Genomic DNA, 267362 nt, shown 5'->3' with positions numbered 1-267362 from the left:
AGGCGCACAGTTTACATCAGACTGCGGACAAATCTCCACTGCTCAAAGCATACAGATTGATGGAGCAGACCCATGAATGATTAACAGGGTACTGATGGTGACAAAGGGCAGGTACTGGAATGCAATGCATCAGTTTTACAATTCTTACAATATCTTAAAATGTATGTAGATGCTGTGCTTTTCTCTAAAATCTAAAGATAAAAACAGAAAATACACCATGCATGAAGAGAAGTTTCTGTCTTTCTTAATCGAATCTCATATTATTTAGAAATAAACCATATGTGATCAAAAAGAAACTGTTTAATGCAATCAGCACATGCGCTTTATGGATCCATCTACTATAGGATAACATCATTATTGTACAAAATACAGTTAGCTCGATAATTTGCAGGACAAAAGACATAATTTTGTAATTTAACCTCAGTGGATTTTAACTCAAGCAGTCAATGTGCAGTTTGAAGTGCAGACTTCAGATTTATGTAACCCTCCCAAAATCAATATATTAAGGATTTAAAAAAAAAATGCTGTGTTTTTTTCCCTTGAGATGCTCAGTTAGGCCTTTACTGCAGCCACCTTCAGCTGCTGCTTGGTTGTGAGTCTTCATGCATTCAGTTGTGTGTTTAATAACTGAAACACATGCTCTGCTGGGTTGAGATCAGGTGACTGACTTGGGCATTGAAGAATGTTGTTGCCTTGAGAAACTCTTGGGCTGCAACATTGTCATTCATCTTGAGAAAGTCTTGTGTAGCTTTTATTATCCACACAGAGGCAAAACTAAAAAAAAAAGTCTATCTTTGTCCAACAACTTATGTATATTCATTAATTTTTCATTAATATTCATTAATATCCAAGACAGCACAGCCTTAGAGTCCAAGCTCGTTCCTGACTAATGATTCTTATCAAGCGGAAGTCACATAAGCTTTTGACGAAGTGCCCTGGAATTCAAAACAGGAAAAGCAAAGAGAAGGAAGGACGATGATCTCCGTCCCTGACTGACTACTCCATCTATGGTAATGATTTTTCTTCCTGTTCTCATGACGTCCTTCAAAGACATGCAGACTATGTTGTAATTATTTTGCGTCCTGTTCCCACAAACTCCTTCAGAGACATCCAGACTCCATCTCTCCATCACTCTGTGACATCGAAGCAATGGAAGTCCAAATATTAGTGAATGTCAGTGTTATTACAGTTAAATGGTTGGAAATGGAGCCCCCCTGTGGCTATGTGCCTCGCACTGCAGAGGTGATAAAATCTGCCATTGTTTACTTTGCTGAAAAACTAAATTCGCTGGTGTTTAAGATCCATCCGTGAGAATATTTAAGTTCATCCAAGTCCTGGGTTTAACCTTTTCAAGTCATAAAAATTGACTGCTTTGCTAAACTATCAGCACTGAAGCAGACTTCACTCCAGTAATCTCAAATATTCTTCTTTATCCTGCAGGCAGATAAGAACAAGCAGATAAGGCTCCACGGACAGAGACTCGGTGATGAGAAGAAGGCAGACAAAACCACAGGCATGAGTGAACACAAATGACTTGTGATGCAACAGATAAACCTGCCTCCTGACTGACAGCCAACCCTCTGTTAGTTCTCTAATGATTACTGCTTCTTGAAGGAAACCTTTAGACAGACGTTCAAAGAGCCTGCAATCCGGTGGTTAAAGGGAAAAACAGAGAAAAATATGATGCAGCATTGCTCTTCGCAGGTTGAGGCAGTCTGACCTGAGCTCCAGAGAAAGCAGGAGAGGGAAAAGAGCAAACATCAAAGAAGAACGAAAGAGGAAGGAAGAAGGAAAAGAATACAAAAAGATGTGAGAAACAAAGAGAACTCTGGCAGTGTGCAACAAGCATCTCTGCATCTCATTTCGAGGTCACTGTGAGTCGAGCCAGGCGGCCCGTGATCCACGTGTTGGTGGGGAAGAGCTTGGTCCGCAAACAGAAGGAAGGAAGGAAGGAGCCCTGAAGAAGCAAGATCAGATAATCACAGTGCTGCAGTTGCTCAGAGTTAAGACAGAAAACTAAATTTTTATATATATTTTTTGAGACAAAAATGCAGATTTTATTTATCTGTTTCTGGACTTTAACAAAATTAAAAGAATAATACTGAATAAAAATATTCCAGAAAAATTGTTGTGGTAAAAGTTGGTTTCTTTTAATTGGGATTTTAATAAGAATACAGAAACAAACTTAAATTGCACCTTTTTGTTTAGTGTTTAGTGTTATGGCGTGTTATTTTAAACATACTAGTCATGAAAATGGATCTGCTTCAATAATATTCACACTGCAGTGTCTACATTGCAGGGGATTGTGGATTACTGACTAGCAACCGCAGGCACAGGGTGAGGCCCGGCTACACCTGATTGTGAACTACAAAACACACCGCATACAGAAAATGATCAAAATGAGACAAAATAGTCACAATAAAATCTAAATAATCTACAGAGATCAAAGAGCTCTGAAGACTGGTTACAGATGATCCTGCACATCACCTGAAGGCCCCAAAACAACTACAAAGAGAGGCAGAACATCTGCAAACATCTACCACATAAATGTTTAAAAAGACAAAACATCTTCATATTTGGGGGCGACCTTTTAGATTTATAGATTGTTTATCGAGTGAAATTCCCAGTATTTAAATGACTATATATTACGGCGCAGTTTGTATTCACTGATGTGTGACGCCTCTATGCAAAGACGGGCTTGATGCATTCAAAAGATACCTACATCAACTTGAAAGCTATCGGGCTGCCGGTTCATTTCCATAGGGTCATATGACACACTCGCCACCGAATTGCACTCTATTCACCCTGACTTGACCCGTATTTGGATTGAGGGAAGTCTGCAACCTTCTGGATTCACTTATTTATTATTTGCTCAGACCACCTCAAAATGTGCAGTTTCTTCGGCATCAAGTGTTGCTTCATTTTTTTCAACACGCTCTTCTTGGTGAGTAATAGAGCAAATCTATTCTATCTAATTTTGATGAGAAGTGATGATTGACAGCACGGATTGGTGATATCATAGAAAGATTAGAATCAATAAAGAGCAGGAGTAGTAGAGGTAACGAAAGAATAAAGCCAAAATTGAATCACTCACATCTTTTTAGAAGTCCAGGAAACTTTGACTGCATGCCGGATTATCCAAGGGAAGATACACATGCAACAAGAGACTTGATTTGCCCTTCCAAATTTCCAAAACACACTCATATTAAGCCGTCTTGTGTGGTTGTAGCAGCTGAGTTGAGCAAAGGGAACTTTAACAAATTTAGAAGCTAATCAGTATCATCGCCAGATAAACCTGCACGGTGTCCTGTGCACGCTCCAGAAATTTTATGCCCTAAATACTAACTGGTGCATGACGTGTAACCCACACAGAGTAACCTTTATGAAATATATCTATTTTAAAAATATTTCAAGAAAAATGTCATACTTTTGAGATGTATTATTAAGGTTGATAATTTTCTGTGCCAGCAATACACACATTCAAATTTTATGAAATGCAAATAACGCTGTGTTACGCTGAAGTAGAGGATGTCACACACTGGTAGGCAGTCAGTGAGAGCACACAATCCAATTACAAAGCTGTCAAAGGGCAAAAATCCAATAACAGACAATGGTCGTATGATTATAAAGGACAAAATAACATATACTAACATATACTAACACAAGTGCTCTTGAGCTTCAGGGTACAAACTGATGGGCAGAAATTCTCCTTCAGGATTTTCTGGCCAATTCTGATCAGTTCCAGCAACTCGTCCAGGTCCTGAAGTAGCTACAAAGCCCCAGACCATCACACACCACCACCATGTTTGACTGCTGGTGTGATGTTTTTTTTTTTAAATAAAATGTTGTGTTATTTTTATGTCAGATGTAATGGGACTCAAACCTTCCAGAAAGTTTAGCTTATGTCTTGTCAGTCCACCGAATATTTACCCAGATTTTCTGCCAAATGTTAGACGAGCCTTTGTGCTTCTTCTGTTCTCTGCGGTCAGCTGTGGTTTTCTTCCATGAATGCCATTTTTACCCAGTCTCTTTGTTATTATTGAATCATGAACCTTGAGCTCAGCTAATATAAGTGAAGCCTACAGGTTTTTAAATGTTGTTCTGGGGTCTTTTGTGACCTCCTGGATGAGTCGTCGATGAACTCTTGGAGTAATCTTGGTAGGACGGCCACTCCTGGGAAAAAGTTCACCACTGTTCCAAGTTTGCTTCATTTGCTGGAGTCTCAAAGCGTTAGAAATTGCTTTTACTTTTTAACATAGGGACAGGTAAGTTTATATTGAAATGAGGTCGTATTGACAGGAATGAATAAAACCACCCTCTTTTAATTTATTGTTTCCATGTAAATCACTACATTGCTGTCATGCTGTTAAACTTCTTTTTCAGCTGTCTGGGGTTGCCCTCATCACTATAGGAGTGCTGCAATACTCGACGTATTCAGATATCGGCACCTTCACAGGGAGCAACTTGTCTAAAATTGCTATAGTCCTCATTGCAGTGGGGGTCATCATAGCCTTCGTATCCCTCCTGGGCCACATTGGTGCATTCTTTAATAGTTCATCTATGGTTGCTTGTGTAAGTACTGTAATGAAATTAAATGTGATTAAGTGGAGATTCTTTCCAAAAGCTTTTTTTAATGAGCACTGGAGATGTTCTGGATATCTCTAACAGCGTTCACTTTCTTTATCTATAGTTCATCTGCATCCTGATAGTGATCATCCTCTTGGAGGTCCTCACAGGAGCCGCCTTTTACATATTTCGCAGTAGGGTAAGACATTAAAATCGCACCAGAAAGGAACTACTTGAGATCAAGGTCAAATTTTACCATTAGCAGTGGTTCTCCAGTCATAATATCAGTAGCATTACTTAAAATATATCTAAGTTCTAGCGTCTGTTCTGGTTATTTTATCTGATTTTCTCTGTAGGCCGCCCTTCTGCAGATGGCTAATGGTGTCAACGCCAAAGCACAGGAAGTGATTAACGACTACAGCCTTGAGAGGAGACATGCAATTGACAAAATTCAGGAAAAGGTGACACGCAGAGCCTACTGTAATGTTCTGTATTTTTGAGAAACACCTGATGGATTGGAGGAAGTGCAAAAACCCCTTATAGGGACTCTTCATTTCCTCTCTTGATGGGAAAATGATGCCTGGTTTAAATTTCTGCTGCAACATTCAGATGGTAAGGTCAGAATCTGGTGTAAACATGAAAGCGTGGCTCCATGCTGCATTGTATCAATGATTCAAGCTCTTGGTGGTTTAATGCAGCAGAAGATACTTTCTTCATCCTCTTAGTACCAAATGAGTATCATTGCTGAACATCTCCATGTCATTGTGACCCACAGTGTACCCACCTTCTAATGTCCACAGTTTTCAGCACGACATGCTCATATTTCGTGCATTGCTGGATGCCATTAACAGCAAAAGCTGATTTAATTTAGGTGAAAAACAGATAAAGGTCAAGGCCGAGGTCACGCCAAATGTGAAAATCAGTAAAAAATGTATATTACTCACAAATTTTTATGGATATTATATGGTTGTTATAAAAGCAGGCTGACATCAGCATGTTGTAATAAAAACATCATAAAACATCAAAGGTTTTGTGTTGCCCCTGCTACTCAGGGGGAGTTGCTCTATCTGAGTGCTCTTGTTTACAGTCAGATTAAGATGACTAACTTTAATATAAGAGTGTGAAGACAATCTGCAAAGAGTGAGAGGGTAATTAACAAAGACCAGCAATGAGAAAAATGCTGCAATTACTTAGGGAGTTTAAGTTTGAAGGCTTACATCTCAGCATGAATCTGTACCATGAAGAATTAAGGCAGCTCTGAAGGTAAAAGGAGGCCCAACCCAATGCTAGCAAGGTGTACCTAATAAAGTGGCTAGTAAGTGTAAATAACACGCCTTCAGCATCTGTGTGAAAATTAGCAGTTAAGTAGACAAACTGACTTTCCACAAAGCAACACTTGAAGAATATTTATCGTGAACCACAAATAGTCACAACCAGTGATTAATACAGCTTTGGTGCTTCACTATCGCAGTGTCGTTATCATTACAGTTCAAGTGTTGTGGTGCGGACAGCTATGCCGACTGGTCCCAGAGCGCGGGCTGGGAAAAGCACGACGCCGTGCCAGATTCCTGCTGCGTGGTGAAGAGTGAGGGCTGTGGACAGGACAAGGAGAAGGCACATAAAAAGGTCTGACAGGAAAACATTTCAAGCAATTTTCATCTATTTTCTGCAAACAAATACTGTATTTTATGACCGTGCGATCCTCCTCAGGGCTGCCTCTGGGCAATCAGTGTCTTCCTGTTGAAAAATCTGGTGTGGGTCGGTGCTGTCTGCATTGCTCTTGGAGTCACGGAGGTAAGCTTCTGCAATTTCCCCTTGCTCACATTTAAGTGTGAAGCAAAATGCTCACATTGCAAGAGTAAATGTCATATTACTGTAAGAAATGATCATTTTAAATGCCAATCCAGTACACTTACCTACTGATTAACTGTGCAGGAGCCAGTGTGAGCCCAAAAGGTTAATTTTAATCTGTTTTAGGTGGAAAAAAGACAAAGAAAAATCACAAATGTCAAACATCTAAAGATACCCCAAATGTCTCTACATAAAAATAAAAACATGTATACTGGATTAATTTAGTAATTTAGTTTCCACCAGTAGCAGATATTGTAAGGAATATTTAAATAGCAGAGGATAACTTGAATGATAATAAAGCCTGTCTCATCCTGACTGCCTCAGGTGATGAAATGAAGAAATAATTACTTTTTTGCAGAACAAGAAAATAACCTTTTGGGTGTGCCATTGAGTTCATTTGCTGCCAGTAACTTCTGACCTTTTCCCTGTTGCAGGTTTTTGGAGTATTAGTCGGGGTGTGCTTGTGTCTGGACATTAAGCGAAAGAACTACGAAAACATCAGCTAATGCATCATCACTGCTCTATTATCTCTGGATGCTCGACTGTGTCTAGAAAAAAATCTTATCTACATACTTGCTATAATTGCAGCTGGTATCTAACAAAGAGAAATTGATCTGCTATAGTGGTGAAAAAATCTATTATAAATTAACATTCATGCTTACTATGCACATAATTATTAAACATGTGATCGCTCTGAGGTTTTGTGGTGTTGTTTCATTAGCTTTTAACAATTAAAAACGTGTGTTGTGATTAGGTTACATACACTCATCATGGGCATGAATTCTTTCATTTTAGGCTTTTAGTTATATTTTTGACTGTTCTTTTCCAGGTTTGAATGATTTTACAGGCTATATGTCTAATGTCTTTAAAGAAAAACGAGAATTAAGTGCGCTAGTTTGTCATAAATTGCGACGTTTGTGAGGACCCAAATGCAGAAAACATAGAGGCAGATGGTGGTGAGCTAATAGTGAAACATTTATTCAGGCTAAGAACCAAAATACAAAATGCATAAAATACAAAAGGAAAACTGAAAGCTAAAGTAAAATAGGAAGTGATAATTACACAGGGTGGACACAGACATATAAATGAACTTCACAAGAAACTTGACACAGGAGGAAGAAAAAAAATAAGAGACATAAACTCTAAAGGAATTTAGAATAGAGAACAAGACTAAACACACTACGAGGATTACTACCAGAAATAATATAAATATTACGCAATGTTGGGATCGCATAATAAATAATAAACGAGAGACCATCAATTCAAAACAAAAGGTCGACGGACCCAGGGCCATGACTTACAGCTGGATCAGCGTTTCCAAACTTTGGATCCAGTTCTATGGATGGACAGTCTTTATTTGCTTGTTTTGTTTTTGGGTGAATTGGCCCTTTAATGAGCAGAGAGGGCAGATTAGTTTGGTAGCCATCCTGAAAAACTATTTGCGATACAGCAGACAAACACCAAACTGTGATTACATGCCATTTAATGTGTAATCGGACATGTAGAAAAGAGCAGACTGTGATTTAATGCAAGAGTCCGACCAATTCTGTCTCTGCATCTGGAATAATTAACAGTTGTGCCTGACAGCACTGCTGTGCCACTTACCCTGTGAAGCTACTGCTATACAAAATAAATGAAAAGACTCTCACAAATAGCTGGAGGAAAGAAACACACTTTCAGCTCAGTTTCAGGGGTTTTTTTTGTGTGTTTTTTCATCTCTTTGTGATGTCTAAAGACAAGTGTTGGTGCTGTGGATCCCTTTACAAAATATAGGCATAACTGCCATATGTCCGCCCCTCTGGTGTTTGAACTCCTGTTCTCCTGACCTGACAAAAAACAAACAAACAAACAAACAGGAATCACGAGGAAGGTGCATTGGACAGGAAAATAGAAGATTTCGCATGGTTCCTTTGTAGGAGCTTCTCAGTCACTGTGAATTAAAGTACTGTGTCATCTTTCATCTGAAACATGGGGTGAAAAAGGCTAATAAAAGTCTGGTAGATGATTTCCAAGGTGCAGATGTCTACAAGAATGTGATTCAAATGCTTTCAAAAAGTTATGTGTTCTTATTGTAATACCTGTACTGATTTTACTAAATCGTACCTGGCATGTGTGATCCATACACTTTTAATTAAAAAGACTAAAACTAACACAAACACAAACAAAAAATACAAAACTATAATAGCTCGAATGGTTGTCCTGTCATCCTCAAACACTCAACCATTTAGCAGGCAGATAGCTGTCCCTCCCTGAGCCTTGATCTGCCAAAGATTTCTTCTTGTTAAAACTGAGTTTTTCCTTCCCGCTGTTACCAAGTAATTGTTCATAGGGGGTCATCATAGCCTTTGTTGATTGTTTGGGGTCTTTTCTTTATTATTTAAGGGTCTTCACCTTAAATTATAAACCCCCTTAAGGTGACTGTTGTTGTGATTTGGTTCTATACTCATAAAAATTGAGATTAATTGAATTTCAAAACAAACAAACAAATAAAACCTGCTGTATATCAGGTGACTCGAGGACTAATGAGGGCCCTATTTAGAGTAGATTTGGGTACAGGCAATTCAGTGCCACAATTTCAAAGACTTAAACATTATAAATGTAATAATAGCAAAAACAAAATTTGGTCTATAATAATATAAAGAAAGTCATGCCACAGTAATGAAAAATGTCAAATTATTTTCATTTTTACAACTTAAACGTAAGTTGAACAAAGATGATTGAGGACATGGCACTTTAGGCTAAGAAAAGGCTAGGGGGGAGGAGTAAAAATCCATTACCTTGAATACATATAATAGTTTTCTGTAATAGATACAGACGGTTAATAGTGTAAGACAAGCTTTTAGAAATAAACTCTGGTCTGTTTTTTACCCATATTATGGTATGTTCGCTCATGGGGAGTATAAAAATAACTGTTAAGTATGGCAGTCATCGGCTGACGACAATTTAAGCAACTAAACTACATTTCCCAGAAATCCCGTGAAGGGGGGGAAATGTGTCCGTTGGCAAAATTCGTCCGCCTCCCGATAAACTTATCAGGGGGGGAGTAGCATGCGTGATCCCGACAGCCAGAAGCAAAACTAACAGAGGAGCAGAATAATCGAAAACATCGAGCCTGAAAATACAGGTAAAAACACAGATTAACTGTAATGTAATTTACGGCCTCGTTAATCCCACTAAATCCCTCGTATCTAACTTCGTTCACTAGCTAGCAGGCTGTGTGTAGCGTTCAGTCCACTTTATAAAAATAAGCCCAGTTGTAGTACAGTTGACCAAAAAAACCCTTAAATAAACTTTGACATGAATTAAACTAAGAGGAGATGATTACGTAGGCTTCATTGAATATAAGCTGGGCTGATTATTTGTAGAAATATTTAAGTAAATTTTTAAATAAATGTTCTTTCCTTTGTTTTTTCTTCCAAGCAGCATGTCAGATGTTTTAATCCAGCGGATAAAGGAGCTGGAGGCTGAGCTGGAGAAGCTCCGGTCCCAGCTGAAAGAGAGTAGTGAAACTGGAAATGTTGAAATGTCATCCAGTCCATCCCTTAATGAAGACTGTAAACCTGATGGGAACACTGGCAGCAGCAAAAAGGAGAGAAAGAAAGCAGGAAAAGATCGTCCTTTTGACTTCTCTACACACCCCCGGCGCCATGTGGCTCTGCGGCTAGCTTACCTGGGGTGGGCCTATCAGGGGTTTGCAGTCCAGGAGAACACAGACAACACTGTGGAGGCCAGACTCTTTGAAGCCCTGCTAAAGACTCGGCTGATCCAGGACCGCCAGACTTCCAATTACCACCGCTGTGGGCGCACTGATAAAGGAGTCAGTGCTTTTTCCCAAGTGAGTTAGCAGAGATACATATTTTTTACTCATATCCTCCTTCTGTCGGATGCCCCCTTTATGAGTTACCACAGCTTATCATCGACCTCCATTTTAACCTGAAAAGTCTCTGTACCTTAATACTATTAATAGTTTTTCATGTGGTTAATTTTTTCCCCCGCAGGTCATAACCATCGACTTGCGCTCCACGCAGTTTTGTGCCGGTTTGGGCATCACACTGCCTGAAAATGTTGACGTCAGTACCAAAGCCGCTTCTTCTGCCACCTCTGAGCTTCCATATGTGAAGATGCTGAACAGAGTCCTGCCGCAGGACATCAGGGTCTTGGACTGGGCACCAGTAGCGGAGGGTTTCAGCGCACGCTTCGACTGTCAGTCCCGCACGTACCGCTACTACTTCCCCCGAGGATCTCTGGATGTGGTGCTGATGGCGGAAGCTGCTAAAAGGTGGGTGGAGAACACATAAAAGGTAAACACACCTTTAAAACTTAGCCCTTATTTGACAACCTCCTTGCATCCGGCAGATATGAGGGGACTCACGACTTCAGGAACCTGTGTAAAATGGACGTGGGCAACGGTGTCCTGCAGTTCGAGAGGACCATCTTATCAGCCACAGTCAAGCCTGCGCAGCCTCAGCACGCCTCCAGCACAGACCAGTATGACCTCTTCATATTTGAGATCAAAGGATTAGCCTTCCTTTACCACCAGGTACCAGGAGAGAGTTACTCTACACTGCTTTCCCTTTACCCTTCATCTCTTGCAAACATTTTTTAATGTGAAAGTTCAGATTTAGAGAAACCAGGTCAGAGGATGTCAGATGCAGCATCTCATGGAGTTTAAGGTTGAATGGTTTGGTGGTACGTAGGGAATTTTTGGTTATTTCCTTTTATGTGCTGCAGGTACGGTGCATGATGGCGGTGCTTCTGTTGATTGGACAGAAGCTGGAAGCCGCGGATATAATCAATCAGCTCCTGGATGTGGAGAATAACCCCAGGAAGCCCCAGTACAGGTGAACTGACTGCTGTAGAAGTGGTTAAAATATTCAAATAAAAATAATATATTTATCATATGAATCTGTGTCATCTTCAGCATGGCAGTAGACTACCCTTTGGTGCTGTACGACTGCCACTTTGAAGGCCTGAGCTGGACGCAGGAGAGTGAAGAGGGGGGCTTTGTCCTGGCTGCACTGCAGCAGCACTGGACCCAGAGCACGGTGAAGGCCCACGTCCTGCAGGGGATGATCCAGGGCTTGGAAGACCGAGGTGAGAAGCTGGATAAGAGAAGTGAAGATTTTTAAGGCATTTAAACAGTTTCTCTCAAGTTATGTTTTGCATAATTTTAGTTGTTTTGTGGTTATTTACTGTATTTTTTATAGTATTTTTTTTTTTAAATTTTGTGATTTGTGTACATATTTCTATTGTCTTTTTTTGCCTAAATTTTGCTGTTTTATGCATTTCTGATTGTTTAGTGTCACAATGATAATATCGAGTCACGTTTGGGATATTTTGTGTCTACATGTGGTTGTTATACATGATTTCTGCATCTCATTTCGGTTGTTTTGTGTGTGGATATGAGCTTACAGGCCACTTTGTTAGGTGCATGTCGTTCCTTTTACCTTCACAACTGTCATAATTCTTGTGTTATCCTGCTGGAAGTAACCATCAGAAGAAGATGAGTGACCATGGAAGACTGTGGAGTTTAAATAAGGGTCCCAAAGTGTGCCTAGAAAAGATCCTCCACACTATGACACTGTCACCGGTGTGAACCATTGATAGAAGGCAGGATGGATCCATGCTTTTATGTGTTTACACCAAATTCTTATCCAAACATCCAAATGTTGCAGCAGAAATCGAGACACATCAGATCAGACAACATTAATCTAATCTTCTATTGTACAGTTTTGGTGACACCATGTAAAATGTACCCTCAGTTTCCTGTTCTTATCTGAGAGGAGTGGCACTTGGTGTGGGCTTCTGCTGCTGTAGCCCATCTGCTTCAAGGTTTGACTTCTACTGGAAAATCCCAGTAAAGTAATTGTTTCTTAAAAACTCAGTCCAGCTCATCTGCCACCAACTACAGTGTTCCCGCTTCTGATGCTCTGTTTAAACGTCAGGGCGTCTTGAATCTGTCTAAATATAATGATTTGCTCCATTGTGATTAGCCGATTAGATATTTGCGCTAACAACCAGTTGTACCTAATGAAGTGGCTGTACCTGTATTTCTAGGATGTCAGAGTATTTTTTTTTTTTTCAGGATCTAGGAATGCACCTAGTTGGGCCAGCCAGTTATCTGCTTTGACATGAGTCAAGATGCCTGCTGTGAAAAAACATTGTACAAACTGTCTCACTTCTCTTCATCCACAGGAGCTGTGTCCACCAACCACTGCTGGCTGGTAGAAGGCAGCAGGCAGAGAAATTACCGGCCGCTCCTGGAGCGCCCGTGCTGCGAGAGCCTCGAGTCGAGGATAAATCATTTCGTGAAAAGAGGCAGACTGGAGCGCGAGGAAGGGGAGAATGGAGGCGAAATGATCCACAGGGGAAAAAGATCTAAACATTCAAACATTTCTTCAGAGACGCCAAATCAAAATACGGATGCAAAAGAAGATTAATTTTCTTTAAACTTAAGAAAGGACTTGCAAGATGTATTTTGGTGTAATTTTCAACCATAAATGTTTAATTTTACTTTTATTTACTACAAACAGCGCACGGATATCTTTGACTCATGCTGGTGCGTGTTTTGCTTTAAAATAAACACATTTTGGAGAAAGCTGGACTCGCTGAGTTTTGCTTGACGGGGAACTAAAGCGAGGCGGAACCAACGCTAATAGAAATATGAGATGTCGGGTTAATTAAGAGGTAGCGCCTGTCAGGCTTAGCAGCTAGGTTGTTAGCAGTGAGTAGAATACAGGTGAACTGTAAAGGAGGGCAGTTTCCAGCAGCACCGCTGTCTCCAGCTCATTTGTTGGGTTTCGTGTTGAGCTGGACCCGGTAAAAATGGCGTTGTTGTTGTTTGAGCTCCTTCTGACCTGATTTAACACCTGTGTTAGCCTGTTAGCAGCCCTGGTTGTTGTTTGACGCAACAGCCCCCCCTCTAGTGCTTCTGCTCTGCCCGGACTCCCGCTGTATATCCAGCCGGTTTAAGGACTTTCTCTTTCTCTGACAAGGTAAAGCTAAAATTCCCCTGACATGAGTTTGTTTTAATCGCTGTGTCAAACCACCCTGATACTAACAAGAAGCCGCTCTCTGCCGTGTTAAATCGTGACCGAGTCGTTTCTTTAAAGGTTTTATTTTTGACCGGTGTTTAATAGAGAATAACCTCAAAGCTGACTTTCGGACCAGTCAAACCAGTTTGACTTTGCATAGCCGGGTACTATATGGAGAGTGTAATTCACCTAATTCCACAGCAGGGGGCGTGTTGTGAAACTTCAAAACCTTTAAAAGGAGAAGCTAATAATATCTGTTATTTGGTTATAAAGATTGTAATAACTATTTTTATGTTTATTAAAAGTTACTGTAGAGTGCAAAAGTCACCTCTCGTTTGGCATTGGCTTCATTTTTCAACATGAGAATGATCACAAACACACCGTCAATACAGTGAAAGCATAACTGGATAGAAAAAACACACAAGAGTAGGAACAGTATCAGTCATGGATTGGGCTCCCCGGAGCCCGTTCAACATGATCGAAACAGTGTTGGATCATTTTCATAGAAAACGGAGCAAAACGCAGCCCACATGTAAAGTAGAGCTTTGAATGTCCTTCAAGAGGCCTGGAGAACCATCCCTGGAGACTACTTAAAGTAGTTAGAAGAAAGATTACCTAAAAACCTTTCATTTTACTAAAAAAAAATAGAAAGAAGTGGGTTGCCACAGTACTATTTGTTTACTCATAACATTTATGGACTTTCTAGAATTTCTTACTGTGTCAGAAATTGTGTTATACCCAAACTGGCCCTTTTATTCCATAAGCCATAAAAACGATGACAGTAAATGTGTTATTTTGGGACTCTGGGTAAATACCAATGTTTATTTATTCATTTATTTTATTTATTCTTTGCGTTTATTCTCCAGTTCGTGCTGTTTGTAATAAGTAGCTTTTTAAAGCCTTAATCAGACTATCTTTGAACATTAAGTCAGTGCAATGTTAATGTGACATGGCAGATAAACATCGTCCACTGCTATTAGTAAATGTCATCTTATTCTCTGATAGGCCCACAGCTGTCAACAGGGCCATATCAGTGCATCGCTAGTGTAATTACTTTACTTACTTTGCCTTCATGCATTTTTGTGTTTGTTTGCTTAAAGATGTACCTGGTGGGACTGACAGGAGGCATTGCCTCTGGGAAAAGCACAGTGTCTTCAATGCTGCGGGAGCTTGGATGCCCCATTATTGATGCCGATGTCGTGGCCAGGAAAGGTAGGTGGCTATCTCTCCCCTGCAAACTGTTGACACGGCGAACACAAATTCAACATGAAATACTGGTCAGGGGTGTCATCGAGCTGAAGCCATCTTCAGGCGGCGCTCTCTCAGATAACCCCGGCTCATTAGGACGAGCGCTTGCAGAGAGAGCATGAATCATGAAGGATGTCTCTGCTGACTGCAGGGATGATGTTTTAGTTAGACAGAGAAGATAAAAAGGTCACAGAACTAGGTGAAGAGTGCACAGCTGCATGTAGGGGAAATATAAGGCATTAGGCAAATTATTTCATTACACTCGGTGACAAGTCTGTTCCGAATATCATCTCAGCCTCTATTTTTTATGACCAGCTGGATTACTGGTCGTAAATAAATTTACTTTAATTTTGAACCTGTTACATTGTTTAACTCATTCAAGCTTCCTTTTGTTGTCCGCAGTTGTTGAGCAGCGCACACGTGCCTATTCCTGCATCGTGCACCACTTTGGGCCAGGGATCCTGCTCGAGAACGGCGACATCGACAGGCAGAAGCTGGGCCAAATCATCTTCGCCAGCGAGGAGAAGAGGAAGCTGCTAAACTCCATCACCCACCCAGAGATTCATAAAGCAATGCTCAAAGAGATCCTCTTCTACTTTCTCAGAGGTGAGAGAGGAAGGACGATTATCTGCTGTATTTGAGCCAAGGCTGTTTTGCAGTGTAGGTGGCGCAAGAGGCGAGACCAAACTTTCTGCTATTTGCAAGTCAAATGTATGAGATGTTTGAACATTATGATTAAAATGAATTCAGTAAGACACCCATGTCACTCTCTCGGTGCATTCAATTATTAGCGTCTCAAGGCATCACACATGCCTTTAAATAAACTTCACAAACATCACTTGTTATATGATCTTAAAGCAGTGCCATCACACCCATATGTTGTGCAGACTGGGGCACATGGAGGTTATGATTAAAATGCATGAACTTATGAACACATGTCCATATGTCTTGCACTGCAGGCATTTATCTAACATAAGAAATTCACTCTCACTTTTGTCAGGCTCGTAATAAAAAACACGAAAGAAACAAGTTGGCGCCTTAATTTAACGTTGCTGTTTGCTCCCATAAAACTTTGTGTTTATAGCAATACTCTCGTGGTTTTTGTTCTTTTCTTTGTCTCTTATTGTTACTTGAAGAGTCATAGTTGTAAACACTGTTGTCACATGGAGCCGGGTTAACACAAGGTTAAGTGTACTGGCAGCAGAGTGGCCGATTTTAAAAACAAAGATAAAACTATACTGTGGGAAAAATATGGAGAGGTTAAACACTCAATAGCTACTGTTGCCTTCTACACAGTAGCTTAGTATTAAGAGTGCTGTGTGACTACATGGGCACCTTAAGCTCTTTGGTCAGTAAGACTTGAAAAGACCTGCTATATTAACACTGAAACCCTGTTGTTCTCATTTCCTTCGGGATTAATAAAGTATTCTGATTCTGATTCTGATTCTCGCACAGTAGCAAATTGTCAGTCATTTATTTTCAATTTCAGTTTTTTAATTCAATTGTATTTACCAAATCACAACAACAGTTGCCTCAAAGCCCTTTATATTGTAAAGTAAAGACCCAACAATAATACTCTTATTCGATTTACTCTGTTATATCCAATAAGATGTGAAGCTAACGATTGAGCTCATAAAGTTTTTAGTGATGAAAGAAGACGAGTGTTGTTTTTCTTCAATCAGAGGCTCTGATTGAAGAAAAAATAATATTGTCGCAGTTCAAAGCGTCTCCAAAGTAGTTTCACTTGTCAAACCTATAAGTATGTCCATCTTTTACATACAGTCTGTAATGTTGACTTCTTTCGCTCTCACTAGGATACCGCTACGTGGTTCTGGATGTGCCGCTTCTCTTTGAAACCAGACGGCTCACTCGGTTTCTGAACCACACTGTTGTAGTTTACTGGTAAGCACACTGCTCATTTTTTCCTGTTACCTTAGAGTCTCGTTTTGGGGCTGTTAACAGTATTCATTTTTGAAGTCGTTAAACATTTTTGTTTGTTTTTGACAGTAAGTGGCCTTTAAAACTAGCTTTTTCTGCTTCCTAATGATGTGATTCACTGCCAGTGGACCTTTTTTAACAAGGCACAATGAATGCACCATAAATAACCTCCATCGTCTGTTCCCTTTCAGTGACCCTGCCACTCAGCTTTCGCGCTTGATGCAGAGGGACGGCCTGACCCAGGAGCAGGCTGAGCAGCGTGTGGCCGCGCAAATGCCGCTCAATGAAAAGCGTGGCTTGGCCAATCATGTTATTGAGAATTCAGGCAGCCGGGAGGACACCCACCGGCAGGTCCTGCGGCTCCACACAAAGCTAGAGGACTCCATGGACTTCCTCCTAGTCAGGGTCATTGCCATTGTTGCCACTGCAGGTTTGGGTGGGCTGCTGCTCTATGCTGCAAAGATACTTTTGTCCTAACAGAGGAAAGAAAGATGAGTGAGGGCGGGAGGTTTTTAGTCCAAGAAGTGGTCAAATATGAGGGTGTGAATAGAAACGGGCAAAAAGCAGGTCGGCGGTATCGATGCAATTTACTGTGAAATTAGTTTCACAGCACCTACCACTACAGCGCAGCCGTATGGCGTGCTCTGCTGACAGTTAACACGGACTTAAATTACTGACACAACTTGCACTGGCAAATGTGGTTTAGTGTGAAAGGCTTCTCTGTGCAATTTGTGTTGGTTTCACTCAGAGAGAAACAATTATATGAAGGCGACACAGTCAAGCCTCACTTGCTGTACAGCTCCTACATCTTTGCTCATTTACGAGAGTGATTTTCTCAGCTGTGACGGAAGAGCGGAGCTTAAATTGCTGGTAAATCTTCATTTTTGTGTAGCAGCGCATGCTAAACATAACTAACCTTAAAAAAAACAAGAAGTCCAGAAAGATTATTGAAAACTAAGAGATTTTATTTTGTTACACCTTTTACACCATATTAGATTATCCAATTTAGAAATGTTTTACTATTTTACTTTTTAATCTGTAGAGACATTAAGAGAGCAAAGGAACAAGTAACAATGGTGAATGTCCCTAAAGCAAGCATATTAATTGGACGCCACCTCTCTCTACTTCTGTCCCCAGTGCTGAGTATGTTTTAAACTATTATACATGTCATAGAAATTAAATGGTTAAATTGGAATAATGTGACGCAGAATATGTAAAGATTGTGATATGAAGATTTATGAGAGAATGTATTTGACAATCCATTTTTAATGGGAACAGTAACAGATTTGCTATTTATCACTGTATTTTCTTACACTTGAAGTTTTCCTCTGTAAATACGGAGTGTGGGATTTTTTTTCTTTGCACCTTTCAACTAAAATAATACATTTGTAATCTAATATGCTTAAGTTAAATAAAAACGATCCAGCACCTCGGTTTTAAAGTAGCTGGTATCAGATGCTGTCTGTCACTGTGTTTTCATTGCTTCATTATGTTTTAAATTAGGCCCCAATAATAGACACTCACTGGTCACTTTGTTAGGTACGCCTTGCTAGTTCTAGATTTGACCCCCTCTTGCTTTCAGAACTGCCTTAATTTTTTGTAGCATAGATTCAACAAGCTGCTGGAAGCATTCTTTAGAAAATTTGGTCCATGATGGCATCAGACAGTTGCTGCAGGTTTGTCAGCTGTACATCTGTGATGTGAATCTACTGTTCCACCACATCCCAAAGGAGCTCTGGAGACTGTGGAGACCACTTGAGTACAGTGAATAAGAAACCAGTTTGAAGTTTTGTGACTTGACTCGCTATCCTGATAGCAGCAGATTCAGTTCAATTCAATGGTGGGTACCCTGTGGTCATAAACTGATGGAAATGGTCAGCAGCAATAATTAGGCTGAGGTCTGTGAAGGTTCTCAGTCATCCAGGTCATCGTAGTCAAAGGAGCTTCCAAATTAGGCTGAGGCACTGAAACAATGCTCAGTTGGCTTCAAGAGGCCCAAAGTGTGCCAAGAAATACTGTTCACAGTATAACATCGCCTACAGCAGCCCGAAGTACTTATATAAGGCAGGATGGATTAATGTTTTTATGTTTACACCAAATTCTGACTGACAATATTTTTCCAACCCTCTATTGTCCAATTTTAGCAAGTCTGTGCAAACTGTAGCCTCAGTTTTTTGTTCTTAGCTGACAGGAGTGGGACCTGATATTGTTATGTTTCTGTAGTCCTTCTCCAGTCCAACCATTTTCCTCTTACTTCTGTGTGGCGAAATCTCAGTAGTTTGTGAAATATTTCGGTTCAAAAGTGGTTTTTATTTTAAATTATTCACTAAGCAAAGCTAAAACGTTGGTATCCAAAAGAGCATAAAGGCAAAAGGTGTTGTCTCCTTAAAATCAGCCTCAGGCATGCCTTTATTCACACCTCATTAGCAATTAGGCCCAAGCAACACAAGAGAATAGGCGTTCCAGAGTGGCGTGACATAACATAATGTAAAAGCAAACAGTTGTGACATCAAAAATGTCCCTACACTTCCCATAAGCCTGACAGGGGGATAACTCTGATGACATCATTGTGACAGAATCAGGGAGATCCTTGAAAACTTCCTCATGAGCTGGGTTTTTCCACACACATAAAGAATTAAATATGTGTGTGTGTGTGGCGAAGACCATCAACATGTGTATCAAATCAAAACGTTAAATCAGATATGTGATACCAGAAACAGGAATTTTTTTTTAACCAATCAAAATTTATATGATTGTACAAAACTGAGTGACTAATCCTTGCTGCCCAAGCCTCTGTAGTAATGAATATAAATCCCATTGACTGTACTTAAATTGATCATCGTTTAATCGCATTTTTTTGGCCGGACACTTTGACATTGGTATTCCTCATGTAAAAGAAATCCCACAGGAAACGTGTTGATGACCGGTCTTCGGGAGAAGAAATAATGACCTTATTGGACAGCCGTGATGTCCTTGCTGCTGTTCACATAATTCAGGCCCACAGGCAGGTGTGGTGACATCATCCTGGCAATAAGGTCCCACAAGCCTGCATGGCTCACTTGGCTCCATCCAAAGCCTGTACTGGTCTGCTTTTTGTTTTCGTCAAGCCATTGCAGAATTAATGCAAAGTGACTCAGGCTGCAGCACGCGGGGGCAGCGAAATAAAGGCTGCATGGCCACACATTCGGATGTGCAAAGTACACAATGCACACGCTCACACCTGCATTTTGTTCATACGATAAAACACAATGACCGTGTCCTAGTCAGGCTGAGGTTCTCTATTAGTCAGAGCCATGACAAAGAAGCGACATCTATTTTAGGAGGCTTTATTTTTTAAAACTTGGCTTCGTCATGATCCAGTTAGGGATAACATGCTTTACTGGGCAGCCAGCTGTTCACCAGAGATTTCCAAGTGTGTCTTTTCTCAGTCCCTTTCTCCGACACAGAGGCCAGATGTAGAGCGTGGAGGGAAGACTATATCTGTACCAGCGAGTGTGAATGCTCCAGGCGGAAAAGGGTGGCGTGAATATAAATTGGGTTTAATTCTGAAAGTGTCAAGCTACGGGGCGAAAGTCTTAAGTTGCTTTGATTCACTTTGTAAAAGTGCATGGATCCAGGCACTTCCTGCTGCTTTATTGTGCGTTGTGGGTCCTTTCCAGGAGCAGAGCAAATAATTTTCTAATGGCAGGGGGTAAAGACTTTTAAATCTCACCACCGTGTTCAGAGAGTTGGCCCATGGCACCATAGTGTGTCGACATTTTGAAATCTCCTGTCTGAGTGGTTTTTCATCATTCTCCTCGCATATTGCCGCAAGGGGAGGCAGAACAGCTCGGGCAAAGGCAAACAAGAGAAACAGCTTTGCACCAAACTCGACTAAAACTCTGGTTAATTGAATGTCTAAACTAATTTTTGAAAAAAGCCTAATAAAGATGCTTGAGTGTTTTCTACCAGACAGGCTATCTAGGACATGTTTAATGCTGTTGAGAAGGTTTATTTTAACCCCAACTATTATCTTTTCCTAAACCCAACCAAGCAGTTTGCTTCCCCCACCAAACTGGGACTGAAAGCTGAAAGCAATTTAAAAACTAAATGAATTTCTTGGACTAAATACCTGACAGGTTTCAGAAGAACAGGTTCAGTAACATCCTTGGCAGTCATTGTTATGATGCTGTTATATGCTCATCTATATTTTTAGAAGCAAGGCAAAATACGCGTGTGAATGAGAGAGAGACGGGTGTAGCAGTGAAGCTGCGAGAGATGAGGTAGTGAAGGTGGATGAGTGTAAGTACCTGAAGTCAATCATCCAAAGCAACAGAGAGTCTGCAAGAGAGCGCAGGGTGGAGTGGGTGGAGACGAGTGTCAGGGGTGATTTGTGATAGAAGGATGGCAGCAGCAGGAGTGAAAGAGAAGCTTTACAAGACGGTAGTAAGACCTGCTATGATGTTTGGTTTGGAGGCAGTGGTACTAATAAAAAGACAGGAGGTGTGAAGGATGGAGAAGATAAATACGTATCCAAGGGACGGCTCAGGTTGATCAGTTTGGAGACAAAGTTAAAGAGGCAAGGCTGAGATATTGACATGTGCGGAGGAGAGGTAGCGGCTATACTGGACAGAAGATGTTGAATACGGAGCTGCCAGGCAGAAGGAAACTGTTGTTGGCGGTGTTATGAATCAAGGGAAAAATATTGTAGTTTCTTTCAAGCTCTCTGTGATATGACTTCTGGAAAAATAATGCTAAAAGCAGACTACTCAGGCAGGCTAAATAAACAAAATCTCAAAAGAAATAAAACTGCAGAAGCCAAAGGATTATGTGCACATACAAAGGGGTGATTGGTGGTCAGGTGAGAAGAAGGTGTGGAAACAATCAGTCGCAGATAAAACTAATCAAGTCAGATTTTCATAAAGGAGGGAACAGAACAAAACCTGGAAGTAAAACCAAAGTGAGACATGAGAAAACAAATGCACAAAAAAAAAAAACAGGAGGCAAATAACTGAAACAACACTGAACACTGAAAGCAGGAGAAACCAAAAACAGCAATAAATATCCTTGGAACATGACATCAAACATCATAAATAGATTTTCCTTTTAAAACTATACCAAGAATCAACTGATGATTTGATGATGATAAAATGCAGCGTGACAAAAAAGTGAATCTGGGAAACCCACAAAGCCACTGCTGCTTCCACTCTTGCTTAACTGCAAAAGCCGCAAATGTAGTTCGACACCAACGGGTAGAAAGAACTGGCCTGAGAAACCGTAACGGCTGCAGCGTTCTTGAACTCTGGCATCTAGTGTCATATTGAGGAAAGGCCCACTCGCAGCGCTTACGCAGCCTGTTGTCAGGCTGCATCCACGAGATTGCGGTGAGGTGAAGAGACAGGCAACACGCCAGCGGAGCGTCTCCAGCCACATGACTCAACCTGTCCCTGCGCGTTAGCCTGGCTCAGTCAGGGCCATGAGGGAACAAGGCCGTTGGTATTGAGTCACTGACACAGCGGACAGTCCCCACATCAAGCATGACGATGGGGAAGAAAGCGGAGGAAGCTTTGCATGTTGTCACGTTCTCACGACGAATTACTGGCACGAGGGGTTTCATCCATATATACAAATCTACTATAATGCAACATGATGATTCTGTGCATGCACTCTCTGTCCGTCCTCCATCCTGCGTTATGCTTTTTTATCCCGCTTACCACTTTCTTATAAGATAAGTAACATTGCACATTGTTATTATTCATTCTAGCCATATTGTGATTCTGAAAAGCTATTTTATATTCACATCTGTGTTTGTGAAATTTGTAATTCTGAGAAAAAAACTATGAATTTTGACTATTCAAAAAGATGTCTCCATTTTTTCAGTTTTCTTTTTTTACACCCAGTCATGTTACTGACCTGTTGCCAGTTGACTTAATTAGTTGCAAAGTGTCCCTCTAGCTGTTTCTTGTGAGGAAGACTCATTTTTCCAGCCCTTTGTTGCCGTTTCCCATCTTTCTTTGAGTTGTGTTGCTGGCATTAAATTCAAAATGAACTCATATTTTACTCTAAATGGTACATTTATTTTCATATACGTTCAATATGTGAATAAAATATGAGTATATGGCATTTGCAAAACATTGCATCCTGCTTTTATTAAAATTTACAATTATGTAACAAATTTTACACAGCGTCCCAACTTTCTCAGCATTGGACATGGAAAAGATGTTGTGGCCGTTGCCAAAACCACCCACTGGTTTTCAGAGTCCAAATTCTGAAGCCTCAAGCAGATCATTTTACTGCCACAGCTTCTTTTTTTAAAAATGTATTCGTGTTTATTATATTTGTTAGATGGGACAGTGGAAAGACATGAAGGAAAGAGTCTCAGGCAGACTGCAACCCTCAACCCTCTATTAAAGACTCAAGTCTGCAGTAGAGTAGAGTTATAGGTGTCACGTGCTTGTGTGTTAATAATGGGGATTCACTGTGAAGCAAACCCTCATTTGCTGTCGTTCTGCACACTAATGGAGGCCATAATATGCAAAGTGAACATTATGCTGTGTTTAGTAAGAAACTTTGAAACCATCTTATTAGGAAAATCTTATGTTTTACATGAAGTGAACTGAAGGGTTATTTTCTCAAAGACTTCCATACATCTGTTCTTTATCCCTCTGGGATCCAGGGTATAATTGGCTGTTTTTGACTACTTTTGATTTTACCTCTATCTTTAACCTTTAAAAACTGTTTATCTTGCCTTGTTTGGTATCATTATTTTCAGCACGACCTCAAATATCTGAAATTTGAGTTATTTTTTCATTTTGGCAAACTATATTAGAACAATTGATCTAAATTCAGACAAAAAATTCAAAATCTGAGTAGAAAAAAGTTCTATTTTTTACTGTAAAACCCACAAACATGTTTAATGAATCATTTTCATAACTTGAAATGCAAATAGAAATGGTACATTTCCAAAAATTTTGCACAAATTTTGCAAACAACAAAGTTATATGGTACTATTTACCTAAAAATGCAGCAAAGGCCTCAGGCGTTTTTTATATAACCATTTAAATCTATTTACAGAACTATCAGGTGTTCTGCATCAAATAAGAAGGCACACAAATTATTTGTGCCAGTCCAAAAAAATAGTTTCTGTTCAGTATAAGACAGGAGAACACCAAAGGCCTAAACCCTGCAGGTCTGACAGCAGGAGGTGGATCAATCCTGTTTTCCATGTGGGAACAGCGTTTACACTGGAATCTGCCTTTGATGGCTTTTTTGACATTCAGCAGTATAACTGACACACAAAACAAAACAATAACTGCACAACACACTAACTACAGCCTCCAAACACGCTAAACGTCACTAATGTCTCACATATGAAAACTCTCTCTCTCTCTTTCTTTCGCTCGCCCGTTTTCCGTCATGGGTGTCCCTCCTAAAAACCCCCTTCTCCCTAAACAACCACATGTTGCCATATCAGTTTTTTGATTGGCTGACATGGTAAACTTTAACACCAATAGGGAAGCGGTGTTTTTTCTTTTTCTTTTTTCACTCGCAAGCGGAGAGTGTTTGCTAGCGCTGTCCGTAGAAAACAGCGTTTTTACCTTTCTTCCCGCTGTAAACGCCACTGTTTTGTTCAGAAAAAAACATTGCGCGTATTTTTTATCATAACTCTGGTTTTACATTGCCCATCGACACAATTCAAAAACTGGTATATAGTTTGAAGTCGGCACTTTCGACCCAGGTTGAAATGGAGACTCTGTGTCGCTGCATCTTGTAGCTGTGTCGTCTTAAATTGGTCATGTGATTTTGATGCGCCGGCGCGTCCGTCGACCCCAGAGGGTTAAGACACTTCAAAAGTGGTTTCACTATTCAGACATGAAAGCCAAGTCCATCTTTTATATACAGGCTATTCCATACATAGAAATCTATGCAACGTCCATGTCCATGCAGTTCAAAAATAAGTGTTCTTTCCTCATTTTGAGCCTGTATTGCATATTTTTTATTACAATTTATATTAGTTTTTTTTTTTTTTTTTCAGTTGTTTGCATTGCATTTTTCAGTTGTTTGCATGTCATAAACACTGCTGAGGGAGACTTTGCATGTTTGCTCTCAGACAGTTTCTACCACAAACCTGAGAAAAGTGATGGAAGAGTAGCAGGAACTGATGAGGACATTGTTCTTTTCACAACAAAAGCAAAATTAAAGGTCTCACAAAGCTCAATCACCGTCATCTGCTTTCTTGTAATCGTGCCTTTTGTCTTTTTTTTTTTTTTGTCTTTGAGGACATTCTCTTTACTGAGTTGTCATGTTATTTCTCCATAAGCATGCAGGCAGCTGCATGAAGAAGCAATGATTCTGGCATGTTTGCAAACTCTTATTGCTATATTCCAAAGATGTGCAAGAACTTTGCTGTATTTCTTGTAGCCCGAAGCGAGGAGTGCAGCTAGTGTACAAGTAGCCTTTCCTGTTTATTTTTAGTATCCAGTGTGATATGTACAAGCTTGTGGTGACCCTTGAGTTCACACATCTGGAGAGGATGGCAGAGCAGCTGGTGAGACTCTGTTCAGTGTCAGTGGTTATTGACAGACAGCGAGACAGGATCGAAGAGACACCCATTTTTAGCCCAGCTGCAGGCAGATTTTAATCTTTCCCAGAATTATATCTTGTAAATTTTTGTGCTGATTATACACTGCTGTTTTTTCGCTGTTTGTGAAATATGTCACTTTTGTTGTTGTCAACTTTCACCATCTCATGCCATTGAACTTGTAACCCACATGACTGTAAAGCCGAACTTGACATTGATGAGGCCATGACATTTCCTTCTTCTGCACCAGGAGGCTGACATTTTTGGTTTTTAATGGCGTGTCTCCATTGCCGTTACATGGATGGACATGTGGCACAGCCCACGCTGTTTACTTACCTAGTGACACGTCTTAATTGCCACCGGTGTCCAGCCTGTGTGGTGCTAAACTCAGAGGGTTTACACAGAAAGAGTTTTTACCGGATAACCATCGGGTTGTTACTGAAAGCTTGAAAACATTCTGCAAGCAAAAATAGAACTGGATTTTGGACACAACGATAGCACCCACCCTCCTGGTGCCAAAGCCAAGAAAGCTTTCTATCGTCCAGGCTTGCTTTCACATTGAGCAGCACACTGCAAATGCACAAGAAAAAAAAAGAGCGAAAAGCAACCTTGTTTACGGTCGGTGGTGTCCTGTGAATAGATTATAATGGTGCTTTCTGAGGAAAAATGCTTTTTGGGTTGAAAGGAAATGAAAAGTAACACATTGTTAGAAAGCGTACTTCTTCTGTACTTATATAGATACTGCAAAAGTAAGATAACAGCCCGTATTTATGGTCTTTTTCTCTTCTGAGAACCCTTATTGTGTGCAACTTGTTCGGTGAAGTGTAGATTTTGAAGACTACTTTGTCAAACCCAAATAATACAAATACCAGAGAATTTTTTTGCGTGCAACTCGCACAACAGGTCGGTGTGGGCACATTGGTGTGGGAGGAAGTGCACAGGAGAATAAAAGGCAATTTAACTCAACATTTAAATTTGGTTGTCCCCCAGTGAGATAAGTGAGGATATTCAAGATAACAACACCAAGGGCTCATTAATGTCACTTCAAACATTTCAGAGGAGGCGGTTTTCTCCAAGCCTAGCATTGTCCTGTCTCACGGAGACTTAAAAACACATGCAAGGATACACACACACACACACACACACACACACACACACACACACACACACACACACACACACACACACACACACACACAAATGATCCCAGAAACATGCACACGCACGCTGCAGCAGCCTGATATGCCTCACCAACTGGCCCCTGCAAATGTCACGTTGAAGCCATGTCAGTTTACTGATAGGGAGTCGGGCTGAGTAAATGAATCAAACGTTTCCTACAGTTACGTTTGCATAGGCTAAAGATTACCTAAATTAAAACAAGTCTGTAGCAGAAACTTAATCTTTAAAATCCTTCTACTTCTAAGCGATTAAACAGCCACAGTAAAAAAAAAATAAAAGACTCTCAAAATATCCCCACAGCCTAGTCCAAGAGGCGAGGCTTGCGTCAACAAAAAGCAGCTTAAAGCACTTCTCAGCGCAGCGCTTATCTTTCAAACCTCGGACCTGCTGAAAGTTCGGGAGAGCATGAGATGAAATGTGAGTCTAAGATTTAAACTGTGTGTATAGTCCAGATTTACAGAATTACAACACCGGCTCCCAGAGTGTCCTTGTTCTATTCTCCTCTTACATGTCGGTGTCTTGTTCAGGTAAAACCACCATTAAAAACCCCTTGAAGAGCACATCTGTGGTTCTTGGAAAATCGCAGAAGCTGGAAAGAAGATCATTCATTTGTAAGGTGAGGACGCTGTAGAGACGCTGCAGAGGTTTCCAAATGATTCTGGTTGCCAACGAGAGACTGTGACCTCAATAAATGACTTAAAAGAGCATGGGAGTCTAGCCAAACAAGACATTCATTTATATCCATTCAGTATGACGCAACACTTTGTCGTATTTGCCAACATGATACCTTCACTTACGTTCTGGGAACAAAAGCAGAAAGAGTGAGCAGAAACAAACCGCCTGCCAGCGTTCTCAGGTGCATTTCCCCCCCTTTTGCTCTCTTTGCTCATGTTGAAGCAACAAATGCTGCTGAACCTTCAGTTCAATGCCATGTTTGTGCTCTCTTAAGCGTTTCTATGTAAAATGGTTTCTGTGAGTCAGTCCTTTTCCCCCCGAGGATGTCAGGAAAGTACAGATGTTGCCGATTCTAAAGCAGCGCTCAGTTCTGATGGTTTTAGCAGTGAAAGCTGTTTCTCGCAGACTGGGGGCGTTTGTCTTTGACATTGTGACATGAAGTCTCTAATTTGACTGCGTGCTCATGCACCCTGCAAGAAGAAAACAGCCTGAGCTAGTGCTCAACTGCCCCATGGCTTGGGTGACCTCTGCTTATGTATGGACCTTCAGTCCTAATTGTGTCTGGAGGAATTTTCCCATCTTAAGACACGCTTAAGTTAAGCCCAGAGAGCTTCCTTGCTTAGGAAAACACAACTCAGTGTGGCAATCAGGTTTCTTTCTATCATTTTAATCAAAACCATGCTATCATACCAATCAGAGAGGATATTCTGGAGGCAAAGAAGCCTATCACAGCCTTACCGTATCATCACAGTGGGTGATAGTCTCAGGTATAACCTTTTGGTTTAGGCTAAATGGTGCTGCCTGGGTAGGAACCAAGAAACACGGCACCCACTGGCTCGCTAGGCATTCATTAGCTCCTCCTAAGTAAAGCTCCTTCGAGCAACCATAAACTTAAATTCGAAACTTCTTAACCTAGAGGCAGTTTTGTTGCCCGTGTCAAAGGCGACTTTTGTAATATCAAAGTGGCTCTTCAGAAAAGAAAGCAAAAAGAAAACAGGGTATTGGTTTTTACAGTTTGGGCCTCGAAGCTATTTTCTTGTCCGTGACACTTGTGTCACAGCAGAGGCTAATTTGCCCTGGATTACTTCGCGACGCTGATCTAAGCTTTGTCATGATACGTTCTAACACCCGTCCCCCTGTCTGTTTTTTCTTTCCCGCCATATCTCAGCGTCTCCACACCCATTAGAGGAAGAAACGCATCCCTCCTTTGATTGTGAAACACAATCATCTCCTGCTTCATTTGGCATTTAACACAGCTGTGATTTCCTCTACTTTCCCCCACAGTGATCGTCTCTGCATTGATTGCCTCTCGCTGCACTTGCGTGGCTCTCTTGTGTGTAACATTTGGAAGAATAAAGGCTGGTTTCGCCGAAAAGGGAGAGATCAGAACGGCTTATCAAAAAGTAGATGAGCTGAGTGATATTAACCACATAATATGTGAGGAAATGCAAAAGAAATTGAACTTTTAATGAAAAACCATGGACATTAAAATGAAAAGCAACAGCGGTAAATGTTTCCTACATGTAGCTATTTAAACTTTGTTTAAAATCACTATTTTTAACATTTTAGCAGTCGTTGCATGCATGAATTAAATAAATAAAGCTTTACGAGCAAGCACTTTAACCGCTACGTGGTAAAATTGTACAACTATCTATTAACAGTTTAGCTGTTTTTAATGACACACAATAGGAAATACAGTGTGTGCAGTGCTGAAACTACTCTTCCTGTGTTCACACATTAAGATTCAATATCAAATTTACATTTTATACACTAACATTAAATATGATGAGCTGATATGATATGCGACACGATACATTTTGTGACACTGGCGGCCTTTCAAGAACCAAAATCTCATTGTGGCATCCAGTTTATGACAAATTATCATTTCTTGTGACAACATATGATTCGTCAGTCACTGATGCACAACACTGTATAATACAAAGAGCATGAGAAAGAAACAAAATCGCAACATAGATCCAAACAGCACATTTACAAACACTGTAGTCACCACGACTGTGGGATTTTCAGACTTAAATTTTAAATGACAGCTCAAAAATGATGGCAAAGCTTCTTCACTGTCAGAGTTGTTACCGTATCTCAATATGACACATGGCAGTGACTGACACCGTTACGTTGCTCGTGTCCATCAGAATAGCAGCATAGGCACCCTGTATACAATGGCATGTGGGCATGACAGTTAACCGATAGCCACAAATCCACAGCTATTATTACCGTATTAATGCTGATCTTAAATATCTAGCTGTGGATCAGTGGCTGTGGGCAACATTAACCTTACTCCACATCAGAAAGTGATCGTCTGCTGGCTGTGACCTTTCACCCCTCGTCCCGTCCAGTCTTCAGTCAGCATAGAGAATAAACCCTGAGAAGGTGCTGTACTTGTTGCTGTTGCCCCCATGAGCCTTTCCCCCATCCAGCTTTATGAAAACTTCATCACCTGCATCCAGATGAAGTATGACACTGTTGCTGGCATAGTCATAACTCTGGTCCTGGTCCTGGGCAATGGCGCTGGCCCTGACCTGGAATATGACACACACACGCACAGAACCGAGGAAAGAGGAAGTGAAGAAATATAAATGCTTAAGAATGTTTTAGTAATTTTAATTGAACGTCATAAGTTATAACTAATAAAATCCCTTAAGATGACATGACTAAAGTTGATGAAGGTATTGAAAAAAATGCTTTTATTTTTTAAATATCAAATGACTTCCTGTTTTATAGCCTGGCATGTTACTGCTCTGATTATGTTTATATTTATATGTGGACTTTTTTTAATAGAAGAGGGGTTTTTTTGAGACTTTGACTTGTGTAAGCTTTATCCCTGTGGTGAATATCTTGTTCTTCTCTTATGACTCAGCTGAGAGGGTCAGGGTTGAGTCAGCCTGCCTCTGAGGAAGGATGGCAGTGCGTACTATCCCTTTGTCTCGAGTTCTTCTCTTACATCCACCTTTTTCTGAGTGGTGCACTGAAAATGTCATGTTTTCTCGAACATAAGTGTCACTGGGTGAAGAGAGGTAATTACTGCGATAGTGAGCAACACACCCAAATCTCGTTGCATGTCTGTGGTTTAAAAAAAAAATAGAAACTGCTTGTACACTTAGCCCCTCAAGGACAGATCCCTCCTAAGCTTTAGCTAATGTGTAATGAGCTGGGTTGCCAGATTGGCTGTTACGCTCCAACTTCACTAGACGAGCTAAACAAGTGTAATTCTTGCTTCAACCAGATTGTGGTAGAAAGTTTTAAATTCAGTTAAAGCCATAAGAACATGAAACTGGTGATATTGTATTTTTAAAGTATTTTTACAGTAATAGTCGTTCACAGTGGACATAAATGCCTTCTTTCACTTAGCTTTCAAACCCGGAAAAAGGTGCTTTAGATACATCTAAAGGACAACGGTCACTCTTTTGAGGATGCCAATGTTCACATTTTGGAAAGAGAAGACAGATAGTTTGAAAGAGGAGTCATTCAAATATGTCCACTGTGAATGACCATCTTTCAACAGATCTGTCTGCCATCTATAATCCAGTTTTGAGATCCCTTTCCAGACACCTTAACACCCACTCACATCCTGGGGCTTTTGACTTCAGTAAATCACATGATAAGGTGGGGCTAGGTTTCAAAATGGGTTCACCCGAAACTTTGGCTGATTGTGACCCACACCCGTTTTCACACCTTGGCTTGTGTGATTAGGTAGAGTAGGGGTCTCCAACTCCAGGCTTCTTGGGCCGGTGTCCTCCAGGTTTTAGGAATCACCCTGGGTCAACACACTTCATTACCAGCCTCTGGAGAACTACAAGACATGTTCAGGAGGTAATTTAGCCATTTGAATCAGCTGTGTTGGATCAAGGACACATCTAAAAACTGCAGAACACCGGCCCTCGAGGCCTGGAGTTGGAGACCCCTGAGGTAGAGGATAAATAGGGGGTCCATGACCCTCTTGGGGACACTCCCATAGGGCTTAAAATCTGGGACTCTCCACCAATTGCTCTTAGAACTGAAGAAGCTTCTCTGATGAGAAGTGAAACATCTTCAAGGAAACTTAAAGAAGTCCAGACGCTTTTCTTTCCAAGCTCCTTAAACTACGATGACCTGGACGACTGAGAACCTTCACAGACTGATAAACACGCCCCTGCTCCAACTTTTTAAAAACCTGTTTCTGATATCAAAGGTCAAACAAGGATAAATGTTTTTATGCTTCTTTTGGAACCAGAGTTGTATGTCTTGTGGCTGTGGGGCTCTGAAAAATGTTGAGCGACAGCATGACAGCATGATGATGGATTTCTGATACATGTGAGCAATGCAGCATAAATTCTCTTGGCTTCCACCCTCTGCTACACTGTAGCAGCAGCACGGTGTCTACAACTGACTGGCATTTTACTTTACAGCAGTTTATTACCATATCTCATATTAAATATAATGGATAAAAGAAAGTGCCTCCTTATTGCCTAATAAGTAGCAGGTAGTACTAAATAATTTGTTAATTGTTAATTTCTGTCATTGACTTTTTGTTTTTAATTCCACAGTGATATACCAAATGTCCTATTGAGCCCCAGCTCAATGAGCAATCATATTTTAGTGTCGTTGATGGTAGGAATAGCTTCTCTGTCTTCAGACTGGTTCACATTAATAAATACTATTGGTTCCGCAGTTTAGGTTGTTTTACAGCTGCTTTAATCAAATCCATGTTTATATGATTACTGTTGTTCTCTTGAAACAGAGTACACCACATACAGACTTTGACTGGCTGTGTGGTGAGTGTGGTGCAGCCATAAGCATAGACATTTATAGAATTCATGTACATAAGCAGGTTATGGTTTATCTGAGTATATAAAATGTGTTAAATGTTAAATTTCTGTCTCTTTTCCAATCACCACTAAAGAAAGCAAATATGAAGGAGTAGAAGCCCTTCACTGCAGCATTTGTGAAACTTAAAATATCTGTTTGCATCTGTTTGCACTGAAACTGTGGTTACAATATGTTCATCAGTTGTGGGTTTGTTGTCTCGGGTTCTTTTTTCCTTGTGAAAAAAACACCTTTTCTGGTTATAATACAAACCATTATAGCCACAAAAGGTGTTAATTGTGGTGTAGTTTGTATTCATCTGAAAGTGCATTTGATGTCCTGCATCAAAAGTATGAAATCTACACTTCTTTTAAGGAATCTAAACTAAAATTGATGCGCTGTTGTGGTGAAGTATGTTGTGATGTAGATGTGCTTGTGTTATTGCATCCACCTTAAGTGCAGCCTGCTGCAGTCTGGATGTGGTGTTGGCAGTAAAGTTTTAAGGTTCAGATGTGCAAGGTCTCATCACCCAGGGGCCTTAAAGACATTACAAAATTAGCCGTGAATATAGCAAATATCATCACTGGATACTGAAACGCATTCGCCTGACAGGCTGTCTGATAACGTTTACCAGCACATCATTGCATCCATGAAGTTTGTTGTATTTCAAAGGGCACCAGCTTTGAACTAGCCACTACCCCGGGCTGTGTTTTGAAGTGTGCAGAGTGGAGATAGTGCTGTCCTCCTTCCACTCACTTCAGCTTGTACATCATTGGATGTGTAATAATCACAGATACACAATCTGGCAACATGCCACTATGTGTTGTCATTATACTGGACTGTAACACCAAACTAAATCAGAGCTAAATCACTATACACATGAATGCTCGACTACTCAATTTAGTCTGCCAGCATACTGGTAACACTCTTCCTTGAGTATTTTGATGTGGGTTCATCCCAGTAATAATACTTTTCTTTTACAAATTTTACCTTTACACATTTTTAAATTATTAATTGGGTGATAAATTCAAAGGCATACCCACCAGGCCATTTTTGATCAGGTCAGCCCACATGCTAGTGCCGTCTCCTCCCCTCATCAGCACATTGTAGATGAAAAAGTAGGTGCCAGGGATCTTACAGGTGAATTTGCCCGTCGCGCCTTCATAGTTACCACCAATGTTAGTCACCACATCATCAAAGCGCAGTATATCATAACCTTCTTGAGGGTTTCGTAGTCCTGCATAAAATGCCACCCGAGGAGTGGTATTGTATGTAGTTGTACTAACTGCCCCTTTACCCCCTAAACCTAGGATCCCTGTCCGTACAATGTCCACAGCATCTCCAGGTGGTCCTTTAGGTCCTGGTGGTCCTGGCTCTCCGGGTGGACCCGGGGGTCCGGGCTTGCCGGGACGTCCTGGTTTCCCTTGCGGGCCGTGAGCACTGTACGTCGGCAGCGGTGGACCGATGCTGTGATCACTCAGATCGTCCTCGTTTTCCACCTGTAAGACTGTAGGTGCTGTATCTGTGCCTGTGTGCACACCTTGGCCCGTGGTGCCCGTGCTGGGAAATGGGTCACAAACCATGCGGCAGGTGCCCAGCATCTCGTAGTGGCTCGTGCTGTCATCTATACCACCTGTGCCAACAGAGCTGACCAACACAGGGATGAGGACGACCAGAACCAGGACCAGCATGACCCCCACAGCAGCTGCCACCAGGGTCTTCCGCCCGATGCTCAGCCTGGGAAGGGGCTGCGCTGCCAGCGTGGAACTCTCCGGGGTGGAAATGGTGACTGCGGGGAGTGCGTCCACCTGGCAAAACGCAGATACAATGAGGATCCCCGATAGTGGAGATGGTGCCCAGGGAGAGCCGGAATAAGTGTGTGACAGAGCTGTGTAGGAGTAAGGGAGAGGGAGAGGAGCAAGGGACCAAAGTGATCAAGTGAAGAGAGAGACTGAGAGAGTGAGGAGAGAGAATAAGAGGAGAGGCGGAGGGAGGGAGTGAGACAGCTTGAGAGGGGAAAAAAAGAGAAGAGAGGGGTGGAGAGAGTGAGCTACCATTTGAGTCAGGGCTGGGGAGGGCAATTTCCAACTGGCAGATGTGTAAAGCCAGAGAAGACAGGAAAAAGCTGTGGGATGTATACAGAACAAGAACATATCATCATAAAGAGAAATACATTTTGCTTGAAAAATTAAAATAAGAAAATTTATGAGTTACCGCTGACATTTCTATCCACCAGGTGTGCAAGGGATGTCAAATTATTGGCACAGATTTTGTGCACAGGTGTTTTTCCTAATTTTAAATCCAGTGCAATCAGTTGGAGCTCTTCCATAATGGACTAATTCCAGGTACCTCTATTCAGTCAAGCTATGACCTTCAGACTAATTTTAAAACATAAGGTTCAGAATCTTGTAAGTAAATAAATTTGCTCTGTTTTAAGATTAGCCTTAAATTTTCTATTAGCTGTAGTGAGTTTTGACTCTTAAATGTAATTACTGAAGCCTAGAGCTTTGGCAGCATCGCTTCAACAGACATAAGTAGAGAAAAATGACATATGTACTTTGACAGCAAAATCATTGCATTGAAGTCTGCATCAGCTCTGACATTAAAAGGAGATCATCCTTCCCCCCCACTGTGTATGTCTTTGTGATTTGAGCAGCACTCTCCTGATTCTTCTAATAATCCACAGGTCTTTCCCTCCAGCATTGTTTTTCACCTCCTCTCAGGCAATCCAGAGGTGTTCCCTGAGTAGAGATGTAGCTATGCAGGGATGCAATTTCTGAATACTATATCATACTCTGTAGTGTTCTTCTAGTTGAATGGACCCTAAAAACCTCCAAAGACTGTTCAGTCCATCAATGCTGGCTGCTTTAATGCAAAGTAGCAGCTCTGCTCTAATCTCCCTCCAGATGTCTCATTCCTTCTCTAAAGCTGAGCACAGTCACCCTACAGGAAAACTGATTTTGTCCATTTCAGGCACAAATGAAAGTGATCTGAATTGTATGTATGGCCACATATACTGTGTGGGGATTTTTAGATCAGTATGTTAGACAGTGCTCTCCAACAGCTTGACAAACGAGGGAAGAATTTGGAAGAATCTGATGTTCATCCCTCCAGTATGGTTCAGTGTCACGGAGAATCAGTGCCAAGCCACATTAAACTAGCTCGGGTGGCACATGATGGCCTAACTCAGACACTTGTTTGGTTATTTGATGCTGTTTTCTTTGTGCATTCTTTGTGTTTTCACCAATTTGAAGCTTGTTTTTCCAGTTTGCCATTTGATTCACTTTTATTTTAGCTGTTTGTAGCATTAATTTACATGAGAACTCGATGTTTTATGGTAAATTAAAAGTATTTCCACGTGAATGAACAATTAAATTACCAAATGTTATGGTCAAGCATTACTGTAATATAAATAATCAGGCTTAAAAACATAAAATAATTGCTTTTATTGGTAATATTTTTTCCTTTTTTAAACATTAAGAAAAATTCTGTACAGAATATGCATTTCTAGCTTTACTTTTCTCTAATTTTACCCGTTTTTGTCAATAATTTAAAAAAGATACAGAACTACTAAAAATAAAATCTGTGAAATTACAGTAATGAACAGTAATTATAGCTGTTTTCAATAATAAAAACTGTATTTTGACTAGAACTTAACAGTTTTATCTAAATAAACACTGCATAGGGTGTTAAATTTGCAACTTTGTTTTTATAGTCATTTATGTGGAATCTTAAATAAAAAGGTAATTTACATTTTTTTTTCATGTTATTTTACCTCACATGTGTTCTATGTAACAATATAATATATGTTACATATATTTATGTTTGCAAGTTTTTTCATTTGTTTATAAATAATTTTGTAGAATTTAACAGAAAAAATGCTACTGTCACTGTTACTAATTTTTAACATAGTTTTCAACATATTATCTTTACATGATGAGAAACTCCAAACTGTTTTAGTCACAACATGTCACTATATTAAAATTCTATATATCATGAAGGTTTATGTTTCTTTCAGTTTGTGGATAACTCTGTTTACATCCTTTGAATTAAACACTAAATACTGTTTTGGGAAACCATCCTGCAGCAGATGTAGGTGTTTCCATTTATTTGTTCAGGCCAAATGTCACATACCCAGAGAACTGCCCTGAAATCACATTCTGATGGGTTCGTGTCTTTAGTGACTGTATATTTGCTGTCTCAGTGCAGCTGGGTCAAATGTCTTTTTCACTGTCTCTTCCTCCTTACATGGGGCTGCAAGCTTATCCCTGAATATATCTGTGTGTGCAGTCACACTGTAAGTGTAGCTACTACTGGCTAATACTGGAATATATAAAAGGAATATAAGTAATCCATTATTATGTGTATATTTAAAAAAAGACACTTCAAATATTCAAATATTGGCCCACAATGGCCTAAAACACTAAAACAGTAGCACAGCTATTCTAATTACATGGAAACAATATGGTTTCAGTTCACTGTCTCTTTGTACTGTGAGATGATATTACCTGACCTCCCCAGTCTGCTAAAGAATGTATGTATGCCTCATTTGCTTTATGTTTCAAGTCCTCCATACCACATAAACCTGCTGTGTTCATATGGTAGCTTACATAATAGCCAGTCATAAGCCTTGGTGCTCGGTGTTTAAGCTGTTAAGCTGTTTGCTGTGCTGTGCATGGTGTATCCTTTGTAAATGTGTTGCATTTAAGTATTAGAAATACAGTGCTTAAAAACCCAGAATGTTTATTTTAAAATCTAGTCAAGCTTCTACATTTCCACATGTTCTAAATTATGACATGTGACAAAATGTGAATTGAAATATGCCAAATATATATCTTTAGTTTTCCAATAGATGTAGCAGTGGCATGAAGAACAGCATCCAGAATGCTCCACATATCTTAATAACCCACAAACATGATGCATGTGTTTTTTAGATACAGTCTATCCAACATGCACAGAAAATCAACTATTCTGCTACCAATTAACCACCTGATTTAACTACAAAACAAACCGTGTCACATTGATGCGAGCTGCATAAACGTGACTGCTTACACGTGGCTGAATTATAACATGTATGAAAATGGAACAATTGTAAAGTGAGACTTGACTTTCATTGGAGTAATATAAGCAGAGAATCATTTTGTGAGTCCCCTCTGCATTTTGATGGCACCGTTTTCTCGGGACATGACAATGGCTCTGAGTCACACACCTCAAACAGCGCTTTCTTGCTGAGTCTCTCTAGCTCATGACACAACACACTAAATCAGAGGGATGACCATTAACTCAGAAATATGAACACAAACTCAGTTTTACTGATAACATTTTGTGTTTTTAAATTCTTCATATGAAATTTGGTCCAGGGAGATCGCATGAGAAATAAATTGTTGTTGCGAGCACATAGCACAAGAAGTCAACAAACAATCAACCAGGATTCACTTTAAAAAAAATCATCAAAGTCTTTTTTAAAAAAATGGATGCATTTTTATAAATACCAAAACTTCTGCCCTCTGACATTGTACAGTTTTCTCCAACAACTACCTCACGATTTCTCATTCATTTGCAGACTTTAGTGACCTCATGTGGTCTTTTCAAAAATTACAACATGTGTTACCTCCACATATCCATTCCCACATTCCTAACATGTTTATGTTTAGCAGGTCATGTTTGTCTTCATGCTTTAAGGTCAGATTTTAACATGAAGCACTGATGAAAAAAAGGAGATGATAGTGGTTTTGGAGGAAATGTCTGGAAGTTTATTGCATTCAAAATTGATAATTAATACAAGGACATACATATGAATCATCAAGCATTTTTTATTTAAGCAGTTATATGTGTTCATTGGTTCACATTTCCATGCTGAGAAACACAAATGTAGATATCAACCAGTTCATCACATTCACTCTCATTCATCCACGTTTTGGGAAAAGGTGTTCTTAGACTTAACTTGTGTCTTGATGCTGCTGTTAATATCAGTTCACCTTTGCATAGGTCAAAAAGCAAGTTTTTGAATTATGGACAAAATAAGGATTGCTTTTCCTTGGACTTTCTGCTAAGTGGGACTAAAGTATGCCTTCATTATTTATTGTTTATTGAAAATATACATACTCAGATCATTTGACTTGCTATAAAATAGTAATACGGGTGTATTTTGTAATGGCTATATTCTGCTTAAGTGCTCAAGAGTTATATTAAATTCCAATGCACTGACTGCATTTAATTCTTTGAGCCAGAAGATGGCGCCCAGGCATTATTAAAAAGGCATCCCACAACAAACAGCAAGGCCATGCTGAAGCCAGTGGATTGTCAAAGTAAATCATAATTAAAACTATTTGGGTTATTTTTGACAAAACATCCATATATAGCAAAACGATCTCTCTCTATATTTCCTGCAATGTGCAGTCTGGACATTTATGATCTTTACGATTGCAATCCCCTTAAACACCATGCAGCAGCAGGGCTCAGGTATCTATAGAGTAGCAGGGCAGCAGAAGGTAGACCACCCATCATGAGCACATTCCAGCATGCACGCACAGGATGACGTTATTAGTAATCGGAGAGCATAGGAAACAGCAGGCCATCTTTGAAGTCTATATTCAGGATGCAGTCCTCCAGAGGTGGTCCTTTTGGTCTCTTTTGATTATTATTTCTTTAAATAATTGTACATTCAACCGTATTATAGAATAATAATAACAATAATAATAAAATACGTTGTGTCACGAAACATAAAGTTAAAATGTTCAAATTGGGATCTCTTTATTGACATTTGGTATGACAACTCCTTACACAGGGGGAAAGCATGTCAATCCCTTGTATGTTTACACAGTGGTTCAAACAGAGTAACTTCCTTGATTCTTTCTTTTTGGACTCTTCCTTTTTAGGCAATGGGCTGCTGCCTTGTAGCCCCTCTGGGGAATCTGTGGGAATTCCTTAGCTGGTTTGCTTGGCAGTTGGTTTTCAGTCCTCAAATATTGTTATTTCAGGATGTGAGGTTGAGGGTGAGAAGTAATTTAAAAAAAAAAAAGTGCCATGTCCAGCCACTGACATGGGTTTGTAAACAGTTCAGTATGCCGGATGTTATCTCTGATAAGGGAAAATAGTTTTCAGCCAGATACTATGGGTCACTGCAAATTGGTAAAGTAGTGTGTAGGGTGTCCTTTATTTAAATTGAGATGTATACTCACAGAGCCTGTTATATATCAGTCAGTCATTGACAAGTAGGTTAGAAAATAGTGTCTAAAAGTGCTTTATTACCATTTATTTACAGCTTCTTTACTTTGAGGATAATTTCGGAGTGCCCTGCGGAGTATACTGTTTGTTTTGGGAAGGGTTTGTAATCTGATCTCCACAGCTCCGATTTCTGGGCCAGCGGGGCCGAAAGCCCGACTAGTTAATTCACAGCTACTGGAATCGCACTCCCCTCTCAAACAGTAGACACATATTTCCCTTTTTAGGACATATGATGAGGATCTATTACGTAATCTAGGGAGCACTTGGATCTCTAGCAAACTCGTCAGTATGGAAGAAGGCGGTCCCGATACGGAGCGGCAGCCCTAATAACCAATCACAATCTAGGAAGCGTGTGTTCTCGTTCATTGATTGGGAAGAAGGCGGAAACCGTTGGTTGACGTTTAGGTTGCTCGCGCTCACTCTCTGGCTGGGAGTTTTTCGCGTTCATGTTTTCATTGTACTTGTAGTCTTCATACGAACGGGAGGACTATCCTGGGGGGGAAAAGATCGCGCGTGGATTGTTTTAGGCTTCTGTAGAGGGAGATTTGGAGAAAACTGCCTTTGGTGGTAGAATTTTTACTTAGATAGTGTTCTAAAGTTGTCACCATGCCGGTTTTTCACACGAAGACGATAGAAAGTATCCTGGAGCCGGTGGCTCAGCAGATATCCCATCTGGTGATAATGCACGAAGAAGGTGAAGTTGATGGGAAAGGTATCCCAGATCTGACGGCGCCCGTAGCTGCTGTTCAGGCAGCCGTTAGTAACCTTGTTCGGGTGAGTAACTTTCTTCTCTGTGTAAAATCACATTGGTAAAGTTTGGCTGAGCTCGGCGAGTGTCGTAGGCTACCTGTCGCATTGTCCCATTCACCCATTACTTTCCAGTGAAGTTGGACACAACACTTCACTCAGCAGAGTGTTAATGCGGTTACCAAATGTGTGTTCAATGGCAGGATTAGGGAATGCCATGAAACTTTTTTGGAGTTATTTAACTCGGGGCAAAAGGGCAGTGACGCCCTTTTCCCCTTGAAGATATGCCCTGCCTCCTCCTCTGTACATGACTGCCATAGCTTGACGTAGGCACTGCTGCAATGTGTGAGTCAGGTACAGGACCACAGTGAATTACTTTTTACTTTAATCACTCGGCTGCACAGAACAGCTGCACCTGTAGTGATCATCTATGAATAGTTCTGCAAATCACATCACTGCACTACATATCATATGCATTTGAATATTCAGCTATCAGTGCACTACTAATGCGTGAAAACAGTTATGAAAGGGGCATAGTAAGTAGTAAGAAGCGTGTGCATGTGTATTTGGTCCATAAGATTGTAGGACCAGACTAGGAATCTCAGCTGTAGTGTGTAAATGAGAAGTAGGTGCAGTAATTTATTGAAACATGTTCAAAATGTGTGGAAATAAAGTGTGTATAAAGCAAAAACGCACACTTTATACAATTCTAATGAGCTTTAAAATCAATATGTGCTATGATCACCTTTATTCTTAAATACAGCCTGAACTCTCTTATTCAAGCTTTCTTTATAAGTAGTCTTCATGAATAGTTTTCCAGGGTTCTTCAAGGACATTCAAAACTCTTCTTTGGATGTTGGCTGCCTTTTGTTCTGTTCTCTGTAAAGCTGATCCCACATTGATTTAATAATTTTGAGGTTTGGGCTCTGAGGAGGCCAATCCATGACAGATAGTGTTCCACTGTGTTTTTCTTTGAGTGCTATGGCAGTATGTTTAGGATCATTGTCATGCTGTAAAATAAAGCTGTTGCCAATTAAATGCTTCCAGATTGTACTGGATGGTGGATTAAAATTGAATGGTAATTCTCTGCCTTCATAATTCATTCAGTTTTGACAAGCTGTCCAAGACTGCTGGCTGAAATGCAGACCCAAACCATGAAGGAGCCTCCACCTTGTTTCACATGGCTGCCTTTTGCTTCCTGACCTCCTCTTTAAATATTGAACCAAATATTTCATCACTTCAACAAGTCCTGTTACCACTAATTTTTCAGTCCTGGTCTTGTGTAATTTGGCATAACTCAGCGTTTTGTTCCCGTTTCCCTTCCCTGTAATGGTTTCTTGAAAGCCACCCTTCCACTGAGAACATTTCTAATGAGGCTTCAGTGGACAGTAGATGGATCAGCTGAAGACCATGTTTCGGATCTGTTTTTTCATCTAATACTCTCCGGGAATCACATTGGTGGTGGAAAATACTATTTTATGCCTGTCAGATTGTAAAGTTTAAAATAGATTCTTTGCTAAGTTGTTTTGTGTGGACACAACCTTGGTTCATCACTTGAGTGGGTTGCCTTTCTTATGCTTCATGCATTCAGTCATTCATCAAATATAAAGAAATGAGGGGTGGCTTGGAAGTTTTGCACTAATGTAAAAACTGCAACCCTTCAGTATTAAGCTTAATGTTATATTTTAAAAACTGATAATATTTGTAGTAACTGATAAATATGACATTGTGTGTATAATATTCACCTGCAAAAATTCATTTTGAGTTGCGTGTGTTTCATACCTTAGTCACGAGTCACGATTTGCTCTGTGTGTCCTCATGTTACACGGAAATCACTTGCTATTGACCCCATGACCTAGAACCACACTTTTTTTAAATAGACCCTGTCATCATACACGTAATCTTGATGCACTATAGTGAATCTGGCTATCAGATCTAGTTTGTGTCTGTTATCTTTTTCTATCCATATGGTAATTAACTTGTCTATGGGCCTATTAACTATGTGTTTCCAACCTATCTTTTTAAAACATTAAATTATACACACCCCCTTCACCAGATGCAGCTGTTGCCTCAATTATATTTAGACTCAGTGATGTAGTTATAATGGCATGTCTCAAAACCACATTGTATCTATCATGGAAGCTAGTTAGGAAATGACTGTCAATTTTATCCTGAAACACAAGCTGAGTTTGTAACAAAGGAAGCGAGGGCCCTGTCAGATACTGTGGCTTATATGGAAAGAAAAGCATACAGGCTAAATTGAGGCAGACATGGTTCCTGTGTGTTGTGCAGTCTGTCAGCCTAGTCGAGCCCAGAACCTCTGGCACTTGTCGGGCAATAAATTTGGACAATTACTCTGGCGTCAGCAAAGGAATGTTTCATTTAGGGGGATTGCCTACCACTGCCTCGCAGTTTATTTATTACAGTTCATGGCCTATAAGAATTTCAGTCTGGTTTACTTCATTCTGACGCTTTGTTTTTCCTCAGTGCCCACTCTTAAACAACAGGTCTGCACCTCATTGTGTCCATTATTTATATGTTTACAGGCTTCTGTCCTCTAAGGGCCCTTATAATACCCCCTTTCCACCCATGCTGGAGCCTATTCTGCTTTGCTGTCTTTCAAGAGCAAACCTTCTATTTTGACAGGTCTAAGAACTAAATGGTACATGTTTTTGGAACATTTTGGGTGGACTGCAGTAAATTTAGACTCCCTTTAACCCCATGATTAGGGTGGATTTAGCACAAGAGCTCATTACCAGTCCACTTACAACAAACCATTGAATAAACAAAGCCAAAGCAGAGCTAAATAAGGCTCGGTAATACATTTTAATATTTAGATATTTAGCGGTCAAGTTGCTCTGCCACTCAGTTGTTAAAAAAGTACAGAATGAAGTTTTTAGTGTAGAAACCTTTTATTTCGGCCAAGTAATTAACATGAAAACAGGGCTTGTCGTAGCACATGAAAATGTCCTGTGTATCCTCAGCTATCTTAGGATGAAATCATCCAGGCTTTCTGGACATTGTGAATTGTGATCAGATGTTTCCAACAGTGGCATGAATGGTTGCACGAGTCTGTAATTATTTCCAGTTGCTGTGGCAACATTACAACATGAACAGCGTTATGAGATCACTGAAGTTGAGGATCCGATGTAATTTCTTGTGGTCACAGTCCCATGAGTCATACATTGCAGAGCCTACATAAGTAATCAAATACACCGTGTAGCCCTTATCTTTGATTTTATCTAATGAGAAAACAGAAGTTTATTTTAGTCCATTAGCTGTTGGTGTTTTTTCCCTGCATATTTCATTGTTTTCCTAAAAATGACTTTTGAACTTCTTCATTTTTGCACCTGTTTTGTACTAGTTACTTGAAGTGAGTCTGCTTGAAAACAAAAACCTAAGCGTTTAACTTGAAAGTATATCTTTACTATCTAGGGAAAAGGATGAACCCTTCTAATTGGATTTTATTTAGTCATTGTCGGGATAGGATCATGTCAAAGAAAAGCCATTTATTTGCTTTATTGTCTGTGCTTCCCAGAAAACCATCTGTTGCACAGACTTCCTCCCCCATTAACTCTGTCCAAGATCTCCAGAGCAGAAGCTTAAGTACTGTAATCAAGTCAAAAAACTGAGATGACCTAGAAATCGAACAGAGAGCAAGTTACAAGTAATTATATCTTTAAATTGCTTATTAAGATGATTGCACCAGGTTTTCTGACTAAAAAGGAAGGTGAGATTCCAGGATGTCTTGGATGCTTTAGCCTGTCTGAAGAGATCAGGTACAAATGATTAATTTTTAACTTATTCTAGCAGATGCATGGAGATAAAAGTGCAGCCCCGAACCATAATTGTTACTCTAGCAACATCACAAACTACTGTCATATACTCTGTGTTCATTTAATATCTATGACTAGTTATTCCTCATTGAGACAATGAGCGAGATCTCAATTAAAGATGAATGTGAGGAATGCGAAGAATTCCCAACAGGCAGGAATTTATCCCATTTTGGAGGGGGAGGTGGGATTGGGCTGATCCTTTGAATGAACAACTTTACTCCCTGACCATGTTTTCACATGTCAGGAGCTTCTTTTTTTGTCAGTGATATCAAGTTTTAGCCTAATACATATCTTTAGCTGCAGGATGTGGCTATGCTGTGGCTGACTGGTCGATTTCTAGCCGAACCAATATGCTTGTGCAATGAGAACGATTGTCTTTGTTGCACAAATGAGTGTTGCAATGGTAACATCAAGAAAATGAAATAAGTTGTTTGTAAAGCTGAAAATGTTTAAAAGAAAGTATCCTGTCATGAAAATTTGATGCTTGTTTTTTTTTTGATGTCTTTCAATTTTAGCAGTCATTTTAATCTGACAAAGTAAAATCATTTTTGAGGCACATATCACTGTTAAAAAGACTGATATATTTAATGATTCTAAGAGTTTTGATAATGTCCTAATGTGATAAATGGAGAGCATACTTGTCTGTGTCAGTAGCCAGCCTTTAAGGTTGGCTGTGCAGGCCTGTTGTAGCTCATTATTTTTATACCTCCTTTTTATAGGTGTAAGGTTAAAAAAAAAATCCAGTTTCTTCCTGTTTGCAGAGATCACGTGACTTGTGGAGATGCTTCTCTGTGTAGATCACTGAGTTTTTGTTGGGATAAAGAAGCTACTGTCTTCTGCAACACTCTGGAGGTTACAAAATATCACTCTGTTTTATGAAATGCAGTTACTGGAAGCTGGGCTCGGCAGCAGTCACTGATTAGTGGGTTGTGTGAGAAATCTGGCCTCATGCTTTTTGCTCAATCTGCACAACACATCTGCAACACTCTTGGAAGCCTTTAATATCTTCTCGAATGTCCTTAAACTTTGAAAGAAATACAGAGGATGCAACATGAGGGTGCTTTTAGGGGAATTTTTAAATACTTAATTGTGACGTGATCAGTATTTGAGTATTTTTGTTTATAGCAATTTCAATCACCCACTTCTCTAACCCTTTAGAGATGGGAAACAAATGAGCTCATTAAGTAAACTGCTTCACAGGCCAACAAAAGAAACCCTTTCCTATTACCTGGTACTCAAACTTCCTGCATTTTGTCAAGGGAAACAATTTCATGCAGCTCTCCATTTGATTCTATTATCTTGGCAGCAATATGAGAACTATGGACTGTGAAATGTTTGTATAGTCAAACTAGAACACATTACTAGTCCTCATGCTCATGCACTATCAATTCATAATGCAAAGTTTGTGTATTTTTAGCTTTTTCTGATGAAAATGAGCTGGGATAGGAGAATACAGCAGAGCGTTGAGTTGAAAAGGAAATGCAGGAAGCCAAGTCAGGAATACCCAGCAGCTGTCAGCCCCTCTCTGAACAAATGAAAGGAAAGCAAAGGGAAACCCTTGTCCCTCAGCAGCAGGGTGTTTACGACTCCAGAGCACACTATGACAAATCACAAAATGCACCTGGGGTGATCTTTTTTGTGGGGGGGTTTTTCCCCCAAGAAACAAAAATTCAAGATTTTGTTGGAATTGTTTCCTGTGCAGTTTGTGTTCCCCAAAAACACTGCAATCAGTATTACCAAATGTATTTTAAAACACGGATGTGGCTTTCTAAAATTGCTCAATTGAAACTTATGAAAGAATATTGGAGCAGCAAAGAGAGTAGTAGAAATATAAAATGCATTTCCAAGTCAGGTGTAGACAAGGACTTGTACTTGCCTCTTTTTTACCCTATTTGAGCACTTAGCTTTTAACTTAACTTTCGTACATTCACTGCGATCACATCTGTCCATGTTGTAATCAAATATCAGAAGCAACTTGGAGATACCGTATTTTGCCCAAGGAAACCTCAACATTTAGCCACTCCACCTTTGAGCTGCTGTTTTCCACGTTGTCAGACAAACCATGTTCTTCGGCACACTTCCGGCACTTTCTTTTTATGATTAGTTCTGTTGTGGACACCATTCATGCTAGTTATGATAGAGTAATGAACAAACATGAAGTTCTAGTAACCCCTTTAAGCCATCAGCTGCTACTTGGGGCTATTTTGCTATGTTCAGCTTTCTGTGATGTACCTTGTGTAGTTATATTTTGTAGGAGAACAGAGGCAGTAATGATTTGTGTCCTTTAACAGATTCATGGATATTTAAAGTCTTTGACTCTTTCAAACTCAACAGTTTGCGTTTTTACACCAGTGTAGTCTGTATTTTAACTGAAAATTAATATTCTTTTCATGTAAACGTGAACAAAAACATCAGTTCCCTTTTTAGACTGTCTTTTTAGAATAGTTTCCCCCTCATTTTCTGCTAAACAAGCTGAGCTGTAGTCTAGTTTAATGGAATATAAAGTAAAGTTACAGTCCTACATTTCATGGAAATAGTTATATCAATCAGATAGTGACAAATAGGTTTTATATGGAACCACGTCATTGGTTGGCCAAATGTGAAGTTGAGGCTTCCTCTCTAGCACTTAAAAGTTATCTGTTAAATGTGTTGTTTTAGCTGTCCTTGTTCTGTGGAAGTGAACACGTGCAACATGCTTTTTATTGACTCACTCGTCTTTTTAAGATAAGGACAATGAGTATGAATGCTGTTCCCCAGTAAGGCTGTGAGCTGCAAAGTTCCTGCATTGTGAAATAGTAGTTGTGATGTATTTCTCTAGCCACAGAGCCTGTTTTGCCTCTCCTAGCAGAACAATTGATTTGTGACTTTCAAGCAGATGATAGGATTTGGACACACCGTGCATAAGTGTTTACTGATCCAAATAAGAACAAACAAACAAACATGTTGGACACCGCTTGGAAGATGTGTGATAATGCCATAAGCACAATGTTTCTGCTGCCCTTCTGAATCATTATTAGTCAAAAGCCATTTGATATGTTAAAAAGCAGCACTTCCTGGTTTGAGACTATTGATCAAAGGTAGCTAATGGAGTGCTTTGGCATCAGATTGCAGTTCAGAGACACTTACTGTGGAAATCGGCGTCTTTCTCTCTGAGAAAACAAGTGTAGTAGTTTATTTTCTTATATGGTGTTAAGGGTTAGTGGTAGCACTGCTTGTAGGAATTTTGCAATCATAGATCTTTGAGGTCCCCATGACTAACGCAGTATTGTGTTAAAACTGCCCGACATGAGAAAGGCAGGCTGTGTCTTGGCAGTCTGGAGGCTTTCAGAGTCGCCTTTCTTCTCGAGAAAGAGTGATGGGCTCCTGTCAACAATGCAGAGTCTGTGCTAAAGGAGCAGCCACTTTATCAAGCTACTTCACAACACAGGAGTGCCAGTGTTTCCACTCTAGGCTCAAATGGGACACACAGCTAAAAGTGTTGTAATAGCAGCTTGGAAGTAGATGACACTAAATCTGTGGAAGGCTTTAAAAAGATGCTGGAAGGGAACAGCTGTGCTTCTTTAAATTGTTTTGCTAGATTCTATTCGAGAAATAGAGGATTTTTATTGTGGTTTGGGTTGGCTGTCATAGCTTTAATTACTAATGACTGGTGACCGGACATCCTCATGTCATTGTTTCCCCAAGTCTTGATATCAGTAATTAAATGGGGGAAAAATACCATAAAATTGACAGAAAAGTAATCTGGAAAAAAGAAATACAAAGTATAGGCTTCAGGGGTCTCAGTTCAGTATTATTCTTTATACTAAGTTTGATTTTTTATAAATTAAATATCCTTGCATTTCAACTTTTGTTGCTGTCGGACAAGACTTGTAATTACAGGCCATTCTTGGCTTTGGTAACTAGTGAAGGACATTATCTTCTATTGTTTTACAGAAGAAACTATTAATCTCTTAGGCCAACAAGGAGACAAATCAAGAGATAAATAATCACAAGCTGTAACCCTAATGTCAAACTAGGGCTTTGCTGCTGTCACAGGAATGTGGTCCAAAATCACGACAGAGGCTCAAAATAGTAAAAGAGGCCAGGCATCACAAACTGCTCGACAACAAGCGTTGCAAACTTTGGTTACAGTTCTATTTTTACATCAAATTGTTTGGATCGCTGGTGCAAAACAATTTTTGAACTTCACACAACAGGAAGAGGCACGACAAGGGAGGATAGAAAGGAAGACAGTGACAGTATCAAGAAATTTAAATTTGCTCAGTTTCAGAGACTCCTGTGCGACGCTTCGGGGTCAATATGACTCAGCTCTTGTTAAATGAATGTTCAGTTTCAGATCATGTCTAAACTTGACTTGAGCTTCAATAAATAGCAGTGTTGTTTTAACAGTTCTGTGAAGAGCTTACACAATCACCCTTACCTTGGAAAGTCGTTCATGAGCTGCTTGAGCCCCCTTGGCATAATAGATTTATTTACCTAACCCACCTAACAAGTGCTTCGAGCACCTAACAAGTGCTTCGAGCACTTGTTAGGTGTGAAAGTAATCTATAAGTAGTAGACCATATATGCAAATAATCTCATATAGCTGTTGATAAAAGACCTTCAGCATTGCTATGCTTTGTTCCTGTTAGGGCTGATAAGCAAATAATTTAATCAAGTAGCTGCTGAAACCACGAGGAAGCTACATTTTTTTCATCATTCTAGTTTACTGCATCTGTGCAAAATACTTTTTGCAGGTGGATCAGTAGAAGTATGACAAAGCTTTAAAGCAAGATAAGACTGGAAAAAGGAAATGCACTCGGATGCACTGAGTAAGTAGTTTAAATACTAAAAATATCCCAACATCAGTTGTTGCTGGCTTTTTTTCCCAGAGCCTCTTTGGAGGAATGTCAGGGTGGCGTATGCTCCCTGCCACTCCGGCCTCCCCGGCTGAGCTTTAGTTTTGGTTTGGCCCAACCTTTGCTCCTAATTTATAACCCCACAGTTACTCAGAGTCCCTCAGGTCCAGTGAGCACAGAGCGAGGAGATGCATGTGTGCTCTGCTCCATTACTGCCTCCACGTCAACCATCTGGAATGGCTCTTCTAGTGGCTGTATACAGACACACTGACAAGCTCACTGGGATTGCTTACTGTAGCATCAGGAATGCATCATGAATAAGAAAAGCAAAAGCAGAAGTCACTGTTTTAAAGGAACTTCCAAGAGATTAAAATACACTTTGAAAGTTGTGCCAGGATTTGGATTCATTATTTCCCATGCCCTAATTAGACATCTCTAAATTGTTTTGTCTTGTCCAAAATTCAGATATATTTCCGCAAACGTAACTGAAGAACTTAGAAGAAATTTTGATTCCTGGTGTGTTGCCTAGCGGGTTCAAAAGAGTTCAGGACATTGAAACACGTTGGAAATGCTTTGTAAGAGTAAATTGTGTGACAGTCAGGAAATCACACCGTCACACATAATCTAGCACTCTGCAACACTTTTACTATTCAGCTGATTTGTAGTGCAATATTAATGTGAAAGGAAAGGTTTGTGCAGCAACGCATCTCATTTAAACTGGTCAGTATGCTCCGTAAGGATGAATGCCTATGATCTCTCACCCATGGCGGCTCAACGTGGGTGAGTTGTGCCTCCCCGCAGAGCTGAGGTCATGGTTGGGGGAGGTGAGTCATTTTAGCATTGGATGGAGAGGAGGCGTTCAGCTGCTTTGCACATTATAACTGTACCAAGGCCTGGCATCCCCCAAGCAGCTGCCTTGTAATGCTTCGCTACACAACTAACAGGACATCATTCTGAAAAACTGCCTGATTAACAGCAAGACTCTCTAAGGAGGAAAGTTGTGGTTACAAAGTTTTTACTCATGCATATAACATTCAGTTGATGTATGTACTGTGGTCACATTGCATAAAAGCTTTGGAATAGACTGTGTCCACCCTGTTTAAATTTTGTACAGGGGCTTTAAGCTTTGACTCACAGAAATCCTCATGACTGATGAACTAGTCAGAGTTGAAGCTTGGGTGTTGGGTGTGTCTCGTGTCGGCTGTTTTATTACTGGTGCTATCTTTAACAGTTTGTGAATATAATGGCTAATTGGCTTTTAATTTACAGAGGAAGAATACATAACACCTTCTGGTTAAATGTGAAATTGTTATTGGGATTTTTGGTTGTTCTCACAGTGAGCTTTGGGACCATCATATCATAAAATATCTGCCTAAATACTCTGTGTCAGACGGGTTTTCCACAACTGGAAACATTTCGCTTCATGAGGGAGCAGCATGGATAGTGAACACGCCCACTCACTTGTGTTAAATATACTGGACTGCGCTATTCACACTTTGGCGCAATCTGACAGGAGCTGTCAGGTTAAAGATTGGCCGATGACCTGTAGGCCCCAGAAAAGTTTGTGGCTGCAGTGCATGCGTCACAGTTGCTTTTAATGCCATCTGGTGATATCACTGGCCAGTATTTATCTGTTGAGTCAGACTACTTTTGCACAGGCTAAAAGCTGTGGGAATATTGTGAAGAGGTGAAAGACTTTCTATAAATAATAAGACCTGTGAACAGCAGGTACATAAATAACAAAAGCAAGATAAGAGTATATGTATCATCTATTAGTCAAGTAAACCAATTTGCCTTTTTTTTTTGTAACTAAGTGGTTTGTAGTATCCTTGCTATTATTTATGGTTATTATCTAGATTATTATTCTTGAATTGTGCTAATTTGTGAGAATAGTAGGGGTGATGGAATCAGAGAACCCCATGGACACAATCCAGTAGAATAACCACACTTTGACTTCACTTTTCCTAAATCTGTCTCTCATGAAAACTGAGACATGTGCCACCACACTGAGGCACAAGGCAGATGAATATATTCCTGTATTATTTATTTGCCACAGAGTACCTGGCAAGTAAAACATTTGGAGAAGAGAAAGTCTGCATGCATTATTTAATAGGTAATTTAGGCTTGCACACCTCTTTTCCCAACATGCACTTGTACACATGTGCTCTCTGTCCCTGGCCACACTTATAGTTTCTATGCCAGCCATGTAAAGACCAATTACGGAGCATAGAGTCACAGCAGGTGCACTGATGATAAGGTGTAAAATATGGAGTGAAATTAAGTTGATTGTAGGAAAAACAATCAAATAACACTTTGTTGATTTTATTGTGCTGACCTTTAATATCACTAAAACCCAGATGGATCTATTTTATTGTCAGCAGTTGATTGATTAGTGAAAAATTGCTGGGATTTTTTTTTTCAGTTTCTAAAGTCAGAAATGTCCAATATGTTCCCAAACACTTCCCATCACGGTCAGCTTGGTGCGCTATTGCACACACTGTGTTTACTTTAAATGTCATGTTTCTTTACATTGTGCGTGTCTAATGTTTACTCATTTGTGCATTTGTGTTTTCCAGGTGGGAAAGGAGACTGTACAAACCACAGAAGACCAGCTCATGAAAAGGGACATGCCACCAGCTTTTATCAAGTAAGTAAATGCCTCAAATTCATCTCAAACATCTCAAATTCTTGGATTAAATGTCTCTTTCAGTATGTGGAACCCATCAGCTTCCCTTTGGATCTCTTTCTCTCTTTATCTGTTGCAGTAATGGCCGGTTGTGCCCAGGCAAAGGTCAGACATGGCATGTTAAGTGCCTCAGTCTTGCCATGGTGTAACAAAAATACTTTTTAGATCTGGGAGGAGTTCCTTTACCCTTTAAGAAGTGGGGCCTCATGAGAGTCGCTGGCTGCTGCTTTTTGTTTACAGAAAAAATGTAGATATTGACATAGAAAAGAGATGTCCCCATTTAATCAGTGTATTTGTTCCCCTGGCTTGCTTGACATTGCTTAAGCCATTAGTTTGTGCTTATCTGCTGCCTGTCTCGATCACAGTTTTTGACTGATCCTTATTATATGAGAAACTGCAGTCAGCGAGGGGGGAAAGGGCGTCCTATGGGCCACCCCAAGGTCAGGGAAAAGCATTGGCAAGCACAGGTCGTCAGGCTCAACACATTTGGCGCCTCAAAGTCACATCGTCACCTTGTTGTCATCCATCAGCACATGCGCTGGAATGTGTCTCCTTCACTAAATATAGTGTCTGCTGGGATCCAGTTAATGCATGGCTCTTTTCTTTCTGGTGCACACTGAAGGACAGTGCTGGCTGGCTCTGCAAAGACACACACATTCATGTCAACCTTGATGCCATGCACATATATTAGCCTTTATCTTACACAAGACTTGATTAACCGACTGTCTCTTGCTTGGCCCCTTTAGTCTATAGCAGTAATGTTTCCTTGTTACCGGTGAACCCTTTAGCCTGTAGGCAAATGTAGGAAGTCAGTATACCGTGGGAACTGAAACGTGTTGTTTCTTGGCTTACTGCCTGTTTCGATGTGCAAAATGGCTGAGATATTTTGCAGGTGGCATGTACGACAATGAATCAAATGGCTGAGCCTGCATTTTTTTTTTCTTTTTTTACTGCTCTACAAGTCACAGAGTACACCACACCCAGGAGGCAGCTATTGATCATTACATTTCTGTAAAGCAGGGGTTAAATTGGACCAAGGCCAGACTCGAGAGGTGGGGTTCCCCTCTGAACCCCACCTCTCGGATCTCGTATCACGTCCTGTGAAAGCAAGATAACTTCTGTATCAAAAGATTGTTTACAGAATGAATATTTCAGTCAGGCCATTTTTGTTTATGTAGCCACTATCACAGATTTGCCTCATAATCAGTACAACACATGACATTGCTTTAGCTTTTAACCAGTCCCAGACTTGATTACTTAGACTCTGCTCATGAGACCAAATTTTACCCATTTTTTTTATGGTCTTTTATTAAAGACCACCACTCAAGGTCAATTAATTAGGCCGTTTTTTTACAGTCTTTCTTCGAGGAATAAAAAGACATTCAGCAAACAGTAACTCCTTAATTTTGTGCTTTAACGTTTTCCAAACTAAACTTTTAAATGATTTAAAATAGATTTTAAAATCACATAAATGTATTTCTGAGATCATTGAAGTTTTCAAAATAGAGAAAACCCCCAGATCATTTTAAAAAGATACAGTGAAAGGACCTTTAAACTTTTTATTCTGAAGAAATTAGTTTGTGTATTTATAACTTCCTAACTAAATAACAAAGTTTGGTTAGGGTATATAATAAGAAATGACTGCGTATGCTCAGCTAGAGTATGACGTGACCATTTTTGGTTAACAGACTGCCAATTTCACACACTTCTATTTTCTGCGAGCAAATAGAGGAAGCTGACGATACTGTTATTAGCCGTTTGTGTGGGCTCCTTACCAGAGAAATTCTGCCATCACATTTTCAGTTAAGAATTCGTTTGAGTGGAAATATTTACAGTGCTCTGCAGACGTCTTGACCCACCCATTATTTCTTTGTATTTTGCTAGGAAAAATTTGAAAAAGTTGACAATTATTTACTCAGATGCACAAACACAAATGGAAAAACCCCATGTAAGGGCAGTATGTTTATGATCATTGTCATGCTGCAAAATGAAGCTGTTGCCAAACAGATGCTTTCCAAATGGTATCACATGATGGATGAAAATCTGATGGTACTTTTCCCTGTTCTTAATTCATATAGTTTTGACAAAATCCCCAACACCACTGGCTGAATTCTAGCTCCAAACCATGATACCGCCTCCATCGTGTCACCATTGTGTCGTCGAGATGGCTGTAGACATTCATTGTACCTCTCTCCTGACCTACACTGTACAAATTGACAGTGATTTGAAGCAAAATTTTGAAATTTGGATTCATCATTCCATTTTTCAGTTTAGTTCTTCTATAATTTGGTATACCTTTCCCTGCCTTAAAAATGGCTTCTTGAGAGCCAACCTTCCATTGAGTTCATTTCTGATGAACATTCAGTAATTAGTAGATGGATTAACTGAACAGTCAGATGCATTTGTCAGTTCCTGTGTCAGGTCTTTTCCTATTTCTTAAGAACACTTCCTATTTCTTGATGGCTTGAGACTTGTGCACAGGACTGTATTTGTTTTGTGTTTTGTACATTTGATTGCAACTAGCAACAATTAGAGTAAAATCTTATGAGGATCACTTCATTTGAGTCCATATGTAAATGAATATGTGAAGAATTGTGGTTTGCCACACGTGTAGCGAGAACTGCGATGTTCTTGATATGCACTTTATGGAAGATGGTATGAAAAGGATTCACGCTTCATTAACTTTACTGCACAAGGTGTGATTTTTTTTTTTTTTTCTTTAAAAAAAAAAAGCATATACTAAAGAGGAAATGAAACAAAGTTATGTTTACATTGCAGTTACTATATGTTATGGCTACATGCTAAGGCTTCCATCTGTCTTTGCTTTATGTTGTTTCTACTTGTAATGTCACTTGGCTTTGTACCATGAGCATGACTCGTGTTAAGCATTTTTCTACAGGCTCTTGAAATGGATTCTCTTCTTTCCACAGAGTGGAGAATGCGTGCGCCAAACTGGTACAGGCTGCATCCATGCTGAAAGCTGATCCATACTCTGTTCCTGCTCGGGATTACCTGATCGATGGCTCTCGGGGCATCCTGTCTGGGACCTCTGACCTGCTCCTCACCTTTGATGAGGCTGAGGTATTCATTCATTCATTCATTTATTTCATTTTACATGGAAAACCTGTTAACCAAAATAAATCTGCTGGAGGTCAGAACATCAGTTTTGTTACGGCAACAAAATACTGATAAGGTGACGCTGCTAGATATCAGTTTTACAGCACCAGATTCATTTCATACTTTTGATGGTGGTTTAGTGACCTTCTACTCCCGTTCTTGTGCTCAGCAGTTGATTTGGAAGGGCTTCACCGACTTATTAATTGACTGTTTAGACGTTCAGAGGATTGCTGTCACAGGCTTCTCTGCTGTAAGGATAGTATCTATTCCGGCCTTCCTCTTGGGTACTGTAGGCAGAGACGTAGATAAATATGCTGCACGTGTACAGAAACACTTCTTATATCTCAAATCAGACGGGAATATCATCTGTCATGCCCATCTATCTTTTCCTCTCAGGGACAGAGAGTGAAATGAAAAAAGTTGCAGGTCAGCACTCTGGATGCAGACATCAGGCATCCCAGTCCTGTCTGCAGCAGTCAGCAGGAGTCATCCGTCAGCACTGCAATCATGTTTTCCGGTAGAGCTCAGGGATCACCCTGCATAGTGTAGTGGTGACTCCAGCAGTTCGCATAAAGCTGGAGTGAAGCAGCACAAAGAAGTTGGAATGTCAGTTGGCCGTGTTATCAGAGTGTAATTAGAGGGAATGTGAAAGGGGTGTGTGAATGTGTGTTTGCATGATCACTTGTTTTATTTGTCTTTGAATTAGATTAAGTAGTTGTTTTCTTTTTTTCTTACTGTTCTCATAGGTTCGCAGAATAATCCGTGTGTGCAGAGGCATCCTGGAGTATTTGGCTGTGGCAGAGGTGGTGGAGTCTATGGAGGATCTGATCACATATACAAAGAACCTGGGACCAGGTCGGTCTTCCAGTACAAGCTTACTTAGCCGAAGTCTTAACTAGACAGCGTGTAAAAATATAATTTTGCTGTGTTAGTTGACAGATTCAGAAGTTGTTTTTGCTGTGTAATCATTCTAGTGTAAGTGTCAGTTGTGATACCAGTGCAAAATAGTTATTTTTCCAACTCTGTTTTGTTGCCTTTTTCCAGGTATGACGAAGATGGCAAAGATGATAGATGAGCGGCAGCAGGAGCTCACGCATCAGGAGCATCGCGTGATGCTCGTCAACTCTATGAACACTGTCAAAGAGCTGCTGCCCATCCTCATTTCAGGTACTCTTGTTCTCTATAACTGTTACACAAGTCAGTGTTTCTTTAAAAGGGAAGTCATTTTTATTTGGATTATCCGATTTCTTATCGCAAGTTCCGTTTTGTATTTAAGGCATCAAAATTTATGTGACAACCAAGACCTCTGAAAGCCACGGAGTGGAGGAGGCCTTGAAGAATCGTAACTTCACTTTTGAGAAGATGAGTGCTGAGATAAACGAGATCATCCGAGTGCTGCAGCTGACTTCCTGGGACGAGGATGCTTGGGCAAACAAGGTTCGTACAGTATAATTATATGAGTATGAAACTCCACAGAGTCGCTTTTACACAGTAAATATACACGAGTAGCTACAGTCTGTGTGGCTGTTTGAGCTGCTGTGTTTAAACCTGTTTTTTTGTGTGCTTTGGGAAAACAAAACACCCATATTGCTTCCATGTACTCATAGAAGATCAGCGATGAACTGGAAAGTTCATAAAGTGATGGTAACTCTCAGCTGTATTTTTTCGCCCCTTTTAGTAACAAGTGCTTTGTTTCATCATGATGAGACTGTATCAGCTTTGACAGGTGTGAATGAGATTTTTTCATTACAATTAGAAACAAAGTACACATGCCTTAACTTCTCCTCTCTCTTTCTTGTATAGTCGGTTAATGTGTTAGGTTATTTTATGTTTTTCAGCTCTGCATGTGCAGCTCCTTTCCTATCCCAGGGTCTCTCTAAAATTTCCTTCCTGTGTCACTTCTGTCTATTTTCTGTTGTGGTTCTCAGTCAGTATGTCTAGTTGAACATTTGAATTTATGTCCCTCTTCCTTTCTTTTTACCATTTCTTTCTCCCTTCACCCCCTGTAGAAGGTAAGGCTTGCCTGTGTCGCCCTGTGGTTGTACAGCAGCATGCTTATGAGAGATGAGTGGGCTTTTTGTGCTTTGTAGTGCCTTTGTGTGCTTTTCAGTAGCGAGACTGTTAGGAGGTTAAATTTACTATTAATTAATAAATTCAACTACTATTATCTACTATAGACTGGAGTTTTGTTTTGTTGATGAAGAGTAAAGCAGGTTGAAGTGCAGAAATGTCTGCCTTTTTTTGGGATTTTGTTTGCCTTGCAGTAAGACTTTGTATCAACATCTGTGTGTCCCCCCTCCTCTGTCCTTTAAACCTCACTATAGCCTTGTCTTCAGCTGCTTGGGTTATTGATTGACCTGACTCATGCAGTATTGATTTTGGCATCATTAGGGAGGACTCTGAGTGTTCATCTCTTCTTGCCATGAACATCAGGTTTCTCCTGATGGAGGAGAGCACATAGAAACTCTGATATGGATTTTGTTTTATGAATGGCTAATTGTTGGTTTAAGCCAACATGCATAACCACATTTTCTCAATGTTTTTTTTTATTTTAATGAACACTAAATATCCGTTGTCATTTAACATCATCACCATAATCAATGCCATTAATCATACCCCATCTAATTTATAAATATAAGCTTAAATGAATGCATGTTTGCAAAGCATATCTCTTTCACTTTACTTCACTGGCTTTTTGTACTCATACACACGCACAGACACACACATAGTCAGTTAATGCCAAAGCAGCTGCATGCTGAGCATATTTGAACAATAAAGTAATACACCCACACATCTCCGGTATCATCACTTCACACCTTTTTGCTTGTGTAGTCTGTACCTGTTTTTTCTCTTTCCATTTTTAGTCACATTGAATCACATGCATGGTTTTCATCTAGTTGGTTTTGACTAGCTTAAACATACATTACATTTTATTTTATTTATTTTTTTAATCATGGAGGTTGGTTCTGCTTATGTGGTTTGATTTGCTTTGAAACTCTTTACTGAACTCTGTAGTCAGTCTTCATACAGCAGGATATTTTACCCTGAAAAACAAGTTAACTCAAACACTCATCTGATCTGGTCTCATGCTTGGCTCAAGCTCCTGCAGGACTCTGCTTTGATTTGCAGACTTCTGCAAAGAGAAGGCTCATTGCTGAGTCAGTTGCTGTTGGATAGATTGTTGTATTTCCATCCACTCGGACGGAGATACAATGGAAAATCTCTCGGCTTTATAAAAACGCACACCCTTTGTCGACAAAGGGAAAGAATAATGGAAACGGCATGTTTTTACGTGGCTGAGCGTGACACATTTTAACGATGCTGCATGTGGATTATGCCAAATGTTTATTTAACTCAAATAACTAACAGTTGATCATGACGGTGACAGGGCCTGGAAATTTTCCCTGAAGTCACTGACTGAGTGAGAAGTCCGAGCTTCCAGATCACTTGATTTTTAAACTGAAGTTGCATTTAGTTGCCTTGAGATAGCTGCTTTTGTAGAAACTGAATTCAACTGAATTCAATTTGATTCACATAAACATTAGTATTTATAGAAAAATAGATTAACTGTTAAAATAAAGTGACTCTAGACAGTAATGTTTTATATGGAGATTCTGCAATAAGAGTGAAATGATTCATGAACTCCTCGTGCAGATTGTAATGCCTGAGACAGCCACGACCAAATGAATTATGTTCTCTGGTTGTCCAGCTGTTCGGTCTGTTGGCACGGCATTGAGAACTGGAGACTCAAGAGAATCTGATAAAGTTTTGGTCATCACTGGATGTCATATGTTGACATTATGTCTTTCACATAATTAGTCAGACGCCAGTAGTACAAAAGTCCACAAAATGTCTGTAGAATAAAATAAAATGATGTTGTTTCATATCATAAAGGGCAAAGATTAAGCATGTTGTTCTGCAACAACAGCACAATTGTTTATTGTTATTCATCTCCATAACTCAGGAGCTGAAAGGAGGATTGTCATCATGTTTTACAGTTGGTTGGTTAGTGACTTGGTGACACTGATCTAGTGAAGATGCCTTGAAACTATGGTGATTTGTGCTGCTGGTTTGAATATATGTGTGTTTGTGTGTATCATTCATCCATCAAAATGTGATGTTTCTTTGTTGCAGCATCTATATTTATTGCTCTGACAAAATCGGCATCTTTTTTAAACTGTCAACAGTTGATATGTCACAGATATGGATGTAAACTCCAACTTGACTGGTTGCTGCAAGCATATAACAGTGAGGCAGTAATTTTAGTCTTTTTAGCATTTTGATATATTCCTTTCTTTCAAAACTCAAAGGACACAGAGGCTATGAAGAGGGCTCTTGGGCTAATCGATTCAAAGATGGCTCAGGCTAAGAACTGGCTAAGGGATCCAAATGCTCAACCAGGTAATAATCCTTAGTTTCCTCTACGTTAATCCCTTCATTCTTTAGCTAATCACATCCTTATCCTTATGCGTGGCCTAAGTGAATTTAGAGACGTATTTGGTATTTCTGAGTTCATTTATTTGTGTTTTTCCTTTTTCTAGGAGACGCAGGTGAGCAGGCCATCCGGCAGATTCTTGATGAGGCCGGAAAAGTTGGTGAACTTTGTGCAGGGAAGGAGCGCAGAGATATAGTTGGCACAGCGAAGACACTGAGTCAAATGACAGACCAGGTGTCTGAGATGAGAGCCAGGTAAAGTGCACATTAACAACACTGCTTTGCATTTTTGTGTTGCAGCTGTTGCAAAATAATTGTCTTCCTCTTTTGCACCTTTCTTCAAGTAGTCTTGTCCTGAGTCACACTAGATTAAAAGCAGCTGTCTGGTATTAATCCATAATCCACTTTTAACCTCTGGTGCTGTTACCTCTACGAAAACAGAGATGAGTCTATAAATCAGGCATTACGACACTAAGTGTGGAAGTTTTACTTAACCAAGTGGGCCATATGGATTAAGCTCTGCAGTAAAAAACAAACAAGTAGATCAAAAGAAGTGCAAATGTGCACTTAATGGTATCTGGGTGTTTTCTTTGTCCATCTCAGAGGTCATGGAGCATCCCCGGTTGCCATGCAAAAGGCACAGCAGGTTTCCCAAGGTCTCGATGTGCTCACGGGCAAGGTGGAAAATGCTGCACGGAAACTGGAGGCCATGACCAACTCCAAGCAGGCCATCGCCAAAAGGATCGATGCTGCGCAGGTGAGTCGTTAGCTCAGAAAACATGGCTTCAGACATTTCAGTGCAATTTGATGGTTTTGATTATTTTGTGTGCATGTGTTTTGTCTTGTTGCAGAATTGGCTTGCAGACCCTAACAGTGGAACAGAGGGAGAGGAGAATGTCAAGGCGGTGCTCATGGAGGCCAGAAAGATTGCTGACATGTGCGAAGACCCCAAAGAAAGAGATGACATCATGCGCTCTGTTGGAGAGATCGCTGCCATGACTGCCAAGCTGTCTGATCTCAGAAGACAGTAAGTTAAAAACCGCCTGAAAAATGGGAAAAATGGTTTTGTTTTTCCACACGTGAAGCGTGAGATTGATGGCTCTGTGTCTCCCTAATCCAACTGGTGTGCGTTCACACTTTACTACAGTTGTTCAGATGCTTTTTTCACCCCTTAAATCATTTGCTACTGTCATCATCATCAAATCCCTGCTGTTTACTTTTCGTTGCGAGGAAACGGTATTGGTGTTTCTTTTTATGTATGCAGGAAAAAATGAGAAATGTGTACAGTCACGGTTGTCAGCTACCAATTTCATACTATAATTTGACAGTTTGGAGCTGTTCATATTCAGCATTGTGCATATGGATGATGGGCTGCACCTGCGATTGTTTTAAGTAAAAAGTTCTCATTTGACCATATTTGTAGGTGAACTCCAGATTTAATAGCGATACAGACCTCATTCCAGCCATAACTTTGTGATAAATTAGGTTGCTGTTTTTAATTCCTTCTAGGGGCAAAGGTGACACGCCTGAAGCCAGAGCTTTGGCTAAACAAATCGCAACAGCTCTGCAGAACCTGCAGTCCAAAACCAACAAGGCTGTGGCCAACAGCAGGCCTGCAAAGGCAGCTGTTCACTTGGAAGGAAAAATCGAGCAGGCACAGCGCTGGATTGACAATCCCACCGTGGATGACAGCGGTGTGGGTGAGTCTGGCTTGCATCCTTCCCAGACTTCCTCGTGTCTGTCTATCTCTCACACACTTTATATTCACTCCACTGCTCCCGTGGCTTAATTACAGAGTATACAAATTATACACATACTCGACATTCCATTGTTGTCTTATTCCCTGGTTTTGGCCCATCTCCACTTAAACCTGGACAACTTATGTGGTTTTGAACAAAGTTGGAGTGTGCCTGTTCCACAAATATCTACAGTAGTTTCCCCGAGAAAAAGCAAATGAGAAATATTACAGAAAGAGACACTGATCTGATTTTTTTAGCAGCTGGGCTGTTTTGCAGCTAGTTGCATGAGATGACAAAGTTCAATGCGGCAATGAGCAGATATTCCACTTACCTAGTGCTGAAACTGGAAGTGAAATATTTGGTTTACCACTTTTGTTATTCATCAAAAGAAAATGTGAAAAGCACATTTGTTCCAGCTTCTCAGATGTGCTGACTTGCTTTTCTTCTTTCATTGTAAAATGAATCTTCCAATTCTTTGCCAAACCAAACCATCTACTGGAACATATTTCTTTGTGTATTAGGATGGACTTTTTTTTTGACATTTTCAGGGCATTTTTAGAAAAAGAAAAAGAAAAATGGAAAAAACATCCAAAATTAACCCAAAAATGAATCTTATTATGTAATAAACTATGTCAGGGATATGTTTTTATCTATATACCCAAAGCTATACATTGGTAATTGCCTATGCAGCTGTCAATTTTGTTATCTGTAGATGCACTATTAAATTAAACATAGAGCTTGTGGATTTATAAAAAGGAATTGTTAACAAAGGTTTACAAAGAAATAACTTTTCTAAGCCAAACTAAATTAAATATGTTGTTATTTGTACTTTTTTTTTTGTTTTTAGGCCAGGCAGCCATACGTGGCCTAGTTGCAGAGGGCCACAGGCTGGCCAATGCCCTGCCGGGCCCATACAGGCAGGAGCTGCTTGGCAAGTGTGAGCAGGTAGAGCAGCTCATGGCCCAACTCGCTGACCTGGCTGCCCGCGGTGAAGGGGACTCCCCTCAGGCACGTGCTGTGGCTCAACAGCTCCAAGCAGCCCTGAAGGTAAGACAGCTCACATTCTTCAGTCATTCCCACCCAGGTCTGTAGCTTCTCTGACAGGATTCACTCAGGAATGCAGGCAAACAACTCCCTCTGCTGGTTACCAGGGGTGGAGGAAACTAATGCCCTAAAAACTTTTTATTTCCCTAAAGCTTACTTAAATGTAAACTTGAATAAAAAACAGTGTAATATAGTGTTGTAGCCATGATCATATTGTAATATGCACTTCATGCAGCTGCTGAAGCTAAATAAGAACAGATGTGTATCTATAATCTCAGCAAAACTCTGTGTGAGTGCTGGCTGGTTGTAACATTTTTCTGACCTCATCTCAGGATCTGAAAGGAAAGATGCAAGAGGCGATGACTCAGGAGGTGTCTGACATCTTCAGTGACACAACTACCCCCATCAAGTTACTGGCAGTGGCCGCTACCGCCCCGCTCGACGCCCCCAACAGAGATGAGGTCAGCGGCACAGTCACTCTACTACTAACGATGATCTCACTGCAGTGATTCTTTTTCATTTGTATTATATTTATTGGCAGGGTGTTCTGTTGTTTCCAGAAACCATTTTGGATAATTGTTTTTATTTGATCATGTGTAGGTCTTTGACGAAAGAGCTGCCAACTTTGAGAATCACGCCAATAAGCTTGGCACCACAGCAGAGAAGGCTGCTGCTGTTGGCACTGCTAACAAGAGCACGGTGGAGGGAATCCAGGCTGCCGTCAAGTCGACAAGAGACTTAACACCGCAAGTATGTTATGGTTGAGTGTTTGTATTTGTGTCTGCTCCGCTGTGAGCCACAGAGCTTAAGTGTTTCTCACCACTTGAAATGAGTTTTTAGCAGTTGTAAGTAGACTTCCAATTAATGTTTTTTTTTCCCCTTCCTGTTAGGTGGTATCTGCTGCTCGCATTTTGCTGAGAAACCCCGGCAACCAAGCAGCATATGAACATTTTGAAACCATGAAGAACCAGTGGATTGACAATGTAGAAAAAATGACAGGTAAGGTGCCGTAAAGACCCTGAAAACGGCTGGAACATCATTTCATATCCTGGTCCTGGTATAACTCCCTGTGGTTCCCTGTGGATGTCTAGGTTTGGTGGACGAGGCCATCGACACCAAATCTCTGCTCGATGCCTCAGAGGACGCCATAAAGAAGGACCTGGATAAGTGCCGTGTGGCGATGACCAATCACCAGCCTCAGATGCTGGTCGCAGGTGCTACCAGTATCGCCCGCAGAGCTAACCGCATCCTCCTGGTAGCTAAACGAGAGGTAGAAAATTCTGAGGATCCTAAATTCAGGGAGGTGGTGAAGGCTGCATCTGATGAACTGAGCCAGACGATCTCTCCTATGGTGATGAATGCTAAGGCTGTGGCTGGAAATATCCAGGATCCAAGTAGGTTTATGTTTCTCACAGGTTTTGTCTTATGTTCATATGGCACATTTTGATTAATGGTCATGTGTTTGTTTTAATTGCCAGGTCTTCAGAAGGGCTTTTTGGACTCTGGTTATAAGATTCTTGGTGCTGTGGCAAAAGTCAGGGAGGCCTTCCAACCTCAAGAACCAGACTTCCCTCCACCTCCTCCTGAACTGGATCAGCTTAATGTAAGTTTTCATATAAGTACAACTTTAGATTTGGAAAATAAATTAAAGCTCCTCTGATTGTTCACAATGATTTGTGTAACCGCCTAACCACGATTGTTTTACTGTTTCCTTCTAGCTTAACGATGAGGCAGCACCTCCCAAACCTCCTCTCCCAGAGGGTGAGGTTCCTCCCCCAAGGCCTCCTCCCCCAGAGGAGAAAGATGAGGAGTTCCCTGAGCAGAAGGCTGGTGACATGGTTAATGAGCCCATGATGGTGGCTGCGAGGCAGCTTCACGATGAAGCCCGCAAATGGTCCAGCAAAGTAGGTCAACACTATAAACCCAGCAGATGTGACGATACCAGAGGTTTGCTGATACCTTTTACATTTAGGTCAATAAGAGCCTAACCTGAGCCCAAGCACATTTTGGTATTGTGAAAATAATTTCTAGGGAGTTCTAATGACTCTAATTTCATTCATTTGTTATGAGCGTTCTAAAGATCTTTCTTTGAAACACTAAAAGCAGGTTTCCCTGCCAGTTTGACATACCAGCTTATCAATAATTTACCACAAGAGGAAGTGATAAGATACATTGCAGAGATGATTTTTTTTTAAACTTTGATTATGTTCTTGCTGTGCCTTGTAGGGAAATGACATCATTGGCGCTGCCAAACGAATGGCCCTTCTCATGGCGGAGATGTCACGTCTGGTGCGTGGAGGCAGCGGAAACAAGCGTGCGCTCATCCAGTGCGCCAAAGACATCGCTAAGGCTTCTGATGAGGTCACACGGCTGGCTAAGGAGGTGGCCAAGCAGTGCACTGACAAACGTATCCGGACCAACCTGCTGCAGGTCAGTTTAAGTTGTCTTCATCATGTGGTTCAACCATTACCTCTTTTTCCCAGTTTGCACAGACAGTTTGATGTATTTTTATAAATAATGTTTCTAATCTCCTTTAAGGTGTGCGAGCGCATTCCCACCATCAGCACTCAGCTCAAAATCCTGTCGACAGTCAAGGCCACCATGTTGGGTCGTACCAACATCAGCGAAGAGGAGTCAGAGCAGGTGAGCAGAGTTTGACATCAGGGTGCCATTTCACTGAATTAACCTCTGAGAAAAGTATCATTCAAATCTCCATTTCTATTCATTTTCATTTCTCCTTTCAGGCTACTGAGATGTTGGTCCACAATGCTCAGAACCTGATGCAGTCTGTGAAGGAGACTGTCAGAGAGGCTGAGGCAGCTTCCATCAAGATCCGGACAGATGCAGGTTTCACCCTCCACTGGGTCAGAAAGACCCCCTGGTACCAGTAAGAGAAGAGAAGGGCCATTGTTCATGCCGGTCCAGGAGGACTTTGAATGGACAGATACATACTTTACCAGAGTTATGATATCAGTGCCCCACATCCTAATATTGGAAGAGTTTCTCTTGGTCCCACGTCCTGTCTGTAACAGTTGCTGTTCTGATATAATGTAAACGGTGGGACTTTTCAATGCGAGTTATGGCTTATAATCTTACTGGGAACAGCTTTTTTTTTTCCTAAAGTGTGTAAAAATTTGTGTTTTTATTTTGAGAAATCCCAGGAATATATATATTTTGATCAGAGGTTAGATTTCCTATAATGTGAGGTTAATTGTTTCTGGCCTCTTCTAGCAAACCACAGTAAATTAAATTGAACTATAACATTATCTCTAGACATTTTTCTATCTTTGTACTGATAATTTTATTGTCGTTATCATCCATTCGTTCTTTCTAGAATAAGCACATGAACCTGGGGAGTTGTTACAAGTACATTATACACATTATACACCTGCGCTGAGTGCATGCATCTATTCAGCAGTATTTTGTCTGTTTACACTATTCTGTATTATGACAACTGAAAGAGAAACACTGTTTTACTTATGCCGTTGTAGCAGTCTGCATTTGCTTTTGCCAAAGACATCCTGCAACGATTTCAAGTCTTTCTTTGGTCAGCAATACTTATTTGACTTTAGGGGATAGTTTTAAGATGTACCTGACTGAAAGGAAAAAAACTAATTTTAAGAGCTGGCAGAGCTTTTAGGCCTGCATTTGACTCATTCAACTCATTTTGTTTAACACGCTGCATTGAGATTACATGCAATAAACAGGCTTATGCTACACTATGCGGCTTAATAGCCAAAAAGTTATTACTCTAATCTTCCCAGCAAAGCTTTGCCTTCTTTAGAGAAAGTCATCCAGCCTGTTTTCTTTGTTGTTTTTCACTCAACATTATTGTACGTCTCATATCTTTGTTGTGCACAATCATTTTTGTAATATATGAATAGCACACTTCTTAGGTAGTCAAGGGAAAGTCATAAAAGCACAGTGTCTGCAGCTGGTGAAATCTTCTTTTTATATTCTCACGTCTGTCTAAAGATGTCCTGACACACTAAAATTAAATGGCCACTTCTTGGGGCTACAGTAGTTGAAACTTTAAAATATTTGAAGACTGTTGGTGTGAATGTCTCATTTTAAGTACCTAATGCCAACTGATGTGCCTTGGGAAATAAACTTTATTTGCAATTGATACAATTTTCATTTTAAGATGTTTTGTATCATTTTGTACCAGGTGTCATTGTGTTGATTTCCTTGAAACACTTGCTGTACATGATTCTTCTTTAAAATGTTCCCGGTTTATGACTTACTTTTAGTCACGTTATGCTCTATGCAAAACCTTGCAGATCTTCAAATTATGCAATGTAGCTGGGGTTAAATGGGCCTGAATGTGGATTTGCTTAGGCATCGTTCACAATTTTGTAATAAAGCATTTTATAGCACTTGGAGGTGTTTTGATCTGTATTTTCTGTTGTTCTGACACACACACAAGTAAGTACTGTACAATAGTTAGATTTATTTTCTGAATTTCATTCATTCTTCTAGAATTATTTATCTTTCCTTTATTAGGAATGTGTTACCAACCAAAATATTTTATATCAATAATTTTGTACCTCAAGGAAACCTGTCCTTTCAGCATAATTCACATAAGAGATTATATATGAAAGCTCAATTCTAATTTTTCATATAACCTGGCAAACCAATGACGACACCTTCACAAAGTCAATAGTCTCTGGGTTAGCCTTGTGTAACTTGCTGTTTAATTTTATAAACTCACAAAGGCATTTTTGAATCTCCACAACACAAAATGACCATAATCTAAACACTAAAAAAACCTATCAACGTTCAGACAATCCTTGATACTTTGAGGTGTTGTGCTATAGGGTGACATAACAGCCAACATGTACCCAGTTAACACAATAACATCGGCTGGAACCTATCCCAGCTTTAATGGCAGGCTGCGAGTCCAGTGCAGAGCTAATACAGACAGACGATTATTCACACTCATGCATTTGACCAATTTAGAATCCACAATTAACCCAACATCTATGTCTTTGGACTGTGCGATTAAAGCCAGAAAGAACCTACACAGGCACAGGGACAACATGCAAAACCCACAAAGGACTGACTGGCAGATAATTTAATTTTACGTGTAACTTAACCATTTCAGGGCCTGAAGTCTATCCCAGTTGTTAGTAATACTTATCTTTCTGGTTGTCAGCAGTTTCCAAAGGCTTCATTGAATTTTTTTTTATTTAACAAATACACAAAAAACACTATTTCTGCCAATCATATCTTTGATGTGCATTTTTACACAGATGACACAACTTCATATACAGCTAGCTTGTTCCGTAAATGGCTTATATTTTCTTTTGGAAACTATATCAGTTTTCTACTAAACTACTATATATTGAACTGAACGGAACTCTACTGAATTAAACAAACATAGAGGTCATGTGTTGCAATCCAGAATCTTTTTAATGTGTGATTGAGCTGTGTTTTCACTCCACAATAATTCCTTTATAGCACAGGCATTTGTTATGCCCTGTCTAAGGGGGACAAAACACAACACCAAAACCATCCATCTTACCCAAGTCACACAAAAACTTAAGAACAACTTGATGTAAGGCCACACCAACAAATAAACAAATCTATCTGCAAATCCAAGCCGAGCTAACCAAACCAAACCAACATACCAGGCCCTGTTTGTTTTCTATGTGTGAGCACTTTTAACATAGCATTCACACTTAGGCGCAAACTCAGGAACCTTGTGGTTTAAGATGACCTGCTCTACCCCCTTAACCACAGCCACCTCTTTAAAAAAAAATACCACCAGCAACGTTCTCACACTTTGACATTTGCAAAAAGATATGAGCCTGAGATAAGTTATGGATAGACCTTTGAGGTCAAAGCTTGCCCAGTAAAGTGCCCTCTCAGCTGAATTCTATACACCTCAACTAAGTTACACTGATTCATACAATTTGTTAAAAAAATAAAATAAAAATAAAATCACATTCATATTTTGTAACAGAGAAACACATTCAGATGTATGCTTTGTAAGTAAGTAAACAATATTCTTGTCCTTGTGACTCGATTTGTCTACCTCAAAAAGAAATTTTACATTTACATACATAACTGTCAATTGTGTTTTAATTTGAAACCACTGAGGATTTTATGACTTCACTACTACCCCTCATTTTGCAAAGCAACCCTGTGTGGAATGGGATCCTCTGGTGGCCAGCTTGTGGCCCGAGGGCCCCATGTTGGACACTTTTGATTTCCAATACAAAGCTAGTATACTACTGTGGCTGTCTGTATATTAACTTTGATCCATGCTATGTCTCCTATCCAAAAATGACGGTAACGCTGACGGTGAAGCACAGTGGCTGCTCGATCGGACCGTAACTAGCTCCCCTCATTTTTATGTTTATTTTTGCTACTTTTCTTTCTCGGTCGTTGCATGCTGTCGACCAATTTCTTCATCATCATCATCATCATCTGAAGGGGCAGGAAGCTGAATCCCGTCTCCAGCAGTTAGCAGCAGCTTTCCTGGCTCCACGGCGACGGCACAACCGGCAGCAGATTTAAAAAATGTCCGAGGAAGGACCGAACATGTTGACAGGGAGGAAGACGGCGTTAAGGTAACAACCCGAAAGTATTTGTGTTAACATATGCGACGTACGGTGTAGCTAGCAGCTAGCTGTTAATTGATGCTAATGTCTCTGTTGCCGTGGTGAACTGAGAGCGGGAGGTGCACAGTGATGGCACTGGGGCGGCTTAACCTTTGAACGTTACATCAGCTGGATGTGTACGCTGTAGTTAGCGTTTATGCTCGGTTATAACAGCACGGAGCACAGCTAGCGGGAAAAGGCTGGGTTCGTCATCACATGACTGGAAAACAAGAATTTCCGCTACATTTACCCAGCTTGGAAGTGCCCCTTGAAAAAAATAAAACACACACATGCATAAAAAATGTCGTGTGTGGGCAATCTGCAGAGTATCGTGTTTTTAAATTAAAGGTACTGGGGACAAACTTTAACGTTAGCCAAGAAGTTGAGAGGACGCTATTTAATGCTGTATTTTCACACAAAGAAATGGCAGGAGCTACAAATGCAAAAGCTTTTTAAATGCAACTTTCATTGAGTAATATGAAACATGTAAAGGGAACGGATACGTTTGTATGTTTTTATCATTTTCTTGTTTATATTTTTTATATCAGTATAGGCTCAACATATTGCAGCGCACACAGCTGATGTGTTTTGTTGACATTTAAAGAACAAGGTGTGATGTGAAGCGTGCTACGTTCATGGAAACTTAGGAAAACTTAAATGTCAGCATAATTATCTGAGGCACGTGGGCCGAGCCAGTGCTTTTACACCCATTTAAACACACAGGCATGCAGAGGTTGTTGCATGCCTTTAAATGGTCACACTGAAGGATGCATCTTCTCTATGATTGGCCCAGGGGCAAATATCTTTTTCTCGGCCCATATTTTCTCACATATTATCTGTGTCATTCACACACAGAGCAATAATCAATATTAACAATAACATCATTCTAGCGGTTGTGTCAGAGGTTGTGTTTGTGCTGTGAGCTAAATGGTAAATGGTAAATGGCCTGTATTTATATAGCGCTTTACTAGTCCCTAAGGACCCCAAAGCGCTTTACATATCCAGTCATTCACACACACATTCACACACTGGTGATGGTAAGCTACATTGTAGCCACAGCCACCCTGGGGCGCACTGACAGAGGCTCACACCATCTTTTTTAAGCTGGACTACCGGATGTGGTAGACCCGAGGGCTCAAAAGCACTGCAAACAAAGAAAATACGAGCAAACAGAAGAATGCCGCAAAAACACAGCAAAAGTAGAATTAAAAAAACAATACAAGAGGAATAAAATACAAGGAAAGTAAGGTAAAACACAATGGAAGTAGATTGAAACACAACGGAAGTAGAATAAACCATCACGGAAGTAAAATAAAACACCACAGAAATAGAATAAAATACAACCGAAGTAGAATAAAACAGAATAGGTGCAGAAAAAAACAAAACAAAGCACACAAAGCACAATAAATTGGGAAAAACAGCACAGAGGAAAAAGAGTAATGTGTGTTCTAATCACACGATTCATAAAGTGCTGAAGATGCATGTTTCCTTCAAGTTATCGTCTCCCCTAAATTACTTGCATTGTGTTTTGTGAGCCTTTGTTTTCTTAGTTTGCAGTGCATTTGACCTCTCAGCGCAACCATAACCACAAGCCCAAACATATTTAACTTTGATTAACTTGGAACAAAAAGAGAGAAGACCATTAACCACAGGTCCTCACAGACTCACTGGACGGGTCATTTATAGAATTCCTCATTCAACAGTTATTTCCACTGCTTCTGCATACATCTCACACATGAGTCATATTTTCAACATAGAAATGGTAACAAGGATTCAGTTGTTTACAAAACCACAAACTACTCATCCATCAGAACTTCATCTTTCAGGCCGTGCTCTCAGCAAGTCCATAGATAACACTGCTCAGACCCAGAATCTTAGCAGTTAACGATGTCTGACTACTCTATAAGACACTCACCAAAAAAACAAACTGTTGCATAGTTGATGCCAAAAAGTTTGCAGGTATTTGGCAAATGACAGGAAAAAAAAGTCATCCTTCAGCTCTTTGGAAGGAAACTGGAATGTGAATGAAATGGTGCAACGGTTTAGGACCTAACCACAGTAATATTAATCGGGGACAACATCCTCATTTAGATTTTTTTTTGTTTTTTCTTTAAATATTCAACACTGAAAAAATTACAACAAATTAGAAAAAATTAGAACAAACAGCTTATAGTGCAGGAAGTACAGTCATACAACCAGAAGGGAAGTGTACGAGGTGTGTTCCTACACAAATTATCTTCAGTAAGGTGTCTATTTTCATCCTGTGCTTAAAAACAGGCAGTATGCAAGACATACACAGGGTATTTTATTATTTTAATTATTTTATTTTATTTATTTTTCTATACCTATTACTGGCTTATCTAACAGTCGTGGACACACTCACAGATATATATCAGGGTTCAGCATCTTAATACATACATTTATGGTGTAGCTGTAGAATTGATCCACAAACCTTCTGATAGTTAGACAACCTACTCAACTTCCTGAGACAAAGGCTTAAGTAGAATTCTGCACAAGGATAGACTATTTGGAACTAAAATTATAAGCATTGTTGAATCTAAAGGATCAATATACCTGTGATATATGTGTGATGGAAAATAATTCATTTATTCTTATTTTATTCCATTTGTGGACAGGTTACAAGTGAAAAAGTAAAGAGTTTTCTTCGCTAACTATTCTTTAATATTTCAGATTTTTAGAAAAACGAGTGTTCTTGTTTTTTTAAATTATAATCATTAAAACATAACTGAAATGTATACATATTTATATACAATGCATGTGGCCGTGCTCTGTTTGTAATAGAGGTCCACGTTTTTTGCTGAGTTCCCATTGCCTGTGAATGCATCATCCAAGGCCTTTCAACATTGGAGAGTCAGCAGCCAATCATATGGCTAAAAGACGCTAAGGCCCGCCTATTTCTTCCACCAACAGTCAGGGTTGGCCAAAGTGCAGCTCCAGTTCCTGTAGTCAAAGAACACGCTGCTTTGAACCAAAGAAGGAAGCTGTTGACCTTTCAGTAATAATCAGTTTAGGCTGCAGGGGTTTCTGACATGCCAACTCCAAGGTGAGAGCCACATGATTATTATCCTCCTCTGTTTACACTGTAAGCATTTCTGCTCTTATGACTTTATTGTTTAAAGCATGAGCTAACATCACTGCCAGACTTTCAGTGGGTTGATTGAAAGCATTGAGCTCACCTATTGTTGAGATGGATAAAGGCATGTTGAGCTTGAAAGGCCAAGTATTTCTCCCTCTGCTCTGAGCTGTTACCTAACTTTCAGAAAGCATACTCTGTCCTCAGGAGTATACTTTGACTGGCATGATATCTTATTACCTCATATTTTTAGGTAAATGGGTAATCTGTAGCTCTAGTCTAAGAAAACCTTATTTTAAAGCGTTTGCATGACACATAGGCATCAAAGGCATAATAATCATCTGCAGGAGTCATAAACAGTTCATTCATTAATTACTCTGCTATAAGCTTAAAAGTTTTCAGTCGCTTATGTTTCTGTAGCTTGAATTTTCCCATAAAGAGATGCTCTTTATGGGTCCTTCCAGTGTAATTGACCAAATCACAAACAGATGATTTTCTGTATCACAACAGACTGTTTGTTCCCCCTGTTCATGCAGAGCCTGTTAGTGGGAGTCTCCATAACACAATATGCTTTTGTCTCTCCCACAGTGAAAACATGCTCTTTGGGATGGGAAATCCCTTGCTCGACATTTCAGCTGTTGTGGACAAAGATTTCCTTGACAAGTAAGTCTAAATGCTTCATCTGTTTCCCCTTAAATCATCCTGCATGCTCAGAACACACTTAATGTTTGTTTGCTTGCCCTTTCCTTAAAGGTTTGGACTGAAGCCGAATGACCAGATCCTCGCAGAAGACAGACACAAAGCCTTGTGAGTTAAAACTTCGCTCGTAACCCACGCTACAGTCGCTTGTGTGATGCAAACAGTTAAAAACATGTGAAACCAAATAAGGGATACACTAGCCATTCATACACACTACTACCATCTTGACACTGTAAGCTGTGCTCAAAATAGCTAACTCATACATTGGCCCCGGGTAGCTGGCAGCCTCAGAACTTTACACGCCCACATTTTTCCAGCTCTGAACCCATGCCAGACTATAAATAACCTCTAAATTTACTATTGCCGTGTGGCAAATGTAAGTTAGTAAGGGTTTTTCTGAGTTGTGAGTTTCTTGTAAACACGCCTCCGTCACATTGCAAGCAGTAACACTATATCCTTCCTCGAAGACACGGTGGCATGCCCCCGTTTGCAGCCCGTCACTCTGTAGAGACAAAGAACTAGGCTTTAATCACTGACTGACCTTACACCACCCTTTTCCTTCTGTTTGATAAGGTACAGATGGTTCCTTTGCAGGGAATTTGTTGTGTGAATTTTTTTTTGGAAGATGTTAAATATGTGCACCATCTGTAAATAAGAACATGGTGTGAGAGAGGGAGGTGTTGGGGTTCCCTTTGAAGTTTGAAGGATTAAACAGTTTTCACACTGAGAGGTAAATCACATGTTCCACATTTAGCATATGTAAACATTTGTTATGGGTTTGCCTATTAGTGTGCGAGTGAACTGAGATGTTTAATAATTACCCCAGCAGCAATAGAAAAAATCACAGGTTTTCTGAGTTTTTGTGACTTCCTCCTGCCTGCCAAGTCTGAAATGTAATCAAAAAAGCCATTCGCTGGGACAGAATAACCTCTTCTGTGAATCCAGCTCTGTTTTATTTTTAAAGCATGATGGATATTTTCTGACGGCAACATTTCATTTTGTCCTAAATTGGCAATTTGTGTCTCTGCAACCAAATGTAACCCAATGCCCGCTGCCTTTCAGTTCGCTCTAACAATAAAAGTGCAACGGATGACTTTTTAAGGCCTTTCGTTTAACCAGTAGCAGGTCACCTGAGCTGAAGTGCTCCTTTAGGCAATTTCATTACATCACACTGGTCAACGTTCACACCTTAAAGCTGCTCAGTCATGTCTGTTGGATGTGATAACCAACAGTTATCTGCTGGCCATTACTACTGGAGCACTTCAGTGTTTAAGGTGCCCTGTTGAGTTTTTAAAAAAAGTCTTTATGAAAACAGAATCGGCATTTTCATTGTGTAAAACGGTCTTGTTTTAAGTACGATAAGCCAGATAGTGGCACTAACAAATGAGGAGAGGCCAGTGGGAATCCTTGGACATGCACAGTTAATTGTTACTAGCATTACTTTAACAATTTGACAATAAAATGCCTTAAAGATGTCAAATTCTGAACAGTTGGCACTTTTGCAAAGACAAAGAAAATGATTTTGTTGTCCATTAAGACGTTTTAATGTCTTGAGTAAACTTTGTATTGGATTCAGAGTGACGGAGCAGTGGAAAATTTGACTCGTGTCAAAATAACCCCCATATTTATTTGTATTGGGAGCTCCAGTGGAGCAGTGGTCCTGGCTTTGGGGTTTCTGCACTGCAGATGTTACATTGGCTAACATACTGTGATGCTGTGATTGTGCTTCCCAAACCCTATCCATAGACATTTAGCCAGTTTAAAGCCATAATGTTTACATTTTCAAAAGACCAGCTTAAACCAAAAATTGGTGACTGCTACCGTTGACTGTGCAGAACTACTGAGCCACCCCTCATTTCTTTATATTTTGCTTCCAAGGAGCCAGACTTTCTTGTAATGTTTCTAGGATAAGTGACCATAAGCTGTTGTTTCCAATGAGTCCAATCCAGTTCAGTTTTTGTATCCTTTCTTGTTGTTTGTTCAGCCACTTAACACTGACATACAACTCAATCAAGTATATATATAAAAGGCACCTAACTCAAGGGCCGAACCACTGTAGAGTCTGCACATAACAGACAACTTGGCAACGAACCAATTTTAAATTTAGTATCTTTAGCCACTTTGTTACTGCAATCGGTCCCAAAAAAACCCATAATTTGTTCCCATTTTTTTAGTTGAATAACACAGATTCACAGGCATAAAATTTTATTTTTGGACCAGCAAGTTGATTCCCAAAGAAAACTTGGCATATGGTGAGGAAACTGGACAAGTGGAGGACAAAAGAAGTTGCAGACCTACAAAACTTTCCACAACAGGTGATTGGTATCTGAAAGTCCTTAGAAAATAGGAAACATCCAGGAAAGAGCTGACACAGAACTTGAGAGTTGCATTTGGCTCTTCAGTTGATCCATCAACTGGTAGCTGAAGAACAGCGATGGTCTTGAAGGTCAAATGACTGATGAACTGGACTGAAAATCTTTCCAACCACACTGCAAGTGTAGTAAAAGCATATGTGGATAGAAAAACATAAAGTGGAACACTATCAGTCGTGGATTGGCCTCCCCAGACCTGGACCTCAACATTAATGAGGCAGCGTGGGATCATCTTGACAGAGAAAAACAGCAAGTATCCAAAGAAATGTCTGGAGAAATATTCCTGAAGATTACTTAAAGAAATGACAATAAAGCCTTAAATATCAAGTTTGAAGCATGTTTGAATTGTAGGGTGGCCCGAGACTTTTTGTACAGTACTGTAGAATAATAATGCAAATGGATACATAGCCTATCCGGCACCAGGCTGCATCAGTCCATAAACTTTACTACACTACTGCAAACCACCTACTGTGTAGCTGTTACATGCTGTAGTAAATCTGTGAAGGCATTATAAAACTATGAAGCACCATAACGATGCAGTTAGAGTTTAAAGACAGATCAGTACATCTGATCATCTGTACTTTACAATAGGCTACCTTGTCGGGTCTTGTTACTTGACAAAAGGACACATGTGACCTTGGGCAGGAGCAGCGGCACAAAGCAGCATCATCAGCAGTGTTGTTCTCCTTCAGCACAAAGGCAGCGGTGTTATCTTTAGCCCCACAGACACTGTTCTCTACACATTCTGCACAAGGTCAGGGCAGGATTAACATGCTGCTTTGCTGGTTAATTCCCAACACAATGCATTTCAATGCACGTCCCCTCAATGCTATAGACACCAGCGTGCCTGTCATCATGTCAGTCAATGCATATCTGAGTAAGCATGCAGTATTTTTATCATACTGAACGTTAACTTTCGACGCTGCAGCATGTGCCACAGTGTACCTATTAATGCTGCTTTTCTTGAGGTTTGGTTTGGTTGCTAAGAAGTCACGTGCAAAGTCATTGGCTTACGGAAGAAGAAGAAGAAGTCCGCTGAAGTGTTGTGACAAATAACTTCATTACTAAAAAGGCCTCAGTAGACTTACAAGTCCAGTCAACTAACACCATTGTTGCGCTACCGAATCTACAGAGTGTAACACGATTCATTTTTTCCCCCCATCACCCTGGTGGGAGAGAGATCATTGGATGCAGTGCGCTGTGGCCATGCCTGAATTCAATTATCTAGTCACAGCAGAGCCCATATAATCCTATTGTTGCTGAGAAATTGCCTGCTGGACAGTAGAAGCTATCTACATCCATGTTAGTACTGGCTGGGGACTTATTTTTGGTGTAACAAGATTCAGCCGCGTATTCTTAGTGATTCAGTAATGGATTAGGCACCAAAATTCACTGATTTCTGCTGTTTTCTTTTGTTTTCTGTCGCAGTAAATTAAACACGTTTTTGTTCTTAGACTGTTATTTTGAAAATTGCAAGACCTCAACTCCATCTAGCACTTAACCTTCTGACATTTTAAGATATTTAATGTTTTTTGCAACAAAATTTTGATCAACTTAACTGAAAAAATAATCGAGAGATGCAGGAATTTGAATGGAAACAATCATTACTTGCTGCTCTGATTTGGGTGGGGGGTGGCGGGGAAATCTGCCATACTGAAAAACAACCCAAACTTCCTGCTACATTCCATTTAACCACAAGCCCCGGTTCACTGCTGGGCGTGGCCTTTCTGTTGTTTCATAATGCTTCTTTTCTTTTCACCTTTGCCAACTGCTGCATCCTTCCTTTCTCCTTTGTAATGCATCAAGGCCCTCAAACTATAATATACCTGTAGTTAATTTTTACATGATGCAGTCTTAAGCAGTGCTATAATCTTGTATGAGTGACAGCATCAGTCTCTCCTCCTCAAAAAGCAGCTGCTAGTTCTGCCGGTACCTGTATTTTATTCCTGGTTTTACAGTGTGGTGGTTAGTCTGTCAGGCTGGAGTAAATGCATAAGTACTGTACTGTTTGTTCACATTATATTTTCTTATATATTATAAATATAAAATATTATATATTTTTATATTTTTTTGTGGTTAGTGAGCTGCAGTTGAGAGGGTCTGCTTTCAGCAGATGCTGGTTTTTCAGGCGAAGCCTTTGGTTGTTTTGAAATCGAGGTATGAGAGGAAACCAACTAACCAAAGAGCTGCGTGAGACTTCCTCTCTGCCTGCTTAGACATGTTAAATTCAGAGTTTCAGTGCGTAACTGTCGTAACTGTAGTTCCCTCTGACTTTTTGCAGCTGCTGCTGCCATCGTGTGGATTCAAATATGAGTTTGATTCCTGCAGGATTTTTAAAGGCTTCTTGTCATGTGCCAAGATTTGGGGTACGTTTGACTTTGTGTTGTGACCTGATGAACCCAAATATGACTAAATTCAAAATAAAGTTGTGTTCTTTACTTAGGTCATGTCTAATTTTGCTTTGTAGTGTTTGCTTTTTTAAAATATTTGATTCTGATCATTTGCAGTATTCGTCTCATTAGCACGTGGCGAATATTTATATTTTAACCTTGTCACCTATTTCTTGGCAGCAAAATTCTTTTTAATATGTTATTACTTTGCAGAATATGGGGCATGCACCCTATATGACCAGCAGGGGGCAACAGTAACCTGCTGTTTCTACCCCCCTAAAAAAGAAGTCTCCATAGGAAACAACATGTCAACATAATGAAAACACGCCTCTTTCTGCAGGAGATTGTAATGTGGGACATGCAGCATTTCATAATATAATATCTACCCAAACCCTCTTGGGAGTGTTAAGTGAATCATATTAGCGCTAATAATTATTAGTGTATCAAATGAGCGTGTCATTTTTTACTGTGAGAGTATTGTCACCTCAGAGGGGTGGCAGCGGCGGCGGTGGGGGGAATCAGCTGGCTCCTGAATATTAGTGCTGTTCAAACATTTGTTTTATGACTCCCTCTGTCCAATGATAATTAATTGTTTACTTTCTCATCTCTGGATGATGGCGTGACTCTTTTCAGTAGTTGTTTGCTCACAGCAATTAAGTTCATCAGTGCTCATCCTATCCTCTCCCCTCACCTCCCCCCACCACCACCTACCCCGTCTCCCTCCTTTTCTCTGTTTCTCTGTGCTAAATGCAGATTAGCAGCATCACAATCGCATCCAGAATGAGAGTAAACTCCTCATTATGCCGTGTGACCCTCTGCTGCATGAATAATTCAGGGCTGCAGTGTTAGTGGCTGGCTGTTATTAGCATTCCGGATGGCGAAGGATAGGGGAGGGTGGGGGGGGGGGGGGGGGGGAGGAAGGAGGAGGGGGGGAGGCTCATATCACTGACAGGGCTGACTCAGGGGGATCAGCGCTGGATTGAGACACACATCACACACACATCATCACACGACACAGGAGATCAGTGGAGGTGCCTCTCCACTAACACACCCTGCTGTCTGTGTACATCTTACACACCCCTGCTGCTGCCATGCAGCTCAATCTGCTTACTGGGGGAAAAAACAACAAAGGCCTCTCTCGCTGAGTACATGCTAAACACTTCGGCTCCCGGGTTCGTGTGTGTGATAGATTCTGCTCTGTAAACACACTTGACTCTACTCCCCTCTTTCTATTTTTTATGTTTTTAATATATAATGAAGTGAATCGTGAGTGCTAGACAACCCCCCCTCCCTTCCCCAGTGGAGCTATCCTTGTGGTGTCATAAGGATAGACACTCCTGCTTGGTGTGTGTTTGTGTCTGCTCACATGCATGTGTGCAGGAGCTGCATGTGCTTGCCATGGTGCCACTTCACTGGATGTACTCATGCTTGACTGAGTGTGTAGACACATTACACCCCCCCCACCCACCAATCCTTTTATTTCCCAGCTCCCTTGTCTGGTAACGCTGAGTGCTGTACTACAGTACTTAAACTCACCTCTGCTGGCAGCTACCGGGTCAGCACGTCCGGCTCCCCCCCGCTGCCGAGGACAAAGGTCACGGGCCTGCATCCATCAGCCGACCTCTGAGCCAAAGCGAGAGAGCAGAGATTAATGGCACTCAACCGGTAATTGAGACATCAGAAACACGTTCAGCGACCAGGCGCGCTGCTCTTGATGTTTTATTGATAACCGTGAATCTGGCAATTTGGGACGCTTGCGTGAATCTGACGTGCTCAACCGAGCCATACTCAGCTGTAAGAAATGCGAATGTAGACCTTGTGAATTATAAAAGAGGAAAACTTTTCAAATACTGGAAAGAAAGGGGGGAAAAAAACCAGCGCAGGGTCTCCTTGTTCCCGTGTTGGTGCTTTTTGTGTGATGAAATTTGTCAGCGTGCTGTGCAGCCGCTTGATTTCTCTGCATTTAAAAGCATACATGCTGCATTATGAGAGATGGCTGATGCAATCACAATTAAGGCTTGTCCTCGTTGGAGCTTTGAATTCCTTTCTTCCACTCTCTCTCTCGCTTGTTGATGGCCACTGCCAGCAGGTGGTGCCAGAAGGAAACATCACAAGTCAAAGGGGGCGTAACAAACACAATCTACATCTCTGTGCATGTGGGCGCTGCTACCCCCTCCTCACCTCGTCTCCCTCCAACTCCCCGCTTTTAAAGAGCGTTTTATAATTAAAATGTGGGTGTCTCAGCCAGTACATACAGCATGTTCAGTTCAGAAAAGCATGCTCAGGGCTATTTTTAGTCATCTTTGATCCCCCAGCAGCCACACAGGAAAAAGCCACTGATGGCAGCAGCCCTTTTTTTTTTTTTTTAACATGAAGGCTAGTTAGTGCACTATCTGTGCCGATGATTTCTCTACACCTAGCCTGTGCAGGGGTAGAGATGGGAGGCCTGACTGGTGAGCAGCAGCAGCACTCCCCGTGTGTTTAAAGTTCACACTGGGCCATATGGTCCCCGCAGTAGGGGGTGTTGGTGGAATTATTCACACGGAGCGCTCTGAATCACTGAGATCCTGGTATCAACCTCCAAGATAAGGGGAATGTCTCAAAGGCTTTGTGCTCCGGCTTCAAATCTCAATCCTCAAGAGAGCACCAGAAGCCCCATCCTTGCTTACACACTCCCTCTTCCCACTCCTCTCTCTCTCAGTGTGTCCCTCTCTCTCTCTCCCTTTCATTTCCTCACACACACTCTCACACTCCCTTTCCCACATCCACGCAGTACAGTGTGACAAACAACGCCACCCTCTGCAGCGCGAAGCCAAAAACCTGTGACATTTTAGAGGAAATAATATGAACTCATACTCCATGACCAGATTTTGCCCCCACCGCCTAATCCTTGAGTGCAGCCTAATTAAGTACAAACAGCAGTCCTCAGCTAATGCCAACAAATGGGCTGCTGCTGCTGCTGAAGCTGGATTGGCCCATTATTAAAGGGATGCACAGTTGTCGTTTCTGCATTCTAATGCAATTACTCACCCATTATGACCATGTAATTGTGCAGTCATTAATTGTGTATCCAGTCTGTGATGCAAAAAGTGTCACTGCAGAGAAGATGTGGCACTTTTTTTTCTTTCTTTCTTTCTTTTGCACCGAGGTACTCGAGGAAGGTTTTCTTAGCTAAGAAGGGATTTGCCCCAGTGGATTGAGATACCTGAGCGATGCCGATACTTTAATGCTTTTGTACAAATCAACATTCATCCCTTACTGTAGTCTATTAGAAGATGTCAGAGGACGGGAACAAGGCCTCTGTGGCTGTTTGAATCATGACTCATTTGTGTTCAGTACTTTTATATGCCTCATTCTTCGCCATCTATTCCCATCCTGCCCTAATGTTCCTCTGATAAGAATGTCCTATTCATTCTGCGTTCCTCACCGGTTGCTACACGGAGAGGGAGTGAGAGAGAGAGACTCTACAGGCATTGAATGAAAAGCACATCTATTTCTGAGAGGGAGCGCGAGCATGGTAGAAGATAATTATTGATTTGAAATAAGAAAAGATAAGGCTCAACCTTGAGCAGCCCAGCGATAGCACACAGAACAGAATAATTAATGGGCCTGTCTTGTGTCGGGACAAGCTTTCACACTGAGACGAGCGTATTGATTTTAAACAGATAAACTGCGTAACCCTTTGTGAAGGGTTTGACAAACAATTTAATTGGGGGGGAAAAACAACAATATTCCTCACCCTTTCCATCTCCCTTTCATCATGTCCCCGAGCTGTTTTTCCTCCGCCTGACCTATGGAAACAATTACTGTGCATCAGGCCTCGTACTGCCTAAAGACTACCAAGGAAGGCTGGTGTGGGATGCACACACACTGATTGGGGAATCTAATCAATGGTGGAACCTGTCTCCACTCCAGATGCCCGTGTTGAAACTGGGATTACCAAAGCCTTTTAGCTGCATTGGCCCCCTCTCTGTTTCTGTCAGATAGAGAGAAGATGGATCTGCCTGTTTAAATATACCTGCCTGCTATACTTGAAGCAGAGATAATTTACTGTTCCTGTACAACCCTCCTCCTGCCTAATCCCCAAGGAGAGCCAGCAAAGAAGCCCCAGTCCGCTCACTTCTTCCTTTGCCCTCCCCTGATTAGCGATAGAGGCCGTTTGATCATGTTTCCCTGCCTGTCCTTGTGATTTGTAAGCTGTTTAAACGTGAACGAGGCAATTAAACGAGGACGAACGGTGTGTAGGAGAGAAGGTGCCGTGGTGATCATTAGCGATGAATTACCCCGGTGTGCACTCAAACACTCGGGAGGACTTTCAGGCGGACCACTCCCGAGAATCCAGATCCAATCTAGCCATTGATTAACAGAGACTTGTTCTTCCTGTGAAATCACTCGACGGGGATTTTAGGGCACTCATCCGGTCTTATCGAGATAGGCTAACATCAAAGGCGAATGAAGAGGGATTGGGTAAATGGGCTCGCCTTGCCCTCTGTGTAAGAGACTTAGAGGAGCAAATCTTGAATTATTGCCTCATGTAAATAATCTACTTGGCTTGTTTTTGGGGAGGTGAGAGAGGAGCTCATGAGTCACTCGGGTTAGAGAACTCTCAAAGTACTTTGGAAGCTCTCATATTTCCCTTGATGGGAAACAACAGTGGGGGCTCCATCCTCAGGAATGTAAACAACGCAATGTTCCCGACTTGTGTGATCTGCCTCAACAGTTTGAACGCGTTAAGCCGGAGAGATCTGGAGGTATTAGTTGTCGAGGGGGGACTCTAGGACTCCGATACCCTCTGAATACAAATATTGTATTCAGCGGCTTAATTCTTCTAATTTGAATATGATTTCATTTAAGCTGAATAAATAAGTGCTGCTATTAGTCTCAAATTGGAAGGTATGAAATTGAAAAACTGTGGCTTTTAGTTAAGAGTGGCGTTTAACCAAAGTGCCACTGGCAGCCTCTTGTAAAACATGTTATATAACACATGCTGACCATACATTAGTGGAATACATGGCGTAGCTGGGATTGCTCTTACGCCGAGCGACACCAGTAGGTTTTAAAAGCCGAGGTTACTGGCTGAGGACATTTTGTTCAAAACAATTTCTTTTTTCTTTTTTTTTTCTCCCTCTGCTCCCTCCCATCACTGAGTGAGCTTAGACTGCAGTAGATGGAAAGGGATTTTCTCTCTCTAAATGGCCAAGGGGGCCGTTTACGGTGTCACTACTATGGGATCACATGATGTTTGAGGGTGTAAAGGTCTCGAGGCAGCTGCTCCTTTTCGGATGGGATTTTCGAGGCGTCCAAGAGCAGGGCCCCATGCTGTCTGCACTGAAAGGTGGAGCAAATACTTCTAGCAAGGGGGGGGGGAAGCACTGAAATCCTCAGAAGCTGTGTGTCTATTTGAAATGGGTTCTGGAGTCCCTCGGCTGCCTTCATGTTATAAACACCCACAGTGCTCAAATTCTTCTTTTGTCAAGGAGTCATAACAGGTGTCTCAGGAAGGATTTTTTTTCCCCCCGGTTAGCATATTTTCCACTTGCATGGAAAGTTTTTTTTTATTTATTAGGAACATTCTGCCCTGGGTGGACCTCTCGCCTTGAGACATGATATGTAGACTTTCTTTGAAGCAGTTAAGGTTACTTTCACACCCGCTCAAAATTCGGCCATGCCTAGTTAAACCAGGTTGTGCTGAAGTATTGAACACCTCTGGCTGGCACATGTTGGTAAGCCATGATGCACTTTGCATACAGATCAGTGCTGTCTGTGGCAAGTATACACAGTAGACATGACATATTTTTATGATCAGGGCTACAATTTAAAACATACAACCATTGACCAACCCCATAAAATGCGCTGGATCTCTGTAGCGCAGAGTACCAGTGCCCCCTTGGGATTCCAACTAAGCATTTTATTATGAATTTAAAGCAGTAACGCACATATAATTCAATGTGACTGATTTAGAAAAAGACCAAGGTGCATCTTCACCTTAGTTAGGCCAGTTACCATAGCATGGCGGATATGTTTATATATCCAGCCCCCCCCCCTCTCTAGGAGGCCAATGGTGCAAACAATGTGCAGAACGCAACATTATTCATGTTCTCAGCTTCCAAGATAAAGGGCTCTATCTCGCAGCGTAGCCTGGCTTTGCATCATGTTACGCCTGAGCATCGCAGCTATTGATGTTTGAAATGGCAGTATGATGGGGAAAATACAAAAATGATAGAACTGCCTTCAGTATTACCCTGGGGTGTTCCTTTGGTTTATGTTTGAAAACACAGCAATTGTTTACTCCGTATTCCCCGATGTAATGTCTGCTTTCTCGACTCATTTCTGTTTAGTCTGTTACAGTCATTTCTAAACTTTGCTGTGCGGTTCAAAAACATCAAACCTTTAATCAGATGCGGTCTCTCGCTAAACGACTTATCTGGGTATCAGGTTTTTATACATGGGAAAATAATAAAACGTATTTTTCTAATTGCTCTGAAAGCATCACCTATGAAATATGTGCAGTCGCCTATCTCTGCCAAGTTGAAGATGAATAGCTGCTTTTATTTTGTGCATCTCTTTGAGGAAGCAGTTCAAGTTCCTTAGAAATAACTTTTGCTCACTGCTCATCTTGCTATAATACTGTAAGGCTAAATACAACCATGTGTGAACAATGTTTCTCTCTTTTGCTTTTATCAAGCTGACATTTTAGACTCCCAACTGCAGATTTTCGACTCCAGCAACATTTGTGGTAAAGTATCCCATTTAACAAAATCCAGCTTTGATTTTTTTTTCTCCCCCCCTCTTTTCCCTGTAAGCAGTTTGTATAAACAACTTGCACCTGGAATGTCACGGTTAAAGAATGGCGTAAATGTATCCCACTTTTAGTCTGTTGTGTTTCTGGGTTTACGTGCTCCAAAACACAACTTCTTTACTGCTCGAAAAGGGAAGAAAAATGTTGCGACTTAACTAGGGGATTGGAAAATATATCCTTACAGGATAAGCTTAGTAAGTTAACAAAAAGTCTAGCACAAATATTTGGAATACTGAGTCAAAAGTAACAAATGCAGTATTTAAAATGGCGATCTAAAAAGCGATCCTGTGAACTTTACTTGTGTTTTCTGTTTAAATGATCAAGATAATTCTGTTAGGGAGTGTTAGGAGTGTTACACAACCACAAGACACTTTACAGGACTCTCTGTTTGTAGGTCTTGCTTATAACAAGCATCAGTAGAGACTTTCCAGCAGCAGCCACATGATAGTGCTCACCTTCAAAACCCACAGGCAGCTGCTTGTTATGTGCACATGTAACTTTGTGTTTTGATTAACCTCCAAACTTTGGTTTTAGTTTGGAATTTGCCGCAAAGTGTGCACGTCCTGTTGTAAATTTCTCACCGACCAGCATTACTGCATTAGCGGGTTAAAAAAGGAGCAGACATTGGCATTGGTTCATTTTATTTTTGACACATGTGTTTGTGGAAATTTAAATAACATTTTGGCTTTTTTAGCTAGAGGCAAGTATAAATAATTATTTTGATTGTTCTTATTCCATCTCATGAGTGCCCTCTAGGTAAAGTGAGCATGCTCTCTGTAGATCAGACCACATAAATGTTTGAAATATATAGCTAAACTGACAGATAAACACTTGAAATATGTGTCTGAAAAAGATAAAAGCATCTTTTGTTTGGTACTATTTAATTAACAAAGTCAGAGAGCATCCAGTGTGAGATCATTTTAACTAAACACATTCAGTGCCCGAGTTCATCTGAAGTGCTCTTCTGATATATCGAGAGATTGCTAACCTGTTAAATTCAGAGAACAGGTACATAATGCAGTTAAAATGTTTAATTTAAAGGTAAAATAAAAAGCTAAAACCATTATTTTTTCAGGAAGTGCCCATTGAGGTTGCGCATGTGAAGCATAAAGCTGTTAGATTAGTTTTATTCTGAAAAGACAAACTTTGAATATGCAGCACTTGCACAGTGCTGCTCCTTTAGTTATCCTAATGTTAACATTATCATCATAGCAACAGTCTGAGTGATAACTGGTTAGCCAATATTATAAGCAGATCCCAGCTTATTGCAGATTTCTTGTTATGTATGTTGTCCAAAATCATTTTTAAATACAGAAAATGATGTATAAACAGATGCTTGGGCTGATGTAGAAATGGTGTCATCGTGTAGTTTAACCAGAAGAGTGCCTCCCACTTTACAGTACTGTCTGCACAATGTACCGCACGTACAGTTGTATACATGTCACAGCTATGCATGAAATATGTTGTCAAAAACTTCATGAATTATGCTTCTCATGTGCTGCTCCTTTTTCATTATTTCTGTTGGCAAACTAATATACTTAATCACTTTATAGGGCTGATGGATGTGGTTTATACGCTAAGAACTGCTCATTTTAACCCGTTGCCGTTTGGTTGCTAAGCATATGTATTTCAACTTTTATGGCTATAACGAGATGCTATTGTTATGAAATGAAAACAACTGGATGCTTTCATAAGGTGCTGTAGGTGCAGAAATGCTAAAAACGGGTCATTTTAGGATGTTGCTGGGCGGTTTCTAGGCAACAGTGATAACATCATAATATCTGATATAGATGAGAACCACGGGGACAAGATGTACCTGTGTGCTACGTTTGGTTGCTCGACTCCTGATGGTTTTGCAGGAGTTTGCAAAAAGAGACACACACAGACAGACAGAGCTTTTATGTTTTATAGTAAGATAACATTTTTTTGTTCTTCCTGGGGTTGGATGTCAGCACGATGGTTTTAAGTGCTCCGACATAGAGCGGCATTAGCATTAAGCTGGAAGCACAGTTGTTTTCGCCATGAATGCAGGTCTAATAATCTTTCTCCTTTCAGCCTTCTTATGGTCTTCATCAGCCCCTCAAAGAAATGTTTGATGTTTTAGCTGCTAAATGCTCTATTATTTTCAACAGTTGGCTGCGAAATTAGTGTGGGGGACATTAGGGCACGGAAAATATTTTTGCTCTGAAGCTGAGTACAACTTTATAGCCACAGCGGCTGGAAATAACGTTGGTGGGAGCAGTGCGGCTGAATCGAAACAGCAACTTTGCTGGCCTTTAAACCAGACAATGGGTAGAAAGAGGAAATGGGAAAATTCTGTAGGCTTTAGGGAAACCACAAGATTAGGTGACGTTATCATGAGAAATTTAATGCTTGAGGCTGGCATGTTAAACGGGCTAAGTTGCATTTGACATACAAACTCCAGAAAGTTTTGATCCACTCTGCATTTGTACCCATCTCACCATGTCCCTTGCATTCTCTGCATGTCCTCCTTCATTACCTCTGTAAACCTTCTCTTTTCCCCAGCGCTTGGCATTGCCATAGTCAGTCTGTAATTGTTCTTAAACAGTGTCTTATGAAGCATTTCTTTTATTTTTGTTTGTTTCAGGTTTGAAGAAATTGTCAAGAGGAACAAAGTTGAGTACCATGCTGGTGGTTCTACCCAGAACTCAGTCAAAATTGCTCAGGTTAGTCTTCTCTGGCCGCCTGCCATGTGCCCGAATGTGTTTTGAATATACGGTGGTATGCTTGTAACCTTAGATTTGTCTGCCTGGCAGCCCTGGGAATACTGAGCATAGCTGCACAGCACGATGACACATTACTGTTTTAGCTTTTTAGCTGTTTTGAATTCATCAAACCTGCCACGAAAAGAGAAAGGCGGGAAGGATTAATAATATTTACAGTGTTATCTGGTTGGCCTAATTTCCTGAGACATATCAAACATCAATTAGAGAGAATTACAAGTAGACGCAATTAACATGTCACAACAAATTATACCAAACAAATGCTGATCCTCTCTCTGGCTGTTAAGACTGATTTGAGCATCTAAAAGAAATTGGTGATTGTCCAAATCTGAAATGGCAATCTGAACTTTTAGAAGATTATTCACTGAATGCTTTTTTTTTTTTTTCATGTGACTGCAGCAAGTCGCTGAATTTGACATCCAGTGATTAGCTGCTGATAAGGCTTTGGTCTGTTCACAATAAACAAAGAAAAAGCATCTAGCTGAAAAATAATTCTCTTCCAAGGAGGAGAAATGAGTGCAGAAGCTAATTGAGAGGCTGATGTCTGTGGAAGCGTAGAGTCTTTCTTCTGTGTGGGTTTTGTTTGTATGTGTCAGTACAGTGTGTAGACTTTGTATTTGTACACGTGTGCTTGTATATGTGCGCCTGTGTGTGTTTTTGTGTGTATTTAGCGCAAGATAGATACAGAGCAAGGGAAAAGAAAGCAGGCAGGCCCTCAGGCTGCCACCATCTCCATGCTTTGGAGACAGTAAACATCCTTTAAAAATGAGACGCCGAGCTGTGCACCTCCGTACAAACACTCTTTAATTATCAAGATCAGACACGTTTGCATAAACCTCAGTCACTCGCATTAACATTAACTGTCAAATTGATTTTATTCTTTGGGCAACAACTCCCTGCCTTTTAAATCTTGTTTGTTTGATGCAGTTAGATTTCATATAATTGGCTGACTCGCTTTTCTGCTTGAGTCGGTTAGATGTTGGAAAACAATCACTGCAAAATGCTGGAGCTTAATCTGTAGATTCACTTTAGGTTGCCACAGTGTAATCTGGGCTTCTAAAGGGTTTCTCGATTTAGAAACAACGACTTGAAGATAATGTCAACGGAGATGTGACTCAAAATCTGTGGAAGAATTCGGTGAAATCAAGGATGGTGGTCCTCTTAACCCTCCCCTCAAAGAGCCAATGACATGTGAGCAAGTCGTGTTGCTGGTTTGAAACATGCACAGATTTGGTTTTCAACCGTTTCAATTAGTTTTCAGGGTGGGTACATCTTGTTATTATTGTAGTAAAATCATAGGTATGTGTGTTTTGTTTTTTGTTTTTTTTTTACCCCTCAGCTGAACAACAGTGAACTTGACCTCAAGGTCAGAGGTTGGAGGTCAAGGTTTCAGAATCTCTCCTGAATCCGATAACTCAAGAACGAGGGGACGTAAAATTTTGAAATTGATACAATAGGTGTATCTAAATGGAGGCTGAGGGCACTGCCAGTATTTTTAAATTTTGGCTTACTTTATTCACAACATAAATTAACAAGTCTGTTTGTTTAATTTGTTTTGTGCTCTGGTGGATTAAGCCCAAAAAGTTGATCTGGATTGAGCCATTAATGAATGTACTGGGATTTAGTATAACCTGCGTGGGAAAGCAACTTATGCTTTGTGTAGCCTGAAATAACTGCCAAGATGGCTGATGACCAGCAAGCTTTGTTTCTAGGAGGATTTTGACGGTGTGAAGTGGGCGTGGGACCATTGGAGTTCCATTACTGGAGAAAATCTACAGGTATAAAATGAATCACATTCAGAGAGAGTGCTACAGTCACACTACGGACAACAGTTGTTGGAGCCTGCGGCACGGTCCATGTGAACTTCACTTTGAAGATAATGAACAGGTCTGCAAGACCACCCACAGTCAGTTGCCATCTTAAAAGCAACTTTGGTGCCTCAAAATGGTAATAAAAGGGAGTCAATCTGCTACCAGTTTGAGATTGAATGGTGTCAAGTTGGCAATTATGTACAAATTGGTTAAAAAAAAAAAAAAAATCACAAATTTGGCTAACCAAAACTTCACATAAACTTACATTCAGGGTCCAGCAAGAACTTTAAAACGTTGAAATAGTTTCAGATTCATAGAAATTCCCCAGGTTTTTTTTTTTTATAACATGTTGGCATCTGTCTCTGTGAGTGAGAGTTAGACCAGGATTACAGATAGGTTGGCCCCCACTGGGCGACCTGTGTAGTCGCTTTGAATGAAAAGTGGGCGTGCAGAGGTTGAGGGTGTTGTACACTAAATGTCTGGAGGACCAGTTGGTGGCTGAAAATACTTGGAATCAGCCTCCAGTAGCAAAAAATTCAATGCAACTATTTTAAATTCATTGTTCATTTTATTCTTTAGTCACATATACTCACATTAATTCTAATTAACTGGCCACAAGTGACATAAGCTAACATAATAGTCACTGCTAACTTAGCACTGTTGTTCTAAATGTAGTAGTGTTGCAGGAATATGTGAAGCAGATAAGATGTATTTTAAAAGGTGACTGCAATCAAAACCATTAGTATATTTAATAAACTAGTACATTTAATGAACTAGTACATGCCCAGGAAATAGTATTGTTTGGCACGTTTGTGCTGTTGGCAAACAGATATACGTAATCATGCTGAAAAAGTAAATAATGTTTATAAGCTAAAAAATGCTAAGAAAATATGTCTTTTTAGCCTGTTCCTACATGTTTGTTTGGTGTATATAATGAGATGCTACTGTGGTGAAATTAAAATGATAGCATCCTTTCATAAGCTGTTGTAGGCGGTTAAAGGCTAAAAACAGGTCATATCAGCCTGTTGCTACATGGTTGCCGGGCAACATGACAGTGTCATAATATATCATGCATAATTCATTTTTTGTGGATATAAGTTAGATGTTAATGTCATGAAATAAAAATGACACAGTGCTTTTTAAGGTGTTATGGGTAGATAGTTGAGAAAAATGGGTGATTTTAGCCCACTGCCATCACGTTGCTAGGCAACATGACAACGTCATAATATCTTATGTAAATAAAAACCTTCAAGGGCCTAAGATGTACTTGTGTGCCAAGTTTTGTTGATTAGTTATTGATGGTCTAGGAGGAGTTTGCAGACAAAGAAACAAACACACAGACAGACAGAAATTTCATGTAATATAATAAGATTACAAACTTTTACAACTCTTAAGTTTAAATGTTGTTGTGAGATTGTAAGTGCACAAGAAAACAAAATGTCACTTTTAGACATTTTGTTGCATAAAGGTTGTCATAGATTTTTCGTGTTTTATGTAAGCAGACACTGAAGGAACTGCCCCAAGAAATAAATGCCCCTTATGAATTTGAGATTTTTAGTGTGGGCCCAGACTGGAGAAAGAGCTGTCATGGCCTCTGTGCCCCGTGAGAAGCGTTTCGTCATCTAAATTGGCTTCATAATGGCATGGCAGGTCCTAGTCAAATGGTATTCTACTCTGTTTATTTGGATATTTACCCCCTTCAGAGGGAAGATGTAGTGCTGATTCTGAACTGCTCAAGATAACAAGAGTGTTTTCGTCCCACACCCAGAAGTCTCAGAAACAGTCTCTGTCAATATATACCTTGAAGCGCTGACTTTTCCACATTTCACTTTCAGGTGATGGTGTTCTTTTATGAAAAATGTATAATGCATAACCAGCTCACAGATTATCACATTGTAGCACCTGCAATATGTGAAACTTCAAACCCGGCTGTATTGTGGAAGCTGAACCTTCAAACACGAATGATATGCACTGCAGCACTGAATCCACATCAAAGGGGCCCAGTGACTAAATGAGATGCTCGATCCGGGGCAGGTTTGCTCAGGAGCATCACCGCCGCTGGAGGAGAGAGAGTAGTGTTCAGAGGCTTTGCACGGGAATTGCTACACACGCTGGGAAAACCCAGGGTGTGGGAAGATCAATGCTTTCGCCAGCAGAACTCGTACTTCCCTCCAAAACCCAGACACTTCATCGGAGGCTGTAATAGGTTAAATACTGCAGCTTCATCCAAGCTAAGGTTTCTGCACTATCAAGGAAAACCTAAACCTCGGCTTTAAGAAGATGCAGAATCAATGGTAATTGGATTTAGTCAAATGAGAATTGACCAAGCTGAAGCTTAGACGGATAAAGTATTATTTTCCTCTAACCACCATCTGCACCCTGCTCCTTGATTGAAATCATTCATTGCAGTGTTTGCTAGTCATCAGTAGCTTGTACTAAGTGCTGTCTTTGACACTACTTACTACCCACTATATTCATATTCAAATCATACAAGCCCCAAAGTAGATATAGCAGCGCATTTGTGCTTCCCTAGCTGTGCACCAGTGCTCCCCAATAAGCCTTGGATCTTGTTTGGATCAAGCCAGCGAAGTTGCAAGCTTGTACGCAGCGCTCTTTGGCTCTGATTCTCCTGAAAAAATGCAATGATAGAAGTGGGTTGGAGGTTGTTGCCTTTGCCCAGGCTCTAACAAACACCATGCCCTGAAGGAGCATCCAACATAAAGGCTTACCTACTGGATGTTGCAGGGGTGTAAGGTAACAAAAACCAGCCCAGCGTTGCCTGCTTTACACACAGCCTCACACATCAAAGGCTTTCTGCTCAGATAGGGCACGGCAGGAAACAACAATCATATTTTTTTCAGTTATTCACTGAGTTGAAGGAGGGGGAACAAAAAAACCGTGGCCTTTCTGTGCATGTGGGGCAGAATTTGGTGACACCAAGCATGCATGGTGTTTATCACTGGTGACAGAATTGGTGGGGGGGACTCAGTTGACTGGAGGGCTGTATCAAGCAGCACAGTCAGTTCATTTAGACAGAACATCAAAGTCCTCCAACAGCTCTTTGGGGCCCAGAGATTGAAGTCTGAGCAGAGACAGGCTCGCGGGGAGTTATTGCTGCTGCCAGGGAAGTAGATCCTACTCTAAGTGTCTCGTGTAAATCGTGCATTCTCATTATGATCCTCACAAATCAGCACTTTTGACACATTGTGTTTCTGTGCACTGTAAGCAGGGTGTGTACCTATTCACCAAACGGACAAATTGGTTCTTCTAAGGGGCCTTGCTTTGAAAATGTCGCTAAAAGTTATGATTAAGTATGTTCTCTTTTCTTTATTTAGATTGGCATTGGATGCTTTTCAGCCTACATCATCAATTCACCGTGATGTCTTAATTACTGTTTAGAAAGTAAAGGCTTTTGAAAAATCTGCTCTCCTTGTCATGCTTATGATGCCTGTTTAACATTTCCTCGGACTTGGTCAATTGTGGAAGAGGTGAATGGGGCCCAGCCTCGGTTGTTGGCTCTGAGGTTCTTAATTGGAAACGCATGTGCGCCACACAGTTGAAAGTTGTATTTAAAAAGCAGAAAAATCCCACAGCACTACTTGACTTTGTGAAAGGTCCTCACCAGCTCATATTTTGCAAGAGAATACTTAAACCGGGTTTGATGTCTCATTGAACGCAGTGACTTATTTCTCAGGGTGAAAGTATTCCATGACCTAATGTTTGGCTTTTACAGCTCGTTTTGTTAAATAAATAAAGAATAGCGACTTGCCTTCATTTGAATGGGCTAAATGAAGAAATACCTACGTCTGGTACCACTTAGAGAAAAGAGGACAGTTAAGGAAAAAGAGAGGAGCTTTTGTGCTCAAACTATTTGAGTAAACTTTTAGAAGGATGTACGCTAAAAGGGGGCATTTGTAATTTTTAGCTGTTGCTGTCTGTCCTCACTTATTCTTCCTGCACTTAATGATCAGTATTGAAACAAATATTCTTTGCTTCTTTGTGAAAAGACCTGGAGGGCTTTTGTGACATTTAATCGTGGCTCATTCTGGGATCTACATAAAAGCTTCCACTTTTTTTGTGTGTGTGTGTGTGTTTTGCTTTCTGATCGCATTGAGCTTGTAGTTGCATAGATCTGAGTGCAGCTGTGCCAAAATGAGCATGCTAATAGCCGATTAAAACCTAAACCCTGGTGGGCCTTTGAGTTTCTAGCCACAGAAATCAGTCCTCTCAAGTATGTGCCTGTTGTTAAAGCAAAAAAAACCCCTCTTGTTTGTTTTAAGACAGGTTAATTGCAAAACCACTGTTAGCCCCTGTTCTGAGCCGTTTTATGGCACCGGGGTCTTGTCGTTTCTTTCCTAGTACAAAGCACTGAAAGGTCACAGTCTGTTAAGCTTCTTGAGAGAGATGCATGAAACCAAATGGATTTTTTTTCTTCCGTTTTTTTATTCCCATCTCCACTCATTGCAGACATTCCAGGTGTGCAAGTGTGCACTTGAGTGTGTGTGTGTGTGTGCGGGGGGGCAGGCTGCCATTGTTTTCCTCGGCACAAGCAGCGGAAGCGAAGAACGCCTCATTCGCTTTGATGAGCGATGTGTTCATGCGTAGGCTTCAATGTCACCCGCCATGAGGCAGCTGTGAAGTCGCAGCTCATGTCTGCGGTGCCATTTACTCAATGATGAAGTGAGGAGATCTCTGTTGGTTCCACATTCACCTCCCCTTTACGCGCACACATGCACGTATACACACTGTCTGAGCACATGTTCCTCCCACCTCGGCTGTATTGTGACTGTATGTCACAGCTAATACCAGCATGCATTAAATCTCAAACTCTGCGATCACAATAATAAAGGTTGACTGAGCGATTATGCAAGCCTTCGTCGTCAGAAGGATTTCACAGCTGATTGCCCTGCCGCATCCTGCCTTCTTTCTCGTGTTTCCTCAAATTTGACTTTCACACAAAAATAATTTGTTGGATTTAATTTTGCGTTTAGATACCGGAGATCCCGATGCCCCGGCAAGGAACGGCACAGATTGCCATATAGGTGACATATTACCGTCCCCATTGAAGTTAATTTGCCGTCAAATTTGCGACTTAATTTAAGCTGCCAAAGGGAAGACGTGGGGAGTAGATTGTAACTCATAAGTATGCATTGGAAAGAGTGTTGATTAACATTGAGGGCTCGAGAGACAGACGCACTCAATGTGTATCATCTGGCCTCAGAGGCTGGCAGTGGAATTGAATGTGATATCTTGCATAACGTGTCCTTGCTTTAAGTCCTTGGTTCCAGGCTCAGGAAGAAAGGCTGCACCATTGGCTTGCTTGCTTTTTGCTTGGCTGTTGTACAGTTGCCCAGGCTCCAGGCGAGCTCTGAGCAAAATCTGAAAGGACTTGTGAAACAGACAGTAGTCTACATATCTGGCAGCATGCTCGCGTCAAATTACAGAACGATATTTTGCACAGGACACTCGGCACGCCTGCCACCTTGCTGTATTCTGCAGTTAAAAGCAGCCACTTGTAGGTTTGATACGCAGACAATGAGAGAAAAAAAAGTGTTCTCAGATGGCTGCGGAAAGGCAAAGCCATTCAGATTGCAAACAGTGGTTCATTAAACAACCTATTGTTTGAATTATATGTTGACAAAGGTCAAGTAAGTGATGAATGAAAGGATGATTGTGCATTTTACACAACTGTTCTGCATTTTCATGTGATTATTGAACGATGCCCCTCTCTCATATTTCCCCACAGAATGTCTGTGGCAGTAGTATTTATTTGGCACATTCTCAGCATGCTCCCACTCTTGCGGTTGAAGTGTTGCGTAGCAACTGAGAAAAACAGCTTTAAATATTTTGGTTAAAAAGGTTTTAAGAAAATAAAGAACAGCCTGCAATTACTGTTCATTTCTCCCGAGTTCATAAGTTTAAGGAGCTGTAGAATTGTGCCAAGTAATAAATGAAATACCAAATTAGGCTTTGTGTTGGCGTGGTAAAAACCGAGAAACGATATGTCTAGAGTATCGCGTCCTCTTGTGCCAGTTCAGTTACTCATCTGAAGCTATTTTGTTTATCGAATAAATGCTGGCAGCTGTCTGCACCTTCACTAATTCACAACTGTTTTGAAACAAAGCTCAGAGTAGTTTTCAGAGTGCAGCTCAGCTCAGTTTTCAAGCCAACTGAGTATATCTTTGACAGGATGGAAAATGTGTAGGTGAGTGCAAATTTGAAGTGATGTGCCTCAGGAAAACGGATGGGGATGGAGCGATGGGGATGGGGGCGCATGTGGAGAGGGGGAAGGCTGGATGACGCACAGCAGGTGACAGACAGACACTAATAGTAATGGCTCTTATCAGTGCTTCGCTCGCTCCCTCTTTTCACATGGGCTCTGACATCCTCCTCCTACTCCACCCCCTCCATCTAGCAGGGGGTGTTGGGAGCTCGCTGGGTTGTGCAGCCCGCTCAGACGGAAAGAGCCTGCCAAACACCGGTCCCCTCACATATAAATTGCATCATTAACATCGCCTAGATTATTCCAAGCTCTCCCACCGGGTTTATGGCAGCACCGGCTCAACTTAACTATTTGACTCACTGAAGACATTCAGGTTTCCTGACTGAGCTGTGCTTAGATCTGCTGTGAAATACGCCAGTTCTATTCTATCTTAAGCTTTTAAACAAATCCTGAAGAAATGTGCCTGTATTTTTCACTCATCGAGGCTTATTAGGCTAATGTGCTTCGTTTTCTGTCTTGAGTTGCCAAAACTTGAGTTGTATGCTGTCATGCACACCAAAGAATCCTGTTTGTTCTCATGGCTGGCTATAGTACTGCAGTATTAATATTTTCAGTCTGTCCCTATTTATGTACCGAAATGTATTCAACATCACCTTTTAAATAATGTTCCTAATTTTCAGTTCAACATTAAAAAACTCTTGACTTCATTCATTTGGGCTGCAGTCTTTTATGAAATAGTGGCAGTACAGTAATGTTTTCAGATTTCCAATAATTCAGCTGAACAATTTGAAATTACTACTCACAATATTAAGGATATAATTAAAAAAAAATCCTTACACTGAATAGTGAAGGTCATGATTTTTCAATATTTAAATATTAATTAAATTATATAAAAATAGTTGATGGGACTAGTGGTTGTGTTAAAATATATTTTACTATGTTTTTACCCGTGTTGGTAAGGATTGTTTCTACCCAAATCAATTTAGTTCAAGTATTCAATTTCTACAGCGTCAATTCATAGCAACAGTTGTCTCAAGGCACTTTATATGAGGTAAAGACCCTACAATATTAGAAAAAAACCTCAGTAATCAGGACCCTATGAGCAAGCACTTGGCAACAGTAGGAATAAAAAAAAACTCCCTTTTAACAGGAAGTAACCTGTGGCAGAACCAGAAGCTATCTGGTGGCTCAGGGGGTTGGGAAGCGTATCTGTAACCGGAAGGTCACCGGTTCGATCCCCGGGCTCTCTGTCCTGGTCGTTGTGTCCTTGGGCAAGACACTTTACCCTACCGCCTACTGGTGTTGGCCAGAGGGGCCGATGGCGCGATATGGCAGCCTCGCTTCTGTCAGTCTGCCCCAGGGCAGCTGTGGCTACAACCGTAGCTTGCCTCCACCAGTGTGTGAATGCGAGAGTGAATGAATAGTGGCATTGTAAAGCGCTTTGGGTGCCTTGAAAAGCGCTATATAAATCCAATCCATTATTATTATTATCTGCTGTGATCAATTGGTTGAGAGGAGAAAGAGCAGAGGGTGAAGTTAATCCACCTAAAACCTGTTTGGCTTTTCTTCACCTTCTTTCCTCACCACAGCACATAATGTGCTTCCATCTTACCTTATCCCTCGCATCTTCTTCTTTCACATCAACTCTCTGCTCTCTCAGTTTCTCTGTGGTCTTTCAGCAGTACAGTTTCCACCTGCACCCTGCTCGTTAACAACTGCAGTCATGATTGTTGTTAACCCGGGCCTATACGCCAACAAATGCCCTACCTGATGGAACCCTCCCCATCTCCCAGATGGCAAGCTGGTAAAAGATTCATGCAGTAAAGTTAGATGCTTCTGCACAAACAGGAGAAAAATGAAAAGCCAAAGACTATTGTGCAAACACTGCTTGGTAAAGCTGCTATGTTTTAAGTCTACTAGAACTGGGTGCGGGTGGACGATTTAAAAAAAAGAAAGAAAGAAAGTGATTATTACAATAGTCTGTTTGCTTGAAATGCCCATCTCAGTTGATAAGGTGAAACATCAGTGTCTAGGTAAGGTATTGTGCCACCAGAACAGCTTCAGTGTGCCTTGGCTTCTGTACTCTACTGGGCAGATGGAAGACGTTTGGTCCAAATCTCCCATAGATGTTCAGCTGCTTTGAGATCTGGTGACTGCAAAGCCATAGCATATGATTCACATCATTTCCATGCTCACTAACCATTTAATGACACAGTGGCCCCTAAATGGAGTCTTGTTATCAGAGTTTAACCCCTCCTGTTGGGACAGAAATAAAGGTGATCCCACAGAACACCTCAGTATTGCTTTGCAGTGACAAGTTGGCCCAAACCATATTGGCTCACAGTCTAAGGTTAAGAGTCTGTTCATTAAAGGTCTTTTCCCCTAATTTAGTGTAAGCGTGGAAAGATACAGTTGGATTACCAGAGCAACTGGTTTGCATGACAATGGACATAATTTCATCCCTCTTTTTTATAAAGAAAAGCTCCAAATTTCTCATTGTTTGTGAGACTTTCAGTGATTTGATATTTTAGGTGATTGTTAAAGGTACAGTCAGTCATTTTTTTAGGTTATAGAAAAGGTAATAGAGGTAACAGACTAAAGAATATGATTAAAAAATTGATTACTGTGTAATTAAGTCTTCTGACAAATTGATACAGGCTCAAAAATTAAGAATCAATCAATTAAAAATATGTAGGAGCGGGCTCTGGTAAAAGTTTTAATGTTTTATACATTTAGTTGGAGAGTGGCCATGTATGTTGTATGCCAGACATTGTTGCAATTACTTATTGTCAGCATTTGAGACATATAACCCTCCCATGTCTGAACAGCTAACAAGAGCCGCTTAAATAACAACAACAGCAAGTCAAAAGCTCACATTCACTGATAAATATTTTATTTATAGTCTTACGCTGTATGGCAGGGGTCTCCAACTCCAGGCCTCGAGGGCCAGTGTCCTGCAGGTTTTAGATGTGTCCTTGGTCCAACACAGCTGATTCAAATGGCTAAATGACCTCCTCAACATGTCCTGAAGTCCTCCAGAGGCCTGGTAATGAACTAATCATGTGACTCAGGTGTGTTGACCCACGGTTATATCTAAAACCTGCAGGACACCAGCCCTTGAGGCCTGGAGTTGGAGACCCCTGTTGTATGGGTTTATTTGCTAAGTGTCCTAATCCAAAAGTGTAATTTTTGCTCGAAAGACAGTTTTACTAACAGTGGCTAACAGTGAATAATAGCAGCTAACAGTGACTAATAGCGGCTAACAGCAGCAAAAACAGCAGCACTTAATGAAAAGAAAAACTCAGGACACTCCCCTACATATCACTCACTGATGCCTCCAGCATCCAAACATAAAATACCACATAATGTTTAATTGACACATCCATTCTTTGTCCCTGATTTATTCATAAATTATTGAAATATGTTAAAATGTGGTCTATAGCGAATGTTTTTGTAGTCAAAAGGTAGTAGAAACACATTGACTGTCTGCCATTATAGGGTACACTCGAAATGTGATGTTTTTGGTCTGTTTTGGCTGATTAAAACATGTTTATCCTACAGCAGTCAAAGTAGCTAGGATTATGCAACTCAGTTAGGAGAGGATGACTGCAATCTACAAGCTACTGACATCTAGTGGTGAGGTTTTACACAGAGTACCTTTAAACTATGGAGCAGAAAAGACTGTGAGTATATCATGTAAACATATCAAACAGTCTTTAGGTTCTAAAACGAGATGATTGTTGTTTTAAAAAAAAAAAAAAATTAATTGCTTAAACATTATCAAGCAGGTGTTATTTTGGGATTTCTGAAAATATTAATGTAATAATAATAATAACAATAATTATAATAATATAGTTTATTAGGAATTAGCTGTTATTTTAACATCAAACGCTGCTCGACTTGCGTACTGTTAATTGCCCCAGTTCTTTAAATTATATTAGACAAGCTGAGATCCATTGCAAATCTGAAGGAGGCTCTTAAGCTCAGTTGATATCTGCAGCATAGCAAGATGGAGCTTCTTGCTCAGATCAGTTAGCAATTAACTCTGTAATTACTATCTGAGGTCAGGGTTAAGCTCAGAGTGAAAGGTTGAAGCAGCAAACATTTTTATATGATCCTCTTACTCAATTATCCTTTCTCCGTGCTACAAGGTTTTACCTCATGGGGAGAATACATTACACAAAGCCCCTTGGCAATTACTCCTCAATGAATATCCTCATGGTGTACAGTCCATATGATTAATCTGGAATCCCCTCTGCCCCTGTCCAACTGCAGGGCCAGCTCTGCTTACCATGCAAGTTTCATTTTCACCTGAACAAATGGCTCCTTTAGACAAAAAGTGCCAACCTTTTACTTTTACTGGCTGCTTGCTAGAGGGAAAAAAAACAAGAGAAAAAGAAGGGGGGGGCACAGCCTCCTGCAGCAATAACAGATATCCCAATGAGGGGGAAAAAGGAGGGGTGGGGTCAGAGTGGTTGGTGGTGGTGGGGAGTTTTTTGGAGGGGGAGACACTTAATAGTGTTTAATAAAGGAACATTTATTTTTGTGCTTCGGCCTGTAACAGCCTCAGGAAATAGCTCGGTCTCTTGATCGGGAGCAAATCCTATTAACTTACAGTGCTCTCACTCAGGGTAATGGGCTCCACCTTGAGACTTGGGAGAACACTTTTCCCTCTGACACACTGATACTGGTGTCTGGAGGGCTCAGCGTTGGGTAGTCTAACACTTGGGCAGAGACTAATCAAGTCAAACAATCTGCCAGGCTGGAGCAACACCGAGTGAGGATGTTGATATCCAGCGAGCTCATTCAACAGACCCCTTCACACGTTCCTAACCCAATACCAAAGGATCAGTGCACGGGATCGGTTCAAGATCAGGTTATTCGAGCCCCTGAGAATTGTAAAGCGATCCCAGAGCAGCTTTTGCTTTCTCAGGAGTGATCAGAGCTGTCGGTTCTGTTATAGACTGCTAGGGCCGGGGCCAAAGGGAACTCCTGGAGTCTCCATTTATTTCTGTCCGGCGAGGGAAGGACTGTCTGTGAAAGTGTTTGCACTGTGTGTGTTTGAGGGAGAAAGTGAGAACGAGAAACTCAATTTACAGTATGTGGGTAACCACCGTCCCCAAACCAATTGGTAGAAAAACTCCAATATCTTTTAGTGAAAACATGGTGAACCTCGAGTTTATTATTTTCTGTCAGGATTCTGATGTTTCAGAAATGGCTGTAGTTAGTATAAAGCTGCCACATACTGTAATTACCTTACTGCGGGAACCTCCGGAGAAATGGGAGCTCTCTATCAAAGCATAACTACTCCAATTAAAAAACTGCACTGGATTGAAAATCACCTTTGTGGGCGGCAACAGACTCTGCTAAAAAGCACCAAATTGCTCCTTTCCACACACATTCCACATGTTTTTGTTTTTGTTTTTGGGATTGGCACCATGTGAAAGCCTCTGGAGCTTCATTTAGACATGTCCTAAATGTGGTCACGTTTGATGCTATGTGACTCCACTGATGGATCGCCTCAGTATGGGCTCTTTCATAAATCCATGTTCAATGGCATGTTCTTCTCCTGTCACCATTACCCCTTGTGCCTGCTGTCATCCGGCTGTCTAATGTCTGCAGAGTTAGTGTGCACCTGTCACATAGAATTTATGGCATGCAATTTGTCGTGTACCATGGGAGTTGCAGTTTCTTGAGAACTTTTGTTTCTTCCTCCCCAGTATTTGATGGACATTAAACATTGGTGTTTCTGGCCAAGAGTGAAATATTGTGTTTCCAGGTTTTGTAATATGTTTTGGGTTCATGCGTGTTTCACTAGGATTACCAGACCCTTTGCCTGCACATGAGCAATTTCCGAATCCGTTTGTGAAGATGTATTTTTTTTTTTCCTGTGTAAAACAAGACTGCTTTTCTTTTCTGTTTCTAAGATGCGAGTACTTTGGTAATACTCCGGACAGCATTAGTTTGGCTTGTGATGAGCTGTCAACAGCTTTGTTAGATACAATAAAAGGCAGTGAATGTGCAGCAATTAGATGTTTGTTCTGTATTATTGTTGCACAACTGCACCATTGCTGCTGGTACTCTCAGCCAGGATTATCACCCCTAAGAGGGGGAAGCATTACAGAATGACAGCCTCTCATGTCGAACAAGTCAAGCTGATTCAGTGAATATTGAAGAGGTTCCCACCACACGTTCATGTGCATGTTAAGGGAGCAGCGATAACCTTGTTTTGATTTGCATCTCCTTAGCAATTAAGATAATATGTCGTAATTAGAATTTTAATGTACCGCTGTGAGATTTTTGATAATTATACAGAATTCTCTGCGGTTATTTTCTCTTTGCCTGCTTGTCTTCACAGATGAATTCATGGCTGATTAGATCACTGCTCTAATCAGATTTGAGTTACATTGTAAAATATCTTCCCACATGTCTCTGTCAAGCTGAGTTAAACAGTGTAACTGTGAAGCACTTAACACGGCATCACATATGTTCGATGGGGATTGTACAATTTGTACTTTTACAAACAGCAGGTTAAGACGTAACAACAGATAAAAAGCCGAGGTGGAACTTCAGGCAGCCAGTTCATGTAATTAAGTCTAAAGACTGGTTAGCTGAAATACAGGGTTGAGGCAATGTCTTGCACTGTCTGATGTTGCGCCCTCCTTCACTCCTGCGCTGTTCTTTACATAATGAAACATTCAACAGTGTTGATGTGAGCTGCAAGCTGACATTTGGGACATCACAGACATGTGCAGGATTTGAGGGTGATGTAAATTTCACATTTTACTTGTGGGGGACAAAGTGGTGCAGGTCCTGGGTTTGAATCCACCAACCTGCAAGGGTTCGCTCCACACATGCTTCCTCCCACAGTCCAGTGACTTGGATGTTAGGTTAAATGGTGATTCTATGTGTGAATGTGAGTGTAAATGGCTGTTTTTTCTCCATGTTATGCCTGTGACAGACTGGTGATTTGTCCAGGGTGTATCCCGCATTTTGACCTATGGCACCTCTATCGCTGTGATTGAGGAATATTAATGTTAGTCTATGACTTGGATGGACTGAAGTTTTGAATAGATTATTGGAAGATGATAAGAGTTGGAAATGTTTATCAACAGCACTTTGGGTCATTCTCAGAGTTTTTGTGAAAATATTTGACTTGCACTGACATCAGCTAACTGCACACATTAACATACTCATGTTAGTTAGAACGCATTAGTGTTTGTGCGTATGACAAAATGCTAAAAAATAGCGGCTAGTGGCACTAAAAGGATGTATGAGGCACAAATGCTGTACATGCTACAGGCAACATTGTCATTTTCAATTATTTGTTGTTTGTTTTAACATTACAGGATATTTCAAGGTGTTAGCTTTGTTTACTGTAGCTGTCCAGTTCAGTCCTGATATCAAAACATAATCGGTACCAATACCAGTATAATTGTCAGTAACTAATTTGTTACAAATGATTACCTCACCTTCTTAAACATAAGATTCCATTATTAGAAAAGTTGTTTTAAACACTGACATGATGGTAGATTATTTATTTAAAATGTTAACATTATTGTTATGTTGACAAGTTTATTGGACCCCAAAACATTAAGTGACTCAGTGATACCTAGAAGTCTTTCTTGGACTGCAGGTTTGCTAACTATCTTGACAGGAAGTTAGCTACAGTTAAAAATAGCAATGCTAACAGGTAAGTGGTCAGCTAAGCTACTAACATAGATTTCCTCATTATAGTTAGATTGTATATGTTACTAATGCAAGGACTGAATTCCATTAAGTAATATAGTATATTACTGTCTCTTTTGCTAAATAGGTTTATACCTTCTGATGTATTTTAATTAACAACCAAAAACAGTAGATTATCTTTTTAAATCATTCAGTAGTATTCATATTTTCAAAAGAAATGACAGAATTAAACTTAAATGCTTAACTGTTTGGAAAGACTTTGGCAAATACTGAAATGATTATGAAACTATAAACTTTATTTAATGAAGACTGACTCTGTGTGTGTGTGTGTGTGTGCTATGAAGAAACCGCGGGTCCAGGCTAGCGCTAGCAAGGTGTACCTAATGTAGTAGCTTGTGAGTGTGTAGTTATATATGTAATGAATATTGTCCAAGTGTTATTTGGGCTCTAATTAACACTTTCAACAGGACAGGTTTGCTCTCATAAAGCAGTTCAACATTTTTGAAAACGTGGTGGCTAATTACTTGAGCGTGGATATAATGAATCAATTACAGATTCAGTTGTTGAGTCTTTAGCACTGGCAATGTTAAATTGATGCGGGCTCGGCTCTCAGATTAGTCTGTAGACAGCACAGTGCAGCGCTAGGATCATTCCACGTAATGTATATTTCATCAGCGTACCTACCCTCAGTACATTAACTATGATTGTTTGTTATTTGTCTGCCTGTGTTTTCGCACTGCTGTTTCCTAGCTGCTTGTTTTTATTCAGCACAAGACAGCAGCCAATATTCCTCTTGGCCTTTTCACCACAACAGTACAAACCAGTCAATATTGGCAGGAGAATATTTTCCTGCCCCAAGTTGCCACACTATCAATACTTGAGGATGATAACAGGGGCCAGGGTAAATGAACAGAGATCTGCAAAGAAAAACTAAACCTGAGACCTCTTTGTGGTGCGAAATTGGCCACCACAAAGGAATTAATGACGGATCCTTCCAGCATAATTGTCTAATTATGCCGGGCAGATGGGGCACTGCTTTAACTAGGACACATTGTGCTACCTCTCCAGACTCTCCACAACAAAAGGCAAACCAGTGTGACAGCCTCTTCAGCAGTGAGTGGGAGGGAGAGTGAAAGAAAGAAAATGGAGAGAGAGTAGCGGAGAGGAGGCGGTGGGGGGAAACTGGGTCTGTCACTAAGCCATTCCTCCACTCGATATGTTACCACAGAAACAAATGTATGGTGTAAACACTGCGTGGATCACAGCTCCTGGGAGGTGAATCACTGCAGTGTAATGAGGTTGGTTTACATGCTGCTTCTCAGCTTCCCACCCAGGCTAACTCAATACTTAAACCCTCTAATTAAAGAGAATCGGCCACTCGATAATTGATCACATTGGTTGCCTCGGCGTACGCCTGCACTGTAAGGCTTCGTGCCACTGTTTATTAGAGCTGTCTGCCTGCTTTGTCTCCTGGGAAGGAGAAGAGAAGAGAAATGTTGCAGGGGAGGGGCAGGTGGGGATGAAGTGAAGGTAAACATGCAAAGAAATTAAATCTCTGCTCTTGAAAGGTGTTGTTAACGTAGCTACGGGATAGAATATAACATAACAGTTAATGTCTCAGAGGACCATCTGGAATGTCAGGTAGCGGTAAAGCTGCTAGATTTGGAGTCATTCCTTCAAAAGAAAGCAGCCCTTGATTTAGCTTAAAATTTTACAGTGTCTCCCGGTCATACATTTCCTTTTTTTTTTTGAGTATGTTCTGAGGATGCGATGCTCAAAAGATGTGATTGATGTGCTCTGGACATTGTTCACGGATCAGAAGCTTATCACATCTAATGTAACAAATCAATTTCAAAGTTGAATAGGCTGTGATATCACAGTGCTACAGTTTAATCTGTCTATTTCACAATAGATTGCGTTTACTCCTTATATTTCTAATACAGTACGTACCGTTTTAATTTGACCACCTTTCCCCTTTTTTAAACTCGTGGCTTAGATGTTCTCGACTCATCTTTTCATTGCTGTGTTTTGAAGCAGGTGCACAGGAAGCGACAGGACTGACTATCGAGCATCTTCGCCACCTCTGACTTATAGATTTCCTCTGACTCCCCGTGACGTGGGGTAATTGCAGAGTTTCAGAAATTGATTAACGGAAAGTAAATGTATCATCAAGGCCAGGGCTGAGTGGGAGTGGATTGACAGTGTTACATGAGGTGAGGTGACAGGAGGAGAAATGGGGCTGCTGGAGGAGCATAGCAGCTAGTAGCATGTGTTTGTGGTAAATGGGTCTAGAGTACACCTGCAGAGCAGACAGAGCAGGCTATTATAGACGGGCCAGAGCAGGTGTGGTGGAGTCGAGGAAGAGGTACAACTACAGGCACTGTGCTGAAAGCTCTTTTTGTTTGTTCATTTGCTACACATCGACTCAGCAGTGGAGTGTCAACTGCCAAAAACTACACCCAAATCAGTTATTAGCCATTTTAGATAACATGGAATTATAACCACTGATTCTCTTTTTAAATGATTCTTTAATAGTGATAAGTATGAAGGTATACCAGGTATAGAAGTATGCTTGAAAGAGGAAAAAAAAGGTGATGCAAAGGTATAATTAAACCACATCCATTAGAATGACTTTTGAGTGGAGTTGCCATCATTAGATTTGTTCTATAAGTTACATCTCATTTGTAATTAGGAGCTTTACAGCGACCTGACCTCAACCTCAGACAAATAATTACAGTCTTCTCAGCCTGATGTTTTTGTGCAGAATGATCTGATCAGTCTTTCATGTCTACATTGGCAGCAACCCATTTGGCACCTCACCAGATAGAAACATATTATTACAAAGTGGGTGTAACTTCCTTATGCCAATCACAAAGTGCTGGTTTGGCATTTCTGAATTCCTGTAGCTGGCAGCTGTTAGTGATTTCACTGACAACCTTTTAAAGAAGCCTACTGGGGCTTTCCCACCATTAACAATGATTAAAAATGACTTAACCGAAAAATAGAAACCCCTTTTACATGTAATGCAGTCCAACACAAGAGTGCTTTGTGATTTGGTTTTTAACCGTTCTTGGCACTGCATGTTTTTAAATACAGGCAGATAGAATATTAGAAATATTAAAGCGTATTAGCACAAGCTACACGCTCAAACCACACTTAAGAGGTGAATTAACAGCACTCTGAAAAACAATTAAAGATTAGATAGCAGTCAGATCATGCGGCGCTTTGCCACGGCTACGCAATCCTCTAATCCTCCGAATATCATCATATTTAAATGTGATTTTCTTAATGTATGTTGTAAGAATACCTTTATGTTATTAATAGAGATCTGAATCTGGATCGGGATCAGAAGAGAAATGGGAAGCACAGCATATGCAGTATGTGCTGAGATTTATTTTCAGCAGCTCATGAGAGGATGTCTGTCTTGAGTTATGAAAGCATGTGTGGCGATTTTCTATTTTTCTTATTATCGTAAATCCAACGTAAAGACCAAAGCAGATATCGTCTGTGTCTGTGGAGCCTGTTGCAGCGTCTTCCTCCTTGATGGTACCGTACCTCGACTCTTGTCCTACAAACTCATTGCTGGGGGGACGATGAGCAAACTGTAAGTCACTGTTGCTTATTTTGAGTCAATCTCATACACACCATCTGGCTATAGTAAATACTTAATAGAGCAACAAATGCGTGTTAATTCACAGCTGAAAATAGTCCCCCACAAATACACTATTAACTCATGTTTTAGGAATTTTTTCAAAAGCAGACGGCGCTGCTGTTTTGCAGTTTATTTATTTCTGATCCTGTGCTAAATAAGACTCCAGTCACACAGGCCTAGAGACCGTTTGACAACCACCTGTCGACCACCTGTTACTAGGGAAATAATGCTGAAAGTTGGTGGTTGTTGCTAGGTGAAATTGGTTGCCAAAGCCCCGGTTACACAGGCCTAGAGATCGGTTAGCAATCTCCTGTCAACCAGGGGTCGTAATGGAAATATTTTCATTTCCTGACTTGGTTGATAGCACTCAGTATTGGTCACATATATTGAGCTGCACTGTAAACCACCTTGCAGTTGGTGGCTAGCAGGTTGCCATGGTCACCTGTAGTTTGCATGGAAGATGGCAACTGGTTTGCAAATACTCTCCAACTAAGTTGCTGATTGCAGCAGTAAGGCATAACTTTTAATTAGAAGGTGAATGTTGTTCATTTCCAATTTGATTTGATATATTTTTATAAACTAGTCAAAGTCAAAGTAAACGTTATTGTCATCTCCACTATATACACTGCAGCATATAGAGAGACAAGATGACGAAGCTAAAACTAAACTAAAAGAAACTGGACCAGAAACATAGTTTCACTGAAAAAAACCCTCCTGTTACATTTATTAAATATTTGGCTGCTCTGAGTTATTATTTTTTCTGTGTTGCTTTGCACTGAATTACAATGTACAGCTCTTTTATATTGTATGATTCTCATAAATCTTGAGTTAAACTTGTTTTTCTGTCCTTGAATTGTGTTTTCTTGTATTCTGAAAGCAGCTGCGTGACAGCATTACCCCTGTCATAGATCGGCCTACAACATTATAAACTAACACGATATTAACGCAGTATTAATGCTGCTTATATTAGAGGTCACATCCATTAGCCCTGAAATATAAATAATGGTGTAATGATTTTCTTTTTTAAAATCTAAGTTGATTTCTATTTAAGTATTTAACACTATAAGAACAGCTGTTCTCTTCTGCTTGTTTAGTCTTTCTGCAGAGGTTACAAAGCAAAGTGAAGTTTATTGAACTTAGTATCATTCTGCACTCACTGGTTTTTATTTCAAGGGTGTGAGAGACACAGCACTTCCCCCTGGCTCTGAGTACATCCTCAGTGCTGTGTTATTGTAGTGGTGACCTTGGTTCTTCTCTAAAAGCCTTCTGTCAGTGCAGATTCTTACAGGCACACAGCCCTGTACTGTTGGCTGAAAACTCATTGAATCTGCTTCGCCAAAGCCAACAGGGCAGAAGGGTGCAGGTGTTGCACTGAAATTGGTTTGCTTTTTGCTTAAAAAATAAAGTGTGCTTCACCCAGAAAACCTCTCTCTCCAAACACGCTCTGTAACCAGAATCTGCTAGCCGTGCTCCACTTTGGGGTTATGGTTTCACTGGAATTAAAAAGTCTGTTTACACTGTGTGAAACAAATATATGAATTGGATTTTGATACTAGTCTGTATATATTTGGGTTATGAAAACTGCTCAGACTGTGATATGTGGCCATTCCAGTAAATATGTGTGTGGGATGGGAGTTAGGTGAATCAGTCTTGGCCCACGCTTCGTGTTTTTATTTTCTTTTTTTTAAAAAGAACATTACGCGACTGTGATTTCAAGGAGAAAATAGCCTGAATGAGATCGAGTTCTGTTTTTTGGCAGAAGGAAAGGCTTGTTGGCACACAGAACAATATCTAAATAGAAATCACATTTTTCACTCAAGTTAGATTTAGCAGGGAGTGCATTGTCCTCCTTTCTGGCTCAGAAACTTTGCTGTCTAAAAATGTTAAAGTCGTAGTCGCAGAGTTTCGGTATATTAAAATCATTGGCGCGCAGGGTGTTATATCTGGCAAGGAAAATCCATTTTGAGAGCGTGTGGAAATAGTGTATATGTAAAGAGTGTCTACCACAGACCTTGGTTTCTTCTCTTAACCTGCAAAGCATTAAATAGGTCAGTAATATTTCCCTTCTTTTTCTGCGGGCTTTGTAAAACGCACAGGATACAGGGCCCAATCATTAGCATGGATGGAATCCAGAGCATTAATGGCAACCAGGCAGAGTCGAATGACATTGTTATTGCAGCCGTTCCCGAGAAAGTGAGGGGAGCTGAAAATTTATATTTGATTTATAGCCGGGTTTGAATTTATGCTCCGGCTCTCAATAGGAAAGTAAGTGATCTTCGCCCGGCTTCTCACAAGAGAGGGCCCCACAGCATCTGGCGCTGGAAACATCTCTGTATCAAACAGAGTTCCTTCTAGTTTCTTTTTGCAATGCTTAACCACCAAGAATTTTACACCTGTAGGGGATATAGTATTACTATGTTTATTGGACCGGGTTCAAGTCTGAGCCTTGAGAAATTATCAGACGAGTCAAATGAGCCACGCTTTGTGGGAAAAACATCGTGCAACAGGTTTCTAGACGCACTTTGTATTGTGCTCCAAGTGATTACCTGCTATTTGGCGCTATGCATCTTCCAGAGACGAAGCTAAGTCATTATTTACCTTGATTTATCATTGGCTGAATGGCAGTTGATAGCTTGAGTGTCTACTCAGTATTGCAAGCACTATGGCATAGATATAAAGATCTCTGATTTGCTCGGTGCAAGTGCTGTTATTTATTGAGAGTTCTTTCTCTAACAGCAGGTTGACGGGAGCAGAAATATACTGCTTACCGTCACTGTCAGTGTGCTTTTGAATCCTTGAAACATCGTATCTTCACATTATTATCTGCTTGAAGTGATGATACAAATACCATTCTTTATGGTTTGGTAATAACTGCCTTATTTTTCATAGGGACACAGAGCATTATTTATCACTGGCAGTGTTCATGGGGATTAATGATGCATAACTCTGTTGGAGTTGTCTGGCATACAGCACCAACTGAAGGAATCTGGAAGGTTATCAGAGCAATAAATCCCAAGTTTTTCTCCGTTGTTTGTCACGATGCACTGCAGCAGCCAGTAGTTATGACCGTTCCAGTATGTTCTCGTCCTCTCCCTCTCTCTGTAAGCAGTCAGAAAAATAACACAACTTATTTTTTAAGCCGCCAGATGATAAGGTGGAATTTGAGCGCACAACCTCGAAGTTCAAAGCGGGCAACAGTTTTTAAATCTCATCCTTATTACTTTGACTCTGCCTGCTTCCAGCTGGATGATTGGGCGTAGATAAGGAGCGCACCAAACACTCTCTACCGCTGATGTTCGTTCTTGGCAATGAGAACGCGAGCACAGTCTGTTCAGTCTTGCATTTTAACTGTTTTGTCAATTGCCGTCATCCACTTGTGTTATGTCTATAAACTGAAAATTAAATTAGGTGTGCAGACTGTTACATGAGTTCAATCTATACCCGCCCAACAGCCACACCAGTATTTCTTTCATCATGGCTTATTTTCTCTGTTTAATTTATTGAATAAATTGCCCCTTTAACTTGTCAAGGAGGAGGAAGTCATTCATGCATTGTCCATGATCTAAGCAGAGAGGAAGATTCAGTCTATTAGTGCAATGATAGGGCCTTTACTGCAGTGAGCTCGCTGATTGAATGGCATCCCTTCTCAAGGTCAGGCCGGAGCTAAAAGCTATTTTCTGCTTACCTGTGCAGCCAGCCGGCCACAGAATCTGCACACAAACTGCCTCCACACCAATGAGCTTAGTAAGCGGAGAAGCTCATCACTGATATTTCCAGCTGGTAACATGAAGAGAAACCTCTGCGCCTGCAGGAAAGGACACAAAGGCATGAGTAATATGATAAGTGCGATCTCTCTGCAGCACGTAAAGACATTAGGAATTTTGTTTTTAAATCCGCACCGAGGGCCCAATCATATCCTCCCATTGTGTCCTTGGTAAGTAAATCGGTGTTAAATGTGAATCACTTTCAGACTGGGTCAGAGGTCAAGCTGGAAGCACAGCTGTTCCGTCAGCTGTTTCAAGGCCTGAATTTCCTTGGCAACACAAGTCTGTAGCTGAGATAATGTAGCACGACCACCATTAGCAGAAACTGTAATCTGCCCGTGTTCAGGGTTTGACTTCACGCATGCCTGAATTACTGCTCCTGGTAATCGAACGTTGGATCTTTTGGGAAACACTGATTTATAGTGTCGGAGAACAACCGTCGTTCCTAAATGATTTCGCTCATCGCTTCATGTTCATGCAGATGATAAATTGTATCACAGAATGCAGTCACAGCATTCATTAAAACTCACTTTCTCCCTGCAGCACTGTTTAGAAGTGAATTTTCTGCACTGCCACATTGAATTTATTCAGGCCTGACCTGCTCTAAGCCTCAAACCGGCGCTGTAATTTGGCATAGGTTTAAAAAGAAAAGAAGTCTTTTGGGTAACACGGATCACCCGCACTGTCACTGCATCTGGGGGGGTAAGGGGAGTGCCGCCACCAGCACTGCAGCCGCCTCTGCGAGATCAAAGCCCCGTGCAAATCCGCCATACTTCGTACATGGAAGTTACAGAAGCGGGACCCAGAACCGATTCACCTGTGCAGGGGCCGAGCACAGCTGCACTCCCACCAGCTGGAGCCCACAGACCACAGATAGGATTAGCGGCTTTAGCTGCAAAGGTCCCTCATCTCCCCGCCTGAACCTTGTATGGCAACAAACCCCTGCAAACACAAATGCCACTTTATGATCTCTTAATAATACCCCCATCCTCACCTCATGCACACTCAGGCTCGGTAAATCAGCTCATGTTCTTTTATAGCCCCCATTGTCTCTGCAGATAAAAAGGACAACCCGCCAGTCTGGGACTCCCAACCCATGAATGTGGTGTGGAGGTATTTTTTCTCCTTGCTTCCCCCTTCCCCACCACTCCTCAGATAAGTATCACCATGCAGCCATTGTGTAGCTGCTGCCTGGCTTCTGTATCCAAGCTCAGCCCCTCATGCCTGCCAGGTAAACCCGTCTGCCTCTATGTTGCTGCGATAGGGGAGTTTGGCTCTGACTGACTGAAACAACATCACCTTGTTTATCCTGTAAATAATTCACTCCTTCCGGGCAACAGAAAACAAAATCAAGGTTGTGTGTTTAACAAGGGAGGCGAGGAATGAGAGGAGCTAGGAAAAAAAAAATCAGGTGTTTTAGATAAACTTGGCGCCTGGAGACAGCGACACATCCCTGATTCCTATGCAGCGCAAAGATGCTGCAGTGAGATGTGTTAGGTGTGTGTGTGTGTAGCGCGGAGGGGGGGGGGGTTGTTGTGTGCTCACTGAACTTGCCCTTTGATAGCTCTCTGAAGAGGGTGCAGAGATACTGTTGGGGACATTCTTGTCGCGTTTAACATCAGAACCTATGGAGTGTGTCGGCGCGTCGTCGGGTTTGATGTTTATCTTCGGGGGGCTGTTCCTGGAAGCTGCCCCCCCGCCCTCACCCCCCACCCCTTTTGTGACACACGTATGTGTACATGGACACGTGAGCCACCACTGTTTGTTTGGGTGTTTTTTTGTTGTTGTCTGGACTCATTCCCCAGGGGTGGTTTTGCTACTGCCTAGAAAAGCCAGACTGTTTATTTCCCCGTCACTTGGAGCGTTCCTTTTATCTGTTTTAATTCAAGTATAAAAACATGAATTCATAAGGTAACACCAACGATACAAGAAAAACAGAAAACATGTGGAACTAATTCAGACAAACATTCAGTGAGACGTAAGGATGAACTTGGTGGTCGAAAGGTTACAGTCGTCACAATCTCACAAAGCATGTTTTTGTCCATAACTTGCCCATTTTTTTGTTTGATCCTAAAGTGTACTGCATTGAATAACGTCTGGCTATTATTCAAAATCATACCTCGGCAACCAAATTGGAGATAATGGCCACACTTTGTAGCCATTGTGTCCTTATCTCACTTTGTAATTTGATGTTGATGTCAAAGCTGTGGGTGCCAGGTTGAAAATGTACATTGTGTACATTTTTAGCTTCTTTGCATTAACTTTCATATTTTAAGTGACGTCTACTACAATGGCTACAGCTCTGTGTTCTGCCAGAGCCAGCTTTATTGGCCAAACACCGTCTTTTAAAGTTTTCACTAATAATATTCGGAGTATATATGAGTCAGGTGGTAATTCTAAATTTTAATATACCATGACATGGTGGCACATGGCTTTGGTGCTTCTATTAAGCCTTTTCTTCACATGCAGAGTGTGTCGGGGGAATGTCACATCTGCAATTGTTCTTTCTGACTTGTAGCACACAGCGGGAGACATGTTCTCACCACTCTGGTTTAGGCTTAAAACCGGAGTATTAGGCTTAAATTTTTCCTTTTTGATAAAGCTTGTAGTTAGGGTCGGATCAAGGGATCCTGAACCCTTCCTTAGTTACACTGCATTAGGCCGTGGCTGCTGGAGGCTTCCTGTGATGCGCTGAGTGTTCTTTCTTCACTTATCCACCACTGTGCGTTTATTCATTAGTTATTATTAATCCCTGGCTTTCTTCCACTGCATGTTTTTGTCCTGTCTGACTCTGCTAACCTCCAACTGGTCACTGCAGATGGCTGTTCCACCCTGGAGTTTCTTCCTGCTTAGAGGGAGTTTTTCTTTCCCACTGTTGCCAGTCTTGAATTGGATAAAAATTTTACCCATGTGGAGTTTACATTGAGAAACTGGAAGGTTAAAGATTGCTTATGGAAATTTGTGCTCTGGTGTGCATCTCTGTCAGGCAATACCTAGAAAAGTTCAAGGCTACAGTGCATGTTTGAAACTTTATAGACACTTTATAGACAAAATCATGTTTCTCTTACCTTCTCTTATGTGTGTTGAGTACATATGCAGAATAAGAAAAGTATAGTGCAGGGGCAAAGGTATATAATCTGTCCACAGCCCTTCTGTTGCTTGTGATTAAAATAACACACATTCATCGTCTTAGGTGGGAATCGGCATTGAAATTAGTGGTTCTTGGTTAATTATGTAATCTTGTTTTGGCCTCAAGTGTATTTGCATAACAGTAGCTGATGCAAATTGATTTGCATTTGCACTCTATTATAATGCAAAGTATCTAATGAGGAAGCATCTAACAATCCTCATCCTGTTCAGCAGTTTAAAAAATAGCAAATGGAGACTACAGTGCTCCTATGGAGTCATGTCATTACTTTTGCTTTGTGTTTTAATTCCCACTTTCCGTTTGATTGGAAAAGCACAAGCTTGTTCACAAAGTTTTGATTGCTTTGTTCTTAGTCACACCCATTAGTATAGTCATTACTCACTTCTGATTCCCAGGAGGAAACTGTTTTCCAAGTAGTTAAAGTCCCTGTTTAATGGGATTTATTAAGCTGAGGCGCGGCTCTTTTAATCTCTGTTGTTGTTAAATATGTGGTGTCGGAACAATAGGAGATGTATCAACGTCCAAATACTTACAGATTGCACACTACATTTGAGCATCAGTGGAGCATCAGTCATCTGTGTTGTCCTGCAGCCAGATCCTAAAGCCGCATGACAACTGTGAAACATCCATTACAAAAGCAGACTTCAGTGGCGAGCCTCACCACCATGCTGGTGTGTCAGCAAGGGACGAGCGAGGCACTGAACAGAAGACAACTATGATCTGGATATTTGAAGCCGATATTGGGCCGGTTTCCCGTCAGGCTGCATGCTATGCCTTCCCTTTGAGTGTTGATTGCAGACAGGAGAGTGTGGTTGACTGATCTCAAAGGAAATTACTGGAGAGAAGGCTTATCCATGCCTTTGACTGATAATCAGCTCATTATCGTGTTGATCATTTACAGCTCTCCCTCCCGCATTCCCTCTATTCTTTTAGCTGTGTCACTAAAGCAGAGCACAGAGATTTTTAATAGCTTGGCAAGAAGCCTGCTGTGCTGAGGGAGTTAAAACAGCCATGCTAGCCCTGGCTAGTCTCCACTTTTTACACAGTACAGGTCCCCACCCCACTTATCAACCCTCTCAGGGAAGAGAAAAAATTAAAGAAAAACAACAACAGCAACAACAACATATGCAACCCCAGTGCGAGCAGTGCCCTAGCACCCCAACATGGCTAACTGTGCATGAAATTGAACTGATTGGAGTTATTGACCAGAAGGCTCCAGCCCCTGAGAGAACAGGCAGGAGGGTGGGGGCGCCTTGTGTGTTACCTGATTGAGTGAAAAATCCTCAGCCGGTTGCTTTGATGCCCGGCACTTTACAGCAAAGAGTGATTTAATGGAAGCTGCCAGACCTCATCAATGTCAGCACTCGTGGTAAGGGCCCTCTGCTTCACCAATACTTTATATATAAGCACCTTCCATGTCAGTCGCTGATGGACAGATGCTTACTAGTTGTTTTAACTGCACGGTAAAAAGAAACGCTGATTGGCCTCCGCCTTTAGCTCCAAAAGAGGGGCTTTGGAGTGAGAGGAGGCTGTTATAAGCCACCCTAGCGAGCAGAACCCTCGCCCTCAGCTATTTTAGGCCTCTATAAATAGCCCTATTGAATTTTTGCTGAGGTTGATAAGCCTATAATTAATGTGACCATCATTAGGCACGGTCAAGTTCTTCTCAAGAGGAACTGCTAGTGAGGTGAGGCAAGGAGAATGGGGACTTCTCTGTCCTTGTTTTAAGGATGAACTGAAACAAGTGACAGCCACTCAGCTTCCCCATGATGTGCAGGAGGCACCACTTTGTTGTAAAGCTGCAGGATAACACACAGCGGCGTCTATCAACTCCCTGCAAAAAAAAAAAAAGGGGGGGGGGGGGTACTGTGCTGCGACTTCAGTAGATCTGAATTGCATTGGAATTGCATCATTAATAGAGCAGAAATTCTTCCCAGCAACTCCAGGAGAATACATTGACCCCTGAGGGAGACTAGAAACAAGACAATGTTTTTACAGCAGGAATATCTAACTAGAGGTCCCATTACTACTTCATCAATATACAGCAGCGAGTGAGGGAGACGATGGGAGGAGAGAGTTGAACACAAAAAAAGGGGGGCAGGAAAAAAAGGGGGAATGTAATAGCTTATAGTGCTAATGGCAGCCTGAGCACTCAAGTCCCAAACATTCAGCCGTCTCATCTCATCTGGGCTGTGTAATTGCCCTCCTGGAAGCCGCCACGCGAAACGGCTGCTTCCGTAGTGAAGAGTGGCAGCTGCTGGGTGTTGAGGAGCGGGCCTAGGTCAGATCCCCAAATGGGGCTCCTTGCAACCATGAGATGTCATAATTAATAGCTATCTGGGTGCCTGGGGGCCAGTTTTGGGTAGGTTTGGGAGAGTGTATGTCGAGGGGGGGGGGGAATTATTTGGCTAAATGGAAGCCAAATAGAAAGAGACGCCAGACGTATTCTCCACTTAACATAATGTACACTTATCACCGCTTTGCCTGTAGCGAGTGAGCCTGTGCATCATCTTACCGCCTGCTTTTCATGGGTGTTTTTCTCTCTTGTTTGCATTAGGTTTCCCTCCTGTATCGAAACGCACCTAAAGATATGTTGCTTGGGTGCGTCATGGGAACTTATTAATCTTTGGGGACCAGTGTTCTCCCAGTTAAGTAAATATACATGAGCTGCTGCGCGAGATACAAGCTCCCAGCACCTCCACAAAAATCTGTTACTTCAGCTTCCCTCTTTCTTCCCATCTTCCTCCCTCTTTCTCTCTCTCTCGCACAGTCGCTCTCTAACATGCCGCCTGGGGGCAAATCTCACTCTGTCTCATCTGCTGCTTAATTTCACTGGAGCGGCCCTCAGTAATGAAGCGCCTTGATGTACATTTGCCAATTCCTGCCTCTGCCACTGCGATATAATTGGGATGTGACTAAGCATGAATACCCAGCACAGGGTTGGTTGACCTCTCGGCGACCCCGCGGAAAGCGCTTTTGTCATAATGGAGGTATTATCTCACATAATCTGGGAATGGAGAGGGCTTGTCTGCAGGGTGCCAGGGATGGAAATGAATTGATATAACTCCCTGTTCCTGCATACCACGGTGAAAGAGGGGATGAAATTTTTTTTTAGCAAGATATATATTTTTTTCTTGCTCATAATGAAGACATTTTCTGCTTATCTATTGGTGCTTTGTGTTTATTGGAGTAGCAGAGCAGCTTCTGGCAAAAGCAGGGGCGTTTTTTCTTTTCTTTTTGTTTTTTAGGAGGGAGTTTTGATGTTGTGGAACTAAACAGGATTTGTCTTTTTGTGTGTACGTGTGTGTACATCAGCCTTCTGCCCGTGTAGGTGCACTGTGTGCTCACGTTAGTGTGTACTTATGTCTGTTAATGACCCTGTAAAATGACAAGCTGAGCTGGCAGTGAGGGTACAGCCGACGGTCAGAGAGAGACAGAGCGAGAGGGAAAGTAGGAGAGTTCAGAGGGAGGTGTGATGAGGGGGGGGCTATGTTCACGAGGTCGGTGGTTGCTGTGATTCACCGTGCTGTCATCAGAGGGACTGAGGCCCCTGAGTGGCCCTCTCTATTCCCACCTGAGAGCTCTGCAAATGGAGGGGCCGCGCTGTCATTATTTACAGCCCGCAGCTCCTAACCTTGGATTCTGCGCTCATCGCGGCGAGGGGAAAATCAGATTGGACTTGACGTGTACCCGAGCCAGTGACCTTGATAAGTGTGAGGTGCCTGCAGCAAGAGGTTAGGGAAGAAGAGCTCGCAGTCGTGCGCACGCATGTACACGTTGGTGTGTTTGTGTATTTTGGCCAGGTGGGGAGTTGGAGGCATGGTTGAATGACAGAACCATGACTCAAGATGACACGTTGGTAGGGCGCACTCACGGACCAAGATGCAGCAGACATGTGTGACATTATAACTGTTCATTTCCTAGGGCCTAGTGTGGAAAATAAAAGGCGATTATTTATTTTTCTGGAAAAAAAAACCCCCCACAAAAACCAAAATCAGCTGTTGTGAATTGTTTTGATAGTTGCTCAAAGGTTTAGTGGTGTGACAGAAGACGATGCTAGGGATAGAGTGCGATGGAGGCAGATGATCCAATGTGGTCACCCCAATAGGATCAGCGGAAAGAAGAAGAAGATCATCCATTGACAGCACACAAAAACAAATACCTGCTAATTAGTGCGAAGTAAAAAACTAAAAATAATAAAAATAATTAATTTTATTCACAAAAAGTGAAGCACAAACTTCTGGAATAGGCTGTTAGTGCATATTAGTTCCAAAAGTGACAAACACAACTCAGGGGTCAAGTTGATTTAATCAGATTCATAACAGGTGAAATGTAGCCACGCCCCTTGCAATGCTAACTTTAAAGTTGCAGTTTATAAAATCTCACCATGAGATGTCAGCAGATCCCAGATTGCAGTCAACTGAATTCTATTTTCCTAGCCGTCCCAATTCAAGTGCATAATCCTAGCAACTCTAGCCGTTCATCTGTAGTGAGTGTAGGCCGTAAGTACACTGTTTACCTCAGCTGTTAATATGTGTCCATGGCTATTTACTCTGGAGGAGGCTTTGAAACTGTGTAATATTTAATTCAATTCAATTTTATTTACACAGCACCAAATCACAACAGTCGCCTCAAGGCGCTTTGTATTGTAAGGTAGACCCTACAATAATACATACAGAGAAAAACTCAATCTTATGACCCCCTATGAGCAAGCACTTTGGCGACAGTGGGAAGGAAAAACTCCCGTTTAACAGGAAGAAACCTCCGGCAGAACCAGGCTCAGGGAGGGGCGGCCAATGTTAGCCTGCTTTAGCTTCTAACATTGTTGGACTCTTGGCGAATAATCTCTCAAACAAAGTGAGAATGTAGTCAAATAGTTTTTTTTTAAGGACACTAGAGCCTAACATTAGCTAACATAACGTTAACTTATAACCAGCTGTTGTTGTTGATGTGTAGCCAGCTCGTTATCTGGAGACCGGAGGGTCTGATGTCTAATCTGCTAATTACATTTTATTTGGATGCCGGTGTTGCTGTTTCTTCACGTTTTTGTTTCTCTGGCAAAAGAGACCCCTTCTGAGATAACAAAACAAAACATAAGTATGATCCTTCATATCTTGAGGCTGAAGGTGCAGACACAAATTAAAATTGACCTCCACAGCATGCTGTGCCTGCAACTTCTCTCTCTCCTTTTGGTGTAAAACACATTTAGGTGGAACGGTGATGTCCATCTCTCCCAACGTCTGTTTATTGGAGAGTTCATTAATTTATTAGAAAAGACATACAACACATAAGTCAAAAATCAACGTGTATTTATGAGTACAGCTTTCTTTTTGTCTCTTAAAAAGCTTAAAAATTGACTGGCCTTTAATAGAATGCTAACATGGGATTTATGCCATCCCTCACGTTAGTCATGAAGAGGTAAATTGGCTGTAAACAAGGCAAGAAGTTTTCTTTGTTTCATAAAACAGAGATAGATAGTCAAAAAACTCTATGCCCTGATCAGCTGCGCTTGCAAATTGTCAACCTTAGTCTGGAAACACAGGTGAGCTTTGTGCGATGTAATGAATCTTTTCCTGGATATTTTTATTTTTATTTTTCCTCCTTATTTTTTTCATCTGAACTACTTACCTGGAGACCAGAAGGGTGGGGCATAGGGGGAACGCAAAAAAACAAAAAACAGAGGAGAGCTTCTCTAGGCGGTTGATGAAAATGCATTTTTCTTCCCCCACCGAGACGCTGTTTGGTCGTGTGAAATGATTAATTTCACACATATACAGGTCATCCCCAAAAGCAGCAACATCTCATTCACAAGGGGCCCCCGTCAGCAACAAAACAGGAGTCTGCAATAAAACGAGCAAACAGCAGCACGTACTGTACGTCAATAAATCTTTGGAGGTTAAACCTGAGCGCTGTAGAATTTGAGCAGCCCCCACCCCCTTTTCCCTCATCAGGTAAAAGTCACTGAGTACATCAAGACTGTCAGGACCAAAAATTGTCCAGCGAGCAGTTCGGGGAGTGTCCTGCGGTAGCGGCTGCATACTCTGTCACACACTCAGAGTCTGTGTTTGCATAAGAAGGATGAAGCCTTGAATTATGGGGTTTGTGTAAATAAGGAGATGAGACTGTTTTTAGCACACATGGAGGAAGGAGTGCTTGGATGAGAATAGTGCCTCTGTGCGGAGTGGAATTGGTCTTGGGCTGTTTACGACAGCTCGCAGCCCTCATATATCACAAGCAGTATGTTTGCTGTGAAGCTACAGTTTGTGTGCCATCTGCCTTAGCTGAACTTGACCCCTCAAACAGACTTATATTTTGTAAACTGAGCTCTGTGTAACTGTTTTCATTTTCTCCTTCCCAGTGGATGCTCCAGAAGCCCCATAAGGTGGCTACCTTCTTCGGGTGCATCGGGAAAGACCGCTTTGGCGAGATCCTCAAGAAGAAGGCCGAAGAAGCCCATGTCGATGCCCATTACTATGAGCAAAACGAGGAGCCGACTGGTACCTGTGCAGCCTGTATCACGGGAGACAATAGGTTAGCAACCTTTCATTTATCCTTGACCAAGGAACAACCCCGTAACCCGGCTTTAAGAGAGTCATTTTGGTTCATTTTGACTTCCACGGGCAAGCAGTTGACTTCTCGGGGCTAGAAGTCATAACAGGGAATCATAGCTCAGCTCACACATCAAAAGGAAAAGGAACAGCTTGAGCGTGTTTTTCCAGGCCCCCACTCAGTCTCTGCCGTCCCAGTGGGTTGTCATCCATCTATAGGCTGACAGTAGCAATGTGTTAGGGATGCCTGGGCTATCCCAGTTCTCACCTGTCAGCCTTCTCGACTGTAAAAGGGGCTTTAGCCTCTCTGGTGACTCTCACGCCAGCATCGTCAGGTCACAGCCTACACACACACACAGATGCACAAATAACACTAACATTAAGGGCTCCAGTTCATGATAGACCAGGTGTGGATCAATAACCACCTCCTTCAAACACTCCCTTCCTTTACAGCCCTTTATCCGCTGCTACTGGAGTTGTCAGTCAGTCAACGCCTGGACCCTGACCGCCCCGGGAGTCAGCCCTGCTGAATGGTCTTAGTGGGATTGTTTGATGTGGGCTCTGACACCTGAAAAGGTCAGGTGCCGTGCTCAGGGAGACGAGCTCTGTAATATTTCTTACAGGTGTTTAACAGACAGCTCAGGAGGCCAGAGGAAAGGTCGCCAGCAGGGCCAGATTGGAAGGGTGATGGCTTTGAAGTACTGGGAGCCAGTGTGTCACAGCCCTAAGGCTTTGATTAGTGCAAGTCTTCAAAGATGCAGAAAAAAAAACTGCCTCCTCTACTAAAATCTGACAGTTTGAGTTCCAATCTGTGCAGATGCCCTACGTTGAATAATCACATTTTAGCTATTAAGAAATTAGTTTATTAAAATCTTACAAGTGTAATCAGGGGTTCAATCAGCCAGTCTCTCCAGGAGCTCTGAGTTTTTGCATAGTAATTGCAGCCGCAAATTTCTTTATATCAACTTTTCAATGCAGAAAAATGCAATAATTTGTGCAGATATTTAAAATATTTAAATATTTTAGATTGTGTGAAGATCTTGCTGATAATTTTCATGTTTAAAAACTCCCAGTTGGGTAAAAGATGCCGCTAGCCTGTCAGCAGTTATTTTCTGTAGCTTAGTTTTAAGATGACCTTAGCATAACTTAATATATTATTAAGCACTGGCAAGAACCTCTATAAATTAATTGCTTAGATTCATTACATTATTAATACTTAAAGCCATAGCTTATTTATTTATCCATCTAGATTTCTTTGGTGTGAGTTGCCAGTTTTGGAGATATTGTTGCAGAAATGTCTGGCTTCTCTTGAATGTTGTGGAAGTTAATAATGTAAAAGTAATGCCTATTTTCTCTCTGCCAAACTACACCTAGCAAATATATCACTTTTGCAAAAGGAATGATTGTTGAAGTGAACAATGATGCGCACTTCTGTGGCTGGAGGGGGTGTAGTTCAGTAGAAGGGAGATTACAAATACACTAAACACATGACGACTAGTTTGTGGATTTATGTTTTATTTTTTGGAGTAATCAGGTCCAGTTTTCTAAAAAACAGATGTAAATACGATGAAACAATTTTGTTCAATTTTATTCATTAGAAGGCAGACGTCGCTACAGCTAATATCTTCAAAGCTGGGTGTCTCACAACCAAACAATGGAGATGAATAAATGGCACTACATGTGGAAAAACTTGAGTATTTTGTTTATGAGGGTGAACCGTTCCTTTGTTGTGTTGCCAGTTTGTTGGAGTGTACACAGCCTGTTCACCACATTCACTGGTTTTCTATAGCATAATTGCTACAGTTTCACAAGGGAAAACAATAGTTTGAGACCGCAGCATGACCAAAAATGCAACAACTGTGTGCAATGAACTTGTGGTCTATTTGGCTTCGAAATTTTTCTTTCGAAGATGAGGACCAGGTCTGCAACCACTCACAGTCAGCTGCCATCTTCAAAGTGACATTCGCGCGTAAAGATGCGATGAAAAGGCGATACGATGGAATCGGGCTGCTATCGGTTTGCAGCTGACTGGCGTCAAGTTGATAATTATGTGGAATTTCTTTGTGATAAACTGAAAAGAATCACAAATCTGTTGCTGGTCACATACACAGAAATTCACATTAACTACTTACATTCAGAGCAGAGCCAGAACCTCATCTGAAACAGAAATGCCTTCACAAGCAGTTATGTTGTTGCTGCAGGGCGTTAATTTAACTGCAAAATGACACAGCCACTTGGTAACTCTGCACTTGGGATTTTCAACATAGCATTTCAAAACATACCAGTTTTCTTTAGAAAGCGTAAATTATTTCTGCGTGTACACAATAACAGATTTATTTCAGATTAAACCACTCGGGTCAATATTATTAAACACCTGATCTTTTTATTGAGCCATGGCACAATAATGTGCTTTAACTTGTAATGCTCAAAGCTTATAAAATCAAGTTGAAACTGAGGGTTATCTTCTAGCTTACACACAGTATAAACACTTTAGCAATGGTTTGAGCTGTCACTTGAGAAAACATCATGCCAAAAACAAAAGAAACCAGTTCAGACTTTATCTTTAGTTATCATAGTGTTTCCAAGTGTCAAGGACTGGAGTGAGAAGTATCATCAAGAAATTTCAAAGAAGGCCACACCGTACAGAACAAGCCTGGCAGAAGTAGGAAGCGGAAATTTCAAAGATTCTGGAAAGAAAGCTAGTGAGAGATGTGTCTAAAGACCCCAGAAAAACTGCCGAGACACCATTGAATGACTTGAGGAATGAAGTCAAAGAAAACAATCACTAAAACCCTGCACAAGAGGAACAGCAAGGAAAAGTCCACTTCTGCAGCAGAAACACTTTTAAGCCAGAGTAAAGTATACTGAGGGCAATGTAAAGCAAGAATATGCACACTGGAAATGTGTCCGTTGATCAGATGAGACAAAACTAGAGCTCTTTGGCCACAGAGATGCTGCTGATGTTTGGAGATGGAGAATGTCCCCACAGTGAAACACGGTGGTGGGAGTATTGCTGCTGTGAGGATGCCTTAGTGTGCCTGGAAATGGGAATCTCGTCAAGGTGGAAGGAATCATGAAGGAAGAAGGATACGTGAAGATTTTAAAAGAAAACCTCAAGCAGTCAGCAGAAAAACAGAGTCTGGGTCATCGCCTTGTCTTCCAACACATCAACGTTGCTCATGGTGAAGAACTACCTCCAGAAGATTAAAGTAAACGTTACCGACTGGCCTTCATAAAGCATCGTCTTGGAATTCTGTAAGGTCCGTGCCAAACTATCATCGGATCTAGAGGAATTTGAGAGATTCACCAAAGGCAGTGAATCTGTCCTCATCTGTAGGAATATAACAAAAAAACAAGCAACTGTCAGCCAGTAGAGTCGAGTCCAGTAATGCAAAGACAGGCGTCACATAAGAGTTGCACTTATTGGTGCTGGTTGACAGATTGATTTCAACCTGTTCACAGACTAAATGCGCTTATAAACCAGATGGCAACTATTTGCAAACCTTCACCAATCTGTGTGAGAGCAATTGAAGTCTCTCCAAGTGTTTGGCGACAGGTTTCCTCCAGCTGACCCGTACTATTGAAAGTGGTCGCACACTCAATCTCAGCTATTTTCACTCTAGTTTGAGTTATAACAGAAATCGATGCGTGACAGTTATTCCACTTTGATAAAACTAGAAATCATTCCTCTGGATTTCCTAGTTTTCTTTTCTTTCCTTTTCGTTAAATTCCTAATGAGCGTTTTAACCTGGAGTGCCTCACTGTGGCATTTCAGCTTTTCCTCTTAAATATGTCACATCATCATGGTTATTTGCTCTGCTCACGTCTGTTGGACTTTCTCAGTTAACAACACTCGTTTTGTCTGTCACGCTCGTAGCAACCTTTTGAGTCCATTACGGCAGCTCCGGTCAAACACGGTCCCAATTCAGCTGCCATATCGTAGCCTTCATCATCACACGCTGATCAGCTTAGCACACTGTTACTCTTTTCTTTGACACTAACCACAGAGAGCAGCTTTTTTTTTTTTTTTTCTTGCCATGTGAGAACAGACCTTCGTGTAGCAACACCCTCCTGTCATATGGTCGCCTAGCAGTTTTCGTCTAAGTAGCTATGATGGTTGCACTCATTTTGATGGCCGCTCATAAAGATACAGCGCACGAGGACTGGCTAATGAGCTGTGTTAAGATAATACCACCTGCTTCACTTTCCAGCTCCCACCACTCACTACTCAAGTGTTCATTTAGTAATCTCTTTCTGTTGTTTTCCCACCCTTGTTATCTATGCAGAACTTTTACAGGTGATAATATGATATGAATAATTTTAGGGTGTCTCTCTTTTGGCTTTGAAAACCCCTCAGCTGATTTAATCTCCTTTCTTTGGTGTATTTTTTCTTTTTGAGATAGCACCGTTTTTTTAAAGAAAGGAAAAATAAAGAGATCCAGATAGACTTTAATTCACCTTGGCTCAGACATTCTTAGGAACTATTATCATCCTTATATATCACAAAAGAACAAAGGAAAGTCTGAGGCCTGAGTGTTTTTTAAGGATGTTTTTGAGACAAAATTAAGATGGATGATAAGCGAGGCAGAAGATTTATGGGGTCTGTCTCGGCAGGTCCCTTGTTGCTAACCTGGCAGCGGCAAACTGCTACAAAAAGGAAAAACACCTGGACCTGGACAGCAACTGGGAGCTGGTGAAGAAAGCCAAGGTCTATTATATTGCGGTAAGTGAGACCCTCTACATTCAAAATGACTGTTCCCCAACTCCACTGCCAGAGGAGGACGAAATGTTAAGAGGCTTTATTCAGGAAATGCCTCAGCATGCCTTCTGCATTGTCAATATATCCATTCATCCTTTGTCGAGTGAAATGAGCTATGTTACCTATTGAGACAATACAGCTCCATTTTCCGCCTATTTTTTTCCCCAGGTCTTTGTGCGCGAAGCTGCAACATAGTGTGAAATTGTTCTACATGTAATGCATTCATTCATTTCTTTTAACGTGAAGACAAGCCAACAGGTGCTGTGAAAGTGTGAAAATTGATTATGCAAGTTCATTCGGTTTTAGCTCCCAACCCCCCACTCCCACGCAATCTTCTTACAGACAAAACACACGCACAGATTGAGGAGGACAGATGTGCGCTTAGATATTCACACACGCTCGAGCTGCACCCACTGAGGTAATGTCTTTACTTACAGCTTCTGGGATGGCCTGCTATGCTCATGTTTCACTGTTTGGGATTATATTTAATTCCGGCAGATCGACATTTTCTCTGATCTCAAGTCAAGACGATAGCCCTGAAATTGCACTGCATTCCACGTCTTTAAGCAGTTCATTATCAACATAAATCAGCATTAGTGCTCAGCATTCAGCATACTCCTTGGCATATTGTCCCAAGTGATATTCCCAATTCCCCCCACCCACCTCCCCATTGCCCACAAGTCCTCTAAACACGAGTGCATCGCAGTGCAATAATGATGGAGGTTTCATAATTAGCCGCCCAGTCGAAGAAACAAATACCAAACGAAAAATTGTTTATTAGAGGGGAGGAAAAAAAATCTTTCAGCGGTCGTGCCAGAAAGCAGATCAGTCAGTCCATCCTCCAGAGTTTGTGTGGTCTCATTTTTAGCCTCTGCTTCGCATTAGCAAACATGGCACATCCTCTGCAAATTGGCAGTTGGGTTTTGCCCACATCCGACAGCGTAGCGCGCAGGGGAAAAGCTTCCGTGGGATTTGGAAGGGGGGATAGAAGGGCCACAAATGGGTGTTTGTCAGTGCTTGGAATCTAAAACGTGGTGTTCAGCGTCCCTCCTGGGCCTCTTTGTCAAAACAGGGGGATCATTCGCTTTATTAGAGTCCCGTTCGCACTTCTAAAGTACTTAGCCAGATACACTGCCACAGCTATTCCCACTTAATACTGTGTGGCGTGTCTAGACCAGCGTTCACTAAGGCCTCCTCTCTCCATTAACCTTGTCGAGAGCACTCAGATGTATTTACCCAATTTACGGCCAGATTTTACATCTTCTCCCTCTCTCCTGCTCACTGTACCAACCTTTGCTATGCATTAATGTGCTTTGTTGATTTTCATTAAACTACTGCTGTGGTGGTATATGCAGCTTTGTTCGCTCTAATCTGTAAATTTAATTACCGGAAAGCGCACGAGAGCGTGCACGCGCGCGCGCAAGAGTGTGTGCGTTCGCGTTCTGTTTGCTCGCACATGCCTCTGTGTTTGTCTGAACATGCGTGTTAAAGAGGTGATTGATGAATCCTGGCAGAGGCTCTCAAGGTGCCTGCTACTATGTGGTGTGATTGGATGAAAACAGAATTATTAGAGGGCTCTTGCAGCCAGTCTGGCTCATCCAGCATCAGCAGCGGCAGCGGCGGCGGCGGCAGCAGCAGGGCTGGTGGCAGACACAGAGCAGGGAGGCAGCACTGCCATTTCTCACAAAGAGAGAGAATGTTGAACTCCTGCCAAATGTTTGGTGGCAGGCTGTTGCTAGGAAATCTGGGTCCTTAGGCAAATCATTGCACAAAGACCAATAACAAAAGCATGAGGGGGAAGAAGGAATAGCTAAATGCATTTCAGGCAGAGGAGATCTCTTTTTTTTTTTTCAATGCCGTCGCTGCTGCAGTGATGTGTGCAGTTATTTCATTCCCCGACGACTGTAAACATCAGAAATGGAGGGTGATGTATTGTAAGAAGGGGCGGATGGGGGGGGGTGAGTGACTCTAATTGGAGGGGGTGATGTGTGCATGTGCACACTGGCCCAGTTAGCCTCTTCTCCCTCTCCTTTTTTTTTTTGCTCCCACTTTCCTTCCATCCCCATCCCTTTACCCCCCTCTTCATCCTCCTCTTTCTCCTTTTTATTCCTCCTTGTGTCCCCCTTCTCTTTTTCTCTAGTCTCTCAAACACACACACACAGATGCTGTTAAACACACACACACACATTATGCAGCATACCACTAGCTTGTTTTTACCACCGAGGGCTTTGCCCTGTAATTTGATCTCCGCTGCTTGATGCATCCTCCATGATGCCACTTTGAATTAACCTACGTCTCCACAGCTCTCCTTAGCCCTGGCTAATAAAATGGCCTCTCCTAACTTCTGCCATTTAAATTCAAGGGGGGAAAAAAAACAAAAAGGAAGAAGAAGAAGCTCCACCTCACGGTCATGCACAGTGAAACCAACAGAAACGGGGAAGAGGGGAGACGAACAAGACAATTGACTGTGAAAAGGCCTGTTAATGACTGGGCACAGATGGTCAGAAATAACCCAAGGATAGACGGAGGAGACGCTCGCCTCTGCCAATTGGCCTCATATGCAAAACTCACCCAATGAGACACAAGCTGCAGAGCTGTTAGGTCACAAACCTAATCACAGCTGCGGATGCTGTTCGTTTGCACCCTGCGCTGGGAGCACAATCCACGTTAGCCTGCTAGAGGTTAGCCACGCCCAAGGAAAATGGCTAGCCCACCCTTTTTTTCCCCTGTTTTCTTTTTTTTTCAAACAGCACAGCAAGTTGAACTATAATGCCTCACACTGTTAACACTGGCACACCGCATATAGCATTAATTGGCAGTTGTATTCTTGCCCTCACTGCAGGGGAAAGCTGAGTTCACTGTAGCATAATATGCAAGGGAAAAAAGGAGAAAGGGAAGGCAAAAGCAGAAAAAAAAGCACAGTACTGGCACCACAAGCTGCACGTCAGCCTGCTTACACCCCAGAGTGGTGCACGCACACACACACATTGTTACTCCGCCCGACCAGCCCCCTTCATTTTGCAGCCAAAAAAGCAAAGGGAAAGGTTTTCCACACACACACACACACACGTCTAACTGACACCTCATCAGCCAGCCGAAGGGCTGATTAGCACAGAGGTGACTGCGGCTGTGTCTCTGTCCAACTCAGAGGACCACACTGTCCTCACACTGACCTTGAGATCTCCCTCTCCCTCTCTCCTGCTTTTCTACCCTTCTCTCCTTCTTACTCCCCCTCTCGCCACCATTCTTTATCTCCTCCCTTCCTCCATCTCCATCTCCTCTCTCCTTCCTGCCTCTCCTTTTCTGTCTTTTCTCTCTCTTTCCTCCACACTCTGTACTGCACCACTCTGCACTGCCCCTGTCCTTCCACACAGCCAGGGAGGGATCACGAGGCAAAATGCAGGCACTGGAGAGGAAAAAAAAGAAAAAAGAGGGAGAGGGAGGGAATAGAAGTGGATGGGGGAGAAAAAAATCTGGCAGGCTCCCCCTTTGTCTGCAGGCGATCAGTTACAGTCTTGGTTGCCGATGAAATTTAATCCCCACCGCATTTACATGCCAAGTTTGACTTCTGGCAAGCCTTATTAAATAGATTTGTAAATCATTTCATCTTGATTAGAATCTGTTCTCAAGGGATCGAGATTTTTTTTTTTTAATTTTTGCCTTGCTTGTGTTTTGTTATGTGTACAATCTGTGCCCACTGGTGTTAAATTTTGTGAAAGTCAACCCTCGGCGCTGATATTTTTCGGTGCACGCGAGCGTAAGCGGTAGGTTTTGAAGGGGGGACAAAGAGCAATGGGTGCCAAATCCCGTCTGTCACCAGCCAAGCCACTGTGTCAGCATGTCTCTCATCTCTGGAGGTCATGTCGGTGGCCGAGCTACTGCTATGATGTGTCTCCTCTTTATTAGGCTGACACCACAGTGTCTTTAGCGTGGAACAATGTCATTTCAAATTGCGCCTAATCAGATGGCATTTTGTAATTGGCAGCAAACATCTTATGAATATGAATTCATAATTGTTCAATTACAAGTCGACTGCATCATATTTATTGGCTAATTTATTTTTTTCTCCCGCTGGCCTAGGCCAATTATAGGATTTCAATCTTGAGGCAATCAAGTGATAAGGGTGAGGCGTTTACTGTTTGCTGTCACTATATAATTCTCTTGAATGTTAAACATGCATCTGGGAGGGCTGTATTTGTCAGAAGACTGTGCATGGAGGTGCACCTGCCTAATTGAGTGGTAATGAGCTGTCAGGAGCGCAGGCTTGGTGATTGGCTCCTGGCGGGATGTCCTGTGCCAGTGGGACGTATGGGCTGGCCCGGCCCGGCTGGAGGATCAGCCAGCTCCATGGCGCTGCAGGCCTGAGTGGGCGGAGTGTGGCAAATTAGGGTGAAGAGGGCAGAGACACTGGCTGCTGAGACACTGTGGCTTTTACTGCACTGTGGGATTTATTTAGGTTGTTTACAATTATCCTTAAGACTCGATTCGGTCTTGCCGTGTCAGAGTTGGCAGACAGTTTTTAGATGTTTTGGTTAAGTAAAAATAGCAGTAGTGCATTAAAAGTAAAAGTTCTCTTGGACTTGGAGCCCTCGTGTATTCATTTTGATTTACAGTGTTTACGGTTAGAACATAAATAATGTGTACCAACATAGACTACTGCATTATATTAAAAATGGAGTCTGAATTCTGAATGTGAGATCTATCCGCTGTAAAGTTTCTCTTCAAAATTCCTTCAAGGGAATTAATAAATGCAGCATCCACTCCATGGCTGCTAGTATTTGGTCTCATTTTATGCATTGTGTGCGTTTAATAGATACAAAAATGAAAGTTCAGTAACCTCTGACAGACGTGCAAACGTCTGACAAGGCAGCTCACTTTCTAGCAGTATGATGTATTTAATATATTTATTTTGTTTTGTTTGTTTGTTTTTATCGGACTTGTAAGTTTTTAGTGCAGTGAAAACTTATTTATAAAGTTATTTGCTTGCTGAAAGCTGTTTTAATATTATATTTTTTATTTATGTGGCTCTAGTACATGTTTAGCTTTCATTTTTTTTGTTTACATTTTTAATAATAAATATCAGGTGAAAAAAGGTTTTCATTACAAGTTTGTTTTGTTAAAGAAATGAAAAAAAAACTTATTCAGGAACATTGCTCGTGTATTGAAACTATTATGTATTTAAAAAGTTATAACCTGTTACAGTAATGTACATGCCACCATGTTCCTGTCAGTCTGAAAGCTCATTATCATTTAAGTAGCGCTAAATAGCTTTATTATCACTTTGGATCAATTTATTGATCTTGAAGGAGAGGTCAGAGGTCGTACGGGACATAATATTTTAAAACATATGGCATTTTGCATATGTTGACAATACACATATACACTTGTATAACTCATATGTTTGAGTTTTGAGGCTTTTTGTCAATTTCTTTCCAATAAATCATTAAGTTGACCTTGCAGGTCGATGTAAGCCAAATTCAGAAATATGAAGCCAGTAAAAAACTTTATTCTATCTAGAGCCCAGCAGATGGCGATTGCTGTGGTGTGCAACAGCTTTCTTACTTAACCTCTCTAAACAGCACACAAATAGTCTATCACAAAATACTATCATGTAATCAGACTGATCTCTTTGACAGTCCTATAATTTGTATTATTGTGTCGGTTCTCAGTCATTCAGGTCATGGTAATCTAAGGATCCTGAAAAGAAAAGCGACTGGACGTCTTCAAGAACCTTAAAAAAGTCCAGTCGCTTATTACCATCGCTTAATATTGCATTACCATTGAATGCAATGCAATGGCTGACCGGTAACCCGGGTCCAGCCCGACACCACAAATATCAGAGGAAGAAAACGGATGGATGGTAGAGAGATAATGCACTTTTATCTCACTAGTGATTGTTCTGTTTGCCCATTTATTCTATATTTACAGTGTAATCTTTGGCAAAGGAAATGTGTTGTTGTGCTGAAGGTTTTCAGGATGTCAAGATTTCACCTTGTTTATTATGGAGAGGAAGTTCTCATCGTACGCAGCGGGTTATGTATTGATCTTTATGTATTTATTATTGTGCACAGATTTCTGTGTGAAGTTTAAAAGGTTTTTTTTTCATTCCTGTATAGTTGCAGGAACCTTGACTGAGGATTCAGTCAATGCAGAATATTAGTTTGATGCCATTGTTAAATTAGTAAGCTGTGCTACTCAGTTAGCTTTACCCAGGCATTGCTTCATAAAACAAAATATAATCAATACATAAATACAAATACCTTTGTTGAATTTATATTTATTCTTAGATTAAAAAATACCAATGGAACAAAGAAAAACTTTTTAATGTTATATAGTTATTTTGTTAAAAACTTTATTCATTTAATCTCATTGTGACAGTTGCATTGTCTTTAGCTGTCATTTACAGTCCTCCTAACTTCTTCTCTCTGCTGCTGAGGTCAAAATAAAGCTAAGTGAAGTAAAAAAAAGTAAAAAAATAGAGGTGGTAAAGTCACAGACAGACAAGAAACTCACATTAAATACCTCTGATACCCCTTCACTGATGCATTGATTGCACAGAAATTATCAGTCTGCTATTTGTGACTCGGTTGGATCTGTAAATTAATAATAAAAAATAATAAACGCAATTAAAAATCTATTGTTTTGCACCTGTGGTAAGCTCCCAGGATGCGGTCCATAGTGCTCTAGCAGCATTGCGACTCTCTGCTTCTACACACGTCACCTTGTAAAAATTGTTTTTCTTCTGCAGTCGGGAAAACACCATGTCCTTTCATCCCAGATTACTCTGCGCATCTGCTCCACCGACAACAAGGCTGTTTTCCTGTGGATGAAATAGTTTGGACTTAATGATATTTCTGCTTGCCATCACCTTGTCCCCTCGCTCCCTAGGCATCAAAGCACCTGCCATGTGTGTGCCTTTTTATTCATGAGACCGAGTTGTAAAACGTGGAATAATGTTTCAGTGCTACACTGGGATGTTGTGGCCATTTGTGTGAGTTCCACGGCTTAATTGAATAGACTGAGTAATTATTTGTCAAGTAATGCTGAGCAGAAAATAAATAGCCACTTTGCGGCTGTGAATTGTGCCTGATGGCCATGTGTTGATACTCTCACCAGGGAGAGTAAAAACCTGCTCTACTGGCTAAGTATCTGATTAAGATTCACATGATGGAACCGCAAACGCTTTAGGATAGCATGTCTCCTGGGCAAAGATAGTGAGTAGAGTTAAGTGTCAGACGGTGTTACATTATCACGCTGGAGAATAAAGCCTTGACTGAGTAAATATTGCTGGAATCGTCTCCTCGCCACAAAACATCTGTAGCACTGAGGTCACTGTGACAGTTTCTGAAAGAGGCCTACAAAGAGTCACCACAGATGTGCATCTCTGTTCAGCAGATGTGGGACACTGTTCTCTGAGAATTGTTTCCTTCTGCAAGGTTTCATTTTTCCTTTTATGCTTTAATTTGTTTATGATCTACAATAAGCTAGGGCACAGCTTTGTTCTGTCATTTTATGCTGGATACACTGTGAATTAAAATGACAATAATGACTTTTGAGGCTGATGTACAGTATTTTATAATGAATTTACTGACATTGTATTCCAGAAGGTTTTTTAGTATTTCAGACCCTTTAATTCTGTGTGGGATGTAATTGTCCTGTCTCCCTCCCCTTACCTTCAATCCTTCCTGCCTCTGCCGGAGGTTTCTTCCTGTGAAAAGGGAATTCTTCATTTCTACTTTCGCCAAGTGGTTGCCCATGGGGGCTCATCTGATTGTTGGGTTTTTTTGCTCTATTACTGCAGGGTCTTTACCTTATAATACAATACAATGTTAGTGTGTTTGCAAACCAGATCATGTCTGAATCCACAGAGCTGCTGTGTGGAGTTCCTCAGGGCTCCATGCTGGGACCTATTCTGTTTTTAATATACATTTTTCCTTTAGGCCAGACAATGCGGCAGTTTCCTGATGTATCTTATCATCTTTTTGCTGACGATATTCAGCTTTACTACTCATTTAAACCTTCTGGCTGAAGTTCATAGTTCTCCGCTCTGATTGACTTAATCAGACATTAAACATTCAACAATGGTTGAACGACATTTGCTTACAGCTAAACCCAGACAAAACTGAAACTTTGATTATTGTACCGGACAGTGCAATGTCTGATATTAAACAGCAAGTGGGTGATTTAGGTTACTCACAGAAGCATAACCTTAGAAATCTAGGTATTATTTTTGATGAAGCTTTTTCTTTAGAGGGAAATTTAAATCAAATAGTAAGAACATGCTTTTTTTTCACTTGAGGAACATTTCAAAACTTATATCTGTCGTGTCAACAAATGACCTTTAGATGAATCCATGCTTTTATCTCTACAAGACTCCACTACTGTACTAGTCTGTTTACTTATCTAAACAAGTAAGGGCTAGCTCATCTACAGGTTGTTCAAAACTCTGCAGTGGGACTACTGACCCGTTAAAAAAAGGTAGCTCATATGATCAGATTTAGGTTCCATTTTAAAATTTTAGTTTTAACCTTTAGAGCATTACAGGGACAGGCTTCTCCCTATATTGCTGATTTGATTCATATACATACCTCTTCTCACAACCTGAGGTCATCGAATCGAAACCTTTTAGTGGTCCCCCTACTCGTTTCCGAACTCGAGGGGACCGATCTTTCCAAGCTGACTCGGTGGAGACCTTCAAAAAGAGTTCAGAATCCTAAAACAGCAATACATAAATTCCTCAGTGATTTAAATGCAAAAGGACATGGGAACTTAATACAACCAGCTGGCTACCAGTTGAGTTGAGAGTCCAACTGCAAAGAGCTGGATCACGGATGAGTTGGCCATCAGCGCAGACTGTTTAAGATTGATTGCAACTTGTCGGTAATCTGTGTCCGCTTATAAATTAGGCAGCAGTTATTTGCACATCTTCTCCAGTCTGTTTGACAGTGATTGCAGCCAGTCCAAAGCGATTGCACAGGTATCCCAGGGTTGAGGGTGTTGCATGCTCAACTTCTAGGCAGCAGATGGTATATTCGTCTCTGACAGCCACAAAATTCAGTGCAATCACTGGGCAACCACCGAGGAGGCTGTAGTAATATTTTTACCGAGTTATCATGAGAAAAGGTAATTTATATTCTCTAATTATTAGTTATAAGTAAAAAGCATTGGCTAGCAGTCGTTTTATTTTGACTGTCTAATGGTCTGAATCCTTGAGAATGTAACGTAAATAATTAACCCATATAGAGTTCTGCTCGTTTTTTTGTTGCAGTGTAATGTGACGTACAGTGAAATTAGAGTTGTAAGCTGCTTTTAGTAGTTGCTGTCTCATCTGAAACATTAGTTCATAAATCAGGCCTGAAAGCAAATGATTCATTCATGTGTTGATGATGCATTCTTGAATTTTGTTTAATGGTAAGATTCTTTCCTAAGTTAGTGGCTGATCTCAGTCCAATATCTGCTGCATTGTGAAGCCAACCTAATTTTTTTTTTAAGTAATAATATGTAGCAGTGATTTCTTTGAGTCTCTGCTTTTAGTCGTACATAAGCGAAACTCCCAAAATGTAAGTGCTTTTTCTCAAGCGGTTTATCTTTTCTGTCTTCATAAGGATTAATCAAACAACATGGAATGTACTAATTAGTCAACTTTACACAATCTGTTAGTGGGAATTCTTTACTTTGGGACTTTAGGACCCTTTAAGCTAAGCTTACTGCCGAAGCAACAAGATGGTATCAAGTAAATGTCAAAAAGTATCCCTTGAGTTACTTTGACGTGATCTGTTTTTATTAGTCTTTCAGGTAGGAAGGTACAGAAAGTCAGAACTAATTCAAAATCAAACCGCAAAGGCAAAACTGCAATTCAATACTTTCCTCAAATCGTTCAGATTTTGTCATCGCCCTGTTTTTACTTTCTGAAATTGGAAAAAAAAAAGTGTACTTGTCTAATCAGTCACTTAATTGCTTCAGAATTAATACAAACGTCTTTTTCCCCGGGTTGCCGTCAGCATGCCTGAGGTCAGCACACGCAGTGTGAAAGTGTTGATCTTTCATACATGGTCCCACTCAGACATAGGCTACTACTCTGACCTTATCTATTGTTTCTCAAGTGTATATTGTAAGCAGCTTTGGAGGCTTTAAAGAGACTTAGCCGGCAGGGCTGCCGTTGCTCTGGTGGAACATTTGGACCTCTGGCAAGTGTCAGATTTTCAGCAGCACATTAAATCTCTTAACCCAGTTCTTTTTTTTTCCCCGCTCCGACTTCCTCTCTCTGTCCCCATCTCTCTCTCTTTTCCTCTTTGCTCCTCTCCCTGCCATGCTAACAAGCTGGCTCTGATTTATTTTTCATGTGTTTTATTGTTAGCCTCCGCCATTTTTTTTCTTGTTTCTCCAGCATCTAAAGTCTTGTGCCAGTGGTTAGCCTGGTGCCCAGGCCCTGCGGGGGGAAATGTGGAAAGGCAGCCAGAGCAGCTGCACATCACCCCAACTGGGCAAAAGTCTTCCAGTCACACTGTCGCGGGGAGGCCAGAGACGCTTTGATTAGCGTCCGTCGTTACTAGCCAGCTTGAATGTCATGCACCGTGAGCCCAGTTGTCTAATGCTTTTGGCCGGCCACCGAGGCCGCTCCCCGCAATTACCGATAGTGCTGCTCGCTCCAGTGTCGGGGAGAGGCCAGAGAGAGCGCCAAAGTGCCAAATGATTGTCCTCAGTAAATAAAAAGCAGACATGTCCTTTTTTTGATGTTCTATATGTGCGTGCTTTATTTTCAGATGCTGTGGCGCAATCACATTTGAAAGCATTTTGCGCTCCCAACATAACAAGGGGGGACCAATCAAAACAATAACTGTGGTTCCTTTTGACAAAGCCCTTGGCTCACAGTTGTCAGAAGATGTAAGCTGACTCATCCACACAAGAAGGGCATGTATCCCTGGGAGCAAGGGGGCAAAAAAGCTCTGATGAATCTTCCCCTCTGTGCTCTCCCCTCTCCACTGAGCCTGTATGGATTAATTACATGACTAGTAGCTAGTTTAGTCCCATTATTTATTTATTTATTTATTTATTTATTTATTCTAATGAATAATTTTACTCTGCCTCTCAGCCTAGATTTTATTCTGCTCAGGACTTTTTCAGCTTCACTCCGTGGAAATAAGAATGCATTGATTATTTTCCATCTAGCAAATATCCCACCAACTGAGGAATAACATGCCTTCCCCCTAATTGGTTTGTTTATCTTGAGCAACAGACTCTGGGTTTGTTTGGACTCTGGCTGGCATCCACACTCTGCACCGCTCCTCAGCATGATTACTCACCTTGGGAGGAGGCTGCTGGAGCAAGGTTGATGTTCCCCACATAGACATCAGGCTGTCATTCTCCCCGCTTATGTGACATCATTTGCCAAGACAGATTTGTTACAGGAAAAATAAATTCAGGCCTAAAAAGGGATTGATTTAAGGACAGGCTGCAAGTGGAAAAAGGCGACAGGAGGGATGGGGGCTCCCAGACACATTTCACCACTCAGAGGGCTCGGGCCGGATCCAAACAAGCTGCCAACAGAAGATGGATTCTGGCTTCATGTATAATTGATAAACTGTATGTTCTAGGTGTCAGCTTTAAAGAGGGAGCTAGGACTATATCAGGAAGCTATTTTTCCTCTCTGAGGCAAGCATCATTTTTATTTTGTCCTCCCCCGTTCCCTGGCTTATCTTCTCAGTTCAGAAAGCCCCGTTGAAAATTATCGTTTTCTTTGAAGACGACATTCGGGAAGTGCAGCATTAAAAGTACATCCTGTTCCTGTGCCTATTAGGAGTGCTAGCGCGGGGCAGATAGCCATCTGCAAAGTTGACTGTACATCCTGAGTTATCAGGATTAGCCATCTCACTCTTGACACCCAGCACATTAATATTAGCTATGGGAGAGTCTATCCTGCTGAAAGCAGCATAAAAGGATTAATGCAGCGCTTATCCTTTTGGAAATAATGCCCTTTATTGAGCGGATCTGACACTGTAAAGGCTGATGATGACATTGAATGGAGCCAGAATAAGTAATAGTGTATTCATCCCGTGTCACGCAGCCAGAATAGTCTCTATTTGAATTCCAGCCGCTCAAACTGTATTGATTGTGCCGAAGGCATCTGGTTGTTTTTCCTCTGCAGCAGAAGAGTAAGAGTGTTACTCAATCATCAACGTCCCGCGGCTAATGACAGTCCTCTCCCGTTGGCCCGATGACATGCTTCTCTCGCCGTCGTACTGTACGCTACGATTTCACCTCTGAGCACTCTGCGCCGCGGCAATTACTGGACATGTAACGCAATATGCCAGCACGTCACCCTTCCTGTCTGTCACACATAGCCTGTGGGATTAATGCGGCTTTGCCCACTCACTTTAATAGTGATAAATTTGTATCCTGCCAATCAGCTCTTTGAGTGTTAGCAGTGCAGCTTGTACCACAAAGGCTATGACTGTTTCAGTGGACAAAGCGAGGGGCGAATACTAACTTTGTACCCTATTATTTCCCCTAGGCACAACATAATGGCTGTGAAAAGCAGTTTCCTATTGCGATTCTAACACGGGACTTGTAAGTGTAAATAGTGGCGTGATTCATGTAATTTTTTTTTAAATATCCCCCCCCCCCCCCATACACTTGATTTAATGATGCTGGATGTAAACAGGAAATGTGCCTGCATGGGGTGACTGGATCCAGCCACAGAGCAAGAATTTAGATGTTTGTAATTCAGCGGGAGAGAGAGAGAGTGAGAGAGAGTGTCTCCTTGAACCCCTAACATGATTTGATTATGAAGAGGTTAAACAACTGTAATAATAAATCTGTCAAGTTTTTAATACGATGTGCCGTTTTGTACCGGGGCATTATAACACTGAGGGGCAGACAAGTGGCCATCAGGGCCACCTGAGAACATTCGCTCTGCTCTTTCTGCTAAATTGCTGCCTCCCCTAGGTGCTTTTTTTGTTTGTTTGTTTTTTAAACTGACCAGATTGTAAGCTTATCAATCGAAAAACTACTTTCCCCTCTCTCCCAAGGACTCGCGTTGATGTGTTCTAAGTACTCCCTTATTTGGCTTTTTAATGGGAATATCGCACGCTCATTTGAGAAATGCCTCCATGTTTCTTAATGAGATGATAAAGCTCCAATAATCGAGGCAAACCCCGATTTCTGATTTGCATCGCTGACTCTTGTTTCACCACACATGGTGAAATTGTACAAAATTGAGGAGCTAAGATGTTGGCCTGCCTTTCCAGAAACTTTTATGTTTTATATGTGTGTGTGTGTGTGTGTGTGTGGGGACACAAGAGATGCACAGATTAGATTAGATACAGTAGCTGCAGCGTGGCCCCGGCCATTTGTGTGCAGAATGTGATTTAGTTGTGAAGTTTGAGCACACTCTGGGCTCTGTGATGGGTGACGGGACAGACTGACAGTGACAGTGGGGTGGTAATGGCTCTGAATGAGGAGGAATGGCCCCTGCAAGACTGCCCACCCTCCTCCTGTACCAGAGCACAGCAGCCTTGTCCAAATACACTGCAAAATGAATTCTTCTCTACACCTGTGCTGGGGTTTTTTTCTTCCACAGAAGCAGAAATCAAAGCTATTTATAGCTTAACCTATCCGGGGTGAAATGGAAAAAAAGAAAGAAATCCAGCCTTCGTTTTTATTAAGAATTCACAGGCACAGCCTGTCAGATGTTGAGACATCAGGCATCAGAAGGTACAAATAGGTTGTATTGCATTTGCAGCTTTTAAACCAGACCCTGACCCGATAGCTAAAAAGGTGGATACAAGGCCAAAGCCAGCCTCTTGTCTGAGCGATGTGGACGTCTCAGCATTACTGCAGCTTTCTATAAAATTCCAGGTTTGTTTTCATTCCCGCTCACATATTTGTCTCTCTTGCCCTCCTTGCCCCTTTTTCCTCGCTAATGCGGAAAAATCATGTCTAGAACTTTGGCTGGGGAGCTCGGCAGTTCATGAAAAATGCATCCACTCAGCTCTTTCTCGAAGTCTTCGCCTCTGATACTCTTGTCATATCATATCCATGTCATGTCAGTGCGTGTATTAATTATGTAGCAGGCGGAGTTGAGGAGACAATATTGATGCATCTCAACTAGACGTCCCATGTATCTTGCTTACTTGTCACTGGGAAATAAAAACGAGGCTTAATTACGGATGAGACGACTGTTTAATGTTTAGCCTTGTGAGTAAATAATTCTTGGTGTGTGTTTACGGGAAGCATTTTTCTTTCCTTTCTGTCAGCACCCCCCCCCCCCCCCCCCCCCCCCCCACCTCCCTGGGCTCCATTTTACTCTCTGTCTCACTCTATTCATCCGTCGTGGTCACTTTTTCCGGATCAACTGAGGTGTTCGACCCGGTCATCCCGCCTGGGTTTAGCCTCTCTTTTCAGTTTTTGCAGCCTCACAATCTCCGAACATATTGCAGACAAATGGCACCCAGTAGCACCTTTGGAGGTGTCCCAAATTGCAAAGGTAATTTATTTCTTCGCCAGCAGAATTATACGTGAGTAAGAGGTCATATTGTAATATGAAATTGCTTAGCAGCTGCACACATTTGCCAGATCCTGTTCGGGTTTTGTGTTTCTGTTTACGAGTCCTCTCTGTGCAGTAATCTTATGGAACCGTGATAGCACTTGAATATATTCCCTCAGCAAATGAATAGCAGGCGGGAGCACTAGCTCTAGATGTTTCCTCTTGAAATACAGCTGTTTCCCTCCAGTCCTCTTCTTCCTTCTGTAACAAATGGTCTCCCAGGATTAAAACCACTACAAGCACTTCAGAGATATTAATCTTCTTCGAGGACCGCGATTCGAAAAGTTGCATCAGAAAGGAAAAGTAAAGACTTGCACGCTACTGTTTAAAGCCAAAAGGTTGGATATGTGTTTTCCTTATGTCTATAGATTACCTGCACCGTGTAATGAGTGCATATTTTGAGTCGGTAAACCCTGATGAGTCAGGATTGATCCTGTGTGTTTTTGCAGTGCTACAATCATTGTTTTACAGCGTGGTGATTGCTGCAGTTTGGCAGCAATAATTGGAAGTTCAAAGCGCCGATCCGTGAGTGTAGCCTGGGGATAAGTTTCTGGAGAAGCTGACACTTCAGACGTATTATGAAGCCATCACGTCTAATTTGCACAGGCCTCTTTTGTAATTTACCCCCAATTCAGAGGAACAGTCTCCTGCTCTGCAGCACAATGCACACTCTGCTTGCATTGTTCACGCTCATTGGAAGAGACACTGAGTGAATGAGTCTTGGAGCTCAAATAATGCGAGGCACTGTTCCTGTCATATTTGTTGCTGTGTAATGGCTCCTGATTTGGTGTTTCCTGCAGCGTTTTTTTTGGTTTTAGTGCAGAGCAGACAGCGCCGCAGCGCACGCAGCAACTGCTTTCTGTGCATCCAGTCCAAGCAACGTGTTTACAGTTCACTTTTTTCGAAGCAACTGCTTGACAGATAAAGGACAACGAGATGTCGTATAGTCTTTGAGAGGGGGGAGGAAACCTCTTCAGAGGCAGGACGGGGGTTTTCCACATGCCGCCCAGACATTCTGACACATATTGAGGTTGTCTGTGTGCATCTTTTGAAGATGCAAATGTGTCAGCCACATGTAACCAACCACCCAGCGAGAAGCTGAGATGCTCAACTGCCTTTCTCACGGCTCTTAAATGGCTTCCAGTGATCAGCGTGCCTGTGAAGCCTTCGGTTCTTTTTTAACACACACGTTTATTTATTTTTTTATTTTTTTGCGGGGATATTGAATAATTTGGGCACATTTATCACTGGGCAGAAAATGACTTGTTTAACCACATTAAAAGACGGAAGAGAGTTTGGCTGTAAATCTTTACGAGCGCTCGTGTAGCAGTCTTAGAGGTTGGTGTTGTGCGCGTAAGTGTTAATGATACAGAAGCCGTTAATTGGGCAGTAATGCAAACCAGAAGTTACAAAACTCAGGAAATTGGTTAATTTGTCAAACTTTTTAGGCCTGCTTTTTTCCCCCCTCACGACAATGTAGTAGGATCTTAATCAAAAAGAATATTTACACCTCAAACTTGCCCCGCCAGCTTTGGCGTCTAACGTAAGGGGGAAAAAAAGCACATCATAGCACCGCACATCCTGACAGAGGAGGCGTTGGTAAATTATTAATGTTTTCCCTCGCGCTGTCACCTATCATCGCACTAGCCTTCTGCAGTCTGCAATTTTGAAATGCAAGAGTGGTAGTCCTGCGGTGTGGCAAGTCATGTTTCAGGCTCTCATTTCAATATCTGAAGTGAAAGGTCAGGATGATATATTCTGTCCTGTCGCGGTGCCAGTGACTTACATGCTACCAGTTGAAGATGTAACACTTTTACGAGGCCCACCCAGCCTGTTGAGCAAACTGATAATGAATCAATCTCTGTGAAACATTTATGGCTGCCCCCACAGCCCTGCCAATCCCACCCTTTTCTTTGCATGAGGCCAATTAGAGCATCCTCAGTGGCCCCTGCTGTCTGTGTCAGGGAAGCTCCTTGCATTGTCATATCAATATTCCTCCGTTGATCTCCAGCTGAGGCGAGTCCGGCTGCTCTTTCCACACATGCTAATTTGCATTCGCCAGCATGTGCGGGAGATGGCATGCTGGCTGCCTCTCCTCCTTGTTCCCAAACCTACTGTTGCCGCCTCTCCCTCTCTGTCTTTTTTTTTTTTTTTTGAGAGGGAGAGGAAAGGTTTCTTGATTCCTGGCATGCCAGAGAAGGGTCCTCTGAGGATTACATTGGCTAAGCCCTTATCACTCCAGGAAATTCACTGCCTGCTTAAAAAAGTGGTAGAAGTAGAAAATCAAGGGGAAGTGTTATTCTTTTTAAGTTTCTCCTTATTCCCATGGAAAGTTATTACGGGTTTGAAGAAAAGTCCTTTTTTTGGCACTCAAGTTTTCTCCTAACTGTATTTCATATTTCACCCTTCCCTTCCCTTTTTTTTTTTCCAGGCGGCTGGTGGAATTTTAGAAGTGGAAAATGTGAAGGCAGGTGCTTGAGAGAGAGTGAGAGAGAGGGGAGGTTTAGGGAGGGCTTTGCTCACTGGGAAGCGATGTTAAACATCCAGGGGAAATGTTTGTTATTCTAATGGGATACCACCATGGTAACAGCTTTTAGAGACTCCCAAGGCTTTGTGTGGAGTATATGCACGCATTCATCAATCTCGCCTAATTTCTTTGGGGATTAGCAAATATAATCAGCCCTTTCTCCAAGTCGTCACCTGTTTATCGACATGAATATTATGGTGAAATTTAGCAGAACACGGCACTGTTGGATGTGGAGAAAGCAATACACGGGCTATTAATATAAATCACAAATTGAAGCGAGTCACTGAATGGATTCAAAAGTCATTAGTATTCGTTTTGCACTGAATGACATCCCAGGCAGAATAGCTTAAATTTTGCACATGCTTCTTTTTTTAAATAGAAAAGCACTTTTGCTCATATTACATCTTGAAATTAAACATGTTTCAGGCAGAAGTGATTAATTATGTTATTTTCACACTTAATACCTTTAAAGGAGGTTAAAAGCAATGAAGTGAACTCATTTAGAAGACTTGATGGAAAAGAAAAAAAAAAAGGGAACCCGACCTGATGACGAGCCTCGGTCTTTAAAAGACTCGAGTAACTCGTAAGCCCCCCCTCTCAGTTCTATACCTTTTTCTCTCCCGCTGCAGATTTCCTTAAGTGGCTTATGTGAATTGCAATTGCCACATTGAAGCCGAGAGTGTACAGAACACATTTCTCCCCGGCCGTGACCAGCTAACAGCGCGTTGAACTTGTGCGTGCGGTGATTGAGAGGTTTCACACACAACACTGCAGCGCTGTGGGAGTATAGCCTGACCTAAAGCTAAGCCTCCAGCCGGAACAGCCTTCCATAACACTCACAACACTGCTCTCTTATCTACTGGCATTTCTGTCTGATACAAATAGCCAAGACATGATATAGTTGGCTACATGTCATATCTGGCATTGTACTACTCTCTGTCTGCCCCTCCACCACCCCCACCCCTGTGAAATATAATGCTTTTAACTCTCCAGCTTCTTGCCTTGGCTATTTTTTCCATCTGTAGCGGAGACAGAGACCAGTGTGTTTGCTCGTCTTGGCCAAAGGCCAAAGGCTCTTTCTGATATAATCCCCACCATCGATCAGACTTTGTTTACTCTAACATGGTTTCTCTCCCCTCCAGCAATTAGAAGGCAACCTTCCACCTCCTGCTCCTCAGACCAGCTTTATACGTTTATTTTTCCCTTAAGTGGTAATTTTTCATGTTGCAGCTCAGCTCTGAGAAGTGTGGGTGTATATTAAGTAATGGATACTTTTCAACCAGACTGACACGTTAGATACCACATTTTTTTTTGTTAATGTTTCTTTGTTTCTTTAAAGAGAAGGATCCTCCAGTCGCCAAACACTGGCACGTATGGGCACATTATTGAGAGAGGATTCACACATATTGCACTCCACGTCCCATGTGTTTCATTTAGACTGCTCCACTTAGAAATCTCAAGCACTTTGAAATTTTAGAAAAATGGATGGTGGTTGTAGAAGCCGAGGCTGACTCTCTGTCTGTCTGAGAGGCTCTCGTCATAATAAATCCGGCCAGAGAGTGACTGGCCTTCTCTGCTATCTTGGCTGAAGAGGTTTATAATGTAAAGGCTTTTACTTCATTCGTAATGTTGTCACCACAACTACGAGTTCTCGGTTTGTTACTGAGTGAAGTAAATTAGTTGGGATGTGGTTTGTTAGAGAGTAAAACTGACTCTGTGGGTTAACTTTAACAAATGGATTCTCAAGTTATTGTATCTGTTAATAATTTTGCACTTATGGTGTTGCAAAAATATATATCCCCCCTTGCTGATTTCTACATTTTTACAACAACTGGTAACAAGTTTTTCACATTGTTGTGGAGGAATTTTGGCACGTTCTTCTTTGCTGAAATGTTTGAATATAGCCACACTGGAGGGTTTTCGAGCATGAACGGCCTGTTTAAGGTCATGCCAAAGCATCGCAATTGGATTTGAATCCAGACTTTGACCTGGCCTTTCCAGACCTAAACTGGCCAGTGTCCTGGTGCATAACCTTTAGCTTCAGGACCCAAACTGATGGTTTCCTTCAGGATTTTCTGGGAGACAGCAGATAGTAGCAGAGCAGCTCCAAACATCATACTACCACCACCGTGTTTGACTGTTGGTACGAGAAGTATTTTTCACCTTGGAAGTCTCTCATGGATGCCATTTTTGCCCAGTCTCTTCCTTATTGTTGAATCATGAACTCTGACCTTAACCGAGACAAGTGTATTTCTGTATGGGTGTATTATGCGTGTTTAGTTACAATAATGCATACCGGCTCATGATTTTGGTTTAAAGTCATTTGTTTATTCTTAAATGTGATATGTAAAGTTGGATAGAATTGACTCTAGGTGGTGCATTTTAGTCTATAACCTCTGGAGATTACAAAGCAACTTGAGCCCAGTGTCTCCCTGTCCATGTTAGTTGGCTGTTCAGCTCATACGGCATGTGCCAACCCTGGGTGTGGAGTCCATAACATGTGCATTTTTATTAGTAAGCTAGGGTTACTTGGATAAAACATGAGAAATGAGATGAAATTAACAATATGTTTGAGTGTTTGTTATGTGGAGAAAACAGAGATTAGAGAGAAAAAAGTGCATTTACATCCATTTAAAAATAAATAAATACATTTTACAAAGTAAAATTCAAAATACAGCGAGAATGTTTTTCGACACTGAGGTGAGAAAGTTGATGTCTTAATAAAAGCAAAAAGCGAGACAGTGCAGTGGAAAGAAACTTGATTAAAACATCGGCTGCGCTGGAGAGTTGCAAAAATTGCGTCAGGAAAAAACATTAGATCGGTAGCAAAGCTCCCATCCAAATGTAGCTCTAATTTTAACTGAAGGTCAGTGAAAGAAAATGCAAATTGTACTTTTGTTCATCTGAGATTTAAATAGTACTTTTCTCACATCGTCTCGTTGTGCTTTGCCATCCAACTGTTTTTACCAACTGTTTATCTCGGTGCATTCCTGCTGCTAGTATTTGCACTCCGGCAATGCATGGAAATGTTTTTTAATGCATATTGTTATTTTTGAGTGAACAAAACCAAAACAGCTGTAAATGTTATTAATACCACAGCCAATATGGGATTAAATATCCCAAAGATCTAGAAGCACTCATGATGCACACATGAGGCATGAAAACCTTTTTAGGTCGGAGTCGCCCGGTGACAATGACAACTCATTTTTAGGCTCATTTTTATTAAACTCTGTTTTATTTAGCCCCAGATTAAAATATCACTGGTTTAACCTTCTATAATCCAGTATATCTCCTTGAAATAAGTCACTGATATGCATTAGTCATCTTGTCCTACAGAGAGGTAATATCAAACACACTGCGACTAATAAGTCTCTCAGTCAGAATTATCAAAGCCGAGCAGCATGCGAATGCCTCTGGACAATTGTAATTTAACATCTAACACATTTTCTTCACCCCGTTACTTTTGGCAAGTGATGCCGACGCCTACCAGTAGCATCTGAATTTGGGGATTTTAAGGTTTTGTTTGCAGCTTAAGAAAGGCTCATTTTCTGGCTGTCATTATATCCATCTTAGCCCGAGATGCTGTTCTCAAGTGCAAGAAGCTCTTAGTACCCTACAATACTAATATTTCAGTGCTTTGAGGAAGGAAAATGTCCGTTTAAAGCAATGGAGAGGAATAACTTTGAAAATGGCTCGCAGACAGATTATAAATACAAGAACTTTTAATGGTATTATTGTATTTACTTTAAAAAGTTAAAAGCTCCTTTAGTGTTTTTCACTTTTTTTCGTCCGCTGAGATAATTTCCATGGAGCGTGATTATCGTGCTCAGGTAGTGAAGCACTCTTCACTCGGCAGCAGTGAAGTTTTAGCTGAAACCGACCCCCTTCTCTTAAAAATCAAAACCCCATAGCATCATGAGTCTTTAAAGATTTTATTCTTGCATGTACAAGTATAGTAAACTTCAGATGAGTGCCCCCCCTTTTCCTTATATGCATGTTTACGTCATCTATGCGCATTCGATATTTCTCCCTCGTGGTTTAAATATAAACAGAGCTGATCGGAGCTGACTTGTAGCATCTCGGCACAAGAAAGATAAAAACATGTGGAGTGAATAAACAAGCTCAGAAGTTTCTTAGCCTTGGCAGTATTTCTTCCTAGTTGTCACTTCGTATAGCTTTGTCATTTTTTGCATAATTCCATGGTGCATTGGCTCGACTTGATTTGATTTAGAACCTCCACTTTCAAGGAAATTGGGCTTAGGGTATGAAAGTTCACACTTCTTGCCTCCAGGCAATTGATTTCTTCTGAACTTGATTTTAGTGCTGTAGCATTACCAGTACTGAGTGTTAGCACCGGGTTTGTCACAGTGGTCTGATGATACTCAACTCTTGCTACGAGTTTATTACTTTAAAGTTGTGGATATAGAATTTCGAGGAAAGCATATTTGATTTATTGCCCACTGAATAATTAATCAGTAAGGAAATTAATTATTATTTGCAGCATTGGTTTGATTATAGTTCTCTTCCATGTTTTGTTTTGTTTTAGTCAAATTAATTTAAGTCATTTCAGTTACGCAGTGTGGGCGATTAACTCATTTTTGGAGCCATTTACACTCAGCTACTATGTTACTGTCACACTAGGTAGCGCGACAAAAATTATTGCGACCACGTGCAGTCAACTTGCGATCAAGTTGACTGCACTTGCTCCGAGGATGAGGATAATGTCCGCAGCCACTAGCAGTCATCTTCAAAGCAATTTCGGTGCATTAAGAAAACAATAAAACGGCAACACAAGACGGAGTCAGTGTGCCATTAGTTTGCAATTGAATGGGACACAGGTGCTCAGCAAAACTGCCTTTATATAGGAATATAACCAGAACACAACCACTTCAATAGGGAGAAGATCATTTGGAAGGTTGACTTACTAACTTACTAACTTACTTACTTGACTGCAAACTTTGATTACTAACCTGTTTTGCAATTAGACTCCAATGAATCGTCATTGCAGAAAGGAGTCCAGGCAGTGATAGGAATTAGGATTGGACCTCCCAGAGTCTGCACAGTGGTGGTGGTGTAGATGAAGATGGAGGCTTGGATGTGAGTGACAAGGGTGAGGTGGAGAGGAGGGAAGCAAGTCGTACGGATGATAGTCAGAATGACAGAAGAGCACTAAAGGCAGGCAATAAAATGATTGGTCTAGAGTAATGGTGTGGCAATAGAGGAAGTGATGTAAAGAATAGTCTAGCACCCTGAACACCCAGGAGCGCAGGCAGATGAGTGAGTCGATGACGATTATTTGGAGACAGGTCGTCTCCCACCAAGTGAGGTCACCCAACTACTTTTCAGTCTCCGACAGCAATGCATCCACCAGGCAACCATGATTTTTCATTGCCGATGGAAGTTTGTTGTCCTGTTGTTTACCACAGTGTGACTGAGCCATTAGAAGAGTCACAGGTTTTGGCTTTTCCACATCAGCCCTGAAGTTTGCCACTTGCTTAAAGTCTTAATAAAAGTGCAAAAAGTGCAGAAGTCACTTGAGTTTAAAGAATAAATGTTGAAATATTTTTTGAAATGTCAATAAAATTACTGGAAATCATCTAAAATTTGACGCTTTAGAAAATATGTTCTCTAGACAGGATTTTTATTTGCTTCTCCTCCAGCTTCCAACTTACTCTGCTCATTTTGAATAACTCTGATTTGTTTATTAGGCAAAAACTGTTCAAAAAGGTAGGCTGGAAGCTGTTGGTGTTTTTCTCACGGGGTCATCATATCACAGTTTCAATTAGATGTTTTTTTCTCTTCATTTTTTTTAGTTTTTTAAGCAGCCATGAATAATTAAAAGCTCTTTTTTCCCACCACATGTTCTCCTGGTGCTAAGCACACAGTCAGAAGTTATTATTAGACTGAATTTAAGCGGCCCTGTGTCCTCAGCTCTGAGCAGTGGGCACCGAGCTCCTGCATTGAGTTTGACAGCCTTCACACAATATTGTGCAAGGGCGCTCCCTTAGCTTCTCATGCTGGTTAAATGTAATATGGCAGATGGATAGTATTTGCAGGGAGAGCGGGGGTCTCACCCTCTCTCTCACTCAGTTTTTTTTCTTCTTTTCGTCGTCTCTTGCCAGTACCTCAGACATTTCAAGAGGGAGAAATATGTATCAAATTAACTCTTAGCAATGGGGCCTCCAAGCTCCCTGCCCTTGTCTTTTCAGCAATCAGAGCTTTGTTATTTTAGTCTTTCAACCAAAACCAAACTGGATTCAATGGCTTCAGCAATTACCTGTAATTTTCCAACCTGGTGCGCTAGCTTTCACTGGACTCTGAACAGTGAAAGATTGTCTCCTCGGTTCTTCGTTTTTTTGTGTTCGAGTTAAGTGCACTAATTCATTTACATCCACAAGAGTGGTACATTTGGAAATGTTCACTTCCCGGCAGCAGGAATGTCTGTGGAGATTTAGTTTCTGTCTGTGCACAACCTCCGAGTCACTGAAACTGGAAACCCCTGTGCAGTGTCGACGCTCAGACACTGAACCTCAGCTTTATACATCTGACCCATATATTAATACGTCCTTTCAAGCCGCTTCAGAAGAGACAACTCTGGAGCCCCAACATCTGTTTTCAGATGGCAGACTTTTATCCCATTTTTCCATCGACCCCCACTAACTCTCTTTTCCATTCCCCGTCCTGTTCTCGAGTCGCGAAAAGAAACTACAGGAGCCCAACTTTCATGTGTGTTTTTGTGTGAGCCAGAGTGATGTTTCCTCTTCAGAGGTACTGGAGGAGAGAGAAACTGTTCACACTAAAATGCTAATTAAGTGCAGTGTGGCAGACAAGGACACTTGAGAGTGTATGCATTAGCAAATTTTAACTCCCTGCAAACCAAACAGTTTGTTCTGGGCTAATCTCCCAATGATGGAGGCAAGAACAGCAGTGGGAACCAGAGAGGGTAAAATATATAGACTTGCTATGCAAGTGGAAGTGAGAGACAGAGGAGCTCGTTTCTCGCTTTCATCACAAAGACAGCGCAGCTTTAACAGAGGGAAGCGTCTCTCCTGCCATATTTTTTGCCTTCATATAGGTGCCATATGGTATCTGTAAGGGAGAGTCATTTTGTGCTATGCAGTGAATTATTCTGTGGATTAGTACTGGCATTTAAATGCTCTTGGCTTTAAATCTTGTCTGTTTTAGATCTTAAGTACATTCCTTGGCATCCTCCTCCCCTGCTCAAGTTGGCCTTTTCCCCTGGCCAACACATTTTTGAAACTGCAGAGCTTAACGGGAGAGCAAAAGGCAGCCATCTGAAGAGACCCTGAAGCTGATCTTGAATTACTTTTAGTGAGATACCGCTTGTATCAAACCAATTGTTCCAGTGTTGTGATGCCAGCGAACCGTAACCTAAACTTGAGGTTAAAACCTCCTCTTTCTTCTTTTTTTTAGCTACTACCTTAGTCTTTGCTGCCTCTGATGGTTATACAGGCTTGTGGTGTGAGACACCCTCCCGTCAGATGTTGGCTTTATTGTGTGATGAAGATGACTGGGTATATTTGGTCCTGACCTTCTAGCTTCTAGCATCTCTATATTTCACAAATACCTCAAGAGACCCGTATAACATCAGGGAAAAATATCCACCAGCTTAAAAATTGAGTAATATTTAAACCAGAGAAAATGTTTTAGAAATAAATCCTGCAGGAGTCAGTAAGCGATGTCTCTGCCCAGTTGTTAAGACCAGCATTCGTGGCACATTTATGTTGCCCCGGGGATGCCGGCTGACATGATAGCCCCCTTTTCCTCATCTCCAAGCGTCCTTTAGAGAGACGGGCCCTCCCTTCTGTTTCCAGTACAGTTGGCCTCCCTCCAGCCTCCCTCAGAAGAAGTGAATGAATTCCTAGATGTCTGATAAGCTTCACCAGAACATGATTCTTAATGGAAGAGAAGAAGAAGAGGCAGATGCTATCAGCGCGCCTGAATTGCCTCGCAGTCAGATCAAACATCCTAAAAGGGCGGTGAATGCTCAATCATGTTGTGAGGTTGTTACACATTTATCTTCTCTGTTGGTTTAATTGAACTTGTTTCCAAATGAAACCAACTGGCCGTTTCAATGCAAACAAAACATCATTAGCATTGTGAAAATCCCAGTTGTTTTGTAGCGCTCATTTTCCTTTGAAATGAAAAGCCTTAAATTAGCTCTTTTCATCCTTGTAATTTTTTTCCCCTCCACTCAAGGCACTTTGTGACACCATTAATCACTTACCTCTGTTTATTTGTCATCATTCTTTCTCCTGTCTATTGAGCCAGAGCCTAACACAGATTCACCCACAGCTCCACTACCCCACAGCACAGTAGGTGTGAAAGGCCTTGTTTGTCCCCCGTGTGTTTGTGTGTAAAACAGCACGACCTTCACGATCGGGGAGTAAAATATAGCTCGCGACACTAGCGTAGCATACCAGAGGTGTCTTGATGGAGATGGAGTCATACTGAGCTAATGAAGCTCCAAACCTCAGCTATCGATCCACCTCGCAACGGTGCTTTACAGAGATAACAGAGGAGGAGAGCACTGTGTGGCATCACGGGCGCTCTGATCTGTGTGACATCTAATTCTGTGTAATGAACCCTGTGCACCAGAGAGCGTGATGGGGGGGGCTGTCTATGATAATGACAGGGATAGCATGGCCTGGGAGTCTTTTGAAACACTGGAGGTTAGCTTGCAGGGCTTTGCTATGAAAAAGGTTATGTATCGCTGGAGTAAATGCCAAAAAATGTTTTTTAAAACTTGAAATTGTGCTGCTGTGTCTGATTTCATGCAGGTCTTAGTCGAATGCTGCAGTCTTGTAGCTGCTCTTAGTTGTCAAATGTCTCTCCAGCTCTACACTTTAACTCCATTCCTGTCTACTCTTTACATTTGGCAGCTCAAAGAGGAATCTCAGGTTTTTATTCTGATGGCACGATAGACTTTTTGTGTGATTGAAGCTTTTCTTTACTTGAATTGAGGGTCTCAAGTCACATTAGGCCGCCCTCTGCTGAAACTAGGAAAAAAGAAAAGCATGTGGAACCGCTGCTCGTGTTTGGGTAATAGATAGAAATCGAGCAGCAAGATCACAAACTGTGAGCAGTGTATCAGAGCGATGATGTGGTTTGTAGTTGGCTAGTGTGACATTGTGCTAAACAGGGTGAAGGCACACAGCTAGAATAATGATTTGTATTTTCAAGCACAGCGCACAAGTTCTTCTGTTGGCCACAAAGGATCGCAGTGGGGGAAAAAATATAGAAGTTCATGCGATGACCGTATTTGCAAACAACTGCTTTTGAGATCTAGCCATAGCCTGGGTGGACCATGTGAGCACCACCTCCAAAGAGATGTGCAACGAGCAATCACGTCAGCGATTCCCTGGCAACTTCCAGTTGCTTGGGAACAATACATATTGCCCAACTGGTTGGCCAGAACAATGACTGTTCCCAGAGGGAACTGCACTGAAAACTACCTTGTGATTGCATTGGCTGCCACCAGGTTGCCCGATAGAGAGGTATTATTCGTCACTCCAGGGAACACTTCTCCACTGCTTTAGAGTCCAGTGGCAGCATGCTTTGCACCACTGCATCCAACACTTAAATTGCATTTGGGGATGTAAGGCTTGGATGCAGCTGCCCAGCCATGAAGCCCATTCCATGAAGCTCTCTATGCGTTGTTCTTGAGCTAATCTGAAGGCCACGTGAAGTGTGGAGGTCTGTAGTGACTGACTCTGCAGAAAGCTGGCGAACTCAGCATCTGCTGACCCCACTCTGTGATTTTACATGGCCTACCACTGCATGGCTGAATTGCTGTTGTTCCCAGTCACTTCCACTTAGTTACAGTACAACTAACAGCTCACTGTTGTGGCCCATTGAAGTGATTGAATCACCTGAATCCAGTGATTTGGATGGGTGAGCGTATACTCTTGGCAATGCAGTGTATGTTCTATTTAATATTGGTCCACCACTTCCTGAGGGACATATGTGTTTACACCAGCAGCTAGTTGCTAATATTGTTTCTCTGCCATTTGTTGCTTGGCAGTCAAAATATCATAACAGCTGCCTGCTGTACCTGGAAAATTTAACTTTGGCCTTTTAAGCGAAGCTAAACTGTGAAGTGATGTGATAAAAGATGTAACAAAGATCTCTAGGGCAGAAGGGGACAGCAATGTTAGCATTTCTTTGTGTTTATCACTACAAGGAACCTTTTACACATTGGATATGCTCATTTCATACATATGGAAATATTGAGAAAATCCTCTGTACAAATCTGTGATTAGTGGTTTTATAAATAAAACTAAGATCTGGAGATTTGATTAAATTTAGCACAATTGCCATGGACGTAATTACTCTTTTCACTGAGGTGGTGATAGTTTAAATTCTTTCCATCATTCCTGAGTAATAGGAAGTGTCAAATAAAACCTTCACGACACACTACTTTGAACACTCCCCCTTATTCCTGCAGAATTAAATTAGACCTAAAAAAAAAGAAGCTTTTTCTTTTCCATGACCACCTCTGCTGCTGGCGCAAATGAAAATGCCCTTCCCAAAATAGATCATTTTTACCCTTCAGATGTCCACTTTTATTTTAAGCCCAGTGACACCATGCCATCCATCACACCCAGCTTTTCAGATGTGAGCAGCCCCAGGGAAAACACTGATACAATGCAGAGGAAGTGTGATAGCGTGCTGCTGCTAGCTGCTGGTTAGGGCCTCTATGGTTAGATTACCACTAATTTCATCTCAGAGTAGCATTTAGACATTTTCTTTCTCTGCCTAAAGTGTAAGTCATTCCTCTTTTTAGCGTAAACATTGAAAATGGATGCTGTGCCTTTCCAGCTCTTCCCTCAAATTACCACCTGACATGGCCAAACATCGCTCTGCATTATTGTCTGCCAGGAAAATGCATTTCTGAAGGCTTTATTGAATGTTGTGCCTGGGTGGAATTTGTACGAAGTGTACCCAGCACTTTGATCATCTTGACCTGGAAATGTGATAGTCACCCCACTTCACAGAGCTCTCTGACACCTGGGAAACTAGATCTGGTATTCGTGATACACGATCTGCGTCGCAGTGTTAAAGACTTAACTTCTCCCGTTGCGTAGTCAGCACAGACTACTGATGATAACTGGAATTTTGCATGCCTCAAAGTCTGACTTTTTCTCCCCGCAAGCCACAAGATTGGTGTGTCGTTTGGAAGAAACGACCTACATGGTTTTTATGAGCAGGATTCCTGCAATATAATGTACACTATATAATATTTTAAGTGGATTTTTGTGCTTTAAAGCTGAGTTTTTTGACAGATGTTAAAAGACTACATAAAAACTCTTTATTTTCCTTTGCTTTACTTTATTATAGTTTATGTTGGACTGTTTTGCAGGGTTCCTGTAGTTTGGAGCGGAGTTAGATCATCTATCTGTCTGTGTGTCTATCATTTAATTCCTTTTTTCAGGAGGGTGGTCTGATGTATTTTCCATTCACTCTCTATCTGACTGATCTTTTCAGAGCCACTTGTTCTTATTTTTGAGCTAGAGAAGCTTTTAAGAGCCATAGTTTAAAATAACCCTTAATTATCTTATACTGATCCTCAGCTTAACTTTGTTAAAGCCAATCTCTCTTTAAGCCATCTTTCTTCTGATTGGCTGCCCCTCTTAAATAGGAGGTTTGAATAACAGCAGGAGGAAGGGGCTACTGTGTTCCAAGCCAAATCTGTGTGCTTAAGACTAAGGATGCTACAGCTCTTTGAAGAGTGAGTTTGGTAGTCAAGAGTGGAAGATAAAGCCTCCACAGTTTGAGCTTTTAATTCACAAGGATTGCTTTACATGCCCATGAATAAAACAAAGGGGTGTTTACAATATCAGCAATATCATAAAAAGGTGTCATTTTAGCCCATTGCTAAGTGGTTGCTAACCATGTGTATTTATATCAGCTTTTGTGTGTATAAATGAGATGTTATTGCACTGAAATGAAAAATTATACGTTTTTAGAACGTTTTAGGTACAGAAATGCAAAAAAAGTGAGTCATTTTCGCCCATTGCTAGGTGGTGGCTAGGCAGATCAGAACCTGCAAGGACCCTAGGATCTACCTGTGTGTGCATGTAACAGTAATATATACCGTTACCCACAGTAATAAATAATTTACATAAACATTACACTTTTTACCAGACTAGTATACTAATAGCTTTTTCTTAGAAATAAAAATGGCTATGCAGACACCCAGTTAAACAAAGTTCATACCAGTAGTCACCCTTCACCCTTTAGTGAAGCCTTCTTTCTCCTCCTGGCTGTCATCTTCTTGATGTGTCCCTGTCACCTATTCTTCCTCCTATGTGTTTGTTTACATTCACATACTGAGGTGCTGTTCATAGCCCGTGAAACATCTCTTCTCTGAAACATCCTAACCAGATGTCTGTTAGTAAAACTGTATAGCATTAATAACATATTAATAAACATATCATGTTAATTAGACAATTAACATAATGCATTGAGGTTAAAGTTTATCCAAAGCACCAAAATGGACTTGAAGGGTTAAATAAGAATAAATTATTTTTTTTAGTATTTCAAGCTTATAATCCACTCAAACATCACTTAATCTGCTGCATTTCTGAGCAGTTTAATGCAGTAGCACTGGCAGTGGTACTGAGGTTAGAAGTAAATTACACAGAGCCAGTGTGTGATTAGAGAAGCTGGCTTTTAAAGTTCACCACCCCTCGGGATATTTGATCGAGCCACGGGCCTTTGATCAGCGTTAACATTACGGTAACCATGACAGTTTATTTTCAACTACCAAAAAAGACCATTTGTGTCAGAAAACAATCTCCCCTTCCTCTGACACATTGGCACACCGCAAAAGAAAAATGTCAGGGTCAGTGATGGGCCATTAGCCCAGAGTGAGTTTTTTTTGTGCCGGCGGACCCATTGAAAACACCTTTTTAGTCTTCGACAGATGGTACTGTGACCCAGCAACCACAGGATGACCTGAGCCTCAACCTGAAGACTTTTTTCCCCCGAGAAAAACGCCCGCAGGACGTACAAGCTCATCAGAGGAACAAAAATGTCTGGCCAGAGAGCAGAATGACACATGAATGCATAATAAAAAAAATTCACCTCAGCACGGCTGCATTGTAATGCCTTGTACATTTGATTGACTACACAGTCACCCTCTATTCACTGGTATTATACCCTGTTCTTTTTCATAGAGGTCGCTCCTCTATTGCTGCAAATGTCATAGTGCTTTAATGAGAACTGCACTGTAGTCTACAATGGAAGCTTTTCAGCAAGATTAAATGTATCACTGAGCTGAAACTTGCCCCCCCCTCCTCCCCTTTGCCCCTATTGTGACACAGTGGTTTTACAGAGCAGCTTGTTGCTGAAAAACAAGGTTAAGAAGATCAGTATCAAAGGAGGAGTGTTTTTGTGTGGCTTGCAGGAGAGTCTCGCTTCAGGTTTCCACCTGAAACACAAAGGTGTTTTCTTACCTGATTTGTATTCATTCACACAATGAGTGGGCCTGCCTCTCTTGTTTCCAAGTAAGGAGAGTCCAGACAAGACTTTTGTTCGCCCTATCATCGGATATGTGCATGTTGCTTCCTCCAGTACAAGCCTTGGAGCTCAGCCACAGGCTTTGTCCTGGATGGATTTTTTCCTGCCCTTTTTCCTCTTCTTTGTTGCTCCGCTTATGTTCTAAGAAACCATTTCAGATAAGTGTTTGAGCACTGCAGTTTCTTTTTTTCCTTTTCCTGCCCTTTGGCTGCTATGTTATTTCAAGATTATCAAGCCATGTCACCCTAAAACTACCTCGTCAGAATCCAAAACCTACAAATTAGCTGTTGGAAGTGTTTCAGTTCACAGGAGCCCGTTACAGTTCAGTCATTTCTGGGCCTATGTACCGTTGTCAAAACACTGATAATTCTGCCTGTACGGAGGCACTGTACAGATTAATTTGTTTGATTTAGCTGAAGTCAGTCAAACCCACGAAATTATAATGTAGTAAATATTTTCTCTTGTTTCAGGGTTTTTTCCTCACTGTGTCCCCGGAGTCGATCGTCAAGGTGGCAAGACACGCTTCCGATAAGAACAAAATTTTTTGCATGAACCTCTCAGCACCATTCATCAGCCAATTCTTTAAAGAGCCCTTGATGAAGGTTATGCCTTATGTCGACATCTTGTTTGGCAACGAGACGGTAAGTGAAACGAGACGCGCATTCAAGCCTCTTTAGGACAGATATTTCCAGCTTATTATATTTGTTTTTGCAAATTTTACAATTGAAATTGACAAATTCTTATATTTGGCTTTGAGACAAGTTGATTTAGCTGCTTTTCCCTCTTCCTTTCTTTTGATTGGCTGCACTTTGCAAACAAGAGATGTGAACAGCAGGTTTACAAGTGCACAGCTGCTGCTCCTGAATGAGATTTCCATAGTAAGGATGTCCCTCTTCTCTTTGACGTCATACATGGGGAGTATGTAGAGCAGTCTGAAGCCTGAGATTTTGGTTCACAGACGTTACCTGAATAAATGCTGACCTCATAAGGTGGAACTTTAGCCAGGTTTAATATGGTCACCATTGTAACAGTATGTATGACAGCTTGGATTACCTCCAAATCCTTCAATGTGACCTCAAATCAACAGCTAGGTGGCAATTGGATTTTCCAAAAGGACAATGATCCAAACTCAAATGGATAAAGCAGGCTAACATTAACCATCTGGAATTGGCTTCCACACGCCTTGACCTCAACCCTATTGAAAATTTGTGGACTATGCTTAAAACTTAGGTCCAAACCAAGAAACCAACCAATTTAGAGGAACTCGAGCAGTGAAATATCTAGCCAGAATTAAGCCAGAAGCTTGTTGAGGGTCAGCAAAAGCATCTGGTTGAGGTTCAGCTTGCTAAGGAACATTCAACCAAATATTAGTAGGGGTATATATTTGAGCCTGTATGTATAATTTTACCTTGTGCAACAATTTCTTGTTTTTTAGTCGATAAAAATGTGCAATCATTCCGCTTTATGTATAGTCACGCTAACATTGCGCATTTAGCCTTTTTGTCTCACCATTTGTACACACAGCGTGTGTCAGATTTAGTACAGTAGCATTGAATGAACAAAAACTGAAGTATAATACTCTTGATATAGATATTATACATAAACTAACTATGTTCTTAAACACTCAGATATGAAAGCGTGGAGATATCAATCATTTATTTACTTAAGCCTTTTTTTTCTGCTTAAACAGTTTAGTGTTATTCAATGAACTATAACACCTGTTTGTCGCACTTCTGAGTGTTTTCTCTCGTTGGGGGTTCGTCCTGTCTGAGTGCTTCATATGTCGCCACGTTTAAAGTAAAATCAAAAGGCTGTGTCCGACCTTTGATTCCACTTATTGCTCTCCTCAGTATCCATTTAACATCTCACTTCTCGCTCACCATTAAGAGATGAATAAAACTGAGCGCGTTAATCAATCATCTCACTTGCGTCACCATTCCATGCCAGTTGATCTATCGATTTTTCTCCGCTTTGTGGAAGCGAGTAGGTGATTTGAGGTCAAGCTGTGGTCACAGAGTGTGCTGCTGCTGGGAAGTATCCTCTAACAGAGCAGACGAGCTTAACTCTGAGGACAAACTGCACCTTTGGGGGCGGGCGCAAAGCAGAGGGAAGTGGAGTGGATGTTCACTGGGCTGAACTTGCCTCCCCACTGCTAAAGTTACTAAACAGAGCCCTGTCTTCAGGTTAGAGATGGGGTCTGCAGACCGGGACAGAGCTGGAAGAAACTGCTCAGCATTTGAGGATTTATTGCCATTGCTGACTTCAGCTTTTTTCCCGTCTTTTCCGTTCCCAACATAAGACCTCCCTTTTACATATGCACCTCTCTCTCTCCCTCTCTTGCTTCCTAATTGCTGTGAGGAACGATTCTGTCTCCTTAAACCGTGCTGTACATTTTGCAAGCGTTATGTATTTTCTAGTGGGTGGTACTGTAACTGTTTGTTTAAGAAGTTTGCTCACACCTCCAGTCATTACGATTTAATGACTCCGGATAATTGCAATGTATGTTTGTTGAAGTAGATTATCTTTCGGAGACTCTGTCAGGGCTCGCTTTCAGAAATTGAACCCGGCTAAGAACACCAAAATAAGAGTTTCAGTGAAAAAAAAACAGGGCTGATTAACTGCTCAGCCGCCTCAAGCAGTGAGGTCTTCAAGGGTCTGTATAGGACTAATGCCTGTCCAGAGTGTTTTGACTCCTTTTGGCTCCCCCACCCCCTCACCTCTGTATTGGCTGCTGGGAGGGGGGAATGACTGCTCATACAGTCGAGCCCCAGACCTCCCATTGTGCACAAGCCAGACAAGGTTGCCGGTCATGCAGTGGTGCATGGTGAGTGACAGGCAACAGAGCCGCCTCGCCCACGCTTGCCCCTTCCAGCCCCCCCGGCCGTCCTCTCGCCCCAGCTTCCACCCCCCAGTGTGATGGATAACCCTCAGCCTGCGATGCTTTCATAACAAGTCAGTGACAGTCAGGATCATGCAGGCTGACTCCTATAGCCTTGCAGAATGTGCCATAAGGGAAGGCTAATGTGTCTGCTTGTCTCTGCCTTCCTCTCCCACACTTACTGAGTCACGATACAGAGCTAGTCTCACTTGGGGAAAAAAATGTTTAAAGCAGCTGTAAGATCTCAAGTTTTGAAAATGACATGTAATAAATTTGAGCGAGATCATTTTTGATTGCCACCTTATTTTTCCACGACTGGGAACTTATTTCAGCCAGATCACAACTCGCGTTTAATCATTTTTAAATTCCCAAACAGTTTTGCAACACGGCAGACTTCAAAACATGTCAATAGCCTCTGTTTCTTCTCTTGTTTTGTTTTTTCTCTCCTGCCGGCTTCTGATGTTGAAATGTGTCTGTGTTTGAGTCTACCCTGGGTAATTCTGCTATAACTCGATCCTGCTGGTACTTGTTTTAAACCTGGCATCAGCAGGCCCTGCCTGCTCTATCGGCAGCCTCGTGCTTATATAACAGTCTCCCATCCATCCTGTAATTACTGCCTTTTTGGGGCATAGTGTAGTGTCTGTTCCCTCACTGCTGAGGGGAGGTGGAGGAGGAGGAGGAGGGGGGCAGTGCGGTTTCTGCGTTGGCAGGACCTCGGAGGTGGTGCCGGCAGAGGCGCATAGACATCAGACGCTACTTCTCTTAATTGGCAAACATGTCGTGTGATAACCTGGGAACAGCACCGGCCTAATTGAGTCCTCCTGTGCTGTCCTCCTCTGACTACCTGACATGGAACCCAGGGCATTACATTTCCCTCCATTTAATGGCCGCAGTTAATTAGGCCCGAATGAGGGAATCATTACCGCTGGAAAAACCACATGCCAGTGGATTCGCCGATAAAATTAGCCACAATTTGCTTTTGCTATTTGAGCATGAGAGATAAACCACACAATGGGGGGGAGGGAGGATTGGACCATTACTGGTGGATTTGTATTGTGGCATTTTAGGCATATCATAGACAAATGGAATGATTAATCAAGGCTGAATTATTCATCCTGACTGATATTTCTTTTAGCCAGGATTCACGGCTTTCTCAATTTAGATCAGTCCGTGTGCTTCGGCTTCTCTTTCCCCTGTCAGAATGTTTTAAAAATGTGCTTCCTTAATAAAACAGTGCTGCAGATGATGTGCTTAGTTTTTTGCCCCACAGCCAGTACCGAACAACCTCCTCACTTCTCAGCCATTAACATTATATACCACCCCCATACAGGAGCTCCGCATGCTTTCCATTGCTGTCCAATGCATTCTGCACCTCCACACTCAGAGGGAGCTTATTTATATGGGTCCCAGCCCCGTCTTCCAAACGAGAGACAGCCATTGTAATTGAATACTCAATAGGTGAGCCATTTAACAAAAGTGGAAATGGCGTTCGGCTATGTATTAATGTGCTTCGCCGAGGCAAAAGGAGCCATCATCATTTCAATGTTCAAGCTGTTTTAAAAGAGCATTTAGCCTGCCATCTCTCCAGGCCATGAGAGCAAAATGACACGGATTTCTTCCTCCTCTGTACTTTGTGCGAATGTTCCTCGCCTAATATTTTGTATGGTTATCTTGCTTATTTTCCCATCCATCCTTCAGCACCTCTCAGTGATCTAGGTGGAGGGATACAAGCAACTCCACAGAAGGTTATTGTCATGAAAAGCCCCTCAGGTCTTTTGGCTCTCAGCCCTATTTTTCTCCATCTGCATGCATTGTGCGTGTTTGTGTGTGCATGGGGTGGAAGGGGGGATCTCTAATGATTTTTCCAGGACAGACTAAAGTAGATGTACAAGTGTGTATGTGTGTGTGTATATATATATATATATATATATATATAGTATGTGTGTGTGTGTGTGTGTCTGTCTGTCGATGTGTGAATGGAAAAAAAAGGGTGGCAGAGGAGATACATGGGCAATACGGCGTCATTTCTTAACATCTCTCTAGATTCGTCATCTGGCTTTGTTTGTTTGATAGACTGCTTGGAAGCCTTATCTCTGTGGTGAGACCCGTGGCTGTTTATCACCTCAGTGACGTATGCGGGACTGTGGAAGTACGTGCTCTCTGCTGTCAGTATGTGTAGGTGATGGCAAGTTCACTAAAGGGCCCTTAGGGTATTGGTGGGTGTTTTTTTTGCACAAAAAAAGAGGAAAAAGAAAAAAAAGAATAGGAAAAAGAGTTTCCCCTTGACAGCTCACCCACAGCAGACTCGAGATGTGCTTCTCAACGGTAGCTTGGGGAAAATATGCCGTCTACTGCCTAAAACAAAGAGATGCGAGAGTCAGATTAGCGTGTTACTGAAACAGCTTTCCTTTTAGGCTCTTCTCTCTCTCCTCTCCTGTCAGAGCTGTCTGCAGAGAACGAGGGTGGTGGTGGTGGGGGGAGAACATGAGACATTAACCTCTATGTGTTTATTCACAAGGCCCCACAGGCCAACTGGGAGGATGAACACAGAACCATCTCTAAAGCCGGCGAAGCGGAACAATCACAATGTGTCATTGGAGGAAAAGACATGAAGTATTAGCTGCCGCTCTCCTTTGTGTCTTTCACAACTGAATTTTAATTTAATGTGCTATTTCTGTGATGAGTCACATGCCTTTCGTTCAGCGCCAGAGTACATTGACCCTCAGTGTGACGTACAGTCAGTGAGTTGTATGATGAGTCATAGCCGCATTAGCTGTGATGATTGGCTAAATGCAAAGGCTGCCTTGCTTTTATTTTTGCTCTTTTTACTTATTTCTTTTCTCTTTTTTTTTTCCTGAATACTACCTCATACACCCGCCCTCCCCAAGACCCAAGACAATTGAAATCAATTGTTTTCTTTTTCTTCTTCTTCTCTCACTACTATAATCACTATTACATGCAGCTGGGGATAAGAAATCACATTAAACATTCTTGGATTTAAAAAAAAATATGTAAATGTTGGCACTGTTGAATTTCCTTAATTGTCATGTGTACTTTGCTTTAATTGCATCAGTCATTTCCTCCTGAGTCTCATGTTTCATCAGGTTACATAAATGCTAGATGTTCATTTCACACTGACAGCGGATTAAAGTAGATCTTTTGTTTAATTAAAAAAAAAAATTATATATATTTATATATATATATCACATACCAAATTTTGGACCTATTGGAAGTTCAGTCATGAAATTACAGCCACAGTATTTTGCTTATGGAGCCAGATGTGTGCTTCGTGCATGAGCTACCTACATCCTTGACTTTTTTTCATATCGAATGTAGCTTCAGATATGGATGAAAAAAAATCTTTTCACATATTTTGAGAGGTTTTATTTATTTTAAAGTTTAAGCTTCCACTGTTCAAAAATCATTTATTTTGTGCAATATCCAGCTATTGGGGAAAAACGAAAAATGACAAAGTAAAAAAATATTTATACACAAGATTTATTTCTTTGTGGAAGCTGAAATGTATTTATTTTTTTTAAGTATGTGTTCATTTTTGTTGTTAAATTGGGTGAAATTTGACATTCTCATTCTGAGGCCATCGACACAAACTTTTTTCTGTCAGATTAAACTACTGATGGCCTTGAGAGGGCACAAATCCCCACACGAATTAGTTTTACAGCAAAAGGATAAATAAAACTCATCCAAAGACATGCATGTTAGGTTAACTGGTGATTTTCGATCAATTATCGCTGTGGATGTCATCAAAAATGGAGAATCTTTGTGTTCTCTGGAGTCCAGGGTGTAACCTGTCTCTCGTCCTCTGGGATAGTCTCCAGATGTAAAAGTGTGTGGATATGTTTCATTTTTTTTGAAATGTCATGAATTGCTAGATAAGGACCCAAATGTAGACACAAGAGACTGACTGAATAAAAGTTGACATTATGTGTCAGATGATGAAAAGTCCAAAATAAGAGAATAAGTAGAAGGAGTGAGGTTAAAAGAAGATGAGACAGCGGGGAAGACAGCACTATTTATACACATGAGAGCAATTAGGAGATGTGGACACAGTAGCGTAACGCGACACAGGTGACAATAATCAAAGCCAGTCAAGCAGATGGGGGAAGTAAAACTAGAAACAAGACACTTGCGACAAGAAACTGTCAAAATAAAACAGGAACTAAGAACCAAAACTAATTGGAAAAATGCAGAAACATAAATTAACTTAACATAAGAGAGCTGAAACAGGAGGACCAAATGATGCTTTCAAGACGGGAAACACTGAGGGAGAAACACTCCTGAAACTAAGACTGACCTATAACAAAAATTAAAGATTTACAAAAAGGTCACTAAACAAGACTGTAACACAAAACCAGGGATCATGACAAAACTCCCTGTTACATGCAACAAACTGATAATAACCTTGACCAAGTGCACAGGCTTAAAGGTTAGGCATACGTTTGTAATCAGACCCTAAAACCTCTATCTGCATCTTATAATGTAGATTGTTAAAAACTGCAAAGTTGACTTCCACCTCTGTAAAAGTGTCTCTAACTACATAAATAATTCAAGCATGGCTCTATTTTTTTGGAATTTTACATCATATTGATCCACCGTCCTCTGGGATAAACGGAACGAAATAAAAAAGGGGAAAAAAGGAAGTTAAAAAAACCCTGAATGGAATAGCCCGAAAGTAAATGCCAAAAGTATAACTGGAGCTTAAATCTCAGTGGTATAACAAACACTGCAGCAAAGGCGTGCATGAGGTGTATAGCCAACTTTACACCGGGAACCTCTGGATTAGATCATCATTAGGCAATCTGCCTGAATACAGTCATCCAGTTCAACAGCATGAAAGCACGAAAAAATGAACTGATGAGCATTTCAGATGTTTATCCATTAGATATAAAAACCCATTTGATTGCAAAGTGAGCAGAATGAATCGCTAATGTCAGTTATTCACAAATATTTATGCACTGAGGGTGAAGTTGAAAACCAAGAGCAAAGGTGTCTTATTGTTTGCGAACAAACTTTTCATTTGCAAGACGAAGAGGTTGGGAACTACTTTACTTAATCACAGAAAGTGTTGCTGCTGTTAAGCCATCAGTCGTCCTGTGTGTGCGCAGGCAGAGAGAGCCATTCGGCGCAGGAGAAGAAGAAGAATGGTCTCACTGACATTCCTCTGTTTTTCCTGGCTGTCTGTTTGCGAGTCATGGTACTTTAGGAGCCAGCATGGCTCCACCAGAGGAGTCCGACTAACCACTGTAATTGTGCCGTGCCGTAGCCGCCTTCCCCAACCCTGGGACTGAACCATGAAATATTTGAAAATGCCGGGGTTAAGAGGGGGGTCGTTGGCAGTGCAATGTGAAATGTGAGACCATAGAGCATCTTTAACAAGGGGGCAGATAGAAAGCCTGCCAGCCAGCCAGTCGGGCAGCCAGGGCACACATTGGAGTTCTCTGAAGGAGAATAATTATGGATGTAAGAGGAGATATTGCACTGGGAGCAGATCAATAGTGCCCACGTACTGCTAGTGCTGAGGTGAGTATATTTCTGTCGCAGCAGGAGAGAGTGCAGGATATCAGCTTGTTGCTAGAGCGACTCACAGAACTTTGAACACCGGCGGGCTTCCCAGATGCCCTTACAATCCCGATGCCCGTCCTCCTCCCATATCACTGCTGCTTGGAGTTTGGCTGGTTGCTTCGCCCCCCCTCCCCGCCATCTCCAATCCTCTTATCCACACAGAGTTGGCGGGAGGACTTGCCTTTGTCTACTCATGATTGTATTCCCACAGTCCAGACTATACTGTCATGGTTTCCAGTGTCGTTTGGAGGACTCCCCTATTCTCTGGATAAGAAACTGACAAAGGCAGAATCAACAAGCGTAATCTACTCACCCGTACTACCAAATTAATTAGTTGTTCCATGGACAATGAACCTGTGAGCTTATTTTAGAAACGAAAGCGTCCATTTGTTTCCACTTGAAGTGATTGAAAGGATTGTTTTCTCTAATTTACAGTCGTCATGCAACGTGCAAAGTATTTCCTTCTAGATGAGCCATGTGGTTCATTTGCTTTCCATGCAACACGTATCGCATGGGATCTGTGCATACATGTAGCCTTATTGTTGAAGGGGGCCCTGCCTGCCGTGCAGATTTTGATCTGGAATATGGCCACATTGACAGATACCATATTGAATATCGTCTCAGTTTTTCTATGGCGAGTTTATTCAAAGATCTCATGTCCCCTGTGCGCACAAATGGTTTGAATTATTTTGAGAGGTTTTTTTCCTCCCTGGGTTTTTCATTGTCTGAGGCATGCAAGTCCCTCAAGAGCAGATCTTTGTTTCTCATTAGGAGGTAAATAGAGCAGGCCAAATGCTCGCATGTTTATTATACACAGGAGGGTATGGTCACTGTTCTCAACAGCTCACTGCAGGGGGAAAAAAAAGCTGTTTGCTTTCTTGACCTTTGTCTGCACCGCCTGCAACCAAATGTCTGTTGAATTTACTGGATAATAAGCTGCGAAAAATTGATGGACTGAAAGGAAGTTGGTCTCAACCTCATCAAAAGTTTTTCCTAAAACACATTTCAACAAAAAGTCATTTATCCAGACAGAAAAATCACCATTCAACATAACCACCATTCAAAGGTCATTATTTGAAGTGAAATTTCCACAGAATAAGACAGCGGCAAAACTATGAAATATGCAAGAGGAAAAACACCAGGATAACCATACTGGGTTGCACAATCATGATAGCAAATTTCCAACATAATAAAAGCAGTTAGCAGGGACCAAGAAGTAGGTTTTGAGGTTTTTGAGCAACATTTGTAACCATTCAGATGACATCTTTGGTTATTTCAGCAAGACAAAAGTCCAAATCAAGCTAGAGTTTATGCTGCACCAGTTGATTGCAGAACCTTACTGAGAATTAATACCAAGACAGATTTAGTCCAAGTCAAGCGTCAGGTCTATCATAGCAGATTTCAGGTATAATTTCATGTTACTGAAGACTCTCAGGACCAGGTCCAGTTAGTCAAGACAAGTCTAAATGACATCTTAGGTAATTTTGCAGTTTTATTAATGTAGTGCCAGTCAGTGACCTCAAGGCACTTTATATTGTTAAGTAAAGACCCTGCAATAATACAGAGAAAACCCCAACAATCAGATGATCCCCTATGATTAAGGACTTGGCAACAGTGGGAAGGAAAAACTCCCTTTTAAGAGGAAGAAACCTCTGGCAGAACCAGGCTCAGTTGGGGTGAGACGAGCGAGACGGTTCAGGTGTTAAACTAAACTTCCTTCTGAATTATGAAAAGAAGAAATAGTAAAATCATTTGGTGTTATCTTTGTATTGCTGTCAGTTAAATGTAAGGTTTGTATTTACATTTTGCACAAGTTCCGTTTTTTTTATAAAGCAGATGTAAACAATAAAGAAAGTCAAAGAAAAATCTATTCAGTAGAATTCAGTAGGCAACCAAGTCATATTTCCAAGAAATACGCAAGTGTGTTTTCATCAGATTCTTATGTTGTTACATTCTTGCCACATAAAAACAAATCTCACACACGTTCTCTTTTAAGTTGGAATAATAAAGCAGAGGCACGAAGGTAAAGCACAAATACCTTAATATCTCATGAAATGAACAGCATTATTATGTCTTCATGTAGAATCACATCACTGATTAAAAAAATAGGCTTTCAAGGCCTTCGGCAGCAGGTATTTAATTAGAGGGAACTTAAACTCCACGAATGCTAAACAATTCCTAACTCGCAGTTTCGCCCAGGCATATTATTTCTATCGCTTAAATTGTAAGATAAATTGATGTATTGACCCTGAAAAAGGTGCCCAAAGAACAGGAATCAAGATTGAAATTCGGTTGCTTTTATATGCGTATGAAACGGATTACCGTTTCATACGCAGTGCAAATTGCAAGTCCTGAAAAATTCAATCAAGTGGACCTTGAGCAAACAAACGTACACCAATAAAAGTTACTGGAGCAAAAGAAAAACTTCACTTAGGAAGACAAAAGCGAGTTGGGTTAGCAGATTTCACATTATAAAGGCAAGAATGGAGGTGCTGATTTAATTTGCTGGCTCACCTTTAGAGTCAAAGAGACGTCATATCTATTGAGCCAAGATCGTTGTAAGCACGGAGATGAATCTTTATTTATTTAAAATATATATATATTTTTTTTACATAGCACAGTATTACAAAGTTAGTGTAGAAATATGTAAAGTTTAGAGCACCATATTAAATTTACAGTAGGGACCAGTGATGAGCATACCAGAAGTATGGACAGATGTAGAAGAATATGGTGATCTATGAGTTTTAGCATTATCAGAGAAGCAGAACCAAAGAAAAACAGCATCTTCCCCAGTATAGAGGCCTGCAAGGACAAAGAAAAAATATGAGGCAACACTAATATAGGATATACATGAATGCAGAGGAGAGAGCAAGACAGCAAAACACACTAAAAATTATGGAGCAAAAAGATACAGATCCAAAACATCTGGAATAATTCGCTAGAGAAAGCTAGAGGAGGCAGAGAGATCAGTATCAAGACAACCTATGGTCCAGCAAAGAGAAAAAAAACCAAAAAGAGGACAGAAAAAAATCGTGCTGTAATTTGAGTTCTTTGAGACTCACAAGGACCAAAAAAGTTGTTTAATAGCTGCTCTTTCTGAGCTAAAACACTTCATCCACTGTTTTTTCTTCATCCACTTCCTCGAGAGATAACCAGTTTCTGGTAGTCTGACGTTGTGTACTGACCCCTTGTTTGAGTCCAGAGGTGAGATGTGTGATAGAGGCCCTCAGCGCTGATAAGGCCATCAGGCTGATAACTAACTCCCCCCAGCACAAAGCTACCACTGCTGCTGCCACTGCTTCCATTAGCCCCAGCAGATGCACTGAATGCCCATCTGGTCCCTCCTGCTCTATCTAAGGTTACATCCTATGTCCTTATGCAAACCCTGCTTTCCCTGCTGTGATTGCTATCAGAGAAGATATTTATGTAGTGCACATGTTTCTGATTGTTTAACCTTTGGACCTGTGCTGTAGGTGCTGTTTCCATCCCCATAGGCTTACTACCGCTCTCCTGCCCTTGTAGGTAGACCAAGAAAGATGGGAGCAGATGCTGTTGCTAGAGGTGTATAATGCACTGACAGGCGAGGGCACTGCTGAAATTGGACACATGAAAGCTTCAGTCTAACCATGCACTTGCTTTTAGGTTTAAAAAAAAAAAACTCAGCTCAATGATTTTTGGTTATTTCCTTTATTCAGGCTATTTTATTCGCAAGAAATGTCAGATAAATTGGCTTATTATCGTGCCACCAGTGATGATAATTTTACCCTGTATTGTTCTTTAGCAGAACTTTGTCAGCTTAATTTCCAAAAACCAGAAAGAAAAAGAAGTCAAATTTCTAAGCACGGTTGCCCGACTCCAACCTATGTTGATGGGTACACCAGCAAAATCTCAGAAAACAACATAACCTGTTGAGAGACATATTTCACAATATTTTTTTTAGAAAAATATGTATTACACCAGTGTAAAGTAAAACAAGGAGTAAAAAATCAGCTAAACTTGGAAAAAATCAAATCTAGTCTTTGTCAGTTTGGCCAAATTTGTCAATAAAAAAAAGCATAAGGTGCTGTGGTGCATATGTTTATTTGAGACTTAGCTGTCTTCATACCATAGATAATCTTGTAGACAGCAGATGGGAAAAAGGTTGTTTTAAAAAAAAAAAAAAAATAACAGTTTTGACAGGTGTTTCTGTGAGTCATGTTTTTTAACAACTGTCCTTCAAGATATGTAAAAAACAAAGATAATAGAAAACAGTTTTAGGTGATGAAATAATGTGCAAGTGTTAAGCCATATATATATGTGTGTGTGTATATGTATGTGTATATATATATATATATATATATATATATATGTGTGTGTATATATATATATGTGTGTGTATATATATATATGTGTGTGTATATATATATATATGTGTGTGTATGTATATGTATGTATATATGTATGTATATGTATATATATATGTATATGTATATATATATATATATATATATATATATATATATATATATATATATATATATATATATATGTGTGTATCATCCTTTCCCCCACAATGTCCATCCATTGTTTAAGACTTGGAGGGTCTGGTTTATAGCATTTCTTTCTGATAACTTTTTTTTTTACCATGACTGAGCAATATTTACACAATGAGAAACATTCTCTTTAGACACACCCAAAGCACAATGGCATGACATGTACAGTGTAGGAATTTTATAACCTAGCATCTTTATTAGAGTTTCTTTCTATTTCCCTTCCAAGGAGACAGACTATCTTGTAAATTTTAAGAGGTCTTGAGCAATAATTGCCAAGGTTTTCTGAAGTTCAAAGTTTTTATGTGGACATTGGCTACTTTTTCACTCCTTTTCATTTCAGTCCTTGTAGCTAAACGTTTTCAGTGGAATGTCTTTTTTTTGGTTCTATGAATTCATTCAAGCATAAAAAGGCACCTAACTCAATGGGAGAACCACTTTTAAAATTTTAGGGACCTTGTTACAAGCAGGCTGTAGCAAAAATACACGAGTTGTTCCCATTTCTTTAGTCGAAGTTATGAGATAATGCAGTTTAACAGGCATAAAATAGCATTTTTACACCAACAAGGTGATTCCCAAAGAGCTGTTAGCGGAAAACTTGGCATATCTCGTCATGGTGAGGAGCATATCTTTAAAAGTTTTAGGAAACTGGACAAGTAGATGTGTCAGGTCTAAAAACTATCTATACTATATATCTGTACTGCAGCAGATAAACAAAATCTCCATCAAAGTTCAGTTAATCCATCTACTGTTCAGTAAAACGTCATCAGAAGTGGTCTCAGTGGAAGGGTGGCTGTCAAGAAGCCATTTTTAAGGAAGGGTTGAGTTATAAAAATTATATAAGACCTGGACTGAAAGTTAGTGGTAACAAGTCTGAAGGAGTGATGATTTCCAAATTGATAGTTTGAGGTCAGGAGAGACGTACAACAGTGAATGTGTACAGCCATCTGTAAAGCACGGTGGAGGTTCAGTCATGGTTTTGTGCTGCAGTTCATGCAGCGGTGTTGGAGATCTTGTCAAAACTGATGAAATTAGGAATGCAGAAAAGTACCGTCTAATTTTGATCCACCATAAAAAAAAAAAATCTTTTGGAAATGGCTTCATTCCCGACCTCCCCAGGCCCAGACTTCAACATTATTGAAGCAGCGTGGGATCATTTTGACAGAGAACGGAACAAAAGGCAGCCAACATCCAAAGAAGAGCTTTGAATGTCCTTCTGGAAGCCTGGAGAACTATTCCTTAAGGCTACTTAAAAGAATTTACCAGAAAGCTTGCCTAAGAGAGTTCAGGCTGTGCTGAAGAGGAAATGTGGTCTTACCAAATATTGACTGAATATTGCCTCTTATAGTGTCTTTCCATGATGTTTCTACATGTTTCAATGAATCACTGTACCTATTTCCAATTTTGCTAGCAAAACATAAAGAAATGAGGCGTGACTCAAACACATTTCAGAGTTTGAGAAAGCTCTTCTGTGGATTTGATTAAAGCGGTTGACGTAAGTTTATCTATAAACATACACTGACTTGCAGATTAAAATCTGAGCGATTGCACTTGAATGTACAAAAATATCAAGGCGAAGATGAAACATGCCACTTAATGGCTCAGTAAAACTTGAAGTGAAATACCATCAGCTGCTGTTGAGTAAATTCCCAGAGGCAGTAAAAGCGACTCCAGGCTTTCTGGAGTGTGTTGTTCCTGCGTGTGTTTACCCCCATGTTTGTGGCATGTCATGCTTGAGCAGAATTGCTGCATTCTCCTGGGAGCTTCAGGAGGGCTCGGTACAGGTGATTTATTCATCCTAATCTGTCCCGCACAGTAGCAGGGCGCTGCCTTCTTTCCATCCAGCGTGAGTGAGTTGCTATCAGCTTGCATGATCGTTTTAATAATCACCTGTGGTTGTTATCCGCCCGCATATCTTTGAGGTGGCAGCTTCCTGTTCGGCAGCACCTGGACTCGTGCTGAGGGCTGACATCCTGACATCCAGGAGGAGATATGTTTGTGACCCCGAGGCCACGTCAAGGACACTGATGCTCCCCTCTGATGTCATCGTCTTGATTAGTTATTCAGTCTCCAACCCCCCCCCCCCCCCCCCCCCCGCCCCCGCCCCACCCGCCCACCCACTGCCCTGTAATGTATACTCTAGTAATCTGACTGGAAACACTTGAGTTGAATGCCAGATGTTGTTTGTACTGGGCATTTATGAAAGCTGTCTGACTCGCCTGAGTGATGTCTTACGCTGACATGTAGGGAATGACAAAAACACGCCATATGCCATTGTTATATACATATACTTATATCTGTAAGTAGTGATAAGTGGCTGAATTATTTGACGTGTTATAACCCAGTCATGCTCACTTTATTTTAAATGGTTTCTAAAGATCAGTCATTTCCAAATATCATTACAGGCGTGATCATTTCTTCTCCTGTAGTGTGAAATGTATTCTACATATAGAAAACTGTTGTCTTCTTTATGGTTCCTTAAAACCTTAAGGTATTTGAAATGAGCCGCTATATAGAGGAAGAAGAAAACAGAGGTTTTGGTGTGAAAAACTTGTCAGGGCTGCACCCAGGAATAAAAAACCACAACGTCAAATACAATTCAATTTCTGCCTCTGCATCGCTTGGGCTAACGGTCAAATAAATGCTTATTTTCTGAATAGCCTGGGGGAGTTCGCTTTTCAGCTTATCAACTTTTATTAACCTTAGCACTGAGGTTTGCTCTTTGATTTAGATTCTTTAAAACACTGAAATTGGATTTTTTTTTTCCCTGACGCACTCCTGCTGTGACATATGCTCGACAACTTGTTACACAGAGGAGAAAAAAACCTCACTACTTGCTTTGTTTTGTTTGGGGTTTTTTTTCCTACTGGGAATATTTTATCCTGGAAGCTAACGACTCAGACAGTTTTATTAATTTCTTTTCTCTTGGGTGTCCTTATATGTAGTGGTACTTTAACTGGCAATGCATTAAATGCTTTGGATAGGATAGGAATTGAGAACCGGTTCCAAATTGTCCAATCTTTTGGAATCAAATTCATTATGAGGTCTAGCAACACCTGTAGTATACACGCTTAACTGCCACTTTATTAGTTACAACTGCTGGTTAATGCAAATCATTTTTTCCACACATCCATTCTTAAAGAGAATCATCTGAAAAAGAGAAAATATCCAGGGAGCAAAAGTTCTTTGGGTGAAAATGTCTTTATGATGATCAAAGAAAAATATCCAGACGCGCAGTGAGCTGATAAGAAGGCAACAGCAACTCAAGCTAATACTTGTTACAGCCAGGGCATGCAGAAGAGCATCTCTGAGCATCTCATGTCAATCCTTGAAGCTGATGGGCTAAAGCAGCAGAAGACCATGATGGGTTTATCTCGTATTTGCTGGGAACAGGGAATTATTTGCAAATAGTAACATTGCTTGGTCTGACAAGCCCCAGTTTGAGTTGGTAGGGTCAGAAATTGGTATAAACAACATTAAAGGATGGATCCATTCTAGCTTGTATCAACAGTTTAGGTAGATGGTGGTGTAAAGATGTAGGGGATGTTTTCTTGGCTCAGTTAGAACCCATTAGTACAAAGTAGGCACAGTTTAAAGAGTATGTTGCTGACCATGTCCATCTGTATGAACACAGTGTATCCACCTACTGATGGCTGCTTCCATGTCACAAAGCTCAGATCATCTCAAACTGATTTCTTGAAGATGATACGTTCTTTGTACTCAAGTGGCCTCCACATTCACTGGATATCAACCTAATAGAGCACCTCTTGGTTGTGGTGAAATAAGAGATTGGCATCGTGGATCTGCAGCAACTGTGTGTTGCTACCATGTCAATACTGACCAAAATCTCAGAGCATCTTTTTAGCACCAGTTCATCTGAAAAATTGATGCGGTATTGTTAAGGTGTGCATAATAAAGTGTTTGGTGAGTGAACAAACTTGGCTTTCATCAGGATCATCATAAACCATACTGTATACAACATTTATATTAAGATATGGACTGAGTAGAAAAAGAGAAATATGTATCAGTTACATTCGCACACATATCAAAAAGACACAAATACAGAAAACGTGATTAATTCCATATTTGATCCATAAACTGGAGGAGGGAAATTACATAGTGGAATTTGTTTTGCCCCCAGGTTTTTTATTGACGTGTACATTACTAAAAGGAACTTTAAATAAATAGAAATCTTCAAAAAAATAAATACACTTATAAAAGTTTTTTTTGTTCTATTCAGAGAAAAAAAAGATGACTGTGGTGATTCTGAAAGCTTGTGTAGGCCTCTTTTTTTCCCCAAAAAGGTAAAATTGATCAGGAAACTCTAACGGAATAAAGAAAGAATAAAGTCTTAGGTTTCATTCATAATGGTGAACAAATGGAAAATTATTATTCAACTTTGCAGTTTCCTTCAGAACTTTTTTTTTCACTTTTTATCTTTGTTCCCCAACCATCTACCCAAACCTACACGTTTTACACGTTGCTCCACAACTGAAAAAAATAACACCAGAGCCTATTTACAGCAACAGACAACAATGTTTGCAACTATTTCGTTAAATTAATGTAGCATCCCAAGAGCCAGACATTTCTACAATAAGCTGGTAGAGGCCAAAACTGAGCTAAAAGCAGAGGATTACATTCTTGTGGCCGATATATGATTCCAAATACTGGAAATTGTCCTCTGTCTATGGGCTATGTAAATAACTTACTTTTTTGCTAACAAGATTGTTTGTAGTCATATGTTCATAGCTTGTTCACTTCCCCCAGGCGACAAAAGAAATTGCAGTTGACTGCAGGTTTCTCAGATTGAATGCAAAATCAGCAGTTTAACTTCATTAAAAGGAGGGAGGGGGGAAAATGTCTATACGATATAAATAACTTCACAGAAAATATGCAACATACAGCTTCTGCTCTGACTGTTTAAGGCCCGCTAGGCTCCTGTCACTTCATAGAAAACAAAGTGTTAAACTTTGAAAACTGCCCTTTGCATGAAGTGTGTATTTCCTTTTTCATTTTGCTTGGCAAAGAAATTGTAGACTCCCGCCACCCCCCACCCCCACCCCCCGACGGGGCTCTGGATTATTAGCTTAAGCTCTCTAAAAATATCCCTTTGACTGTTTAAGCCTCTGACAGCAGCAACATCTCACACATTCTGATAGCTTTATACTAACTATGGCTGCAGAGGGCTCATGCACTCTGCTGCTTTGTTATCTTTTACCTTGTTTGCCCGAAGAGGAGAAGGAGGAGAACATACAAGCCCTGAGATCTGCAAGAGTCCTCTCTCTCTGTCTCTCTTTTTTGGAATCGGACTCGAAGGAGATCATGAAAGGCGAGCGTGCAATCACAGCAATCTCCGAACAAACGAGATGCTTTTTCTTTTCCCCCTCCTTTCTTTTGAGCACGAGAGGATTTCGCCCAGATGTCACTCCAAGCACTTGTCATTGCTGCAACAGCTGTAGAAGCACATGGGCCGTCATTTTAAAAACCGTCTACCACAACATCCCAAAACAGCACATGTCAACACGCGCAGCCTGAAACATAAGATTTTTGAATATTAACGCTATAAGCTCCTTAAGGAACAGTGGCTTTAATTGCCCATCGCTCCAGTTTTATTGGCTGTATGGGTAGTCCCGGTAATTGCATATTTACCGCCATGCAATATTTATCATAGCAGTATATTAGTTTTAGCCGAGCTTTACAGCGCAACATATTTTTGATGCTGGCATTCATAACAACTAGAAATTAATAAATTCCTAAAAGGGATTACACTGTACACATGTGGCTCATAGACATTGCTTCAATTATCTGTTCTTCTTACACCCACACTCTCTCGATAGGCTTTTCTCACAAATATTATAGCTGCTAACTAGAGAGAGAGAGAGAGGCAGAGCCATGCACTGCTCGGCAGCACTATAGTTATTCCAGCCTTCACTCGTGTGTCTCTTAAATGCTTTGATATGAAATATTGCTGTTTTGACAAGACATTTTTCCAGGCTGCTCTTGTCCCTGCGCGATGCCTCGTGCTAGTTGGTGATGGAGCGTTCCTGAGGAGAAAAGTCAATATGTGGTTGTAAATAAAGGAAAATAAATGTGAGACCCAAGCCCTCGATAGATTGAAAAGGCAAAGAGAGGTTAAAAGAGAACACTACCTTCTGCTGATTACAGAACTGCTTCTCGACTACAGCAGCTAATTGTCTAGCCTGTGTGTGTGAGGGGCGCAGGGTGGGGTGATGAATTGACATATTGCTGGTGCTGTGATGTTGATCCAAGCCAGGGAGCCATGAGGCTTTCCTCCAGGGACCAGTAACCTTATTGTTCCATGTCATCTCCTCCCCTTCTGTTTGAGGACCAGGTTGTCAACCTCTCCCCAAGGTCACACAAACACCACACCCCCTCCCATACACACCCTCCTCCTGCAGATAATTGGATTATTTAGAATCATATCATCAACTTATTATCCTGTCTGGGGTCAGAAGTGAATTTAGTGCAGGAGGTTGTCTGTCACAATTTGTGACATCGTTCGGAGCTGACAGGCAACGGCTTCTGTCATCAGTTAGAGGATCGTAACACGGCCTATTTATTACTCACATGTTGTACATCACAGCTTACCACACTGAGGATAATGTTCATGTTCTTGGAAGACAGCTTCATTGTTTTTTTACATTAACGACTGCACAATATGACGAATCAATTATAGCAGTAGTTAGTACTGCTTTTCTGAGTGTATTTAAATGCATCATTTATTGGTTAATTTTTTGGGGTTTTTTTAATGTATATTTTCATTTTCCAGCCGATGCCCATTTCAGATATGGTTCGGTTGGCATTCAGTTGGTGGTTTATCTCTTTTATATAATATAAAACATTATTTAGATACTTAAAAGGTTTTACTTTGAAGTTGTTCCCGTATATATTTTTCCATTGGTTTTAATTGTTTTGTGTATTAAATTGAAATATATTTTTAGATTTGTAATTTTACAGAGAATGCATTAAAATGTTTTTTTTTACAGTGTATTTAGCTGTTAAATATACTTTGTTATAGAAGTAAACTTTAAATGTACATAGTTTCTGTGAGCCCTGTAATGCTATAAGTGTATTATTTTTAGATATTTTTTTTACTAACACCAGCTTGTACCTGCGACCACTGGGAGACTACATTAAACTATGAAACGCCTAAAAGATCAGCGTCAGTGAGCGGTTTTCGCGATTAACTCGCTACAGCCTGCATAAACGTTTAAGTGCACCTGTTAGGAGACTAAAGCAACATAAAGTGGGCGCTGAATGCCTGCAGTGTTGGGGATTCCCACACACTAGCACATATTCATGGTTTCAGTGGTGGTTTCAAGGCTGGAGGCTGATGGGGTGTTATCTCACGCTGCTCTGGTAAGATGAGATGATGTCAGGCTGTAGTTTAAATGGGTGGGCTGCACGCCTATTAAATCAGGAGTTGGCAGAACAACACTAACTCAGGTTACTTATTCTCAAGTGAAAATGGCCAGACATGCGAGGAGCGGAGGGAAGCGAGATGTCTTTACTTCACGTCTGGTGTGTGACACTGTGCTCTGTTTGTGACTCTGTAATTAACTGCTCATTTGTCTGTGTCTTATCTTTTCCAGGAGGCGGCCACGTTTGCCAAAGAGCTGGGCTTTGAGGTGAGTTGACCAGCAATTGCACACTAAAAAGATCCTAAAGGTTTATTTTTGCTGATAATGAAGTTCTTTTTGGACAGTGATTGATGTGCTATTATACTCTCCAGGCCTTGCAGCAGTTGCTATGGAAACCTGGCAGTCGTCATGGTTTCTTTGTTCAGCCAGCTCTCTGTTATGACGCACTCTGCTAGGTCTGCACCCAACATCGCCTACAGATGTTATTTATTGAATTTTGAAAAGCCTCTTGGGAAGCTGAGAAGTTGGGCATGGTTTCAAGCTTTTCTCTGCAGGCGTGGGGCTCATCAGGTTGCCTGGTTAAAAAGCCTCCTCATTATCTTCATTGCACTCAGGGATCGCATACTGTATGTCTCCTCTTCACTGCCATAGCATTACACTACACTGAGCGCGCACCGTCGTCTTTTAATAACCAAATTACAGCCACCTGTGATTTTGGATTATGGAAATGAAGATTACAGAAAGCACAGTGTGTTTTAACGTGGGGCTGCCTCTTAAGTGTAAAGTGAACGTTCCCTTAGTCTATTTTTTCCTCGTGTTTTTGCATATTCCTTCCATTGCTATTTAAATGCAAAAATCAAAACACAAATAGCCGATATGTGAGGCTTTTTTTTTCTTCCCTTCACATGGGCTCAGGTATTTTAAGTGCCTTCTCTCTTTCAGAGGTAGCGCTGCTTTGAATATGTCTCTGCTCTGTGTGAGTAATTGTCATCCAGAATCACTAACGGTGTGATCAACGTGACTGGAATAGAAATGCAATCCTGATGGCAGTGACAGGTTTAAGAGAGGAGAAGGGATGAAGGCGGAGGTGGTGGTGCTGTAGGGGGGTGGTGGAATTGGGGAGGTGTTAGTAATGGAGGGGCCTCACATGGAAAAAAAACCCCACAAAGGGCAAAGTGAAGACTCTCCTAGTAGTTACAATTCTTTGACATTTTCCGTGTCAACCTGATTTGGCAGAACACTCTGCGAAATTGCATTGGATGAATGTGATTTCTCAGATAACATCAGTGGTGTGTACTGTACCTGGCGCATTTCTAGATGGCTGTGGTTCAAAGATGTTTTCTTCACCGCTTTTTTTTTTTTCTCCTCTCGTCACTTACTGGTGACAGTTTTAAACTTTACTGGTACAGGCCGGCTCCCGTAGACCAGTCATACCCTGGCAAGTCCTCAAAAATAGGAATATGCACAGTTTTAGCCTGTAAAACTTTGATTCAACCCGGAGATGAGGGATAAATTGTTACGGCAGTGTTAGCGGAGGAAATTTGTTTGTTTGCAAATACACAGTACACCTGTATGAGTTCGTATGGATATGTTTTGTCATCTTTACATAATATATAGAGGTCAAAAACAGCCCAAAAATTTTAGAAAAACTCCAAAATTTTCACAGTTTCGTTGTACATGTACAATGACAATAAATGGCTACTCTACTCTACTCTATTATAAAAAAAAAAACTAAACTAAATGCTAATAAAAAAAACTATTAATAATCTTATTATTTTTTGTTTGCATTTTACATTACTCTATACATTTATACTCATTATTCAAACTATGCATATAGGTTATGAACAAATATTGTATTAAAGTACGGAAATATAATTTAAGTCTCGTTTTATATATTTAATACCATGATACTTATGCTTTAAACTACTTACTGTATTTATTTATTTACTTTTTTAGGTTTTTCTGGTCTCTATAATTTAAAATGTCATATATTAATTAAATAAATTAATTTTACGACTCATTTATAAGCTTCCACAAGTAATTAGATTTAAAAAGTCTTACAAGTCTTACAAGATCCACTTACCAGAAATTTTGAAGAGCTTTCAGCCTTATCCGATTGCCTTTAGCAGCAGAAGGCATTTGTTCGATTCATAGTTCAGTGGCAGCCTCTGATGCCATAGAAAACCACCTGTTAACCGTATTCTAATGGTTTGAATTGCTTTAAAAAGTAAAATAAAGTTGGCTTGTGTTCAAAGCAGAGTAGGTCTACTTGAAAACATCAATATTCAAACAATCATTTTTACCTTGCAATTATTTTATTATTATATTCTATCATTTGTAGTTTTTTATTTTAGTCTTATAGCCAAAAACATTTGTTCTTTAACATTTGCCGACTCAAAAGAAGACAAAAAGTTAGACTTGCTGTCTGAAACGAAACATATGAAAAGTCCGGGTTAATTGGGGAAGGTCGGCACTTTTGAGGGAACTATAATTGGATTCTATGACCCTAAAGCGCCGCATGATGTACTTTGAGTGTATCCCGAAACACTGTTATCATCACATTATGGATGACTAACAAAAATGACAGCAGCCCTTCTTCAGCTTAAACACAAGATAAAAAGCTTTCCTCTCCAAAACAGCAATCAGCAGATCTGAACACAGTCGCCTGATTGTGATCTGTTTCCTTTAAATGCTCAAAGAACTCAGCATCACAGCTCTAATTGAATCTCTCCCTCGCAGTGTTTCTCAAGCAGCATGCAGTGGAAACGATCAGTTTCTCACTGGCTTCAACACAGAAACACAATTTAACACCCTTGTAGAGCTTTCATATTTCACGGTTTGTTGATTTATGTCTGATCAATTGCCTCACAATTGTAAATATTGCCATTTGTCAGTAGTAAACCAAATTGACCATATCATTTGTCAAGTCATTTGTCTGCGCTCGCGCTGAACGTTATTTTTCTGTATCGTTTTGCCCCGGGAGCTTGTTAGGTAAGTGTTTCTGCCAGGCAGAAAGTGTGCTTGTACGTGTAAAGCAGGGGTCCCCAATCCCAGTCGACGAGGGCCGGTGTCCCTGCAGGTTTTAGATGTGTCCTTGATCCATGACAGCTGATTTAAATTGATAAATTACCTTCTCAACATGTCTTGAAGTTCTCCAGAGGCCTGGTAATGAACTAGTTATGCGATTCAGGTGTGTTGACCCAAGGTGAGATCTAAAACCTGCAGGGACACCGGCCCTCGTGGACTGGGATTGGGGACCCCTGGTGTAAAGGTAACCCAGCAGATCCAATTGTAGCACGTCAAAAGTTTTTTATACTAAAGCGAGCAAGGATGAAATCTCAAAATGTGTAGGGAAGTAAACATTCAATTAGAAAATTATTTCTAAATCACGTGTCCGAAAGTGGACCAGTAGCGAGACTCACAGCTTCCTGTCCTGTCTTTTAGTCATCTGGTGGTTTGTTTCCAAAAGACACAAACTTGAGCTGCAGTGACTGGCGTGTTCGTCATCACTGCTACTGGGCGAGTTTAAAGAAGCTGATCGCACCCTTGACCCCCCTCTTTGTGGCTTTGCTATAAAAGTGGTCACTCTAGAAGTGATAGTTATCGATATGGGAGCTGGTGATAGACTGAAAAAACCTCCTTCAACAAGAAACATTGTGGATTGTAACACTGCAGGCCAGTAAGCTTTCAAGTCAAGGTAGATTTTCTGCATTTTTAATTTTTTTTGGTAGTTTATTTTATGACTAGTAGTTGGAAGATACTTTGAAAACTTAAACACTAGCACTTGGTGATGTTTTATTTAGTTCACTTTAGCGTAGCTTTAACGATAGCTTTCGATGTGATAAAATTAGATATGCTGGGTTCCCATTTGACACATTTGTTGACACTAAAGCTACTTTCAGCTGCTCCATTATTCACACATTCACACAGGTAGCTCTACATATATTGGATCTGCAGATGTGTCGGACGCCCTTCCTGAGGCAGTTCTTGATGGTTTGGTGGCTTTTTCTGGGGTCAAACCAGCACTAATAAAGTGTAAAGCACTAATTTATTTATTTTGCAAAGCACTTATTGTGATTTTTTGTGTCCCTGTACTATTTCAACATGGATTGGATATTTTCTTTTATTTCTATGGGTTGCGTACCATGTCATGGGTGTTGGCTGACTGATTGTGTCTTTGTCAGATCCTAATGAAGAGTCGTGCGAGGTTTCTTTTCCTGCTGAACTGCTTGAAAAGTAAACTTAAAATATCATTTTACTGAAGAGCACCTGTTGAATCAGCCATCAGAGCCATGTGGCACTTCTTTTCTTCTTTTTTTTGTAAACTTGTGTTTGTGTTATTGTGTGCCCTACCACCTCTGGCCTTTAGAACATTTTAGCTCCTAAAAGCTGAGTGGAGCCCCTTTTTTTTTATGTCAGTGAACATAAAACCCAAGGGTGACAATGTGCCGAAGCCTTGTGTGGTTTTGCATTCAGTGTCTGGAGGAGTGCTTGTGGTTACATCCAGTCACAGTGACAAATTGCTCTTTTTTTTCGCCGTCGTCTGCTAACGGCCTCTGTATTAACCTCACCATTAGCACTTACTTAGAGTGTTACACCCATTTTTCCTCAGCCCTGGGTCTCCCTGGACCTCTCAGGCCTGATTAAAGGGCGTTTGGGAAGCATTTAAAGGTGTAAAAAGCTCATTGGTTTGAGTGAGCCAGTGAGCCTGGTGGTACTGGGCTGGAGCCTATCTTTCTGATTACTCCCATAATCACAGTATTTGCTCACCCCTGAAGGTGCTCAAGCGTTCGCTTTGATACAGATGCTAGAGGCATCTAGTATCCCTAATGCTAGCTCCTCAGTGTGCTGTATTACAGAAAAGCAGTCCACCCCACTGCGAGACGGCGATAAAGACGTTCTACCTGCTCATAGTACATCATGATGAGTTAATAATAAAGTAGCACTGACAGGTGTGGGTTTTTTTATCCCTCTCATGATCAAAGGCAAGCACTCTGGAGAGTTCTGTCGTCTCCAGGCGAGAATATCCATTCAGTGCAGATGCTGAGGAGAGATGGCCTGTTTCAGGAAGAGAATGATACAGTACACGCACCACCTATCCCTTCAGCTTGCAGAAGTAGCTTTATCTGACAACAGCATATCTTAACACGCTTATTTTCATCTCACTTAGGGAATATGACATTCTAATATTTTCGCAATTCTCCAGTAAGTGCGTGGAAGCCTCATTGGGCGTCCCTATTGATCTGTTTCGAAATGGGTTCACAGCCCATCTGGTTTCATTATCACTTTGATCTGTCTGCCTGGATTGGAAAAATCTGACCTCTCTCAGTCACACGCGTGATCTTTGATTAACTCTTCAGAAATTGCTCCTCATGTTGCATTCACTCGACTCAACACATTCTCACCCGGTGGTCTGGTGTTTTTCACAGACAGACGACATCGCAGAGATTGCAAAGAAAACCCAAAACCTCCCCAAGGAGAACACGAAGAGGCAGCGAGTGGTGGTCTTCACCCAGGGCAAGGACGACACCGTCGCAACTGTCGGTATGCCATTTTTCTTTTCAGCGTTCTTTTTTTGTCTGCTTATCTACACACATTTTCCACTCGAAGCCATCCCATCTTTGGCCCCTTTTGGACATCTTTACCCTTCACTTAAACCTCATATCTCGAAGCTGCAGAACACAGCCTTAAATAGATGCTAGATCTCTGACTGAAGGGAGCAGAATGCTATCAGTAATTTCTTTGAAGTTAAGCTCCAATATTGACACCAGATGTTTCAAAAAAAGAATGCTTGCACTACATTCTGTCATTTCAGAGCATAAAAGAAGCGTGGGGGATGCAGAGAGCAGGCATTGATTTGTGAAGTACTTCTAACTTTGTCTTGGACAGACTCCAGGCCAGTCCTCAGCAATTTTTAATGCTTCAACTCTTACATCCTGCCCTATTTTTCTTTCCCTTTTTTTGCAAAACGCTGGCAGAGTGACCTTGGGGAGCGGTTGACAGAGCTGCCCCTCAAATCAATCCAGTTTCCTTTGATACAGGGCATATTTGTTAACAGGACATTAAATGGCAGTGTCATCATAACTGAGCAGGGGTTGCAGGTTTAAGCAGCGTGAGGAGAGACGATAGTTTCCGATTACTGCTGGAAGCCTTTGCCTTTGTTTGGAGCCACGGGGCGTCTCTCCTCATTGCCCTTGCAGTTCAGTTCCGACTAGTCGTGCATGGGGAGAGATAGCCTCAGGTAAAGACTCCATCATATCACTCATCGCTGGGGACTGCGGAGAGGCAGTGCAACAGCAAGACTGTTATCGCTGCAGGACAGTGTCCTCACATGTGTCCAGCGTTCTCAATTTCATCCTGCTGGAAAGAGTATTTATAAGCTGACGTTCAGTTTAATTTACTGGTGCCTTTATTTCCATCTATAAACCATGCTGCCTTTTTGTCCAGATTCTCAAAAGACTATAATGGTTTGATAAAGAATAAAGCAGCTGTAATGAATATTTTTGTGTTAACAGTGCATAAATCAGCTATGTTTAACGTAAACGTGTACACTTAAAGTGATGAGCTCACAGAATATTTACTTGACTGTGCAGTTTTTCACAACTATACAGAGATTTATAAGTCCTCTGTACCGTTGTGGAGAGTTGTAGTTGAAATTTGGTTCATTCTCAGCATTTTTGTGGCTTTCTTTTTTTTAGTTTTCAGTGATAGCACTGGAATAAATTCTCGCTAAGCTACCTGTCCATTAACAGTTACCTGATGGTGCTCCTTCAAAATAAGAGCTAAAAGAAGACTGACTTTGCATTAAGTAAATGTAAGAATAATTGTAAAATAATGAACTAACTTTCAGGTTTAAAATGTCATTTTTTTAACCATTTTTCTCGGTTAAAAATGTTTTTTATGTTTTTTTAAACAAATTATTCAGTAGTTAAATGAATATTAACCGAAATATAATACACAATATTTTTTATATGTCAATATTCTTATGTCCCAGTGTGCCTGTAATGGCACTATGCCAAATGTATGCACAAAAACAAAACAAAAGGTGTTGTTATTATCAAGTATGCTGCTGATATGTATGGGATTTTACAATAATTGTGACGCAGTGTGCAAAAAGTCGGGTAAAGATGCAGAGATGTAGTGATCGGTCAATCAAGAACAAGTGGTTTTTCTTCTTAACTTCACTGTGGCTGAAAAATATGGTTTATTGAACAACTTCTGATGCATAAACAATGATAAAAATAATAAACAAACGCGATATTTCACCCTAAATCCTTGTCCAGCAAACCTCTCGGGTATGAGGGGAAAGCCCCCCGCTCAGCGCAGCCATACGCCTGGGGGTGCGACCTGTCCAGTCAGCTGGAGAAATTTGCCCCCTCACTGATGCTGCCAACCTTTATCCATCTTTAGCCTGTGGCGATAAGACTGTGTGGATTGGAATCGATCCACTGTTTCTTGTAAACCTAGTGGACTTCTTATTACAAGTTTAGTCATTTATGAGTCTGTTACCGCAACAATTCAAAGAACAGACACAGTTTGACAGCTTAAATAAATTATGCTTGTTAATATAGAAGTTTTGAAATTATAGGAAAGTTTTAGGTGTATAAAAGATGTGCTGATGCAGCTGCTGTGTATGGAATTTTAAACAATTGATGAAAAGTAATCAACTTTTTGGGATGTTTCTGGCTAAATGATAATGGGATTGCATTACGGTCAGCACATCAGGCCATTCCTTGAATTAACTTCAGAATTAAGTTCAATGGCCAATAAAAATAATAGTAATAATAAGAAAACATAATTGCTGCTAACAAACTGAGAAGAAGACGCACATCATAATTATTCAATTCAATTTTATTTATATAGCACCGAATCACAACAGTTGCCTCGAAGCACTTTATATTATAAGGTAAAGGCCATACAATATAACACTGAAAACCACAACAGTCAGGTTACATTTGGTGACAGTGGGAAGAAGAAACTCCCCTTTTAAGAGGAAGAAACCTCCAGCAGAACCAGGCTCAGGGAGGGGCAGACATCTGCCACAACCATCGGGGGTGAGGGGAGGGAGACAGGATGCCAGAGGGTAGTAATGAGTAATGGTTAAATGCAGAGTGGTGCATAAACACATGGTGAGGAAGAAGAAACACTAAGTGCATTGTGGGAAGCCAGCAGCGTAGCCCGATTGCAGTGTAACTAAGGAAGGATTCAGGGTCCTTTTTTATTGAAAAGGAAAGTTTTTAGCCTAATCTTAAAAAGGTTGTTTGTCTCCTGAATCCAAGCTCAAATAAAGAAAATCTACAACACACCAGCATAATACAAGAAACAAAAAGTACAAGATGAGGTGTGATTTTAATATGCAAATCAAATTTATTTGCATCTGATGCTGTGGCTCTTTGTTGTACAATATATTTGAATGTATCTGGGAAGGTTCTCAGTCATCCAGGTCATGGTAGTCTAAAGAGCTTGGAAAGAAAAGCGTCTGGACTTCTTTAAGTTGCTTGAAGATGTTTCACCTCTCATCCGAGAAGCTTCTTCAGTTCTAGGGTCAAATGGTGGAGAGTCCCAGATTTAAGCCCTATGGGAGTGTCTCAAAAAGGGGGTCATGAACCCCCTGTTCAGGAAATCTCATGATAGGGTGAGGCTAGGTTTCACAATGAGCTCACCCGAAACCTTGGCTGATTGTGACCTACACCCGTTTTCACACCTTGGCTCGTGTGATTAGGTAGAGGATCAAAATGGGGTTCATGACCCTCTTGGGGGACACTCCCCTAGGACTTAAATCTGGGACTTTCCACCATTTGACCCTAGAACTGAAGAAGCTTCTCGGATGAGAGGTGAAACGTCTTCAAGCAACTTAAAGAAGTCCAGACGCTTTTCTTTCCAAGCTCTTTAGAATATATTTGAATGGTTTAGAGTGTACCCAGCCTCTTGCACTATGATGGTCTCCAGCTTCCCTGTGACCCTGAATTTGAAAAGCAGTCAAGAGGATGGCTGGACTGATGGGTGGACAGCAGCAGCTTTGATATATGCTGTTTCGCATTCATTTAAACCTTCCACAACGAAGATTCAAACATTTTCTTCTTGTTAATTTAATCACACAACTTCATAAATTAACAGTGTGATGTGTCAGTATTATTCCAAAATGATTCCACTTAATAAGCGATAATACAGCGTTACTGCACGGGCTTAATTAAAAGCATATATTTTAATCGAAAAGGCTCATTTGAATTTTCATTATCAAAGTCAAATTCCTCGAAGTGAATTTTCCTTTCATGAGAATTTAAAAGGAACTCTTTAAAGAGAGTCCCGACATTTAAAAACCAACACGAATCCATCCATTGTGCTGGAAGTGATGGATAATTCCTGCCTGGTTCCCTCATTGCTCCTGCATGAACACACAGCCGTGCGCCCCCGTGAACTTTATATAAAATACATGATGAATGCCGGCTGGATGAAAGACAATGTGTTTCAGGTGTCAGCTACAAAGGCAAACATGATAAATGTCATTGACTGTGCTATCATTGCAGTGGAGCAGTTACAGTAGTGGGTGCATCTGTAGTGGTGTGTCTGTGTGTGAACATCACTGTTCACGCCAGCCAAATAAATGTCAATGTAAAAAGAGAATTAAAGATTTTCATTTCCCAGAGGCGGCGCTCTAATAAACTTGATCTCTCATTTTGTTTGCAATTTGTCCTCCTGTCAGGATTTGATCATTTGCCAGCCTCTGCATGTCATGTTAAACCATTTTATAGTGATTAAGGATGGGAGAATGCCTTCCCCTGTGGTATAATTCTCCAAAAAAGAGATGTCAATTTGTTATTGTTCTTTTTTTTCTCCCCCCCCCCCATCCTTCATTTGGAGCCTTTCATCACACCACCGCTTCAAACGTGCCTTTTAAGAGCTGGGAGCAGGGGAAAATGGCCCTTTATTTAGCTGCCACTGACACTGCGGAACTACACTGGGCTTTTGCTTATACACCCATTATAGCAGTAATTAAGATCATTGTGCCCTGAACCTTAAACGGTGAGGAGATCTAATAAATGATCATTCAGCAGGGGTTGCTGCTCTAATCGCTGATAAGGACTTGATAAAGCCTGACTCGGCTCCTCTGCGAGTTTTAGGGCTCTCGGGGGGGCAAGGCAGGCAAATTTCAAAAAAACTCCTCTATACATGGTAATTGCATCAGATGGAGAAACAATATTGACTACAACACATGCACACACTCACACACACCTCCAAATAACATCGTTTTTTGCAGTAGTTTGTTAAAGAAGTGCCCCAAATTAAACGTCGTAGCATTATTTGAAGCCCTGCTTGAGCACGTCTCAGTAGTCGGTTTAAAGAGGAGGATATTTATGTTGCTTACTTCATAATAGGCAAAATCAATTAACCGCTTGCGCTATGAGAAAGACCTCCTCTCTTTTTCCTTGGCGTCTCACAGTGAAGTGTTTTCTTTCATGACTCCCTGAAAGGATATTGGTTGGCGATGATCTTTTGCCTGCGGTTACAGTAATTACAGGCATATGTCCTTCTTTTCTTTTTCTTTTTTTCTCTTCTTCTTCTTCCTTAACTCAGTTGTGAACAAAGATGCTGGTTATGACGGGGAAACAGATTGAATGTCAACTTGCTTCTAACCTGTCACATTTGCCAAGAAAGCGGTAATGTTGTTTTCCTCTCTAGGCTCTGAATTTTTTTGGCTGAAACGCAACAGGAATCATTCCAGAAGAGGAAATAGTATTCTCAGGGAAGTTTCTCGCATAAAGATGTTTCACTCTGTCGAGCACTTTAGCTCATGAATTTTAGCTGAATATTCATGTGTAATTCCCAGTCGCCGGGTACCTCAGGATTTAAAATGATGTATTAATTGTTTTACTTGTGTAGATGATAAAGTGCCACGGAATCAAAGTTAATTTTAATGACCTGCCAGCTATTTGATCAACTTGTCAAAGCAACATTATTGAGGTTTGGAACATCACCAAGTATAGCATGTAATAATCTCAGAGTCAAAAAAAAAAGAAAGAAAAGAAAAAGCTCCATATGCTCATTTTCATCTTATACGGAGGTCGTCTTATTTGCACGTATAGTCACTTATTTTAAAGTAAAGCCTTTTTCAGTCACTGTTGTGCAGTGAATTGTCATTGTTAGAAAGAATAGCCGATAATAAAGGACTTAATTGATACTCATTTCAAAGAGACGCCTGTTGAAAGAATTTCTTAAGTTTAATCACCACCATTCAAGAGTTGTAATGAGGGAATTATGAAGAGTGAATTAACAAAAGCACACAATTATAGCTTACTGAAAGGAAGTATTTGAATTCCTTTGAGGTTTTTTCCTCATTTTTTTCTCCTCTCTGGTGCAGGTTACCTGTCAAAGCACAGCCATACTACAACTCCCACGTATTCACCGCCAATCTGCTGCTTCACTCATTTTTGTCAGACTCAATTCTAGGAACGGGAATATGGTAGTGTTTAAAAATAAGTACAGCTGAGTTATGCTGATTGGAAATAATGTTGCCGACCTCATTACTGTGAAATGAGTTCAGATGTTCGACAAGCCAGAAACAACAGAGTATTTTGACAGGATCTTTTCTTTTTTTATTATTTATTGTGATTTTCATGGCTGATTTTTGCCAGTGAGATCTTTGCTGCAGACGGCTGGAGAATTCTTGGAGTGTAACTCTAGGTAATATGTCAGTCAGATTCAATAATTTGCATCACTGAGGTTATATGAACTCTGGCCTAGCAGGAATATAAAAACTTTTCCCATGAATAAAGGCTTTAAATGTAGGATGTCTTATGTGCTTTCTTGGATCTGGAAATGGCATTGAAAGCACTGTGCTGCCAACACTGAGCTGATCAGTCACAATGTTTTATGATCATTACTTTTTATCATTACAAATGCATCAGATTTAAAAAGACTAAAAGATAGAACAGAAAGTTACAGTATTTTGTTGAGCAATCCCTACAAGGATCAGAGATTATTGTTTTTGAGGTTTGGGTAAAAATTAAGCCCGGACAAACCCCCCAAATATGTTCCAGTTCCTAAATAAGTGGAATATTACATGCTACCACTTTGCTGTTGGTTGTAGAGCTTTTCATAATAATTACTTACTAACATAAATAAGACTTGATATTGCTTGAAACAAATAGGAAGAGGGCCTTAAACTAAACATATTCGCTTCTAACCTAATATTACTGATAATAGTAACTTAACTAATTAAAACTAGACTGTTTATAACTGCAAACTTTCAGCTTATGCCTGATAATAAACAAAACTGCTAAAAGTAACTGAGGGAGACAGACTGGTGCTGATGTAAGAGAGAAGCCATGCTCCTCCTCCTCCACCTCCAGGTGAGCCTCTGCAGCCAATCAGCATCAGGGAGGAACCACAGAGAGAGAGCGTGAGATGAAAAAGTTGACAGAAAAACAATATATCTTTTTTTACAAGATTTACATGGATGTGTTTCAGAAACGAAACAGTTAGTTGAAAGGAATTAAAGTAAACAAAAGTAAAATGTGAAATGAGAAGAGGGACTGAACACAAGAACACAAGTGAACTTAACACAGGACAAAGAGATGAAGGGAGACACTGAGGATGAAACTAATGAAATACAAGCTGGAACTAAGCTAAAAACTCAAGACTAAATAGCAAAATATAAGATAAATCAAAGTAATAAGAGAACTAAGAATTAAACAGAATGCTTAAAATCCTGAGTCAAGACCCAGGACGGAGGGTGATGTCAGTGAATGATGATTCTATTGCTTTGCCAGAGCAGGCATCAGCCAAACAAATAACATTTATTCAACTCCTCTAATGTTAGTGGATGAAATTGCTTTAAGCACAAATCCAGACATAGCAGTTAAAAATGTAGGAGAATGTGATCATTGCAGTGATTAATCAGCCTGCTGTATATGAACAAAGTTACTGAGAGGCAGCTAGCTTGGCTAGCTTGCTCCAGTAAAGCGTGATCAGCTAAGTATCAGGAACACCCACCTTCCAGCATTTGCCCTCAATTATATTACAAACATGGGCATGAATAGCCGAGCAGTTATTCTCGTTCGACTTCTTTGAAGTCCACTGCCTGGAGCAGATGCATAGTTGATGGATTGTAATGTAAATCTGCGGCAGACGAGGCTGCATGGTCACAAATAACAGACAGGCATGTGGACATCTGCGCTGACCTTCACTCTTGCAGCCTGATGACGAAGTTTATGTCATTGGGACCTGAGCAGACTTGCAGACTCAGAAAGCATAATCCCGACTTTGCAAGGATGTTTGTGGACAGCCTTCTGAGGCTGCATTTGACTGTTTCATCTTGCAAACCGCAGATGTTTGGAAAATTGGATTTTGGTCAGATGAGGGTGTTATTTACATTCAGGGCTGATGACTCTTGATTGATATTGATTATGATTTTGTGGTATGACTGGGGGGAATTTTTCAGGGCTTCCTGTAGCCAGCGGATATCTAGTCCAAAGCGGTCCAAATTTCCTGTTCCACCTGCCAATCAGCGTTTACGAAAGATCTAATGAAAAACCAAATCTTTACAACTGCATTTCAGTGAATCATCTGCTCACCTGCGTGCAACCAAATACTAAAGACAAATGGAAACCCTGCCTACAGATGTTTACTTATTTTTTATGCAGATATGTATTTAACTAGTTACATGATGGATAAAATGGATATTGAGACAAACAAGGAGCCAGTAAGACACAGGGAATAAAAAAAAAGACCCATCTAACAGCAGTAGGTCTAATAGATCCGAGCCCTTTTTAATGAATTCTGTCATCTTTGGGTGGTGTTATCACAGAGATGAGCGTCACTTCTTCTGAGACGTTACCTCGTTTTTGATCTGTTTTCCTAATGAGACCTGACTCCTCCTTCTGCTGTTTCAATATTTAACTCCCGTAGACATATTTACACCTACATATTCCCTGTTAAGAGGCATTTTTTGTCGTCTAATGAACACCAGTTTCATGCAGAACAAGTGCAGCGGCTTCAAATTTTAACGCGCCCGAATTTATATCCGCAAAGTGCATCCCTTAAAGGCGACCACATCTAACGACTTCAGATTCTTAAGCGTAGAGTAGATGACAAACTGTAATTTATTATTAGCACAGTTAATCATTTCAACAGGGAGGAGGATGCTCGAGCTTCATCTGTGGCTTTAATTAAGCAAAGTCGTTACGCTAGTAATTAGCTGATCCTGAAAGGATTGTTGTATTATTTTAATTTGTTATCAAAGTGACAATCGGCTGGTTCCTTTTACAAAGAGATTGTGTTGTTAGGAAAACACAATAACTCTTAATCTGATACGTCTTCAGCTCCTGACCTGTGACACGCTCCCAATCTGCTCTTGAAAGATGTCTTTTTCAAGCACAACCTGACCACGTGTCTTTCAGCTAGCGTAGTGCAGTGATTTTCTTTACATCAGGTGTTGAGCATGTGCTCAGCTCCAGGTTGTGTATCTTTTGCCCTTTTAGGATGAGAAAAGAAAGGTATTCAAAAATATTATAATGTGCAAAGTCTCATCTGCAGTGCAGATATTCCATAAGCTCTTGTTGGATTAGCAGGGAGCCTCATTAAACAAGTTTTTTTTTGTAGTTTTTTTTCCTCGTGTTCTCTTTAAACTCCCAACCTCTTTTTCTCAATAAGAGGTCTGTCAGACTCCTCTTGTTCCTTTTATCCACATGTCAGTCTTTTGTCTCCTGCACCTTTTTGAAGGTTCACGTCGGCACCAGAGCCCTTGGATTGTTTGAAGATTGTGTGTGTGGTTTAGATTGTTCTGACATAAGTTGCTGATTTAATGTCACTCTACACCTCGAGACTTTGTCATCTGGTAGAATTTTGTTTCTTTTTTTTTCCTTCTTCCTCTCCTTTAAACTGGAAGTCTCTTTGAAGTGCATATGCTACTTATAATTGAAGCAATATAATTCACTGAAGATAATAAAGAGAGCCTCATTTAATGGATTCTGTTCTGAACTAAAATGAGTCACAGCCACAACTGCTCTATGATTGTTTTTAATTTATTAGAGCGCTGGAGGATCTGCTGCTCTTGGATGAGGGATGTTGCAAATTTGTCCATTAATCTAACATCATATTTACCTTGTCATCCACGCTAAGATAATACTTAATTATTTAATTTGCTAATGAACCTAATAGAACAGTTCTCATAGTTTTCTTATATATATAATACTTAAAGCCAAATGTTTACTGATTGTAGCTTATGAATATGATTTGCTGCATGCAACCGTGTACCTGCACTGAATTTTGCTAACTTTTTATTACTTGGCTATTAGCACCCAATGCAAAGCTAAGCTGTGGTATGAAAGTGTTTTTGTGATTATTAATTATTTCTGAGCATGTAAAGCAGTCGTAAAATGACATAATGAAGAGCATTTTACAAGATACTATTATAGTTCCTTTTCTATTTAAAGCACAAGGCAAAGAAGCACAATATGTGAGACCTACAAGCAATAAAATGGATTACCCCTGTGATAACATGGTAATTAATATAACACCTGATGTTTGTGTTTTTGCATAGTTAGAGTTAGAAACTTTTTTTTACAGTTGTCATTTGCCAGAATGGAGACAAAACACAATAAGTAAATTGTAATTGAGAATTATTTCAGCCATAATATCCAGGAGGTAAACGTTTCATGCGGATTAAGTATTCCCTCTGGGATATGACCAGAATCTCATATGCCGATAATGATATATATCACACAGTAAATTCTGTTTATTAAAGTTTTTATGATGTCCACATTCTAAGGTTGTTACTTTACTGTATATAAGCAAATGATTACATAAAATATTGCTATGTAAAATACAAAACCCAAACATTGTATTTTCAAGTTTAAACAGTTTAACTCTGGGATTTATTTTGAGCACCTGACAGTCCGTAAACTCTCGCCATACTGCATCACATGGTTCTTGCATAAGCAACGGGAGAGATTTGTGCTGTTTCAGCCCCTTGTGGAGGACGGTGTGTGGCATAATTTACACAGGACAGCTTACTGGGTCATGCAAGAGCAAATGACATCCGCGCTACAGCGTTAGCAACTCCTTTCATGCTGGTATTCATGTTCTCACCTGCATCCGCGTGTTGTAAGATTGCAAAATTGCATTAAAATGACGGAAAATACTGCTGCAAGGCCAAAAAAAATAAACGACAGAGGTTTTGATTTCATCACCAGATATATGTTATCACACTGCACAACCCTAAAGACAACACTGTGCTGTGTTATTTGTCACTAATTAAAACATGCTGAGCAGCAGCAGAGACATTAAAATCACATTACATAAAATATTGAAATCACTCTGGCACAATAAAGCCTCAATAAGGCGCACTTGCAGGTACAGGAAGAGAGACTTGTAGCAGCAGGTAGCAACAGGTGACAGCGGACAGCAAAGAACAGAGCACGCAGACTGAGGACAGTTATTATTTTCCTGTACACAAATATGTATCACAGCAGGTATGAAAACTGAACCATTACAACGCGTGTAAATGACTCTGTTATTGTTAGTTTCTCCAGAATAATGAGACGGGTCCCGGCCCGGTCCTTGATGATTTTGTTAAATGGTGTGATGAGTCTCGTCTTCAATTAAACTCATCCAAGACAAAAGGCGTGATCGTTGATTTCAGAAAACGCACTCATGCACACAAGGTCAAGTCCATTAAGGGTCAGACGGGGTAATGTGTTCAGTCTTATAAATATCTTGGAACAATTATTGATTCAAAAGCGAACTTTGAGGAAACCTGTGAAGCCGTGTGCATAAAAATTGGCACCAGCGTCCTGTTTGATGAAACTCTATCACTGATTTGACCTTATCTTGCCTTTACTGAGTCTTTTTTTAATCTTTGTCTTTGGTGTCATGGGTTGGAAACTCACTTAAATTGTTAAATGGTCTAAAAGGGCAATTGGTGAGTCACAGCTGAGCCCAGCTTCCCCGTCCACTAAACAGTTACAGCAATTGGCTGGTTTGATTTTACTTGAGGACTGGCATCTATTGCAAAGAGCTTTAGTTTCTTCCTGGTCCCACAGTGGAGAACAACAGGGTTTAAAAAACAGTTTTGTTCCAATGCTCACATAGACTGTGACGTCTCCATTATTTATTTCTTTGGTATGTTGTATTACGCTCACCTGCTGTCTGTGTTTTTGAAAGTGTTTATCTGAGGCTGAATGAGTCACTCACTGCAGACAAAATCTACCAGTGGTTGTAAATAATGTAACCTGAACCCGACAGCACTGAGTGCTGTTTCTGTCTTGGCTTGTTGTTTGGCTTTTTTGATATTTGGTCACAGATCAACCGAAGTTACTCTAATCATCCAAAACGAACGGCAACGTGTTCATCCAGGCTCGACCAGAAGCCACATTTATTATTCACGTCTCCTGTTTGCCGTTCCTGTTTTCAGATTTACTCCTTGGGTAGTTCATGGATTTTAAAAAGTGTTAGCAAATATTCACCTTGCGATATTCACCTTTGTTGACAACGATGATTCAGAGTGAAGATTTACTAGTCCTGCGAAAGCAAAAATGATTAACTGCACATAATCTTTAGCTGTGTACTTAATAATTAGAGCAAAAAACCCCCGTGCAGAAGTGCTAAAATAAAATAGCCAATTATTTTTTATTTTAAGAAAGCCCTACAGTGTGCAATGACCCCACGAAGTGAGAGAAATAATAGGCTACAACTTGAGACACAAAGAGAGAGAATAACGCTGAAGTTGAACTTTAATTACCGAGTCTTCTTGTGTCTCCTCTGTAGGTGATAGGGTGACTATGTTCCCTGTTTTGGACATAGACCAGAATGATATTGTGGACACTAACGGAGCCGGAGATGCCTTTGTTGGAGGTATGGCATTATTAAGTGCATATCTTCATATCTGTGTACAATCCATTTAACCTTTGGTACTGGCCAACTATGCAATGTAGTAAAATCTCCAGATTATATGAGTGTGACTTTTACCCTGCTGTTTTTTTTTTCCCACTCTGATCATAGCACCATATAAAACAGCCAACATTTAGGTCCTGTTGAGGAAGAAGCAGTCCCTTTTTCTAGAAGCAATTAGTACTTTGCTCGTTTTAACCCTAACTGCTCCCCCAAACTATTCTCGGAAGTGATGGATGGCTACAGGTTGACCTCTGCTCTTCTGTCTACCCAGGATTCCTCTCGGCGTTGGTCCAAGAGCACGCGTTGGAGGAGTGCATCCGGGCCGGACACTACGCGGCCAATGTCATCATCAGGCGGGTCGGATGCACCTTCCCAGAGAAGCCAGATTATCACTGATGCACCCGAAAATGCTGCGCACGTGTCTTTTCCACAGAAATACTTGTATTTGTATGTTTCGGGATTTTACGTATACTTATTTTCTATTCACAGTGACAGACTGCATGGGACTAATTACCTCAGCTTGACTATTTTATCAAACTGTTAAAAAAGGAAAAATAGCAGCTCTGATGTTTTAATATAAGTCAAATACTGGAATAATATGTGTATGTTTAAAGGCTTATTCTGCTAAAATCTGTCTATTGGGTGTGGAAAAACTGAATACCTGCAAGCCTGAGAAGGCGGTGGGAAAGTGTCAAATGTGTAAGCACATCTCAAGAAACAAATCAACATAATCTGCCAAACTTCTCTAACATTGATCCATATTTTTTCCCCACTACAGAGCAAACAATTTGTCCCAATAGCTCCTCCTCGTAGCTGGGGGTTTTGTATTTTAGTGATTTATAGGAAACTTGTTAAAGGCAAATAATAAGCTGATCAGTAGCAGAGAAGTGCATTATCCTGAAAGAGTGGTTTGAAAGGTTTCTCCAGGTTCGGGTGACTTCTTCATAGACCCTGAATCACAGCCAAAAAAAATAAAGATATATTTACAGAAACTTCTCAAGCCATTCCTGCCACAGAAGCCACTTCTCAGTTTTACTAATTATCGTAATATTTATTACTTTTCAAACAATAACTGCTTTGCCTGTAAATCGCTAATTACGCTTATTTAACTGGAGCTTGTGCACTCTGAAGAGACGATAGTGACACTGGAGTGGTGTAATTAGCAGTGAAAACTATGAGCGCAAAGCTGTAAGGTACAAAGTTTTCAGCGTAATCTGTTTTGGGGGGGGGGGGGGGGCTGTAAAATAGAAACAATACCATATTTCCACTTCAGAGTATTCCTTTAATATTTAGCTGCCGTGCTGCAGCAATCAGGGATTGGGTACTGACAATCTTAATAGATAATGAGATAAAAGTGAAACATGTTTTTTTGGTACTATTGAAATAAATCAACTGATCCCACCATGAGACTCCTAGAGAATTTTGACATCTAAGAGCTGTTTAACCCAGAGGTGATGTTTATTTTAGGAGATACAAAAAAGAAACAGGATATGAAAACAATGTTATAACCCACAGAGTTCTTGAATTTCCTCATCAGCCAGAGGCACACACTCTCATGCTAATCACTTTTGGATGGCTCAGCACCCTCCATTACGGGCCTGGTGTCCTGGCTCTGCTCAGCTGCCGCTCCACCCTACCCCTCATCATGCTTATTGGGTCCTAACTGGACTCTTGTGGTCTGGAGCTGCACTGCAGGGCTGCAGGAGATCATTTTTCTCAGTTTAAGGGATTAGCGGTCGCTCTTCGCTGGAGTCATTAGAGGGACCTGAAAATTAGGCTGATCCTTCGTACCCAGCTGTGCTGTCGCTGGGGGTTGGAGAAGGGGATCAGAGGGAGGCCCTTTCCAACCACCACCACCCCCTCCCTGCCTCCCTCCTCCTGTCCTATTCACTGAGGGCCAGCAGAAGTGTCGGGCAGTGTCTCGAGTGTTTTGTGGAAAATAATTCAACACTTATCTGTTCTACAAAGAAGTGTGATTGAGATTTTTTTTCTTTTCTTTTTTTGGTTCCCTTCGCACAACCTGTTACATCATATTGTCGTTTTATTTTCTTTGAGCACATCAGAAGGAATCCAGTATTTACACTCCCCGCACACGCAGCCCTGCCTTAATAATGAGGCATCGTTTATGCATTTATGCTAATTGGGGCCATCTAGGTGAAAATATTCTCCAGCCAAAATGTTATTAACAACTTTGAGACACTTTTTTTTCAATCAGCATTTTTTTAAAGGTTTCACACAGATGCGCTTTGAAAAGGACCACATTTCTGATTGGGCAAGATCACACTCCATGGCAGCTGGTTCATTTGCTTCTCAAGATGACAGATGGCAAAACACAAACACAAAAAGAGGGAGCCATGATTAAGTAATGAGAATGCCTGCCACAATAAGGAAACTACCAAACATACTTTTTCCCCCCACTTTTTGCTGGTTAACTTTTGCCTTGCTTTATGAAAGCAAAAGGCAAGAAAGCAGACATGGAAAACTGTACGTCTGATTTACATTTTTACGATTCTGTGCTGTGTGTTTGCTGCTCCATTTCTGCTTACCAGTCTACAAGATTTACAGGTTTGAGTTAAACACACTGTGAGCTTTGAAGCAGGGAGAAGAATGTCTTAATTTTGTGACATTTGCCTACTTTTTTTTTTTTTTAATTGAGCATCATTTTAATTGCAGGCAAAAGAGTAACTGGGGCCCTGGCCAGTGTTTTGCCCCGCAGATGGGCAGCAGTGTTTGTGAACACCAGTGCGGCAGTTGGCAGGGATTGAGGAGGAGGTGGCGGGGTGTGTGTGTGTGTGTGTGTGTGTGTGTGGTGGTGGTGGGGGAGGGATGGGCAGATTGCAATGGCACATGCTCCAATTCAAATTATCCCTGGACCCATGCAGCAGTGGAGGACCTGCTGGGGCCCAGGGTGGCATTCATTATAACCAGACACAGGCAGGTTTTGGTCAGCGCCTCCATCGTGACGCGAGTCCCGAAAGCATCAAATCTGGACTCTTTGCGGTTTTACGACTGCACCTAAAAGGAAAAGTGCATTTTTATTTGCACATGTTTTGCCACAAATTATCATTAAGGAGATGCAAGCAAATGTCAAGGACTGCACGGGGAGGAAGATGGTGAGTGATCTGCAGGTCAACAGAAAACATCAAGGTCATGGAGGTAATGAGGAGAGCGTGTCTGATGAAGATGCAGCATAATGGCAAAAATGACAAGACAAGTGTTAAATGAATGCAAATCAAATTACACATCAAATGTGGCTCTTCTTCCCCCACCACCACCACCTCCTTGGTTAAAGTCTTTTTAAAGGCTTCTTGTACAGTACTGTATGTGTTCATAATCTGATGGGAAGTTACCAATTATCTCTCCCTAATTACATCCGTATTACTGCTTGAAAAATGAGCTTTCTGGCATTTCTAATGCTGCTAAAGAGTTGGTGAATGAGAGAGACGAGCGCAAATCTTTAAAAAAAAACAAAAAACTGAAAATTTAATGATCTACATTATTGCTTACAACTATTGCTCTTCCATGGGCTTGGTGAAGTTAATTAACAGATTAGGAGGGGGGGGGGGGGGTAGTGTGTAATATCCCTTGCGGCAATAGTATTGGCCAATGCAAGAAATGTGTAATATGTATATATGTATATTTAGAATAATAATAAAAAAAAGTCTGGATTTATGTGTTTGTGTTGAAATGAGCCACATCAGAGCGCATCAACTGGAAGTTTTAAATGCCCACGAGGTGCTGGCGTTAATGGGGCTGTTACGACATCAAAATGTCACGTAGCAAGCCGTGGCTAATCCACACACACACACAAACAAAACAAAAAAAACATGGAAGTGTAAAAATGTTCCTCTTGGCTCATCGCTGGACGTGTTGATGGTGAGGTGGTAGTGGTGAGAGGGGAGGAAAAAAAAAGTGAAATTGACAATATCATTGTAGGAGCGCACTAAAGGGGCGACGGTCCGCTCCACTACACTGAAGTAGGGATGTCTACAGTGGAAGAAGAAGAAGGGGGAGGGTACCACTTTGTCACAGGCTGCTATGTAGATTAACCTTTCAATTAGTTGTTATCAGGTCCTCTCCATGTCTCGGCGCAAGCTTTTCAGCCTTCGTTTCAGGACATCAAATCCCGCGAAATCGCTCGGATATGTCGCGTCGCATTTTATCCTTCGACGTTTTCCCCGATAATGAAGAGGACTATCCGAGGGGGGGGAAAAACTTGAAGAGGTAAAACTACCAGCAAATATTTACGGTAGCCTGTGCCCTCTCTCTCTCCCTCACGCTCTCCCTCTCTCGCTCCCTCTTTCTTTTCTTTCTTTTTTTTTTTTTTTTTACCTCTTTCCTACTAGTTATATGTTCATCCTTGCATGAAACTTGCCGTTAATTTGTTGTGCCTTCTCGCCCACGGCGGCGTCTGATTAGAGATCGGTTTTGTGCAGCCTATAACATCTTAACAGTGGTGGTAGTGAGTGTGTAAGGGGGGGTGGAGAAATACTGCGAAAAATCAAAAAGGAGGCTTGTGTATCATTTCCAATATATATATGTGTATAGCTTACGTGAGAAATGTGAGGTGAAGCTGAGAAATGGGGAGCACTACTTGAAGCGAAAGAACTAGCGATACATAATTGAGAAGCGGTGATGAAGGAGCCACTCTCCCGGCAGCCGTGTTAACTTGTATTCCCTACTGAACATCTTTACTCCCCCCTCCCCCCCCCCCATCCCTCTCTCCCGCCTCCAGGGCTCACTATTTGTCCTCATTGGAGATATTTGATAGTTAATGGTGATAAAGAGGTCATGCCATCGTTGCACGGCGCAACACGGGACGTTAATATAATTTTGCTGGCGGATGTGGAGCGAGCGCAAAACCTACTTTTTTTTAAAACATAACGCGTAACGGAATATATATTTATCTTTCCCCCTCTCAATTTAATAGTTTAAATGTTAAATATCGGGAGAATTACGGCTCCTCTCGGGGAAATTATGAAAAAGGGGAGGAAGATAAAGAGAGAAGGAGGCAGGGACGGAGGAGGGGGGGAGAAGGCGATAGCATGCATTTATGCCTGCAGGAGTCTTGCATATGCTACCTGGAATTATTTAAAAATAAATAAATAGAGGTATGTGTGCCACTTTAAACCAGTAGTGAGGGCCTTTGCAGGTTTTATGCAAACAAATGATAGATTTAACAAACAGCCAATTAAAGTCTAAAACGATCCAAATCACTTTCAAGTGTAACCAACTGTTTCAAGGAGGGAATCGGAGTAAAGGTGGGCCGGTGTTAAACGCTTTGTAAATGAGGTTAAATATTCGTCTCATTTAATTACAACTTAACTATTTAATGCCTGATATAGTGTATTTATAACTTAATAATAACCCCTCGCTACGTATGGAGCCGCAAGTTCAGATGTAACGCGTGCTGGAGGTGAATGATATCAATTCGTCACTGTAGGCACCTTAAGAGGCGGGTCAATTGAGTGAAGTGACAGATCATACAGCCAGTGCCGTGCCTCTTAGAGTGAGCTCATACATAAAGATTGACATGTGCTTTATCAAACCAGAAATCGGATCTTGTCTTTACAGCCAATATTGAAGTTGCTAGGGAGGGCACATTAGTGTAGGTAAGCTTTAATGAGACTCCATTGGATTGTAATCAGCGTCATGTCGGATTCATGTAAACTACAACATTGTAACAAAATGGCGACTGTTTAGGTGACATCAGTAATGCTGGCAACGCTGTCATTTATCTGCTCAACTCGGCGGAGCGCAAACTCTTCGGTGTGTTAACGTAGTTTTTTTTGTCTTACCGCCGCTTTCTTCCGTCGTCAAACGGCTCGGTGGCGACTGCGGACGTGCCCCGAAGCGCCTGTCAGCAGCTGTCAGGAAGTGAGCATTGATTATTACGTGTGTCATTAAAGCTCGCGCTGATCAGTTTCGTCGCCGCGGACGTGGAGCTGTCAAAAAAAAGTCTCGTGCGGACAACTAACGGTTAAACTTTTACGTATGATTTCCTCTTTTTGACTGTAATGTGTGTGTTTTTAGCCAGTTTGTGTGTGATATTTACGTGCAGCAGAAATAAATGTTAACTCCTAAGGTTGCCTCTGTTTTTTTCCAAATGCGAAAGGGACTCTGAAACCGAAAATGTGTTTCTTTCGAGGTGACTGTGTACACTTTCCCAGAAGTCGGTAGAAGTTTCTAGCTGCCTGTCATAGTGTGAAAACTTACTACTTTTAGAAGAAGGGAAAAAAGAGTCTCTTTTGAAATGGACATCTGGTTTGGTGTGTGGATTATAGTGTCAGACTATGGATTAAGTCACTCTGATTTCTTTAGCAGCCATGACAGCGCCTGCATCTGTTTTTATCCATCTGTTTCTCATGTTTTAGCACATCTTAAAAAGTCCTGCATTCCTCTGGCTTAGTTTTCATACCCGATGTGCCATCAGATAGTTTACAGAATGTGAATAAGGAGAAATAAAAGGTGATCTGACAATTTGTTGTTTTTTCTTTTTTCTGTTTTTCTTTTAGATTTAATCTGGAATTTTAATAAACTCAGCTCCTGGTCAGCTGGTGACTACCATTGTGGAATTTACTAGTGCCAACTTTTGTTGAAGTTCAATGTGAGATACCCGGGATTGAGAAGAAATAGTGAGTGGATGCGGTTGTGGAACATAACTTCTTGATCTTACTAAGGATGTGGATGTACCCAGTTTTCAGCAGCAGAAAGGGGGAATCTTTATGGATCTCATTTTTGTGAGGCTAATTGTTCAACCATGGTAAAACTTGCAAACCCTCTTTACACGGAGTGGATTCTTGAAGCAATACAGAAAATCAAAAGGCAAAAGCAGAGGCCCTCAGAGGAGAGAATTTGCCATGCGGTGGCAACGTCACATGGACTGGACAAGAAGACCGTCCTTGAGCAGTTGGAATTAAGTGTTCACGATGGCTCTATCCTCAAGGTTACAAATAAAGGAAGCGCCTCCTACAAGGACCCAGGACATCCCGGAAGAGTTGGATCAATCTTGCCTGCAAATGCACCTGTGCCATCAAAGGAATCTATATGGAATTCGAGCGATCTGCGCCATATTGATTGGAATAAAATGCTTAGGAGGGCCATCGAAGGCCTGGATGATACCCATGGCTCCTCGCTAAAGAACATCGAGAGGTATCTGAGGAACCAGGATGACCTCTCAGACATTGTTGATAACCCCGCTTTCCGGCAGAGGTTGCGGCTGGCCGCTAAGCGAGCAGTTAACAACGGCAGGTTGTCAAAAAATGGTCCGAGGTATAAGCTCAGCCATGGAAGCGTAGAGGGAAGGAGCTCCAGGTGTCCAAGTGCTTCCACCTTGGTCCTGTCATCTGTGACACTCCTCCCCCACGAGCGAGACCAGGTACACACACCTCGGCCTCTGCATTGTTACTCCTTCTTGATCTTACTTCAGTCATGCTGATTCATGTGTCATTCTGAGCTTTTCTTTGCCTAATGCTGCTGTTAACCCAAAAGGAGACATTCCTAAAAGTAGAAACATATTCCTGCTGTTGTTGATGTCTTATTGTTTTTGATCTTCTTGTCAAGCTCTGACATGTGCCACAGCTTTTTTTTTTTTTTGGTTATTCAGCAGTGGCATTTATTTGAAACCTTCAGCAGTTGGGAAGGTTGAAAGTTCAGGCCACCACTTAAGAGTAGGACTTTTATGATTGTGGTCTTAATCTTTGGGACTTAAAGCTGGGCAGGTCTGAAACAACGCCATCTAGAGTGCGTCCCTTTGGGATTGTGTTGCTGTTGGTCTCCATAATAAGAGAGCTTGGATAATCAGAAAGTCATGCTGACTGTGTGGTAGGCAGTCTGCTGTAGGCTTCCCACAGGTTATGTAACTCTAGCCTAATGACCTTAAAGATGTGGCTGGCGTTCTTGTGAGTTGGTGAACAAAATTATGATAGATTATTGGTAATTTGCACGTAAATGAGCATGTGTAGAGAAAGTAAGACTGAATATTCTCGCAACTGCATGCAGCTGTTATGAACTTGGTGCAAACTGAGATGCCCCAGAGAGTATGAAATAACACCATATAAACAAACTTTCGACATCCACAGGGTGGTTTATAGTTTGCAGAGATTGTGTCTTTGTTACTGGTGTTTAACAATAACACACGCTGCTGACAAATGTCTGCAAGATGACAGCACTTTTGTTCTTGCTTTGCAATTTTAAGACACTGTCAAAGAGTGGGAAGAGTGCTTGATGGAAAATGGTTTTCACTGCGTGACCTAAAGTGCAGTGTGTAGTCATCTAGTTAGTGTGTTGTCAAGGCTTTTTGCATATCATGTGTTGAGGCTTATCAAGATGAAATGCGGTCTAGTTTATGCACAAGTTATGCAGCTGAAGTAGCAAGCAGCATCAGGCTATAGAGATGTCACCCTGCTCTTCACCAGTTTCACAGTGAATAATCAGGAAGCGACACCTTGATACTGCAGCCACAACTGTGACTGTGTCTGTGGTGAGGCCAAAAGTGAAACTGAGAAGTGTTTAGAGACACAGTGTCCTGCAGTGGTTCTCATAGCTGAGGAAGGCCTGCTGTTTTCCATTTGGAACATTTCAACCTATTGCTCGCGGCCTGATGACATCACCTCGCCGGGTCCAGGTTTGCTGTTCACTTCAAAGGATGAGACAGCTCTGCCTGCTCAGTAGTTGAGTGTGTGTGCTGAGAATAAGAGATACTTTGAGGTAAAAAAGAGCAGTCTTGGTTTAGAGTTTATTAGATTCTGAAGAGACTCTGGCAGGAACAAAGGCAAGGAATGAGAGTTTTTTTCCTGCTGTGTTATGCAACCACTTGAGCTCTCTCTCGCTCTCTCTACCAGCACTGTTCTAATAGGACCCCACCCCCTCACTCAGGACAGCCTGCTCTTTTGAAGCAGCATAATTTCCTGTAATGTACTTAATTTAGAATCCCCAAGTAAATCATCAGCATCTCTTCAGCTGCGTTTCTTTCTTTCTTTATTTATTTTGCATTTTTCTCTTGTGCAGATTGCAAATTACTATTGGTTTTTAATCACCAGACACAAGAATATTCCTAATGGAAATTAATCCAGCTTCTGGATCAGCCTTCATAGCTGAGTCAGTGGAGACTGTGTTATGGAGCCTTATTAAGACTTATTATTTTAAACAACTTCACATCACTGTGCTTGGAGCATTTCATCAGCGGCGTACACAGGTTGCACATTAGCACTGTCATTATCAGTCTTTATCACTTTAGCGGAAATCATATTTATAGTTGTCTGTTAACCTATAATGAAAGTGTCACACAGTGCACTTCATGTACCTAAACAACAAGGCATAACCCAAAGTATTCCTAACACCAAGGCTCTGTTCTCAAATCCTGTTGTCTGCATCTGTCAGCAGTGATAATACAGACTTCGTTGTGATCAAGGACGACTGCTAATGTTTTTCCCCTTTTGTCTGCTTGAAGCAAGTCTCAATTCAACTTTGATGAAGCCTTAGCTGGCAGATTTTGCACAGTCGAGTTAACAAAACACAGGGCTTTAAAAGCAACAACATTTTGGAAATGACAGAAAATTAAGCAAAACATCCACAACAAGTTCTAAAAATTCAGCTTTTGCCTTTACACCAGAGATATTCATTATAACATTTTGTTATTATAGGTGACCTGTAATGGTAATTTCAGCTCTATATTTTAATTCTTGGACTGTACTACAGTAGCTTTGCGTTGTTTATGCGTTGATAATAATCTTTATTTATATTATATCGACTGTAATAAGCCATTTTCTATCTATCTTTCGCCCCCTTCACACCAGCTTTTTTCTGATTGGTTGCCCGTCAGAAGCAGAAGGTTTGAACAGCATATAAGGTTATCCACCCTCTGTGACTCTGCTCCTGATTGTTTGTTGATCTTATTGTTATTTTGTCCCTTTTGGGTACAAAAATCATTGAGATCATTATGTGCATTTGGACTGTGAAGGCAATGTTGTTTGCCCTTCTTGAACTTGATGCCTTTTGTCTGGGTGAGATGTGTTTTATTGTGAGTTATCATCACATATATCAAAAATCACCAGTTACCTCAGAGCCACAGTGTTAAATCATACAGGTGTAGCCTCATCACAAAGCTCATCACATAGATTTTTTGTGGTTTTATGTCCATAATCACAGCTGTGTGAGCAGCAGTCTGCTTCTAATGCAAGCCCACTTTCAAATATTGACCTGGCAGGTTGGAAAATAGAGTAATCATTGATGTGGCAGTAAACTGCTTCCCCTCGCCGTAGCAAGTAATTGATACAGCCAGGAACAATGACCAGATTGCCATTGCATCCTTGCTTCACTTTCCCTCTGGGGTTCATTTGGAGTGGAGTGAGGGGTTGAAGGGATGCTGCTGTTTTTGTGTTTTGTTGACGAATGGAAAAGGAAAAACAACACCTCCCCCGATTCAAATGAGGGTCAGAGGGAGGTCAGTGCCAGCAGAAATTTGAAAGATGCAAATTGGGTTATGGTCAGGATGATGATCTGCGTCATAGAAACCAGGAACTAATTATGGCCATCCCTAGAGGGCCCTCCAAGGCTCCAGTCAATTGGTGAGGCCTTAGTGTGTAAACTGATGATGAGGTGGGTTATTTACGGTCACACCCTGCGAGTGTTATTTTCCGTTAAGAACTTCCTCTCGAGCTGAGAAGGAAACCGCAGTTTGTTTGTTGCTTCTGTAAGAGGCTTTTATGTATGATCTCACATTTAAAGGGAGACTTGTGAAAGCCATACTGCAGCCATCTCAGTTAAGTCTGGTCTTGATTTCAGCCTAAGATTCATTAGACTTTGACTGGCTTTGTATGAAGTAATGACACAAAGTCTTCCCAGCTCTCGCGCTCTCTCTGAAGTCGGCCTCTCTTCATTCTGAGTGATCAATGGGGAAATCCTCTTAAACCTTGAGCTCATATTTTACTTCTTCTGAACTTAACCGTAAGCCCTTAAATGAGCGTTTGTTCTGAGACTTGCAACATTTACTGTGGATCATGGCAGTAACAATGAGAGCATGTTTTATTATTGAGGTAATTTGATTACATGCTGGTTAATCCTTTCAGACTGGAGTGCAAGCTTTAAGAATTGGATTAAGCCCTTAAACTATGATTACTAAGATCACTTACCCATTCAGATGTAATGGATAAAGGAGGTGGATCTCAGATGCAGCATATCTCTGAGGATAAGATTAATTTATTATTCATTTCTAGTCTGTGAGAACTCCACTCTTTTATTTTTTTTCCCATTCTGTGAGCTGCTTCTTCCCGCTGATATTTTCATGGGAGTTTCATTGAATCCGCACTTTTCATGTTAACCAGCAATACATGAATAGTGATCTCAAAATCTGGATCAAAGATTTCAGCGCTGCACACACAGTCTGTCAGTCTGTCCCTTAAACAGTTTGTCTTTGCTTGTGTTCCCACACCAGCTCCGGGTCGACCCCATCCCAATATGCAGTTTCTGTCTTGGAACGAAAGAGTCAAATCGGGACAAGCGGCCAGAAGAGCTGCTGTCCTGTGCAGACTGTGGGAGCAGTGGTAAGTCACCTTGTGTAACGCTTCACTTTACTGCATGTTCCCACGAGCCATAACATACTGTAAACAAGACTAAACTGCTGGTATGTTAGCTCAGAAGCAACAGTGTCAGCGTATATGTGGACATAGGTCAGAAATGTGGTTAAAATCACTGCACTGGCGTATAACATGATGTCATATTTATGCTATATGTATGAAATGTTGTGTTTGAAATGTTGTGCAAACTAAGCTAGATTTCTATCATCAGTCAAACGTTTTGCACATTTAATGGTGTTAAAATTCACAGTTTAGTATGTGCCTGTGTTTTCGTGTCACGACTCAGTAGTGCTCGATGTTTTCAAAAACATGTTCTTGCATTATTTTGGCATATTATCAGTATCCCAACAAAAACATAAACATCTTCTTTTCAGTAATGCTCCTTTGTGATACATTAACTTGTTTATTTCTCAAGTATAATAAATCCTACTTGACCTAAATTTACCATTTAAAGGCAGTGGTGTCAGTTTTGGCTGCAGAATAGTGCAGAATTACCACTTTCTGTCTGTGTGTGTGAGTGACTCTCTTTCTCCTTCTTTCTTGTCAACACTGAATACACAGCCAATCCTATTTGAATAAACTTTATTACCTGGGTGTTTGCGCTCACAGTGAGCTTTTACATTGTGGCAGGTTGATTGACCCATAGCGTGCGAGCAGGTTCTGGCCGTGGAGGAAGGCCAATTAAAATGTGTAAAGCAAGTTAACACATTGTACAAGATCAATAAAAAAAGACCCACACACACTGTGTACTCAGCTTTAAAGGGCTAACCCTCCTACCATGTTGTACCTGATACACAGAACAACTGTTGAGCAGTCAAAACCTAATGGGTAGAAGTCACGCTCCAAGAGTGTGAATATATAGACATAAATAGATTATTCGGGGGTAGGGGGGGCCATTAAGCAGACACATTGCCTGATATAAACGAATTACATCAGCAGTATTAAAGAAATGCCAACAAATTTCTGTCATCTCACAGTGTTCAACATATATTTAAGTCATCCAACCTTGGCGGTAGCAGTTTTCTGCATCGGTTAGGCAGATTTCATATTCTTTCACCATATTTTTCTCTTCCCTATAAGGGATTTATTGGAAGAACAATCTGCAAATTGAGTGGCTGGAGGGATCCAAATTACTTGCAAGCCTCAGAAGGGCAGATGCTCCAAGTGACCATTAGAATCTGAAATCACCCAAGTCATTTTCGCTCACTTCAAATTATTTTATAGAGCCACTCCAGTTATAGCAGATCAAAGATCAACCTTTCCCCGCTGCAGATTGTTGGCATTTCCTTTAGTGTTCTTTTGTTCCAGACAAAACTGCTAACCCCCCATAAAATTACCTCTGCCTAGGAGTCATTTATGTTTGAACAATTATTTTAAATGCCGTAAGGAATTGTTCTCCTGGTGACATTTTTATAGCTCAAATTTGACTAAGTAGCGTCGAGGTGGTTTTCATTAACCACTCGTAGTGTACACAAATTGTGCTCTCACTGTAAAACAGCTGTTTTACAACCATGAGAGGGAGCCGGGTGAGAGAAGAGGCAAGCTTTTACATGACTTTCATGGATCAGCTTCCATTAGAATGAGTGCTGCTACTGTTTCTGCCTCATTAAGATCAAATTATCTGTAATTAGTGGCTCAGATGTTTGATCATACTGTTTTTAGACACAACTTGTGCCAGGAGGAAAAGTGTTGTGGACATACAGGCACAGGCCCAGCATTGTTTTTTAGTGATGTAATATGTTAATGTTTAACCTGACTGTGTTGACAAATGAAAAACCTTGTCTCTGGCTCGGTGACAGCGCCAGCGGTGGTAAAATGTCCTGTGCTAATATGCATTTTTTTATTGCTCCTAAAGGACATCCATCATGTCTGAAGTTTTCCCCTGAATTAACCTCAAATGTGAAGAGATTACGGTGGCAGTGTATTGAATGCAAAACCTGCAGCTCCTGTCGAATACAGGGGAAAAACGCTGTGAGTATTACACATGCATCTTAACACACACCATTTTCAGTGTTGTTGGCTTGAAGGTAGATCCCATTTTGTGCATCCCTGAGGATTTGTTGAGATTTGTAAAGCCTCTCTTGTGCACAATTGGGCTTATTTTTCAAAAAAAGAAAGACTTTAAATGACGAGGGTGTTACATGTATGCAACTGGGACATCCTTTACACATGCCTGCTGTTCCCTTTCAGGATGAGATGCTGTTCTGCGATTCATGTGATCGGGGCTTTCACATGGAATGCTGCGATCCGCCGCTTTCAAGAATGCCAAAAGGTGAGGTGTTTATACTGTCTGGCTTCTCTGTTTTCCCTCCTCTGCTGTCAATTCAAAGCCTTTTCTTCACAGAGGGCCGTTTGGGGCTGTCACTCAGCACACAGAGAAGCAGCGGTGGCTTATTAGGAGCTTTGCATGCATATCAAATTATTCCAGCTTCCCTGGGGAGATTTGCTATCTCTGGATTACAGTACTGACCCTACATTGAGGCTTGTAATGATGGCGCACGTACTGTAGTTGGATATTTGGCAGGCAATTCATACGAGTCACATAGCTGAGCTCAACAAGCTGACGCAAAGTCTATTTTTCCAAACGGAGAACTGACCCAATGTTTTTCTTATGGATTTTCGCTTTGTGCTGAGTAATTGATTGTCATTGTGAGCTGGTGGGAATCTCGCCAGCTCTTCCTATTAAAGGAAATGTTTCAAATGAATGTACTGTATGTCCTCTGAATTGATGAACCCACCCAAACTGTACTCTCTCTGTTTGGACACCCTCCAGGAACCTGGATCTGCCAAGTCTGCAGGCCGAAGGAGAACGGGAAGAAACTGCTGCACAAGAAAGCCGATCAGATCAAACGTCGATATGCAAAGCCAATCGGAAGGCCCAGAAATAAGCTCAAACAAAGAATGTAAGTGTGCTGTAATCTAACTAACAGCAGTTACGTTATACTCAAGGTTAATTGTTTGGTGTAATAATAGTGCATCTGCTGGTAAGATCTCAATACATGGCAACATTTCTGTAGAGAAGTCAAATTGCCATTTTTATAGTAAACGATCCATGGTCCATTGCAAACATGCATGCATTACAGTTTATAGCTTGACTCTGGTTTAAGTTCCTGACCTGATTAACTATAAATTTAAACATAAGCTATAATACATTTAGCCTCCACAGAGAATAAGAACACCCAAAAATGGAAAACAAATACAGATCACTTCTATGCATTACATAGAATTAATATTGGTAAATTCACGTGTAAACAGCACTTAAGTGTTGTTATTGGATAAAGGAGATCCGTAGACTTTATATATAGCTTTTATAAAAGATGGACGTTGCTACCAAGTCTTGTTTTTCTAATAGCCAGCGGGAGGAGACTCGTCTACTCAAAAATGACCTTTCTGCACCCTTGTTCTGTGACCTCTGGAACCACTTTCCTAATGAATTTGTGGTTTCTGTCATACTAAGTACAACATAGTTGAAGTTATTTTTGTAAATAATGCTCGTGATTAGTGTCAAAAAGGAGAACAAACCTGAGTATGCTTTAAGGTAGGGCTACCTTAGAACTGATGGCTCACTTCCCCTGTGAGCGTCTGCTCACAGTGATGCCTGACATGTGTGTGGCTACTTCCATCTTTTTAAACAGTCTATAGCTGGACGGTGTGTTCGCTCTGGGCTGTAGCAAGCCCCTTAAAACTACAGAAGGTTTAGTATTTTCACTCTCTTGTGTATTCAGGCAAGATGTGCAGCTGTATTTTATATCTTGATTTGAAAATATACCTTGATATAAAAGTGTTTAAAAAAGTGAATGTAAGATGATTTGTGCAGCCCCTCTATCATTACAATATTTATATTTAAATGCGATTTTCAGTCAGTAGCAGTGCTAATAATAGTTTGAATGCCCTTTATTGATGCCACGTGGGGGCATTTCTGCTGTATGTTACAGCAACAACAGTAACAGTTAAATTATATAGATGGTTATACAGGTTATAATTATATTGACAGACATTTTTATGTGTGAAAATGAATAGATGTCCACAACTTAAATCATGCTGTGAGCATTTTATTCATCCTGTGCCTGGGAATATGAGCTCCTGGTGTCAGGGTAGAGAAAACAAACATTATTGTGTCTAACTAAGAATCTCACAGATAACTCTGAACAGGAAATATGAAGCAAGACTTTAGGCTTTGTATAAATATTACTGTTAACGACATTACATTTCTGAGAATGATTTGTGCCTCAAAACTTTAATGACATAATTACACGTCTGAGTTGATGTTTTTGGTTACATTCATGTGTCAGCAGTGAGATCTACATTTACTTTGCTGTTCTTGTCCCGGCAGGTCTGTAACCAGTGGTGACGGCTCCATGGTAGCACTGGGAGGAAGGGGGTCACCTGGTAGGGGTCAAAAGATTACCGTCTGTTCCACACCTTCATCTGGTCATGCTGCATCTGTGAAGGACGCCCGAGACAGATTTGCTGTTGCAGACCCTTGTTGTGCGGTCGACGCCACCCAATTCACCACTTCCACTCCCTCCACCACTCCCCTCCTCACGCCCACCTCCACCCCAGCTACACTCACTGTTAACAAGAAAATTAAAGGGCTTATCGATGGGCTTTCCAAATTCTTTACTCCTTCCCCCGTGGGCCGTCACACGCGAGCTGTAGCCATAGAGTCGCCCGCCAAACAGTTAAGCTCTAGAGAAAAGGGTCCGCCCAAACTGTCCAAGCCACCAGAGCCGTTTGCCTTTGCTGCTGATGCCTCTCAAAAGATAACCCCCTCATCCTCTGCACTTCCTCCTGCTTCCACATTCCCCGGACTTAGCCCCCCCTCGCAGGTGTCCAGCAGCTCCACTTCTGCTAACTCTCCCCAGAGCTCTTCCAGCCAGTCTAGTGTTCCTTCCCTGAGTAGTCTCTGCAATAGCAGCCAACTTAAGGGACTTTTTGACGGACTCTCTCACATTTTTACTACTCAGGGACAGTCACGGAAAAAGCGACTACCTTCCTATGCGCCACCTAAGCCCCTGCCCCATAAGCAGTACTCCCCCCATACATCCAAAACGGGGCCCCAGCGCCTTGGAAAGAGCGAGTTTAATAAAAATAGGTTAGACTCCACAACTGCTGGGCCAGGCCGACCCAGAGGACACCCGTTTAAGATGGTCAGTCATTTCAAACGTAACCCTTTCTTTAAAAAGCGCAGGACACTAGGCAGGCTGAGGTATAAAGGGAGCCCTCAGAAGGGAGCCCTCTCACCAGGAAAGGGAGACTTGACTGACGGAAGAATTAAGCCTGAGAATAATCATGGTAAGCAAGGCTCGAAATTCCAACCAAGACCTGCGTCTCCACACCTCTAAGCTTCTTCTTTATTTTTTACTTTCATTTTTTAAAAGCTTGATACTCGCAGTTATTTTTTTCCAGACTAGAGCTTATCTTTTCTTTGAGAAGGCACCCTCAGCACTCTAACAGACTACTAATCTTCCTCCTAATTTAAATTCTTTTAGTTTATTAACACAATTTCGTTGCGTTTTGACTTGACTGCGGAGTATACGTGGCTTCCATCCTCTCGCCCGTTGGCTTTTGTCATAGTGCATGGCCCACTAACTCCCTCATGTTGCTCCTTGCTCTGTCTTCGACCGTCTGCAGTAGTGCGCCCATTGTGATCACTACCTAGTAGAGACTGTAGTCCCATCGCCCTCTTCCTCATCCCACCCTCACTCTTGAAATCACTGTCTCCTCTCAACCTCACTTCCAGCGGTCATTATGAACCAGTGATTCACCCACCCAAGCTGACTCAGAGCTGACACGATGATTATGGCCTAAGTGCAGTAACCCTTACATTTCACTGTCTTCAGGAGTGAAGTCACAGCTTAAAAAAAAAAAAGAAAGACATGTAGGGGAAAAAAACCAAACGGATGTATGTTTCAAGAAGTTCTAAACAATATCCCGCACAAACACTCGTTACTCCTCCAGCACATTTCCATAAATATGTTAATGATGCATCACTTCCACTTGTAATGGGTTTTTGTTTTGGTGGTTAAGTCATGGTGTTGATGTCTTTCATAAAATTACTGCCTGCTTTCCAGCATCAGTTGCTTTTCATGTCGACACTCGCTCCCTTCACTGCATCTGCTTCTTAATTCATGGGAAACTGTCTTGGTGGATGACTAAGCACATGAAAGCGGTTACGCAATTAGAGTGATTTAGTTTCACTTCATTACATTAAGGATTTTCATATAAACATGCAAAGATGATACATTATGAAATTCCTCTGAGACACAGCCTCAAACAGGCTCAGCAGCAGTGCTCACAGTATAAGCACATTTGCATAGAATGCATTTATGAGATTATTCCACGGCTGCTTCAAACGGGGCGCTGTTGATGTGCCGCCTGATGTGTTGATGTCGTGCTATTGTTCCTCTAACAGGCCACAATGGGGAGCTGCACGTGAAGCAGGAGACCCAGGCAGACTTTGCGGCCATGTCCAGAGACCACGTCACAGAGGAGGACATCGAGACCTTCACACGAATCCAGGAACTCGCTGCTCAGGTAGGAAAACGCTATAAATCTTTTGCTCATTTTACGTGCTTACAAGAAAACTGAAAGGAGAACCAAAGTGGGATTATATACACAAAGAAGGTCTTTCAGTGATAATATGTCATGTCAGTTTTATTCAGCTCTCTTGAGTATATTGTAATATAAATGAAGCCAACTTCTAATCCAATTGTGTTCATTGCCTAATTAGTAAACTCTTGCCAATAAAAAAGCTAAATACAAGCCAAGAATACATGAAACAATAACCCATGTAAAAGAAAGTCTTCTTTCTGACTTTTTTGTGTAATGTTGCACTTCTTGGAGGTGAACATTTGTCAGCATTTTTAGACTAACACTTCAGACATACAAGCCTAGAGACCCCCCGGAAAAGTGTATTTCCCGACCGGTTTGGGAGTTATTAATTAAGGTTGCTGGCAGTGTCCATATGAAATCGGTTGCAAAGAGGGTGCTGGACCAAAGGCTCCTTGCATGTTTTGGTTGCTAGCAGGTTGCCCATAGTTTGCATGGAAGAAAGGGACTTGTCTACCCTTCACTTTCCGAGTTGTAAGGAAACTTGTGCAATGCTAACTGGAGAATGTTCACCCTAAAAACTGCACCTTTTGAAATGTGTTGGCTGTAACAGTAAAACACCACTGTAGGCCCGTGCAGCAGGGCATAACTGAGCAGGCTAACAAAACATTCGTATAGGTTAAATTCTCCGCCTTCTTCAGACTGTTTATCTTTGACTGAGGGTACAATTTGGCCTCAGTCAAACTGTTTGTCTTTCCACAGAACATTTTGTTTTTCTAAGACCCTGAAGCATGACTCTGGAGTTTCACTCTTAATTTAAACAGATAGATATACTATACGTCTGGAATGCATGGGTCTTAATAAGCAAAAAAGCTTATTTCACTAATACTTACGAATTTAAAAGGTCCTAACTTTGGTTAAAAAGATCAAGGGCTCAAATATAACTTAGTTTGTTTATAGACTCAGAAAACCATATAGACATCAGAGAATATGCAGAAATGCTGAGTAAAAATAGTCATTTGAAAAAAAAAGAAACGGAAACCACTGGCTCAGTCGGTAACTGGGGTGTCAGCATGGTAAAGCTTATCTTATTTGTGCGACTGATTTTGGGCAGATGTATCTTTCATTTCTCACGAGAACCATGAACCACAATCTCGTCTCGACAGAGTTCTTGACAAGAGGAACTGTAATGCTGAATTATCTGGGTCACTATATTTATCAGTGTGTCTTTGTTAAATCTTTTTACAGAGAACCGGATCTCGTTCATCACTGATGAACACAGACTCCGTTCGATGCCCCGCTGTCATTGAATTTGGGAAGTATGAGATCCAGACCTGGTACTCATCACCTTACCCACCTGAATATTCAAGGTAAGTAGTATTTTTTGCACCAGATAATGCCAATTTCTTTTGTTGCTAGTGACGAGTTTATTTCAGTGTCCTGTTATAAAGCCTCTCATGCTGAAATACAAACCTCAGCTCTCGTTTTTGTCTTCACCAGATTACAAAAGCTTTATATATGCGAGTTCTGTCTGAAGTACATGAGAAGCAAAAACATCCTCCAGAGACACACAAAGAAGTGTGGCTGGTTCCACCCGCCAGCCAATGAAATCTACAGGAAGGACAACCTCTCTGTATTTGAGGTCAGCTTCCCTTTACAGCAATAAAGCAATAACTGTATGCTGCATGAGATCCCACTGAATGGGCTCTGGGAGGGTGGGGGAATGGGAACTGTTTGAACAGTGTCCTCTTGCTCTTTTTATTCCGTGTTTAGGTTGATGGAAATGTCAGCAAACTATTCTGCCAAAACCTCTGCCTGTTAGCCAAGCTTTTCCTGGATCACAAGACCTTGTATTATGATGTGGAGCCTTTCCTCTTCTACATACTTACAAAGAATGATGAGAAAGGCTGTCATCTTGTGGGCTATTTCTCCAAGGTAAGAATTACAGAGTGATTTTATGGGAAATGAAGGAATACCTCACATCATTTGTGAATGCTGATACTGAGACCTCACGGTAGTTTGTCTATTTAGTGATGTGGATTTAACTTCCTCACAGTGGTTCAAATGTGGGGAAATTTTCTGCTTTCTCAGTTTTAGATGACCGTAAATTGATCGTCTTGGAATATCTAATGTTATAAAAAATCTAATGTCAGTTGCAGCCGTAATTCTCACACAGCGATACTTTTTAGTGAAACATCTCGGTTTGTGTATTTGATGTGCATGTGCATGTGCACAGCTTTAGACAAGGACAATGGCAGGTGCAGTAAATTGCCAGCTTCAGCAGAGCTCTGACATACTTGATCTGTTTCTCCTTCCCCCAGGAAAAGCTTTGCCAGCAGAAGTACAATGTCTCCTGCATAATGATCATGCCTCAGTACCAAAGGCAAGGATTTGGAAGGTTCCTTATTGATTTCAGTAAGTTCCTTAATGCCTTTTTAGACCACCACACTTGGTTTTTATTATTGGTCTTTACAAACAGTTTCAGATTAAAGGCAGAGTTTTGTAGCTTATGGCAAGGTGCTGTTATTTTGTTAAGGCTTTTCAAGGGGGTCTAATCAAGAGCATTCATGTACAGTGCTTAGGCAATCACAGAAGATTAGGAGTGGGAAACATAACATTCTGGCTGCAGTATTAATTTGATGGCCAGTAGTTTTCACCTAAGCATTGCCTGAAGAGCCCCCCCCCCCCCCCCCCCCCCCCCCCCACACACACACACACACACACACCAAATTCTCTCTCCTTGACTTCTGATGAGCCGTGGATGCTGGTTTTTTGTTTTAAGTCTAGTAAATGCAACACATACAATATTCAAAGCCCACAGTCCACTTATGAAAACAGTTGCTGCCTTGAGTGGATTTTTGTGTTTAGGCAGGCATTTTTTTTTGTCATTATAGGCATTTTATTATTTTTCAAGGGTTGTCTCCGTGCCGACCGTGGAAGACAAGGAAAAAAAGGAGCGAGTGCAGGGGTGGGCAGGCGGTAATGGAGCATTTGATTTCCTGTTCACTTTGGGAACCATTGAGACAGAGATGCGAGAGGATCTGTGATATTGAGAGTGTGCTGATAACAAAGACAGGGATTAAGGGAGATTGAACACAGCTGAGTTCTGAGCTCTTTGAAGGCTTTATTGGAAAATGTAGCTTTGGAGCTGGAAGTTGTTTAGATTAAGATTTTCTGTTATATTGGATTGTATTAGAGGAACACTTTGTCTCAGGTAGCTCTCACAGCAGAGCATTAGTGTTTGTAAAGCGTTCTCTTTCAAATCATAATTCACAGGTCTCAGAGTAGCGCTTTTGTTTTGCTTTATTAATGATAATATACTTGTGAAATGACACAAAATGAAAAATTACTTTTTCACTTAACTTATTGGAATATTCATCTCTAAGTGTATTTATCACAAGCTGCTGTTCTTAGCTTTAGTAATGAATATTGTCATGATTACTGGAATATTATGTGTTCCCTGTTTTGTGATTAGATTAGCTTGTTTGGTTCTCAGTAGTGGGTGCACATTAAAAGGCATTAATTAATTTCATGCCGCTCATAATGGATGACCCTTGACAGGGCTGCTATAAAACTAATTACACACAGATCCATATTAGTATTTTTTCCTTGTGCGTTATCTCTCCTAAGTGCAGTCTCCTGTGAGCAATGACATCCAGCTGCTTCTCTGTTTCGCTCTGTCGCTTTGTTTCCTCTTTCAACCTCCTTTGTTGCCCTTGCTGGCATGTGTCATACCTTCTGACGGAGGTTGAAGGAGTGGAAAGCTTCTCTCCCTTTTACACTATTTGAAGGTGAATCCCAACTAGGGTTTGGCGTCATATCTTTACATGAATACAGAGGGAAGGGGGGAGGCGCAGGGATTGGATTACAATCCGAAATAACCCAGCCGCTGCCCGCAGCTCGACTAAAGCATTTTGTTTTTGTTTGAATCGTGTCTTTTTAGGTTACCTTCTCACCAGGCAAGAAGGACAAGCTGGATCCCCAGAGAAGCCGCTGTCAGATCTGGGTCGCTTATCCTACCTGGCATATTGGAAAAGTGTCATACTGGAGCACCTTTATAAGCACCCAGATAAACACATCAGTGTTAAAGGAATAAGCAGGGCCACTGGGATGTGTCCACATGACATCGCCGCTACTCTCCAGCAGCTTGGCATGATTGACAGACAGGATGGCAGGTCAGTTTCAGAGCCACAGTCTCCTTCAGCTTGCGCTGCCGCTGCTGCTTCTGCTGTCTGACTTATCCAGGCCAGCGGGTATTTTTAACAGCATATCCATTAATGCCGCCGAATATTGACAGAAGTAAGTCAGGTTAAGCACCCCCAAGGACACGAAGCACCTGCTGCCCCAATGAGCGCTACTTTAACGCTCGTATTTAACCACACTTCACCCTCTGTTACCTTTTGTTAGAGTAATGTGCTTTCCTCTTCGCAAAATAGGATCGTGCTGATCAGAAGGGAACGACTGATTCAGCGACACATGGAGAAGCTCAGGGCGAACCCACGTCAGATCGAGGTGGATCCAGACGCCCTGCGTTGGACACCTTCCACCACTCTGAACGCTGTCCTGTCTGAGGAGGAGAGGGAAGCAGAGATGGATGTAGGTTCCTTTGTTCAAGAAACACTAGTTATTTGTTTCTGCTTGCCTGCAATGCTGTTAGTAAATGTTTGTTTGATTAGCTTGGGAGTTCAAATAGAGGCCATTAATGGGAAAGGCATTCTCACTGTCAGCAGGCATCTAATGTTGTGCAAAATTGCTCTAAATCAGTTCACTGCATAATTGATAGTACTGAATATTCCATGAAATGCAATCTTTCCACGGTCGCTTAACAGGAACGTTTCCTTCATGACGGGCAGACATCCAATCATGACGCTGCTCTTATTATCAGGAGAAACCTGCAGTGATTCATTTGTCATGATGTTAATTCCAATCTCTTGCTTTCCCATTAGCGTCGTTGCTCAGATGTTGGATCCGTGCGTGCGCCTTTCCCGGAGATAATGCATCTTGTCTGTTTAATTACCAGGCTGAGCGGCTGAAGGAGCAGGCCAGTTGCTGGGAGAAGGAGGAGAGAGAGGGCTACATGATGACTCACAGTAGTAGGCAACCTCTCACGAAGGTCCACTGTAAGGTTCCCTACAGGACCTACGAACGAAGGCCCGCACCGCCCTGGACCAGGCGCATCCAGCTGACTGAGGAAGTGAGCGATGAGGAAGCTGACGACGATGACGACGACTCAGATGGCTCACCACCCATCTTGACAAAAGCCCATGCAATGCTTGCAGCCAAGAGAAAGGTGACTGTCAGTGTTTGTGTGTGCCACTGTGGAGTTTGCTTCTAGGACAAAGTGGGATTGAGTGTATGTCTAGATGTTTTCCTTCATTAAAGAGCATGTTGTGGTTGAGATGGAAAGGTTTGATAAATATTCATGAATTCGGTGTAGGGTTCAGTGGCTTCCTCCTGTCATCTCGAGCCTCCCTGTGTGCCTGCAGCTGTAGATAATAGATTGTGTTTTCACTGCTGGTGTCGAGACTGTGCAGGCTAAACCTTGTACTATTGTCAGTGGTCATGGTTAATTTACTGCCCTCCTCTGTGCTCCTCACATCTGTTCCGTCTATATGGCACTGCCCCCTTGTGCTGGAGATAATATTACAACTGGCTGCATGATGTCAGGGGAGACCTTTTCAACTAAAACACTATGGAAACCAGAAAAGAACGACAGTGGTTGATGGGGTTTATTTGGTGCATTAGTTACTGTATTCATTTCACATTTTTCTTATGAAGGATTTTGGAGGGAAGAGCGGTTACAGTCTGAGGCAGTCGGTGGGAAACAACTGGAGAATGTAAAATATAGACTGTGGTTTCTGCTTACTCTGCCTTTCTCATTTGTGGGTTTCCACACCAGCCTGCATTGCTCAAACATTTAGTCTTGCGCTGTGGTTTTAACATTTTGCATTTAGCACAGAATCCTGTATGGATTTAAAAGCTGTACCATCATGGAGGTCATCCACATACTGCCCCACTTTCCAGCATTAACAAAAACCAATCTGCTTTGATTGAGGTTTGTTTTCATTGGTTCTTCTCATGTTTGTATTTCAGAGAACCCTGGTTCTGAAGAAGAGAGGGCGTAAAAGAAAGCGGATAAACAGCAGCGTAACGACAGAAACCATCTCAGAGACGACAGAGGTGCTGAACGAGCCATTCGACAACTCGGAGGATGAGCGTCCCATGCCCCTTCTGGAGCGCACTTTTAGAGTCGGTGAGATGGATGAAGAAGATGAGGAGGAGGCACACAAGGACAAGACACCAGCTGCACCGATAAAACGACGAAGAGGTCGCCCAAGGCTGGAGAAAAATGCCCAAAAAGACAATCTCGAACACTGGAATGAAGGTACTTGAGCTGTGATTGCTGTTTACAAAAAAACAAAAAACAACGAAACTTTATATTTCTTATGTTATTTCTCTTCACTTCTTTTTTTCTTGAATGTCATGGCAAACCAGTAAAGTGTTGCATTGTTTTGATCTGTAGGGGCTGATCTTCTCTCTAAGAGACCCAGCAAACCCCGTCCAGTGAAACGGAAGAAAGGCTGGCCCAAAGGAGTGAAACGTGGACCTCCTAAATGGAAGCTAAAGAACGAAAGAAAGATGGGCTTTAAGCTGAACCTCTACACACCCCCTGAAACTCCAATGGAGGCAGAGCAGCACCACATTCATACTGAGGAAGCAAAGGATGGGCCGCACCAGGATGGCGTCCATGTCGATGAGGGCAGCAAGGCAGGCAGATGCTCGGCAAGTCCCAATATAATGCTGGACAGGTTCCCCTCTGAGCCCCCAAGTCCTGCTGACCATGGCTCCCACAAGTCGAGCTCTCCAGAAGCATCACCGGTAGCTTCTCTGGTGTGCTCCCCAGCTGCCTCTCCTGGCGCAGTGTCCCCAAGGCAAGTTGATGCAACTGATTCACCAGAACCACCTGAAGATGACCAGCAGGAGGTCCAACATGAGCAGAAATCCCCAGCCAAAGATGTAGTGCACAGCACAGAGGGTGCTGTATCGCTAGAGAATGAGAATGAGGAAGATGAGGAGGAGGGCGAGCAAAGAGCCCAAATAGAGGATCAGGATGCAGACGATGAAGATGACCGCCACAGCAAGACAGCAGGGCCAGAGAATAATGCAGAAGACCTGGAAGAGAGTTCGAAAGACTTACCCAAATGCACGCCAACTTTTTTAGATGCAAAAGAAGACAATGACTCTGAGTTGAGTCAGCAGGTTTCTACAGTACTCTGTAGTGAAGCGGAACCAGCTACTGCTACAGAAAGCATCCAGGATAGTGCGCCGGCAGAACCATCAGAAGCAACACCGGCACCTGAAGCAGCAGCAGTCACTTCAAAAGCAGCTGTAGACTCTGATAATCCTGCAGACTCTGAGTCAGAGGAAGAGAGTTTGCATAGTCCTTGTCCAGAACACCACCTGCCTCTTCCGCCTGCAGAGAGGCCAATACTCAATCCCATGCTGAGGGAGGATCCCCCAGTCTGCACAGAGATTGACTCAGAGACAGCCCAAGCTGTTCAGTCCCTGACGCAGGAGACCGAGCGGGAGAATGTTTTCCAGGACTGCGTGGAGAGCCAGGAGCCCTGCAGGAACCTGCAAACGTATGCCCATGTGAGCCAGAGCCCCCAGATCACCTCGCTGGACGACTGTCCTCAGTCAGATCACAGCAGCCCCCTTTCCTCTGCGCACTCCCATCCCAGCCAATCAGTACGCTCAGTTAACAGCCCAGCTGTCTCCATCCTGGACAGTGGCTACACGCAGATCAGCCCTGACCACAGTGCCATCTCAGTGCCGTCGCTCCATAATATGGAGACAAGTCCCATGATGGATGTACCGTCGGTGTCGGATCACTCGCAGCAGGTGGTGGACAGTGGCTTCAGCGATCTGGGCAGCATTGAGAGTACGACAGAGAACTACGAGAACCCCAGCAGCTACGACTCCACCATGGGCCAGAACAGCTGCTCATACGGCAGCATCCCCCCTAGCGGCCTGCCCCAGAGCAGCTGCGCCGTGAGCCAACAAATGGCTGCCGTTAACCCCGGCAGCTGCGGGATGATCCAGCAGAACAGCCTGAGCTCACCGCCGCACTGCAACGTCAAGTCACCGCAGGGCTGCGTCGTGGTTGAGAGGCCTCCGAGCAACAGCCAGCACAACCAGCACAGTCAACACAGCCAGCGCAGCCAACACAATCAACACACCTCCCACAGCAGGCACGGCCCACACAATCAGCACACCCAACACAATCAACACGGTCCACACAATCAGCTTACCCAGCACACTCAACACAATCCCCACAACCAGCATAGCCACCACCACAATCATCACCTGCAGCACAATCAGCTCAGCCAGCACAATCCGCATGCTCAGCATAGCCTTCACAATCAGCACGGTCAGCACAGCCAGCAGCAGTCTATGACTCAGTGCGCCATACCCACCAATTTCGCCACCACCATGCAGCTGGCAGACATCCCTGAATCTGGCAACCCAAACTTTGCCCTCTATGAGAGGATCAACCACCAGGGGGAGTATGGCAGCGGGCACTATTCTCAGTCCTCTGGCCTTAGTCTCGCCAAATTGCAGCAATTTACCAACACATTCATAGAGCACCCTCACTCGCTGCCTTTCAACCACTCGGCCTCACACCCCATCACATCATACGCCAACACCCCCTCATTATCATCGCAGCACTCTAGCCTGGTATCCTTGTCCCAGACGCCACATCGAGTCCCCAACCCACAGGTGCAGGCCACCGTGACCCCATCCCCGAATCTCAGCTCACCGCCACCCATGATGCTACAGCGCAACATGGGTATCCCGCACTCGCAGCGGATCCAGCCTCAGATGGCCTCCAAAAATCACATCTCTGCACGCTCCAAGTCGGCCTCGCTGTCGCACCACCAGCAGCAGATGTACCCCCGGCCGCCACAGGCTGTCGCCATGCAGGCGCCATCCAGGACGCTGGCCGCCATGCCACGCATGAACATGAGCATGAACATCATGCCGGCACCAGCCTACAACGTCAACTCCATGAACATGCCCTCCCTCAACGCCATGAACGGCTACAGCATGAGCCAGCCCATGATGAACAGTGGCTACCATGGCAACCATGCCTATATGAACCAGTCACCCCAGTACTCTATGCAGATGGGCATGATGGGAACACAGCCATACCCCCAGCAGCCCATGCAGGCTCCACCACATGGCAACATGGTGTACACTCCAGCTGGGCACCATGGCTACATGGACACAGGCATATCCAAGCAGTCCCTGAAAGGGCCTTTCATCAGGCGGTAACTGTCCGCAGGACTGAGCTGCTTCTCCTCGTGTGCATTTTGCTGTTAAAAGATGCACTGATTTGGCCTTTTCCCTTTTTTCTTTATTTCTTTTTGTGTGTGTGTGTGTGTATGTATTCATTTTTCCTTTTTTTTTGTTTTCTTGTTGTTGTTATTGTTAATGACTTATTAAAAAAACCAGCAGAAGCAGCAGCACTTGGAAAGAATGCAAAAAATTTCATCAGTGAGTAAACTTTGAAGTTAATGTTTGAAAAGTATTTTTTGTTCCTCCAGATGGGAAGCCTTACATCATTATGATGAAAATCTATTTAATTAGTGTTAGTGTCTCTGATGTGTCTTTAGACCAGGCGGGTTCAGAGCTCACAGGTAGAGATTTCATCAGTGGTCTTGTGTAGCAGCCTCAAATGAAGCCATTTAACGTGCCTGCTACAGGTGGAGATAGTGGCTGTTTGAACCTGTTCAGTGTACCTGTCTAACAGTGCTGACAGTTAGTTTGTACTATACTCATGCCTTTGTATATTTAAATTATTGTACTTATTTTGTAAAGTGACAACTAGCATGCTTCAGTCTCTGTTAGTGACAGTGCATTGAGTAGTACTGTACAAGTGTTGTGCTTAATAGCAAGCCATTTTAAAAATATCTGGCCTTTACTAGGTTTCCCTCTACGGGGAGAAAGATGAAAAACTATATTTTGTTAATTCTAATAATGTAAAAAAAAAAATATGTAAACTTAGTCTTGTTTTCTGTTTGGTTTGAGAGGTTTTATTGCTATGTATGTATAATTCTGAAGTCTTTTGTAACAGATCTCCTTGAGGCAGCTTTCTGTTTAATAAAGCAGACTGATTTCTGTCAAAGTAACAAAGCATATCTCAGTGTTTTTACCCTGAAAAATTCTAAAACATTTCGAAATGTCCAGAAGTGTGGCAGAATTTAAAAAAAAAAAGAACTAAATGATTATAATGATGAATAACAATAAAGAAAATATAAATTTAGTCCAAAGTCGATATTTTACATAATGCCTTTAAAGCTACGTTTTCATTCCATCTGTAGATTTGTTTTCTATCTTTATAAAATGTTGGATTTATATTTTACCGAAGTGTAGAAGAATAGATCCTGTGAATAGACCAAACTAAGCTAATGGATTGCATGTAAAACGCAACTTGTACTTGTGTTTTTGTTTATATTGCTCTTTTGTAATCTTTCTACCTGTACAGAGTTGCTGGTAAGAACGGGGGGAAATACCTGGCTATGTGCACACAAATCGGACAGAATGACATTCTTGTATTTATGACTTTTCTCCTTTTTGTCAGTCACTTAAAATGCTGTACATTTTAGCATAAGAATAAATTATGATTGACCATGTACTTCACTGTTCCGCTTTTAATTTCAAAACATGCGTGTCGCTGAACCCAGCGGTAGATTTTGAAGGGTTGTGGTAATCCAGGCAGGTGTTTTTTCCTGGAGATTTGCTAGGACGGGGCTGAGGCTTAACTTGATTTGCACTCAAAATACTTATGAGTCGGGCTTTAATAGACCTGATCCTCGAGTAGGACATTTATTCAGTGATCTGAGAGCCAACTTGGATTTCACACTATGATTTGCAGTTTGGTTTGAGACTGTCCCTGATATATAGTCATGTGAAAAACTCAAGTACACCCCGTGATTCATTTGCTTGTACAACCACCTTCAGCAGCAATAACGTGAAGTAATCATTCTCTGTTTGACTTTATCAGTCGCTCACATCTTTGTGAGGGACTTTTGGCCCACTGTTCTTCAGTTCACTGAGGTTTGCAGCTGTCTTAAACTCCTGTCACAGCATTTCAATCAGGTTGAGGTCTGGACTTTGACTTGACCATTGCAACACCTTAATTATTTTCCTTCTTAGTCATTCTTTTGGAGACTTGCTGCTGTGTTCTGGATCATTGTCCTATTGCATGAAAAAATTTGGGCCAAGCTTTAGTGGCTGAACTGATGGCCTCATATTTGACTTGAGAACATTTTGATATACACAGTTCATACATAGTTGAATCAATGGTTGCAAGGTGTCCCGGTCCTGTGGCTACAGAAACAGCCCAAATCATGACCTCTCCACCGCCGTGCTTCACATTTAGCATGAGGTGTTTGTGCTGATATGCTGTGTTTGGTTTTCTCCAAATACGTTTCTGTGCATTATGACCAAACACCCCCACTTTGCTCTTGTCTGTTCCAGAAAGTGTTTGTTTTTTAGAAAGTTTTAGTCTTTTTCTAACTAAACTGTCATGACCTTTGACATTTAACATGCTAATGGATTCCTGCAGAGTCTGAGATGTAGCTCTTGGAGGTTTTTGTTTGCAATTTCTCGGACTTCTCTGTGAATTTACCAGGACATCAGCTCCCAGGAAGATGTTGTGAACAATACTTCTTACTGTAGAATGATGGACTCTTAAGTTGCATGGAAAAAGGCCTCATAACCGTTCTGAGATTGATGGGCAGCAACAGTTGCTGATGTCGTTCCTCCTTGGCATTGTGTTAACACACAGCTGAATGCTCCAGACCAACAAACTGCCCATACTTATGTTTTTATAGAGGTGCTCAAATTGCTGATGATTAGCAGCACCTGGTTGCTACTTACCCCTGACTTTACTTTTATTCCTATGGAAGCAGTAAAGCTGTACTTAGTTTTAATAGGACTTTATTTTTTCCACATGGCTGTAACTCGTAGCGTGACTTGGACAAGTCTTAATGGCTGGGATTTGACTTAGTCTCCACTGACATTAGTCTCAGACTGATCATCCACACAATCAGCTTTCCCCTGCAGATTCCCCCCTTTTCTCCAAGAGGTGCTGGTCCAGCTCTCGCAGCTGCTTCAAAAAGCCCCAGTTGGGGATGATACGCCTGCGTTTTTTTACGTGCTCTATGGCGTCGACCACCGTCATGTTCTCACAGATCATGAGATAGGCGAGGAAAAGTGTGGCGGACCGACTCCTTCCCATCACGCAGTGCACCAGCAGTTTATCTGCAGACGAATCAGAGAACAGATTCACGGCATGTTTTAGGCAATTTTCAGCCAAAATATTAGTTTTTTCCTGTGCAGCTGTCTTACTCTGAGGATTGCTCAGTGTCTTCTCAATAAACTGGGCAGCGGAGAAAAAATACTGGCTGAGGTCAAAGGTTGCGACGTCTTCTGCTACTACACCATAGTATACAATGTCCATGTCACTGTAGTAGCCAGCTCCAGTGTCCACATTGTTCCACGTCCCCTCTGCTGCATTCAGGATGTGCGTAATTCCCAGCTTCTTCAGTGTGTACTTGTCCTTTGCAGTGTCCCTACAAGAAGCCAGTGTCAGTATCATTTTAATCCTGTTATTTTATTCAGTTTAGACATTTTATGCTTTTAGAAAAACTTTTTCTTACTTACTCATCCCCAATAAAGACATTAGGCCAAACCTCGTTGACATGAGTGTAAGCCACACTCCCTCGGTTGAGGATTTTCTCCAACTCATAGCCCCCAGGTGTGGAATAATCATCCACTGGACTGGATTCCTCAGCTGCCCGAGTAACATTTATCTTTGTGCCAGTCTTCGACTCGCGAGAAGCCATTTTCTCACCGTGGCTTCCTCTCACACATGATTTATTTGCTTAAGGAGAAAAAGAAATGCCACACTTGCTTTTTTATTTTTTCTTATATTCCTCCACCCCTCAAACTACTGTCATAAAAAAGCACAGTTTTTGCTTTTTTTGTTTTTCACATGCATCTTCAGCAGCACTCACCCGGAGATTGAAGTCCTTCGTTTTTCTTCCCGGGAATTCGGTTTTCATCATTCTGGCAGCTGGTTGTGAAGCAGCCCTTGAAGGCAGAACATGGTAAGGTTTTAGTTCTGGCAGGCTCAAGTCAGGGCACAGATTGTATAACCGCTCTGTGACGGGCATCAAATGCAGAGGATATTTTTAGGGCTGTGATGTGGCGGGCCCCTGACCTTAGCTGCCACGTTCTCTGCCTGTGGGGAAAACTTCCACCCAGCCAGTCCCTGCCATCCACTTCTGAACACACAACTTTAATCTCTGCTGCTGGCAGGAAGCTGTGCTTATCCAAACTTTGCACTTGCCAAAGGATACCCATATTCACTGGAGTAAACAGGGCACTCTGAGCTTTTGCTCAACCGTACGAGCGAGTCCTTGAAATTGTGTCAGTCTCTCTTAGCCTTTCTGCATATCTTCAGACGCTGGGAGAAGCTGTGTAAGCACAGCCTCACAACACCCGTTAAGGATGTTCAGCATCTTCTGGAGCCTCTCGGGGGCCAAAAGAGAACTGAAATGTGTCAGACTGTTAGACAGATGAGGTTTTTCGCAAGATGGCACACTTCTTTGATTCCCCATTATATGATATGCACAGTCCATTCAGTGATCTAAATGCAAGCCCCCAAAGTGAGAGTGTGATGATGGCTGTATTGCAGGATGGCTAGATGAAGCTGCTAACATGTCAGACAGAGTTTTCACACCATCAAACTCCTTTATTTTTCCCTCATATCTTCCTACTCTGCCATCATTCATTCTGACAGTGAAATCATTAAACCTGTGATATCCAATTCCTTTTATTTTGACAGCATCTCTCTCCCAGCGAGCTCTGGAGAGCATCTCTTATTAAGATGGCTTCAGTGTTTCATCTCTTTTCAAAGTCTGACCTGAATCTGTATACATGCTCAGAAAGCACGCTGGCATATTTTTGTCATCTTGTATCAAGACTCTTTAGACACATCACAGTTTTAACTGTACGTCACTGGATTGTAGCAGTTAGGACGCAGTATTTTGAGAAATGTGAATAAGTAAGTGGAGCATTGTTTATTTATAAGCATGCACTGTCTGTGTGTTGTTCCAGTACAGCAGGGGTCTTGATCTTGATTGTGCTGTGCTTAAGACGTGAGCCTAAAGGCCCATGCCGCTGTTTTTTGCACATTTAGCTCCTTGCGTGCTTTGCGTTACCGGTGAACAGGTCAAGTATGAAGAAGTGGAGAGGAAGATGTTCAGATTTAAAATCTGGATATAATACAGATTAATATAACACAAATATTTTCTTTTTTTGTCATTTACCCTAGTCTGTTGAGATCTAAAATCTGTAGCACTTTGTGCCAGTGATCAGGAGCAGAGATAAGAGGTGGCCAAGGGTGGCCCTGGCCCCCACAGAGTTTGCAGGTCACAGAAAAGTCTGGCTACCTCACACAACACACACTTTTTGCAAAATGATTTCTCTTCTGTTTTTGTTCCTACAATAAACAACAGCTTTTTTTTGTTTTTAATTAATCAAGGGTTATCGAAATATAAAGGAATGTTATATAGTAGTGTGCAAAAGTCTTGAGCCATGCCTTCCTTTTTTAACTTGAAAATGGAAAATGGGAACTGCGTGCAGTGAAACATTTGCACACTGAAACGTGCAAACATACATGGAAATATAGTATTTAAGGCAAAAACGGAATTCTAATGAGCGTCAAAGTCAAAGTATTTGGTATTTAGTCTTTGACACAGTCTGAACAATCTAAGAAAGTCTTCTTGTCAAATCGTCTCCAGGCCTCTTGAAGGACATTCAAAGCTCTTCTTTGGATTCTGGCTGCTATTTAGTCTGTTCTCTGTCAAGATGATCCCACACTGCTTCAATAATGTTGAGGTCTGGGGAGGACCGATGTCATGACTGTATTTTTCTCTACGGATATGCTTTTGCTACATTTTACTACTTTTCCCTCATCCCGACTGGTCACAGCAGATGGCTGCTCTCCACAAACTGGTGTTGTCCATGATTTCCTCTTAAAAAGGAGTTTTTTTTCTCCAAGTGCTTGCACAGAGATCTGTGGCTCATCGGGTTAATGTGTGTCATTTTGAAGGGTGTTTATCTTGCAATATAAAACACTATTGTTAATAAATAAAGAGCAGTTTATTATTAATAACAATAATAGCGAAGAACCGTCACTTTTTGTGACGTGTATGGCACTGTTTGAGCTGTGTAGTCAGCCATAGTGAGCAGTAATTGTGCATTCATTTTTATTAAAATTATATAATAAGCTATTTTTTAAAAATTTAGTCTAATCATAAACAGCATTATATTACAATATGAGCTTTTGAAGCAATCAATTACACAGCTCATGCATGAGTGGGCTGATTGACTTTCATACTTTTCAATTATGGAAAACTGAGAAAAAAAGAAATCACCCAGAAATCTGCAGTGATGGATTCTGGTTTGTAAAATGGAGAATTGTAGTGTGAAAAACACAAAGAGATTAAAAAATAAGGCTTGAAATAGTCTTGTCTCAAATACAATGAGGTTCCGTTTGTGTCAAAAATGAACTGAACATGACAGGATTGAAATCTTTTTAACTTTCAGCTAACTTTAGTTTAGTGTTGACAAACCCTTTCTGACAGGCAGACTGTCTGTGCTGATCGCTCACCTGACAAAACATTTGTCTGTCAGTTCTACTTTGTGCTCTGCATGTTGTGTGTTTAAGTGTGCTATTATGAATACTGATGTATCGCTTGACTAAGCTAAGCAAAATCCCATCAAGCCAAGTTGGATTACATGGTGCTTTAATTCACTTAAGATGCGAGTGCCCGAAGCCACCCAAATGGAGCCACCAGGACGATTTCATCTGCACAGATAATGTCAACTATGAAACTGTCCCCTTTTTGGCATTATGTGCTCTACTACGTGAATAGGGATGAGTCCAGCTCGCGGAGCTGGTTCAGAAATCCAACATTTGGGAGGATGTTTCTGTGCCGGCACACAACCTCCACAGCCTCCACCAGTGTGAGCCTTTCTTTGATCATGAGGAAGGCCAGCGTAAGAGCTGCCGAGCGGCTGATTCCCCGAGCGCAGTGGACGAGCACCTTCCCTGCACGGACAAAAGGCAGACTCTAAAATAAGCTGCGAATTCTGCGGCTCGTTGGGTTAAACACAAACAACAAAGGGATTAATTACAACTGTGGGCTCAGCTCACGGTGTAACAGTCACAAAAGGTTCTTTTCACAGCAGAAATGATGACATATGATGGCACAAACACAGGTGCTGTCATAGCATTAATAGTGTTTACGTGTCCCTGTAGTAATTGCTCACAACTTTAACTCTCGTTACCATTTTAAATTGATTTTATTTCAAATTATTGTTCTAAATGTTTGTGCAATGGGGAAAAATAGAAGCCTTACATTTTTAAAATAAAAGTTAAAAATAATAAAAAATTGTGAAATTATTTTAGATTATAGAGAGCAGCTGGAGTCTCCGCACACGACCCAGAAGCAAAGGCAACTATTTATGTTTTCATGCATTTAAATATGTGCAACAAAACATAAAATATCATTATTACACATCATTTTTCAGCTTGATGATGCATCATTTTTCTATATTAGGATGTGTTGGACTGTAACATATTATTAAAGCTCAATCCTTATGTGTTTATTTTGTCATGTGTTGCTAAAATAGACTGGTACCTTTTTGGCTCAGAGCACCATGAATAAAATCAGCCGTCTCACTGAAGAAAGGGCTCAAGTCAAAATCTTTACAGTCTGGTGCTTCTACTCCGTGATACAGTATGCTGGCGTCTGCGTAGAAACCTGGCCCGGTGTCAATGTGCTGGGGGCCATCTGCAGCATTCACCACGTGTGTTATTTCCAGTTTCGCTAACAGGGTTTTATCCCGAGCTGCAGCCCTGTAAATGACACGGGAGAGGCTATAAGAAATGTCATTTTTAGCGATTTTTCTCGCCTGTGTGCAGCTCCGGAAGCATATGTGTGCAAATGCATCACCGGTGACTCAAATGTACAGATTTTATATTTGTCCCATCAGTTGGCCAAATACACTTGTTTGCAGCGACAGTTTCACAATCAGATCACCATATTGCAGTTAGGGGCCCCCAAAGTGAGAATGTCACTTACGCATCTCCGATGTAGAGGTTGGGCCAAACCTCGTTGACAGCTCCAGTGGGACGTCTGTTCTTCAACAGAAGGCTGAGCAGATCGCAGGTGGGTGGTGTCTGATACTTTGGCTCCTCCTTTGAGGTCATATCTGTATCTCTCTCACCTCAGTGTTTTTATATAATTATCACTTTCACTCAACTCAGTACACAGATAAATAACTTTGCAAGATACTTTATGTTCCAGGATGCAAATGTTGATTATTTATTACTGCTGTCCTGCTGGTGTTTCTTGCTGCAGGCTTTTGAGACAAACCAACAGTGAATACTAACCTTACTGGTGCGGCTCGCGCTGTTTTACATCTGAGCTGGATATCAGTGTTGTTTCGAGGCTGAGCCCCACTGGAACGAGACAGCTGAACATACCAGAGACTGGGCACAAGCAGTGTGGACTATTTATTCCTCAGATGACTGTGACAGAAGCCAGGCTGCTTGTGCTGTGATAAATTCGACTACTGAGCCGTTGCAGTTTTAATGGTTGTAATAGTGCAAGTGATCCAAAACATGGTGGGGAATTAATGTCAGGTTGCCACGCTGAATGAGCTCAAACCACAGTTTGAGCTCAAACCACAGTTTGAGCTATTGCAGATGGCGTTGCTGTGTCTCTTTATTTTAAATCATGTGACGAGAATAAATGAATGACTTCCTATTTTGCCTGACGTTGTCGTCAACAAACTGTTAAAGTCCTGTCTTTGATTGCATAGGTTGCTCCTGTTTTATGAAGAACACAAAGATTATATCAGCTATACTGAGAGTTGAATTTCTGGAGTGAAGGTCTGAGTCAGTATGTTAAGGATGATTTAAACTGCTGAGAGAAGCAAACCACACTGTGCTGTTGACAAGACAATCTTTAGGAAAGCGTACATTTAGTAGCTGCTTTTAAACTCTCCATCATATTTCATGAACTTCATTGGAAAACTGAGTTTTCTGATGGTAAAGTCTGACTTTAGAAAAGTTTTAAAGAAAGTTCATGAAAATACAAAATAAATTCCTCATGTTTCTGTATGTGCATTCCATATTATATAGACTAAACAAAATAATAGATGGTTTACAGGTGCAGTAGTAAATATTGGACGGGCAGAAAAAAAAGAAGAAAGAAGAAACTTTTTACAAAACTGTGTACACACTGACTGTTTTCATAGGAATTAAGAGGTTAGGGCAGCAGCCAGGTGCTGCTAATCAAATGGATTTGATTAACTGATCATCAGCAGTGCAAGCACCTCTGTAAAAGCAGGGCTTTGGCAGGCTTGTGTTAACACAATGCCACAGTCTTCTCAGCAAATTCGGTACAATGCTCGGGGAAACCTCCGGAAACTCAAGATTTACGTCTCAGACTCCACAGGGCTCGGTTAGGAAAGTAAATGTTAAACTTCATGAAGGCAAATTTTGAAGAAAGGCTGAACAAAAGTGTTTAGAAAGGTTGTCAGCAGAAAACCTCTTTTCTGTCTGGAAACCTCTGGAACAATGTCTGGTGATGTTTGTCCATAATCCACTGCAGCAGAAAACTGAACACAGCATATCAGCACAAAACTTGTTATCTATTGTGAAGCACAGTGGTGGAGGGCTGATAATTTGGGCTTGTCTTGCAGCCTCGGGACATGTACACCTTTCAGTCATTAAGCTGAGCTTGAACTCCTCTACCAAATTATTCTAAAATCAAATATGAGACCATCTGTCTGATGGCTAAAGGTTGGCTGAAACCGGACAATGATCCCAAGCACAAGAGCAAATCTACATTCAAACGGCTGAAAAAGAAAAGAATGAAAGTGCTGCGATGGCCCAGTCAAAGGGCTGTATTTGACTGTATTCGTTAAAGGGCAAGAACTGTAGCATTTGTATGACTACACTATTACACTCACTCACTGTCAAGTAAAAATTGTAGTGTAATCTGTGACTGTATAACTCACTGAGTGCAGTAACTTTTCTGTAGTTTCTCAAACACAAATGTAACTTAACTATTCTAATACATAAATGTTTGAAGTTTTGAAGCTCTATAAAGGCACACATTTTTGACTGCAGACAGGAGACACAGGCACAGATGGGGAAGAAGTTCAATAGTTAAACACAAATGTAATCTTCTTTGTGTTTTGTGTTAATTCTGATTTTGTAACCTTAAAACCTCACAGTCGTCCTTTTGTGTCATACTTTTGGGTATTTTGAGCTAATAATTTAAGCACGTTTTGTTCATATAACTTAATTGTTAATGTTTAAAAATCACTCTTCATCAGGTTATTAAATTTTCTTACCTTGAAGCCCTTTAAATACAGCTGAAGTATCTGTTCATTACAAAAACATTATCACTGTAATAGCTTTTTAACACTCAGATATGGACAGGGGTCAAAAATATTATCCAAATTTATGGACTGAAGGATTTTATTTTTACGTCCGCCCGTTGAAGCTCCTGGATAATCCCTGGCAGTGGAGCTTTGTGTCCAGTGCTCGGAGCTGCTCCAAGAACCCGTTATTGGGAGAAATGTTCCTGTTGGCGCCCACAGCTTTGATGGCGTCCACCAGAGTCATGTTCTCATGGATCATCAGGTAAGCCAGAACCAAGGTGGATGAGCGGCTGAGGCCCATTGCACAGTGGACGAAGACTTTACCTGCCAGTCAGAAGGCAGAAAATCAGACTTCCTGTGGATGATTTCAGAACGCAGCCAGCCTACCAGCCTACACGCAACCAGTGGATTATTGTTGTAAAGTTTGTTCTAAATATCTAATTTGTAACTCCTCTGTGGATTAAAAACCGTGCACATCACAGGGAGGAGTACTTCTTACTCCCGACTAAAAGTTTTCAACAATGTTGCAACAAATGTTTCTACACACGGTAATCCCTGGTTCCTTATCAGGCCTGAGGATTAGGGCGCAGAGGAGCGCGTAATTGAACTGTCTTGGCTTCTGTGTATTTCTGCCGGGGATTACTGTAGGCCCCGCCACACACTGGAGCCCCCGATCAGCCAGCATGTGAAGAAGGAGGCCTCATCTTATTACTGTCATGTCAGATACTGACTTCACTTTGCATAACGGGCCAGGCAAGCACAGGCCACAAACATAATTGTGTAATTTCCATGTCCAATAAAAGTGTTGCTTACAAATTGCCAGGGCAATCCATTTAAAACCAATTTTCCTGGCCGAGGTCTGAGCTTATGAGAAGATTACCATGGGGGAAAGATATTAGCTTGATATTATGTTTAGTGTTTGATTTGCATTTTAATGACTGATACAACTGGGGTCTGCTGTAAATGGGAATTGACTGACAAATGTTTCTCTGCCTTGGCTCGTCTTCCCCGAGTTAATGTGTGAAAACGATGAAGGATACCTTGAGCGCTGTGAGAGCGCCTCACCTGTGGGAGAGCTCAAAGCGCTCTTGATGAAATTGGCCGCTGGGTAAAAGAAGGGACTCAAGTCAAAGGATGGCATGTCAAAAGCTTCGACTCCATGATAAGTGATCGCGGTGTCTCGGTAGAAGCTGGGCCCTGTGTTCACATTGAACTTCCCATCAGCTGCATTAAGCACGTGGGTGATGCGATGAGCCTGGAGAGTCCTTTTGTCTTTGGCTGCGTACCTAAAGGGAAAAATTACAATTATCTCTGCAATCAAACTAAACAAATGATGAGGATAAAGCGAAGAAAGCTAACTCGAGGAGAAGAAGGAAGATGGCAGGCAGTGGGGGAAAATGTAGATCATTAGGTTAATTAACTGAATTGTTATAATATTACATTTTATTATGAATGATACAGAGAGACTGCACAGTGCAGTGGACAAGACGCAATCCCTGTTTTTTTCCTCTGTGGTTACACATATAGTAATGCATATAATATATCTGTCAAATGCCCTACCTTATCCTTCTTAGTTTAATCAAGATCCTTTCATGCATGATATGAAAAGTAAATATTATGTTGTGATGTGAATCTTATGTTTCACTATATCCCAAAGGTGCTCTATTGGATCGAGATCTGGTGACTGTGGAGGTCATCCGAGTACAGGGAACTGCTGGAAGCAGCCATCAGAACATGGGTACACTGTGGTCATAAAGGGGTGGACACGGTCAACAACAATACTCAGGTAGCCTGTGGTGTTTAAATAATGCTCATTTGGTATTTAAGGAGACATAACATTACACTTGCACCAACAACCTGAACGTTTGATGCGAGGCAGGATGGATCTATGCTTCTAATGATTTTTATGTCCAATTCTGACCCCACCAGCCAAATGTTGCAGCAGAAATTGAGGCTCATCACACCAGGCAATATTGGTGAGTCTGTGTGAAGGGTTGCTTTCCTGTTTATAGCAGACATGAGTGTCACCCAGTGTGGTCTTCTGCTACTGTGGTCCTTCAGGGTTCCACATGTCATGTGTTCAGAGATGCTCTTCTGCATACCTTAGTTGTAGTGAGCTACTGTTACCTTGTTATCAGCTCAAAGCGCTCTTGCCATTATATTCTATATTCTAACTCTTTGGATCAACAAGATGTTTTCTGCCTACGAACTGCCGCTCACAGGATATTTTCTCTTTTTTTGGATCATTATCTGTCAAAACTAGAGACGGTACTGTAATCACAAGACCAGCCCATCTGGCATGTCCTATGCTATGTTCAAAGTCACTTAAATCACTTTTCATCTCCATTATGATGGTCAGCCTGAACTTTAGCAGGTCTTGTTGACTATGTCTGTATGCCTAAATGCACTAAGTTGCTATGACTTGATTGGCTGATTAGATAATTGCTAACAATTAGCAGGTGTACCTAAATATTCTATGATGAAGGCAAAAACTGGCCATGTATCTAAAAATAAAAATAGACAGTATGCTACAAAACAGTATTCATAAAACAGCTACTTTCATTATTGTAAAGTTGGATGTTAGCATGTTAGCATAAGGCTACTACACACTATTCACATGGGCATTAGCACTTGGATGACTGTGTATACAGTTGTGATGAAAGCTTGTTAATGTTTTGCACATTAGTGTGATAACCAGGTGCTTTTATAAAAAAAAGATAAATTTCAATAATGTAAAAATTATAATCGTGCCTTTAATTACACATGCACTCACAATCTGAGCCCAATTAAGAGAATACTTAATTACTTTATTACAAAAGCCGGTGGAATTATATTTAAACACATTAGCCATAGTGAATTATTTTAGTAACATGTCACTCTCACATGTCTCCGATGTAGATCCCGGGATGAACCTCATCCAGATGGTTACTGGTCCCTTTTTTTGTCCACATCAGTCTCTGAAGCTCTGAAGCTGGGGGGGTTTCATACCGGCCTTCTGCCCTCTCAGGGCTCGCCAGGCAGCTGAGGCCTCTGGGCATGTCTGAATTCTCCACTTCTGCTTTTACAACCTTTCATTAAGAAAAGAAGTGGTCGTTGCCCTGAAATTTGAACCGCGATAAAAACTGAGAACTCAATAAAAGCGTATGTTTTACTGCACTTTGCCCTTTACTACACTTCAAACTTTAAGAAAGATGCTCAAAGAATTTCAGGGTTCATCTGCATTGCCCATGAATACCAACTAACTCCACTGAAATGCCTAATTGAAATGCACGCATCATCTTAGGAAACACCGAGAAACGACTGCTAAGTGCAGCGTGGGATTATAGCGAGGACCGTTAATTAGCAGGTTTCATATACAGGTCTGTAGCCTTTAAATACAGACCGCAATTATGACAATTAACACATTCCACAGTAGCAAAGGATCATATGATTGTAAGCTGACCTTATGATGCTCTCATTATTGTATCTATATAGCAGCACTGGATAGATTTATTTATTTCCAGAGATGCAGAAAACTGGCATTCAATGCCTATAAACCACTTTTCATTTGCTGCAGGCAAGTCTAACCTGTGCATTTACAATTTACACACTGAGCTCTAGAGAGACTCGTACTATGCAAACTGTATGCATTAGCATCCATTTAGGCAGGTGTGTGACTGTGCTTGAGGCTGTGGACGTACAAGCGATGTGTAGGCATTGTTATCGAAAAGAAACTAACAGCAGCCGAGCTTCTTATTTGCATTCTCGCCACGTGTGGAGACATAATGTTGCTCTCAGGGTTTTGAGACTTTTTGTCGTGTCCACAGGGATGAGTCATTGAGACCAAATCTGTTTTAGTGACCTTTTGTTTCGCTGCTGTGACATATGGAGGTTTACTCAAACATCGTGTTGCCTCTATCCATCCCTGCATGTGCATTCTTGTGTGTCACACAGAACACGTGTGCATGAAGGAAATGCTGCATCTAACGCAGTGTAAGCTTCATGCATACGATTGTGTGAGCTAAATGGTGTCTTTGCACAGGTACAACATGCGCCTCGCGTACCTGGAGGCTCTTCTTTCTCCTCATTGATCTATAAGCACAACCCTTTCCTGCCTCCCACACTCAGGGGCAGAGAACTGATTTCCCTGGTGCGCATGTTGAGCTGCAGCACTGCTTTCATACCCTCTCCCCTTAGGCTAACCTGTCCTTCCTGCTCCACTTCTGTGTAATTAAAGATGCTATGTATGGGAAAGTGCCCGCGGTTAACATGGAGGGCAAATAAAAATGGCTTTTTACCTCCTCTGGGCCTCTTCTAGGTGGTTTTATGAATTACACTTCCCTCTTTAGCCTTTCAGATGTGGTTCATCTGGATTTGTGGGCCAATTAATAAAAGAAGAAAGTATCATAATCCGTCAGGCAATGCAGTATCACAGTGAATACTACTTCACAAGTACTCTGTCAACATGTTTATCTTGCAAATAAAGCTATACAGTGCAACAAATCCACACACTTATGAATATACATCGCCTACATTTATCTGTAATCAATTTGTAAGCACACATTGTTGGTTGACACTTGCCTTGGTTGGAAACGTTGCTTTTCATGGCCTCTCTGTACAACAGCTACATGTAGGTCGACAGCACAACTGCCTGTGTTCTCCTTGGTAATCTACCCTGCAACCTTTTTTGCTATTTTAACATCTGAATCTCAGCCCAAAATAATTCTGGCACCATATTCTACATTCCTTAAAGGTTACCCGAGCTGCCAGCACAGGAGGGAGGATAGGACACGGCTTTTTCAATAGCAAGAAAATTAGATCAGAGCTGCTTGTAGCTGAGTTTAAACCTGACTTCCCTGAGCTTTCTTTCCACTTTGAACTGTGTTTGAATCAACACTCGGTCATTCGATGTAAAAAAAAGTATAGATTATGTTTTTTTCTTGGTGCAATTAAATGATAGCAAAGATTTTTTCTTAATTATATCAGCAAAAATGGGAACTTGCAATAAACCCACAATATTGACACTCTGATGAAGTTTTAAAAAGCTAAAAATATATATTTATATTGCAGAAAAATGACACAAATATAGATGGATGAGCAAATACAAACATTTCTTTGTAAAAATGTCTACATTTATTGTATGTTTTTGTAAGCACTGACAAAGTCTATATCTAGAAATTGAACGTATGACTTATAATTCTGTGTATAATACTGTACATTCTTGCTTACTGTGAATGTTTGATTCAGAGAAACATAATAATTCAAAACAGGTCGAAATCATTGGTGTCAAGCTAGATGAATGTGTGCGTACCTTTGCCTCTACAGTTGATTTCATGGGCAATCAAAAGACCTGAAACCTTTTCATGCACAGCAGTGATCAACTGCACTGCCTTGACAAATACACCAAATGAATTTCACACGCTGTGAACAGCGATGTGTTGAACAGATGCTGTTGATTGATTCCCTCTTTTCTGAGTTACCTAGAGACTCTACTAAAATGTTATGCTTTGCAAAACATGTTCCATTAGACATTTGGTCTACTCTGTTGTTGTAGAAGAAAAAACTTCTTACAAGAATGAGAAGTAAAGACTTGTCTCAGTGTTGTAAACATGCCCTGTTGTCATTTTACTTGACATTAAATTTATTTCTGCAACCAGACTCTCTTTTTGTTAAGACATAAAAAAAAACCCAACAACCTCGCTGCATTAAAAATCCCAGTTAGCAGGCTAATGAGGAGATGATGCAGCTTAGTCTATTATAAATGAAGATCACTGGATTTGGAGAAAGATAATTAAGCTATTTTCGTGCCAGCATCTGCTTTCGTTGGGCTCAAATGTCCATGAACAATACTGTGCGAAACCCTTGAGCCACCTCTCATTTTGTATATTTCGATAGGAAAACAAAATTGGTAAATTTATTGATACATGTATAAACATACATAGAGAGTTTGTGCAATTCTAACGAGAAATGTATTTGCTATCACCATCATTTTCTTCTTTAACGCAACCTAAGTCAGGCAAACTTTCTTTTAATAATTTCTTTGAGTAGTCTTCAGGAATAGTTCTCCAGCTGCTTCAAGGACATTTGAAGCTCTTCTTTGGACGTTGGCTGCCCTTTATTCTGTTCTCTGTCAAGATGATCCCGCTCTGCTTGAGGTCCAGGCTCTGAAGAGGCAGATCCGTGACTTATATTGTGTCTTTTTTCTATCCAGCTATGCTTTTACATCGGAGGTAGTGTTTTTAGGATCAGTGACATGCTGATGGTAATATTGATAATATTGGCTGAAATGAAGACACTCACTGTTGTTGTTCTCTCCTGACCTCCTCTATAAATACTGATGATTAACTAATAATCACTCCATTAGACCTGTTGCAGCTCATTGTCAGTCCAGTTCTTGTGTAATTTGGCATAACCAAGTCTTTTCTGCTTGTTTTCATCTCTTAAGAATAGTTTCTTGACAGCCACCCTTCAACTAAGACCTGAGACATGGCTTTCAGATACTGTTCATCTCATATAGATATGTGCCTGCCACTTTTTTCACCTCACTTCATCACATTTATAAGCACACACTGCACACAGTGCTCAGATTTGTCAAGTTTTTGGCTAACAGTCCTCTGGGAGACACCTTGTTGGTGCAAAAATTTTATGTCTGTCAAAATGTGCCAGAATCAACTAAAGAAATGGGAACTGGCTGTTTAGTTTTGCAACAGGCTGCTAGTAACACAGTGCCTAACCCCCCCCCAAAAAAACTTTCCTCTGAAATGGTCAGGTTCAGTGACTGAAAATGAATGAAAAAGCAGCCAATGCCCTCTCTCTTCAGAAAGCCTGGAGAATGATTGTTTGTTCCAGTCCCTTAAAAAACACTACAAGAAAGTTTCCTCCACGGATTCAAAATATGAAAAAATGTGAGGTAGTTCAACGCTAACATGCTGTAGTATTCAAGTATTATCATATTACTATCAGGCCTAAAGTTTCACGCTTATTGACAACAGCTAGCACGCTATTAGGATCTACCATATACCAGCGGTCCCCAACCTTTTTTTATGCCTAAGACCGGTTTATGTCCGACAATATTTTCACGGACCGGCCTTTAAGGTGTCGCGGATAAATACAACAAAATAAAACTAGTACCGATGCCAAAAAAAAGAAAATTTATTCATAACACACGGGAAAAGACCCAGGGAAACTGAGTTAACGATAAAAACGATAAAAAATAACAATTAAAACTGATAAAAACCCTGAGAACTATAAATTTCACACCCGAGCCTCAACTCTCATGGCCCAGTACCAAACAACTCACGGGTTGGGGACCGCGGGCATATACAATACGATGTCGGTATGCTAACATTAGCATGTTTATTTGCTACTCTTTAGCTTGTAATCATGTAGCATGTAATCTTTATGAGCCTGTATAGGCCTATGTTAACATTTGAAAATCTCCTTTAATATGAAACTTTGCTATCTATCTATCTATCTATCTATCTATGTGAGCTTGTTTAGAATGGTGAACCTCATCATAATAAAAGTAAAGACTAATGAGTGTACAGAGTTTGTCTCCTGCCATTAACGTTTGGCATTTCAGTAACATATAAATATAAAAACAAGCACTGATAGTTTATTCTGTGTGATTTGTGCAACTTTGATCTCTGTTAGTGATGTGGACAGCTGAGTCGACAGAAATTCACTCAGTCGAACCAAATTTCACGATGATGTGTCTAAACGTTTCAGTCTGGACTGTTGCACCGACAGACTGGCTGGCATCGTTATTCCCAGAAACCACCACGTGGCTTTGTGGCTGAAGATGTAAATGCCTCTTTTCACTACAGGATCCGACATGTTTTCTTTTTCTTTGTCAGTTGAAGATCCAGATCCAACAGCAAAGCCAGGAAATTTCTGTTGGGGTAGATGGCTCTTTTCTGGATCAGCTTCTGCAAAGCCTGTTTGAGTGGGAGATGATGGTAGATCATGAGGTATGCCAAAACCAAGGTCGATGACCGGCTCATTCCCATGATGCAGTGCACCAGAACTTTCCCTGAAGAACAGGCAAGATGAAGGGAGGGATGTGAAGAAAGGATTAGCGAGAAGCCTCAGACTTATTAATATCATACATGACTGCCCGTCTCACGCTGTGGTCTTTCTTTTTCCCTGCTGCGAGCTAAAAATAGTGCCTACAATTCACTCTTTGTTCATTTAAGGTCCCTTTGCAGACTGGGCCCAACTGTCTCCTTAATCCCAACCCGTCCGCTGCTTGATAGCTTCTTTGAAAAGAGCCATGGTCACATTATATACCTAAATTCTGCAAGGTAAGACTCTTATTATTACAGCTGGCTGAAAATACACTTAAAGCTGTCTTACATTGTGCTGACAGGTGACATTGAAAGGACAGCGCGGTGGGAGAATTTGAGTGGAATGAGTGGGTTTACTGTAATAAGGATTTGCAGAGTTAAATAAAAGATGTGATATACAGGGATTTGAGAAAGGAAAACTGTAGCACTTGTAATACTATATTAAAAGCCTCAAGGAGTCTTACCATCAGGTGACTTCAGAGCTTTGTGAATGAAATCGGCTGCAGGCTGAAAGTAAACATCCAGATCAAAGTGTGTCGAGTCATCTGCTGGAATGCCACAATACACAAAGTCGTTGCCATAAAAGCTTTGGTTCCCTATGCTGCCTCGCTTGGAGTGAGCAGCGTTTAATACATGAGTTATACCTAATTTCAGCAAGGCAGCCTTGTTTTGGGCTACTGCCCTAGCAAGACAAAGAGACAGAAAGAGGTTCAAGACTTGTGGGAACTCTATGCATCACAGCACAATGATTTTTATGCCAGAGTGAAACAATACGTGGAAGCAGTTATGTCAAAGAAAACAGCCTTTGCAAGGCAACCGAATCATCTGAAATAAAAGTACATACTTACACATTTCCTATGTATATGTTCGGCCACACTTCGTCAATTTGATTGAGGTGCAGCTTGCAAGAGTCCAAAAGCTTCTGCAAATCCTTCACACTTAGATATTCTTTTCTCTTGCTTCTCAGCGCTGACATTTTAAAATCCAAATCCCTTGTCTTGGATCGATCACTGGTCCAAATGTTTGTTGTTTTAAAGCGGTTCCCTGTCTTTCTCCGGCTCAAGATGATGTGTACGAGCAGGTGTTTATCTGCTATCACCGGACAGTTACCCAATTTAGTACATAACCTAGCGTGTAGTCTTACTCGTGCAGAGGGCAGAACAACAAACACTGCAGCCGGGGCTTGTGCTTTTCACACCACGGCGGGAGTGAGATTTAATAAGCCTCAAACAGATGAATCATGACATAAACGAGCGATAACTAAATGTAATTATGGGCAAAATGTTTAAGTGAAGTGATTATGCTGTGTGATAGAAAGTTCAGTGTAATTCAGCAGTTATAGAAGAGAAAGAGGGTAACAGCTTCATGCAGCTAGTTTACGCTCTGACACAAATATCATGTGAAAGCAAAGTGGAAATTGAAAAAAAAGAGAGAGAGAAAAGAGCTTTGCTGTGGGCTGTTCATGACATTAAACAGCCTCTCATACTGTGCAAATGTCTATTTTAACTCCTCTATTATGTTGCAGGTCAATTTCACCCATTTTAGCTTTAAAAAACTAATTAACTTCTCCCTCGCACCATGAAATGTAATGACTTTTCTTCATTCGGCGTCATGAATGTGTATGTAAAATGTGGGTGCAGTGGTGTGTTGTTGAATACCAGTACCAATGTTGGATGCAGAATCAGTCAATAAATGTCTCCGAGTCATTTTTAACCTGGAGACGGTTATTGATTGATAATTCAAAGTGCTGCTTCTCCTTGTTGAAGACTCTAGAGTGGTGTGAAAATGTGGGGGGGAATGCAGCTGAATATGTATGTGAAACTTTAAGAATGTGATCCATAAATGCTAGAGAAAGAGTAGTTTGACAAGCAATGTGCGATTGTGCGTTTGTTCCCCTTTGAGCTTTCTGATTGAGAAGCTCTTTTACAACCATTTTAAGAATAGTTATTCTCTACAAGAGACACTTAAGAATGAGCTCCAGACAATTCACCAGACACTAAAAATTAGCTTTTGTTCTCGAGAACAGCGGTAATGTAGAGGGAGATGTTTCTGAGCCGTTGGTGATTCAGGATTTCTGTGAAGAGGATTCTTCTTGCTAAGAGACCATTGAAATCAAAAGACTGTCAGGCTGTATATATTCACTTTCGTCGGAGGAAACCCAAAGCACATTGTCACATTCCAAAGACCTGTGTTATCTGAAAAAGATCCCCAGCCTGCTAGGTTTTGATGCACACAGCCATCACCAGCGGGGATGGAGGGAGCCCATTATACCTGAGACTCGGAGGCAAGGTTGAATCTTTATTTATTTTTTTCTCTCTTCTAATGTGCAAAAAAGTCAGGTGTGCAACATTCTGAACAGATTTCCCCATTATCAGCTGCAAGGAATGTGATACATGCTGAAGAGACACGTGAAGGCTGCTGTGCTTTGTCTCGTTAATAAGATAATGAAACCGCCACCACTTGCTGGAAATGCCAGAAAATAAAACCTTGATCCTGCTAACACTTGGTTTTAAGACGTTTTTTTTTTTTTTTTTTTAATGTGATAACAATGGAAATTCAACTGCTAAAATCTCTTGTGAGGTTTTCCAGGATGCATTTAACCAGGGTCCTTTCATCATGTGTCCACATGTGCCCTTGACAGGGATGCCATGTAGGAAAATGTGCCATTAGCAAAAGATTAAGTGTTCCTTTTTTGTCTTGTCCTTTGACATTTTGCATCACTTTGACTTGCTAATCTTAACAGTGTTTTTGTTTATTTATTATTCCTTAGCTAGCTTAGCAAGTCAGGAGTGTGGCAACAGACCGACATAATGTCTGTGCAGTGGCTCTTTGACCTTCTAGTGGCAATAAAAGTGAAGCTATCTTTATTAGCTGAATCCTCATGTTGGTGTTGTTTCTACATTATCATAACAGTGTTGGTTAAGGATCAACATTGTCTGCACATTCAGTTAGCATAAGCCAAGAAGTTGCTAATGCTGTTAAAAACTGTCACTAGCAAACCAACACGAGTAACCGAAAGCAAAGTTACCCTTATTAGCTGAAAGGTTTCACTTTCTAAAATAAAACCTTTTGTTGTTTCTATAGATGATTGTCAGGTCTAGATAGGTCTGGTATCGCCCAGACTGACCACTCAGTTAGCATTTTAACATCATTAGCGAAGAAGTTAGCTAATGCTGTTAAAAAATGTTGCTAGCAAACCAACATGAGTAACCTAAATTTGGCGGGAAACATATATACCTATACATATATTATATAAATTAAACACTTGGACGGCTTACCATTTGATCCAGGAGTGATTTTTATATTATTAAAAAATCACCATGACCATCTTATATAATGTTTTACTTTTATAGTATTCCATTTGTGCCAACAAATAATGATTATGATTTATTTTATTAGTATTATTATTAGTGGAACTGATTAAAACAATCAGCTGGAGATTTGAAGACAGAAGCAACTTTAACAACTTTAACAACTTTAAATTAAGATCTGTTTAGGCTTTCACTAAAACACATTCAAAGATAGAGTATAGACAGGATCAAAGAGCCTCATGATGATCAAGTTCATCATCTTGGTCCAATATGTAAGCATTGCTACAGTCATGAATGTCTCATCTGTAGATAACAGATGATAATGTTAATCTGTTGTTTACAGGTACTTAGTCATGAAGCACCACTTGAGAAGAACTGTGGATTTGACCTGACGATGACATTAGTTCATGAGAGTCAACAATAAAAAGTTCCTGAGGGGATCACAGTGTCTGGACAAATTTCGGTTCAATCCATCCAATAATTTTTGGAGACATTTTACCCCAAATCACAATTGTGGTAACAAAAGAAAATTTAGGACAGCTGCAAGAGAACTGCTAATATACTGATAAAAAAAAGGCTTCCATGGTGTACTTCAGGGTTTCAAAATAAAAGTTTTATGTAAGTTTTTGTACTTACCAAGAACACCCCCCCCCCCCCAAATTGAATAGGTTTAAAATGAAAACACACTGCAGATTAATTTCACCTGCAGCACATTGGATAAAAGCTTATTCAACACAACACTAAGGTTAAATAAAAACAATATCTCATATTCAGTCCCTTAAATTGATTCTGCCCAGAGGAGAGTTCATTACATTGATCTCCTATTAAGACGCGGGTCGATATTATATAGAGATGCCGCATAATTCACATCAAACAAAGCGCCAGAGTTGTGGGGGAAATACATTTGATTAGATTCCATTCCTGAAACAAACTGATTAAAGTCAAAGCACAGCATTTCCTTCAACTGACACAGTCATCAAGTCTCTCATTTGTCTGGAGAAAAAGCTGTTTTGAGGTTATGTGCATTAGAAGATCTTTATTTTTGAAGCGGTCATGAAGTCTTTTGCAGTTTCATATCCAAAGCACGAAGCTGTTTAAGGAATCCTCTGTTTGGGAAGATCCACCTGCGCTCTTTGACCTTATTGATTGCATCTAGTAGCGTGTAATTGTGGTGGATCATTAGGTAGGCCAGGACGATGGAGGCAGACCTGCTCACGCCAACAGCACAGTGGACGAGAACTCGAGCTGGAGAGGAAGGAGAAGAAAAATATCACAGTGAGCATAAAGCATGTGGTCGATAAGGGATTTTATTCTGGATGAGACGAGCGAGAGGTCGGCGGAGGCTGACATTAAACATGATGGGTATTTACCACTTGTCGTGTCAAGTGTGTTATGAATATACTCAGCAGAGGGAAAGAAATATCGAGAGAGGTCAAAAGACGGTGAGTCATCTGCAGGCACTCCATAATAATCCACGGTGGATCCATAGAAGTAGTGACTCCCCTGACAGTGCGTCTTCCCATGAGCTGCATTCACAACATGGGTGATTCCCAGCTTCCACAGACTGTAGCGATCATTAGCTACTGACCTACAAAGAAAAAAGCAATCAGTCTTTCTAACTGGTAATTATGTTGTATAAGCCATCAAGAGCAATTTTAAAGACTTACATATCTCCAATGAACAGGTTAGGCCAAACTTCATCAACATGATTACCAAACCTTTTACCTCCATACAAAATCTTCTCAAGGTCTTTCACAGAAGGAGAGGCAGGAGAAGCTGCACTATTTTCCTGCAGATTGTTCATTGTTGACCACACGCATATCCCTATGTATGATTTATTCTCTCAACATTTATTTTCAAACTGTTAAACCTTCACTGAGACCATGCTGGCAGCCACAGACAAGGACAGGTGTTGCTGTTCTAAAATTAAAACAGTGACCTACCTTACTCTGAATGTAGGCCAGCTTTACATCTCTAAATGTTTTTTTTAAAGTACATTTTATGTCAACTCATAATTTCTAATTTTATCATTTTCAGTTGCAAAAATACATATAGTTGTGGTCAGAAGTTTACACTCATTATGCTCATTATTGTCATTGTCCTTTGGGGTTTTGAATGACTTCTTTAAAGTGTTCTTTTTTCACGGTGGAATGATTGTACAGCATGCATTTTAATTTATTAAAAAAACGAGAATTGAGGACACATGTTTGAATCTATTTTGGATATTATCTAATCCACAGAGGCCACATGTATAGAAACTGGCTCAAATATATACATACACCCCAACTAATTTTGGTTTAATGTCTCTTAGCAAATAACCACAACTCTATTTAATGTTTTTTGGTCATACCATTTCACACGTAAGAACGGTGTAGTACCACCTGTTCACCATAGAGCGTCACTGTTTCACTGTTGTTCCGCGTTTTCTTTTAGCGTGCGCCGCTATTCTGGACATTACCGCCTTGTGTTGTCAACAGGACTCCTAGCTAGCGCAAAGCCTGGGCGTAATGATGTCCAGCAAACTCGTGTCAGTAAAGCAAATGCTAATAAGATTTCTTCTGATTCTTGTGAGATGTCACTTCGTTAGTTAGCCGGAGAGATATATTCTGTGTCATCTTCTGTTACATCTCAGAGCTGGTGAGTGACCGCAAAGCACACGCATTGATTGAGCTAGCACCAGTGAGCTAGCAGTCTTTAGTATTAAGCTGAGTTAGCCCCGTGGGCAGGGGTGCATATGGATGCTTTCACGTTTATCTCTGGCGTATTTCTCTTTACATACTAATAGGCCAGATAGTTGCCTGACAAAATACTGAGATAAGTTAACTTGGGAGTATACAAAGAGCTTCTAAGCCCGATTTAAATGCTAGCCAGTGATATATTTAAATGGGTTAAATATATGGGTTATTGCAGGTCGACTGTAGTTGCTGGACTGTTTATTTAAATTATTTTATCAAAAAACACAGAAATGTGTTGCTTTCTTGTCAGTCCAAGGAGCAGACTGTTGAGGCAGTGTTTATTTCGGTTAATAATGAAGTTAGAAATAGTCATAATGTCTTTTAATGTGACTAGGACAATAATACCTTAGGATTTAATTGACTGTTTGGCCTGGGATAACATGTAGCTGCTCCTTCACTTACATTGTAGGGTGTGGTTTCCATTGTGCCTTAGGAAATCCTTGCCAGTACTTGCGTCATATAACTGCATAAGTTGTGATTACCCAGATTTCCTGTGTAACTCAGGATTTGTCTTAAATTTGTTTATCACCTATAATTTTGTCACAAAATGAATGTATTTTCTGTCTGCGCAGCAGTCTCGCATAGTGTCTTTAAAGTTACTACTGCTGATTCAGAGCAAATAAACTGTGCCTTAAACTAATCCTGAATATTATTTTGCTTGGTGTTTTGGAAGCCAATAAGGAACTGATACTGCTGAACTTAAATGTGGCTGTTCTTCTTTTTAGCCTTTGGTGTCAGGAGGAAATGACCCAGCTGAGTGTCCGTCGTTGGACACCTAAGCACGTTGCCAAGTGGTTGAAGGAAGAGGGCTTCTGCGACTATGTGGACCTGCTGTGCAACAAGCACCGGCTGGATGGCACCAGTCTGCTCGCCCTCAGTGAGTACGACCTCCGCTCGCCGCCTCTGGAGCTCAAGGTGCTGGGGGACATCAAGCGGCTAATGGTCTCCATTCGGAAACTTCAGAAACAGAACATTGATTTATTGGAGGAGCTGGGTCTTCCCTATGATGGCCACTCTCCCACCGGTTCCGGAGGCAGTTTGGACTGGTTGTGTAACGGAGACCCGGGGAGAGACTGTGGCAGCACTGACACAGCACCAGTGGGAGAGGAGTATCACCAGTACACTAATGGAAAGTACAAGCAGCAGATGCGGCGCCTCGATCCCGAGTACTGGAAGACGGTGCTTAGCTCTGTCTATGTGGTGTTCGTGTTTGGGTTTACATCCTTCGTCATGGTCATTGTGCACGAGAGGGTCCCTGACATGCGCACATACCCTCCGCTCCCAGATATTTTTCTAGACAGGTGGGTGTGATCGCTCACAAGAGCTTTCTTAAATTTTCTTACAACAAAAACGTTAATCACCTCTGAAATTCCACAAATGATGATGTTTGAGTATCACACCAAATCGCTGACATTATAACTGCCCTAATTCCTTATAGCGTGTTTCTATTATTGTCCTCATATACTCCTGATGTGCTCGCTGAGGTTCAAAAAGACCTTTGAGAATTGTTTATAAGGTGACCTACTTTTGTTTATGACCAGCTTTGGGCTTTTCATGAAATGAAAACTTACCAGGAGAGATTATTTCAAGGAATTTCCAGTGTGTGTTTGGCAAGACACTGAGGCAAATTATTCAGGCTAGTTAATTATCTCCAAAAGAGATATCTTGATATGCATTGAAATGATTTATTAAAACTAATATACCAAAACACCAAACGAATTTTTCTGTCATGTTTGTTGTAAGATGTTAAGGAACATCAGCTATAAATGCTCACTTTCAATCTGTTATTTCAGCACTGATGTTGTCCTTTTCCGCAGTGTGCCTAGAATACCCTGGGCATTCGCCATGGCCGAGGCATGTGGAGTGATCCTCTGTAACATCTGGATGCTGGTTCTGCTGCTCCATAAACACAGGTCAGTAGCTGCTGTGAAAGATCCCAGGAGCCTGTCAGTAGCACAGGAAACTCACATTTCACTACTTCTAGGTCCATTCTCTTGCGGCGGATGTGCAGCCTCATGGGGACGGTGTTCATGCTGCGCTGTATCACCATGTTTGTCACTTCCCTGTCTGTTCCAGGACAGCACCTGCAGTGTTCAGGAAAGGTAACGCATCTTTTTTTCTCTTTTTCTCATGTATCAGATCTCTTTGCAAGATTAGAGTATTACCTGTTTCCTTCTAGATGTACGGCGACATGTGGGCCAAACTACAGCGAGCTGTGGCCATCTGGAGCGGTTTTGGGATGACACTGACAGGGGTTCACACATGTGGCGACTACATGTTCAGTGGCCACACTGTGGTCCTTACCATGCTCAACTTCTTTGTCACAGAATGTGAGTAGCTTCTGTTTCTGTTTTCTGTGAGGAGGAAAACACACTTGTGCTAAGATGAGTTGAAAAGGCCTTGGAATAACTTGGAATTATAATTGGAAAATGATCAAAGATTTCAAAACTAAGCCCTAAAACCCCTCATTTTGTAAGTAAATAAACATTTTAGACATTACCTAACACGTGAGAGAATTTGTATGTTTCCAGGTTAATGGATTCCAAACCATTAGCCAACAGCTAACTGATCTAATTTATTTGAAGAGTTTCAGTCAGGTGTCAGAACTCATCACAGGACACAATAAGCCATAAATGAAGGTCACAAATGATCTTCTTATGGCCTCTGACAGTGAACTTATTTCTGTGCTTGTCCTGCTAGACGTCAGTGTAGTTTTCGATACTACTCGATACTACTTATATACTACTGACTAATAGACACCAATTTGTTCATGTAAAATGGGGAATCTTCTTCACACAATAAGGTAAATTATGGAGTTCCACAGGGTTTTGTGCTGGGGCCAATTCTATTTGCATTATACATGCTTCCCTTAGGCAGTATCATTCGAAGCATAACATGCATTTTTGTTGCTGTGCAGTTGATGCCCAGCTTTATTTATCCACAAAGCCAGGTATGACACACCACTTAGTTAAACTTAAGGAATGTCTTACAGACATAAAGACCTGGGTGACCTCAAATTTCTTGCTTCTAAATTCAGATAAAACTGAGGTTATTGAACTTGGCCCTTGCCTTCTATAAATCCTGTTAAACATGCTGTCATATTAGATGTTTGCTCTGGGTGGCAGTACCTTGGCCAACAGTAACACTGTGTGGAAACTTGGGAGTGAGGTTTACCATGATATGACCTTAAATGTGCATATATGTTCAAGGAATGCATAGGACGGGTGAATTGGTCCTATATAATTAAAACTTGATTTAAAAAAAAAAAAAAAATTATTGTTGCTTTATTCATTTCAATCCAAGTCTAAATAGCACTATTATTATGTACACAGTACAATAAACCCCATAGTGGTTGTAAATCATGAAGCAGACATAGATTAGCCATATTTGGAGAAGGTGTCCCTATGTTGCCATCCAGTGTCCGCTACTGGTACTGCAAGTATTTCTTGAAAATTAATAATAAACCTATTATAGTTGTTTCCATTGAAATATTTTTAGTCTTTGATTCTGCTAGAGAAACTTTGTATGATTCATCCTCAGTTCCACTGTCTGTAGCAAGCCATTTCAGCTCCTCCTCCTGTAGAGCCACCCTTCTTTCTTTCTGATTTAAACAAAAAGCTTGAACAGCAGGTAGGAGTGGCTGAGAGCTTTGTGCCTGAGATGAGCCACAAGCAGAAAAAATATTTTTACATTAAATATGTGAATGAAAATAACTTTAACAGACTTAACAATGTGCCACATTTTAGAATGGAACCACATAAAGTGCTCAGTAACGCTCTTCCGTCTTTGATTTACACAGACACTCCAAGAAGTTGGAATTTTATCCACACTTTGTCCTGGGTGCTCAACCTCTTCGGCATCTTCTTCATCCTGGCTGCACATGAACACTACTCCATTGACGTGTTCATAGCCTTCTACATCACTACCAGACTCTTCCTGTACTACCACACCCTAGCCAACACTCGGGCCTACCAGCAGAGCCGGAGAGCTCGCATCTGGTTCCCCATGTTCTCCTTCTTTGAGTGCAATGTCAACGGGCCGGTCCCCAACGAGTACTGCTGGCCTTTTTCTAGACCTGCTGTGCTAAAGAGGCTGATCGGATAATAAGCAGCCTGCAGCAGTACTGTTAGACACAGACAGTGTTCTTTCATCTGCTTTGTCAAGTTGCCAACTGAGGCGGTGTGCGAAAAAGACGCTTAATATGAGCCGCACAAAGGCCTGATGGAATACACAGAGCCATATCCTTTTAAATTTTAGGATTTAGCTCCTAACCTGCTTTTATTGTCTTTTTTTAAACAAAAAAACCTGCAGAGTTTCTAAAAGGCCCCATCCCAGTTTGATTTTACAATACAATGACATCTGTTACAGACTGTTTGGATAGAAAGAAAATTATGAAATAAATTCTCATTTAAAAATGCATCTAAACCTTTACAGGAAACTGCAATTAAGATATCTGGATCTGGATTCTTGAGTTTTTCCTCATATCCCACATTTGAGTTCTAAAAAACGATGTATGGACCACTGTTGAAGCAACATGTATAGATTCATATTATGTTATATAGAAAAACATAATTTGTCATCATGTTAAACATTTTGTTCAATCTTCTGCATTCCTTTATAACACGCTGACATTTTGACAGCATTACTAAAGACTGAAACAGAAATTCATGGCTCCTTTTCAGATAAACGACATACACCGAATCTTGTGTCTTTACTCATGACATCGCCTGCTATTTCCTAGAAAATATGCATTTAAGGAAATGACATTATCAGCCAAAAAAGTTAGAATAAAGTTTTATCCAGCTGTCTTAAACATAGTTCAATTTGCCAATTACCTGGAGTGTTACTGTGATACATTTCTCTGTGAAGAATTATTCCAAACTGTTCATGTTTACTGTTGAATATATGTATAGGTTTTTTAAGAAGTCCACATTCAGTGTAAACTACTAGACTTAGACCAAGTGCAACAACCTTTTCTTGATATTAATTCTTTGATGTTAATATGTAGTAAACAGATGCTGAAATTTGTATTTGTTTAGATTAATTTATTCCATTTTATAAATGTCAATAGGTATTTTTATATTCTGTGTACAAGGTTGCAGCAATGTGCGCATAGAGAATTATGTTTACAGTTGCTTCAAACTCAGTATTTGTTGGAAACATGTGTTATTTAATTTACATATTCCAGCTTGTCCTGTACATTTCATTGAGAGAATCTTAAAAGATCATCGTCATTGCAGCATGTTAGAAACATGACTCTGAGTGGAGTTAAGTCTTAACACATCCCTTCACTGAAGAAGTAGGATGTGTTTATGTGCTACTGTAGAGCCATTAAACTTCTTGTCCCAACAGTCATTTCCATCAATAAAGAGCTGAAACAGGACTGTTTCCTTTTTTATTTATCTATTTATTTTGCCCCACTTGCTGTACGACCACCTGGGGAATGCGCACTGTTGCCAGAGCTTAAGAGCAATCATTTGGAAAATTGACAGGCTGAGTTAAATGTGTATTTTATTGTTACAGACCACTGCTTTAGGTATTAAAGAGCGACTTGTGTTGACATGGTGGCAACCTGAAGTATACTGCGCCCACAGACCGGAATCTAGCCTAATGCAATTTTCCTACACCAAGCTTGATTGGCAGGGTGCCCTTACTCCAGGGCAACTTGGGTTCAACATAGTTTTCAATACAGTCATGTTACAGTCAACATTTTAATTTGTAAAGATAAAACTCAGTGGCCCGTGAGCCACCATGGGCTCCAAATGACAAAGTGGCAAATTACAAAAAACATTCAAGAAACTCAGAGAAGGGCCCAGACCCGCAAAAAACAAAGCATATGCTGAGCACTTACTGAACAGGGATAAAACCAAATAACCCCCTTTAAACCCCAACAGCCTTCAGATGGTATTTATTCACTCGCCCTGGAATGATTAATACTGTGTCACGAATATAACAAGACCCACAATGCTGATAAAAACATGCTCCTAAAGTCTGTAATGAGTAGTGAGTAACAAAAGTCCTTGAATATGGTCCCACACGCAGTCTTTTTCGTAATGTGTCCTAGTCCATTAGAGTTATAACCACAGCAGCTGAAATGTCCAATTAAATATCAGGTTAAAAGTCCAACAAAAAGAAGGGAGAAACCATATCTTTATGTCTCTGTGGAAGTCAATGGGAAAGATACTGGGCTATCCACAGAGCTGCTTTGAGCCTCATCACTTGCTTCAGAGGCCTCAGCAGTCTCTACCTGTTCATCCGGCTCACCATCACCACATAGTCCACTGCAAGGACCTCAAGTGGTGTTGTAATATTGCTGAATGTCACTAGGTACTGGATACCTTTAACCAGTGTGCACCGCTTGCACTGCCGAGCCAGTCCTTACTGTCTTTACTCCTTGTGAGCCAATAGTAGCTCCTCCTCAGCAGACTGAGGGTGCTCTTTGCACTGAAATGCCCCCCATGTTCATGTTGGCTCTTGCATATCTTATGTTGCAAGGGTTCTAGGACAATGAGCTGCTGAATCTCTTCCCCATCATGGAGTCTTTGTGTGTATACCACACGCTGATAAAGCCTAAGGTGATCAAATAGCTGGTAAAGTCGCCTTTCGTCAAGTGCTGATATGTGAAGTTCAGCACATGGAAAAAATGTCCTCATCTGTGTCCTCCCCTTATAGGTTCTTCCTGGTAAGGAATCTTGGAGCCATCCCCATTAGTGTTGTCCTGTCCGGCTTTGCAACACGCTTCAAAGTTATACTGGCAAAGCTGTACTACCAGTCGCTGCTCACCAGTCCCCAGATTAGCATAATGGGTTGTACAAGGGAGTGTGGTCTTTTGCTGCTCTGGCCCATCTGCTTCAAGCCTCAGTACCTGTGGGCTTAGAGATGCTCTTCTTCATTCTTGGGTTGTAACAAGTGGTTATTTGAGTCCCTTCGGGAAGCTTAAATCGGTATGGCCTTTCTCCTGCACTCTGTCATCAACAAAGCATTTTCACCCAGAGAACTGTCAGTCACTGGACAGCTTTTCTTTTTCCGATCAGTCTCTTTAAACTGTATATGGTTATGTGGGAAAATCCCAGTAGACTTTCTTAGGAATTTCTGAATACTCTGTTTGCTTGCAATTAATGTGCGAATTAGACAAGTGCAAAAAAAATTTCTTTTTCTTAAATTACTGGCACTGTAGTTTTCGCAGTAGCATGAATAGCAGACTCGGTGAGAGGTTTGTAACCCTTAAACAGTATGGAGAAATCTGGCGCTCTCAACAAAACAATTTTGTGTAAGTTACAATGATTAAACTTCAGTGTTCTCTGTATGTTTGTAGTGTAAGGTACATTATTATGTTCGCATCTTTCTCTTTCTATACTTATGCTGCTAGCATCTATGTGCTAATTTTAGCTCAGACACGTGTTTCTCAAGCTAGCATGAAAAAGAGACGAATGTTTAACGTTCGCAGGTGTTTGCACGCTTTGCAAGCGGATCGAGGTTTGCGATGAGATGACATTGTGCAGCACTTAGATACAAGTGTATTTAAATACTTTATATTCATTAATGACTTAATGTATAACTCTTGAGCACTTATTTTCGGATTTTTCTGACTTTATTTGCACTCCTTTGGTGCTTGAAGTCACAGACTGTGCCATGTTGTGACACAACAAAAGGACTATATATTTTATTTTGTAGCTTTCACTGCGTTCAAACGATGTCCAAAAAATGTTCAGAAGTTCCTCAGAACTACCCTACGTCTCCTGATGAAGAAAATAAGCGAATGCCCCGTTAAAGACTCTCTTCTGTCATGATAGGGCCTGCTACAAGATTGTCTTAACGAGCAGGTAAAGAAGTGTACCTAATAAAGTGATCCACGAGTGTATCCTGTCATCAAAGGCTTTTCCTCCTGATTATGTAAAACCTGTGAATAATACGTTAGATTTGGTGAGCGGCACCAATGTAGCACTATAGCTGATTTCTGTACAGCTCTGTATGCATAAGCCCGTAACTTTCAGTAGTATATAGGTTGCCATAGTGATTTAGAGGTCTTCCATTTGCCTGGAAGACCTCTCGCATTATTAACGTGAAAGTCGCTTTTTCAAAATTCAGTTTCCTGTTGTAAAATATAATTTATGTATAAATTAATATCCATATGATTTAAACAATTACTACACGATTCCTATTTCAGTCGGGCACAAAACGCACAGCTATATTTTCGGGTCCTGCTGAGCCGAGGTCAGCAGGTTGTTTGCTGCGGTGTCTCCTCCATATCGTCCTACACCGGCTGTACTCGCTCATTCCGCAGCTTTTCTTATCTGTCAAGTTAGTGGGTATATAATAAATAGAAGAAACTCTCGGTAAGTAATAAGCTGAGTATTTACACACGTTATCCGTGTTTTATTTGTTGTAGTGCAGGGGGTACCGCTGTCAGACATTCTATTTGCTAGCTAGAAAACGCCCCCTACCCATAGACTGTATGTAATTTTATGCCCTTACTACACTCTTGTGATCACGCAGAGTGCTGTGTTTGCAAGTATTTGCATGGAAAATAAATGTATATTCAACTAACACTCTTTAATTTTGATAACGTCTTCAAAGTAAAGCTCAGTTCACTTATTGAATCCATGACCCAGATGCTCACTTAGTTTTTTCCCATACTATTTAAACCTCTTTTGTATGCAATCTGTTATAGCGTTTTGCCTTCTTAACCAATAACCTCCATGCTCTGATTACTTGAAAACGTCGGTCTAACCTTGAGAATAAGGTGACAGACACCTGAACTCGTGTCTTTATATATAGCTAGTGACAGCAGTTAAACAAATAAATATTAAAATAAAATCTGAATTACAAATACTTGACAGAAACATTAATTGTAGTCAAGGTTATAATAGCTGGGATTTTACTACTTCTCTCTTAGTTTTTTTTTTTTTTTGGTTGCTTAATGCATTCACTGTATAATGTTTCACCATCATTGAGTTTAAAGCAGTTGACAGTAGAACAAGAATTTAAAAATATTTCCAGTTGTAAAATTTGTAACTTTCCTCTCCATTTGACAGCCACAGCTATCACACTTTACAGACGCACATTTTGCCCATGTCTATACATATGCTGGGTTTTAATTCTTTTATTAACTAACTTTTAAAAGCAAGCTGCTTTTTATACTCCTGTGTCACCATTTACATTCACTTTTCTCTTGTGTGTATAGGCAGAATGGCAGTCCCTCCAGCATATGTAGACCTGGGCAAATCAGCAAAGGACATCTTCAATAAGGGATATGGTAACTGGAAGAAAGATAAAAGGCACCTTTATAAGTGTGTATTTGCTGACCTGAAGAGGTCAGGTCTGCGGCTGGAAATGCCTTTTCCAAGCACAGGAAGTAGTATCTCACTGTCATTGTCTTTGCAGGCTTTGGGCTCGTCAAGCTTGATGTGAAGACTAAGTCTTCAAGTGGAGTGGTGAGTTTAACTGTAAATATAACATCCAATGTTGAAATGTAGCTAATGTATACTAATATTGTTATTGTTATCATAGATATGAAATGTCAATACATAGAGGGTAAAGGGCCTGCAGATCCTAAATGACAAACAAACATTACTGTCATTTTATCAAATATGTGATTCCATGTTAGTGCTGAGCAGCATGACCAAACATTTGTATCAAGGCACTTTTTTTTCTTGCATACTCTTGCATGTTTCATACTCTTGCTCCATAACATTGTATTTTTTATTATTATTTGCATAAATGGGCCTTTCTGTATTTTGGCAGTGGCTCATTCTTCTGCCTGGAGAGTATGAGATTTTAATATCCTCATAAAAATAGATAAATCATAAATAAAATAAATGCTCCACTGTTCTGCTAACAAGAGGGAAATGCAGTAAACTGTAATGCCAATTTGTGTTGCCATATAAAGTCAGCATCTGGCTTGTTTGTGTTGATGTTTCCACAGCAAAGCCATAAAATGTAGCTTTGAACTCCGTTTGGAGTTAGTCTTAACAAGTTTGGTGGTAAAATAATTCTGTCTCCATGTAAAAACACCTGTTAACGTGTTTTCTTTGCCTCGCCCGGTTTCCTGGTGCTGTGTGGTCCTAACAGTTTGTGTTACTGAGTATATTGTTTAGTGATGGAACTTTGTAAAGTAGTGTTACAAATTGTCAATGTTTCATAGGAAGTTATGTCTTGTGTTGTTTGTCCTTCAAAAGTAAGTTAGTTGTGAGTTTATTTTTGAGATTTTTTTTTTTTTTGGTTTCATATGTTTATATAACCATTGTTGGTCAAGTTACTTGAAAAAAGTAATCAGTAACTAATTACTGATTACTTCCCCAAAAAAGTAATCCCGATTACTTATTGTCAAAAGTAATTAATTACTTAGTTAATTAGTTACTTTTTAAAAACATGATTTACAACCTGAATAGGTGATAAAGCGATAGATCTTTCAGCTCAATTCTACTTTTTCTACATAATCCATCATACAAAATGTAATCAAATGGAAAAGTCTCTTTTTAAAACTTGTTTTATTAGTTTTAATCTTTTAACTTTATGCATCAAGCAAAAATTAAATTATATGCACCATTCTCTGACTGGAAGAAATTTGTTTAACATTTAAACCTATTTTCTGCACATTCCAGCACATAAAATAAAATATTTTCTTTGTGTTTACACTCACGCTTTCAAATAGATGCAAGTGAAACACAGCAGAAAATAAATAAAATCAAAGACTAGCGGTCCTGTTGCTCTATTTTCACCTGTAAAGCAGGAGTTGGGTAGGCGGAAGTTTGCCCTGGTGCAGGTGTGCCGCAGCAGTCAGTTGAAGAATCCGCGAGTTTCTCTGTGAGTTTCCCATTACGTCGTTGCACACTCTGTGCTTGCTTGGAAGTTTAGGGGGTTTTTTCGCTGTAAAAAGAAGTTTTTTTCCCCCACGCACAACGGACACTAATGTTTTTGTCACTTTTTATGGAATCAAACTCAAAGTAAGGTCAGTACTTCCACGCTTTAAACGCTGCACGCTCATACTCTCTCCCGCACTCGATATATTATCCATTGTTGATCTGCACACAGCTGTTGTCACGAACGTCGCACTCGCTTACGTCACTGTCATGAGACATTCTCGCAAAAAAAAATCACGGTTTTAGTAACGCAGTAACGCAGCGTTCCTACGGGAAAGTAGCAGTAATCTAATTACCATTTTTGCAATAGTAATCCCTTACTTTACTCGTTACTTAAAAAAAGTAATCGGATTACAGTAACGCGTTACTGCCCATCTCTGTATATAACAGGTTTTCACTTAAGATGCTTCATTGTGGTCTTTACAGTCTAACCATTTAAAGACATTAAAAAAGAGGTTGATTTTGTTGCACCTTTGAAAACGTCACATCAGGCATGACCTCACGACATCTGGTTTGCTCCCCAGCGCCTCATTATGGATAAAATTGCAAGAAAACTTGTGGCCATCAGTTTATTTGTTTTCTTTGGCTAATCCAAGAAGAGGAAAAAAAGCTTGTTAATCCACGATTACTGCAATTTCTACAGTAATATAAATAAAACATAATTTGATCCAAGTCAAACTTAACGATAAATTCAATCTAACTGAACTAGGCACACAAATATGTATTTAGTGAACACACTAAGCATGCAGTGCAGGTTTGAAAAAGTATGTAAAGCTTTGCATTAGTGACTTCTCTAAAACCTTCTTGGAGTCAGGTGTTCCCATTAAGGAGGATGACAAAAGGAAATCTGCTCTTCTCTGGAAGAATTAGTTGCTGCAAAACACACCAGCTTTCGCAGGACCTTTAGAGGGATTGTTATAGAAGTGTAACTGGAAAACGATGCACAACTGCCCCCCCCCCCCCAAAAAAAACCCCAACAACAATCGATTGGATAAGGCACTGCGAACTTAAACGCAACAAGATTGTAACTCCAAACACACAATTTAAAAAAGAAAACAAAAGCTGTGTTGTGCGTTAATACTCAGTGTTTTCAGGAGAATCATGAAGTACAACTGTTTTGTGAGTTATTACTTTAATCAGATTGTGCTTGTTTGTAATTGTGAAATGAAGATCAGACCACAGTTAATTATAAATTGTTATTTATTGTCACAGTGAAAGAAAAATCAGTCAACTTTGTTTTAACTGTTTATTTAAATTCTGAGATATAAATTAAACGGATAATTGTTTTGACTCCTGTTATTATGTTTGGTGTAAAATCTAGAAAATATATAAAGACAGTCTGAAATAGATAGAAGTGAACTTCTGACGGCAGCACAAGGGTTAGAAAAAGTGAACTGGTTTATATTTAGAAAACAGTAAAAATGGAAAAATAAGAAAACTAAGGTACATTAAAAAAAAGGTTAAAGTACTATGCAAGAGTAATTTGTACAATGCACAAGTGGTACCATACACTAAAATACACATCAGACTTATTAACATTTGTATGTATGACAGATAACAGACTTTTCTAACCAGTATCGTTTTCCCTCATTTATTTGTTTCAGGAATTTAAAACATCAGGCTCATCCAATGTCGATACCAGCAAGGTCACTGGAACCCTTGAAACCAAGTACAAATGGGCTGAATATGGGCTGACGTTCACGGAGAAGTGGACCACGGAAAATACTCTGGGGACAGAAATTTGTGTTGAAGATCAGGTAATTTATATCTTGGCTATAGTGTTGATCATTCCAAATATGAAATTGGAAAGTAAATTAATTTTTGTTTTTTAGATCACCAAAGGCCTGAAACTTACATTTGAGACAACGTTTTCACCTAATACTGGGTAGGTTATTTACTGATTGGAAATTCGTGATTGGCAGCCTGTTACTAACTCAGTAGTCTTATGTAAAATGTTCATTTTAATTTCACAGCAAGAAGAGTGGCAAGGTTAAAACGGCTTATAAAAGGGAGTACCTTAATGCCGGTGTTGACGTAGATTTAGACTTTGCTGGTCCTACTATTCATGGAGCAGCAGTGGCCGGATATGAGGGATGGTTGGCAGGTTACCAGATGACCTTTGACACGGCTAAATCCAAGATGACCAAGAGCAACTTTGCTGTTGGTTACAAAACTGGGGACTTCCAGCTCCACACCAATGTGTATGTTTTTTGAAGACAATATTTTAATGATTTCTAATATAATTTATTGATCCGTGAGTCAAGGTGTAATGTGTATTTGTTTCCCCCCATTTCCCTCAGAAATGATGGTTCAGAGTTTGGTGGCTCTATTTATCAGAAGGTCAATGATGACCTGGAGACCGCTGTGAATCTTGCCTGGACAGCGGGCAACAACAGCACTTCCTTTGGAATCGCTGCTAAATACCAGTTAGACTCCAGTGCCTCCATATCAGTAAGATATTCTCACATTTTCTTACATTTTAAAGATATTATAAAGTCTAGTTTGTAGTCCAGAATAAAAGACTAACAGTAACTTTCAGTGCTTAAATGATTTCATGTGGGTTTTTTCCCCCTGCAGGCTAAGGTGAATAATGCCAGCTTGGTAGGAGTTGGGTACACCCAGACTCTCCGGCCCGGTAAGAACAACCTCATTAATAATGTCCAATAAAAACACTTCTATATCTTAAGGACCTCGTTTCATTAAGTTCACTTAATATTTCAGGCATGAAACTCACCCTCTCTGCACTTGTTGATGGGAAGAATATCAATGCTGGTGGCCACAAACTAGGTCTAGGCCTGGAATTGGAGGCATAAGGATAATGTCTGCTACTTCATAAGAAGAGGAAGGATTATCGGCAGAACCTGGCCTTCTGCCTTCCTGTGTGGTCAGCAACATATATTCTAACGACTAAGCCAAAACAAAGTAGAACCCCCAGGACACAAGCACTGATGAGATGGAAACCTTTCCACCTACTTCCTTTGATTGTGGTTACAATAAGTAGTCAGTCACATGTATTTATTAATCAGCTATTACTCCTTTCAATTTACCATAATGATAATTATAGAAAAACCTTCCACTCGCTGTTGAACATGAGCTTTTTTTTTTGAGTTTGACGAAGACAAAGAGTGATTTTCGAAACATAAACTTGTTCCTTTGCTAAAGTGTGATCACATACAATGTAAACCTGAGGTGTTATTTTGCACAGTAGGATTTTTCCCTTAATTAAGCTCTTCCTCCTTTGTTTTATTTGCACATTTTATTTATATTTTGGTAGTACTGCCTGTGGAAGGGTTACTCCAACAAATTATGCTATGAAGACTGAAGCCAGCCTCCTGGCTGTGCTTTAGTTGTTTTCTTAGAGAAAACAACTAAAGAGCAGTTTGACTGATGTTTAAATGTTCTGACTGAAGAGTTTAGGACCTCTGCTAGCTGCTTCTAAGTTGCAAGGCTATGCTAAATACATTTTTATTTCCCTCACTGTGGCTTGAGTGACTGAGTGAATTATCCACCTTACTTCCCCTTTGAGGACTGTGACACTAATCAGGGAGCTGTTTGTGTGTTGGTGTGTGTCTACCTTTACAATAAAGTCCTGAAATCAACCTTTCTTCTCACCTCTAATTTGATGCCAATTAGAGGATATTATACAAAGTCAGTTTATTTAAATTATGCAATAACAAAACACATGCAATTTACTTTATTCAAATACTCACACAGAAGGAAGGTTAGGGTAGATTGCAGTCGACTGGGTTGTTTTCTTACGCCTCTCAGTTGAGTGTATAATCCTAGCTACAGTCGCTCCTATAGGACAAACATGTTTGAGCCAGTAAAGAGAGATCAAAAACAAAATTTTAGTTAAGTTTAGACTGTACCCCATAACTTCCACAGTCGGCTTGCTGACGTGTTTCTACTACTGTTTGCATAAAAACATTTTGTAATATCACTTAGCAAAAAACAGGGAATAATCTGTTTTTATCCCAGAGTTTATCCCAAAGATTTTTCCTATTGTGTAAGCGGTCAGTTCACTGTTTACCTCAGCTGTCAGTGCCGTGTAAGAATCATCCACCTTTATTTACTCTAGAAGAGGCTTTAAAACTTTGTCAAAGGCGATTTTGAATCTGTGAAGCTCACTTCTGACCAATGACAGCAATTTTGAGGTGAGTTGTTAAGTAACAGCTGTTGTTTTTGGTGGTTAGCCAGGGTTAGTGAAACTGTCTTTCTAGATATTTCTAGACAATAAAGGATTTTATTTATTGGAAATTATTATTCTTATACTCTTAGTATTCTCATAACCTTTTTATTATTGTAAAATCTTGCCAAATGTTTGTATTTTTTCACAGTAACCCCCCCCCCCCAAAAAAAAATCTGAACAATAAAACAAGTTGGTGGTTGGCAGGCTACCAGATGACCTTTGACACAGCTGAATCCAAGATGACTAAGAGGAAATTTGCACACAGTAGAATTTGCCCTTATTTAAACCCTTTCTACTTTTGTGTTTTGTTAGCACTGTGCTGCCCGTGGAAGGGTCACTCTAACAAAATATGTTCTGAAGACTGAACCCAGCCTCTTGGTTTGGACTTGTTTCCTAGAGAGGCTTGATTGTGCTCAGTTAAGAGTTCAGGACCTCTGCTACCTTCAATAGCTGCTAAGTTGCAAGTCAATGCTAAATGCATTCTCATTTTCCTCACTGTGACTTGAGTCACAGACTGAGTGAATTAAACACTTTACTTCCCATTTTTGGACTGCGACACTAATCGGAGCTGTTTGTGTGTCCTTGACAATAAAGCACTGAAATCAACATTATTCTCACGTCTAACTTGATGCCAATTAGAGGATATTATATGAAGTCAGTTTAGTGAAATAATGCAAAAACAAAACACATGGAGTTTTTAAATTTTTTTTTAATCAAATCCTGTTGTATAACTTCAGTACTGCGCACTAGCAGCAACCCATTGTTTTCCTATAAAGTGTATAAATGGTTGCACTTCTCAGATGTGCACTATAATTTGATGGCCAGGGTGACTCCATCTCCCACTGTCAGCATGTTCAGATTAATTCGGGCATCTCTGTACAGCTTCCTGTTCAGCTTGTCAATGGCCACAGTGTCGGCGTCATCTGGGGACGGATTCAGCACCTTCCCACCCCACAGCACCTGCAGCACCAGACACATTTTTATAGAGGTTTTGCCGCTTGAACTGGCACGGTGCAAGGATTTGTGTGTTTCGTGCTTATTTTGGTTGGTTGTAGCGCTTACATTGTCGATAGCAATGACGCCTCCTTTTCTCAACAGCTGCAGAGACTTCTCGTAGTAGTTGTCATAGTTAACTTTGTCAGCATCGATGAAGATGAAGTCAAATGTTTCTGCTTGGCCAGAAGACAGGAGATCATCTGAAAGAAACAATGAAACCGAGGGGTAAAATGTCCATCTCAGGGTATTGTAGCTGTCACACAGCTGGTGTACTACAAAGCAACTTTGACAAAGCTTGGCTTAATTTGCATCAACTGCAAACCCTCGGCAGAGATAGTGGCTAACACAGTGGTGATTATCGTCTCTCTTTGTTAACCCAGGCTTTCTGCTTCAGGCTCTGTGCACGCTCACATAAAAGGATGGATGGATCAACCAAGTGCCATTTACTTCAGTCAGATACCTTATCAGAAGAATGTGTGATAGAAATCTATAAAGAAAGGGCTATGAAACAATATATATAATACCAAGAGCCAACATTGGTGCTGCTCATCATTAATGGTGAATTCATATGCAACCACTCTGTGTGCTTTCAGTGCTGGATTTTATTTCAAATTTGACAGCCGCACACAAGCTTTGAAGGCTTTATTACTTCATCATAATTAAAAAGAATTTTTTTTTTTTTAAATTTAACTTACAACAGTAAAAAGCTCAAATTTGGCAATTTTCTATTAAGAAGCATATTTAGAGAAATTGCAGGTCATCAGCCTGGAAATGATTGTTCAGTGGATGTGGAATAACCCTTACGTGACTTATTTCTAAGTAGGCTCACCGGATCTACCACCTCCCAAATCCCACTTTAACATCTGAATGTAAGACTATAAAGTACTACTTTACTTGCAATGTTACTTTAGTAGTTATTTAGTATTTATTAAATCATACATGGTGAAAGATTCCAGAAAGTTATTTTAACGATCCATGCTACCCTGGTACCAAACTCTCTGACTCAAACCTCCGTTAAACTGTATCTGCAACAGGTATTATCTTTTTCAACAAGTTGAACTCGTCAAAAACCTTTACCCCAGCTGAAGTACTCGCAGAGCAACACCCCCAGAGTAATTAAATCAGTTGTTGGACGCAGACTACCACAAACTGCTATGTCCTACTAAAGGAAATTGAATGCATCCTCAGACCTTTGGGAAAGACATTTTTGAACATTTTTATCAGTAAAATGCAAATCTCCAGTTAAATGTATGAGAGTAAATAAAGAGAAACATTACCGTACCTAAAGTTTTCAGTGCTGGCTGAATGCGCAGATCAATTTTTTTCTCGACTCCAGCCTGTTAATGGAAAGAGACAATGTTTTAAAGAGTAAAAGAAGTGAAGGGTGTGTCACAAAATATCAGGAAGCCAGTTGCTGATACATTTATCTGCATGATTATTCAGTTACCTTTTAGAGTCCGTTGCATAGATGTATTGTGTAACACTTGTTCTTACCTAGATTATTATGTTTAAAGCGCTATATAAGAATCAGACCATTTAAGCTCTTCAGGTTCTGTTGACACAAATCACTGCTAAGAGATTTGCCTTTCGACAAATATTTTCTTGCTTGATTTTATTTCAAGATTTCATAATTACACTGCCATAGTCAACTCATCATAGACGAATCATCTGAATATTTCTTATATGTCAGTCATTTAAAAACTAAAAACCTGCTAAATCATTTTTGTTTAATAAAGTGATATCTTTATGTGATATCTATAATCAGTTACAGTAGGCTTTTCTTTTACTCAACTATGTGCAAAGATGTCAGACAGAGCTATATACTTCCCCTGTGATGACTGATCATGCTCTGCACTGTTCGGCACTTTGTTATAAGCATTATTACATTTAATAAAACAATAAAACACAGATTTGAAGCATACCTCTTTCCAGAAGGGTTTACCAATGTTGGTGTACTCTTCACTGATATCGCATGCTATCACAACTCCATCTTCAGGCAAGGCCAGTGCCATGTTCAGTGTGTTGTAACCTGTATAAACTCCTATAGACGTAAGAAGAAACCATCATTGTGCATGACAACAGAAAGGGGGTGTGATATACTGCATGCTTTAATACAGTTTTCTCTCTTTCTTTTTTTTTTTTTTTTTTTGCTATAGAAATTGATTTCCTGACCACATCTGCACATTCCTAGGATTCTAGCTTTTTACATGTGTGGATATGCAGGATGGGAGCACCTCACTGATGAAATGAAAGAATTTTAAGAGCAAGGATGTGTCTTTGTCTTCAAAATAATTTAAAGTAAAATATTTTTTTTATTTTAAGGAGCAGCAAATACAGTCAAACTCGTGCTTTCTCGTGCTTAAAATTATTAAACAGATAAGTCAATAGCCTATTAAGCCACAAACATCCCTAAAAAAGACATCTATATAGTACTGATCCATCAAAAAAAAAAAAAATATATATATATATATATATATGTGTGTGTGTGTATGTGTATGTGTGTGTATATGTATATGTGTGTATGTATGTGTATATGTATATATATTAGGGGTGCAACGATACTCATATCGATATTGAACCGTTCGATACAGTGCTTTCGGTTCAGTACGCATATGTATCGAACAATACAAAATTTTTAATTTATTTTATCAACTTTTCTTCTGACGATGCTGTCTATGTTGAGAGCTCAGTGGATCTGCGTTCGACTAGTCCGCCTAAGCTGCACTGTCAAGCGCAGATCCACTGAGCGCAGCGCAAGCTAGCAAGACAGAAGCTAAGCTCGTTGCAACATGGCAAATTGAACCTCCCCCACCCACATTCAGATCTGGCCTTTGGAACTATTTTGGTCTTCATGTGGAGTATGACCCTGAAGGTAAGCGCATCATGGACAAAAGTAAAACAGTATGTCGGATGTGCCACGCAATGCTCAATTACATGGGTGGGAACTACTGCGTTAGCGCAGTTAGCTCGTTAACGTGTTGACACCGTCCAGCCCCACGCACGGGGCGATCGGCGGTAGCTCGTTAACGGAGATTTGCTGTGTTGTGGCGTTAACGTCATTTCAGATTAACGCTGACAGCACTAGTGGGAACACAATGAATATGACTGCACATTTAGGCCGACATCATCCTAGTGCAGGGGTCGGCAACCTGCGGCTCCGGGTGGTTTGGGAAAATAAATTAGAAATATATAGCTGAAGTGTATTTTATTTGTGTTTAGTTCTTTTTTTAAATTTGTAATTCTAAATTGGAAGATTATTGTGATATTGAAATGTAAAATAAAATTATTTTATTATTTTTCATCGCTCAAAATAAGCCTCACACTTGCGGAAGCCGGTATACCAGCCGAAACGCCATGCATTTATCGAGACTTTCAACCCCAGTAAGGCCAATTATTGATCTTCGGATCCACATTATGTCAGCAGCTATTCTCCACCGTGAACTATGTTAAAAACAAACAGCGCTCACACCTCACAGAAGATGTGTGTGTGTGTATATGTATATGTGTGTGTGTATATATATATATATATATATATATATATATATATATATACACACACACGAACAGGAACAGATTAGTGATCGATTTAAATCTCGCTGTAACTGGAAAACATCTCAAACTGCGTGTCACATTGCTACTGAAGTTTGCATGCGTTTGGTGGTGATGGAGAAAGTAAATAAATATTTTTATCCTTGATTTTAATCTGCTGCCAACTGCAACTACTAAAGCACATATTAGAAAACTGATTCAGTCATTAAAATCGAGTTTACTTTGGTCTTAAAGAACTAAAGCAGCTTCCACGGCTCCTTGATTAGGATTGATTGCTAAACATGCCAAAAAAAAGGTTCAGTCCACTTTGAAGACTTGCCTGCTCTATGTCCTGCTCTCTATGCAATTTCCTGTGCACTCCAAGTAGCCAGTGTTTTGTGTTCATATTGTGCAATGTTACTGTGTTTGAACAGGTGAAAAAAAGGGAAAGCTTAGTCATAAAAGCTGCGCATGTTTTTATCAGTTGGATGTTCGTGTGATGTTAAATTCGTCACCCTTACCAATCTCTATCGCTTTCTTAGCTTTTATTAGTTTGGCCAAATTGGCCAACAACTGTGACTCTTCAGAGGCAACCATCATCCCGTTCCAGGCGTCTTCCATTGTTCTCTGAAAGCAAGCGGAGCGGAAGCCAGTTACATAAAATTTCATAATGCCATACGAAACCTGATTAGATTTATTACAATAGATTTGCCAGAGCACAAGCGGCAAGACCTCCTTACCAATTTGAGTTTTTTCAGCACCGGATGCTCCCTCACGGAGTGATTGACAACATACTGTAACAGTGGATTGTCTTTCCCCCCGCAGTGACTTTTGGAGATGCTCATTCTGGAAGATTTCTTTCTTCCTGAGGGCACAAACAAACCATAAAAAAGACATAAGGATCTTAAGAGCACAATGATGTCAGAGGACTCCTAGCCAGCTTAAACATCTTTCAGGAAACCTAAGATCTAGTTAACTAGTTAATAAGTAGAAGTTATTTGATTAAGTTCAAACCCAAACGATTTCAACAGGGAAATTAAATTATTGCAGCAGCAGCAAAGACAAAAAATTAATATTGAATACTCTAAGATAAGATAACCTGACATCTTTTGTTAAATATAATTTGGTAGACATAGAACATATCCATGTGGCGTCTGTTAATTTGTATAAATATGGGGCCTAATTTACTGTAAAATGGCATTTAATCAGCTGTAAAAATATGACTTAAGGAGGAAGGAGAAGGAGTTTTTCTAACATTTTTACACTCATAAACTTTTGTAATTTAAACTGAGCAAACTGTATGGGATGATTCTAAGACTGAAGTCGAGAATAAATCATTTATTACATTACAAACAATTATTATTTGCACGTGAACCATGCAATTTGTATTGTAAATGTCACTTCAGAAGCTGTTGGGGTTTTTTTTGTAAGTCTATCAAGCTCAACAGTAGCTAGAAAGTGAAGCAAATATATGATTAGAAGAGGACTTTGTACTGCAAAGCCTTACACTAGGTGTTCACTCAGGCTTATACAAACTTTATGCTTTAATCTGAATCTAAAAATAGGATTGATGTGATCATGGAGGCTGTGTTTTTTTTTTTTCAGATTCAGCTTCTCATAAGTTCATTAGTGCACCAACATATTCTTCATTTTGTGTTGTACCAAGGTAATTCACACAATTTACAACTTAACTAAAAGCCAGATCACTGGAAACCGCATATTTATTTCAATAGACCCCAAATCAGCATCGAAGCTCTGACCTCTTAAATAAACGGCATAAACACAAACTCGAAGTGTTTACAGCGACAAAACATGCTGTAAACACTTCGAAAACATGAAGTGGAATTTTTTTTTTAAATTTAATTGTCTGTATTAACAGGAAGAAAAAAATACGATAAACAGATCCTGAGATCTGATTTTTGAAAATTCCCCGTTCAAAACAACGCAACAAATACAGGCTAAGCGTAAACATAACTTCCAATAATAAAACCACTATAACCCTGAAGCTTTTAACTTGCGGTAATAAATAAATACAATTTAAAAAAAAATACCATAAAAGTCTGAGTCACACACAATTCTCCTGTATTCCACTCATTAATAATAAACGTAAAAAACAAACACATATCTATGGTTCGGCTTTAAGTCACCTTGCGCACACCTTGTTACAGACAGGCTTTCTTGCTTTAGCGACGACGTCACGTCATAAGGATTACTTTTTGTAGCATCGTCCGCCTTTGAACTTACCGATAAAATAGCCGGCAACAAAAACAACACCAAGCGTGATGGAGCCCACCAGCGCTTCTTTAGAAACGATACGAAATGACATTTCTTTCACAAATTCAGCGCTGTTTGAGCTCTTCCGGGTTTCCTCGCCACTGTACCGTAATACTACGCGTAAAGGCGCCGCTCCGGGGTGGGTGAAAGGCGATTACAATTCTACAAGTCTGCGTCTCCTACTGTTTTGTGTTCTGCTTGGCACAAAACACCACGAGTAAAATGTCAAATCAAAGCAAACAAGAGAGGCAATTCAGAAAGAATGGGTGACAAGAAGGGAATGTGTGTTTGATAAACATAATAATTACCGTGTCATTTTAACTAAAGGGAAAAACATGTTGCATACCCACTCAGGGTTTTAAATAAATTGTATACTGTAGCTGCAATCGACTACACGAAAACGAGAACTCACCGCAAAGTAGAGACGGGTCTGGTGTGGTTGGTCTGGAGGTGCGACAGAAACGCGAATAACTCAATTCCTGCTTAACCAACCTTAAAAATATGGCCATTCGTGTATTCATAGTGACGATCATGTGACCTGCTTCAGCTCTCCTGATAGGACTGTAAAACAGAAACCTAACGGCAGAAAGAAAATGTATCACTATGATTTAAAGATGCGAGGAGACAAATATCAGAAAGTGTAACTGTAGTCCTAATAAAACACGCACATTCGCAGATTAAATAAATTTGAAACAGATTAATGTGTATTTCTAATGATCAACAAGTACCTGAACTAGAAGTACGTTTCATGCAGAAAGTTAAAAGTTTTCATTTCTATAGTTCTGCACTATAAAACGTCATTGTAAGTATACTTTTTGTTACTTTTGTTACTAATTTTATGATGTTATATATTTCATGTTTCTTCGTGTAGAGCATTGATGGGGTTAAAGTTGGATGCCATTGCATAATCCCCGCTTCCACTGGTTATTGTTCTAGTGGTGCAGCCACTAGTGGTGCAACTGACTCACTGTGACTCATCATTTATTTGGTTAATTTATTTATGAGAAACATGGTTTACTGTAAAATCTACTCGGGTTTTATATGCAGTCTAAATCTGCAAA

The 267362-nt window shown here is 40.9% G+C and overlaps 15 protein-coding genes across 23 annotated transcripts; 8 read left to right on the top strand and 7 right to left on the bottom strand.

Annotated features, from left to right (window-relative positions):
* The first annotated feature begins 2887 nt into the window (after positions 1-2887).
* On the top strand, positions 2888-7090 carry LOC146381507 (CD63 antigen-like). Its single transcript, XM_084938676.1, has 7 exons — positions 2888-2944; positions 4384-4572; positions 4691-4765; positions 4923-5027; positions 6055-6192; positions 6277-6360; positions 6852-7090. The coding sequence occupies exons 1-7, from the start codon at positions 2888-2890 to the stop codon at positions 6921-6923; spliced, it is 720 nt and encodes a 239-aa protein (XP_084794802.1). The 3' UTR covers positions 6924-7090.
* A 2311-nt stretch (positions 7091-9401) lies between these two features.
* Positions 9402-13015, top strand: pus3 (pseudouridylate synthase 3). The gene is made up of 7 exons (XM_084937581.1): positions 9402-9541; positions 9841-10252; positions 10416-10696; positions 10774-10957; positions 11149-11258; positions 11339-11511; positions 12613-13015. Exons 2-7 carry the CDS (start codon positions 9842-9844, stop codon positions 12855-12857), a joined length of 1404 nt encoding a protein of 467 aa, XP_084793707.1. The 5' UTR covers positions 9402-9541; position 9841; the 3' UTR covers positions 12858-13015.
* A 93-nt stretch (positions 13016-13108) lies between these two features.
* Positions 13109-18093, top strand: dcakd (dephospho-CoA kinase domain containing). Its single transcript, XM_084937582.1, has 5 exons — positions 13109-13412; positions 14552-14663; positions 15102-15305; positions 16514-16601; positions 16829-18093. Exons 2-5 carry the CDS (start codon positions 14552-14554, stop codon positions 17112-17114), a joined length of 690 nt encoding a protein of 229 aa, XP_084793708.1. The 5' UTR covers positions 13109-13412; the 3' UTR covers positions 17115-18093.
* A 10396-nt stretch (positions 18094-28489) lies between these two features.
* On the bottom strand, positions 28490-33777 carry LOC146381504 (C1q-related factor-like). Its single transcript, XM_084937580.1, has 2 exons — positions 32895-33777; positions 28490-29588 (listed from the first exon to the last, which is right to left on the bottom strand). Exons 1-2 carry the CDS (start codon positions 33540-33542, stop codon positions 29409-29411), a joined length of 828 nt encoding a protein of 275 aa, XP_084793706.1. The 5' UTR covers positions 33543-33777; the 3' UTR covers positions 28490-29408.
* A 5707-nt stretch (positions 33778-39484) lies between these two features.
* LOC146381503 (vinculin) lies at positions 39485-65899 on the top strand. The gene is made up of 21 exons (XM_084937571.1): positions 39485-39852; positions 51076-51146; positions 54116-54266; positions 55049-55157; positions 55347-55469; positions 55579-55739; positions 58613-58703; positions 58844-58991; positions 59340-59493; positions 59588-59763; positions 60246-60436; positions 61323-61522; positions 61852-61980; positions 62120-62269; positions 62410-62518; positions 62611-62913; positions 62998-63122; positions 63238-63423; positions 63746-63949; positions 64058-64162; positions 64264-65899. The coding sequence occupies exons 1-21, from the start codon at positions 39685-39687 to the stop codon at positions 64408-64410; spliced, it is 3201 nt and encodes a 1066-aa protein (XP_084793697.1). The 5' UTR covers positions 39485-39684; the 3' UTR covers positions 64411-65899.
* A 1810-nt stretch (positions 65900-67709) lies between these two features.
* Positions 67710-194096, top strand: LOC146381502 (adenosine kinase-like). 2 transcript variants are annotated; one of them, XM_084937572.1, is made up of 11 exons: positions 67710-68094; positions 71807-71881; positions 71972-72025; positions 86087-86165; positions 118868-119040; positions 123672-123780; positions 154904-155074; positions 175034-175069; positions 180232-180346; positions 192569-192655; positions 192966-194096. In XM_084937572.1, the coding sequence occupies exons 1-11, from the start codon at positions 68045-68047 to the stop codon at positions 193088-193090; spliced, it is 1074 nt and encodes a 357-aa protein (XP_084793698.1). In that variant the 5' UTR covers positions 67710-68044; the 3' UTR covers positions 193091-194096. The 2 variants fall into 2 exon arrangements, with proteins under 2 accessions (XP_084793698.1, XP_084793699.1); XM_084937573.1 differs by lacking the exon at positions 67710-68094 and adding an exon at positions 71055-71188.
* A 2348-nt stretch (positions 194097-196444) lies between these two features.
* On the top strand, positions 196445-221521 carry kat6b (K(lysine) acetyltransferase 6B). Of its 6 annotated transcripts, none has more exons than XM_084937565.1 (17): positions 196445-196918; positions 199210-200072; positions 204129-204237; positions 206126-206241; positions 206461-206542; positions 207044-207173; positions 208604-209565; positions 210686-210807; positions 212071-212192; positions 212323-212464; positions 212596-212757; positions 213144-213237; positions 214766-214997; positions 215259-215418; positions 215843-216112; positions 216916-217207; positions 217346-221521. In XM_084937565.1, exons 2-17 carry the CDS (start codon positions 199455-199457, stop codon positions 220156-220158), a joined length of 6426 nt encoding a protein of 2141 aa, XP_084793691.1. In that variant the 5' UTR covers positions 196445-196918; positions 199210-199454; the 3' UTR covers positions 220159-221521. The 6 variants fall into 6 exon arrangements, with proteins under 6 accessions (XP_084793691.1, XP_084793696.1, XP_084793692.1 ...); XM_084937570.1 differs by having other exon boundaries at positions 196463-196918; positions 208604-208659; XM_084937566.1 differs by lacking the exon at positions 196445-196918 and adding an exon at positions 198316-198463.
* A 1-nt stretch (position 221522) lies between these two features.
* Positions 221523-224122, bottom strand: dusp29 (dual specificity phosphatase 29). Its single transcript, XM_084937574.1, has 4 exons — positions 223908-224122; positions 223555-223774; positions 223240-223463; positions 221523-223152 (listed from the first exon to the last, which is right to left on the bottom strand). Exons 2-4 carry the CDS (start codon positions 223734-223736, stop codon positions 222938-222940), a joined length of 621 nt encoding a protein of 206 aa, XP_084793700.1. The 5' UTR covers positions 223737-223774; positions 223908-224122; the 3' UTR covers positions 221523-222937.
* A 2685-nt stretch (positions 224123-226807) lies between these two features.
* On the bottom strand, positions 226808-228405 carry LOC146381499 (dual specificity phosphatase 29-like). 2 transcript variants are annotated; one of them, XM_084937577.1, is made up of 4 exons: positions 228395-228405; positions 228048-228185; positions 227604-227821; positions 226808-227011 (listed from the first exon to the last, which is right to left on the bottom strand). In XM_084937577.1, the coding sequence occupies exons 2-4, from the start codon at positions 228173-228175 to the stop codon at positions 226824-226826; spliced, it is 534 nt and encodes a 177-aa protein (XP_084793703.1). In that variant the 5' UTR covers positions 228176-228185; positions 228395-228405; the 3' UTR covers positions 226808-226823. The 2 variants fall into 2 exon arrangements, with proteins under 2 accessions (XP_084793703.1, XP_084793702.1); XM_084937576.1 differs by lacking the exon at positions 228395-228405 and having other exon boundaries at positions 228048-228227.
* Positions 228406-229550: 1145 nt separating this feature from the next.
* On the bottom strand, positions 229551-234755 carry LOC146381498 (dual specificity protein phosphatase 13B-like). The gene is made up of 4 exons (XM_084937575.1): positions 234639-234755; positions 233245-233429; positions 231427-231647; positions 229551-230685 (listed from the first exon to the last, which is right to left on the bottom strand). The coding sequence occupies exons 2-4, from the start codon at positions 233397-233399 to the stop codon at positions 230465-230467; spliced, it is 597 nt and encodes a 198-aa protein (XP_084793701.1). The 5' UTR covers positions 233400-233429; positions 234639-234755; the 3' UTR covers positions 229551-230464.
* A 669-nt stretch (positions 234756-235424) lies between these two features.
* Positions 235425-239543, bottom strand: LOC146381497 (dual specificity protein phosphatase 13A-like). Its single transcript, XM_084937579.1, has 3 exons — positions 239255-239543; positions 238871-239088; positions 235425-238372 (listed from the first exon to the last, which is right to left on the bottom strand). The coding sequence occupies exons 1-3, from the start codon at positions 239380-239382 to the stop codon at positions 238161-238163; spliced, it is 558 nt and encodes a 185-aa protein (XP_084793705.1). The 5' UTR covers positions 239383-239543; the 3' UTR covers positions 235425-238160.
* Positions 239544-242554: 3011 nt separating this feature from the next.
* Positions 242555-243527, bottom strand: LOC146381496 (dual specificity protein phosphatase 13A-like). Its single transcript, XM_084937578.1, has 3 exons — positions 243385-243527; positions 243088-243305; positions 242555-242962 (listed from the first exon to the last, which is right to left on the bottom strand). The coding sequence occupies exons 1-3, from the start codon at positions 243519-243521 to the stop codon at positions 242769-242771; spliced, it is 549 nt and encodes a 182-aa protein (XP_084793704.1). The 5' UTR covers positions 243522-243527; the 3' UTR covers positions 242555-242768.
* A 630-nt stretch (positions 243528-244157) lies between these two features.
* samd8b (sterile alpha motif domain containing 8b) lies at positions 244158-249835 on the top strand. The gene is made up of 6 exons (XM_084937564.1): positions 244158-244354; positions 245178-245753; positions 246270-246365; positions 246437-246554; positions 246632-246782; positions 248252-249835. Exons 2-6 carry the CDS (start codon positions 245197-245199, stop codon positions 248554-248556), a joined length of 1227 nt encoding a protein of 408 aa, XP_084793690.1. The 5' UTR covers positions 244158-244354; positions 245178-245196; the 3' UTR covers positions 248557-249835.
* A 2808-nt stretch (positions 249836-252643) lies between these two features.
* On the top strand, positions 252644-258913 carry LOC146381494 (non-selective voltage-gated ion channel VDAC2-like). Its single transcript, XM_084937561.1, has 9 exons — positions 252644-252788; positions 253637-253708; positions 253837-253886; positions 256919-257071; positions 257147-257199; positions 257288-257515; positions 257615-257765; positions 257892-257949; positions 258036-258913. Exons 2-9 carry the CDS (start codon positions 253642-253644, stop codon positions 258125-258127), a joined length of 852 nt encoding a protein of 283 aa, XP_084793687.1. The 5' UTR covers positions 252644-252788; positions 253637-253641; the 3' UTR covers positions 258128-258913.
* Positions 258914-260194: 1281 nt separating this feature from the next.
* Positions 260195-266831, bottom strand: LOC146381493 (catechol O-methyltransferase domain-containing protein 1-like). Of its 2 annotated transcripts, none has more exons than XM_084937562.1 (7): positions 266714-266831; positions 264768-264892; positions 264549-264654; positions 262422-262540; positions 261782-261836; positions 260566-260699; positions 260195-260463 (listed from the first exon to the last, which is right to left on the bottom strand). In XM_084937562.1, the coding sequence occupies exons 1-7, from the start codon at positions 266820-266822 to the stop codon at positions 260311-260313; spliced, it is 801 nt and encodes a 266-aa protein (XP_084793688.1). In that variant the 5' UTR covers positions 266823-266831; the 3' UTR covers positions 260195-260310. The 2 variants fall into 2 exon arrangements, with proteins under 2 accessions (XP_084793688.1, XP_084793689.1); XM_084937563.1 differs by lacking the exon at positions 266714-266831 and adding an exon at positions 266272-266411.
* Positions 266832-267362: the final 531 nt, after the last annotated feature.

This window comes from Perissodus microlepis, chromosome 8 (assembly GCF_051167445.1).
Source record: "Perissodus microlepis isolate ML-2025 ecotype Zambia chromosome 8, ASM5116744v1, whole genome shotgun sequence".
NCBI lineage: Eukaryota > Metazoa > Chordata > Actinopteri > Cichliformes > Cichlidae > Perissodus > Perissodus microlepis.
The sequence above is the reverse complement of the archived record's forward strand: the minus strand, read 5'-3'. Positions and strand labels throughout refer to the sequence as shown.

Excerpts from the sequence above, each read along its gene's own strand:
- LOC146381507 (XM_084938676.1), top strand. The coding sequence starts at position 2,888 with ATGTGCAGTTTCTTCGGCATCAAGTGTTGCTTCATTTTTTTCAACACG. Across the intron at positions 2,945-4,383 it reads TTTTCAACACGCTCTTCTTG|CTGTCTGGGGTTGCCCTCAT; the intron begins GTGAGTAATAGA and ends CTTCTTTTTCAG. Across the intron at positions 4,766-4,922 it reads TTTACATATTTCGCAGTAGG|GCCGCCCTTCTGCAGATGGC; the intron begins GTAAGACATTAA and ends TTTTCTCTGTAG.
- pus3 (XM_084937581.1), top strand. The coding sequence starts at position 9,842 with ATGTCAGATGTTTTAATCCAGCGGATAAAGGAGCTGGAGGCTGAGCTG. Across the intron at positions 10,697-10,773 it reads ATGGCGGAAGCTGCTAAAAG|ATATGAGGGGACTCACGACT; the intron begins GTGGGTGGAGAA and ends TGCATCCGGCAG. Across the intron at positions 10,958-11,148 it reads TAGCCTTCCTTTACCACCAG|GTACGGTGCATGATGGCGGT; the intron begins GTACCAGGAGAG and ends TATGTGCTGCAG.
- dcakd (XM_084937582.1), top strand. The coding sequence starts at position 14,552 with ATGTACCTGGTGGGACTGACAGGAGGCATTGCCTCTGGGAAAAGCACA. Across the intron at positions 15,306-16,513 it reads CCTCTTCTACTTTCTCAGAG|GATACCGCTACGTGGTTCTG; the intron begins GTGAGAGAGGAA and ends CGCTCTCACTAG. Across the intron at positions 16,602-16,828 it reads CACACTGTTGTAGTTTACTG|TGACCCTGCCACTCAGCTTT; the intron begins GTAAGCACACTG and ends GTTCCCTTTCAG.
- LOC146381504 (XM_084937580.1), bottom strand. The coding sequence starts at position 33,542 with ATGCTGGTCCTGGTTCTGGTCGTCCTCATCCCTGTGTTGGTCAGCTCT. Across the intron at positions 29,589-32,894 it reads ACCTGATCAAAAATGGCCTG|GTCAGGGCCAGCGCCATTGC; the intron begins GTGGGTATGCCT and ends GTCATATTCCAG.
- LOC146381503 (XM_084937571.1), top strand. The coding sequence starts at position 39,685 with ATGCCGGTTTTTCACACGAAGACGATAGAAAGTATCCTGGAGCCGGTG. Across the intron at positions 54,267-55,048 it reads TCACCTTTGATGAGGCTGAG|GTTCGCAGAATAATCCGTGT; the intron begins GTATTCATTCAT and ends CTGTTCTCATAG. Across the intron at positions 62,519-62,610 it reads CAATGTAGAAAAAATGACAG|GTTTGGTGGACGAGGCCATC; the intron begins GTAAGGTGCCGT and ends GTGGATGTCTAG.
- LOC146381502 (XM_084937572.1), top strand. The coding sequence starts at position 68,045 with ATGTCCGAGGAAGGACCGAACATGTTGACAGGGAGGAAGACGGCGTTA. Across the intron at positions 71,882-71,971 it reads GACAAAGATTTCCTTGACAA|GTTTGGACTGAAGCCGAATG; the intron begins GTAAGTCTAAAT and ends CTTTCCTTAAAG. Across the intron at positions 192,656-192,965 it reads CGGAGATGCCTTTGTTGGAG|GATTCCTCTCGGCGTTGGTC; the intron begins GTATGGCATTAT and ends CTGTCTACCCAG.
- kat6b (XM_084937565.1), top strand. The coding sequence starts at position 199,455 with ATGGTAAAACTTGCAAACCCTCTTTACACGGAGTGGATTCTTGAAGCA. Across the intron at positions 204,238-206,125 it reads TGCAGACTGTGGGAGCAGTG|GACATCCATCATGTCTGAAG; the intron begins GTAAGTCACCTT and ends TTGCTCCTAAAG. Across the intron at positions 216,113-216,915 it reads TGCTTGCAGCCAAGAGAAAG|AGAACCCTGGTTCTGAAGAA; the intron begins GTGACTGTCAGT and ends TTTGTATTTCAG.
- dusp29 (XM_084937574.1), bottom strand. The coding sequence starts at position 223,736 with ATGGCTTCTCGCGAGTCGAAGACTGGCACAAAGATAAATGTTACTCGG. Across the intron at positions 223,464-223,554 it reads AATGTCTTTATTGGGGATGA|GGACACTGCAAAGGACAAGT; the intron begins GTAAGTAAGAAA and ends GGCTTCTTGTAG. Across the intron at positions 223,153-223,239 it reads GACACTGAGCAATCCTCAGA|ATAAACTGCTGGTGCACTGC; the intron begins GTAAGACAGCTG and ends ATTCGTCTGCAG.
- LOC146381499 (XM_084937577.1), bottom strand. The coding sequence starts at position 228,175 with ATGACCTCAAAGGAGGAGCCAAAGTATCAGACACCACCCACCTGCGAT. Across the intron at positions 227,822-228,047 it reads AACCTCTACATCGGAGATGC|GGCTGCAGCTCGGGATAAAA; the intron begins GTAAGTGACATT and ends TGTCATTTACAG. Across the intron at positions 227,012-227,603 it reads TGGTGCTCTGAGCCAAAAAG|GGAAGGTGCTCGTCCACTGC; the intron begins GTACCAGTCTAT and ends TTGTCCGTGCAG.
- LOC146381498 (XM_084937575.1), bottom strand. The coding sequence starts at position 233,399 with ATGCCCAGAGGCCTCAGCTGCCTGGCGAGCCCTGAGAGGGCAGAAGGC. Across the intron at positions 231,648-233,244 it reads GGGATCTACATCGGAGACAT|GTACGCAGCCAAAGACAAAA; the intron begins GTGAGAGTGACA and ends TTTTCCCTTTAG. Across the intron at positions 230,686-231,426 it reads CGCTTTGAGCTCTCCCACAG|GTAAAGTCTTCGTCCACTGT; the intron begins GTGAGGCGCTCT and ends TCTGACTGGCAG.
- LOC146381497 (XM_084937579.1), bottom strand. The coding sequence starts at position 239,382 with ATGTCAGCGCTGAGAAGCAAGAGAAAAGAATATCTAAGTGTGAAGGAT. Across the intron at positions 239,089-239,254 it reads AACATATACATAGGAAATGT|GGCAGTAGCCCAAAACAAGG; the intron begins GTAAGTATGTAC and ends TTGTCTTGCTAG. Across the intron at positions 238,373-238,870 it reads AGCTCTGAAGTCACCTGATG|GGAAAGTTCTGGTGCACTGC; the intron begins GTAAGACTCCTT and ends CCTGTTCTTCAG.
- LOC146381496 (XM_084937578.1), bottom strand. The coding sequence starts at position 243,521 with ATGAACAATCTGCAGGAAAATAGTGCAGCTTCTCCTGCCTCTCCTTCT. Across the intron at positions 243,306-243,384 it reads AACCTGTTCATTGGAGATAT|GTCAGTAGCTAATGATCGCT; the intron begins GTAAGTCTTTAA and ends TTTTCTTTGTAG. Across the intron at positions 242,963-243,087 it reads CACACTTGACACGACAAGTG|CTCGAGTTCTCGTCCACTGT; the intron begins GTAAATACCCAT and ends CTTCCTCTCCAG.
- samd8b (XM_084937564.1), top strand. The coding sequence starts at position 245,197 with ATGACCCAGCTGAGTGTCCGTCGTTGGACACCTAAGCACGTTGCCAAG. Across the intron at positions 245,754-246,269 it reads CCAGATATTTTTCTAGACAG|TGTGCCTAGAATACCCTGGG; the intron begins GTGGGTGTGATC and ends CCTTTTCCGCAG. Across the intron at positions 246,783-248,251 it reads CAACTTCTTTGTCACAGAAT|ACACTCCAAGAAGTTGGAAT; the intron begins GTGAGTAGCTTC and ends TGATTTACACAG.
- LOC146381494 (XM_084937561.1), top strand. The coding sequence starts at position 253,642 with ATGGCAGTCCCTCCAGCATATGTAGACCTGGGCAAATCAGCAAAGGAC. Across the intron at positions 257,072-257,146 it reads AAATTTGTGTTGAAGATCAG|ATCACCAAAGGCCTGAAACT; the intron begins GTAATTTATATC and ends TTTGTTTTTTAG. Across the intron at positions 257,766-257,891 it reads ACTCCAGTGCCTCCATATCA|GCTAAGGTGAATAATGCCAG; the intron begins GTAAGATATTCT and ends TTCCCCCTGCAG.
- LOC146381493 (XM_084937562.1), bottom strand. The coding sequence starts at position 266,822 with ATGAATACACGAATGGCCATATTTTTAAGGTTGGTTAAGCAGGAATTG. Across the intron at positions 262,541-264,548 it reads TAAGAAAGCGATAGAGATTG|GAGTTTATACAGGTTACAAC; the intron begins GTAAGGGTGACG and ends TTACGTCTATAG. Across the intron at positions 260,464-260,565 it reads GCGTCATTGCTATCGACAAT|GTGCTGTGGGGTGGGAAGGT; the intron begins GTAAGCGCTACA and ends CTGGTGCTGCAG.